This window comes from Nipponia nippon, unplaced genomic scaffold, assembly GCF_047370975.1.
Source record: "Nipponia nippon isolate SJK-2023a ecotype South Korea unplaced genomic scaffold, ASM4737097v1 scaffold_5, whole genome shotgun sequence".
Classification (NCBI taxonomy): domain Eukaryota; kingdom Metazoa; phylum Chordata; class Aves; order Pelecaniformes; family Threskiornithidae; genus Nipponia; species Nipponia nippon.
Window position 1 is genome coordinate 54,157,275 of NW_028262369.1, and position 216,521 is coordinate 54,373,795.

The 216,521-nt window shown below is 39.9% G+C and overlaps 5 protein-coding genes and 1 long non-coding RNA gene across 29 annotated transcripts; 3 read left to right on the top strand and 3 right to left on the bottom strand.

Moving 5' to 3' along the window:
- The first annotated feature begins 200 nt into the window (after nt 1-200).
- On the top strand, nt 201-19,222 carry PRG4 (proteoglycan 4). The gene is made up of 10 exons (XM_087733817.1): nt 201-297; nt 5,103-5,222; nt 8,173-8,292; nt 10,219-14,067; nt 15,163-15,246; nt 15,568-15,707; nt 16,583-16,739; nt 17,581-17,760; nt 17,970-18,095; nt 19,086-19,222. Exons 1-10 carry the CDS (start codon nt 201-203, stop codon nt 19,187-19,189), a joined length of 4,977 nt encoding a protein of 1,658 aa, XP_087589943.1. The 3' UTR covers nt 19,190-19,222.
- A 15-nt stretch (nt 19,223-19,237) lies between these two features.
- Nucleotides 19,238-60,972, bottom strand: TPR (translocated promoter region, nuclear basket protein). Of its 4 annotated transcripts, none has more exons than XM_087733815.1 (51): nt 60,769-60,972; nt 59,266-59,370; nt 58,724-58,797; nt 57,236-57,332; nt 56,770-56,873; nt 55,943-56,107; nt 55,123-55,215; nt 54,927-55,007; nt 53,510-53,597; nt 52,837-52,977; nt 51,719-51,810; nt 50,707-50,904; nt 50,063-50,170; nt 49,301-49,527; nt 48,451-48,614; nt 47,919-48,058; nt 47,685-47,833; nt 47,218-47,380; nt 46,641-46,775; nt 45,720-45,860; nt 45,382-45,550; nt 44,704-44,870; nt 43,574-43,726; nt 42,749-42,865; nt 41,461-41,664; nt 41,179-41,363; nt 40,584-40,731; nt 40,055-40,192; nt 39,214-39,345; nt 38,823-38,953; nt 38,238-38,448; nt 37,718-37,864; nt 37,086-37,284; nt 36,185-36,390; nt 35,380-35,441; nt 34,226-34,434; nt 33,700-33,972; nt 32,783-32,931; nt 31,824-31,907; nt 29,729-29,929; nt 28,260-28,391; nt 27,644-27,731; nt 26,987-27,171; nt 26,079-26,147; nt 24,806-24,900; nt 23,976-24,082; nt 23,123-23,218; nt 22,766-22,922; nt 21,063-21,181; nt 20,413-20,511; nt 19,238-19,442 (listed from the first exon to the last, which is right to left on the bottom strand). In XM_087733815.1, the coding sequence occupies exons 1-51, from the start codon at nt 60,917-60,919 to the stop codon at nt 19,387-19,389; spliced, it is 7,104 nt and encodes a 2,367-aa protein (XP_087589941.1). In that variant the 5' UTR covers nt 60,920-60,972; the 3' UTR covers nt 19,238-19,386. The 4 variants fall into 4 exon arrangements, 3 of the variants coding, with proteins under 3 accessions (XP_087589941.1, XP_087589942.1, XP_009461809.2); XM_087733816.1 differs by having other exon boundaries at nt 24,806-24,897; nt 27,641-27,731; XM_009463534.2 differs by having other exon boundaries at nt 19,239-19,442; nt 27,641-27,731; nt 60,769-60,971.
- Nucleotides 60,973-61,136: 164 nt separating this feature from the next.
- ODR4 (odr-4 GPCR localization factor homolog) lies at nt 61,137-121,446 on the top strand. 21 transcript variants are annotated; one of them, XR_015698791.1, is made up of 14 exons: nt 61,137-61,957; nt 62,376-62,510; nt 62,941-63,072; nt 63,460-63,555; nt 64,700-64,806; nt 65,533-65,569; nt 65,696-65,836; nt 66,471-66,566; nt 67,093-67,158; nt 68,534-68,662; nt 69,263-69,353; nt 70,955-71,140; nt 106,234-106,524; nt 106,626-107,641. XR_015698791.1 is itself a non-coding variant. In XM_087731879.1 (14 exons), exons 1-14 carry the CDS (start codon nt 61,889-61,891, stop codon nt 120,747-120,749), a joined length of 1,368 nt encoding a protein of 455 aa, XP_087588005.1. In that variant the 5' UTR covers nt 61,137-61,888; the 3' UTR covers nt 120,750-121,446. The 21 variants fall into 21 exon arrangements, 17 of the variants coding, with proteins under 17 accessions (XP_087588005.1, XP_087588002.1, XP_087588006.1 ...); XR_015698792.1 differs by lacking the exons at nt 106,234-106,524; nt 106,626-107,641 and adding exons at nt 71,421-71,506; nt 76,355-76,436; XM_087731879.1 differs by lacking the exons at nt 106,234-106,524; nt 106,626-107,641 and adding exons at nt 119,219-119,265; nt 120,714-121,446.
- On the bottom strand, nt 82,808-89,800 carry PDC (phosducin). The gene is made up of 3 exons (XM_009463532.2): nt 86,518-89,800; nt 84,553-84,713; nt 82,808-83,852 (listed from the first exon to the last, which is right to left on the bottom strand). Exons 1-3 carry the CDS (start codon nt 86,576-86,578, stop codon nt 83,325-83,327), a joined length of 750 nt encoding a protein of 249 aa, XP_009461807.1. The 5' UTR covers nt 86,579-89,800; the 3' UTR covers nt 82,808-83,324.
- Nucleotides 121,447-179,222: 57,776 nt separating the features above from the next.
- Nucleotides 179,223-187,115, bottom strand: PTGS2 (prostaglandin-endoperoxide synthase 2). The gene is made up of 10 exons (XM_009463529.2): nt 186,971-187,115; nt 186,401-186,517; nt 186,146-186,289; nt 185,515-185,658; nt 184,950-185,131; nt 184,038-184,121; nt 183,642-183,888; nt 182,347-182,633; nt 182,036-182,183; nt 179,223-181,885 (listed from the first exon to the last, which is right to left on the bottom strand). The coding sequence occupies exons 1-10, from the start codon at nt 187,020-187,022 to the stop codon at nt 181,479-181,481; spliced, it is 1,812 nt and encodes a 603-aa protein (XP_009461804.1). The 5' UTR covers nt 187,023-187,115; the 3' UTR covers nt 179,223-181,478.
- A 423-nt stretch (nt 187,116-187,538) lies between these two features.
- On the top strand, nt 187,539-198,150 carry LOC148052214 (uncharacterized). The gene is made up of 4 exons (XR_015699113.1): nt 187,539-187,990; nt 193,318-193,488; nt 194,787-194,964; nt 197,642-198,150. It is a non-coding gene; the product is annotated as an uncharacterized LOC148052214 (long non-coding RNA).
- The last annotated feature ends 18,371 nt before the right edge of the window (nt 198,151-216,521 follow it).

Sequence of the window (216,521 nt, forward strand, 5' to 3'; positions counted from 1 at the left end):
GCTAATCAACTAATAACCAAAGGAGAATTTATGGAGTAATACTAAATTAGCAATTTGTCCTTGAATAATTTTAGTATTAATTTTATGTTGTTATTAAACTAGTATTATGTATAAAGATATGCACTGCAATTTATTTTTTTTTAATTATGAACTGATTAATTGAATTGCATGTAGTGATGTGAGATTATTTCTTTTTAGGGATGATGTCGCACCTGAAAGTAATGGTCATATGGAAAATACTTTGCGTATTCCTGGTGATCCTTTCACTGTCCTTGATTCAAGAAGTGTCTTCTGAAGGTACTGTAACATACAAAGTTGAAGGGAGGGTGTCTAGGATATCTGACAAATAGTAAGAATGCTTCAAATGCATCTTCATAAAAATACTAAGTTCTAGAGTTTTATATTTATTCAGACAGGCATTATGATTCAGTTTTATCATCACTGAATATTTTCATAAATATATTTTGGTACAGCATGGTCCTCTTTTTTTGAGCAATAACATAAATATGAATATCATGCAAAATGTGCACGAACCTACTTCTTTTTCTGTAGACATATTCTACAGATCCTGTTGCCGTCAGACTGACGTATTTAGCCCAAGTGATTTGCAGTATGATTCAAGGAAGAATCTAAAATTACAATATCCACATAATTTGGTTAGAAATATTTAAATACAGTGGGCTCAGCGAAAGGTATGTCTATACCGTGCTAAGTGCTTTGCCATTAAATGCAGTTATTACCACCACTGAGGCCAATTTTGGCAATTATTTGTCTAATACTACAGACTTATTTACTCTCAAAGCTCTGCAATTGATTTCTAGCTAAAGAAGCACCGTTATGAAGAAATAGAAGAACTTGCAGCCTGGGAAGTCCTGTGCTGTCACAGTTCTCAAGTAGCTATAAAGTTGTTATAGGGATAACATTGTGCATTACTTGTTGGTAGAAAATAATTTATTACTACTTGATAGTAGAAGACATAAGATTTGTATATCTGAGCAGCTCATCAGGGCACAGCTGATGTCACATTTGACCTGCAGGGCAGAGCAATGTGACACCACACCCTCTGCAGTTGATGGAAGCCTTCCCGCTATTTTCACCAAAAATCAAGACTCTTGCCAACAGCAACTAGAACCATTTAGGCATTTTCCTTAGAAGTAACTTCATAACTTACAAGTCATAAACGTAAAACAAATAAATGAAAGAAAAGGTGTTACTTTTTGGAGTTGTATATATTTTCTTCCCATAAGGGAAAAAAGGTGCAATATATTGGGCACATACCCATAAACGAAGATGCCTACCTTCTCTTTTCAACTCCCCTATTAAAAGCCCATTAACTCAAGTCCATTAACTTCTCCATTTATTCCCTAGTCCCGCTTCATTATTTGTGAAGAAGTGGTAATAAACATTATACCTAACTGCTGAAAATCACAATATATAGAAGTATTTGTTATCCCATGGTCTTCCTTCATACACACACCTGAAGTGTGTGCTGTTAGAAATTGTCTTTGGTGTTGTGTTGTGTTATATGTTATTTCTTGTTATTTTCTTGTTGTTCCTCAATGTTTCAGCTGATTATCTTAACTCTGTTTTAGCTCGCTGACTGTTCAGCTTCTTTGTTTGTATTCAGGGGCGCTTCACTTGTGGTCCTGCATGTTTCATTTCCAGAAGAAGCTGTTAGCATGTTAGCAGAGATTTCATGTAGGAAGGGGAGTTGTTCCAGGGTGAATATGTGATCTGGCAGAAGGTAACAAACCGCTGCCAAGCTTGAATGCGTGCAGTTTGAAAGCAGACCTCCCGACCTCTTGTTTACCACCTGTAACCTGCACCATTTATTATTATCTAGCATTTTCCAACACTACAGCAGTCTAGCAGTAAAGCCACTGTGGGATGAGCTTTTATGTTATTCTGCTAATAAGTAATCTCCTAATTATCAAACAGAAAGTACTTTACAGAAGATTGCAGGACTAGATCCCAACTGTTCTAACCTCAGAGTTGATACCAAATTCCTCTCTGACCTCAGGGAAAAAAACTAATGTAGAGGGCAGGCAGATTTTGAAAACTGCCAATAAAAATGGCTTTGGGGACCGGTATTAATTGACAGTGCTCACCAGTTTGCAAGCTAAACCGATTTTATTTTGTTATTATGTAGAACATTACAAAAAGTACAATGAGTCTGTCACGTGCAGGCACACATCTCTAACCATACGGAGGGTGAATTAAGATGGAGAATAAGTCTGCAAAACAATACAGTGCCTAGCTGATATGCTGCTTAAGATAAATCTGCATGGGCTAGTTTGGATGCCAGAACTGGTGTTGTCATATTACTGAACCAGTCCTCAGGGATTCATTCATCTTCAGGAGAAACAGGATAAGTTAGCCCCTAACCTGAGCACGCTGCTGCCGGTCCTCAGGCTGGCTCAGAGCAAACCTCTGATCCACATACCTTTACAAAGGGTTGCACCAGGTCCACAGGTTTTGCAATACTGAGTGAAGAAATGGCATCCTGTAGAAAAAAAGATAAATCTTACTACTTTGCCATTCAGCATTTCCTTATGTACCGTTTTGGTTTGGCAATGTTTATACCAGTGTTGTGTGATTTTAGATTTATCAAGCTGTACAGGGAGATGTGGGGAAGGGTACTCTAGAGAGCATGACTGCCACTGTGATTTTAACTGTCAACACTACATGGAGTGCTGCCCTGACTTCAAGAAAGTCTGCACAGTGGGTAAGTTCCCAAACACAGCCAGTTCCTATTGGCAAGACTTCCCCTCCCATTTGCTCCAACTCCCTACCACACCAGTGTCTCTCCTCTGAATGCTTAAATGTCTGTTTTAGTTCGCTGTGTCCTTGTTCTCCTCTCATACATGTACTGTTCTCCCTGTCAAAAACTCAGTGATAACCTCTCGCAACCCATTCAAAGAAAATTATGTACCCACAGGTTATCACAAAGAAAAGGATTTTGCTTTTCAGAAGAGCAGAGCTAGGCAAGAGGGGGAGGAAACAGTTTACCTATTGCTTGTTTTCTTCTCCTTAGTGCATTTGTACTACATCTGTTTGTCTCTTATACAAAAAATGGATAAAAGCAAATTCAGGGTTTTCCAGGAAGAAATTCTGGGACATTCCAACTCAAGTTTAAGAGATGTGGAGGCGGTAGGGTCTAATCCAAAGTCAGAGGGACTTTTTCTGTACTTCCACAGACAGAATTGACTCTGGATCAGAAGCATGTCCAGAGTTTGATGGAAAAGATAGTTGGATTAGTATTATTTTATATGCTTTATTTATATGCAAAACTGTATAGTGTAAATAAATACAGGTATTTCAAACTGGTTTACTGAGAGTTAAAAAATATTTTCTGATGAATCACCAATGTCAAAAATATCAGTGATTTAGATAACGGCAGTTTGTTACACTACACTGTAATTCTAGTAAGATTATAGGTGTAAGATGAGACTTCTTAGATCCAGCAACACAGGCTGAGTGTTGTTCAAAACGCAGATGCAGCACCCCCTAAAATGCTAATTCTGCCACTCTGACATGCACACTGGAAACACTCGCGCTTCAGTCTTCCCCATCCTGATTTTGATTTGCGAGGGAACATCAGCATTTTGAATAACTGAAAGTACAGACTGAGGCATTTTAATTATGTAGGCTATTTATTTATTGTGGGCCGGATTCTAAAGCTATTCTGGCATCTGCGTAACATTTAATAAAATTTTTAAGGCTAGAGGAAGTCTTCCATGTTCTACCCTAAATCACTGAATGAAGCACAGTAGACACCATCCTTACAGGATGCAAGCAGTCTGGCTAAGGACTGTTGCCCAGTTAGTGTGATTGATACTGACTACATTAGAGAAATGCCACACATTGTTTATGAATAAAAACTGCCCTGGTGTCGTAAAATAAAAACAATTCTTACCTATGCATGTGGGATGAATCCACTGGCATCAACAGACTCACTCCATATCTACACTGGTCAAAAGGTATTCAGAACCTGCCTATACAGTAATCCTAATTTTGCTAGATTATTATTTAATTGTAAAATATGATTTTATGCCCTGCATGCCACAAAGACAATGACTTCAATAGAGACTTATGTACAGAAAAGGTACAGGATAAGAATAACAGATCATATGGTAAATTCTGGAAATACCAAGTAATAGTTAATTGTTGGGTCCATTCTGTGAGATGCTAAGCATCCTCAAAAAATACCTACTTCAGGTCTAACATAATCACTTCAATTTAACAGTTAACTAAGTACCTATTAAAGGTACTACTGAATGTTAATAAATATTAGATTGTAATGTAATGTAAAAGTTTAGGGTCAAATTTTGTCCTTGACAAATACAGCAAGCATGTTTTGCTGAAGTCTGTAATAGCTGTAATAGCACTTTCCAAAACAATTTGGTCATTATTTGATATGAAACAGAAGTACTATAGTAACTGAAGTTATCAGCAGTTAACCAATAATGAATTATTAAAAGCATGCGGTTATTAGTCATGTCAAAACATGGTAGATACTCCTTTAGTACTAATAATTTGAGAACTGTATTAAATAGACTGGGATAACATTTCAAAAATAGTCACTTTGTGTAACTTCATTAACTCATTCACACAATTAACTTGCAGTATTTGCTCAGGGACACCAGGTACACTTGGTCATGACCTATTTAGGCAAATTCTTTTTCAGAACTGCTCTGGTAGACACATCACTCTTGATGCAGAGTGGTACCCTGATAAACACCTTTTTGAAAACCCAACCCAGAATTTAAATACTATTCTTGAGATAACTGCTATTTGATTAGGGAAATGGAAGCCTTCTATGATGGGACCTAGCTAAAGTGAACTCTGAGGTCACATTTTATTCCACTATAAATTCTAAATGGTCTCAATATACTGCAATGGCAAAGTGCAGTTCTGGCTGTATGGCCTGATTCAAAACACACAATTACAAAAACAAGTTGTGGATCAGACTAGAATAACTACCTGATTTTTATGAAGCTGTTCTTCACATCAGCTTAAGCAAATGACTTCACTGTAGAAAGGTCCCAATGTTAAATGTGAGCTAGCCAAAAATACTAATTCTCTTGTTCTGCCTTATGCAGCAGTCTCCTGCAGAGGACGTTGCTTTGAAGCCTTTGAAAGAGGAAGAGAGTGTGACTGTGACATGGAGTGTGAAAGATATGGCAAATGTTGCCCAGATTATGCAAAACACTGTAAAGAGGGTAAGAAGTTTCTTTATCACTATATTTTCCCTAGATGTAATAATTTAAATATAGATGCTTTGTGTTATCATAAAACATTAGACTGTGCAGGCTTTGTTGTTGATGCTACTCGCATTAGTTCTGAAATGAATCTTTCCATAAAATTCAGCCAGCCAATCTCATTTTTTTGCTAGTACATCCACAGCATGATAACCCAAAAAACAGGAACTAAGAGGCAGAGACTTCATAAATGTTTGCTAACATTTCTATACCACAGATATTCTGCACCACTTACAGTTCTTCTATAACATCACCAGCAGTCAGCATCAGCACTTACTGGCTGCTTACAGGAGTCTTAGGACACAAGAAGTTAGCTCCTGAACAAAAACCGAAACAAATAACAAAACCTAATTTAAAAAATAAACTGGCCATTTTCTCAGGCATGAACACTTTATGAATGCATACAGGTAGATATACTGGAAACCATCACCAAGATACAAATTATGAGGGGAAAGCTTTATTTTGTGTCGCACTAGGCACACTCTAATTTAATATCAGAATCGTCACCCAGAGTAATACATGTAAGGCCAGGTTTTGCATGTGCATTTCCACTCATGCTACTTAAGTTACATCAGTAATAGAATTCAAGGACAGAAGCTGGGGGGAATGAATGACACATTGCATTAAGAAGTCTAGTTCATGTACAAAAAAGGAATAATGAAGGAAGGTCCAACTCTCTTAAATTTTCCTGAATCCAAAATGGGAAGAGCAGCCCTACACAGAAACCCGTCCTCTGGGGCAAGAGGGAGGAACTGTAGGATCTGCCTGGTTAGAAGCGGTTACACATTCACACTGCAGCAAGAGGAATTTTAAGAAAATGCACATTTAACCTTTCGGCTGCAAATTCAGTTCAGGGAAGGATTACTCTGACCCACAGTCACTTTTGTTTATTCTGTCCTTCACTGCAGAACCTGATGGTTTTTTGTTAGTTGAGCACTAGGGTGCCGATCTGGAAGAGCAGTTTCACCTTCACATAGCTTTAATGCCACTAGCAATTAAATTCTAGTCTAGAAAACACCAACAGAATATGTTTCATTTCATCATGTCCTTAAACTTTCTGCTACTTACGAACCTAAATTCATTTCTGTGAACACACTTGGCAAACACAGCTTGGCACCAGGTTGCTCCATTCACAGACCAGACAACTTCCAAGGCAGCCAATTTTCAAAGCGTCCAGTTTAACAAGCAAGATGAGCATTACGGATTATCATTTGGTTCACTTTACCAACCACTCCCAGTCCCCAAGTGCTGGTATAGCGGCTTGGTTTTGCTACTTGGTTGCATAGTAATTTATACTGAAATAGACTCTGTATTCAGCATTTTTTTGACTGGATGTCTAGAAGAGGATAAGTGTCTTAAAAGTGTCTTGAAGTGAATTTGCTGCCGTTGAGGTTGCTTAACACTTCCCTCTTTCTGCTGGAGCTTAACACATGAATGCTCACAAAAGACAGCCGTTTCACTGGTTCTTCAGTTCAAATATAATGAAAAGTTAACCAACTACTCATAATCTTAGAAGGTTTCTTCTAGTATTTTAGTTACTTAGATTTGCTATTAATTTTTGTCAAAAAAAAAATCAACAAAAAACAACAAAAAATCCCCCAAACCCAGCCTACCACTGTACTCAGTATTTTAGTATTTTTGCTATGTGCGAGTAACTGAGAAACCTGTTAAACCCTTTGGAATAATGCAGTAACTTAAGGCCACACAGTGAACTTGCATTTTGCTGTTTCTGCATCTCCTGAACACTTCGTTCTGTACAGTGGAGCTAAGTTTACAGTGTATATCTTTCCTATCCTCCAGCAGCCCTATATCTCCTGAATACACATGCACACACAGTTAAGGACTGTGTGTGCATGTGTATTCATTCCCCATGTGTATTCATTCCCCAAACATTCCCCACCCCCCACTGACTTCTCTGAAAGCTGTTTCAGCTCCCAAAGTGATTTTATTTAATTTCTCTCTCTTTCTCAGTAAAAGCTTCAGGATATAGTTCAACACCCAACTTTACTTGCTTTGAGTACTAGCTTGCTATGAAAGTAAATCCTTTGATACCATGGTCATCACCTTATGAGACAGAAGTACTACTCCTTTTGTAAAAAGCTGATTACACATACCTATGGCAGTTACCAGCTCCTTTAGTTACATCAAAAAGATCCTGCAGTTACCCTGAGCTCCATCACACTTTTTTTGCAACTAACAATATCCTTCTACAAGGCTATGCAAGTGGGAGGAGAGGGTTTCACTTCCAGTTGTACAATTTGACCCAACAACGAATTAAAAAATATTTTCTAGCTCTTACTGGATGCAAGTGAAATTCCACGCAATCTGCAGAGTTGGAAAATCTAAACAGAAACCTCCAGTTTCTCCTAAAACTCAACCTACTAGAAGTTAGTTTAATACCTAGACCTTACGTTGTTTCTTTGGTCCATGTCTACTTTGTAGCTTCTGTCTCTTTCAAGGAAACAATTGCTTTTAAGATGTCTCTCTGAAATGATCACTTGTGTGCAGAATTATCACATGTCTGAAGAACTACAATATAACTAAATCTTCAGTGGATTATCAAAGTAAATGCTTGGCTAATGTGGTAGCTCTCAGAGATACACTACAGTGAGTTAGCCCCAAGACATCTATAGTCAAAAAAATAAGCTGACAAAAAAATTAGACAAATTTTCAGAATGTAGAGCTCCACTCAGAATTCATCTTTTTCCCACCTCAAAACACGTAGGGATCCAGAGGGTATTTTTCCTCTTTTTCTTCTGAATAATACTTTAAAGAATCCTACAGATAGGAAGAAACTTAGAATATAGAAGATGGTCACTGAAATTTTGTAATCACTTTCTTCTTATACAGTTGACACCAAGCACCTATAAAGAAAAACACTCCCATTAACAGATTATTTTATTTCTTTCAGCACACACAGAAAAGGCATCACCTAAGCCTCCTCCAGCTGACAAATCAACATCTAAAAGGTCATCCAAAAATGAGGAAAAGAAGCCAGAGGAAGTAACACAGACCCATGAAGTTATGGAAGGTAGGAAGGCACATGAATGAAACAGGATGGGTGTTACCTGAAGGAATATGAAAGACCATTTTCCTGCTCTGGAAATAGAAAGCCAATGTGAGACATTACCAGACAGTTACCAAGCTTGGAACCGCTCAGTTTATAAACTAATTACCTCACCTAGACCTCAGGATGCTGACTTTGGAGAGTTCACTTAACACAGATGTTGGAGTGCAGTGATGTCTCCTGTGTATCCATTGGATTTTCACACACATCTTCCAAAAATACGTTACATGCCATTGTCAGTTTTGGACCAAGTCCATGGCTGGAACAGGAAGGGTGTTGTATTTTGGGACAGTGATGAATTGGCAGGACCAGGACAGGAAAGTCTCCAGCAGGTTTCTCCAGCTTTAATCAAGCTAGGCCTCGTGCAGCTTCAGAAAACACATATAGTTTATTTTTTTCTGAAGGAAAATATGTTGCTTTCCTGTGTTTGATATTCTGTTCTAGCATTTTAAGTGATAACTTGGGAGATAAGTTTGAACTTGAAACTTGAAGTAACAAGTATATAATGAGACTAGAAGTCAATTTTGGACAATATTTTAATCCTTACATTTTTTAATTTTTATTTTGAGTACTTACCTTTCTGCTGTGGCAATTTCCTATTACAAAAATCAATATAGTGGTTCAAATGAAACAAAATTAAGGAAATTCAAATAACCATTAACAGGATCCCACTTGGCTTATGGTATTTCAGACACATTGGGTAGGAGGAAAACCCATTCTGTAACGCTCTGCTCATACTGCACTGTTTCTACAATACGTTTACACAGGGATTATTTCTCACACTGCAGTATTATAAGTTCTTCCAGTGTGCTGGGAGAGACACTGCATCAGTGCTGCTAACAGTCATCAGGCTGTGACCATCAGCAATAGCTCAGGTCTTTTTAGATTTTTAGATTTGTTGAAAAGCTGAACAACATGGCCCCAAACCACATGATGCTGTGCTTGTTTTTTTCAGGTTTTCAAGAAACAAATGCCAAGTCAGTTGTAGTGGTAGACAGCAACACAGCAGGAATCATAGGAAAAAACACCCCTATGCGTAAACAGAACTAAAAGGCAAAACATCACAGAGATAACAGTGGAGAGATTAAAATGCAGAAACATTTACAGTTAGTTTTTGCTGAATATAGCTATACTAATAATTGTACCTAAGACAGCGTAACTACATAGACAAGTAAAGAGAGTCTTAAAGCTGTAAATGACAAAGAGGAAAAACACCAAAGATAAAAAGATACAGTAGGAGATGCAGTCAGATGTCTGTACTCAGAAAGTTTGTTTTCCTCCTGTTTCCCTAACTCTCTCCTTCAGGTTCAGGTGATCAGTGCAGGCCATGTTATAATTAAGGCCAGAGGAACAAATAAAAGAACAGACTGAGAAGGGAAATGTCCCATTAGAAGGACTATATTTTATAGTGTAGCTCCCCTTCCATGAAAAAGGATGGAAACACCAGGTGGCCTCACCTACAAACACCAGAATAAAATCTACCATGCTGCATTCAGAGTTGCGACAGGTTAGCCAAAAGGATTACTTGAAACTTAGCTAAGCTGCTGCAAAGTCCCGTGCAGACAAAAGGAATTCACATTTAACTCAAGTCCAGGTTAGTTTGGCTCTTCTAAATTATTTATCTTAAGTCCATAAACTAGCATTTATCAATTTAACTTCAGTTTCCACATATCCTTTTCTTTTTTTTGCCAGTTTAAATAAATGTTTCAACAGGTTTAAAGCTAATTAAGTGCAATTTTACACAGAAAGCTTTTTGAGCAAAGACCATAAAACCAACTATTGCTATGCAAAAGATAAGCAGCTATTTCTAACTGGTATAATAAATCAATATGCAATAGGTGCATGCACTGCAACTCCAATGTCTTAATATATATATATTTGTTCTCATAGGTACTGGCAGCGGACTGGAAAACAAATCGACCAGTCCTGCTCCAACTACAAAACACCCTGAAACAACCACACCAATAAAAGCAACTACATCTAGTCCAAGCCCCAGTTTACCAAGTACTACAAGTACTACCACAAAAGCAACAACTACCAAAGGGACCACTACAGCTCAGAAAGATACTCCTGCGACAACAGCGGCACCAACAACCAAGGCAGATTCTCCCACCACCCCCAAACCTGAAGAGACAACCCCTGCAGCCACAGAGGCACCAACAATCAAGACAGATAATCCCACCATCCCTACGGTAGAAGATATGACCCCTGAGGCCACAGAGGAACCAATAACTGAAGCAGACTCTCCCACCATCCCCAAAGCTGAAGAGGCAACCCTAGAGGCTACAGAGACACCTACGATCAAGAGTGACTCTCCTACCACCACCAAACCTGAAGAGCAAGCCCCTGAAGTAACAGAGGAAACAATGACTGAGGCAGACTCTCCCACCACCCCCAAACCTGAAGACACAACCCCAGAGGCCACAGAGGCACCAACGACCAAGGCAGACTCTCCCACCACCCCCAAACCTGAAGACACAACCCCAGAGGCCACAGAGGCACCAACGACCAAGGCAGACTCTCCCACCACCCCCAAACCTGAAGACACAACCCCAGAGGCACCAACGACCAAGGCAGACTCTCCCACCACTCCTAAGGTTGAAGATATGACCCCAGAAGCCACAGAGGAACCAATAACCAAGGCAGACTCTCCCACCACCCCCAAACCTGAAGACACAACCCCAGAGGCCACAGAGGCACCAACGACCGAGGCAGACTCTCCCACCACCCCCAAACCTGAAGACACAACCCCAGAGGCCACAGAGGCACCAATGACCGAGGCAGACTCTCCCACCACCCCCAAACCTGAAGACACAACCCCAGAGGCCACAGAGGCACCAGCGACCGAGGCAGACTCTCCCACCACCCCCAAACCTGAAGACACAACCCCAGAGGCCACAGAGGCACCAGCGACCGAGGCAGACTCTCCCACCACCCCCAAACCTGAAGACACAACCCCAGAGGCCACAGAGGCACCAGCGACCGAGGCAGACTCTCCCACCACCCCCAAACCTGAAGACACAACCCCAGAGGCCACAGAGGCACCAGCGACCGAGGCAGACTCTCCCACCACCCCCAAACCTGAAGACACAACCCCAGAGGCCACAGAGGCACCAGCGACCGAGGCAGACTCTCCCACCACCCCCAAACCTGAAGACACAACCCCAGAGGCCACAGAGGCACCAGCGACCGAGGCAGACTCTCCCACCACCCCCAAACCTGAAGACACAACCCCAGAGGCCACAGAGGCACCAGCGACCGAGGCAGACTCTCCCACCACCCCCAAACCTGAAGACACAACCCCAGAGGCCACAGAGGCACCAGCGACCGAGGCAGACTCTCCCACCACCCCCAAACCTGAAGACACAACCCCAGAGGCCACAGAGGCACCAGCGACCGAGGCAGACTCTCCCACCACCCCCAAACCTGAAGACACAACCCCAGAGGCCACAGAGGCACCAGCGACCGAGGCAGACTCTCCCACCACCCCCAAACCTGAAGACACAACCCCAGAGGCCACAGAGGCACCAGCGACCGAGGCAGACTCTCCCACCACCCCCAAACCTGAAGACACAACCCCAGAGGCCACAGAGGCACCAACGACCAAGGCAGACTCTCCCACCACCCCCAAACCTGAAGACACAACCCCAGAGGCACCAACGACCAAGGCAGACTCTCCCACCACCCCCAAACCTGAAGACACAACCCCAGAGGCACCAACGACCAAGGCAGACTCTCCCACCACTCCCAAACCTGAAGACACAACCCCAGAGGCCACGGATGCACCAACGACCAAGGCAGACTCCCCCACCACTCCCAAACCTGAAGACACAACCCCAGAGGCACCAACGACCAAGGCAGACTCTCCCACCACCCCCAAACCTGAAGACACAACCCCAGAGGCACCAACGACCAAGGCAGACTCTCCCACCACCCCCAAACCTGAAGACACAACCCCAGAGGCACCAACGACCAAGGCAGACTCTCCCACCACCCCCAAACCTGAAGACACAACCCCAGAGGCCACAGAGGCACCAGCGACCGAGGCAGACTCTCCCACCACCCCCAAACCTGAAGACACAACCCCAGAGGCCACAGAGGCACCAGCGACCGAGGCAGACTCTCCCACCACCCCCAAACCTGAAGACACAACCCCAGAGGCACCAACAACCAAGGCAGACTCTCCCACCACCCCCAAACCTGAAGACACAACCCCAGAGGCCACAGAGGCACCAGCGACCAAGGCAGACTCTCCCACCACCCCCAAACCTGAAGACACAACCCCAGAGGCCACAGAGGCACCAGCGACCGAGGCAGACTCTCCCACCACCCCCAAACCTGAAGACACAACCCCAGAGGCACCAACTACCAAGGCAGACTCTCCCACCACCCCCAAACCTGAAGACACAACCCCAGAGGCACCAACAATCAAGGCAGACTCTCCTACCACCCTTAAGGTTAAGGGGACTACCCCTGCAGCCACTGAGGTTGACACCACTGCCATACAGAAAACAACACCTATTGAACTGACAACTACTGTCCCTGGATTAGTAACAACTGCTAAAAAAATCACAACCACTCAAAGCAGTGAGGCGGTCAGAACAACTAGGAAGGAAACCCCCATACCTGAAGCAGACGTAACAGTTTCAGAAACAACAGCAGAGAAGAAAATTACAACTCCTCCACCCAAAGTAGCAACCAGCACAACTGCAAAAGATAGGACTACAGCAGGACAAAGGATAGTGGTGGCTGCAGCTAGGACTACTGAGATTGTAACAGTAACTGATAAAAAAGACAAAACAACAGCTAAAACTGTTACTACTCCTAGAACAGAAGAGCTGACAACTAAAATAGAAAAAACCACGGTGAACAAAGAGATAACGACACCCAAGAAAGACAAAAGTACTGTGCTTAAAGACATTTTAACAACAAGTAGGAAAGACACAACTACTGTAACTATGGTGATAACAGCTAAACCAGATGACTCTCCTAAAGGTAAGGATGATATTCCAAATACAACTTCTACAGCCAAGCAAGCTGTCACTACAGCAGCTGAATCAGAAGCAGCTACTGTGGACAAAAAGACTGCAACAATGGCTGCAGAAAAAGAAGCAACCCCAGCTAAACAAGACAAGCCTCCCATACCAAAAGAGACTTTACCAGCTAAAGAAGAAGAAAGGCCTGCAGGAACAGCGACTCTAACAAAAGCAGCTCTAGCAGCTACGACTGCCATGCCCAAGCCCACTGTGTTGACAACAACTGCCAAAACAGATTCAACTCCTAACCCCAGGGAGATTGTGACAACAAGTAAAAGAGACACAACTATGGAAACTAAGCAGACTGTAACAGCAGCAGCTAAAGAGAGCACAGGTGCTACTTGTGTTGTTGTAGAGACAACAACAGCTGGTAAAAAAGAGGTAATGACCATCAAAGAAACTAGCATCACAACTGAAAAAGAAATGGAAGATGCCACCGAGAAGGCGCCTAGTATTGACAAGGGAGAGGGAACCACAGTTACCAAAGAGACCACTACAAAAGAGAAAAAAGACACGATAGAAGAAATGTTTATTGTTTCTAAAGGGACATCCAAGCCAACTATACATTTCCAGGAGGTTACTGACACAAGAGATGAGCCTCATCCATCCAGCCCTGAAACGCTGCCAGTAAAAGAGCCTGAGATAAACAACAAGCCTTTAATACAAACTGCAGACTTGCCAATTTTAACTGGAGAAACACAAGGTAATTGCATTCCAGTAGGTACAAAAGCACCAATAACTCAACCAGAGAGCACAACAAAACATGTGAGTAAAGGACATGCAAGACCTTTCTATCTGGTGCCAGAAGGATGTGGCACTCCTGTCTGGTGGTCAATAATGAGCACGATGCTACAGCTGCCAGCACCCTGAATGCTGGTACCTCAGTTTTCAATTGTGTTGTTATGGAAGTTCTCCATGTAGTTTAGAGCATGATCTTGTTTCAGTAATTGGTCCAGCTGAAAAACGTTTGCTCTAAGCACTGTGGAAGATGCAAACACAAGAAGTAAAAGACAAAGAAGATACATTTCTGAGTCCCATGAAAACATTGCCAGGGAGTCAGGCTGAATATCCACCATTACTCATGGTACCTAACCTGTCATTTTGTAGTCACATACAAAAAATGTCACGTAAGACAGACAAGAAGTCTTTTCCTTGTATTCTCTCTCCTCTGTGCTTTTTAACACAACATTTTTCGTGTCATCACAGTTTATTTTAATCAGATATAGCCCCTAGGTTCTTGGGTAGTTTTTCAACCATATATTGACATATATTTTGGGAAAAAGAAGTTTTTTAGATGGAAAATACTTGGGTTTTTGTCCAAAACAGATTCATCTTTCCTTTATATTTAACTGAAAGTAAATATAAATGCTTTTTTAAGAAACAAGGAGGGGGAGGGGAACCGACTAGAGCAGCTTACAGAAACATCAAGTAAACATCCTGGAGCATAAAGAAATTAAATGAGGAACGTAGCATACAATGCAGTTATAGGTCTTTTTCTGAATTACAGGTACGCAGGTAAGCAATAAGTGATGATATCCATACCTAGTCAGGTAAACAGCTGGTCTTGCACTGCTGGGACCAAGAGACAAGAGCCAAACTTTCCAAGAATCTCTCTCAAATGAGTAATCAAACCCTTTGCATGACAAGTGCCAGGCAGAGACCTGAGCAACAGAGAGCCCTGAACATCGCCCGAAACAAACGATCACGTCTAACAGCCGCAGTGCTACTAGCGGTGGGCAGGGGAGGTAACGCACTTTCTGTTAAATGTTAAACAAACCCAAGCCACTGTGTTTTGCAGCGAAGGACGAGAAGGACCTGTGCAGCGGGAAGCCAGCGGACGGCATGGTGGCCCTGCCAAACGGCACCCTGGCCGTCTTCCGAGGTAGGCCGGCCCCCCACCTCCTCCGCCGCCGCCCTCACCGGCCCCGGCCCCGGCCCCGGCCCGCCCCTACCCCCCGCGTCGCTTCAGCGCTCTGAGGCCGCACAAAGCGACACCGGAGCCCAGGGGCCTCCTCGGCCCGGCCCGCCCGCGCCTCAGGTGTGCCTCCGGGGCAGGAGCCGCCTTACCCCCTCAGCCGCGTCCTGAGGGCAGGAGCGAGGAAAGACGGGAGGGGGATCCTCGTTTCTAGTGCCTTTTCCCCTGCGTCTGTCTGTCCGTGCGTCGGTCCACACGCCTTTCACCATGCCTCCTCCCGCTGCGCAGGTCACTACTACTGGCTGCTGAACGGCAGGAGCCCGCCGACGACCAGCCCCCGCCGGATCAGGGAGGGCTGGGGCGTCCCGTCCCCCATCGACGCCGTCTTCTCCAGGTGCAACTGCGATGGCAAGACCTTCTTCATCAAGGTGGGGAGCCCCTGCTCCGGGGAGCGGGAGGCAGCCGAGAGGCTGCGTGGGGCAGGTCAGCTTAAAAAAAGGTGCAGGTTTTGAAACGCAGCCCCGCAGAAGAGGAGCCTTGCGGTGCTCTGAGGCTGTGTTGCTCGTTTTATAGAACAAATGGAGTTTTCAAACGGCGTGGTGGGTTTGAAACTCTGTGGGTGAAGTTAAGCGTCTCTTCCTCAGCCACCCCTCGTCTGCCTTGAAATGCTGCTTATCAGGAAAAAACTCAGTTCAGTGCTTTTTTCCCCTGTGACTGGTGACAGAAGCGTAGCAGTGACAGAATAACTGATAATTGAGTTTACATATAAGCCATGCTTCAAAAAAATCCAGTGCCTTAAAAGATGGGTATTTTATCGTGTCTTGCCCTTGCTCGCACACAGCCTAAATTAGCTCCTAATACATTGCCCTTCCTGAAAGATGATGATAATGAAATGCACACACTTCATTCAAGACATAATATAGTTATTTCCCAAGTAATCACTCAGCCCTAGAATTCAAGCAGCTTTTTTACCTGTGAAAATTTAGAGATTTAGAAAGCAATGCTTCAGTATTCTTCAGTATTGCTTTCAGTATTCAGAAAGCAATGGTTCAATAACCACTCTTAACAGTTCATTTCTAAGAACTCTACTCCTACTCAAAGGTGGTGTTAAAAGACTTGCAGAAGGTATTTAATGAAGTTGTAATATTTTTTCCTTTTTTTAAGGGATGTAGGAGTGGTTCCAGTCAGTTTTACAATGTATTTATCAAAATGCTAGTGTTACGATTATTTTTCATGCGTACGTTGAAGTTCAGTTACCAAGAATGAATTTCCTCTAAAGCCCACTTTTTCCTTAAATCACTAGGGTCCCCTATACTGGCGTTTCACCAATGGTGTTATGGATAAAGGCTATCCCAAACCTCTTGCAAATGGATTTGCAGGGCTGAGCGGGAAAATAGTAGCAACTCTCCCTGTGGCAAGATACAACAACAGACCAGAATCTGTTTATTTTATCAAAAAAGGTATGTCTCATATTTCAGAAGTTCATAGATCATCAAAAAGTGCTTGAATTGCTTGGAACACCATTTCTCTTGACTGAAAGACATCTTTCTTTCAAAACCAGAAACATAAGTGATGTCAGAGTGTGCTAGGTGGTCAAAAAATAGCCTGAAGCTTTAAAAATTTGTATTAGTATTTACGGATCTTTAAGTGCATTTTAAAATGGACAGGACTATAGGGGACAGAATCCAGCATCTTAGTGGACAAACATTAAAATAAGTTTTAGCTGGTGGTAAAACTATTTTAGTCTCAAGTTAATTAGAGAAGGGAAGACTTTAATTGTACTAGTTCATAACTATGTATGGAAATCTCCCTATTTCTTGTTCCGTATTTTAAATTAATGTAATTTCCTTATCTTATATGAATGATGTACTGCCAGCAGAAGAATCATTACCTAAATTTAAAAAGCAGAGGTTAAGCAAATGCAAATCTTTTTCCAGATGCCAGCCCTCCTCTCACACAGCCTAAAATGATGGTCTTAACCCTCTCCCTGATAAATAGGAATGATGGCAGCAAAAGCAGTTCCCCTGGCATTGTACTTAACTTCAGTAACTGTAATGAGCTTGCAGGAGGTATCGCTACATCTAGAAGCATGTGTTAGATTTAGAGAGCAAGGCTTTTGTCTCAAAATATAGGAATGGATATAAAAAGCTGAAGGCTGCAACAGCTGTAGATGTATTAAAATGATGCTATTGATTTTCTGCATGTGATATGAATATCATGTCATATGGATATCAATGACATTTTTGTATCTGATCTAGCTTTTTTTTTTTTTTAACCAAATGAAACAAACATCTACTTTAGATGGCAACATGCAACAGTACGTGTACAGACAAGAACCAGCCAAGAAGTGTCAAAGAAGAACCCAGGTTACCATAAGATACCCAGCTTATGTTCCAAGACTTGTAATAAGGAGACGCTTTCAACGTGCAGTAAGAATACCAACTGCTATGCAGACTGTCAGAATCAACCCATATCCGTCTGGTAACTTATGTTTATTAAGTTTCTTTTATACAACCATTTTAATCTTAGTAGTTTCTGAAACACAACATTCTATTCCATCTTTTTTAATATAGTACTTTTAAATTTTTTTAATGCAATGGATCTCGCTTGCTCTAGATTATACAAGCAAATGATAGCTTACAGCAGACACGCTGTGACACCTCCTAACTTAAGTTTTATTTTGCTTGCAGGAGTTTTGCGTAAGGAAATCAAAATGACTGCCTACTGGAGAGGGCTCCCGAAAGTAATTCATTCAACTGTATCAATACCCAACTATAACAAGCCAGATGGCTATGATTATTATGCCTTCTCTTACAGTAAGTTAAAGCTAATGCAAGTTACTATACATTTCAAAAGACTAAGGGATGGGGAAGAAAGAAGCCCATGTATCTCTGAGCTTTCCAAAGTGTGAGGTTACTGCTTGTGATTCTGCAAGACTAATTTTAAGCACTACTAAAAAGTCCTGAGAATTAAAATGTTGCCTGTAATCAAGAGATGTTTCTATTAAAAGTCAATAGTTACAGGACAACTAGCAGCAACGAGGTATAATGATTCAAACTAGCCAGCTGTGGAATGCGTTGCCATAAGAGTTCAGGCTTATAAAGTGATAAAAAAACCTGACATATTATGTTAATGACAGAGGAAATCCTTGGATCACTACACATCAATGTTTTTTTCACTGGCTTCCATGGAACTATGTTACTGACAAAACGTAACAAAAATGGGAGCGACACAAACCATTTTCCTTCACAGGAAAAAATTATTTATGTTTCTAGATTAGGTAGATCCTTCCCCTCTAGCCAGGATCTTGTAAAAGCATTCCTCAGAATTTTCTGGATTACTCAGAAAAAAAAGCTCTAAGAACTAGCTGTATCCAAATACAGGATACTAAAGTAAGTCTCTGCCAGTATGATCTAATTCTTAACCTTAACATAGGCCAATTCACGCTCGGGGACCACAGAGTTCCCACTTTTGTAGTCAGTGCAGGATTATTTTGTTTCTAGTTTGTTTGATTTCCAAACTCTTAAGACCATTTCTGTGTTCTAGCAGTATAAAAGTATTCTTCCCTACTCTCTGTTCTTGGGACAGATTTCATTATTAGCAGTACTGTAAAACTTCGCTAAACACAAAGAACGACATGTAAAAAATAAAGCTGAGGACAAAAATTCATTGTTATAGCCTCTTAACTCCATCTATGTATGTGGAATGTTATTAATGCCTAAATGAAATTAAAGGAAGGCTTCAAGATTCTTTCCATGTACTAAATGTAGTTTCTGGAATTTCATTCTGACGTATCTTCATTTCAGATCGGTACTACAGTTTGGATGTTGGCAAAAGAATAGCAAGACCTGTTACCGCTCTCACAGGAAAGACTGTATCCAAAGACTGGTACAACTGTCCTAGCAAGTGATACGCAGCAGAGGATTTAAAAAAAAGATGCCATTTGAATGTTGACATTTTGTCTAATTTTATTAATAAAGACATTGAAATGTGTGCACACAAATCTAAGTATAAAATGCTGCTTTAAGCTCTGGCTTCATTACACTAAAGCAACCACAAGCAAACTGTCACTTTTGTATACACAGCTGTAATTACTTTACAGATCCTTTAACTAATATTTCCTCTGTTCAGGCCTCCTCTGCCTCCCATTGCATGAGTTACACCTGTGTTGGGAAAGAAAACAAATGCATTAATAGAAATCCTCTTTGCCCTTTTCATCAACCATCGGTTCATATGATACTTCATCCTTCCGTAAGGAATTGCTACTGCAGTGGAGCACTTCCTTTCTAGTAAAATTTTTAGCTCCCCCTTCCTCCCCTAGAGCCTGGTGATATGGATACATTCTACTTGTGTGATTTAAAAGACTGTTGTTTACTTGTGATCCTATCTCAGGCCCTGTGCCAAAAGAACAAGTATCACATTCTTACCATATTTAAAATCAGTTAGTCCCTCCCTTTTGTTATTAAAGAAATGGTGATAGACTAGAAAGAAAATCTATCCTGGGTCCACCTCCTCACGTTTTTTTTTTTGTTTAAAATACCAGATACCTATATTTCAATGCTACTATCAAGTCTTATACAATGTTAAAATAATGCCAAACTGAATATAATTCATCTAAGGATTTTTCTTAATATGGGAGTTGCAAACAATAATTTACTGTCAATGGTTTAATGCTATACTGCATTACAAAAATCTGTAATACTTCCATAAAGTTTTTTTGTTGTCTTTTTAAATTAGTGTAAGACATAGTGAGATAATAACTGGAATCCCTGTGTACCAAATGAGAAGCTGATATGTAATGTTAAAAACAAAGATTCCTAAACTTATGTCCTAACTTATTTTTTTTTAAATCTTCTTTTAAAAATTCGTGAAGTTAAGATCTGCTGCACTTTACTTGCTCTCACATAAGAAGAAAATTTACCTATCTAAAAAATGCTCAGACTAAAATAAAACTACAGAGCTCTTAGGGTAACATACTACTGAAAGCTAGGGCAGGGATGCTGTATTATTTAATGTCTTACAAGCAAACACAGGCATATAAAGTAGTATTTCATATATAGTCCCCACAGGAAGAATGTACTAAAAGCCTGTTTTAAAGAAAAAGAGTGAATTTGAGCACCCAGGAACACTTACCCCTCTGTCTGTTGAACTGACGACCACGAACACCAGTTCTTAATGTCGGTGGCTGAAGTCTGACGCGTCGAAATGGCTTAGGCTGATTACTGCTTGTGTCTGTGAAGAAGTGGAAATGCAGCAAAGAATGTCTGTGTCTAGTACAGTTTCTCACTGTTAATGTTTACATGATTTGATACGCATTATGCTCTCAAATTTACTCAAAATTATGAAGGTGCATTCTTATTTCATTGACATCTTCTCCAATATAAATAAAAGCCTCAAAACAAGTAAGTTTGGGACTTCTTTCATCACCTTTGCTAGGTGGTAAACTGGTAACTCAACAGTGATCCACTTACTGTTCTTTGATGATTTAATTGAATGAAAAAATATTTTTAAATCTGACATCAAATGTAACAGTGGATAGAATCACCAAAGTATCAACAACTTTTGCTCCTTGAAGCATTCTTTTTACTACAGCCTACACTAGTTACTGCGGTCCAAGTAAAAATTGTTTGCCATTAAGACTATAGGCTTCAAAATGTGATCTTGCTCTAAGAGTTTTATCTTATTTTGTGCATCTTGGCTATCAGCAGTGCATGATGCTGGTCCAAAAAGTTCCCACACTTTGAAATATTATGAAATGACTGCTTCCAGCAATTAACCCATACCTGCAGATGAACTAGAAGGAGGATCTTGACTAGTTGAAGGAAGATCTGACTCATCAGATGCTTGAACAGATTCTTCTTCTTGCTGGCTATCAATTTCTAGGCCTGCTTCTGAAGTAATTCTAGAAGAGAAGGAGGGGGAGGAAAAACATGTAAAGTGTATTCACATAGTTTCAAAAAGCTCAGGGAAAAAAGCATCATCTTGGAGCAGAAAGATTCCTATGCAGATGTCTTTCCCCAGAAATTCTGACCAGTTTAATTCTGTTTTGTCATGTCCCCCCTGCCCCAATCATGAGATTTATCTGGCTTTTAGAAAAATGACAATGTAGTTTCCTTGATATGGAGCCCAACTCCAGACACATATTCCACATACTAATTGTCTTTCAGAGAAGGTCATAGAAGCTATTTAATAACAATAACTAAAAAACCTGATGTGATGGTGGTGCGTATGTTTAGATAGGGGAAGAATGAAGTGGAGGGACCGCGCTGACCAGTTATGCCTAAAGATCACTCACTGGTGCAATACCTAAGATCTTTGGACTCTGTCTTTAAAAGACAAAAAACAAAAAGCATTATAGGGCTGGGAAAAAAATTAAACATTCAATTTAGTTTAAATGCAGCTCACTTTTTGGCATACATTTTATTCACCTTGCTTAGTATACAAACCCTTGTTAGAAGATGATAACTAAAACTCAAACTGTGGGAAATATCTGTTCTCTACTAGCAACAGATTGACTTGCACTCCTATCAAGCTAAAAGCCTGTTCTGAACTACAGATTGTTCTGTGAACCACTTAGTTCCTCTATGGATATACTTCTCATTCACTAAAGATTAGATGGTTATGTAAGAAACAAATACGAGACCTTAACATCAGAATACCCATCCTATGTTCTGTCTACGTGTGGGCAGACTACTGCAGTCCAAGTTGGTGCTCCATCAAGAAAACTGTGTGGCATATTTAACTTGCAGCAGTAACATTTCATTTTATTATGACCAAACCTCCTACCTCCTGCAATCAGTAGATAACAGTGTAGGTAAATTGTGAACTACACATCTTTTACTACTATGCAACCAATAAAAATGAAAAGTAAAATATAGCATAAAATGATAACTTATCCCCTTTTAGATTTGTAATGTATTTGATCATAATACAAAATACAGCCATTATTATAAATATTAAAAATTGCACTTGCAAAGTAGAAGACAAAATCATTTGTCTATCAAATTCTTAAGAACTGCTTATTGCCCTCCCTTGTGCTACATCTTTTGTACTTGCACTGCCTTAAATGAATGACTTCATTATATATGCTTGCTTTGTAATGAGGAGTGATTTTCTCTATTAAGAAACAGGAATGCTTTAGCCTTTATTCTACAAACTCCAGTCTTTCAAACTGGGGCCTTTACCATCAGTGTTTGACTACTACAGAGCCCTCTGCATTCTGAAAAAATACAGAAATGGGGGTTTTTTTTGGTGACTTCTATATTAGCTATGTTAAATCAGAAGAAGAAAATCAGAAGAAAATCTTTGGGTTTAGACAAAAAGGTCAGATTGTACTACTTCACAAAATTACTATATCCTGTTTGAGCTGTCCTTCCTACCAGAACAGGTTAAATTGAAAATGAATCACAGGCACACTTGGATGGAAACAAATCATTAAAACTGACATGACATCAAGTCTTAGTGAACCAAACAACTCATAGTTTACCCTTCAGATTCTGCCTCTGCAAAAACTTCATCCCCATCATCACCCGCTCCAGCCTCTGTAGTGGTGGACAGATTGCCAGTAGATGTCGTAACCATTGGAACAGACTGAGAAGCATGCTCTGAAGCGTCAGCTGATGCACTTTCAGTAAAAACTGTCACTGTACAGGAAAGGTAGTTTAATAAACATTGAATTAGTTTGAATCCCTACAGAAAATCCAGGGAAATCTTAGGCACATTGGGGAAAGGGCTACTGAATACTCCTGATGTAGCAATAAGCACTATAACAATAATCTAATTCTTCTCTGGAAAGTCAAGGTTTCCAACCTTTACTTCAGCCTGCAAATTTCTTGCCACTTACCTGGTGCTGCTACTTGTAACGGTGTTGTGGGAACACTACGACCACCTGATTCTTCCTCATGAGCAAGGAATAGTGGGGTTTCATACATTCCTAAACCTGCAATGCAAAGTTTTAGTGACAATTAAAATAGCCCCCTAAAAACAGATTAACTGTCTCCTCTCTCTACACTTGATGAAATCCAGGATTTGTACTTAAATATGGAGATTTTTTTTATTTTAAGCTGTTTTGACTCACTGCCAGAGCTAATTATAAGTTATTGAAAGGTAAAACCTTAATGAAAATATTTTTATTTGTTTTACTATCATCCTTTTCTTATATGCCATTATTTTGCTCTGAGCTTTCTTCAAAGAACAGCATACTGTTCCATGCTGATGGGGATGCAGGGGAAAGGAACGGATTCAGGACGACAGCAAAAACAATAGAGACAGATTGCCTGACCACCTCTTAGCAGGTAAGTATATATACCAAAGATTTCTTTGCATTTGCTGTTTTCCCCTATTATTTTACTACAAGAAAGCTACAATCAACAGTAAAATTAAAGTTAAAAGCCATTCCTTCAATATTCCTTGTGCCCAGCAGGCAATTTGTCCTACATAAAATTTCAGCTTCTCTGGTTCACAAGCCTATGGTTCTTACCCACAGAAGCATTCTATTTTTTAAAGCATATTACAAATAGAAGTGCAGCAGCTTGAAGGAAACACCTTTTACTTTCTGTTAGTCTCTCTCTGCTGACAATTATTTAAGAGTCACAGGTTTCCACACTTCAACAAGTACCTGAAAGCAGAACTGCATTTTATTGACTGTTGTTTTTCACTCTAGCAACCATGGAAAAGAAAGTACAGAAATGGTTTACCTCCTTGTGATGCAAGCTGACCAAGATCAGAGTGACTCGAGCTAGTTTGTGGCATATCTTCAGGGGGTCCAAATCTGAATCTAGGAACTCCAGCTACCTGGGGGGAACTATCAAAATAAAGATTTAAGGAATTCTGCAATTTTTCCAATGATTGGGGAGGGAGGAAAAGAAGGGGGGGGGGGGGGGGGGGGAAGACAACTTTCTGACCAAAACAAGAGAACAAATTATGCATGAGACAAAATGAATTAATACTGACCATAAAAATCAGCTACACTACTGCTAATTAAATAGCAATTAGTTTCTCGAACTTATTTGGACTGCATCAGAAATCAGGAAACAGCCCTGAAGAGAGTATTTTTTTTTTTACTTATTCATCCTATGAATTCTCACGATTTTAAGTGGATTGCTGAACACGTAAACATGTTCAGAACCATCCCAAATCCAAAAAAAAACCCCAAAACAGAGACAACTTTTCCTACTTTTATCTTTTATTGGTAATATTAGGTGGCAGGGAGGAGGGGAGAAAGAGCAGGGAAGGAAATTAAATAGAAGAACCTATTTTTTTTTTTGCTTACTCTCTTCTTAAGTCAGTAAGTTACAATAGATTGGAGATGATCTGCCTCCTAATTTGCTGATAAGTTTCATGATACACAGGTCAAATAATGATTATTTATTTGTAGGTGCAGTCATCTATCACACTACTTGATATGTTTTAGCACCTTACTCCAACCACCAGTTCAGTTCATTTGAATTTATTTTAATTCCACTGAAAACCAGAAAGAAATAGATGCCTTCCCCCCCCCCATCCCCCTCTTTTTGCATCTACTTACTGAATGGCTTCTGCAAACCCATCTGTACGATGTGGAACTACAAGAGTTGGTGTGCTTGGAACTGTTCTGTCCTCATCATCAAAGAAGTGTTGCTGCTGGAAAAAAAAAAAAAAAAAAAAGAGACAGCTATGAGAGCCTACAACGTATTTCCAGGTTCTACCAAGCCAAGTTAAAGGTTGGTTTGCTTTTTGCACGCTGTCCAGCAAAAGAAAGACAGATTTAGCTCTAACAAAACTCTTGTCTAATTTCAGACATCTAAATCTGAGCTAGTTATATAGGTCACCCTTACGGGCAGTTAAAGAAACCCAACCAAACCAAAATAAAAACTATACGCTTGCAGGGCACCCATCTTTCAAAGGATTTTTAGACATCTGCTCCATGAGACCATCGTACCATCAAAGTGCCACATCTCCCTGTTGATTACAGAGGAATCTTAGGGTGACTCACTCATAAATAGATAGGAATCGTTTGTCTTAATCTGGATTGCTGTAATATACCTACCATATGGGATTTTTCACATATCGAATCATCTGTTCCCTATAGACTTGTGTCCTTTGTTCCTGCATTGCCTACAAAACCAGAAACCTCAGCTCCCTCTTCCCTCATCCTTCATAAGGGATTCTCTTCATGTCCCTGTCTTCCTCCCATATCTTTCAAACCTCTCTCTCTAAAATACTCCTAAGCTCCCTCCCATGTGCTCAGTTACTGTCCAGGCAAAAATCAGTGGTACTGAAGCCAGTTCCAAGCAGAAATTGAATGACAGGTACATGCAAGCCAAGCAGAATCAAAAAATCTGAGCTGATGCCTTTGATCTCAGAAAAGATACTTTTTTAGTCAGTCAGTTTCTCTCCCCTCCCTCACTGAACTTGCATTCATTCTGTCAAATACAGTCGAAGTTGAATAAAGGGTTCAAAATTAGCTGAAGGAGATAGACAGAAATCATAAATTATCCTTGTTCCTTTAGGATGAGGCTGAAAACATTTTGGGTTTTTTTCCAGTAACATATCCACTTGAAAAGAATGATTCTAAAAACAAGTAATTGAAACCACCTTAGACAAAACCAATTCAACCTCTTTTGAAGACCTTTAGCTTCCTGGAAGTTTTCTAGTATTTGCCTTCCATTAATACAGAAATTAACAGGACTGAAATATTTTCTGCAAGACTACAGAAACCATCCCACCCCTGAAGTCCATAGCTAGGCTTCTTCAAAAAACAAAATAAAACCCAAGAATTACGAATGGTTTGTTTTAGTAGTAGACTTTCATATACTTACCATCCCACCTATACCAGGAGTTAGCTGAAGTCCCCGCCCCACTGACTGTCTTCGAGTCATCTGGATTCTCTGTATAGTAAAGACAAAATGAAGTAGTGTGAATGCTTTCCTGGAATTCTAATAACATACACTTGTTCAATCAGAGCCAAGGATAGTGGCTAAATGAGTTAAGTGTAACAATTGTATGTCAGTGCACAACACTGCTCAGTACAGCATCACACCTTCTTAAAGAATAAACCATGGCAGCAGCTACTCCAGATCTCGTATCTGCTGTCTGGTCTAACCATGAAAGAGAATCACGTAGGTTTAAATTCTGGGTGAGTAACATTACTATTTTATTCAACTTTCTACTGAGGACAGAAAACTTGAACACAGAAATATTGTGGCCCCAAGCCTCAAAACAAGTTATGGTAAAGGATAATTTCAGTCAGGGTATTTTTGCAAAATTCACGTTGTAATGTTTTTATTTACAAAATCCATAGGTATACATCAAAGTATAATCATGGGTCAGGCACTAACTGAAAGGTTTAACTTAGAAAATGAATGACAACATTCCTTTGCCCAATCTGCATTGGGGCAGAGACTAAATAATCCCTGCCAATCTGTCTGAGTTACAATCTGTTCAAGAACAGCTTCTGTAGTAGAAATATCAGCAGTCACTGAGTGAAACAACACTGGTATAATAATTTCAATATACAAATCCATCGTAAGTGCCTAACTGCTTTTAATGTTCCCCGTCCAGCCATAATCTGCAGGACGAGACATGTTAAGTCAGTTTGCTCAGCTACCATTTTTAGGATGCTAAATAGATGTCATCTATTTTTACAACAGGCAGAGTACTTAGGTTTTGTTTAGAAGAAACCAAGGCAGTAATTTAAGTCTTCTGAACCCCTAGAGATAGTTCATACCTGTACTGGGGGACCCAGTTCTTGAGGAGGAGCATGAATAGTTAGCCGTGGGGGCAATGGATGTGGTGGTCTGCGTGGTGACTGTGGGGGCCGAGGGGCCTGTCTCTCTGAGGCAGATGATGGCTGCTGTTCTCTTGAACTGTCATGAGGAAAAGTGGACTCGGCAGCACTTGTACTCCCTTCTCCTAAAACATACAGAAGTATAGAGGAATAAACCCATGCCCTCCAAACCGAGTGGGAAACATGAAGGCAAGTCTTCAAATTCTGCTATCACATTAACACAGACATTTTTACCCTTGAAACACTGGGGACAGCTCAGTACTGTTATTTAAAATCACTTAAAAGAGGACTTGTGACAACACCAGCACCAAAACAAACTATTGATCATACAAGTACTGATTTAGAGAGAGATTAATCTACCGAGCCATCAACAGCAGTTTCCATAGCAACCAAAGCTTGCAGGGTTTTCAAAGGGACATAGAATAAATCCAGAAAAGAACATTTCAAAAGAATCTACATTTCAGGTTAAAATGGTCTTTAGCATTGTGCCTTATATTCTTACTCTTAAGTGCACATTTTAACACACGCGAAACAGCTTCTACATTTTCCCCCCATTACAAACACAGACTTCGAAAAATCATGGAATAACCATACCACTGTTTTGAGAATCTGCTGCCCTCTGGTTGCTTTCAGCTCCTCCCATGCTTTCCTCAGTTTCTGTTCCAGGATCTGTACCGTCAGCACCCTAAAAAACCCGCATAAACATAATATGACTTAGCACTAAACAACTTATAGGCTGTAAAGAGAATACAAAAGCAGTACAAAAGTATTCAGAAAGTAAAAGTAAAATACGTGAAAATCTTCAAATATTTCTGTAAATATCTATAAAATCAGGTAAATGTATACAACTGTATGAAATTTCAGAAGTTTTGCATAACTGTACATAAACAAATGCGAACAATGTAGCCATCATCATTTAATAGTAACAGATGATGACATATCCAGCTTTTGAAGAAACTGCCTAACTACAGTATTTGTTGCTGGCTCCTGTACTTTGCATTTTCATTCAGCCCTCTTAAGCATTCAAAGTTGATTTTTCTTGTGAAAACACCAGTTATAACAGAAGTTACTATCACCTACTAGCAGCTTCAATTTTCTGGGATGAATTCCTACTAAAATTTTCTCCTTCAAGTCTTCAAATCTGTGCAGATGCATTACACCACCAATTTATTTCAAGAAATTTAACAGGCTATAAAAAAGGTACAAATCTCACCTCAGCATCATCTGCTTCATATCCATCATTACCATCAGCACTACCAGTTCCTTCATTACTGTCATCACCTTCATCTCCCATCCCTGTGTCTTCATCATCATCCTCGTCTTCCTCTTCCTCATCCTCGTAGTCCTATGATGAGACCATAAAAAAGCCTTAAGGAAGTGGGGAAAGGAATAGTTTCAAATCTTGAAGTGGTACACTTCACTTCATGGTACACAGACCACCTCTGTCTGTGTATCTCTTTCTGAAGATGTTCAGCATTTATTATCCACAGAGTACACGTATGTATTTTTCGATTGCTGTGGTAGGTTGACCTTGGTTGGCTGCCAGACACCCACCCAGCCACTCCCTCACTCCCTCTTCAACAGGACAAGGGTAGAAAATAAGATGGAAAAGCTTGAGGGTCAAGATAAAGGCAGGCCGATCACTTACCAGTTACCACTATGGGCAAAACAGACTCAACTCGGGGAAAATTAATTTAATTTGTTGCCAATTAAAAATAGAGTTGGATGGTGAGAAACAAAGACAAAAACTAGAATACCTTCCCCCCACCTCCTTCTTCCTCCCAGGCTCAGCTTCACTCCCTCATTCCCAACTGCTCTTCTTCCTCCCCCACCCCAAGCAGGCTAGAGGGGACAAGGAATGGGGGGGCTGTGGGCAGTCCATAATGATTTCTCTCAGCTACTCCTTCCTCCTCACACTCTTCCCCCTGCTCCAGCATGGGTCCTCTCCACAGGCTGCAGTCCTTCAAGAACTACTCCAGCAGTGGGTCCATCCCACTGAAGGGCTGTTGTCCATTGGGATAAACCTGTTCCTGCATTGGCTCCTCTCCATGGGCCACGGTTCCTGGCAGTAGAGCCTACTCCTCCATGGGCTGCAGTTTCTTTCAGGAAATACCCTCCTCTCCACAGGCTGCAGGGAAATACCCACTCCATTGTGGTCTCTTCCATGGGCTACAAGGAATATCTGCTCCAATGCCTGGAGCACCTCCTTCCCCTCATTCTTCTTTGACCTTGGTGTTCGCGGGATTGTTTCTCGCGTTTTTTTTTTCCCTCCTCGCACTAACACATGCAGCTTTTTGCCCTTTCTTATGTATGTTTTCACCAGCTGATAGGCTCAGCTGTGTCCTGCAGTGCGGCCACTGCACAGCCAGCTGGAACAGGCTGAACAGGCTGTGTCCAGCATGGGGCAGCCCCCAGCCTCTCCTCAGAGAGGCCATCCTTGTATGTTGAACAGTCATAGATAATCTAGAGGCACTGTGGAATTTTATGACTTCAAAAAAAATCAAGCTGAATGAGCAAGTATCTTTAAAACACTAGAAGTTCAGGCTACATAAATACAGACTATTGATACAGTAAAAAAAAAAAAATTTTGATTAAATTAGTCCTGCCAGATGACCTTTACATCTGATCAAAGACAAAATCATAAATAATGTAGTTCATAGATAAATTCCATTATATACATACTTCCTGCTCGCCTTCGTTTTCTTCATCATCATCATCTTCATCATCACTGTCAATTACAATGACATCATCTCTCTTGGATTGACCGTCTTGAGATGAAGAAGTATTTTGTTGATCTGACTGAAGAGGTCCAAGATCTATTGGGATAGACTGGGAAGTTTCTTCGCTATCCTCCATGGGAGTGTACTCCCCCTGTGTAACGCCCTGTAAAAGACAAAAGTAAATTACCGCAAGAAACAAAATGAAATGCAGCATACACAATTCTTAAAATGTTCTTCAGGAAAAGGTCCACTGTATTTCCTGTTTCCACTCCTAGCTCTCAACCTCGACCAAATGGAGGCCTGCTCTACAACACAAATACAAGTATTTTGTCCTTCACTTCCAAATCTGATTTGGGATGGGTGCTATCATTACGGATACTGTATTCGTATATGAAGCATTTGAAAGCACATCCATAAAAAGCTGCTGTCTAAATATTTACCCATCTATTTCAGATAACCAAGGAGCTATCACCAACACCTGCACAATAAGCAAATACAGATACACAGAGCATTGTTGACAGCTGAGGAAGCACTCCGCCCTTACTTCACATCCAGCCAGAACAATTGCCTGGTTACTTAGAGACACTCTCAGAGCACACCACCAACACCGCCAGTTATTGTCAGTGCACAGAACTGGTCATGGGACAAGGAGAAGAGAAACAGACTCTGATGCTTACAAGAGAAACACTAGTTATCACTGTTTCTTAATAACTAACCAAGATAGGAGAGGACAAAAGAGAATGCTACAGATGATTGTCAGCAATCAACTACAGACAACTAAAAGTCTCCCCAGGATCAAGGAACAACCATCTCTCTTCTAAGTATGAACTCTGAGCTGCTGTTTTAGAGGTCTTTTGGTCTGGAGGAACAGTAATGCAATTCGCATGACAGCCAAACACAGAGCTAGCCAATAGTTCTCTTTCCATTCAGCATGTATGTATATTCAAAGCACATATGTATATTCAAAACATTTGAACCGAATCTGACAAGTATGACTAGAAGTGTTCAAAAATAAAACGCATCAGGGAGAGTACTCCACAACCTCTTTTAAAAAAAAAAAAAAAAAAAAGAAAAAATATTTGGGACTCTACCACATACCTTTTGTAGCATTCAAGTCTTTTGGTTTAAGTATGATAACTAGGTTCTGCTATTTTCTGAATAACATGTCACTAATGTTGCAAATGGTTATCTAGCAGCAGAATTCAAATAATCACATTGAATGCTAGAACTGCTAATTAAAGAACGTTAAAGACACTTGTGGAATAGAAAGCACCCAGCTGGGATTTAATAGGGAGATAAATGTTTGGCATACCTTTTAAGCTGTGAAGGATACGGGGGGGGGGGGGGGGGGGGCGGGAAATGCCTGACTAAAGACTCAGTACCCACCACTACGTAAAGAAAATAGATTCCATACCTCAACATGAAGTTTTGCCAAGTTAGGGAATTACCATAACACTTTTGCTCATTTCTGAGGTAAAAGGAAATTAAATTCATGGATTTCACTTATGTTTGGCTGTCCTAACACAGCTACAATGGACATTTTACAGAACTAGAACAAAACCAACATTTTTTTTTTCCCTTTGTTTATCACATCATGACCCATGACCCACTAAGCTTGCTCAAGGATTTGTCAAATCTTTCTGTACAAGAAAAGCCAGAAAGCAAAGGAAGTACTACAAAGGAGTAAGCGAAGAACTGAAAACTCCAATTCCATTTTATGACTGTGACTCATTTAACTTCTACATCTCAGTTTCACTATATAAAACTGGGTTAAGGATACTAGGATTTCTAAAACAACACATTGAATTACAATTCAAAATTGCAAAGCTTCATTAACATTCTGAATGTTAATTATATAGGTATGTGTAGAGTGCAATAAAAATTGACTATCCTTGAACATTGCAAGTCTAAACTTTAAAAAGTTATAAGTGGTTTCCACTGGAAACGTGCAGGATCTGATTTGAGATTTCACTTCTAAAAATATTGAGAGTTGGGGGGGGAAAGAGCTATTTCTGCTGAAATGAAGATTTTTTTTTTTTCTTTTCAAATATGCTTACTTCTCCGATTGAGTCTTGTGAGTCTTGATTGTATGTTTGAGCTTCTACCTCACCATCAGTGCTCTCTTCTGCTGTCACTTCCTCCTGAAAGAACATGTATTTTTCTCATTTAAAACACATCATTAGCCCTAAAGTTTGGTTCTTTAACATGTTTGAGATTTTTTGTTTTTACTTAAAAAAAAAAAAAAAAATCTTTTCCCACAAAGATCACGAGCAACATTTTGTTCCCCTTTTACTATTATTCCCTAGCTCTGCTTTTATCTAGCACCCCATTTCTCTGCCCTGGAGAAATACAATTTCCCCATTCCAGTCCACTGGACCTCTGTGTCTCTCAATCTTTTTAGGACCAAAAAAGAACCCTTGAGGTTTCCCATTCCACCTCCATCCTCTCAGCTAATTAAGTGATAATGTTCTTACACAATCTTGCCCTTTTCTGTTATGCAACATCCCTCTCATACAGAGTTAATAAAAATGTCTTTAACTTCTTTAACATTATTCATGAATTGCCTGGTGTGAGGTTCTGTCTCAAGTTCATTCCTGTTTTGCAGGACATCCCAATGCCCTTGCACCAATATTTCACATGCATTTCCTCTAAGCTTTGCCATGGAACTCATCTTTGCTTCCCTGGCATCTCCTAAAGTACACTGTATTTTATCCCAGAATAACTGTAGATAATGACCTTCCAGACCACACTGAAAAATGTTTTAACATCTTCCTTCTCAATGCTAGGATATGGCTCTCTCTCCTCCATCCTACAGCTCATTAAGATTTGCATCATTCATTGCAACTGGTATAACCTCTGCCTTTTACAATACCCAAACATAACCGCTTCCTCCCCGACAGATTAAAAAGTCACGTTAAGAATTAACTGACTTGCTCTGAAGTAATATACTTGCTCTTCCCATTAAAATCTTCTAAAGGGACAGATTAAGTAGCAGCATTTTTATTTTCTTGCAAACCTCAGGTCCAACTCTCTGTATGCTTCTCAGTTTCTTTGGAAGAGGTACATCCACTGTTTCCTCTGAAATTTGGTCCGAGTTTTCCACGGTGTTATCCTCCTCTTCCTCTCGTGGACGTTTAGACAGTGAAGAACTTGGGGTAGCTGAAACTTAAGAAGAGCCTTTCAGTTATTTTCCAAACAACAAACGTACAAAACAGAAAATCAAAAGGTTTGGTATTTCACTCTGGAAGATCACCTCTTTTTCTGCACTGAATGGCAGAAATAATAGAAAATAGAATCAGGTAGAATCACCTTGTGCCATTTCCTAGGACATGGAAACACCAGCCCCTTTTGTTACAAGTTTTATGCTCTTGAACCTACATTCACAATTAACCACAAATGTAAGCTTCAGAATACAACAAAAATATTTTTCCCACCATCTTTTTCCTTCTGACAAGTACATTGAGAAGTTTAACAGTTATCAGCTGGGAAACACATCTACACTATGCAGGACAAATAGATGTGCAACAGTCTATCACACTGAGTAGCTTTAGAGTTCTCTATATTTTATATTTCAGCTTACATAGCTTACTCATGACTCCTAAAATTAACCTTGCTCCAAAAGTATCATGGAAACAGATGCAGCAAGGTTTGAGGTATTAAACCCCAATGCTGCTCTGAATAGGTAAACAAACATGTGAGTTTTTATTTTCTACTTTAAGGAACGCATTGACAACAGCATTTCAGAGGTACCGTTTCTGAAGGTTCAAGAAAGGAGCCTAAACTCAGAAGTTTGTAAAACATGCAATAAACTAAGGGGCAGCGGGGTGGAAGAGCAAACTCTTTTGCTGAATTTAGGCGTGGTTTGACAAGGGTCCAAATGGAGCTACTTAAGAGGAACCATTCAAAAAGGTAGGCCTGTAAAATAAAACCAACCTGTGCCAAACACTGCTGTAGAAGTGGAGGGCCTCTCTATTTGAGAGCTCTGTACGACTTCTACAATGGTAGGGGATGGCTCCTGATTAGCAGGCTCAATCTGAGGATGACTTTGCTGAGTGGGCTGCACAAAAGCAGTCGCTTGCGTCTGCTGCTGAACAGTCAAGATGGGCTGAGAGAGAGATGTCTGAACATTAGGACTGGTGGAACGAACAGACCCACTAGTGCTTCCAAAGACTGGAACATGCTCCACAGGTCCTTCTGACTGCATAGCTGAAAGGCAAACAGTAGCACATTCAACTATCTTCATATTATCTAGTAGAGTTCACATTATCCATTTCAGAATGCCCTAAATAAGCAGATTCACTTTGTTGCAACAGAAGCAGTCATAAAAGTGCAATATTGAAAGAGATGCAGGGACAATAAAACTATTTGAGGTACCTTCAAACTAATAATTACTGAGACCTCAAGGCAAAGGTAGCATTTATGATTACTGTAGATCCTTATACTATACTAAAATGCTTACCTTCCTGAGTCTCCACCTGTGTTGTAGGCATAACTGTGGCTGTTGGAGTAGTGGTAGGATTAGTGACTGTAGCAGGAGTAACCATTGGACGGATACTGGCTCTTGGAGTAGACTTATTCCCAGCTATTGCAGCAGCAGTCACTTTACTTGGAGTTGACACAACGGGAGTTGGTTTAATATTTGCTGTTGGTGGATCTGAAGTGCTAGCGCTGAAAAACAGGATATTTGTTTCACCATGGTAGCACAGAAAGCAGATTTGAAAAATACCAAATGTAAATTTATTATCATAGCCAGAAATACTGATTTTGAAAGGTTTAAAATTTAAAGGCCCGACAAGGGCATAATGAACTGTCTTCCAAAATTTGTTTATAGTTAAAAAAGGAAAAAGACGGACACACTATGCTATCAGTGGCATTTTGCCCAGCTTAGAAGTTTGACAGGTTTCTTCAAAGGTAATCGACTAGAAATCTGTAAGCAGAACAAAAGGAGCAGTGCATAGCTTGTACTATTAGCTGTGCTGGGTCTTTATTACAGTGAGTAACACATCTTACATTAAAACTGATTCACTCAATACAGAGCAACATCATCTCTTGGTTGAGACAAGGATCAGCCAAATTTCAAGAAACATTTTTTAAAGCCTTGCTTTCAAAAGGATGCTGTCATAAAAACTGAAAGGGAGTATGTTATCTGAACTTAGTAATACAGTAATATTTTCCATTTTAGAGCTTAGTCATTTGACTATTTTACCTGTTGTCAGAGTTACCATCTGTTTAGTCCGTTTCTCATGTTTGAGATTCTTGCACAAGGAAGATCCTCCCCCCACCCCCAACCCAAAAAGGTTAAAGGTAACAATCAAAACTGTACAACTTCAAGAACCTTGAAGTCTTGAAAACATTTTAAAATAATCTTTTATGTTTCCCAAATACCATGTTCCTGGTGGTTAATATGACAATTTAACAGCTTAAAAGCTTTATTGATTAAATGCAGCTGAGAAAACAGGAGGAACTTATTATGTCAATCAATATCTTCAAAGTTGCTTAAGAAAAATTGTGAAAAGCCAGTGGCTTACTAAGAAGAAGAGCAACTAGATAAAGACAAAACCAAGAAACACCAACCACAGAAACTCTGCAAAATCCCCAAACCCTTCAACTCACATTCCTCTTTCACCCGAAGCTGGAGTAGACTTGAGCGAGATTTGCCTCTGCTGTTCTGGGACCTATTAAGTAAGAAACAGAAGCATCACGCCATGTACATACAGAACAGAGCAAGCAATTTGGTAAAATACTTCAGCAGTCAGATCTCTTTGCTAACAATCATTTCTCTAACAGACTTTTTAGCATACCTAGTCAGACTCCATGTTTATTGCAAATTCTCCAAAACAAGTCATACCAGTCATAATAAGTATGTTAACCAATTCAGTAATTTCTCAGGTATTTTCTGAAGCTATCGAGACAACAGCAGCTAGAACCCATTATACTGAATGCATGGATAAAAATACAGAATTAGACAGAAGAGCGCAGACAGTTCATTGGTCGATTCACAGTGAATGATATAACCGTATGCTTGTTAGTACTGGGAATTCTGACCATGGCAGGAAATAAGTTTTAAATTAAGGTCTGAATCCTTACTAAAGCCAGCTTGTATATTTCCAAAACCAGGGGACAGTGGAACTTGAATAGCACACAGTTTGTTGCTTGGGTTTTTTGTTTTTGTTTTTTGTATTGTGTTTTTTTTTTTTTTAAGCGTAGGATTCCTATGACAAGAATTTCCATCTGCTATATAGGATGTTTAGAAAAAAACACCTTCACATAAAGTAGTCCTGAGTATTAACTACTGTATACACAAAAATAAACCAAGTTGGACAATGGTGCTCATACTGACAGCTGTTGTTCTCATTCAGTCGTGAGACACGCATGCTGCTTATTTCCTCTCGCACAGCTAGCTAAAAGGATTTTGTACCTTATTTGTAGACTCTGGTGGCTCGTCTCGCTGTTCATGGTGTCGCTCTTGTTGCTCTCTAAGCTCTCTTTCCAAACGGCAGATTCGACCTTCATACTGTGATTTAAGCGCACTCATCCGCACCTCCAATTCAGTCTTCTGCTCTTCTAATGAACTGCTCTTTTGCTTCCACTCTTCATTTTCTTTTGTTAACTGCTCTTTCGTACCTAATTGAATAGGAAAGAATTCAGTCTTGCCACTGTAAAGTTGCCTATTAAGTCTCTGCATGCTGAATAACTGCTTGTTTTAATAGGTTACTGACATATTTTGATCTTAAAAACATTAAGCTATCAAAGGAGCTCTTAGAGGTAATTTTAACTTTCACATGCCATTTTTCTATTTAATTGCAATTAAATAAACTAAAAATATGAAAATATATAATAAATATATATATAAAAAAATTAAATAAAGAAGTAGTCACAAAAGAACAGGATGTTTTCAGCAAGCTCTTACACCATCATTCATCTCAACATCAACTAAAAATAGAGTAGGCAGTATGTTTTGCATCTGTACACTTAGGGAAGGGAAGAGGGAAGAGGAGAATTACTTGAGTTGTTAGTAAAGTCAATCTGCTCTAATCAACAAAAGCATGAAAAATGACATCACGTTGGCCGGCCAAAACTAAGCAAAATTTCTTTTACCTTCAGTGTACAGCTAGTTATATACTTTTACCATCTCCTGAAGGAATTAAAATTTAAGTTTTAGAACAAGTCGTGTAACTTCTAATCTAAAAAAAACTTTTAGGTAAAATATAAAGTAGTCCATATTTTCCCAAGCATCCTGTCTAAATGCTTTTCCACAGGAATAATCAAAAACCCAAACAGAAGACGACACCTTAAGGACAGAAAAAATATTGTAATACCAGCTAACTGTGCAATTTTCTGCTTGGCCGCAAGCAAGGTCTTCCTAGTTTTCTCTTCCTTCTCAGTGATCTGTTGCCTGAGCTGTTCTTCTTGTGTAGTCTTCTCTTGCAGATCTTGATGAAAACGAGCAAGTTCTGATTGTAGCTGCATTATCTGCTCCTGAAGACTTCTAACTTCAGTCTCCTTTTCTGCTATAGTCTAGAGAGAGAGAGAGAGATTGCAGCTATTGGCCATAACCAGCTACTTTGGCAAATACATACCATAACAAGCTCCAAGGAACCTAGTATTAGCTGGCCACTGTATTAAGGTTAAAAAGGTTCTGATTGACAATAGAGGAGTCCAGTCCTCTCTGAATGCAATAGTTGAGAGAATAGCATTCTCTTTCCCACTTATTTATTGCAAGAAACAGTGTGAGACACATTAGACACAGGATTTAAACCAGGTTTAAGGTCCCTCCAACAAGGGAGCAGCACGAATAGGTCACTTCACATACTTCTGTGCATACACGCACACACACACACACACAGAGAAAAACACCCTCACATTCTTCACAGTTATGCATTTAAGATTGCAGTATAGTACAGTACTCTGAAGTTGTTCACTGTTCTTACTTTGTTCACTCTGTTCTTACCTTTTGTAAACTTTCAACCTGAGCCTCCAAAGCCTTTGTCTTCACTTCAGCTTGACTGAGAGTGTCTTTCAGCTCTTGTACTTCCTGGACAGAAACTTGTTCTTCTTGTTGTTCTACTAAAGACTGAGTTGATGCTTTGGCAACCATCTGAAATATGTCAAGCGATATCAAGCTAAACAGTACTATGTGATCAGAATGTCATTACTTTCACAAGTTGCTTCTGCATGCAAACCGATCATTTAAAAAGTTCTGGGCAAAACCCAGGAATTCTAATGAATGCTAAAGTTCTGTTAAGAATACTGCAAAGTATTAAGTGATATGCTGTTCATGCTTTGTGGCAGTTTGAGCTAACAGCAGAATAAACAATGTAATTTTCTGCTTTTCTCTTCCCACGTAAGTATTCGTATAATATTATACTAAGGGAACATGAAGATCATCAGCTAGATTATGCATGACTCTAGATGAAAACATACAGGTTTTTTACAGAATTTCTTTGCAAACAAAGAAAAAGCATATCTACCTTATCATGCTGTGCTTTCAGCTCCTCATACTGAGTCTTGTACCTGCGTCCAATTTTCTTGACCTGTGTTATAGTTTTCACTTTTTCCTGTATGTCAGCCACTTTAGCATCTAGTTCTTTCTGCAAAGTGTCCTTTTCCGTTCTTATTTTAGTTACTTCATCCTTCAGGCTCTGAACAAGATTCTGGCTTGTAGTCAAGGATGCATTAGTTCTAAACAACAAGAGATTGGCGGAAGATGCAAATGAGATATTTGAAATTGAGCAATATTGAAATGTATTGATTTTTATGTAATATCATTGGCATTACCTGTAGTGAATTATGTTTTCTAGGATTTTGCAATACAAACGAGTATTTGTAGAATAATTTGTATTCTATTATACATTAGTTTAGAATAAGTTCAGCTAAAAGACAGCTTCCAAAACAATTCTCACTTCATTTTATCTGCATATTATCAAACCTACAGTAAGAATACCAAAGGTTTCCTAGTTACATGGAGACAGTTAAGAAGTTACACCTCCAGATACAGCTTTATTTAAAATATTTTGCTTTGCACAAAGCTTTTTACTAATGGACTTATACCACACCTGGCTATTTCTGCTTTAAGCCTGCCTGTTTCTTCACTCATTTGTTGTATACGCTTGGTGTTTGCCTCCTTCTCTGAAAGCAGCTTCCGATACTCTTCAAGATCAGTATCCTTCTGTTGACTCAATAAATGCTGAAAGGTTGAGAAAATGGTTTGCATTTTCATAAGATGACTATACAGTTATATCCAGAAAATCTCTTTGAATTAGAGCTACTGCTTTCGCATTTTGATTTGGAATGCCTATGAATTAGAATAGCCTATTTTGAAGCTGCAGAAACAATGCTTTATAATTCAAGTACATTTCTTAGTTTGTTGTTGTTTCAAGAAATTTTAGAATTTTTTTTTTTTTTTTTCCCCCCACAACATCATCTTTGAAAACATGCATTCCCCACCTGGGTCCGGGCTTTCCAGCGTTTAACATCTTCTTCCAACAGCTTTTTCTCTGCCTGCAACATTCCACTTTTCTCACTCAGTTCAGCATTGGACTCTTGTAGAGGTAGAATGTCTGCCTCAAGCTTCCGTACCTGAAAAAACACAACTGGAGATTAAACTCTGGATTTTATGAGACTGAAGGAAATGGTATATGGTAGGCCTTGAACAATGATGCTAAGGGGGACAGAGAGCAAAAACAACACCCTCAAGAAGTAATGATATAGCTTCTTTTCCAACTCTCTGCCTTTCAGTGGCCAGCTAGGGGCAGGGAGGATGAGGAGTAAGAGCAGGGGATGATCCTACAGAGAGAAAAAAAAAATATAGGTACGACTTCACAATCTTGGATTCTTGGTCTTTGTACTTTGGTACAGGAAACAGTTTATTAACTACGTGTTAGAAGCCAAGCAACATTGCACTGGATTCCATTAAAATAACTGGCGTGTAGAAATGGGAAGAGGTATGTATCTCCCTTTTAAACTCTTAATAAAGCTGTGGTCTGTTTTATATGTATTCCTGTGACATTTTTCATTTATCTGCTGATAATATCCTTGTTACTGGCATACCTCTAGCCACAGATAAATGCCAACTTTCAGTTTCATGTCAATGAGCTTTAACCTTTCCAATATTCTAAGCAGACCAATGTCTTCTAAAATTCTAAATGGAAAGTTTCCTCATTTGTATATGATGTAAAGGAATAATCACAATCTAAGTCACGTATTTATTGCAGTTAGCAATGGCATATCCAGACGTTAATTCATCAACTTGAATATCTGAAAAGTTTATGTGAACCTCAGTACTAACCTTTGCTTGAATTTGTTGTAGCTCTTGTTCTAGCCTCTCCTTCTCCTCCCTTAGCATCTTGTTGGTTTCTATCAGTACATTCATGGTCTCAGTTTTTTTCATTAATTCTTCATGCTGTGCAATGGTTTTTGCTGTTACCTTTTGAAAAGATTTAACTCAGTCATTTTTTTTGCTTCCATATGCATATATACTTACCTGGATCTGGCATAACACCATCTTGGAAAGCTATCATGTCATTACTTGTTTTGAATGTACATGTGACACAATGAAACATCGTTTAAGAAACAGGAGATGGGGCAGGGGGGAAGAGACATTGTTTTCCCTATTTATGTGATTTTGGAATTGCCACACTGCTTCACAGGACTCTGAACAAGACCCTCCATTTGGCTATATAGCAACCTCAGTTTAAAAGCTCCCAGTTCTTCCAAAACTCTTCATTTTTGGACACAGGTAGCAAAGAAAAAGAGTAGAACATAGAGAACAGCCCTCTCTACTTATTGACATCATAACCAGTACTATCCAACCATACCTGCACCTTCTCTCTCTCAGCATTGAGACTGTCCTGCAGTTCCTGGAGTTCCCTTTCCAGGTGCTCCACTCTCTGACGGTAACGCAAACTCTCCACCTGGGCCACCTCAAATCTAGTTTCTGCAATCTCCTTTTCTCGACGTATAAATCTGCAATAAGAAAATGAACAAAGCATCATGTCAATGAAAATGCAAGACAAAGCATTTTAAGTTGAAGCATCTTACATCTGAAGGTCTACTGAGTATAGAAATTGATTCAGGAAGATCAAAAAGAAAAGCCTAGATAAAAATTCTTTAAAATCTACATAAACCCTCTAAAAACCACAATGAGAAAAAAAATCACCTCTACGAAACTTTCTTGCCAATCACATTTGCTAAAATCTGATTTAGTTTCCTGTCATAGTTGACTCACATTTTTTTCCTAGGAGCAGAAAGAAATCTCCTCTATTAGGTATTGATGTAGAACCACCACCTCCTACCTAGCAAAAAAGTGCTTAAAATTTATAAGTTATTCTTCAAATATAAAGTAATACAGAACTATTTAATTTGGCAACTAATTTATAATCACCAAGACAAGGAGCCCAGAGCTAAATTTACCTAAGAATTTCTAAGACTTGTTCCTGGGATTTGCCTTCCTCATTGAGAGAAACATTCACTGCAGTTGGCATGGCTTCTTTCATAGAGGTCACCATCTTATCACTCAGACTTTCCAGCTGTTCATGTAATAATCGATTTTGTTTTTCCAAATCTTCACAGCGAGATGCAAGTTTTGAAGCTTCATCCTACAACAAAGTTGTTCAATGGCTGTTAATTCTGTGGCTGAATTTCTGTTAACTGAAAAAAAAAAAAAACCCACTGAAACCATAAAAACAATCATACCTTGATCATTCTCTCTCTCTCTTCCCAGGAGGCTTTGCACTCTAACAATTCAGACTCGGCTTTCTGAGCAGCTTCCTCTAGCTGCTGCCTTACCGCTGCATTCTTGGCAACTTGGTCTTTAATAGCCTGTAATGCTTCAACATCTGCAGCATGAAGCATTAATTCCCGTTCATATTTATTTTGAGCTTCAGAAGCCATCTTTGCCTGCAGAAAAAAAAAAAATAGATTGCTACCTTTAATGTTATATCTTTCGTATGTACAAAGAGATTCTCAAATTCTAGACAAAATCAGTAACCACTAATCAAAAAGAAAATCACTGGACAAAATCTTTGTCATTCTCAAGTACACACACAAAAAAAAGGATAAACTTAGTATGGTTCCCTGAAAGAAGTTACTACTTTTTGAAAAAATTAGAATTTGAAATCATTTTCTTTGAGTAGCTAGGACAACATACTCCCTACAGTTACTCTACAGTCAAACCTCTTGCTGTAGATTCTGCATGGACAACAGGCAGGTATTAGTCTAAGAACATCCACTGGTTACTTCTACGTGTGAATGGGCAAAGATATTTAGTGAATGAGGTTAAAAACCTAAGGATAGAAAAACCTAAGATAGTATTAGCTGAAAAAAATGGAAATGCCTGTCTACTAAATTTTGGGTTGAAGTAAACAACAGTTAAAAGTTTTTCTACATCCTTTACATCAACTAGTGTTGCTGGAATTATCACCTGCAGAAAAGTAGATTCCCTTTAAACAACAGCTGGTAACAAGACAATCTTATCAGGTGCTGCTAAATATCATATTGACCCACAGTTTTAAAAGATGACAAGTTTCGCGTTAGAAAGATTTTTCACCACTGTCTTCTTGCGAGAGTTCAGTTTTCTTTTTTGCTCTCCCCTCAGAAGAGTGAGGTAGCAATTCACTAAAAACAATTACATTCCCCAATCAATTTTTTAATGCAATGAAACAGACCTTAGAAACAGTAATCCATTGCACCCTCTGTTGTTTTCTTAAACGTGACACAAACTGTGCTTGCAGCACAACTTTATATTCAAAAAGTCAGTTTAGTTGATATTACCACAATGTTTCATCAGTAGAAGAATGAAGCACTAAATAAGCCACTGTTCACAAAATAGAGAAAGTGCTCTTACAGTGCTTTTCTTGCCTCCATGAGTCTCTGATTAGCAGCACTACCTTTAAAAAACGTTTTGAGTTCAACTGAAAAACAATGAAAAACTAACATTCAGTTTACTATCTCTGGCTAAAATAGGCAAATACTACAAACATACTTGCTCCTGGCAGTCACGCCTGGCTTGTTGTTCATTATTTAGAGCTGTGCTGGCTCTCTGAAGAGCTTCCTGAACTTCCGATTGCACAGTTGACAGACTCTTCTTTAGTTCTGATAGCTATAGTGATGGGGGAGGGGGGAACAACAAAAAAACAAAACAAGAATAAAAACAAGACTAAATAGCAAAGTATTTTACAGAGTATTGAACACAGTAAGGCTTTGAATGTAGACAGTCATGAATAATGTAGAATCAAAAGGTGGTTATTTTATTTATTTATTTAAATACTAATCTAAAGATAAGTACTTTCAAGATTGTTACTTAGTAATATACAGAGCTCTTTTCCTGGTAAAAATAGATTACTGTTCTTTCAGAGTCAGGCCTGCAGTAATTCTAGTTGCAGTCATCTTGTTTCTTTCAACCCCAATAAGAGCCCAAATATAAACCAGACAAATAATGGCATAGACCACTCTGGTTTTAAAATATGCGCATGCTACAAATTTGGTTTTGGCTCACGTTCCAAAAAGGGTTTTCTGAAACCTTTCTCAAAAGCTTTTACTCATATTTTTCTACAAACAGTGCTCAAAGTTCAGGAAGAGAGTGACAGCTTTAAATACACAATCACCCTAACAAAGTAATAAGGTTGATGTACCACTCACTTTTTGAAACCTCTCAAATTTAGTTAGCTTTTTGTACATCCTAAAAGATTTAGTTTTGGACACTACTATACTGTGAAAACAAACTGAAGTTTAGGGAATTACATAAAAGCACATTCTTGTGGACTCTCTCTACAAGGGAGTTTAAAGGGAGGGGGCATTCAGTGCCTACCTGTTGTTCCATATTCTCCACAGCTTTACGCTTCTCCTCTTGCAGTTCTTGCTTTTCTTTCTCTGACTCCATCAGCTTCTTTTCCAGCTGTGCTTGATACTCTGATGATTCCTTCAGACGAGCTTCAACTGTTGAGCGAACTTCCTCTGTCACCTTCATTAAAATCCATCATAACAGATCATTTTTTTCCTTTAAATATGGTATTCTGATATGAAACCAGTTATTAACAATTTAAAGCCAGAATAGGTAGTCTCAGCATCTCATTTAGAACAACACTGAAAATGCGGAAAAGCACAAATAGCACTGAAATTTTTCCCCCCCTTTTTTTTTATTTCCCTTCAAAGCTGCAATACCTTATGAAGAATACCTAAGAACAGTTTTAGGTGACTGCACTCAAGAGTGCAGCAGCCAGCATATCTTTTTATTGCACACTAAAGTCTGCAACACTGTTAAAGCATATCAAGCTACAATGAAGTTTTTACAGTAACAGAACAGACAGGCAGAGACCTTGGATATTAGACAAAGAGCACTCCATTGTCTACTGATGCTGTAACTTCAGTAGAAAAAATGAGAATTCTGTTTCCTCCATCTATCTTATTTTGATATGCTGAACAGCTTGGAAGAACAGGCTTCGTTTGCTGTTAACATGGTGGAGTATATGGCAGACCGGAAGGTTGTTCTTAAGGTTTTCCCATGAATACCACATAGAGTGTTCTTTTGCATCACTGAAGACCTTACTGATGCAGAAGGTGCGAGTTTAACTGCCTTTGATTGAGAGCTAATTAGTATCTTTAATCACTGATCACAGGGTTATAATGAAGAGTTTTTAAAAGTCAATTCCGCTCCTTTAAAGGAAGACATTGGCAGGGTACAGCTTTGAGTCACATTTACAATTCAACATTTCAAAAATATGCTGCAAAAAGGTTTAATATTTCCATGATTAAAAGTTGTTTTAATAAAATTGTCTAAAATATGGTCTTACTACATTATATTCTAATGCCTTCTAAACTAACTTTAGGTTTTTTGTAATTCATCCCATAATTCTACAGACTGTACTATAGTACAAACCCCCTCCCCCATCTTTAATTTTGTTTCTGTTTTCACTCTAATAAACAATGGTAACTACTTACTTGTTTTTCCTTATTAAGGGATTCCTCTAGACTAAGAACCATGGCCCTGTACTGTTCCACATTACTAGAACTAGTCTTGAGTCTCTCTCTCAGGTCATTAACTTGTTCATCAGCTTGTCTTAGTCGACTTACAAGATCATCCACATCTTCATTTGTACTAGGCTGACCTATAATATTAGAACACATTCATTAACCAATGAAGTTTAATTCAGTTTTTTAAACTACTGTTCTGTTGGAAACTGAAGTCTTTTTAAGATAATAACATGGAAAAAAACCCATCACCCTCACAAAGCTTCCCTAAATAAAATTGTCAGCCCTAACCAAAATAGTGGCTTACAATAAAAATTGTTGATTCAGACAAAAAAAAAAAAATTGGCTATTTAAAAATAAGTAACCTAACAGACTTAAGTTCTTTCAAATAACAATAAAAGGGATCCTTTAGTAAGTTTTGCTTTATTTTTCCCCTTTGTCAAAGACTGCTTGGACTGCTTGGACATTAATTCTACTTTAACAAATCATTCTGGTTATCTTTTGTTTGAATATGTGATTGTAATAATGAAGAGGTTTATTATGTAGTGTGCTGTCTTCGGAATTTTAAATTATTATGAATTACAAATTTTACCATTCTGCAGAGAGCAATGTTTAACATGAGAAATTCAATGTAGAAAAACATCTCACCTTTCCCTGGAGCCCTCTGTGATGACTGAGATGCTAGCTGAGCCTCTGTATTGTTAAGCTGTTGTTTCAACATCACAGTTTCTTTCTGGGCATTCTTTAAAAGTTCCTTTGTGTTAATGTGACGGTTTGTCTCAGTCTCGAGTTGCCTCTTAAGATCCAGAATATGAACCTGAAAACACAAGGTTCTTAAACTTGTAATTATTCACCAATGGCACAAAGACCAAATATGTTTATAAATTTCACGCATGAAAAACAATGCACTGTAAGCTGGCAGAAGCCATGCAACTGTGGCTTTATTTTCACTAAAACAAGTTTAGCATATTTATAATTATACTTACCTCTTGATTTTTGGTAAGGGAATGTCTTTGTTCCACCTCACTTTCTAGTTTCTTCTTCAGCTGAGATATCTCACGCTCTAGCTTTTCTATCTGATTACTGAGTCTTTGTTTTGTTTCTGTCTCAGACCTCTCGAGTATTCCCTGATAAAAGAGCATAATGCACTATGCTTACAATACACTTTAATAATTTTTTTCTGAATTACTGCAGCACTTCATACAAAGCTGTCACAACACTTCTCCCACCCACAAAATAATTACTGCAGGGAGCAAGCAATAATAGGTAGATGCAGAAAATTATGAAAAGTTGCATTTACAATATATGACCTAGTTTTGAAAGATTTTTTTTAAATACTATTGATACAATAAGTATTATTAGAAGAAAATCTATTATCCATGCAGTCTAATTCCAGGGATTAGAAAACCCCGAAAGATCTACTACAGAAATAGAATTCAGTCACATGACAAAATGTGCAACCTTAAGTATTTATGCCCCAAGAGTCAATAAACCTTGTAATAGAAGATATAAAAGTAAATATACCTTAAAAAATAGGAACATTGGAAAACTGGAAAATACCAAGGCAGGCACTGGTAAATTTTGCTATCAAAAATTAACATACAGATTTTTTCCTTTCATTTTGTTTCATGTGTTTTGTTTCCATTTTATTGTGAAAACCCTTCTATCAAGTCAAAATTCTCAGGACTTTGCCCAGGTAAATAACAGAGTATCATAATTTAGGACAGGAATAACAAACTTGCTTAAACAAGTTGCTCAAGTATTTTATGTTCAGTGCCAATTTGTAACAGAAAAAAAAAATCCACTTTAAGACCTAACCCCATGACTACTGAAGTTGATTTCAATGGGTATTTATTCAAAACTCTGAAAGACAGACCAGACTTGGACATAAGAATAACACCACATACCTGAATAGTTCGCAAATTAGTAAGCAGCAAGTTCTGTCCTCTTTGTTCAACTAATAAAGATTCACGTTGCTGAGTCAAACGCACATCTGACAACTTCAAGATATCTTTCTCTTTTTTTAAGTTTTCTGCTCTCACCTTTAAGACAGCAAATAATAACAAGAACTTTGTTATCAATCCCAAACCTGTCCATTAATTTTAATTTGGACAATATTATTTTCATGATCAGTTAATACTATTTAAAAAAAAAAAAGGTTTAAGGTTACAGATTGTAAATTAAAAATTATGCAAATTAAGCCAAGAACAGCAAGAACACAACTGTTTGACTAATCATTCTCTTTCCTCTGTAAATTGAAACACCTTCAGAATGTTGTTCCATCTTTACTCAGTACTTCAGATATTTTGCGGAACATTATAAATGTACACACCAAATACAGATGCACAAAAGCTTTCACAGATTTAATAGCTCATGCACTCAAAAAGCCACATATTCAAGTTCTGACAGCTTTCAAGATAATCGTAAGAAAAACTCCTGTGATAACTTGGCATATCTAGGAGTGTAATACACTGTATTACTAACCTCTGCCACTGCCAGTTTTTCATTAGCTCCCCTGAGGTCTTGAGTCATAGTGTTAATTATCTGCTCTTGCTTTTGAGTTGTTGCCGTGAGTTTCTGGGTTCTTTCATGCAGCGATGTTATTTCTCGACGATAGCCTTCAACGTTATCCTGCAGCATTTCATAACTTCACATGGAACAACAGAGCAAAGTATATATTTGCCACATTAAATTGTTTAATTGCAAGAGGTGTATGCACACAGATATATGTTTAACGTTCTCGTGCGTCAGTTTTCACATACATGGCTCATTAGGTACTAGTGGCATATTCTAGATCCCACCTTCACTATTTCCTTTGTGTTCTTTTACAGAATAGACAATATTAATGTTTAACTGGCAACTCTTCCTGAGCAGATGATATCAAGCAGTCAGCATGGTTCTATTGACAGAGAACACACACGTAAGCCAGTGAAATTGAATAGCTGATTTACCGTTTGGAGGCAAACTCCAGCTGTGTGGATATCTTTGCATTTTGGGACCTCAAGTCTGTGACCTGCTCCTGAAGCTTTTCATTTTGTTCATTCAACAACTTGTCATTCTCTGCTTTTTCTTTTTTATAGTTCTCAAAAACTTCCTGCAACTACATCAAAGAACAGACATTAAGGTGCTTACAAGAGTAAAAAGAAATAGTAATAGCTTTCTACAGTGTTTAATAAAAAATATACCTGCTTAAGTGCAGCCTTAGCCTCCACAGTCTCCACTGACTCAGTCATTGACACTGGAGCAGGAGTTGACATGGCTTGAGGTAAATTTGGGCGTTTTGGAGTAGATGTAAGAGAAATCTCGTCCGGCAATATACCTGAAGCTAAAGAAGGATAAAGGGGATTTTAAAGGCAACAATTGAATGAATGCCCGCCAAAGCAGAAGATCATATAACCACACTGAAATATGGCTAAAAACAATATTGTATTGCTACTAAAGTCTTGGGTTCTCCTGAGCAACTCATTCTTTATACCTACAATATGCTACCTGAACACACATAGTCACCACTACACGTCAATCATTATGCAGCAAGTTGTTACACTGTAAAAATAAAATCACGTCTAAATCCAAATTCATGCTTTTTTCAGTGAGTAAGGGTAAAAGTTGAATACCATATTAATAGAAGTTACTAGTACCATTACAGCACCATTACTGAAAACTCATAACACATGACAATTTTATTTTTTTTCAATGGTGCAGAACCGTGAAGCTTACCTTGCAAAGGAATGATAGCTCCTGTGGTCTGTGCCAACAATATGCGGAACATATCACGCTGACGGACTATAGACTCAACAAGCTGCAACTGATGATGACGTGATTCACGCAGTTTTTCTAGCTCATTGAGAGCTTCCTCAAGCTGACTCTGAAGCTCAGAAATTCTGAAACCAACAACAGTTGTTTTCAGTAACATACACAGTGAGGCATACCAAGAAGACACGACCCTTACATTTTGTCACAAGTCCTTCAGTATACATTTATTGCATCTTTGAAAGTTAAGCACCATGGAGATTTTTTGAGCAAATTGTATATAGAAAGATTGGCCTTCGGGCTTGCCATTTTGTAGATGACAAAGAAAGTAGGCCTCTTCCAGGAAAAGCAGAACAGAGGTAATTGTATTCATGTGAATAACTTCAAACAACAGTCAGCAGCATGAACAGAGAATCGGGCTAAGAACTTTTAATACAGAATTACATTATCTGTGGGCTTTACAGCTAGTGAATTAGATATGCACATATTCAATTTTTTTTGTTCAGCTAACAGGAATGAAAACTTCTCTTTTTTTTTTGAAAAACAGCTCTGTTGCCTGAAATCACATTCACTAAAAGACCGACAATTATTTTTACTTTGGATTTTGATGAAAGGACCTATTACAAGATATATAGCTATATAAAGCCATTTTAATCTAAAACTGAAGACAATGTTTCTTCATAACAATTTGCCTTTATGAACTACATAGCTGCTCATGAGCATATGCGCACTTACATGAGCATATGTGCAGAAGCAAAAAACTGAAGAGTGTTACTACTTAGTATAAACAGTTTACTAGAAAGAACAGATAATTTACTTAGATGACGTTGTTTCTTTCTCCTCTTTCTCTCTAGCCTCTCCCAGCTCCCGAAGAGCCACCAAGAGACGCTGATTCTGCTGCTGAAGTTCTTCAATATTTCTGTAAGAGACTAGATGTTGAGATATCACTTCAGAAGAGCTACTGATGTCAGCGGAGCTCACTTCTTCATCACGAATCACATGATTGCCTCTAGCTTCTTCAAGTTCCATTAAAAGCACACGAATCTGAAAGAGAACGTTCTAGTGTAAGACTTGCACACAGATTCAAAAGTTGGCTCTGAAAAACAATGTTAGAAATAAAGTACTTAGAAACTAAGTAAATTTTTTCCTACAGCATACAAACTATCAAAATCAATTAATACTTGTAAGATAATTACATTATAGAAAAAACAGTTTGACAAAAGGAAACCACATCAAAATCAGAAGTAGATATTCTGTGTTCAGTTCTGCAAACAGATCACAGGACATTCCAATCAAACAAAGAAGTTGTATATACGAGTGTTCCATGTTAGATGTTTAACAATATTATTTTAAAGCAGGATCACTCCTATCCAGCTAAACTTATTCTAATTTTGTAAGCAGAAATGTAAACAGCACATTGTCCTAAGGAGAAGCTTCTAACATCACTAAGGATCTTATTACAACCAAAGTGTACATGACCGTGGCTGAACACAACTTCCAAGTAAACTTCAGAAATACAGCATCATATTAATAAATAAATTGCAAATAGTACACTTAACCATAGCAACATTTGTTCTACCTGCTGTGAAAGGTCTTTTACTTGTATTTCCAGTCTCTGGTTTTCTCTTTCAAGCAGAGAGGCATGCTTATTGGCTTTATCAGCATCCTCCTGCAATCTTTGGATTTCCTGCAAGCATACAAACAGTAAGAAACACACAGCAATTAAATTCAGACACATTTCTTTCCAGACAGATAACATAATTTAGAGAGACGTGCCTTGTGAATTGAACTGTGCTTTACTTCTTTAAAGCTACACTCCAAAGGCTAAACTCCTCATATTTAGGAATCAAAACACATGCTCTTTCATGCTGTATTAGTGTATGTATTGAAATTAATGGGAAGTGGGCACCAAAGTTCAATTTTATTTCTTTGGACAGACAAATACTGATCTTTGTTTATAAAGAACTCTACTCTCTCAGAAAATCAGAGATTGTAAGTCACCACATTTAAGGCTTCATTATAAAAAGCTCCAAAAAATGCCGTTTCTGTAAAATACTGTGTACAGTCCAATAAATCGCAAGCTAGAAAGTCCAACACATACATTGCCACAATAAAAGTTGACTAAAAGATCTGTTTTATACATTTACTAACAGTAATTAGGATTAAGGAATTAAAAATCCATTTCTTCCATAATTTTACATGCTCTTTTTATTTTATACTGACCTTCATAGCTTGTTCAAGCTTTGCAGACAGACTAGCAACAGCTTTTTGGGAACGCTCAAATTCTTCACGCTGACGTTTTAAGATCGGTGCTTTGGCTTCTACTTCCTGCACTATTTCATCCAAATATTTATTAATTCTCTTATTCTCCAGCTTTTCCAAAAGCAACTGATCCTGAGTTTCCACATATGCATTGTACAGCTGCAACAAAATATTTTTTGTTTTTAAAATACGTCTGTCCAGATGTATCAAAGAACCACTGATAATTACATAATTTATACCTTAAGGTGGTATAATCTTACACAACTCTAATTCAGAGAAACAAGTTGGACTTCTAAAAAAATGTAGTTTTAGGACTCATACCATGGCAAAGCAGTTATCCCTGTTAATTCAAATATGGCAAATTTCTATAGTGCAACTGTATGCAATAAAAGAATTCTATGTAAAATGGACAAATCTTAAGAAAGTTTAAGACAACAAAAACATCAAAACTAGTATCACAAAAGAAAGCAGCAAGCACAGAAGAAAGTAATTTAATGGCTGGACTGAATGACCAGTAACAAAGAAAATGAAAATAATAATTGCATAAATAAAAGTGTAAAAAAGCCCCCTGGAATATGTACAACCTATCATTTTGTTAATTTTTTCTCCAAGTATAAGCCAAATGTGCAGCAGTACTGATTAAAAATTCATGTAAATAAGGTGGGGGGAAGCTCCTGCTGAAAATGCGTACAGAAAATAAGTTTATGTACACACAAAAAAAACATATTTCAGAAAAAGAACCAAGAGACTCTACAAATGTTTTCATCTACTGAAGAAAAAATGTAAGGTATGTTGAAAAAAAACCCAATAATTTAGCTAGTAAAATCTGCCTCAAACGCATGAAAAGATTTAATTGACTTCAGTCAGGCACACACCAATTCCAAAACAGTGAATGAAGTCTGCACCCTTATATTATTAACATATTTCTGTTGGAATTTCAAGGGCCTTGAAATTGAAGTTTCTTCTCACTTACCTCAGTTAATTTCATTCCAGGCTTGACTACTTTAGCTACTGCTGCAGCAGTGGGAGACATAGCTGCTAGTTCCTCCTCAGACAATATGGCTCCTAAAGACATAATCCCACCAATTACTATTAAAAAGCTGCAATAATTCCCATCATAAATGTTCCTTATTAATATAAAGGATGTCTTCACACACCTTTATGCATTATAACTACTGTATTTTAAATTACTGTTTTAAGTTCTTTAAGTTGCTGGTTTAAAAGTTTTCTGTAATCTATATTATACATATACATGTGCAAATGACTGGTATTATATACAATATTCCATGTCACACATTATCAAAGTCTCTGACTAGTTTAATTTGAAATGCTGAAAAGCTTTTGCTGTTAGACTCTTAAAATTTAGACCATTTCTGAATGTAAGCCATTGAAATAGCTAGAGCAAAGCTTAACATCAGATTTCTTAGCAAACTGCAGGAGGTTTACAGTGGCAAAGAACTTGTTTACTTTCATGAAATTAACATAGGGAGATAGCAGATATACTTCATGTCTCTCTGTTCCTTCCTGCTCTGCTCTCTCTTTCCTTTAGAAATTACCTATATGTAGCAAACACTTTTCTTTAACAAAAAAATGACAGAACTAGAACAGTGAATATTGAGCAAGATTTAATGTTAAACAGAAATTTAAGGACAGAGGTTTGTTTTCCGTTGCTTTTTAAATTTTTTTTTAAGAGGAAAATAGGAATAGTTTATCAACCCCACTACCCTCTCCAGAAAACCATTAAAAGCATGATCAGTCAGTCTTAAGGAAATGTTTCCTCTCTCATTTCTTTGAAAAGGTAAGTCAGATTAACAAAAGAACTTCAAAAAACATTCTGACAGAAATGCATTTTCCAGTGGGGAAAAAAATACACTTTATATATCTAGATATATAAAATATATTTTCATATATATATATACACACACACACATGTGAAAAAGCTTCTAAAATACATGATTAGAAATGACTAAAGATGAATTAAGATCAACGCACTTACTTCCTATAGAAATTCAGCATAGTATTTTAATGCAAGACTACTTAGGATAGAAAGCCTGAGGCTTTATGTATTTTAGTTCCCAATGTGACCCCTACCTTTACGCTTTGTAGCGGACAGTAAATCATTAGCATTCTCCAGCTCCTTTTCCAGTTTACTGATCTTCTCTCTCAGTTCTTTCTCCATTACAGCTTTTGACTCTTCCACCTCAGCCAAATGCTCCTGGGTTGCTTTATTAGCTAAAATTAAATCAGACAGGCAGTTTGCTTTGTTGTGGTTGGTTTTATTTTTTTCTTTTAAAAAGACCAAAATTTGCATTTGTACCTTAAATTTTACTTTAACTTTATATGATTGGCAGAAGCTAATGCTGGTAAGAAAACTCGGTAGCATGACAGAAGCATGAACTGCTGCCTATCACCTTTTTCTTAGAAGAGGGCTAAAATATGACCTATTCTTTTTATCAGTGAAAAGGAATCTAAAACAAGAAACTAAAATGAAGACCTATCTTGCAAAATGAGATCTTCTTATCAAAATCCAAAGTAAAATCCCAGGTATATTTTAAGACAGCTCCTCTCCACCCCCCCACTCCCCCAAGTAAATTCAGCTAGTCACATAGAATTGTTGTTACAAACCAATTGATGCTTCCACCAGCCCAAAAGTCTAATGAAGTTCCTTTCATAAATGCTTAATACCTATTTTTCAGTGTGTCAAGGTAGTTACAAAGGAGCGTAATTGTTCTGTTCCGTTTGCCATTTCTCACTCACTGCTTACCTTCACCTGCTTCTTTCAAGAGCTTGTGCAGCTCTTCTACTGCTCCTGTCAGTTCATTGCTCTTTGCCTCTGAGTCATCAGCAGCACTCTAAATAAAAGCATTTTATTTAACCTTTTATTACATAGTAGTAGCAACTATATTTTCATAAGAAAGCTCAAACTGGCCAAAAATTATGAACATGCAGTTTTTGATTAAAGTGCTAAAAGAAAATTTGGAGAAATTTTGAGTACTCAATTTTGATCATTCTGAAAAATTTGGTATTTTTAGGGAATCTTATATGAACGGACTATGTTTCTTTGCTTCCAGTTAAGAGATCTCACAAGTGCAAGACTGTACAATACTTTAGCAATTCTGCAAGTCCATTAGGGATAACTGAAATAAAGTTGATGCAACTTCTGCAAATCAGCCAAGTCTCAGAAGAGGCTCTCATAGGAAGGCAACTCAATCTCGATACATTTAAGATCAGGTCAGACAAATATGTCAGCAGCTACAAGTACATAGCAAACCCTATGTTAAGCAGAAGGCAAACCTTTAAGCCCCTTCAACTCAATGGTTCTATAATAAAAGCATGAATGAATAAGAGTAAAAAAAAAAAAAAAAACCAACCCAAACAAACAAAAAAACCCAACCAAAACAAAACCAAATTAAAAGGTAAATGGTAATGCATTATGCTCCAGAAAAGTTAGTTATTGACTTGCTGTTCAGTGAAGCAACATCAGTTTACATCTAATCAGACAAAGTATTAATGTTGAACTCAGAATTAAGCAGAGCAGAATGTTTATGTGGGTATCTATGCAAGAAAACTCAGGAAACAGAACTCATTCACCTGTGAATCTAATATGTGTAAACTAAAGAGCAATCAGTTGCCCTCTTTAGCTGACTTTGTCTTAGTCAATATGCTACAGGATATTTTTCATTCTTTGAGCTGACAGAACAAACAAAAATTACTTGTTTAGATGGTGCTTATTTGACAATACGTGACATTCAGCTGCGTCCTAATCAGATCGCTAACACTTGCAGTGTTGTTTGAAATGAACTTCTACTAACTAAACTCAGAAAAATCTCTGGCATAGCCATATTTTACAAAGAACCCTTTACCTCCCAACACAACATCATAAGACATAGCCACATTCATACAACATGAAGCCTCATAACAGTGAGCATAAAATTACTATTTTAACCCCAGTTTTGCTTAATCTACAAAATGATTCAAACAATTTAAAACTTCAAATGCTGCCTAAGACAGCAGCAAAGAAAATGTTTTGGATGTGTCACAATGTTTTGCAATGGAAGTTAGTCTTCCCCACATCCACACTTTGGGGGAAAAATACCAAAACCGGCGTGCATTACATTTAATGCTCAGATTTAGCCCCGAATAATGCTAATACATGCTTATAACAGAATCATTGAACTCACCTTATACAAATTGGATAATTTTATGTGGGCATTCAGTTCATTGTGGAATCTTTCCTCCATACTAGCCTGCTGTTCTTTTGCCTAGTAAATTAAGGAGACGGGGTTGGGGAGCATTCCATTATTTCTGTTTCACACATTTTGGTTTTTTAATTTGTAGAAGCAACTGTAATGCTGTTTCACATATACTTTGTCTCACCTCCTTCAGTTTATTCAAAAGGTCTTCCACATGCTTCTGAAGACTTTCATTTGACTGTTTTAAGCTGTTTACCTGTTCCTCCATTCTGGAAACCTGCTCAAAGAATAAATGAGAACACCATGTATAAATTTGTCTTTCCAGTCCAGTTTGTTTTGGAAAATACCTATCTCATTGCTTTTTACTTTAAAAAACACCAAAAGTTCCAGAAAGAGCATAAATGGTTATGATTTCTAACAGTCTGCTCCCATGCATTCAGCCAAATGAAAAAGTGAGAGTCCCCAAATTGCTCCAATTATGCATAACCAAAGCCTCAGTGGAGCTAAGTGCCACAGAAAACCTGATCAGTTATCACAGTTGTTAAAGAAGCTGCTCAGGTACCCAAACTTAGAAGCTCAGGGAAGCCAAGTATTTTCAAAATACGGCCATGATTCTGCCATGTATTTTGTTGCAGGAAAACAAAAACATCATCACCCCACTCTGCAAAGAATGCGAAGTCAGATCCTTCTGCCCCTGCCCCTTATTAAGAACTGTATTCCCATACATTTTAATTGCATTCTACCACTACATAGCTTTGTTATCAGTGACTCCAAAATTTCTAGCTTATAACTAAAATCTTTGACTTTTCTATTCCAGATAATGGTAACTATATGTACTCCTTAAAAATCTCAAGTTGAAAGAAAAAACACCTCCTTATTAATTGAGAAACATGCTTTTTTTCCCCACTCAAATACAGTTATTAAAGTACTTAGTATTGTTTAATACAGTTAATCAGGAGGTGTAATTTATAAAAAATGGCAAAAGCACTCAGTAATTATACTACCTCCTCCTTCTTGTTCTCCAGATTACATTTAAGCTCCAAGATTTCATTGCCTTTCTCCCTGGCAGTATGTAGAAGTTCATCTGTTTTGGCTTTCAACTCGGCGTTCAGCCACGTGTTTTGATTTTGTAGTAGTTCTTTTTCTTGCTCCAACCTTTTCTCACGGTACTAAAAAGAAAATTGCATAGTGTAATTGTACTGGTTCCACAGCAAATAAAGCAGCTAATCAAAGTACTATGATCAGAGTAGGAGTAGCAAAAACGTACTGTAATTTAGTAAATAGCACCAAATGATAGGCAGTGTTCCTTATTACATTGGTAATACTAACTTACCAGTCTCAAACTACAAGAAGTTCTTCAAACTTGAGTTAGTTCCCTCAAAGTTTACGTTAGCTGCGAATATTAACTAGATATTAATCTAGTTAAAGGAAATAAATTAAGGTATCAAAGTCTTCCTCCTCTTTTCTCCTTTCCTCCTGTCTTTCAACTCTTTATGAAGTTTAGTCTGAAATGGTGCAGGTTCACAAATAATTATTTTTCTCCTTTCTACCTGCCTTCATGGACCTGGAGTCCTTCTTTCTAGTGGGTAGGAGCAGCCACCATTGCCACCAATGAGGCTTGGACATCCTCGCCCAGCTTGATGCCCCCTTGCATATGTGTCTCACTTCCAATCACAGCCACCAATTTCATAATAAAATAATCTGTTATAAATAACAGGAGTACATTCGACCTACTTTCAAAGTCAATAATGGCACAATGATGACTACATCACATGTAAACAACTGCTTATTAGAACATTAACATGTACTACGCATATAAAGTACTACTCACCTTCATGGAAACATCTGATGTTTGAAGTTCATCCAACTTTAACTGAAGTTTCACCTTTTCTGTGTTTGCTTCTGTAAGCTTTTCATTTAAGCGTTTAACATCCTCTGAAGCAGGGAAATCAAGTGTTAAGAAAAGCTAATTGTATAACAGTTTTAATTGCTCAGCTTAACTAAATTGTAAAGAATGAGAACAGGTAAGATAAAATGTACGTAATTGTATATTGTGCAATAAGATATTGTATAATGTATGTTTTTATATCTACAAAACAAAGCATCAAACTGCTGTGTTTTTCTGCAATTAGTATGTAATTTCCTGCCTTGTTTCCTTTTCTCTAAATACTGTTGCCTCCTAATCCATTATTTGGTGCTGCCTATACAAACTGCATACTCCACACCAGTCCAATTGTTCAAGCATGTCTTTTATTTAGCAAAATCACGTGAAGTATTTAATACGTTCTTGGCTATACCGTTTAAATGTTCAACTTCCTGAGATCGTCTTTCACTTGTTCGAACCAAATCTCTCTTTTCAGCTTCCAGTTCTTCTTTTTCTCTACTTAAATGGCTCTGAAAAAAATTGCAAAAGAGCAATAAAGAAATGTGATCAGCTTTCTCTAACAGTTTATAGAAGTTTACAGAGTCACTGTTTACTCTTACCAACACAGAGAAGCATGCTAAACCAGAGCAAATTACCCCAGCCAACTGAAAACTGGGATAAGAGGCTTTTATAGCAGGCAGCTGAATCAGTCTAAAGTACACAGTATGGAAGTATGGCTGCTTCCATTTTTTCTATCATGTTGCTGTATATAATTCAATCAAATGCAGGTTAATGTACCTCTTTCTTCTAGTGCATAATAGCCAACACATTTAAATTAATTTTTTTCCCCCCATAAATCACTCTGATACCAATGTCCATCTGGCCCTTTGTGCTTAAATGTGAAACGCCACTATCACATAAAATTAGACAGCAAAGATGAGAGAAGTATCACACAGCTTTCAAGACCAGCATACTGAACAGGTAGTTTTCATGCCTTTGCTTTTCAATTGGCATGGAGAGGTCCATACTGCCACAAGACTCCCTCTAGCTGTATTTGAATGAAGATTAGAATGAAAGTTATTGAACTTGGAACAGATGAAACAAACTGAAGGCCTAGCAGAAATCCAAAACAAACAACAGGAACTGTTCAAAACTGCATCCAATTTTAATATTCTTTGAATGACAGCTTTGATAGTTAAGACTTCAGTGAAACAGTTGTATTTGGTTAAATAAAAGAGATAACAGAGTAGCCAAGGAATGAACACATGGAAAAAATCAATATCAAAATCAAATAAAAGTCAACAGTCTTCAGTCATTTACAGGCTATAGTACTGCCTCTGCCTTCTAAGGTCTCAATGCAAATCACTTCAGTTAGGCCCAGGTAAGCCCCTCTGGGTAAACAATCAGATCCGTCTTCTCATTGTGGACAAATCAATCTAATAATAATGTTTTTGCTTCCTGCTCCAAAATTAGTGTTCTGCTGGATCAGTCAGCCGAAGTGACTCATCCTGCAACCCCATGACTTTTGAGCGTAATGCAAGGAAAAATGTGGCAGAGTGTGGGAAAGGATGGAGGAAAGAACCGAACTCTTCTTTACACCTTTGTCCAATTTTTGAGGTTCAGCTTAAAGTCACTTCACAACAGGTTTCACCTAGAATGAAACAATCTATCCAAACTGAAATAAAAGCACCTGCTCTGACATATGTTCACCTGTAATTCAGTTTGCTAAAACACCAGCATCTACTTAAAAAAACCCACACAATTTTCCTGTACACATGGTCATACGGACATGTAAATACATACATCAGTACATATCTGTACTGATATTGATACAGTCCAGTTTCAAAATTGATTGCATTCTTTGCTGCAATGAGACAGGCGAACCAAAGTCTTTCAACTTATTGTCAAGTTCTTCCAGTACCTGAGTGGCTGCATTACGATCCTGAGCAGCTTCAAGTTCTTTATTTTTCTCATTCAGCAACTTCAACTGTTCATCTGTTGGATAAGAAGAAGTACTAGTGAGGGATCTCCACTGTAACATAAAGACAGAATTCACTCTCCAAATGCAATTAACACAAAATTTCCCTTAGCAACATTAAAAAAAAAAAAAAGAGAGAGAGAAAGAGAAGAATTCAAGACTTCACTATGGACGGAGTAAGCAGTATTGTGGCAAACTAATGTGATCCTTAGAGCAGAGGCATTTATCGTGAAGATCAATACATAGCCCACTGTACTACTATTACTACAGAAATCAGAAGACAAGTTTTTTTTTTCCATTAGAACAAAAATTCCATTAAAAAAACTCAAACACAAAAGCAAAACATCTCTCTACTTGCAGAAATAACAAATGTAATTGGTAGACAGATTTTCAACTCCTATTTAAAACTTAAAAGCATTTCAGCATAACATTAGTCTAAAGAAAGAATATCCTGTGCAATCTTAAAAACGTGCAGTTATACTTACGAAGTTTTTTAAGCTCCTCACGGAGAGTTTGACATTCTTGTGTCTCATTTACAAGTCTCTCCTGACTTTGAGCCAGACGCTTTTCTACTTCAAAGTACTGTTGTTCTGCAAAATAACAATGTTATTTCAATTTCACTTAATAAACATTTCTTTTTCTTTCTTACCTTTATCAAGGATCCTTATTAATGGATATCTTTATTAAAGAACGGTATTTATAATGAAAATATCGAAAAATAATAAGACTACAGTAGAATTTGAAGAAAAAAGTATTTTTGAAGGCAAAAAGACGCATTTCCACATTGTATTAACATTGTTTAAAATACTTTGTTAGCGTGGAAAGTGATATGTTTCTAGAAACCATCCATAAAATAACGGCCTAACTAATTTTAATAGTTTTTCAACATTTTTGATGTAGCTAGAGAATGTTGTATCAGCACAATTACCCAGTGTGGTCTCACCACCTTAAAACTTCTTTTACCTGTAGCGTATTTCTATACACATACAATAAAACCCACATAACCCTAGGTATCAAGAGATCTGATTTAGATGAATGCTTCTTAAAATGAACTCTTGTGCTCTATGCTGCATATCCCACAGCACTGAAAAAAATTAGATCTAAATTTTGGTTATCTGAAACAGTAACTGTGTCATAGAACTTAATTTAAAATATTTAGTAAAAATACTTAGCAAAAACAGAACTAATCTCACTCTCAGGCATAGTGAGCTTCTAAAGAAGTACTGAGGAATTTTTATTTATCTTACGCTTCCTATCATAGCTTACAGTTTCAAAGATATTGGCTGCCCCTCCAGGCACACGAGAAGAACGGACCTTAAAGAGACTAACCTGCTAAAACCTGTGGGTTACCTTAGTTTACACGACACTTTATTAATTTCTCTTCCACAACAAGGATCAAAGCAAACTGAAGCATACCAATGCTTATTAACAACCTGATGAAAAGCTGTTCTGTAAGCCCATTTTGAATGCAGTTTTAACCCTGAATAGTTCTTTGCCAAAAAAAAAAAAAAAAAAAAAAATCAGACTCGTCTTGCCAAGCAGAAGTGTGAGAAACAACCCTACCAGGTCTCAAGTAAAGGGACCCTTCCCAACCACCGGACACGCCCCCCGCCTCAGGGCCCCTTCCCAGGCAGAGGACGCACACAACCATCTCACGGGCCGCAGGTCACCCCCTGAAAGCGTTTCGAAGACAACAACGACCCGTCAAGCCCAGCCCTACCTCCCTCACTCCTCTCATCAGAGGGGACTACGACATTGATACTCATTAAAAGCGCGTCGGAAGAGGGGGCACCCGGCCCGACCCCAGCCCACCCGTCCGCAGCCGAGCTGCCGGCCCGCTGCCTCTGGGCGAGCACCAAGACGAACGGATACCGCTTAGCCCTTGGGCAGCGCAGCCCCCTCCGCACGAAGCAGCCCGGGGCCTGCCCCGTTCCCTCTGCGCCACCCCCCCATTCCCGTTCTCCCAGCTGCCCCCTCCCCTAACTCACCGCTGTCCACCTTGAAGCGCTCATGCCTGGCTCGGAGCCCGTCGATCTCGCTCTGCTGATCGGCCAGGAAGCGCTCCAGCTTCCCCTGCACCGGCTTGGGCAGCTTGGAGAGCTCAGCCCGCTCCAGGACCTGCTGCAGCACGGCCGCCATCTTGGAAGCACCCCAGAGGGCCGCTGCGCTTTCCGGCCTAACCGCCACCGGCCGCGACGCGCCCAACGGCGCAGGCGCCACAATGACGCATGCGCGAGCGAGCGGCCCGGGCCCCGCGGGATCATGGGAAGTGTAGTTTTCAAGAAAGGCGGCTGCGCGCCTACAAGCACTTCCGTTTCCGGTAGGGCAACTCTTTCCGCCATGTTGAGTGAGGCTATAGTTGGTGGTTGAGGCATGAAAGCCGCTGATATCGACACAGGAGTCTCGAAGCCTTCGTCTCGAAGCTCGCCGCGACCCGCTCGCCCTTCTAAGGCGTCCTGTGCGCCTGGGAGATGCAGGAGGAGGCGTTACCGCTTTCGCCACTCAAAGCATGGCGGTGCTGGCGGGGAGCTTTCCCTCTGCGCGCCTTTTTCCCGCGCTCGGGTCTGGGTTGGCTTGCGTCATCCTCCTGTGCCGAGGCGCGAACGGCGCCTGCCGGTGACGCGGGCATTGGCCACTTCAGTGCTCGGCTGAGGCAGCGGCGGCGGTGGCTGAGCTTGGGGACTCAGCGGTGGCCGCGCCTGTCAGGCTAGTGCGGGGAGCGCTGGGGGTGGCCCGCGCCCCGAGGCGGTGGGGGAGCTGTGCGGGAGCGGCCGCCGAGCTGTGGGAGGAGCTCGAGTGTAGGTACAGGCGGGTGCAGAGCTGCTTTTGGCCCGGCCGTGTGGGCTGGGGTGAGGTGCGTGACAGCCTTCCTCCTCGCTCCGGTTCAGAGCTTCAGCTCCGCCATCCCTGTGCAGCTTTCTCCAGCAGACACCTTTGCGAGGACTCGGAATGCCCTTTGCTTCCTCACCATGTGCTTTCTGGCTTCAGCGTTTTCATAGTTAATTTTTGTGAAAGTCCTCAGTGCATGAAGCCGTTTTCGCAGTAGTTGTGCACGGAAGGGAGGAGTGTCTGTGGCAGTCCCCATGTCCTGCATTCGTATGGCTACCGATGGGAGCTGTAAAGATGGCCTTTTGGATAGTCCACGGATGCTGTACCTTAGGAATTGGAATGAAAATGGTGCATAGCATGTTTAAGTACAAGTGTGGAATTTAGCAAGTCCCTCAAAGAGGAATATGAACGCAAAAATGCACACCTTCCGTTCTGGCCTCTGATGAAACATAATGCAGCAAAAAATTGTTGCTTGGAGTCATGTTTTTCCTAGCATTTGCTTGCATGACTTGCCATGTCATTTCAGTGACATGTATTTAAAATAGTTTTCTTTCAAATAAGGGTCACATACTTCTTCCATTAGTATAGAGAGTTATGTTTTTCATTTAAAAAAAACAAACTTGCAGATTATAAAGCTACTTAACTAACCTTTGACAGTTAAAGTATTAATCTATTCAGGATCTTTGTGTAAGACAATCTTTGTATTGTCAGGTAACTGGTGTAGTATATGTATTTTCTTTGCCTTTATACATTATTTGTTTTGTAGGTTGAAACTACAGTACTTAGTCTTAAACCTACAGCAATGGGTAGAACTTACTTTGTTGAAGAAGCTATTGGGCAGTATCTTTCAGACCTCAGCACAAAAGTAAAGCCTTATGTCACTGGCCTGTTAATAGGGCAGGTAAGTGTGAAATATTTGAAGTCTGTTCTATTAATTCATGTTAATAGGGGAAAACCCCTGTGGCCTTAATCGTCTGCGATGAGTCCATTAACATCACATTGAGCTTGTATAGTGCGGGAGGGTGGTAATATGACCAGAAGGGACTTCTGTAAAGGGTTCACAGTGTCAACCAACTACTCAAGACTTTTAAAATCATTTTGTGAAAGATATGACACACAGAAAAGAAATTAAAATTTTAAGGTAAACTTATCACTAAACAAGGCTTTAAGGCAAAGGCAAATTCATGAAGGAATTATTTTTGTAACAGGTTACTGTAGAATTTAATGATACCTACTATAAGGCAGACCTTATAGCTACTATATTACATAGTATGTTCTCAGACTTGATACCAACCTCATGTTGTATATGCTTATGTTGATGTTTTTGAAAGTGTTCCCCGCAAAGAGACTATGTAATTTGGGCTGTTCGAACACCTCCAAAGGAAGAGCAGAAGGAAGACAACATCAGTCCTTCAAAACTAGCATCCATTGATGAAGAATGGATAACTACACACGCCAGCCAGGTGGCACAGTATGAGTTAATGAAGGGGGTGGGAGGAACAGAAAGGAAATAAGACTTACAAAAACTATCTCATTGCTTGTGTAATCTCAAGCCTTTTTCTCAAAGTAAAAGAACCTTCCTAACCATGCTAGGCACAGGTATTTTAAACCAAAATATCTGTCTAGTTTTCAAAGTTTGTCATGAAACAGAGACTTGATAGAAATAAAGTGAGAAAATTTGCAAGGTGCTGTGTTCCTACATTTCAGAGGAACCTATGAGTGAAAAAGTCTTGCTTATTTCATTTCTGCTCTTGATGCATACTTGTCTCATTAGAAATTTTTGATATATCAAGTTACACGATTGCTAGATCTCTGATTCCTATTAATACATGTTCGTTTCTATTTTTAAGGTTTCTAGAATGCTTCCTGGAGGCTTATTAGTTCTTGGTGTATTTATTATTGCAACTCCAGAACTGTCAAAAGATAGTCAAAATGCTTTGCGCAAGGTAAGCATACTTCCTGGTGGAAAGACAGGATTATCTTTAGATGCGTAGCTGAATAATTTTCTATCATTGTCTTGAGTTTATATGGTTGTTTTGTTGCTTTATTTCTAAAAGCACAAATGTTCTGGTTTGATGTATGGTTTTGAGACTGAAACCTCAGAAATCACTCTCCTGTGGGACTGTACCACAGCTTATATTTGCTAACTTTTTGTTTCTTGTGATGTTTGTTACTGCAAAGCAAATCTTACTGTATTTACTGAAAGTGGACATTCTAGCTTAAGGAAAACATCTTCAAAGTTTATATTAAGATAAATCCTTGTGGCACAATTGTTAGTAGTGGTAGCATGTTAGCTTTTTCTGTCTGAATGAATTGTTCAGGTTAGAGATGTTTACAGTAGTGAGAGATCTATAGTTCTGATTCCTTTAAAACAAATATCTTGTGTAGAGCTAGTGGTATTTGACTTAGGTGTGTGGGGTTATATTTAAAAACTACTTAGAATGTGCTACTGTCTGATAGACTTAAAATGCATTTTTATTACAGTATTGGGGCATCTAGTGCCACATTTAATTTCTATTCTGTAGATGTAGGTTCATTTTATCGTTTTCATAAGGTAAGCATGATAAGCGATTTAAACGTGAGTCGGTTTTGAAGCCTAAGGTCCAAGATTCAATTCTGGCAGTGCAATGCAACCGCATCTCAGTTGTGATTACTGAAACAAGTAGCGAACAAAAAAGGCGAGCTGTGTCTGGGTCATCCATGATTCCTGAATTAAATTTTTTTTTTTTTTTAATTAGTAGCTATTTTGCATAGCTGTCTTTCCGGATCCTCAACTGATAGGCATAAAGCTGCAATATTTTTGTAGAGAGAAAAGCATACAGGTTGAATATATGAATGTATGTTGCTTAGTTCAGTTTAGAAGGAAGCTGAATTAAGAGTTCACAAGCAACTTTCACTTTGGAGTAGTTGCCTATGAATCTTTGTTGAATGTTCTTTTAATGTGACATTTTGGTGCCATATAAGCTATATATCTTGTTTACACATAATTATGATATCACTTGGACTTAGAACTTTAGTGCAAGTCTATTTTCCAGAAATTACTATGTATTGTTTTTGTGGAAAAAGCCATAATACCTTTTTCATCTTTAGCTAATCTTCTCAGTGGAAAAGTCCTTGACTAAAAGAAGGCTCTGGAAACCTGCTGAGGAGGAGATCTCAGACAGAGCAGCTCTTCAAATTTGTTCTGCTACAAAGAAGTATCCTTTATGAGCAAGCTTTATTGCTTGAGACTGTTACCCCCAACCTTGTTTCTGTTGTTATTTCTGAATAAATGATAAACTGGGAGAGGAAAGTTGTTTGAGTTCAGATAGGCAGAGATCAGTAAGTTGAAATCATGGAGTTTTCTGATTAGCCATGAGTAAGACCCTCTTATCCTTGCAAAATTTCCATCATTTCTTACTGTGAAGTTTGTGTGTGTGGTGGCATCAAATTAGGCCTTCCCCAGTCAGTTTTGATCTGCATAAATTGAGGAAAACATCTAAAATACTGTATAGCTTCTTGAGCTTGCTCTTACCCATGATACTTACATGGAAGTGGGGAAGTAGCAGGCATGTGGGATCTGTACTAGTACCAGTGCTGCAGAAGAATGCTGGGTCTGTTTATGAGATAATACAAGGAGGGAAAGCAATGTTTTTCCTTAGAGGTGAGAGAGACAAGGACAAATTGCAAATTGGTGCATTGGTGGTTCTCCCTGTGAATACCTGTTGATCTTAATGTATTTGTAAGAGATGGGACAGCATCACTATGATAGTTGGAGTTTACAGTCAAATGTTTTTCCACTTTTTTGAACTAATGAAAGGTGAGAACTTTATTCAGAGCATAAATTAGCTCAACAGAGAAGTTAAATAAAGGACAAAGTAATTGCAAATTGTTCTTATTCATTTTTTTGCTTTCCACTGGATCTTTTTCTTTAAGTAGCAAAGAGTAGTTTGCCGAACCTATGATGTACAAGATCCAAAGGTAAGCCCGTCATCCTGCATGTCATATACAGCTTTTAATGTATGAGAAGTAATGTTTCAAAAAAAAAAAAAATCTGAGTTATACAGTGTTTTGTATAGATGATTTATTGCTTATTTCTGCTCTCAGAGTTCAGCTAAACCAGCAGATTGGAAATATCAGAGTGCTCTGTCTGCTTCCTGGTTAGCTTTGGACTGCACAGTAAATGTTAATATTCACATTCCTCTTCTTGCTACTTCACTGAACCATGACTTGGAGAAGAATACCAAGGTAACTAACCGTCTGCACCAGTTTTGTAGTTGGTCTCTACACTACTTTTTCTGTTGAAAATTAAATGAGAGAGAAAGATTTTGAGTAGTGTGAACAGAGGAGCAGGATTAATCAGCAGAGAATGTTTGGCAGTTATTCCTCTTTTAAATGTAATTTCAAGTTACTGTGAAGCATTCATAGTATAAAAAATGCTGATAGCTGTTCTTCTGCCATACTTAGTGTTGGCAGTTTCCTTTGCTCAGAATTATTTAGCAATTGTCATGGTTATTCCAACTAAAGTCTCTTCTGCTTCACCTAGTAAAGGTTACATCCAATTAGAACAGGGATATGGCTTGCCTTTAATATGAATTGACTTTCAATAGGCTGCATCCCTCTCTACAAAAATAAAATCCCTGGGGTAGCACTTAAATATTTTGAAATGCTTGTTTCTTAATGGACATAATCTGAACATGTCAGTTTTAAGATTTAGCTTTGGAAAAAACATACGGACAGATTTTTCAGAGACTTCAAAACTCTCTCAGAGTAACTGTTGAAACATAAGTTTCTATAATTTTCAGCATGCTCTTGTCCAACTCTTAGTGAAATTCTCTTTCCTCTTATGAGATTTTTGTTTTCACTTTTTTTTTTTTTAAAGAATGGATTAAATCGATGGTCAAAACAGATAGAAGACAGTGTTTTTCTGATCAATGGACAAGTTAAAGATGATGATACAGAACTACTGGAAGGGCAGGTGAGTACCGAACAATAAGGAATTGAACTCTAACAGATGTGTAGTTAGAACCTCCACTATGATAAAGCATTGACTGAGATGTCTTCTGTACAACATTTGTTGATCTAATTGGCCTATTTCAAGTAACTAATAATGCAGGACTGCTTGTGTTCACATCTTCATTGCTGCAAATTGCCTCTTCTTCCTCTGGCAACATGAATGCAATAATTGTATGTGAAGTCCAATTTAAAAATTTTCTGTATGCTGTCTCCTCAGTAAAGAACATGAGTAAGATGTGAATGTAGGTGATGAGATTTCTAAGACCTACGTATGTCTAAGTGTTTAACAGAGAGTGGAAACACATTGTTTGGCTGATGCATTCATCTCTCCTTTTAGTTTTGTAATTTTATTCTCATGACTGTTTTCTATGTGCCATTTTTCTCTCTGAAAAGCTGTAAACTAGGGCACATTTTATACCATAGTGAGGAGACTTTGATTCAGGGAGATTTTGTTCCTGTTTCATGACACACAGAATTTTTTCCCTCAGAAAAAGTTAAGAGGAAATACTCAATCCAGCACTCAGTTTTCTGATGTCAAGGTTCTGACACAGCTGGTAAGTGTTTAGTGCTTTGTAAAGTATAACCTCTCTGCTATCTTATAAAATAGAATAAAAAATAAGAGAACATTCTGAATTATTGTCTAGAAATCCAGCTTACTTTGTCCTAAGACTTTTTATTCCCTCGTGGATATTGACTGTGAAACTGTGTACAGACCTGTGTATTTCATGTCTTTGGAGATTCTCATGCTGTGATAAGCATGTGGTCTAAGAATTGCACAGTACAGCTGCAAGGAAAGTTTGAAAAACTGGTTATAGAAATTAAGTCCTGCAAACTAATTCATTTGATAGTAGGATACCTGAACGTACCAGCATACATTGATTTCAAGGTGACTTTGCATCGTTCTGAAGTTCAGAATCACCCCCATGCTTCAACTTGCCGTGGCTAGCTATGGACGTTTATTTGAATGCTTTCATCAAAAGTTCAGTCACTAGTTTTGGATTAAAGTACAGATCCTGCAAACTGAATCATAATCTGGAGCTGTCAGGTCTGTGTCAGGATTTTCCTCTCTACCAGAGGTTATGCTGACTTGAACCCTGAATTAGGTGCCACAGTCTAGGTCCTAAAGTTCAAATGTGTCCAGCCATTGTTTTGTAGGCTTCTTGCACAGCACAGGCCACCCGTTTTTGTCAGGTAGTTCCTGGTTTCTCTGAATCTATGTTTAGCAAAACTTTTAGAGATGTATAAAATGCCATTTTAAAGACTTGATGAGTATCTCAGCTTCTTTTGTTGTTACGTTGTTCCAGTGGTTAATTGCCTTAGAGAAAGGAAAGCTTTTTATTTTGTCAAAAGTAGTTTATGCAGTTCATGTGGAAGTTATGCATCCCCATGTTTCCAGGTGTTGTCTTAGAGTGCTTCATACAGCACACTCGTTGTTTTTGTAATTAGGAGGAATATTTCTAGGCAACAGTTTGATAGAATTTTAAATGTGACCACACTTATAATTTAGTACTGACTCATGGGATGACTCTCAGGGTACCATAGGTTATGCTTACTAAAAGTAGGTAAACATACAAACTTCATAACTTTAAAAAAATAATGTTAAAAAGGTTTCTAGATTGCAATATTAATATTAGCTCCAAGCCACTTGCCTGAAAAGTTCTAGAAGTCTTACAGACACAAATATTTAAATTGCAAGAAATAGAATGTCTGGAAAACTAAATACATTTTACAGAATGGAAAAGGAGAGAGATTTTCAGTGTTAACTAACAACACTAAAAAAAATAACCTTAGAGAGAGAAATTATGAGGGGAAAACAGGTTATATGTAAACATCTTAAGGTATGCTTTTAATTTCCTAGTTTTGTTTTTTGTTACTCATGCTGCAAGTGCTTTGGTAACAAGATAAAACTGAAACGTGTTTATTTTTCAGTCCCAGGGTTCAGGTCATAGATCAACAGCTACAGTCCAGGTCTGCAGTGCTTCCATAAATCTCAAAGGTGCTGTGAAATGCAGAGCCTACATACATAACAACAAGCCGAAAGTTAAAGAAGCTGTTCAGGTAGTGAAAAGGTTGTTAGCTTATCAGAACTGTTTTTTTCTGAAATACATGAAATTTGTCATACTGATTTTTCTTTGCCAAAATGACATGGTCTAAGCTGGGGTCAAAATGTTCATCCCCTTGAACATATGGATTGTTTTAGAAACCATCTGTGTGCATGTGTGATGAATTCAGTTCCTTTTTCACTTTTAGCAGGTTATGTCTTCTGTTGCTAAGGCTGTTCTCTGATGAATCTTTGCACAAATTGTCAAAGTGATTAGGCTGTGATTATTTTTTTTCCTGACTGAGTCAATGCCTTGTGATTATTTTTGTTTGGTTTTAATAGTAATGTCTAGAGGTTGTTAGTTCTTACTCTAACAATACTAATATTTTCCTCAGCTTTTCATTTTTGTTTTGTTGTTTTCTTTTTTTATTTTAATTCTTTTGACCTTAGCTTCTCTTTATTGGACTATTTTTAATTCTCTTTGGAGTTTTTATTTTCTGGAAAAACTATTCTTTCAAGATGGGTTAAACTTATGAGGGACTTCTTTTGTTTTCTTGGTAGTCAGAAGCTTTGCAAATGGCTTTTCTATTACTGATGTTTTCGCTTTGTCCTTGCAGGCTTTGAAAAGAGACATAATAAACACATTGAGTGATCGTTGTGAAATACTATTTGAAGATCTCATTATAAATGAAGGACCTCACAAAAAAAGTAGGAATTCGGAGAAAAAACAGCTTACATTTGCAGTGAATTTTGGTTCTTGTAGAAAATTCTGCTGGTGTACTGAAGTTCCAGTATGGTTAGAGCAGAATAAAAAGCAAATGACACAATTCCTGTTTGGCAGCCTTGACTTTTTCTTAAATCATGAGAATTTTTGTCAAGTTCAGATATGCTCTTTGGCATGACAGCTTTCACACAAAGTTCATCTTCAGTTCTCATGACCACAGAATGCAATTTCAGTTTCTTTCTCACTGATAGGAAATTCTGTAATTTTTAAAAATTCTGTAGTTGAAACTTGTGTCGCTGAAGTTCTAACTGTAACTTGCACGTTTTTAATTTTTTTTTTTAAATCACTCCATTGTATTCCTATTAATATTGAAGTATGCTAAAACTTAGTAGGATTCAAAGCACCAGCTCTTCTTATGTTACCTGTGTTACAAATGCTAGTGGACATGAGCTCTGAAGGTCAATAGTTCATCTCCATTAAATTAAATATGGCATTGTATGTGGTGATTATGATGTGAAGAAGTATCCTGATTTTTTTTCCTAAGTAACTATACAAATACATCATCTGCATTGTCTCTGCCCCCTGAACTTATTTCTCTTCATCAAATACTATTTTACAAGCTTTGTGTCATTTAAAGAAGTAGATCTTATTTCAGCACCATGAATAATTGCATTAGCTTGAATTTAACAGAGTACCATGCAGAGGCCAGAACACAATGCAAATTGATCTAATGAAAATAAAACTTCCTATCATCATTATATTAAAAAGTAAGGGGGTATATGCTGAGACCAGATCTCCTAGCTCATGCTGGGTGATTCTTTAAACTTCTTTTGGTCAGTGCAATGGTATCAAGTTATCCTCTTGTTGTTTGTGTGTTTTTTTTTTTAACCCGAATGTTATTAATTAATTGAAATATCAATTTGAAGATCTTATGTAAAGGGAAGCCTTTTTAAATATACTATCTTTGGTAGTGATTTTAGAAAAAATAGAAAAGAAATGGAAGCAGGTTGATTGTGTAAGAAAAAACAATTCATATTCAGAATTACCATTTACTTTAGGATAACGTGGTTCATTTTGATGTTAGCCAACTTTATCCTACCTGCATTATTCAAACTTGATGTTTTCAATTGCATGCAGTTTTCAATTTCCTCTTTAGGTGGCACACATACTTTGTGGCTTTGAGTATGGCATAAAGCAGCCAAGTGTTTGCAATCCTTTGTGGTGTTGAAGTCATATGCTGTTCTGTGTATGCTCTTATCTGCAGTCTTTCCCAGAGTTCTTTTGCTAGTCGTTCTAAACATGAAAAAAAGTCTGTTTAATATTTTATGATCTTTTTGGAGGTCTATTGGGTATTTCTGGAGAGAATAATGTAAGAACATAAATCAGTATAATAGCAGCCAAAACTTTCATAAAACAATAACAACTCAACACGCCGTGCCTGAAAACAGGATTTTTACATGGAAACCTTGAGCAGTTCTTTTGCAATAGCTCTATCTTATGGTCAGAGGTTAATAAGGAATCTTATCATAACTGGCAAGGCTTTTATTTGGATGTTATTCCCTTCCCCCCTCCCCTTTTCTTTTAGATTTTGAGAGGGAATATCACGTCTTACCTCAAAGACTGTTTGTCCCTGTTGCTGGATCCAGTGTCATGCTCAGTGATTATAAGTTTGGTGATGAGGCCGCTGGAGAAATTCAAGAACGTTTTGTTGAGATGTTGGATCAATGTGTGCAAGCTGAAGATATCTATATAGCAGAAGAAATTAACACGAGTAAGTACAATATCTAAGAACCAGGATAGACTGCATCACAGATTGCAAAAATATTGACTAATGGCATAGGCCAGTTTTATGCAGATATGGATACGCTTTACGTTGGCTTACTTCGTATCAAGCTCTAAGGGTTTATAGCAATCTAATTACAGTTTAAATATATTTAAAAGTGGTAAGGGTTCTTGTAGTTTTTGTATTTGACTTGTAACAGACCTCTCTTTCTCTCTTCTTTCAAATATTTTGCTCTTTCACTGCATTATCTGTGCAAGCATGGTTGCAGCTCATGAACAACAGTTCAGTTGAACAAGATTTGCCTACATTACTCTGCACATGAATTAAGGATGATCCTATATTGGCAAATAAACTGTAAGAAAAACCTGTAAAGCTTTATATTCTGGTTACTTTTTCAGTAGTTCAACTTTGCTGGTTTAAGAGCTGAGTAGTTCTGATACTACTTAGAATAAATTAGAATAAGAAGTTGAGAGCTTTAGTCAAATTACTGTTTTTTTCACTAAATATTAAAAAATACGTATATAGTCTAATGTGTCTTTCAGGAAGTTCTCGTGCTAGAACTTGACTCTTTCAAAAATACAAAGTACCTTTCTTGGTTCTGAGTGTTTTAATTTATGTATCAAATGCAGTGCCCAAAACTGAAGTTTTGTTCACCTGAAATGGAAAGAAAATTGAGAGAGCTTTTCATTTTCTACCGAATGTCTTATAAGTTTATGATCTGATTATGAGACTATTATATTCCTTTTAATACAGATACTTTGCAATAATCTAGTTACTGACTTTCTTTTTCTGACTATTTCTGGTTTATATCATTTCCTGTTGTTTGTTTTGTTTTTTTTTTTTTTATTTATTTTTGTTTCCCCATACAGTTTTGATTTCAAGGTAGGAGTCAAATCTGTAGTTGAAATGCATCTAATAATACTTCCTGTGATCTTATGGAAGAGCTTTCTTTTCTTCCCTTTTTTCCCCCATCAGTGTGAATATGAACTACAGGTTATAGTTTTATAATTTAAATTTCAAAAAAAACCCCACTAATTCCCATATAAGAACTTTGGACACTTCTTGATGTTGGTGCTTAGGGACAAAAAATGGAAAATGTAGCCATGAGCTTGCTGTGTCGGGTGAACTGTGACTACTGATATTCTACTTGACCTACTTGTTTACTTGGAGGGTTTTTTGAGTTTCTTAATTTCAGAGCTAACCATAAATTCTTACGTCTTTCTAAATTAATCAGTTTTCCCAGGTTTTAACTAAACCTGTTACAAGCGAATCTGACTCATTATCTCGAGAAGTAAAAGATGTACACAGCTCAAGAACCTCAAGAAAAACAGGAAAGCCAATAAAAATCTCTCTTGCATTATAAGAGCAACTTTAATAATCTTGAAGCTAATTATTACTGAGCTTTAAGGAATTACTATAACTTAGGGAAGCAAATTAATACTGTTGTAGCAGTGGAGATAGGTGTGGGAGGGAGAGAGAAGATGATTCACTTTAGCTTTATTGCTTATGTAAGGATGTATGATGTGGAGGTAGGAAGAAAGCATGATTAGACTAACAGCAATGCATCACAAAGATTTGATGCCATTAATACATGTAAAATGATGTCCAGGTAGCTCACAAGATGAGTTTGTGTTCTTGTAGCTTGCTGGTTATAGAGTTAGGTGTGAGGGATTTATTTTCTTCTTCTTTTTTTTTTTTTTTTTTAAATGTAAATTAAAGTAAGTGGGTAGCAGAGGAAAGGGAAAAACATAGAAAGAGGATTTTGGGAAAAAAACTGAGACTGGCCTTGTCCCAGTGAACACCATAAAGTTTGTCCGTAGAATAGGTTCTATTAATAGTGATGATAGTAATAATGCTATCAGCACAACGCTGTTCAACTCTGATAATTATTGTTATGGCATTATTAAATTATGGTTTATTAAAATCACAAGTTAGTTATACATTTTTATTAATGCCAGGAAGGCCGTTTTAGAAATTAGACCTGTTAACTGTGTAAGAAAAGTGTTCTGCGTTGTAAGAAAAAGCATTAATTTTGCAATTTGATTTTTTATTGGTACTTGGGTATGAAGTGTCTAAGTATTGCTGTAAACATGTTTTTGTGACATAATGAGAGTTTGGGATTTCCCCTGTATAAAGGGTTTTTCAATGCATCGTTCCAATTTGGGTAGCATTTGTTGTTTTTCAAAGCTTAGCGCTATCTTTATTAATAATAGTCAATATTCAGTAATGGTATAAAAATTGGTTTGCAGTGAATTTTCACATCAGCCTTTCTGTTTGTATGAAAATTCCTGTGGTCTTAGGCACCAACCTTGAATTAACTGGAAATGCTATCCATAGTGAAGTTCTGGGAAAAGTTTGCTGATAAAAAGAATTGTTTAAAATTCAAGAGCATGAGCAGGCATTTCAAATAGTTTCTTTTTTTGTTGCTCTTTAAAATATGCACTTGAGAAGAAGAGGATCTAATCAGTATAGCCAAAAGATTTATTTTTAAGCAGCTTCTAGTCAAAACATAGGAAATAAAGGTATTTTGAGAAGGTCAGTTCTATATACTTACTTAGTATGGCCTCTGCTGCTGTCTCCTACAGTTTTATTCTCTTGATTCCTTGTACAGCTCTCCAGTGAGGTCACTACTAGGTCATACTTTAAAATTGTTACATGGAAAATAGAAAGTAAAAACTGACCTATTTATAATTGAAAGATATAAATAGCACTAACACTGTAGTTTCAAAGTATTTGGTGCTCTAATGCAAGCAATTGAAAGCTCTGCATTTATGATTGGCTTTACTAAATCCCTGCTCCTCCTTGGTGCAGGGGCTGGTGGTGGTGTGTTAAATACCCTAAGTGGATAAACATAAATAAGACTTCAGTAGTGGTAATCACTTCCCAATCTTTGTTAGCAAATTGAAGAATTAATGAAGAATTAAGTGCTCATATAGTTGGTACTAGAAAGCGTCTGCTTTTGAAAACTCTGTGTGATTTGCACTACAGCTGCTTCAAATGCAAGTTCAAATCCCATAACTTAATGGTATAAATGCCTTTGGTGACTAAATAGCTCAAGGGTGCTTCTTCCTTTTTTCTTTTTTTCTTTCTTCCCCCCCTCCCACCCTGAGCAAGCAAGCATTGCTGCCTTGATGTGCAGCTTCAAAAGCTACCTTCAGAAAAGTGCAACAGTTCTGATGAAGGTACAAAGAAATATAAAGTTAGAGGGCACAAACTATCCTACTTGCTCATCAAAATAAAGCAGAAAGAAACCTGCTGGATCTAGATTTCAGAGGTGACCTAAGAAATGTGGTCAGCTTCTCTAAAAGTGGTATGTTATTTTAGGGAATTGAAAACTCTATTAAGTAGTTTGGAGAGAATGTTGTGCTCTTACTGTGCTAGTTAAGGTACTTACTTAAAAAGCTACCTTGCAACAATTAATAATTCATTTACTCTAGTTGGAGATTTCTGCTCATATTTTAGGCAGATGTGTTTTCCTTTGCACAGAAAAAATAATGATGAAACTACAGCCTCATTGTGGACCAGTGGGCTTCAGAGATATGTGATAATTTCTCTTCAAAAAAATACCCCTTGCATTGAAATGTTGTGTCCTTAGTTTTATTTTATATGTATGTGGAGCTTGCAGAGAGATCTCAAAGCAATGTTTATGCTTAATGTATGCCTATGTATGTGTGTGCATATATTTTGCTGTCCTGTTAAGTTTCATATTGGACAGTTATTAATTGGTCTGCTGTAGTACATCCTATACAAAGTCAGTGGGTTCAGGGATAAAAATGGCTAAAGACAGGTCCTAAATGTCCTGTTTGAGTGCTTTTGTGTAACAACAGATCCTGTGCAAGTTCAACTTAAGATTTTGAAGACAGTCATGCACATGGCTCATCTTAGATGACATAAACAACCTTTCTGGTCACACATCCGGATTATACATTTCCCCCATAGCTAATGATATGATAGAGAAAGTGCTTTTCCATGAATTATTTTCATATGAATCATACAAGGGATGTGCCTTGTTACTCAATTCTATAATTTGTAATTTATAGGTGATTGACAACCTCACTCTGGAAATGGGAAATCTGTTTTTATTTAGATCAGTATTCCATGGACTGTTAAAACTTGATATCTGGTACTGCTGTGGGTTTTTGTTCTTCATCTTCTGAACAAGAAAAATCTGTTAGTCTTTTTTTCTTATCTCAGCATGCCCATTCTGTTCTTTCAGAAGACATCCAGGTCTCACTGCAATAGCACAAACACTTTCTCTGCTGTTTACTTGTCCAGAAGATGTCTGCAATAGTAGCTACTGAATTGTAATCAGAACTTTTGACAAGCAATGCCTTAGCAAACTATCCTGGGAACAGGAATGCAAATTGAAAGCCTTTGGCCCACCACCATCAAGTAGCCTTATCACTGAACTGCATAGTCCAAAGCATGCTCGCTCTGTGTGGGACAAATTAACAAGTTCAGCTGCAGGACTCAAGATTAATCCCCTTCTTTCTCTCGTCCCTCTCTCTAACAAGCCGGATTAGGGAAGTGATTAGGGAAATGTTTGGAAAGGAAATAGATACGGGTTTGAATCCCATCAGTCTGGAAATAGTCAAGCTCTCTCGCATCCTGGCTGAGCAGTCTAAGGATCTAGTAATTGTTCCAAAGGGGAATGTGTCCTTTCTGCCTGCTCTGAAAGTGTATTTTTAGGGCATCTTCAAAAAGGAATTTCTGTGCTTTGAAAAAAAGCATTTATAGCTGTTGGGTAGGGAAATGATGCTGGGCTCACTCTTTTAGTGGCACTGGGTTTTGCATGTAGCCTGAACTCCGGACAAATGGCTTTGAAGGGAAAACCTTGATCTTGGAAGGTGATTAATGGTTCGTTTTGGTGGTTCCCTCTCAGAGTAGTCAGATTTTCTCTGGGTTATGTAAAGGGGGTTGGATATGTTACTCTGGAAGCAGGGTGTGGAAAATGAGTTTTGGAAGAGGAACTCCTTCCCAAATGTAATTTTTCTTTTTATTTCTACTCTTCCAGCCATATAGAGTGGGTTAGTATGATGCTGTTGCTGCTGTACCATTTCTACTGCAAGAAACTGTTTTTTCTACCGTCCGCTTGTTTTATAAAGTCGATATGAAGTTCTTGGACTTTTGTGTTAATTCAATTGTAAAACACAACTGTTAGCTTTTCACCTGGTATTTACTCTTCACTTGATTTCCATGCAGTTAATATTTGTCCAGTTACTGACAACATGGATGACACACAACGGAAACAAGTGACAAAAGCAACATTGCTGTTGAAACTTCAACAAAATATGGGTATGTTACTTCCCTGATTTTGCTCTGGCAATCCAGAAACTATAATGGGCCCTTTCAGTACAATTAGCTTCCACAACATTATTAATAAACTGATGAGATTAATACAATACTTTTCTCAAATGAGTTCCCATTTCAGTGTTGTAGGTGCACGGTGTTTCTGGGGAAGAAAGAACCACAGCCCGCTGTTGGAACAAAACCAGTGTTTGCATTCATTCAGCCTACCAGTCAATAAAAAGGGCTCATGTAGCTTTATTTCTTTTTTGGAGAGCCACCACTTCTAGAATTCCATACTTTAAAAAACAAAAAAGTGTTGAATGGCTTTGTCAAGTAGGCATCCATAAATCGGCTAGTGACTCACCAATCTTCTTCTGAAGCTGACGTACATATGGGCTTGGGTGCTAATTGTCAGCCTCAATAATTCAGGGAACACCTGAACAGTCACAGAACTCTTCTTTTACATACAACTTCTCCGTGATACTCCTTTGTCCAGCTCTCATATACCTGTCTGCACTTAGTACAGTTCTCTTTGCTGTGAGTTTTGACTGTCTTTTTGTATTAAAATACAGTTATACTTAGTTAACAAAACAGTAACTTTTGTTTTCTATTAATTCTTAGAAGTAGAACATGGTAACTGGAAGATTAAAGAGTAGTAGTAGTAAATATGTGTTTGCTTTGGATGTAAAAATGTTTTCCCTTGAATCATCACTCAGATGTTTTGGATTTTTTTGTGTCTTCTCAACTGCATCAGTAACAAATATGTTAATCAATAGGAAAATGACTGTTGTGCTACAGAGACTTACAGAGTCGATGTAGTGCTACACAGAAAAGAAAAAACTTAATAGCTTTTGTTTCTTAAAGCTTAAAATTTTTGTTACTTTTCCTAGTCTGATTCCTGAATTAAGCAGTAGTGCAGAGTCAGTGCCTTATTTTATGGGCCAGGACATGGCTAAGGTACTACAGAAGTATGCAGTCAACTGATTTCTGGAAGGATCCTGCTCTAATTAGAAATGTCATGTGGAGCTTTTATAATTTAATTGTCTGACATGGTAGCTTTAGATTTAGGTTTAGCAGTGGTAGATAGTGTTTGGGGTGGCTCTTATTGTTTCTCCTCCTGCTTGTCATTCACCTTGACTCTGCCTTCCACACCCTAGCTGCTGATGACTGTGCTGCCCTTGCCACTCACTGAATGCATTTCCTTTGTTATTTTAGGTGTGGTAATAGCAGCTGCTGTTGCAGTCTTTGCATCGATCTTCTCTTTCAATTACTTCAGTGATTAAACTCAAGCAACTGGAGCTTCATGAAAGTATTGGCCAGTTACAAGATGGAGACATCTGGGTTTAATATATTAGTAATTAAGAATTGTTGCCTAAATATCACCAGTTAGATGTGCAATATAAATTGTAATGGTAGGTTCAGTTACCTTGTTCCGGCATGCACTTACTATATCGAGTAGAATCATGTGAGTACAATATCAATAGAAGGTGAATCAAGTTTACAAGAAACTAACCCTGTCACTCTGTATAAATGAATGATAGTAGTATTTTCTAGAAAGATCCCTTAAACAAATGTAGAACCTTCATTTTCTTCCTACTTGCTGTGTTAGTGCTACTACTGGTGTTTTTCAGGCTATCGGTAAGACTAGCATAGTTACCTGGTATGACAATTCTTGCTTTAAGGGTTCCTTTGCTAAGAAAAATCTCATTTCATTAAAGTTAATTGGAGAAAAACTAGATTTAATGAAGCCAACATTTCACCATATGCATTGTTTTAGGTTATATTGGTTACCTAGCATAATAGGTATACAAATAGTTTCTAGTAGTTTCAAGACTAGACCAATTCAGCATGTAGATACCTTAGTTCAAGACCTGGAGAACTCAGAAATCAATAAAATGCATAGAAATTTTGAGATGCGTATATGCTGCCTTTTCCTCAATAACTCTTGAGGATTTCTCTGTCCAGCTCTGATTAAATCGTCATTCTCTTGGAATATTGACTATTTCAGCAACACCTACATCTAGGCAGCCCTTGTGGACTATCTTGTAGATACAAGCAAGTTGTCAAAATTTTTTGCTAATCAGGGTTTTTTAGACTATCAACAGATAGCTTTCTATTCTCCTGGGTACATTAGGCGATAACATTACTGTTTACTTGCCATGAGGAGAGCGGAAGGAGGGAAAAAAGATAATTCTTATATGAAATATGATGTTTACTTGAATCTGAACTACAATAGAAAAGAATTCCAGATTTTAGGGCATTTTAATACCACTGCAAATTTCTTTTTTGTATAAAGGCACTGGAACACTAAGAAAACTTATAAACACCTCAGTTCTAAAGCATAATCAAGGATGTACTGGGATACTTTTAATAAAAGGCAACCATGAGAAAGATGTCTTAAATACTATTGCCTCCTCTGTGTATTCTGTTTTTACGCGTTTGGAAAAAGATCTGCTTTTAGTGTTGTAACTATATTTTGGAACACAGTGTTGATCTTCTGTGCTCGGTATTGCTCAAGTAGGGCCTCTCAGAGGAAAGTGAATGTTGTCATGGAGGCACTGTTTTCAGCGGCTGCATGCTTTATGGATGCATGTTATTCTGTGCAAATGGGTGGAATCAATAAGCAGCACGGCATTATGCAGAAGCAGTTGATTCTGGGGGAAGTTGAGTGCTATCCAGAGAATGAGATTAATTTTGTAACATTCTTCAAAAGATGGTTGGTTTAAAAATTGCTCTGCTAAAGTCTCTATTAGAAGGAGGAGCAGGGGAGTAATGAGAAGAAAGAAGTTTGTCTTTTGCCTCTTTTTTTTTTTTTTTTTTTTTTTCTTTTTCTGGGGGGTCGTGGTGGTAATGCTTTTGGAGGTACAATACAAAATGGTTATTCTGTAGTTGACTGTTACTCAAAACTCAGTCATAGAAGTGAAGTACAACATTTGAGATGCTAAATGTCTTACACCAGAGAAGAAAATCATCATGAAACATTCTTCCAATAGTTCTTCTTGTCTAGCACCTGTGATGTAAAAAGTAGAGGTTGTTTGGAGGTATTATTCCATGGAACCCCTAGCAAAGCACTCTGTTTTTCTCCCCCCCCAAGATTATTCAATGTTTAGTAAACGATCCTTTTCTTTATGGTATTACTAAAGACTGTCAAATTAGTCCTTCAGCTTATAACTAACTAGGTATCAAGGATCTGTGGAAGGCTAATTTTCCAATTTGATGTTGGAAGACGGCAAAGAAAGAAGTTGCTTTGGATGAGATTTCTGCTTTAATACAGGAGTCTAGGAGACTGCATTTAACGACCATCTGTGCAATAAGAAAATAATCTATCCCTGTCAAAGAAAAAATGAGTAATTTGACTTGTGTCTACAGATTGAGCCTTCCAGTCATCCTGCCATGAGTAAATAGTGGATGTAGAAGAAAGCAGGTTCTCGTTTGTTGAAGAATTACAGAACTAACCAAGAGGGGATTTTATTGTCCCATCCTTTTTGTACTGCTAGCCATTGATAACGTAAGAAAATGAGTTCTTTAAGAAAAATCAAAAGGTGTGTGTAAGAAAAAAGGAAAGCAACCTTTTAAAAGTCTATTTCTTGCCTGCTGCTTAACTTTTGCTCAGGTTTCATATAGGTATATCCTTTTCCTGCTACCTATATAATCTTCGGAAGCTTTCAGTTTGTGAAAACTCCACCGTGACTGAAATTGAGCTTTGTGAACTCATATCCATGACTGCAGATCTATTTTTATTTTTATTTTAATATGTAAGAGTCTAGAGGAGTGGTTGGGACTTCCACATATGAAAATCTGGCTCTTCTAAGTGTAGTTCTAAAATTGATGTTACGGAATAATTTTACAGAAATCTTATTTTCTGTGCTGTGTAGTTTTAAAATGTAGTTTTAAGCCTCAGTGGTCTTGTACAATGAGGTTTATAATTCCTCACATCTGAGGGGTAGCATTCGGCATGCCAATAACAGACATGCATCTACTAGAGCTGCTGTTCTTAGTCTGATCAGCAGTGACACCGCTGGTAATTAATTCCGCCCCCCTCCGTTTTTGTCTGCATCAGAATATTTGAGGACATTCAGGGTCTCTGTGACTTTGAATCAAAAGGAGGAGTAATCGTAGCTGAGGGTAGCAGGAAGGCTGCTCCCATCTGCTTATTGAAGCATTTACTTTCTGTTATTCAAGGATCTTTGTACAGTAGTATGATGTTGGAGTCAAGTCTTGCTTTTTTGTTTTTAAGGCTTTTTTTTCCCAGCAGAAATATGGATGACTGCTGTGATCAGAGCTTCATTTGCGACTTCATTAGTCATGAGCTTCTGGTGGGACTTGGCATCACATGTGTGTTTTCTTTTTCTTTGTGTTTTGTTTTTGGTTTTTTTTTTAAATTACAGGTTGAAGGAAATCCTGCTTCAGCATGCTTAATCTGTCTCTTAAATTGGAGTGTCAGCTTATTTCTTATAACTAGCTGTAAATGTAGTTTCTGTGCTGGTTATTGTTTGTTACGGTTTTTTTGCTTTCAGCCTGGTTTCTCAAAGAAACGAAGCTTACATGATCACATGTGCAGCCTAATAACTTTTGAAACAAGTTTGACAAAGAGGGAAAGTTCTCAAAAATGTTAAGTTCCCACCAGTTACGTGGAGATTTTCTGGTGTGTAGGGGACAGAAATTTATCACGCCTCTTCTTTAAAACATATAATCAAAAAATACAAGACAAATACTGTCCCGCTACTCAAGGAGCTGGTTATTTTTGTGATAGAAGATAATTCATTATTTTCCACGTAACCTGTTATAAGATCATGAGATTTTCATAATGTTAGGTATATCTGCAAATGGTAGCTTTCTGAAGAGTCAACCTACTGATGCAAATGAAATGCTAAGATGAAGGTGATTTTAGCTGAGGGGTAAACATCATGCCTGACTAAGGGGAAGAAGGACTGCTCTAAGGGAAAAGCTTTATTTCACCTGGAGTTCTGTCAGAAAAACTTATGAAGAACTTGCATTGAGAGATTTACAAAACAAATCATAACATTTTGGGAAGATACTATTTGAATTCTCGGTGAAATAAAATCATTAGTCGTTCTACAAGTTGAAGAAGATTCTACATTGTTAAGCAATGATAGGGAATGTCATTCATATTGCTTAGTGTACACGAGGCAAGGTTTCTAGTGCTCTGTGAAAATATTAATGCATGGCAAAACAACACTGAAGTTACAATTCAGTAACATTTTGATAATCTTTAAAATTGGACAAACAAAAAAGATAATTTTCCTTTTTTTGGCCATTACTTAAAACAAGGCCTAAGTTGTGTTTAAATAATTTTGTTTGAAAGGGGTCTCATGACTCCTTCAGTAAGATTTTGCAGGGTTATATTTCCCAAATCTTTTTGAGTAGAATTGTTTTGCTGTGCAGATCTGTTGGAAAGTAGCGTAACTTGCAGCGTAACTTTCAGCTACCCCTGAGAATTTTCCATGTGAATGAAAAGTGGAGAAAAAAATGTGCTTAAAACAGTGATAAGAATCTGCTTTTAATGTGTGGGTTACATCACTGCAGCAATGGTTGCTTGATATACTGGTCACTCAATTCTGAATTCTTACCGACCCATGTGCAGAATTTTGCAAGGTGCCATTTCTGTGGTGGGATCCTGACCCAAAGCAAAACTGAAAGCTCCCACTCCAAAGTGAGCAAAACGTGGAACTATCAAATCAAATAAAAACTGGTGAGTCATAGGAGTACTGGGAAATAATCTTTGACATTTTGATAATCTCAACTGTTATCAGCAAAATTGTGTGCGGTTCAGATACAGATATTTCTGTCCTCAGAGTAAAATTCAGCCTTCAGCTTTGCCAGTGTGCAAAAGAAGTCATTGAAATGTTTCTGATGTTTTGTTGTCTTGTATCAGAACTGGAGGACGTGGATTTTTTTACACCTACAGAGAGAGAGGAAGGTTTATAGTGAGTTTACCCTGTGTCGTCTTCTCAGACGGAGTTAAATTGTAGTTCTCAGCAGCATCCCTTTAGCAAAACTTAAAACTTTGAGTTTAGTAAATGTCTAATGAGTGCTTACTAACATTTCACATGTTTTAAGGTTATATACTACCAATGTATTTCACACTTCCAATGGCAGGTTTTTGAGAGTTGTTAAGCTTTATTCAGAGTTATTACATAAGCACAATATACTTTTTCAGTAACTCGCAGACATTTTAAATATTACTGTTCAAAATACGGAGCAACAATGAACTGAAATTAGCTGTCAATGTGTCTGTGTTAGCTGTTTGGATGACAAACTTATAGAAGCACTGAGCTAACTTCTGTATTTTCATGAATATTGAAAGTTAAATGGAGAAGCGTAAAATAATATCCTAGATACCTAAGCCATGTAGGAATGCAAGGACATTGGGCTGTTTGTTTGTCCTTAAAACTGCTGGATGAAATCTTGTTCCTACTGAAGTTGGTAGAAGTGAATCTGAGGAGTCAGGACTCGCTGTAATTCCAGTGCATGGAGATGGCTCTTTGTGTATGCAGGGGGATGGATCAGTCCTGTTCCTGTTGAAATTAAGTTCTTCTTGTGCTTAATGGAGAAACGCATGGACCCTCCAATTTTACTTTTTTTTTTTTTTTTTTTTTTCCTTAATTTCTTGGAGATCACTAGTATCATCTCCTGTTCTTCCTATTACTTGTGGCTGGCATAGAAATAATTATGTACAGGACTGTCAGTTGTATGTGTTTTAAGTAAAATTCACATACTAACAGTTAAGCAATGTTTATATATGTGTATCTTACAAACAAGTTAGCAAAGACAGCCTTCTCTAAATAAGACGAGTGTTACTGGGATTGATTCACAACATACTGAAGAGGAAAGGGAGACAGTGAGGACTACGGCTCTCTAATTATTCAACATCTTGCTCATCTGTGTTGCCATTTCCCAGTGCTGGAAGCTCCCTTTCAGGTAGCAGCCCATACTCATTTAGGAAAGACTCCACATCCACAGCAAAAAAATCCTCATTGAATTGTTCAGAAATGCTAATGAAATTGCTCAGAAGCTCCCCACCCTTATAGACAAGTAGAGTGGGAAGCACTTCGTTTGAGAAGCGGTCTCCAGCCCCTGTGTTGGAGGCTTTGATCTTGCAGAATTTCACAGTGGCATACTCGGCCGCCAGGCAGGTCAAGCTGTTGTTGAGAGCATCACAACCCTTGATGCCATCTTCGTAAATGTGGACGATGACGGTGGTAGTTTTACGTTCTTTCTCGATGGCTTCTAGGAACTGTTCCCCATTTTGCAGCTCACACAGATAACCATATTTTGCCCCAAAACTCAGCCTCTGGTGCATATCCTGCATGCAGCGTTTGCGGTATTTTTGTAGGCAACTTTCATCTTCTTGCTCATCATGAATTAATTCATACTCCTTCATGCTCATCTGTGAATATTGAGAGAATGTTATATTAATAAGTGGTCATCTGTTAGCACTGAAACAGGAAGAGACTAAGTTGTTGTCTAAAGAACGTTGCATCGAAAGCTTAGCCAGAAGAGCAGTCACTTCCTATCGTGACTCTGGGAGGTCTCTTCAAGAGACACGTGAAGATCCTGTCTCAACACTTGCATGTCAATGTGATGGTATTGAAGACAGTTGCCATATTTGGCAAAAACTTCTGGATCTTCCAGAGTTGGTGGGAATTTTGCCCATGACTGTAGAGGGGTCAAAGTGTAGTTCCTGTGCTTTTTGGGGGTTTGGGTCCCCCACTTTCAGAACTGGTCAATGGTAATGAGTGTCGTTCAGGCTCAGAGCTCTATCCTAACTAGCAGGGCTTTAAGCATGTTAAAAATTTTCAATTGCATTAACCAAGGATAGAGCATCAAGGTAGGGAGTGGAGGAAGAAAGGTCAAACTCTGTGTTGTGTGATAGGTTGTTGTGAAATATACTGCTTATTTTATTGAAGTTAGACTTTGCTTGAGAGAGGACTAGATAGTTGGTTGGACATGCATTTGTTCTGTCCGTATCATCTGAGCTCTGCTAAGCTGCAAAGGAATTGAGTCTGGCAAATTCAGGGTTTTCTAGCTTATAACTGGTGTGTTTTATATAGAATCAAAATGAATTTATTTTTCTTTTCTTCTCTTACCTTACGGCAGAATCTCTCTCTTGTGTCTTTATCACATTTACTGAAAGATCTGTGCGGTGAAGACATTTGTCTAAGAATTTCTTTCTTGCTCAAGGATAAGGAGTCTCTGTCTTCGCTTTCTAATTTAAACTTCCTCCAGTCATTGATCACACCTTTGGGCCCTAAGAGAGATGAAGTTAGGTAAGAAACTGGCTCAACAAGAATCTGTCTTAAGATGTTTTTGCCCTTTGCTGGTTTGTCCTTCTGTGCTGTGGTTTATCCATCCATCGCTCTTCCTTCCAGAGCATTCTCCAGGAGAGCTGATAACCAGAGCTGTGAGACCAATGTGTTACATTAGCCTCCAACAGAAAGAGAGTTCTGTTTCTAACCTGGATCACTTTGGTGGTCTGGTTTATATCAGGAGCCTGTAAAAGGATTTTGGTGAACTATGAGAGTAGTTAAGAAGGCTGAGGATGTTGAAACCTGTTAAAACTGACGTTTTGGCCAAAGCCAGTGTTTCTTACAAGTATATTTGCATTTCTCTATAGGCAGTGTCTTTGAATACATAACATGCATAAGGACTATTTTAATATATTGACAGTAAAACTAAGAATACAGGATACTTGAGGTTTTTTGTTTTGTTTTGGGTTTTTTTTGTGTTGGTTTTTTGTGTGTGTGTGTGTGTGGGTTTTTTTAAACCTGTTCCACTGGAAGAGTAACCTGTAAGGCAATGCTATGATAATTCTGATTGTAATGCAGATCTTACTCTTCAGAGCTGGTTGATTAAAGCAGTTAAATTTTGAAATGGGGGGGGAGGTCTCTTCAATTCAAAATTCCAGTGGTGCTTTTCAAAAGCAAACATTTTAATCTTCATCTCAGAATATAAAGCAAAACCAAGGAATTTTTTAGTGTTTTCAGAGGCGAAGTCTAGGAAATTTAGGAAAGGCTAGTTAAGCAGCTCTCCGTCTCGTGAGAGAGATGTGGTGTTGCCAGCTGCCAAGAGTCTGTTTTGGATTAAATTTCAACATCTTGAAGTGGTGGCTTAAGGCACTACACCCATCGGTGGAAAGGGAAGGTGAACTGATCTTTTGCAGACAAGATTCCAAAGCAGGAATTAGCCTGAACCTCTTGGCATAGCAATAGCGATTAAGTGTGCAGTAGCCTGATTTCCAAAACTATTTCGAAGCCTAGGTATGGATGTAGCACCCTTCATTTGAGTCCCTATAATCTTAGCCAACAGCAGCAATGCTGGCTGGGAAAGACCCCCAAAAAGAGTTATTACAAGAGCTACATTTATTATAGCACAAAGAAAAAGAAGCCCTTGGAGAGGGAATGATTGTCATATAGTTACCTGTTGGTGGGGTGGGATGAAGTCATACCTGTCTGTAGAGCTGAATAGAATGTCAGTCTTCATAAAATTCGTAGCGATTGAGTGCTGAATTAAAAAGAATTGTGATTCTGAGCAAGGATGCTTTTAAAGCTTTTACATGCTATGCTGTGTTTGCCAAAAGGATTTATAGGTACACTTTTAGCACTGAATGTTCCTTCTATAAGAAGAAAAAAATAATTCAGCTTGTATAGTGAAACCTTGTAATCTAATTCTAGCATGTGAGTGTGTTTTTTTTGTTGCTGTTTTGTTTTCTTCTCTTTTCCTCAGAAGAAGAAAGGCCATTGTTCATGACTGAAGCAATAAACCAAGAAGAACTGCACTGGGCCATTGCTGTTGGTGGCTTCTCCAGGCGTCTTCTGTGTTTGCCATTTGCTTCAGGCATGAGGAGGATTGGCACAAAGATCAGTTTGGTGTTACCTGGCCTTCCATGAGGGATGTCACTTACTCCAAAGTACATTCTCATTGGCTTTGGAGTTCACATTTCGCAAGGGGTTTGGCAAACCAGTTGGATCTACTCGAATCCTAGGCTTCCCCGGTGAACAGGGACAGTTTAGCTTATTTTTAGAAGAAAAAAAAAATGCAGTTAATTTCCTTGCCTGTGTGTGTTGCCTGTCCTTCAAAATCTTCTTCGAAGCTGGTGTTGGCATTTTCTTCCATTTTGGTGGCTGGAGTAGGGGAAGCTGCAAGTTCAAAAAGGAGAATGGTTAATAACAGGATAGAAAAGGGATAAGCTTACAGCAGGTACAGCACGGTGTGTAATTTCCTGCAGCTGTTAGGCATCAGTGAAGATCAAAATACACACGATAATTGTAGAGCTTCTCATCGTCTCATAAAAAGCAATTAGGATATATGTCAGTCTCTTTCAAAAGATGTCTGGCCAGTTTCTTACTGAAGGTGCCTGGGTGGGGGTTTCTTCATTATACTGTTCCTTCTCAGTCATCGGAGAATTTTGGGAACATGGGGTGAAGTAGTGATTGTAAAATTTTCTTTAATGGGAATGTGTAGTATTTTTTTTCTTTTTTTTTTCTTTTTTTTTTCTTTTTAATCCTCCTTGGAATCGGGAACCTATTCATTTTCCAAGTCCATTTATTTTTAAGGGTTGCCTGAACTGCTCATTTCAGGCAGATAGATCTGTAGACAGATTGTTGTCAGCACATAGATCCAGATTACTGGATTAATTGCTATTCAATGAAATCTGAAACAGAAATATGAAGCTAATCCCTTCTCACACGGGCAAAACTAAAAATCTTTGTCATGTCAGTGATGGACTGCTATGTGGGTATGCTGGGTCAAAGCTCTGTAAGTCATTCCCACGACTTACGTGGACATCTACAAAAAGCTCTTCTGTCTGCTGATGCTGAGGATTTTCTTTGTTCCATGAGGAAAGAGAGGGTTTGATTCTCTGTATGCTTTGCTGTTTCATAGCTTTTAGCCCTGAAAGGCACTAAAAATACAGGATATGAAACTCAAGCAGTCTGTTGCAGGCTCGAACCAGAAAACTGGCCACACTTTTGGTGAAACATTAGAGATGGGAACTGATTGCTTAACAAATGAAAGCTCTCCGTAAAGTTTATATTACTGATCTTTTGTGCCTAATAAATCTGAAAAGATTAGGTGAATCATAACAGCACAGAAAGCTGCATTTCACCATTCTTCTGCAGCGTGGCATGAGGCAACAATCCTGACGATGCACAGGCTGGTAAGCTGACCATAGACCTGGGAGTGGGGAACTACTAAAACTTAATCCTGGCCCTGGGACTGAGTCAGGGTGTGAGCCTGGAGCAAGTCACGCAAACTGTTCTCCTTTCCGCTCAGTGGAGTTATAAATATTTATCATTCTTATCTTGGTGCTGTGAGAATTAGGCTGATCAAGCCAGGTGTTTCCCAATTAAGCACCTGAGGACAAGGGCATATGAACATGTAACTGCAAGGTGATCCGTGGGAAGCTTGGTTACAGGATGAGCTGGCTGTCCTGTAGTACATACTCTTCCTTTCAAGAAAGTGCAGTGGAAAAAGGTGTAAGCTATTGCACTGAGTGTGTGGGCAAAAATGGGCAATCACCAGGGTAGGAAATTCTCCCACATCCTTGTGAAGGGTTTAGACAGGGTTTTTTTTGTTCCTGGTTGGGGTTTTTTTGGGTGATGGGGTGGTGTTCTTTTATATGCTGGGCATGCAGTATTTTCCAAAGAAAAAATTGGGTTCCTAATATTTGGAGAAATGTGGGTGCTACCAGCTCTGGAGCGTGTTGTGCAAGTACCTCCATGAGGAAATGTCAATGCATAGTGCTGAGACAGTAAAGCAGACAGGGTAACAGAGCAGTTTGTAACAACCCATCACAAGGTGTCTCAGATCTAAAGTTGCAACCTCCCCAGCTTTACAGATGCACTGAAATCTGGTGTGCCTGGCAGTGGGGACAGCTAGAGGCCGTCCTCTGCCAGACAGCAGCTCTCGTAAGAGCAGCTGCGCTTTGCAACCATGGGGACAGACCACAGCACTCATGTTTGCACACCCAACTGTAAGTGAGCCCTAATTATTTGACCGACAGCGCTGTCTTTCAGAAATTCATTAAGGTCATCTGTTAATACAACATGCTTAAACCTAAGTCAGCCTGAGAGCCTTGTGGAGCACAGAGGTCAGAGGCAGCAGTTAGCTGCGTGGGGATGGTTGCATTAAATAGGGATGGGCTTGCATGCTGGAGAACGTACGTCCCTGGCCATTGCAACTATGTCTTATAAAATCCTTACTGCTTTAAATTTTTTCTTTTTTCTTTTTAATGTAAATGTGCAGTCTCAGCTCTCCTGGTGAGAGCAGAATGTCCTGGGAGGGTTATCAAGTCAAACAGCAACAGCATGATGTGTGGCGATGGTAAAGTGATAATAGATGTTATCACTAGAGCTATTTGTGTCCCTTAGTTCTAAGGAAGTACTGACAGACCTTTCAGGATACCAGCTGCATTGCTGCTGATCTGAAGTTTTCCCTTTGCACCACTTTTAACAGCATGTGACATGCCAGATGAACGGCAATGTTTGTGGGGGAAAACATTGCTGATTTAGAAGATGTGTTGTGTTTTCATTAGCTTTTGTCATTGTTTTGACAACTGAAAGCTGTTCCTTATGTTTTTATTTGAAAAATACTAATGGGTTGAAAAAAAATTTTCCTGGTTAGTTCTGCTGATCATCAGTGTATTAGACCATATTTTGTAATGCATATGGTGACTTCACATACATATTTTAAGAGACTGATCATTGTGTAACTTCTTTACTTTCCTGTCTTTATGTCAGACTTTCTGAGTGAAGAAAGCAAAAATTACAACTTCTTCATATCAATGAAGACCTTTGTGTCCCAAATGTCACTTCTTCAGCAAAAAAAAAAATCCAGAAAAGAAGCCCAAGCCCTAAGTATATACCTGAAGATACCGCTTAATTTCTGTGAGCTTTGGATCTGTTGTAGCTCAAGAATAGCAAATCCTATTACTGATGCTCATCCTTCCATTGTCATTAGACTAGATGGGCCAGCCTTGCTGCAGGGTAAAATGACCATTTAATAAAGTGTTTGCTTTTTATCCCATATGAAAGAATGCTTTCTGCTTAGTAACAAATATTTTGTGCCTTTGGTCTTCACAGAGAGTTTTCTGTTTAACTGAAATTGCAGGGTTTTTTACTGTTTTCTCTTATGCATATGGAATTTCTGAGGTAGCTCAGGAAGAAAGCACTGTGCCTGTGTATTTGTAATGAAGGCTTATTTAATCCTTGTAATATATCACAGCTGTAAATAGAAAGATAGTGTCTTCTAGTGGTAAATTATAGAAGAGAGGGAAATTTAAAAAAAAAAAATCTAAACAAACTGTAAAAGGCAAGATGCACTCTGTAAAGGACAAAGCCAATAAATAAAACTTGCTTTCTAAAGTAAGAGTTGTTGCTACTAGTCCAATAAGTAAACATGAGAAATATTTTTCTCAAAATAGAAACGTGCTCTACGCACAAATTTGCTGCTCTCCATATGTGCAAATCCCACCAAAAATGCTGTTCTGTGCTTGGGTTTATTTAAGGCAGCATGGAGTCATGCATGTAATCAGCAGCATGCTGCTAGTCCCTAGCAATTGGTTGCACATTGCCTATGAACTGGGAAGTATGAAATTTTGGGGACTCATGGAAATGGAAGAATGAAAAGTAAAGGACCTTTGTCAGCAAGATGTGATTGCACATTTCTGTTTTGAGCTACGTGTGGGTGGTTGGTCAGCCAGTATGTGTGCCCAGAGTGTCCCCTTGGCTCTTGCCTCTTGGGAAAAGTGTCTGAATTTTAACAGCATTTCCCTCTGCCCAAGCTCTAATTTGAATCTCACTTCTGCCTGGTTTTCCTGGTTTCCATTTGCGGAATTCCTTCCCTGGTTATTCTGGTCCCCTCTGACAAATGATACTGGCCACCAAACTTACCCAGTGGATGGGCAGCTTCTTAAGCAAGCAAGCCAAGAGAAGGAGTAGCTATGGATTTAAATGTTCAGGTTGCTGGAATTTGGGGGAATCGGGTAAAATAACATGGAACTGGAACAAGGCATCATTCACCCCTACCTAAGCAGTGGAAATGTCCCAGTGTAGCAGAATCAAGCAAGTCCTCTGTGTGAGGCTCTGCACCTACTCTTGGGAGGGTAGGTGTCCTCCTGTGCTAGCAACAGTGACAGATTTCCAAGGACGCTAATCCAGAGCTCATCAATGTCATTGAAGCCTTCTCAGTAACTTCATTGCACTGCAAGGGTGTGATCTGCAGCACTGAGCAGAAATGGTTGAACGTGTATTTGCATGATTTGCATGGTTAGGACATGCGTGCTTCAGCCCCAGCCGTGATCTCTTTCGTACCTACTACATTTCCAACAGACTGTTCATTTTTCATGCAGTGTTCTGTCTGTTGTGTAGTTCTTGCTGTTGGTCAAAATGCATGTCTTCTGCATAAGAGACTGGGCAGGGGGTTGGAGCACATCAGTATCGTATGAACCAAGTGCTTTTCAGCTGGTCCCTTTTTTAAAAAAAAAAAAAGGGCAGGGGGAGAGGAAGCAAGAGCGCTATCCATCCTTGGTCATGTATGCATTTGGATTTGCAACAGGCATTAGCATCATTACATAAGCAAAATCAATGTCAAGGTCAGAGGTCAGAATTTCAGACTGGTTGCCAGAGCGTTGCAGAGGGAGCCGAAAGCCATAAGTACCTTTAGTGATCTGCTCCTGATGATGACTGTCAGGCACCAAGCCAGATAGCTGCTAGTTGAAAACACGGAGTATCTGCAGCTCCCTTTGCATTCGGAGACAATCAGGTCCCTTACATTAAGGTGGGTAAATACAGATTTAAGAGCAAGTCTTCAAAGCCTGCTTTGACCTCTTGCACCAGTGTTGTGTTACCCGGATGTGCAAAGACAGGCTTATTATACAGATAAATAGAAATTTCCTGGGCTTACCTAACGGAAAAACATGGTGCATCACGTAGTGATTAGATCACTGTGTTTGGGGAAAAAACATAATTTCAAAACACCAGAATGGGACTTTAGTTGCTTAAAGAAGAGGTCATACAATAGGAAGAAACATAAACCAGGATGGGCTGACGTAGAAAGCTGTCAGCTTCGCTGCAGGTCACTCTGACTGATGAGAGGGTTATGGGATTGGATTATTTGCTCTATCCGCTTTAGGAGAGTTACGCTGTTCTTTATTTGTGAGATGGAAACATTTTAAATAGATGCAGTCCAATGTTTCATTTATCCTTAAGGCTTTGCCAATTAGGAAATTCCCTGTGTGGCTAGCCCTGGCTTCAGCATTGTGTTAGGTCAAAAATCACAGGATTAAAAAAAATATCCTTTTCTTCTCCTCTTTTTAATTTTTTTCTTTTTTTTAAATTTTTTAAAATTTGGCCTATAGTTATGCACCAGAAATTATTCATCTTTTATGGATTCCACATTTATTTCTGGATTTCACTCTGAAATGGGAAATGAGCTCAATGTCTTTCGCATCAATCAGCTTCATTTCTACCACAGTACCACTGTGTCTTGTATGAAAAGGCAGAATGCAGATATTTTAAAGCAGCACTTGTTTTATTATTTCAGAAAAAATATTAGTTGACATTAATAATTTCAAATTTCAGTTATCATTAACCAAATTTTTTTATTTGAAAAAGCTTAATTTTGTCTATTAAATGGTGAATGTCTTTTGAAACTCAGAATTCGAATTTTTGCAGCATGTTACATATTTTTTTGAGCAGTTACATACTTGTTACTATTGTGATGAATTCATCTTTTTTTTTTCATTCTATCAGGAAACCTTCATTTATCTTCTTTTTAAAACAACTTGGATATATCAAGTCAGGTAGAAGAGGAGGATGCTGGATACTAAGAAAATGTCTATTTGAAGCAAAAGCTGAAGAGCCAGCGTTTTTAAATGCAGATATTTAAGGGCGCGAACCTCAATCCATGTTTAACCTCAATGCCTGGCCCGATTGAGCATTTCATCATGGTATTCTGAAAGTCAGGACAGAGTTTTCAGTTGATGTTTAAGTACATATTTAATTTCTGAACTCTAAGTAGACATCTGTGTGCCTTCTAGAATTGACATGTCCTTCAGAGTTTTGGTTAGAATTTATTGCTGTAATTAGCAAAGGCATGATGAATGGCAGAAGCCCAGGGGAGAGATTTTTTTTTTTTTTTCCCTCAAGCTCAACAGATGTTTGGCAGTGCATATGATCCCTATAATTTGTCAAAAATCACTTATGTCAGAGCTGTAACTCTAGCAGTGACTGGAGACAGGCATTTAGGGAGGTTGATGGCCAGCATTTTATGGGAAGGGAAGAAACTTAAATTCGTTGTGAGGTTAATTAAAGATCTAGAAGAAGTAGTACCCTGCAGGGACTTTGAACAGACTCTTACTGCTCCTTTCCATCAAAAAAAGAAAGGGTGCCTGCAGGGCAGGGCTGGGAGAAATCAAAACTTGTGAAGTTGGGAGAGCATCCACTGTCTGTTTTGGGGTAGGGCTTGGCCAAGAATGCCTCCTAAGGCTCTGGATATGCAAAAAATCGCCCACAGAAAACACTTAGCAAAATAGGTTTGTCTCAGAAATTATAATATTTAATTCTGGTGGGTTTTTTTTTGCTTTGTTTTTTTTTTCTTAGCTTGGTTGAAGTTTTTTTCAAATGTGTATTTGTAACTGTAAAAGTAAATCAGCTTTTGCTTTCTTCATATCTACGCTTTGTTATCATTATCTGCAAAAGGCAGGCTTGACCTAGCCAACAGGCTCCCTATAAATGCAGGGTCTCCTTAAGAAGTCTTCCTCTCAGATTTGAGAGAATTAAGCAATTTTTTTAAAAAGTGGTTAATGACAGCTTTCAAATTCATGCATTCTTCATTACTGGCTTTCTCGAAGCATTAACATGCATCCTCTGAGATGGATGAAGATTTTTTTGGCTGCTTTCACAGAATTTGAAAAGTTATATTATCTTCCAATTCTGACACTCTAACACTGAATTAGTACCTTTCTCTACAGCTGGACCTACTCACACTGGTTGGACAGAGTGCACCATCTAATGCTTTGGGCAAGCTAGGGCAGTAGCTCTTGGCAGGGAGTATTTATTAACTTCTCGAGAGTTTAATTCGATTTACACATGTCTTGCAGTGATGATTCAAGAGTAAAGTCAGAGCAGACCAAGTAAGACTGTGCTATGGTAAGGAAAGGGACATTGATGAAGGAGGTGTCTTCAACCTGTGCTCTCAAGAATTTGTTGTGTCTTCTAGCCTGCTGCCTTGGAGCTGTTCCTGTAGGACTGGCAGAGCCAATCAGGTGGGGCTCACTTGTGGCTGCCAAGTGCTTCCTGTTCTTCCATTCCCTTTCTTACCCTTCTGGGAAAGTGTCCTGAGACTCCACCAAGCACATCTCCATGTTTTAGAAGAGTTGACAGAGTCAGTTGTTCACATCATCTTGTTACAGGCATTTAACTTAAGGCACCGACAATGGGAAGCTGTTTTTTCTCAACTTTGTCTAGCAAATGGGGGGGGGGGGGGGGGGAAGCCCTCTAGGTGGCTTTGCAGAAAATGAGTCTGTATTGCCTTTTTCAGGTGGAGAGACTAGCTGTGTAACGTAGGTGATTGGGTTAGGCTGGTGTGAATCTCCAATCCTCCTGGCTGTTACATTATCAAATGGATATTCATTCTGTATTAATAGCTTTCAGCCGTGTATGGGAAGAGCCACTACTTAAAGGTGGGATGGTTCTACAGTTCTGTGATCTCTCCTCCCAAACATCCACTAATGTTTCTTACGTGTGCAGAAATATGAATAAAAAAATGTTTTTCTTCTCTCCTGACACACTAACATATGTGCAGCTATTGGATACAAAATTGTCTTCCCTTTACAGAGCAGAAAGTGAAATTTGCTAGTTTGGGGGATTAATTTTCATATTTTTCTTAAATGGGAAGATCCACATGTAAAAGTGGTATATCTGTATTTGTCAAAAGTCAGCAAAGATACTGTGAGGAGGGTGCAGGCAATCTTGAGTCAGATTAGTATATCCAAATTAGAAGAAAAAAATTTCTTCTGTTGAACTGTAAAGCTGTTGCAAGCTGGATGTGTTAAAACAGAATGGTTTGGTTTTTTTTCACTTGACCATTTACCAAAAAATGCAGTAACCATTTATAAAGTCATTGATTAAATGGAATGGGACTTGGAAGTCCATCAACCAGCTGCAACTTCAGTGTGTGCTACAGGGTTGTCAGGCACCCTTGCTTGCAATATCAAAAATAGCGTAGTCTCCACTGTATGATCCTGACATTCCTGTGGCAACTACAATTGCATGAAGTAAAAGCAATAGTAGGAATGTATTCCTCACGTTACCTTTATTAATCAGAAGATGAAAGCCAAAGTGGGCAATATCGTGTGGCCACAGAGAGCCCCGGAGAGCTGTAACTCTTGCAGCGGTTACATCAGGTCCATGGCTTCCTGATTTATCCCTTTCCCGCACAGATCTTCTATACCATTGGTATTGTTCTAGAGGCTTCATGTTTTTCTTTGGATCCTGTGGTTGACTCTTATTTATAAATGGTGAACTTTCACCAACTAAATTGTAAACAGCTTTACATGTGGCTTGTAAAACTGCGTAAAATTAGAAGTAATGTTTTCGCTTCCTTTGCAGACCAAAATTAAGCAAACTGGGGTTGCAGTTATGCAGCAACTAAGGCATTTACACGAGTTTCTCTGAACATGTAAATAAATGTCACAATTTGGAGAAAAGGCCAATGGCTTAAAACACATGCTTTTCCTATCCTACTCCAAAACATAGCTCAGATAAACAGCATAGTAAATCCTTTCCCTGGGACTTACTTTTATTTATGTAGAAACAGGAACGCAAGTTCTGAGCCAGTTTTTCTGTCTACGGTTAGTACAGTTACAGCCTTCCATGGCTCTATCCTGAAATTAATTCCAAATATTTTAGCCTTCCCCATGGTCAGGCTATAGTTGTGTCACCTCATAAGAAGCCAGCCTGGCTGCAGCCATCTAACAGTGGTCTTTTCTTGAAGGCTTCTAACATTCATCTGAGCACAAGAGAAGATCATCAGCAGAAAAGGGCTTGTTGTAACAAGGAGCAGGAGGTACCAGGAAGCTTGTTTGCTTAGGGGAGAGTGTGGGAAAAGAAGGGAAAGGGAAAAAGGAAAATGAAGGGAACAAAATGATCTTATCAAAAAAGATCTTACTGTAAATGCCTCTGATTCATTTCATCCGCTTTGTATCTGCACACCACCATGATGTGCACACCAATACAGCGCTCAAATGCCAATTTACCTCCTAGGGACAGAATTTGGAGCAAAGCCCAGGTGAAGCGTTACTGTCATCTGCGTGATGTGAAAATGCTTATGCAAAACCCAAGAAGTAACAGTATCACAGATGCTGTGGTCCTAGGTATGGGCAAAGATGCCTGAATTCCTTTGGTTCGTCAGTGCTAATCTTAAGGGTAAATGGAAAACATACTCAACAGCACGAGTTTCTAGTGAATGAAGTAGGAAATGACTGCTAAGTGTCTGAACACAATGTTCCTTGTGTTGTAGGAAGTTGCTGCAGGATTTAGGTAACTTCTGCAAAGTGTCAGAGCAGCCCTGTCTCATTGCTATTACGGCTGACATGGTAAGATAAGCCAGGTCCTGACCTCTTCTGTTTGCAGCAGCTGGCCATAGGATCAAGAGAAGTAAGAACAAGAGATACTGAAGCTGTTCTGATGGTGTTTTTTCTCCTCCCTCCGGATTTGTTTATGCAGCAGAGTGTGACATTCGGTTAAACCTGAGCCGCTGTAGGAACCTGACTGCAGCTGTGGAATTAGCTGCAGCAGACGTGGGAAGTGGATGGCGTAGCAACCATATGCAGTGTGCTGTATTTAGGAAAGGAGAGGAATTCTGTGGGCATTAGAAGTAATGAAATCAGATTTTTCTAAGATTTTTTTTTTCTAATGATTTTGGTGTCTAAAAGCTTTATGCTGTGGCTTCAGCACTTAAAGGGATTTTAAGGGATTTTGTTTGTGGATTCTCCAGTGTTAAAGAATAAGATGTGAATGCATGTGAGAGCACTCACTCTCCCTTTGGGAGAATTAGGCTCAGACACAAAACCAGAGAGTATAATAAATCAGAGAAAAAACATGCTATTTCAGATTACCATGATGTCAGTTATTTGCATTTACATGATAAATGACTGTTACAGCATTAACTGTCCCAATAGAACAGTTCAAATGTGAATCAGTTTGTAAGAGCCTCATTTATTGATGTGTTCCAGCAAGCTCTAAAAAAAATCAAATTATAATTCATTTAACTATTTAACAGTCGACAAACACTAGGTTGGTCTGTATGACCGCAAGTCTATATTAATCCCTATATTTTAAATATTGTAGGAGAATCTTAGAGAACACATCAATATTCATGCTAAACACAAGAGTATAATAAAATTCTGAAGTCCTAAAATGACTGCTACTGTATTTTAAATAAATAGCCACTTTCTAAAATGATTTATTAAGTCACCTAAGTAAGATCTGAATAAATGTGTTCTAGTGTGTTGTTTACCATAGGTTGTAGATTACTGACATTTCCAAGACAACTTGGTTCAGTGGCCTGAAGCCCTTTTTGGACAAACTACAGAACTTAACTAATCTTGAGAGGATGCAGGCATGGATAATGGGAACAAAGATTTGCATTCACTGGGAGAGAGAGTCTCCTGAAAAGCAAAGAGTGCCTGGAGGTGGCTGTAGTGTGGGCACTGAGGAAGCCCCCAAGGACTAAAGGCACTATATTGAGACCTCGGATGGTCAATGGCTGGCATGTTTCCTCATCTGATAGAGCCTGACTTCTCCTAACTCTTTCTGAGGGTTTACGTCATCCAGTTTGGCTTAAGGCTTAGCAAGCTTATTTTTAGCTAGGCTGTATTTTCAAATGTGTCTCTTGCCTGCGACCAAATGTGATATGTAACAAAATAAACCTGGACAGCATCCAACATGCAAGAGAATGATGGTGAGCAGTTGCCAAATGCTGCCTTCTGGGATCTCTTCTCAAGAAAAAATTGAGGTCTCCCCACAGCCAGTTTTGCATGTCATTGAAGGATCAAAGGACAACACCACTGAACTTAATGGTCAACAGCACTGATATGCTTGTTGGATTTAACTTAAAATTGTCAGTGAAGGCATTTCATCATTGTGTGCTATCAAAGAGGTGAGATCCAAGGCTTTATCCCACAACTTCTTTCAAAACAGTCTCTGTTTGCTTTATTTAAAAATTTCAAAGGCCTTCCTTAAGGGATCTCTGAGAAAAGGAATAGCTAGTATCTTTATTGCTTTAAGTCTAGACAGCATCCCTGCTATAAGGAGAAATGGGAATGTATGGTTATCTTTGGGTACTGCTGGAGGCAGCTATTTTAATAGGATTCCAGCAATCATGAAGGACAGGACTCAGCACCGCAATTATTTTATTTGATACTTTGTGTCAAAATTACAAGACTTTATTATAACATGCTTTCATCTCAAATTAAAATAAAATATTTAATTCCATGCAAAGCAACTCTCCTAAAGATATTGCATAAATGAAATCATTTAAGAATATTTTAATTATGATGTCATATTATGAATGACTGAAATGAATACTACTGAAATGGCAAGGATATGCAAATAGAAACAAATTTAATTTCAAGATGCCATTGGAATTTATTACCTCAGTGTTTCCAAAGCAAAGATATTGCTTTTGTGGAAGTTCTCATCAACACTGAAACAATTATTAAAAAAAAAATAAAAAAAATCAGTGAAATAGTTTTTGTTAAGAACAACTTAGATAACACATTTTCACCTGGCTCTGTGCAAGACCTGTTAGCCAGCAATTTTCTAGGAGGCTGAGAAAGACCCAGAACTGAATCTGCCACCCAGCGTGGCTGTGTTTAGGCTGAAGTCACTGCTGCTGTTACAGTTCACAGACCCTTATTTGCATGGCTAGATTAGGTAACAAGAGCAGTAATTTCGAAATTTCTTGGAGGGGCTTTGACCATGTGGAGTTTCATAATGCAGCAGGTACTTTGCTCGGAGCAGCTGCTTCCTTGCTCTGCAGGAATTACTGTTCCTGCAATGTTGCCACCCCTTCCTCTGATTGAGTGCAGTGAGAAAAACTATATGGCATTTGCTCACTGCAATTTCTTGTATTTTCCTTCTTCTATTATCTCTGGCTGTTAGAGTGGAAAGGGTTCTGGGTCATGAAAAATAGTTTCTTGTTTTGGCAGGCAAATATATGGAGCTATTTTTCAGGCTTATCACACTTCCTCTACTTGTTGTTGCTCACATCTTGCATGTCTGTTTGAAATGAAAATGCCAATGAAAAATTGAAATGTTTCATTTCAGCTTAAAAAAAAGAATTAGTACAAGAGGTGACATGAATTTACAAAGTCTTCCACTTGAAATAGTTGGAAGGGATTTTTTGGTTTTGTTTTGATTTTTGTTCTTTTACCCAGAAAGTGCTATTCCCCTAATTTTGGCCAACTCTGCTCATACCTGGTATTTGGTAGACCCCATTTCTCTCTTTCATTTTATGTTCTTCTACTCATAGTTCTTTGATATCTTCTTTCCAGTAAGCAGCAGAATAGGAATTGCTCTGTACTTGAATACTGATTGTGAAAATTGCTCTACAGCTTTCACTTGAACTCTGTAGGCATTGAACATTAAAGGCAAAAACTGTGGTGTATGCTCGTCACAATATAACGGAGTTCTCTGTGTTGATTTATAGCATGTTCCAGTTTACATTTAAATCAGTGAGAAACATTTCACTGTATTGGGACTGAGGCTAAATCTTTGTGCTCATTCAAAGAATTCAGAATTAAGGTTATAATTCAGGCTAAATGTGGTTAGCCATATGCCTTAAAATAAAGCTTATTACGTAGTTTAAGATTGGATAGCACTGAAAGCTAGTTACCAGACCCTCCAGCTGAGTTCCCTGCCTCCTTTTGTCATGTTAAACATACCAAATCATAGAGGCAACCTGATTTTTCTTTACTGTCCTTGCTCACCAGTGTCTAACCAGAGTGCTGTACAGTCTCTAGAAGGTTTTCTGTCCACAGGTGGCTTGTGGAATATGGGTTTGTTATTCTGGTTTTATACCACCGGCTATCTGAAAGTGGGTCTGAAAGATGGGGTGGAAATTTAAGGGTGATGTAGATTTTTCATAAGTTCTTGTGTCTTCTGCATTTAAGACTATTCTGAAGTTGCACAGCTTTTGCATATAGTGAGAATCACAGCCTCCTATAACTGCAGTTAGATGCGCAACTAAGCTGACTATCCTGTAATCCAGCTGACCAATCCCTGTAATCCAGTCTAGTGCAAAATTTATTTAAAATTGTTTCCCCACTGAGGTGGGGCTACTGATTGTATCAGTCAGGCCCTTTTTCCTGAATTGGTGCTTTCTTTGCTCTTTTTTTTTTTTTTTTGGAGGGCTGGAAAGGGGCAGGGATGTCCTTTAATAATATAATTCACCCAGGAAAAAACTTTGCAGTGGAGACGAGGATATGAACAGATGGCATCATGAGTATTTTGAAGATGTAAAATACCTGTAGGGTTTTTGCACTTTGTAAATTAGGAATAAGAGAACCCTCTGATGGCTTCAAGATCCATTCCTGCTACTGATGAATTCCCTTTATCACTTGAAACCAGTAGTTCCATATGCTGGCATATAGCAATCATCTTTAGCTATGCAATTTGCTCTCAAGTTGTATTATCTTTCATTCCCTAATGCATTTCCCCATGGTTTTAGCTGTTCTGTAATTAGAATTGCTAGGATTAGATATTAATACTTATAACAGAGATCACCTTAAAATCCCATTCTGAAATAGGATGAAGTATTCACATATAATTCTAGCAATCTGGTATATATCAGCTGCAGAAGAGTGACTTTATGTTCAAACTGTTCCCTCCTCTCAAAAAAATTTGAAGTACCTGCAGAAAAGTTGTAGAGCTTTTGATTGTGAAGACCATATTGTTTGTGTAAGCAGGTTGGAAGCAAGAATCTAAAATATAATTTTGCCCCAAGGTTCCTTGACCGCTTAGACCTGTACAATTCACAACATACTCATCTTCTAGGGATCTCAGCTGTAGAAAGCAATCTCTCAATATCAAATAATGGGGGTTTAGTGGACTTTTATATATACTGAGTTTTCTTTGTTTGCTTACATCATGGTTGTTTTCTAAGGATTGACATATGTGTGTATATATATATATATATATACATATAATATGGCTGTTCTTATGCCCACTGCCTAATCCATATGTGAGTACAAATGACAAAGATGTACCACTGAGAACAGCAAAATACTGATAGGTAAGTAAAGCAGTCTCTGCATCTCCACTGAACTGTGGGCCTGATGATTTTTTCCATTCCTGTCAATGGCAGATTGCTCTCAAAGTAGGTAGGCTCACCAGCCAGACAGGGACATTTTCTTCATCTTTTCATGTAACACATCATTTATACCTTTAGTTACATACTTGCAACCTGCCTAAAATTAATGCTGTCATACCAGCCGCATAGTGAAAATTCTTGTCCAGTACATTTGGTTTATTATTCTTTCACACCAATATTTATACTTACCAAAACATTCTTTTGCAAGAAAACAATTCTGAGCCTGAAGTTAGATAGCCAGGTAAGAAGGATTTATCCTAAAGTTAGGATTTAGAGTTTCTTGGAGGCTCTGAAAACGATGGACCCAGACAGGAAAATATTCTGGGGATTATTCCAGACATTTGAGCCCTTCACTCACCCTTCACCAGAGTGCAGAACTCCATCCCAGTACAGGCAGAAGAAATGGTGTGTTTATATTCTCTTGCAGATTCTTATATATAGGTTAGTACTCAAAGATAGGTTACAAAAAGACCAGAAATCCTGTTTTGAATTAAATCAATGGCAAAATCAGATAGAGAGAGACAGGATTCCATGCAAGGAATATAAAAGCTCTGTTAAATTAGACATAGGTGTCGCTTCCAATAGCCTGGGCACACACCGTCAGCAGCTCAGGGGTCAAATTTTGAATATATTTCCTCTTCCCCAAAATGACTCCATCTGGAGTGAAGCACCACTTACTGTCCATGCTAGAGCAAAACCTGTATTTATTTAAAGCATGAGTAATGACAGCTCTTGTAGCTTGTTATTCTCAGCTTAATCAAAACAGCCTGCCAAATTCATAACTGGAATCTGGCATTAGTTTTTATCTCAACAGCTACATTTCAGCCCGATGCCAAAGGTGAGGCTCTTCTGAGAGACCATATCAGTTAAGCTTATCTATTAGAACGTTTAATATGCTGCTAATAAATTTTAGCAGCTGTGGCAATCTTTGAAACATCATATTTTATTCCCCTACTAAAATAAAACTTTAAAGACAATCAACACACAAATCACTTTACCTGAGAGGTTCAGTTGCTCAGCTCCGCTTTTTCCGAGCACTGACAAATGTCCTTGGTGGTTTCCAGGAAAGGAGCTGGATTACAACTGACCACAGATAGACCTGGTCTCAGATTTACATCTCTGTGTAATGATGACCCTTGCAGAAATAGCTTTGGACAGGTAATAGGATTATCATAAGGGAATTAGAAAATTCTGTTCATTAGTTTGAGCCAATGAAGTTGCAGACTGGATAGGGGTTTAAAGGATTTAGTGCATAGGTATAATTGGGAAGGGAGAAAAACAACTGAGTCTAAAGAAGAGATACAGATGGCACCTTGGTATTGCAGAGCAAGGTGTATTAAAAATGCTGAAGATACACAGATAAATTATAAGCACAGTATAAGAACCTGTTACTGTGTGCAGGAAAGCTACGCTTACCTGGCCTTTTAAATATTTCTGAATTGTGATAGGACTCCTGTTTATAAAAAGGGTAAAACATAGAAATCATGCTAATATTTAAATAAATCACCCAATCATATCAAGCTATTCATTAATTTAAAAAATGAAGTGCTTACAGAGTGCAAATGAAAAAAGAGGGAGAGGGAATTTTATTCTGTAGAGAAATAAAAATTATGTCTCATGTGGTGTTAAGAAACAGTGAGATTCAGAGCAGCTTTAAATGGAAGACTTTTATTTAATCATCTGCAGCTGTGGCTCTTACATGTAGTTGTATGCTTTGCAACCAAGAAGGTCCCATCTCTCACCCACGCTGCTGCTCAGACGAGCTTAAGGAGGGTGGCTCTGTGGAAATACCGACAAGTAATGAACACCAACAGAGGTGAAGAAGGGATGGGTATCCTGGCTTCAGTGTCCATGCCCATGCATCTCCTGGTGAGGCAGTGTGGAAATGACCCGAGTGCAGTGTGGTATCTTAACCAAGAGTCCTCCTCCCCTTAAGCTCGTATCTCATTTTGATTGTGCAGTCAAGGAGAACTGGGAAATGCTGCCACCAACGCCCCATGGGATGGTGGGAACTGCTGTGCTTGGAGCTGTTTGCTCTCTCTTGTGGCATATTTCTTTTGGAGTTCTTCCTCTCTGCTCGGACCCTGAATTAGCTGGTGGATTTATCCCACTATAGGTTTCATAATGTCTGCTGGGATAAAGCTAATCCAAAAAATTAATGTGAACTGCATTCCTTTTATAGTCCCCACAGTTTTAGTCCATCATTAGCTTTCAGCTCATTCAAAGTGCTTCTGCAGCGGTAATGGAGATAGTTTATTGTTGCATCAAAATCAGCAAATTTGACTCAGTAAAAAAAACATATACAGAGGAAGAACATGCTACATAGGTGAAACGTGAGGCCTACTGCTCTGTGCATACAGTGAGTAAGACTTGCAGGATGCCAAAAGCTTTTGGATACCTGTTTCTGAAGGGGTTGCTGGAGTGGCCATCTGGTAGCTTATGTTAACCAAGGTTTTGTATAATTTGTGACTAATATTAGTGATAAAGCAATGACCAGCTTTCGGTGAACTGCCAGTCTCACTTTTATTCACCCAGCAGTGACCCTTGATAAAACTGTAAGCTTGCCACAAGTCTGAGTCCTCATGAAGACCAGCCTTCGGGAGCCCCAGCCCCCTGAGACCAGAAAGTCTGGCACAAGGAAGACTCCGCCTTCTTGCAGTGAGAGAGGATTGTGTTAAAATCAGGAACATTTAAACAAATTGGATGTAAGTAACTCCGTGGGCCCTGACAGGGTGTACCCACGAGTGCTGAGGGAGCTGGGCGATGTCATTGTGAGGCCACTGCCACTTATCTCAGCACTAGAGAGGCACATTTGGAGTGCTGTGTCCAGTCATGGGTTCCCCAGTACATGAGAGATGTGGGCTTACTGGAGCAAGTCCAGTGAAGGGCAGCAAAAATGATTAAGGGGTTGGAATATCTATTGTATGAAGAGAGGCCAAAAGAGCTGGGAGTACTCAGCCTGGAGAGGAGAAGGCTCAAGGGGGATCTTCTGAATGTTTATTAATACCTCATGGGTGGGTATAAAGAAGAGAGAACCAGACTCTTCTCAGTGGTGCCCAGTGACAGGACAAGAGGCAATGAACACAAACTGAAACACAGGAAATTCCTATGAACATAAGAAAATGCTTTTTGACTGTGAAGGTGGTTGAACACTGGAACAGGAGAGATTATGGAGCCTCCATCCTTGGAGATACTCAAAACCCAACTGGCCAGTCCTGGGCACCCTGCTTTAAGCTGACCCTGCTTGAACGGGGAGGATGGACTTGGATGATCTCCAGAGGTGCCTCCAATCTCAGCTATTCTGTGATTAATTATTTAAGTTGTTAACAGCGTAACAGGTGTTTAAGGATTAGTTGCAAATTATTGAAAAATGGGGTCACTGTTTCCTTAGAAATAAAATTGTAGAGAAGAACAACAGAAATTCATTTTCCCCTGTATCAATAAATTCAATTTCTTGTTAAAGGCTGGTTCATCCTTAGAAATAACGTTGTGTGTTGAGGACCTGCCAAAATTCTTCACTGAGATTGTTGCAATGGAAGACAAATCTACACATTATTATAGGTTTTTCTATGTCTCAAAATTTAAGTTGCAGACGGTTGACACAGTGGCTGTGTATCTGGTGCAGCTGCCAAATGGAGAATGCAGGAATGTTGCCCAGGAGGAAATGCCATCATGCTGGGACTCCTAACATAGGTTTGATGGGATATTATCCTGGTAACAGCAGCACCGGGAGTAAGGGGCACAGCTCTCCAAGCACTGTCCCTCAATTTTAAAAAAATCACAATTTTGAGAAGCTGACATGACAATATTTCCTTTTAAAATTGGACATTCCACTTCAGTGACGTTTTCCCCCCAACTTCTAGCATTTATGTAGACGTTTATATGCATTTGTTGTTTGTTTGTTTGCCTGGTTTTGTTTCCTGCTTCTCTCTCTATTTTCTAAGCCTGCCCTGAGCTATTTCCTACCTGACATGCACTAGCTGTCAGAGATTTCAGATACTTCATTTCTTTCACTTCCTTATGCAATATTTAAATGTCTTGTATGAGATAGTTATTAATATTTAATGGAAGTTGCCATCAAATTGGGAAGCTCACTTAACTCTGTTCCAAAGAGTAAAAGCAAGAAATTTCATGCCCTATGAAAACATAATATCATTGTTTTCAGACAGTGGCATGTAGGCAGAATTCAATTGAGCAATGAAGTAGTTGGTGGGGCTTTTCCAAGGCCCAACAGGAAGAGGACATAGGTATAGGAAAGAGGGCAAGCAGGGGATTTCTAAACATAAACTTATCAACTTCCAGTTCTTTGATGGTAGAAGGTCACATTGGATTTGAGACTGCTTTATATTTGAGTGTGATATTTAATATCATTTTTTCTAAATGTTTCTAATACCGTTGTTTCTAAATTTTTACCTGTTTCATCCATTTTTACAACTTCAGACTGCGGACATTAATTTCCTTCTCTGTGACAGCATTATTTTAGTGCAAGGCCTGGATATGACTTAACTCCATCACTTGGTCTTAACTCCATCACCCTCTAGCTTTTCCCTACTGCAAGTCACAGGAACATAAAAAACGTAAAAAAATTCCCAGTATGCCTTGTGGAGGTAGTCTTTTAAATTAGCATGACCAAAAAGCTTTGTGAGGCCTAAAAATGCCATTTTGAAACACTTTACAGTCTTCTACAACTGGTAAGTTTTATTACATTTTTAAGTTTTCTCTTTTTCTTTTTTTTTTTTTTCCTCCTTACTTTTGATGAGATATCACTTCTACAGTTTCAGGTTAAAACATGCCCTCAATGTCTTTAATTTAAAATTATATTTTCTCTGCTCACAAGCTGTAGTGTACATGCCATGATTTCAGAAAAATATCTATTTAAGAAATTGATTACTAGTGCTATTTCATGATAGTTTTATATCTAATGATGAAGAATTTGTACTTGCAAGAATATTTACAAAATTATAGCCATTCATCATTGGTTTAAAAAGCCCTTTGTTGCAAAAAGGTGGATTAAATCTTGACACGGAAACTGATCCTAAACCAATTAGGAAAACTCTGTTTGTTTGCATCCTTGTTATTAACTTAAGGAAGATTAAAATAAAGAGCAGGAAGAGGAGCAATGTGTTTCCTGTGTCCCGTTCATCATGGAGCTGCAGTGTCTTACCCTGTTGCAGCTCTGAGGCATAGCAAAGCTTAAAATTTTGGCCTATTTAATTATTTTTTCACTGAAGAATACAGAACAGCCTCCTGCAACCAGGCAATAGTACTGAAGGCGCTGGGGGATAGCTGTCCTCATGCTGTTGGGGTGAGACTTGTCCCATCTTCCTGCTGCCATGCACTGCCATTTCATATTTTTGCATTTTGTATTATAGTTTGTGTCTTGGTTTTTCTCCCAGTGTGGCCCAAGTCTCCGTCACACAGAGAGAGAAGATTCTGCACCCGCTGGCAGTGCCCTGTGTTTGAAGAGGGACGAGGAGAAGCCATATGCCCAACCAGCCATCCTCTGGTACCATGACATCTGCTCCTTCATTCTGCTTGCCCATCATTACATCCTTCTTGCAACCCCAGGGCCAGGGCTGGACCACTGTCACAGCCTTGGCAACGAGTATCTCAAATGTTGGCATGGAGTCAAGACACCCGTGTTTCCTCTTCGTCCTGGGGGCTCAGGACCACCTGCAGTGCATGAGGTTGTGATCCGGAGTGGTTCAAGCATTGCGGGGGTGTGCTTTTGTGAGTCATTCCCTTGGTATTAGTAGTGCTTTGTATGTTGAATTAAGTCTGTTTACAGGCAAAATCTGTTCCACTGAAGGACCGCAAAGAACTGATGAAAGCCGTTTTGGTGAGGGATGTAACTGCTTCTAAAGTTCATCATTGCATCCAGAGAAAGGATCCTTATCCTTATCCATACCCTGCTTCAGTGTAATGACTTTGTCTTACAGAGAGGTGCACAAAGCTTCTTGAAATTTTTTTGCATGCACGTTTGGCCTTTCTTTAGTACTCTATTTTGCATCATTACATGTTGCCCATAGAGGTCGGTGTTTGCCTTTGAAAAGGAGAGCTGTATGCCTGCAGCACTGTAATATCTGTCACATAACACACAGCTGGCTTTCATATCTGCTTCTACCCATATCCCTGGGTTAATAATGTTACACTGATCTCTTTTGAGGTTCTAAAGATGTGATTGAGAAGGAAAATGTTAGTATGTATTTTGGTACGTCATTAGGTTTTGCTATCTTTAACGTATTTTAAAAGATCAAACATAGTATTTAAAAAAACCCTAACAACTTGACATTTCATAAAATATTTGCATATCTAAAAGAGAACTAGAGGGTGATTCAGAGTGAGAATCATATCTGTAGTTATCATCTTACATATATTTTATGCAGTCATTTGCTGGCTGAAAACATGAAATGTTTGTAGAACTAGTTGCCTGACATTATGGAAGATACTTTGGGAAATAAAGTCTGTAGAGTGGTTTTGAGTGAGCGCTGTGTAAGGAAAGTATAAAAGCAGTCACACAAAAAACAATGACTGCAGGTTGTATTTTGTAAGGACTGTCTTCTCAAATGTTCTTTACATGAACCGTAGCTAATGTTACCTAAACACATTTAAAAAACATTACTTTGAATTAGTTTCTGTATGCTTTCACATGGAAAGTGAGGTAAGAGTCGTGTGGATTGCACCATGCTTAGTTATCATCTCAACTGTATTTGTAAACTACCTCTAGGTTGTGTGCATTGCAGTTTACTTAACTGTCTAAATGCTTTTTAAGCAGAACTGTTAAATGAATTTACTGGTTGGATAAAAATCCTAGATTATCATATCAAGACATGGAAACGTTTTTTACTAAAATAAACATTCCTTAGCTTCATCTGGTGTGATGGTTGGATTTTGAACAGTATGCCCGGCTGCAAAATAGTCTGAATTCTTGTGTTTCACGCCTGTTGATAAAAGAAACACTGCCATTAATAGTTCTGTGTGTTCCTTTAATTAAGCTAGCCTAATCCCTTTTTGAAGAATGATGATTTTTCTACAAAAATCAAAACAATTGATTTAATTCAATAGTACTTAGTATTCCATTCATTGTGAAGAATAGATTAATAATTAAATGTTTGTGGAAAGCATGGTGCAACTAGTGCTTTTGGAAAAGTATTAGTGGAAATGTTCAGCTGAAAGTGCTTATACATCTGTTCTGATATTCTTTTTCCCCTCCTTAAAAAGTGTTTTCCCTCCTTAAGAGTCTTGGCAGTGGGGTGAGGGGTTCTTATAGTGTTGAAATATTCTGCTTGTGCCCAAGTGTGTGTGTCCTAACTTCTTTTTTTAAATTAAGTGCATAGGACAATATGATACATAACTCTCTCAGTTTACGTCTAGGCAAATGAAGATCATTTCTTTTCAGATTTTCATCTTTCAGACCTGTAGCCAGAAGGGAGCACTCTTACCTAAGGCACAGTAACATTCCCCTCACCCTTGGTTTCTGCTGACCTGGTGTATGTAGGCAGCATATTCTTTCACCAGAACAATGGGTAAAGGGTGAGGCTGGGAACTGTTCCACAATGCAGGTGCAGTCTCTATACTAATTTGTTGCCATGTAATAAGACTTCTCTGTCTCTTTCATTACTGGTGGTAGCCTTTGCTTGCTAAAATTGAATGGCAATTCAGAGTAAGATGAAGCAATTCTCCTATTGTCTTCTTGTAGGGTTTTGCCATATATGTTTTTCCAAAACAGTGATATATGTCCCTCATATTGCCACTCCTCAATACGATCATAGAGTGGTTTGGGTTGGAAGGGACCTTAAAGATCATCTAGTTCCACCCTTCCTGCCATGAGCAGGGACATCTTTCACTAGATGAGGTTTCTCAAAGCCCTGTCCAACCTGATCTTGAATACCTCCAGGGATGGGACATCCACAGCTTCTCTGGGTGATCTGTTCCAGTGTCTGACCACCCTCACAGTTAAAAATTTCTTCTTAATATCTAATCTAAATCTACCCTCTTTCAGCTTAAAACTATTACCCCTTGTCCTGTCAATACAGGCCCTGGTAAAAACTTCTCTCTATTTTTCTTCTAAGCCCCCTGTAATTATTGAAAGACTGCAATAAGATCTCCCTGGAGCCTTCTCTTCTCCAGGCTACACAACCCCAACTCCCTCAACCTTTCCTTATGGGGGAGGTGTTCCAGCCCTCTGACCATTTTCATGGTCTCCTCTGGACAAGCTGTAACAGGTCCATGTTCTTCCTATGATGGGGGTCCCAGAGCTGAACGCAGTACTCCAAGTGGGGTCTCACCAGAGAAGAGTAGAGGGGGAGAATCACCTCCCTTGACCTGCTGGCCATGCTTCTTTTGATGCAGCCCAGGATACAGTTGGCTTTCTGGGCTGCAAGTGCACATTGCCAGTTCATGTCCAATTTGCCACCCCACTGGTATCCCCAAGTCCTTCTCCACAGGGCTCAATCCCTTCATCCCCCAGCCTGTACTGATATTGGGGAATGCCCTGACCCATGTGCAGGACCTTGCTCTTGGCATTGTTGAACTTCATGAGGTTCATGTGGGCCCAGTCCTCAAGCCTGTCAAGGTCCCTCTGGATGGCATCCCTTTCCTCCAGCATGTTGACACTACCACACAGTTTGGTGTCATCGGCAAGCTTGCTGAGGGTGCACTCAATCCCACTGTCTATGTTGTTGATGAAGATATTAAATAGTACTTGTCCCAGTACAGACCCTTGAGGGACACCACTTGTTACTGGTTTCCATTTGGACATTGAGCCATTGACTGCAACTCTTTGGATGCGGCCATCCAGCCAATTCTTTATCCATCAAATCTGTATCTCTCCAATTTAGAGAGAAGGATGTTGTGTGGGCCCATGTCAAAGGCCTTGCAGAAGTCACAATAGATCACATCAGTTCCTCTTCCCTTATCCAGCAACACAGTCACTCCATCGTAAAAGACCATCAAATTAGTCAGGCACGATTTGCCCTTAGTGAAGCTGTGTTGGCTGTCTCTAATTACCTCCCTGCCTTCCATATGCCTTGACATAGCTTCCAGGAGGATCAGTTCCAGGATCTTACCAGGCACAGAGGTAAGGCTGAGGTCGGTAGTTCCCAGAGTCCTCCTTTTTATCCTTTTTAAAAATGGGTGTGATGTTTTTCTCTTTTTCCAGTCACTGGGGATTTCGCTTGACTGTCATGACTTTTCAAATGTGATGGGGAGTGACTTAATGACTACATTTGCTAGTTCCCTCAGGACCCTGGAATGCATCTTATCGGGTCCCATGGACTTGTGTATATTCAGGTTCCTTGGATGGTCTCAAACCTGATCAATATGGTATTGCCTAGGATGTTACCAACTTGGGAGTCCCACTGCATTTGCCATGGGCTAGATGTAAAAGATGCATTACAGAAATCTGTTGTGAACATATGTAACACAATTAAAATATTTTGATGGAGAAAAAAGTCAGGTTCAAAACTGAATCGAGTAAACTGACCTGTCAGTCACCCCATTAGTAAAAGCTTTCAGCTGTCAGGTGCAGACAGCTTGCACATGTTTGTTTTCCTTCCTAGGGATTAACCAGAGCTCCATGCATGGTTCAGTGAAGGCTTTAAAAGCAAATAGGAAGTTTTCCCCTAACAAGAGTCCAGATAATGCAGGCAATCTCATGTAGCTATTGATTTACCATGTAGACAATTGTTAAGATGACAGCTAGCTGCAGGCAGTAAGTAAGTGGATGTCTGAATACAGGATGTCACAGTTTCTGGTCCAAAGATTCTGCAACTGAAGCAGCTGTTTCGTAGTGCCAGGCTACCTGGCTCCCCTTTCTTTGGACAGTGTCTCTGAGAATCAGAGTACACGTGGGTCTTATGGCAGACAGCCGCACTGGCTGTACAGTAAGTCACCTGCTGAACAATGTCACTGAAACCCCAGAAGAGGTCTTTCAGACCTCTGTACTATTTTCCTGTTTTGAAGAAAATACAAACAAACCATTTCTGACAGAGAGAGAAGTGCAGTGCTTGCTGGTCAGCCTAAGCTCCTTCTCAGATTTCTCTCCAATGGCCAGCTGCTCCTCCAAAGTTTATTTAAAGCTGAATGTCATGGGCAGAAGTGAAACTCAAATTGCCTGTGATAATGTTCTGGTTTTTTGCAGTTTGTCAAGGGCATCTTTTTGGCAGATCTTCGGAGAATATACCACGGGAATGTTTGTGCTGGCTCTCTGTGTGCAGGGGCCAGGTGGGAGGTCTGTGTATGAGGGCTACGGTTATAACGTGGAGAGAGTAAATTATTATAAAACCAGGGGGAAGGAAAAATAACCCAGAAGTGACTGGGGAAAGCACACAAAGGAGGTGGGCAGGTATTCATAAATCCTGATATAATACTGGACGTCATAAAGTGATGCAGACCCAAGCCTGCCTGATGAATTTTGAGCAAAATGGGGAAATAAGCTGGTGATACACACAGGTATTTAATCAGCATATAATCATAGAAAGATATTTGGAAGGAACCCTTCGTTGGTCATCAGGTCCAGTCCCCTGCGTCATGGAAGTGTTCAATTACACTAAGCTGCTCCTCCTCAGATGGAGGCCAAGTAGTCATTATGTCCAACAAAGATGTTTCTTGGCAGCTTGCTGCACTGTCCATGTCTTAGAAACAAAAGCACTGCAGTGTAATATTGTTAAACTCTGGGAAATGACAGTAAAAAAATAGCATAATTGGGGCTCCATGGTTACTGCTTCTCAGTAACTTCCACCTAAGTATTTTCAGTGGATAAGTAAACTTGTAATTTTGTTTTCTGAACAGGAGTCCTGGAAAATGTCCTCTGGGAGTTGAAATTCTGTCTGGGTTGTGCTTTTTCTGTCTTAGCTTTTTACTAAAGAATCTCTGGCTCGGATGCATATGTTGTTTTATGTTGTCATATGTATATGTGTATATATATCACCTGCATATGTTCATGTTGCACACACTAGTCATAGCAGAGTGTGAGTTCTTGAGTTGTTTCTGATGCCTTGGAGGAACTGAAAAATTACAGTAAATATTTAATTAATTGAACATTACTTTTCCAATCAGTATTTGCCCTTTTGGTGTAGTGAGTTATCTGAACAGACTGTGCCTTATTCATGTGCAATCCTAGATAAACTTTTGCAAAGAATTTTTGCACATTTAGGTCCTTTGTGCACGCTTTGCTTTGGGTATTTGAGATTCAAATTTCTTTTTTGTGCATGAGATTGATTGAGTAAGCAAATCTGATTCCTCTTTGATTGGGTGGGCATAACTTCCCTGCCAGGAAGACACAGCACAGGGCATGTTTGCTGGCTGATGCCAGCAAACTTCTGGCAACCGGGAGCGTAGTGAGGCATCACCTGTGCCCAGCATCATGATGCTAGTACAACTCTGTTTCTATGAAAAGAAACAGAAAAAAGACACACAAAGCTTTCCAACCACGAATGCTCCATGAGACTCTGCTGTGAAGGACAGGCAGAATGACCATGTTCAAATTATTAGTTTTTCTTAGTTCAAATAACCATACCGCTCTTCTGGATTTTTAAATCTGTTACAGCAAATACCAGGCATTTTTCTGTGTGCTTAGGTTCTCTGCTTCTAGACTATGAAATTAGTGCAGATTGAGTGAATGTTAAAGATAAATACTGGCCTTGAATCATACTTTCCAAATAATGTTTTTCTATATCTTTTCAAGATAATACTGATCAATTGATCTATCATTCAACAGAAGCAAGTGTTTTAAGTGTTTCTTCCCACACTATGGTCAAAACAGAAGCCTTAGAGCATAAAGACCTTAAAAATGAAAGCTAAGTGCATTGGTTTATCAATTAATTTTTCATTGTCTCAACAGAGAAGAACTTAAAACATCTTAAGAAATGTAGTAAAAAAAAATCTTTCTTTTTTAACACACTATGTTCTCGTGAATAGGCAGGGATTTCCTCAAAATACTTTTAAACTTGATTGTGTCACCTAAGCTTTCTTAGCAATGATAGTAACATTTCATGATGCTTCTTGGCTAGTGATGGCTGTCTGATGGATTTATGGCATTTCTTGGATATTTTGTGAAATGACATTAGATTAAAATCAACACTTTAATCTGCAAAATCTATTATTGGCTCTTGGCCTCTAGGTCTCATTTTTCAATTTAGAGGGTTTTAAAAAGCAGTAGTAGGATGCTGTCCCTACCAACTGGAGAGCGTGTACCCTCTGTTGTGTACCTACACAGACAGTAACATCTCTGCTCAGAACAGGTAAGTTTGAACCTGCTCAGATTAACACAAGGCACAAGGTTATGCCCAAATCCTGTGTATCGTATGGTCAAAGAAGGGGGTTTGCATCTATCTGTACCTGTCAGCCATACTGTGGGTGGGGTTTACAAATCACTCCTGCTGTCATTGCAGTCCATGGTGAGGCAGCCAAGGGACTCTATGGGAGAAAGCAGAGGCCAGCTGAGTTTGAACAGACCAAGGTGGGTAGTGTAAGAGAGGGCATTTTGCACACAGGCCATGCGATTTATGTTAGTGCTTTATTATATATACCTTTTACAAATATTTGTGTGGCTTCAGGCTCATTATAGTTTCCTTCGAGCCATAATTGTCTCATGATGGTGAAGATGTAGGACTTGGGATGATGGAACCATTAAGATATATAGATGAGAAGCATTATGTGCTGCTTATGAGATGTATTTAAGAAGAAGTGTTCAGTAGTCACTGGCTCTAGCTTAGTCTGGGTTACCACCAACACCAGCTCACAATCCAATGTTGCCTGTTGCTAAGGACATTTCTGAACCCTTGATTGGTGACAACCATCCTGCTAAAAAATGATTTGTGACACCAGCAAATCAGACTTCAGTCTTAGGTTGTGCGAATACTTTCCTACATGAATTGTGTGAAAGTAATATAAAATATATTATACAAAATATTTTAAAAAAATGTAATGAAAGATGTAGTAAACATGAAGAGAATTTTTTTTTCTGTGTAAAAGCTGAGGAAGAAGAGAAGATTTTAACAGATATGTTACTGAACCTAAGCAGTGTTGTAAAATAAAAATTTCTAGGCTTGACATTGACTTGCACTTTTTCATTTTATGCTAAACTGAATTTGAGTCTTCCAGCTTGAAGATGCAAGTGGATTAATGCAGTACTGTGGTATTATGGGACACCTACAGCTCTCTGAGCTGCAAACAATCACACAGGAGGCTCAACTACCATGAGGACTGCGCAAGTCATTTATTATAATCTTGGTAATGTGTTAATGATAATCTTCTGCTTGCATCAATAAGGTCTTATCTTGTTTTGCTTAAGTAACCTTTCCCTCCTTGCAAAAGGAATTTTTTTTTTTTTACATTCTTAGTTATCATCTCTGGCTTAAGCCAGATGCGTAAGCCCTTTGGTAGGTGTTGAGGTCAACCATACCAGATTCTCTTGCAAGACTGAGGTTTAAAAATAGTTGTTGCTCAAGACACGTCAGTACAAAGACAGTCTGGAGTAAATGATGTGCTAACTTTGCTTTCTAAGGATAAAGGACAGATCAGAATGTTCCATAGTATATACTTAATCTTCAAGCATGTTTCCTTCATTTATGTTCCATTTTCCCTTCCTGTAGCACATTGGTGTCTACATTCCCATTCTTGCACCATCCAAGGGAACTCTTGCAATCTATTAAGTTTTGGTATAATGACAGAGCTGGAGATGGAGGAGAGACTTGGCTGATAGCCTTTGCATTAGCATCCAGGTGTCTGTAGCCTTTTTTCAGGACTTGGTTTGATGTTGCTACCATGGCAACTCCTGAGTTCTTGGTCTGGTCTCGCTATCTGCCTGGGTTCAGTATTCTGTCAGCCCTCTACTGCTACTCTAGGCAGTAGAACCTAGTCATCTCCACTTTGTGCTATCTTTGTTGAGGCAGACAAAAAAAAATTCATGTTCTAGTTGCTGCATCATGGCTCCACTCTTTTCTGAGTGAAAACTTCTTACGGGCTTTCTTGGGGTGAATTGTTTCTCATCAGAGTAGCACTAAGATTTTGATCAGTCCAAGCAATCTCAGCATAGTCTTTGACTTTGCTTAGGAATCGCTAAAGTAATGGGCTAATTGACTTCATTTGACTCACTGGTATGTCAGATTCACAAACTTAAACATATATGAACAGACTATAAATAGTCCTCTGGCCTTTTCTGATTTCTTTGGGTATTTATATTACCTCATTTGACTTTTGAAAGAGTTCCTTTGTTGAACCTGCCAATCATTGCCTGAGGAGGAAGATTCTTGCGTAGTCTGGCATGGTGTTAATGGCACTGAGCCCAACAGTGCTATAATCTGGCAGATTCCAAATCTTAAGGGAAAGAGATTGCTTTCTCTGTGTCCCGGGGCTTTCATTTTCTCTGTTTTTTGAACTAATGGATTTCTTAAATCATACTTGTGTTGGCTCTGATTCTTGCTTGATGTGATGTTAACATGTCTGTGCTGAAGGCTCTTTCCTTTTTCCATAAACCTCTAAGGGTTTGGTTTGGATCTTTGCTATACCAGCCCTGCAGCCTAATCAAAATTATATGTCTTACAATATTGCAGTTCTAAAAACCGTTATGTAAAATAATACAAAACCAGCTACTTTATTTTCACTGGCTATGGAGGACACTTACAGCCATTAGCTTTTCTATGTGAGAATTAATGTTTGTGAATGTCTCTCACAAAGTTTTATTTCCTCAACAGTGGGAATGGTGGGAGTGACGCATTCCTTTGCTCAGAAATCCTCCCCTGTGCCGTTGCAGCAAGCTGTGTTCAGCTGCAGAATATATCAAGACATTTTATTTAGGTCACATGCTGGATCCAAGGAAAGATAATGATTTGAAGTAAATTTCTGAACATATCCTTGGTTACCTAACTTCTTTAAAAATATAAGGTCATGCATATCAAGAACGTTTGATAGATTTTTATAAATGGACCTGTCAATATCTGATGGGGTCCTTCTAACATGACTTCCTGAAGAGGTTTTAGAAATGCACATTGTAATCAGTTTTGGCACCATTTCTTCCATTATTAATTGCATTATAATGCATCCACAGAAATGTTGAGAAATATTGTTGTGGTCATTATCATTTTATCAATAATGATTGCTTGGCTAATCACCCTGAGTATTTCAATCTCAGTTTCTCTTCCACAAAAAAAAGATGCTTACTATCCAGCAGGAGGAAAAGGGTCTAGAGGGCTTTATTTTTCATATATATGTAGCACAATAGTTTCCTGATTCACCAGTGAGGTCCTCTAGCAAAATAAAATGCTTTTAAAGCTGAGAGAAAAATTCAGGGTGTAAACTGCAAAAATTCTTTTTGCTTATATTTTTGTGGCTTTGATCTTGGCTGGTTGGATCAGATCTCCATATCTTTTGCCCAAAGAGCTTAAAATACAAACAGACAAGATAGAAGGACGTAGATGGTCAAGTGTCTCATTTAGCTTGGAGTAGGATCCCCAAGTGTGATGGCATTGTCTATTTTGGCAACCTTTCATCTGATACTGGGTTGCTTAGGAAAAGTTGGACCCCTGCCCATCTCAAGATTTAGATATTAAGAGGATTTGCCTTTTTAAATTTCTGTGCTGTGTATGATCTATGTAGCTGCATGTGTTTGTAAGTCAAGAACCTGAAACCTACGACATAAGTGATAGGAATTCGCTTGTAAAATGGCAGTCTGGTTAGGACATACCAACGAATATAAGATGTGTGTGTAATATTGGTGCTGAGTGCCCATCAAAATCCACTGATCTTGCCACCTAACTCCCTTAGCCTCCTTTGAGAAATCCCAGTCTGCATAATTGAATGGATGAATTAAACGTTCACCGTCATTAACTGCTAGATGAGAGAGGAACATGCTTAATGCCTTGCGCCATCGATCTCTTATAATACATAGTGGTTCACGAGGTACAGCTGACCTCCAGAGTATCTGAAGTAAACTAAATACTTTCAGAGAAATCTCACCAGGATATGCACTTGTATTTTTGTGTGTGAAGGAGAAGTTTAATATGTAAAACACTGTACAGCTGGGATGCTCTGAATGGAGAAATGCAGGGAGGTGGGGGTTTATTGTTGCACCTTTTCCTTATTGCACATCTAACAGGAACAAGAGAAAAGTTTCAAGTCAGATTTCAGGTACTTTCACAGTTACGATCAACGGACTCCTGAAGAGCATGTCAGCTGATCAGGAGGTATCAGCATCACCTTGGACTGGGTGTGCTGAAAGCCTGCAAATGATTTACTGAAGGAACTCCATGGAGAGAGAAAACTGTGTAAACTTTTGGTTTATGTGAAACAGTGATCATTTTTATCTCAAGACAAATATCAATGAAATTATCTTGCAGAGATGTAATCCTTACAAGTAATGGGACTTCTAAGTAACAAGTGAAAGGTAGCTAATGAGGAAATACTTGCAGATGATGCAAGTCCTTCAAAGGAGGATGAAAGAGAAATGAAGGCTTAAAGTGAAATGAATGTATTTTGCTCTTTCCAGATGTAATAAAGAGTCACAGTTTTACAAGAAATTCAAAATAGATTAAATTATTTAAAAAGACATAATCTTCCTCCTCCATTCTTTTTCCATCTTGGCAACAGGTAGAGAGAGAGATGCTGCAAAGCAACACCTGCTGCTTGCAATTGTCTCCAGCAGCCCCTGGGGTTGTTAGTAACTGGCTTAAATTATAGCAGGATGCTATGAGTTATGTTACATGACTGAACAGGCACATCTGGCCTGGGCTTAGCAACCACAAAGATGGCTTAAAGCTTCTTCTACATTACCCCTCTCCAAGTTAAGTACATCCCACAACTGTTACTGAAGATTGCAGTCATTATCTTTTCCTGTATTTTTTCTGTCTTTAGAGTTTGTTGAGTAGTTTCATAAAATGAAATCATTGAAGCAGGGGCTTATTGGAAGGAGGCTTTCTCTCATTTTTACTGACCTTCTCCTAACCTCACTGGTAGGGTCTGAGAATATTTTCCAAACTGATAGATAAAACTCTGTCTAGTAATGGAAAGAACTCATTACCATGTTCCAGTGGTTTAAGTTTGAACTCCTTCCAGCCCTGTATTTTGGCTTCTCTCTACTGCAGCAAGAAAACAAGTAGATGAAGGAAGTAGAACTGGCTGTCTTCTCCAATTTCAAGGCTTTTTCTGTATACACTTGCATATTTCAACAAGTTATTCCAATATAAATATTTAAAGAAAAAGGACAGAAACCCCAAACTGGAGTGGATAGTAGTTTCCAGAGCTGCTTGAGAACATTTGTGTCAGGAAAGCTCTTGACTGCGAAGGAGGAGGGTACAGCATGTTATCGAAAGATAGAAGATAATTGCTAGGCAAAATCATAAACCAGCCTGGCACTCACGTCTTCCATCCTGATAACTAGACGGTAGGAAAACAGGCTTGGTGTCAGACTACAGGGGGTGATGGAGAAGGGGTGGGAGGAAACCCGTAAAACCGCAGTCCTTCCTCGCTGCTCCTCAAAATGTCAAACACCAGAACGGTTTTTCCTTGCCTTTCTGTACCACATGCATACAGCTTTGCAAAAATGTGAGTACCTTAGAGCACATCATGGTACAGTCATGCCTGCGTGGCTCGTCTGCCTGGCTGTGATGCATTGGGCTGCAGTTAGTAACAGAGAGCGTGGGGATGAGGGGGATGGCCACGTCTGCAGCGTCTTCCCCTGGGCAGCCCTCCCGGCTGAGCCTGTCGAGGGATTTAAAATTGCCTGAACTATTATAAACGCTGGGGAAAGAGTTACTTTCCAGATAAGAAAATTAGAAACAGTTAGTCCTATAATTCTTGTATGTGAACACAGGAGCAGATATTGCCAATGATCAATAAAGGACGATGACGTAACTTTATACTTACAGCCGAGGAGTTACACCAATAAAGAAACTTTCTCCTTTGCTCACTTGTGAAGCCTCGGCACAGTGGTTTAGGAATCCAGTGCAAGGAAAAATAGCGATTTCTATTTTTGTTTCTCTTCTTACTGACCTGCTATGACTTCAGCCTCTGAAATAAAAGAAACACTTGTGCTCTGAAAACATCTTTTGTTTTGTTTTGTTTTTCTTTTTGAAGAAGAAGTACTTTAATGTCCTAGGTTAGCTGAGTGCATGTAAAATTGAGTATCTTCAGAAAATTCAATGCAACCATCTTAGCTATGAATCCAGTCTTGCATGCCAGACGGATTCCTGAAGAAACATTATGAACATATAAATTTTTAAAATACGGAGATTTAGTTCTCTTTTATCTCTCCTTTCTAGTAGGCTAATTGTAAATTTCTGAAATTGAAACAACACTTTTTTGTTTTCCTATTGGAAAACCCCTGATCCAATCCATGTTTGCTGTGTTATTTGCTCTAATCTATATGCTGTGTCGACTTTACAGGTCCTGTTTCCATAGAGCTGGGCAGAAGACAAATGTGGTTCAGCAAGGTAACTGAAACTTGAAAAAAGACCTTTTTTGGAGTCAAAATAACATCTTCAATGCTTTTTGTTGAAATGAGAACATTAAAAAGTGCTTTTGGCTTATCTCTGTGCCACATGAAGATGTCTTATTTAGTTTTGATACCAGTGATGCCTTTGGATAACCTTTTCATTTTAATTTTAACCAGTTTAAAAAAAATTCTTAAGGATTTTGCTGTGTTTGAAGTGCAACTTTTCAGTTCAAAACATCAAAATGTTTTTGAACTTTCTAACTCCTTTCCCCCACTAAGTGAATATAGTCAAAAAATAAAACCAAAATTCTGGACATTTTTAAATCCTTGCCTCACCCTGAAGTTATTTTATATTTTATTTCTTGGGGGAAACCGAGGAGGGTGGAATTCATGTTGCTGTGCATACAGTCCACTAATTTTTTTTTGGCCCAGCCCTATTCTGTATTGACTTTCTTTTAATTTGGTCTGACATTTGAGGTCTGACCTCCTCCGAGGAGAGCTGCTGGCTGCTGTGCCCAAGAGACGCTGGGAAGCTTGAGGGACCCACATAAACGTGAGCTGTGTACCCAGAAGGCAGACCTTCTGGGTGGCTGATGGTTAAAGTGTGAGCACCGCATCTCCCTGCACTGGGTGAGCCTGATTGCAGGTCCAATTCAGCCCAAAATAGATGGAATTTGATCAGATCAGTGAAATTATGAAGATTTGCAGGAGATGTGACTGTAGTCCATAGACTAAGAGACACTGTCCCATAAGTAAACTAATTCATGACGGTTGTCAGACCACACTACCACCAACCATGAACTTGTTTATATGGAGCCAATGATTGATGCAATTACCTTGGATGTTTTGGCAAGACAGATGTTTGCAAGAGCTGACTGCTGACTGTTGTTTTATTACGTCCTGTAGTAAAGGTGTGATCCATATTTCATGTCATGATACAAAACAACGAGCTTCTGTTGCACAAGTAGGCATTTTAAAATACATGGGTTCAAAATGGTATAAGCAAAGCACGTTTAGAATGATTGCTTGTTTCTGACAAAACTGATTCTCTAATTCTCCTTCCCAACTACAATATAATTGGTATTAATAGGGAAAACGGTAAATCCTTTCACTTCAGATGTCAGTGCCATTAGTTAGCTATGCCGTCTCTATTGACAGCATGACTCTTCACTTCCCTGCATCTTGCTGGCCAGCACTAAGTTTCTCCACAGTGATAAGTCAATGTCTACCTGTACTCTGTTCCAGGCTTGAAATGAAAGGATTTACCATTTTAAGTGTCAAATGAGGCTTGCAAAAACTCTAGACCCTGTTATTCACTATGTTTAATATTTAACATCATCCTGAGGAGTAAAATATGTTGCCTAATGTCTAGGAAGAGATTCCTGCAGTGAAAAGATGACTTCCTCAGCTATTCTTTCTTCTTTTGTCCCCTTATTTTCTTACCAGACTCATCATTATGATGTCAAAGCACCTCTTCAGTGATGGAGCTCTGAAAACCAGTGGATGTGTCACACTCATTTGGTGATGCATATGCTAGTTTGGGTTTCTTCCTCTTGCTAGCTGCAGTGCTCTTCTTCACAGTGTGTCCTTTAGCATGGTATGAATGCACGTAGCCACTTAACGGTGAAAAAATGAATCACAACCTATTGTAGTATTTTTTTACTCATTTTGTTTTTTTTCCACTTTACTGATTCATTCAAAGTAGAATAAATTTCCATGGTAAAATTTAAGGTGTCAAAATATCCACCCCAAGAACTCAATGTTTGATTATCTTGGCTGCTGTAATTTCCTTTTTCAAATGTTTTGACTGGAAACAATGATGGTGGACCAAAGCCTGATGACTCATTTTCAGAGAACGGGGACTTATTTTAATTCTTGGAATTAGTAAGGTGATACATAAAGTATCTCTCCAAATTTTCAAAAGGGTCTAGTGTGAGCAAGCCAGGTGGCGACCATTAACAGGTTTTAAAGAGGATAGCTTTGAACTCATTCATTTCAGAGATGGAAGAGGACATAACAAGTGCATGAACTTTACTGTAGCAGTAATTAATAAAATAGATTGAGTTAATGCAATCATTAGTGTTTTTGTATGGACCACTCTGCCAAACTTGTCTTATTATGGCACAGCAGATAATTTGTTCCCTGTTCAGCAATAGTTCTAGTAAATATTTTACTGTTGTTCATTTTGCTTTATAAACTACCTGGCATGTGATATACAAAAAAATATTTCTAAAGATGTGATAGCAGAAGGGTAACTGATGGAGAGGCAGGGGAAAATCTCTTATGACATGTTTGATGCAACTAATTTTAATCCATGTGTGCCTTAAGATTTTCATGGTCAGATTTTCATGGACTGCCTGGAGAGATGTTTCACAGTTCCAAGTCCCAGTCTTGTTAGTCCCACAGGGATGTAACTGGGCAACCTCCGATGATCCCAGTTGTGTCTCCTGTGGCCTAATCTCTTTCTGGCTTTTGCAATGTAAACCTTAATGACTAATAAAGGTCCCTTAGCACTTCCAAGTCTAACTTTTATCTTAGTTTTAAGAATAGCTAGGTGAGCTACACCTTAATAAAACTTAAGTTATTAATAAAATTTAAGTTATTAATAAAATTTATGTTATTAATAAAATTTATGTTATTAATAAAATTCAAGTTATTTATTCTTTTGATTTTGGACTTTTTTTTTTTTGTGGGAGTGGATGCTTCTTTGTAGTCAAAGCAGGCTGAACAAGGTCCATCAACCATTACAATTGTCGTCAGCATTACAGACATAATGCACGTGCTTCCATTCTTCTTTTCTGACACCGTGTTACTAACCTGAAACCTGACCTCAATCATGGCTTACAGTAACACCTTCAGCAAATGAAATCTTAAGCTCAAGCTGCCAGGTTCCCTTTTGTTACCTACTACCTGTTCTGTATTAATTTATTGTATGCATTATGAGTGTAACCTATTTGAAACAATTCACACTAATTTAATAGAATACTTCCAAACAAATAATTAACTGTCAAGACTAACCTTTGATTACCTTTTATCAAAGGCTAACATAATATGTCTGAAACCAAATGAAATGGTAATTCTTCATTGCTGCTGGGGTGTCAGTACCTGATTTAGAAAACATTACTCAGGCATAGCTGTAACCCTCCTCTAGCTTCTAGCCTTCATTTCTGAGGCTGAAAGATCCCCAAATTACAGGAACGGTCAATTTGCGTTGGTATCAGTACATGGGTGATGTGCAAATGTCTTGTAGGTGTACTGCTGCCTATTTCTTCCTGCAGGGCAAGGGAAACCGACAACATGGTGGCATCTTCAGGAGTCCTCTGTAGGTAAAAAGCTCTGCATCGGCTTTCTGGATCATATTGACCCCCTGATGTTTTACCCAGGTAAGTAAGCCAGCAGGGCAGCATTTCTGAGCTGGGTGACCCATGCCTGGAAATTCCTGAGCTGCAGTCCTGATTGAATGGGTCCTACTTGCATGGGAAATCTGACTTTAATCACTCTTTGTTTCCCAAAGTATGTCGCAAATTCTAAGGAATTTGGGACTACGAGTTGAATTTGCTGAAATGTCAGCCAGAGGGCTGTTTGCTATTATGAAAATAAGATGAAGATAAATCTGTTTCTCCCAATAATTTCAGTCGGCATCAGATTTCATTTCTTGAAATTCTTCCAACCTCCACTCGACTTCGCACAAGAGAACTAGTCAAATAGCCTTCTTGCTAGTCTCAAGATTGGGTCTCAGTCTAAACTTCAGCCAGTTTAATGAATTTAGTTTTAACTGGTCTTAAAATCCTAATGCAACTTCGGTAACCGTGCTGAGTGAGTTTTATAAGTGTCTGTACAGCTGCCTTGAACAACATCTGTAAAAACAAAAATTCCTGTTCTGACTAGCCTGTTGCAGTTGAATAGTAACAAAGAGAAATAATCCAAGATTATAAGAATTTGCACTAATTGCTTGCGTAAGTTTATCTGATTTTGAACAATCCTTCTCGTTTTAATCCTTGTTTAAAGACAGAACATGTCCTGCCAAACTGCGCTCTGGTGTTTTTTTTTCCCCCTTCTCCTCACCCTGTGATTGAATTGTTCCATAATTGAAGCTATTTTAATCTGAAACTCAAATTAGAAGAAGTAGAAAGAAAGGGAATGTGGGAGAAGACATAAATAAAGCAGTGTGATAAATTTAATGTTCATCTCCCTGCGTAAGATAGGATTTCTACTTTAATCCCTTCCCTGAAATATAGTAAATCCCATTTTAGTAGGACAGCAAATTACTCCTATTATATTTTTTAGTAAGGAAAGGTTGCATTGTATTTATGCTACTCTGGCTGTAAACCTGTTCCCCGAAATATTTATTTTAATAGCTATCTTACTATAGGTATTGAACACCTTATTCACAAATCTTTTTTCAGGTGTTAGAGATCTGCTGTCCGCAATAAGTATTACTCTGCCTGCTTCTGTTCGCGGTAAGTATTTTGTTTGTAGGTATTTGGGACACCTGTAACTGGTGGGTTCCCCATGTAGAGCCAGAAAATCTGCCACGTCCTTAAGATTTGGCGATGCGTAGATAACAGCTTGCCTGCACATAAGCCTCTTCCTGCCATAACCCACATATATTTAATCTTGTCTCAGTTTCCTGGCAATGCAGCTTAAAATGAACCTTGCTGCACTGTATTTCATCAGCCATTGTGCCATGACTCCCTTCCTTATGGCCCATGTATATATGTGGTAAAGACCTCACAGCCCAGAAGCAGCTGCTAATGAGGCCAGCTCAAACATCTTTACTTTGTCTAGAAACCACACTGTGAAAACAACATTGAGAAGTATTCCTATTTGTTTTGACAACTTTCTGATAAAATTTCAGAAGGAGGTAATTAATGTGGTCTCTGCAGACACATGTGGAAATTGATTTGGAAGGAAGTCTAGAGAGAAACGAGGAGATGATAGTTTCTTCTCAAACCTCTGATCCAGGGCTGTCCCTGGGCATCACTGAGAGCACCAGTTTCACTACAGCTGCCTTTATTCCTCCTTTGATTTCAGTGTGAATTCTTTAATGCCAAATGTCATTCACATTTGTAAAGCACAGAGAACTGGGATCAAATTTTGATTCACCTGCTGCGAATCTATTTGTGGTTATCTTAAATTACAGAACATTTTTTTATTTATAGAACAGTAGATTTTTTTTTTTTTACATATGTTTCTGCCATTGCTATATGATGCCTACATAGGATGTCAATAACATCTTGGCATATAGCAAGTAAAATTTTCAAATTTGCTTCTTTGGTTGCACATTTCTTCTCTTCTTCATTTGAGCTGATGGAAATTTGTTGGAAGTACTTAGTTGAAGGCTGGATATTTGTTAGTGACTTCGCTGTTAGACTGAGATTGGAAGTCTTCAATAGAAGAAATTAAGAATCAACTTCCTTTACCAATAATCATTCTAAAATTGTCTAAAGAGCTATTGATATTATTCAATATGGCATTTCCTAACACCATCTGCTGAAATAAGTCCTTCATTTCATTGTTTTACCTGGTAAGAAAAGAGAACAATATTTTCTTTTTTAACTCTCCTAAGTTAAAATCTTTTCTCTTGAATCAACCTTCTGGCAAGTTTTCCACAGTAGGGATCCCACTGGGCTGAGTACATGTGAATTCATGTACTGAGTATGCATTCACGCACTGAATATGAATTACACTCAACAGTCAGCAGATATGAACATTGTCTCTTGATTTTTATTTTGTATTTTTCCTTTGATTGCTTAAGTATTTTGGACAGACTCACTTTGACCTTATTCATTAAAGGAGGTTAATCCTGACCAAGTGCTGCTGGAGCGCTGTGCAGTGGTCATGCTGATTCTGCTCCACAGTTAAGGCCATTCTTCGTGGGAAACAGGGATGAGAAAACCCTGTTTTCTTTAAGTGAGATAGTGTATTGTCATCAAAATTACATTATTTCATCCTTCAGAGTTTATTCAGTTTTCCACATGTTCATAGCAAAGCCTATTTTTCTTTGTTCAAACTTATTAAAAAGAAAGTCCTTTGTGAAATTCCGTTCCTGGTATCAGGCCAATTTTTTTTTGGTGCACTAATGAAGATACTGTTCAACTTTCCTGTTCAATTTATGGCAGTCCTTTGCCTAACTTAAGTTTTAAAACATTTTTAAAATTATTATTTTCTAACCATAATTATTCATAAACCAAAACCTCTCCTGTGATCTGTAAAATTCTCAGAGAAGTTTTGTTCTTCATGTCTTGTTCCCAGGAAGGGTGAAGTCTGTAAACCAAAACAACCCAAATCTGCCTTGGAAGGATACTGTAAGAGGGGAAAATATGGAAAAATATTTCGTATATGTCTATGAGATTTGGGACTGAGGCTTTCGTGCCTCAAACACAGGCATAAGTATAATTGCTGAGCACGTATTCTTTTTTTTATACCTTATCATGTGTGAACTTTGTGTTAAAATGGACTTTAAATTTCTTTATTTCTTTATAATAAAGAAATGTATTTTATTTACATATTTATTTTGTTTATTTAGGTTTTTTTTTTATAGTATCTATTTTATTATGTTTACTTTTGGGGTAGCATCTTTCACACAAACTTATAGTTTTGGAATATCAACCTTAACTCCATTTTAACTTGATTTTTGTCTGATGTGAAAAGTTTTATATTTTATTACTTTCTCTTTTCATTTGTGCAGAGTTACATTACTGTTATGCATCTCTAGCTAGTATTTGCAGCTGGAAACAGATTCTGCTTTGTTAACAATATATTGGTATATTGTTTCCAAATTGGTTGGTAATCTCTTAATACAAAGGAAAAGAAAAATAAAGTCTTTATTGGAAAAGGCTGTAATTTTTAGAAGAATTCCAAGAAAAATAAAATAATAAACTGAATAAGCAATTGTGTAATTGCCACACATAAAAGAAATGGATTAGGAAAAAAAGAAACTCTTCTGAACTATGAAAAAAATTAGACTCTTTAAGACAAAATATTTGTGTGGGCACCTTAATTCTCTGCTAAAAAAAACCAATTCTCATTAGCTCATAAATTTGGAAATGGTTGGAAGAGCTAAGTGCAAACAGAAGAATTAAGATATGGTGATAAAGCTTGAACAGTGATATCCTTGTGTTAACGTCTAAAAAATGATGCTATTAATAAATAGCTTGACTGCATGAATTCCAAGGATTTTAATTACAAACCTATTTTCTATTGGCTCCTTGCCTATAAACAGAAGGGGGTTAGAGCACAGGAATTTTGTGTGTGAATAAAAATCTGAAACTGTTTATACTTTAGAGGCAATACTTGCCCCAAAGGTATTTCATTTTGCTATTTTTAGTTGTTTGCAGTTCATTTCAGGAGATAGACATTGCATTATAAAAGCAGTATTAATAGAAGTATTCCTTCATTTCTTAATTAATGTGTGGTTTGAGCTATCATAAATTATAACAATTTAAGGAGTTTTTTCTCGTGAAACACGAGTAATTGCAACAGAAGAAGACTAAATCTTGGGCAGGTCATTTTGCAAAGGAGAAGTTACTTTCAGTAGTTTCCCCTGAAGAACTTTTAATTTCCATTGGGATGAACTTCTGCTTTGAAAATGCAACCCAGAAGTTGTTTGACAGCTATGAAATTAAGTCAATAAGTTGAGGGCAGAATGCTGCTTACAGGTGGATGTTTGGAGGATAAATACAATGTAAGACTTTCCAGAGGACAAATTTATTTGAATGGCACTAGGAGCTGCTACTCTTAAAATCTCTGCATGGAGAAAGAGCTAGAAATACTACAAAATTGTATCAGGGCATATGTGTATGATGTCAGCTGTTGACATTCTCTCCACGATGTGGCCTCTGCTGTCCTCCAGGACAACAGATCGCTGTGACCACAGAGCAGCAAAGAGTCTGGTGCTCTCCCATACACCTCAGGAGCAAGATACAAGTGTCACATATAGAAATGGGTATTCTAGAAAAAGATTAAGAAAAGTGATAGAATCATAGAATCATAGAATGGTTTGGATTGGAAGGGATCTTTAAAGGTCATCTAGTCCAACCCCCCTGCAATGAGCAGGGACATCTTCAACTAGATGAGATTGCTCAGAGCCACATCCAGCCTGGCCTTGAATGTTTCCAGGGATGGGGCGTCTACAACCTCTATATGAAGCCTGGATCTAATTTGCTTTACCAAGCGTTCCTAACCAATTGCAGTCAGGGCTTCCTTTTTTTCATCAAGTAGTTTAGTTTATCTGGTATAAGAGCTAGGCAGTCTCTAGGCTATCAGTTTATAAGGTACCTGATTTTATTATTAGAACTCCAAATCATACTGAAAAATAATGTGGTCAACGTCATTACTGGGTACTGGACATCACAACTGAGGTGCAATTAGTATGCAGCCTGACTTTGTCTGATCTTTTTTCTGTACTAAAAAATAATAAATTCAGCTTTAATCCATAAAATACAGTCTTGGTTCTTTTTAAAACAGTCTGTCATAATTAGTCTGTGACTATGTCAGTCTGTATGTCTCTCTTGTTGTCCTGAGGCCAATCGTCCTGCTGTTTTCCCAGGAAAGTCCAGGGAAATGACTTGCTGGTTTTCTGTGAAGCTTGGTTTTGTTCACATCCGCTGCTTCATCCTTGGGTGAACCCTTTAATGTCTTTGTGTCAAGCTTTGACATTTTGTCTTAGGGGTAAAGGTATTTGTTTCTCAGAAGTTTTTCAAAGCTTAATACAAGTATATTGTCGTCACTGAACAGAATGGACTGCTGAGGTGCTCAGATATTTGAATGTGCCATCAGTATGGTGGCACTGGACTTTTACAATTTTTACCTAGTTATCTTAACTCATTTGTTTTGTCACTTTTGGACACTGGGAAAATCTTAAAATGCTTCTTATGCTTCTGTTCCCTATTTTCCACCTTTATGAAATAGGAGTAAAATATTGGCTAATAAGAAACTTTGAATTTTCAATTGTCAAAGATGTTGGGGGACCTTTCCCAAAAGTTTCTTTTTCATAGATTCATTAAAGTTTCTGTTTCATCCGGGAAGAAAAAATCCAGGCAAACAAACAAAACCTGAAGCTAACTCAGTGTTCCATTTAGCTTCTTATAAATACCTCAAGTGAACCTGCTTCCTGATTTCACCAGGTGAATAACCAGAAAGAAAGTCTATATTTTTCCCTAATTTTCTCCAGGAGCCACTTCTGCCCAGCATGGTAGCTACCTTTTCCTTTCTGCACACTGATTAATGCCTTTGGTTCCACCCATCTACATCTGTGATCCCTTTACATATAAAATCTGAAGATGTATAACTTCAGAAAAATATTTGCTTGGAAGCATCATCTTTGGCCTTAAATACCTAACTGAAAGCTATCCTTTCTTCTTTTCTCCCTCTAACCAAACAACAATTCTCATGATTTTATTTGATGGTAAAGGTTTTAATCAGTTTGAGGAATTACAGAGTGGCTGAGATGATCATGTATTCCTTCACTATGAGTTCTGCCATTCTTGGCAGTTATGACAGCTCTTAAATTTCACTTAAATAATGTCTCTTACACCAATAGATGGGGCTGGAAGCTCATTGCATTTCACCAAAACCAAATATTTGCGTGCCTGTTAAATACAGCCTGATTTGTAATCAGTAGCGTATGCTCCACATCAATACATGATCAAAGGTAAAAGATATTTTGTGGTAAAATAAGGACCATAAAGAAACTGTCAATTGTATGGGATAATGAATCACACAGGAGGAAGTGCGAGAGAGTCCCTGGGTGCAAACATGGTGTTAATTAGCAAATTGAGCTATGACCTGAGGGTGGAAACACTAAGTTTTTGTTCTCTCAGGCTTGTTGTTTGTGTATGTTGTATTTCAGATGGAGGATACGACTGAATCTTTATAGTATCTGTGCCTGGTCACAAAGATTCAGTGGAGAGGTATCCATTTTCCCATCTCTTGCAAATTTTTGCATTTGAAAAATTTCATCCTCCATCTAGGGATGCAACGAACATTTTTGGAGTTTTCTTATGTTATGTAGGCATGGACTTGAATGTCATATCTCTGTATCCTAAACACATGCTCTAGCTTTTGGGTCTTTTCTACTTCTAATGTGGCTCTCTCGGTGGTGAAATGGATGGGTTAAAGAAAAGCTGAGTACATGGTCTGTTGATTACAGTCCTTACATGGAATATGGAAAGTATAAATTTATGGTATAAAAGGTAGAAATTCTTGCTTCACAGAATGCTTAATTATTGAAACATTTTGGAACAGCTCCTACAGAAAGCTTGGGATAGACTGACAGGAGAATACTTAAGAGCTGGCTGCTGCTAGGAGCAATAACCCTGGTGGGGAAGCTATTTTGATCATAAATGCTAACTTAGAACTGATTTTTTTACCCCCCCAGTATTTTCACATTTTGGTGAAAAGACTGCTTTTGATAAGTTGCTGTTCTGTTGGAACTGCTGAGAAATTTTAAACATGTTCCAATTATTTGTATGTTCATAGTTATGAATTTTTGTTGGACCTTCTGTCAAATTCATATGAAGATTACAGTTGAAGATTAAGTTGTGTATGATAGCAAGGGTGTCAGAGACCGTAAGCAGTCTTCTCTTTACATTTTTACACCAAATCTGGAAAATTTAAAAGTGTCATAGTTCTATAGCACCATCCACCCTCCCTGCCACGCTTCCTGGCTTGAGGTCAATATATTGAAATAAAAAGTGAACTTGACATGAACTTGACTTTTCAGACAGAGGAAGGGAACTTCAAAAGGCAGAAGAGAAGCCAGAGAGGGGATGTATTTCTAAGAGCTGTTAAAAAATTTCACAAGAAGTCTTTTATTTTTGGTGAGGGGCTGGTGATAGCCCAGCTCACCACGCTGCTCTGTTGTGGGTCCTGTTAAATGAAAGGGGGTTGTGATAAGCTGTGGTACAAAGTCATGGATTTCTTCAGGTGGACAGTTGTCTACAAAAGCCACCATGTGTGAAGAACTGTTATTCCCAGCATCGATGAATTAGGCAGGCCATCATCCGTGTTTTCTGTTCCAAAGGTTTGGCAACCCATTCTCAGTTGCTGAGAAAAAGCTCTGGAAACGCCTCCAAAGTGAGAACATTTAAAAAAAAAAAAACAACAAACCACCAAAGAAAGAAGAAAGAAAGCCCCCTTCCTCAGCCACTTTTTCCAGCATAACTGCCTAAATAAGTATGATAAGTCAGCCAGCCAAGAGGCAGTGAGTTAAGGCTGGGTTTCCCATGTTACAACAGCGAATACCTATTTAATCTCAATGTCTACTTAATCTTCTGTGCTCCTTTTTCCTCCAAAAACACCATTGACACAAACTGCTCGCTGGAGGGAAACTAGTAAAAATTATTCCTCCAGTTGCACTTTGAATGTATGGAGATAAAGTAAATTTTTTTCCTAAAAAGCTCTTTTCTTGCCCTTAAAGGGAACAGAAACGTTGGAAATTTCCAAGGCTTTTTATGTTGTAAATTTGATGCATTGTCAAAATGCAAGAGAAAGAGGCCATTGAAGACTCCCACCTCTGGTGTAAGGAAAAGTTTCTTCATCAAACTCCTAACACTTAATTGCAGCATTTGTCTGCCAGAGGAACCGAAGAAGCCACAAAACAGCCAACTATGGTCAGAAATGGTGAGTTGTGGGAGCCTTTCTCCTCTCCTAACCTTGGTTCTCAAAGTAAAAGGTCCTGATTGATGCTGGGGACTGAAAAAAACCACTGGTATTTAGTTGAAAAGAGACTCTCTAAGCAAGATGAAATAGGAAATGACTGTTCTTCCTGGGGGCTGGTTGCAAAGTCCAGCACAGGGGGCGGAGGTGGGTAAAGGTCTGCAGGAGTTGGGTAGTATTTGGGAAACTTCAGTGTAGACAGACCATGCCATTTCTGTCCCTAGAAGAGCTCAGGAACGTGAGGCTGAGCTCCATCACCATCCCAATAAGACACAGATGTTGTAGGAAGTGTGGTGGAGTTTTATCACCATTTCTGTTACCTAGTCCAAGGCCAGTTTTCATTCCATCTATGGACAATAAAACATGATCTGAGGTAGATCGTCACTTTCATGCATTTTAATGGCTTGGACCAAAGCTTTTAATAGGGAAGCGCTTTCTGGGCTAGCTAGCCCAGGGGACTTCATGTCTTAACTTGCTACAGAAGAAAAGTGAGTATGATGATGATGAACATTTTGCACAGCGATGAAAGCCTTGTGGAGAAGTACACCCAAATATTTTTTTTAGTCACAATGAAAGGCAAATTGCATTTTTCAAATTGAAAATTTGAACTATTCTAACAAATTACTGTTGGCATTTTCACGTCTTTCTTTAAATTCAAGGTTTTAAATTTTTTAATATTACACACCAATTTTTTTCAGCTAGCTTGTGAGGCCATGCACATAGCCTGCAGTCCATGCATTTCTAGCTGTGGTCGTATAGGTATTAAAATACCAAGGAAAGCTGTTTTTCTCTTCAAGTGGTGCTAGAAAATTTGCATTTCATGTAGCTTTTTAAAGTCGTTACATTGCAAGGGTTTCATTTGACTTTGTTATGAGTTGCAGGCATCAGTAGGGTGGTTGGGTTGTAGAGGACATCATGGGAGATCTAGAGGGCTTCTCCTATGATTGCTTAATGTGAGAAGGAAGAAATCTATAACTTTAGGGAAGGTCGTGTGAGTTACAGAAATACAGTTCTTCTGCATAGAACTAAGTTCTCATTTTAGTGAGTTTTCTCTCATCCCATCTACACAGTCCCACACTGCGCAGTGCATATTACAGTGCTGCAGAGTACTCGGTGACCTTTTTTGAGGGAAACTATAAATACTAGGTTTGACATAATAGATGGGTGGGCTGTATTTCAAGGGTGGTGTGCCAGACTGTATTTTTCCTGTCTCAAATTAGAGGCTAAGCATGCTGCTGGAAACGCAGCAGAGACAAGGGGATGCTTCATCCTGAACAGGTAAGATGCTTACCAGGCACTTCACAGTAGCACCTTGCTTCAGAGTGGGACAGTATCTCCCCAGCCCGGCTTCTCATGGATCGTGTATCAAGAAGCAAACCACACTGCTCCTGACTTTAACCCAGCTCTGCCATTTGATACTCAACATGTGCTTGCAGTCTTTTTTTGGCAGTCTGTATTGGGGGTGCTGGCTCTGCTCTGGTACTCAGTGAATGGTGCCTGCAGGCATGTGCATGCCTGCGAGAAACCCAGTGTGCAGACAGACTGAATGGCTTTGAAAAGAGACTTTCACTCCTCATGCTTGACACTGATGCTATCTTTGTAAGTGGATTTGCTCAAATGGCTTGCTGAGATGTGTGCAAGCAATATACCCCACTTAGGAGAAAAAAAAAAGTTAGAGTTATTCAATTTTCCAGGAGAAGAGAAGGGGCATTAAAATGGTGACACACTTAAATCGATGTTGACACAGCTGTATGCGATCGAGTGCTGTGCGTGCATGAAGTGCCTCCGTTCGTGACGTGAACTAGCCATGGTCATTCCTTAGAGCTGCTGAGTGGTCTGTGTTGGTGATCAGCCACACACAGTCCTTGTGCGGCTGGAGAGAGTAAATGTTCAACAGGAAATAAGATCATTCTGTATCTGTCGTTTTTAGCTTCAGTTCTTAAGGTTTTCTTTAAAAAGTTAGGCAAGATGAATTGCATAACAAGGAAGTTTACTTTCTACTCACGCTAGCTTTCCTTCTGGACTTTCTTACTTTATGTAAGAGATATTGTTTATTTTGCCTCAACTCCAGCGTGATTCAGGAGTGGCATTCTTGTGTTTAACAGTTAAAATATTGGAAGGCTTTAAGAAAAAGGCTTCCTGCCTTCTTACAAAATGGATACCAGATTCTGCAACCATAATACTCAAACGTATGTGATTTAATGGGTTCTTGCTCATATTGGGGGCAGAAATACTCTATTCTTAGTTGTTCAGGAACAGTGAAATCAAGGAGCTCTTCACCTTCCTCACTGTACAGAGCAACATAAAGTGTAAAGAAATAGGGAAGAAAGGTGGGCAAGAAGCCAAGAGCCTTTTTTGAGCAAGGAGGGAAAGCAGAGAAACAATTTGCCTAACTTACATGTCTCCAAATAGACAGCATTCCTATATGCTTTCCTGTTTATTTGAGAACATGAACAGTGGTGTAGGAAGGAGTGAGCTGGAGTCTGAGACATATATGCCATCTGTATGTGCTATGAGACACATGGGTCTTCTTTCATCCATGTTTCTTGCCCAAGTGGACCTCCAGCATCTACCTGGAGCTGGTCTCAGAAACCTGTTCATACCATGTTCCATAGGCACAGGAGGAGCAAATGCAGAATTAGGTCATGGTAGCAACACATTCACTCTTTGCTACAGATTCTTGACTAATCACCTAGAAACAGGGATTTCTGAAACTTCCTAGTCTGTGCCAGGGCTAGTTTTCTTGATTTAATGGATGCATGTGCAGGCTACATTGGGGGAAGGTATTGGGAGATGAGACAGTTCAAGAGCTGGTGTGTCCCAAGAGAGAGAAAAACAGAGGATGAGGTGGAGATGATGGTTGCTGAAGTATGGAAGAGAAAGGAGAAGGGGGGCAGGTGGAACATTACAGCCAGAAAAGCTGGTGTCTGTGGAAAAATACACCTTCCCGAGGAGTGTGGTGCTGCCTCTGTAGCACAGTCTCTATCCAAAACCTTGTGAGGCTTGCGTAGTCTGAGGCATTTCTTTCCTTAAAACGTTATCCAGACAACTTCTCTTCTCTGGCCACTATATAAAAATGGAGATGCTCATTCACCTGATTTCTAGGAAACTGGCTTTTTGGCATTCTGAAGTTTCTGTCTTCTCTGATCAGTTTGTGCTACTTGGTAGATTGTGAATGGTCCTCCCCGAGAAGTTAACAAAAAAAAAAAAAAAGTAGAAAACTTCTCATCTCATTATCAGCCTTTTCAGGGTCTCTAGACAGGTTAATGCATGGCAGCTACTAGTTTGTGTGCTTGCCTCGGTCCTCCAGGATGCTTATGTCCTGCAGGCAACCTGACCCTGACCGGAAAAAACTACGGGTAGGATGAGATAAACAGTTACGGGAGTTATTCAGTCTGACCCTCAATTGCTAGGGACAGTAGACTGTTTTGAAAATACAGTCGCCCTGCTAAGAATGAACGATAAAATGTTATTGATGATTTTTTTTTTCATCACCTGCTTTGAATTCTGTAATGCGGGTTATTCCTAGCCTGGGGCAGAGCTGGAGATGACAAAACGTTTTCACAATCATCCCCTCAGACTCCAGCCTGTGGTTTGAGGGAAATGCCGTTGCCCCATGCGGAGAAGCCCATGTGCATCCAGCCCAGAGACACCACGGTGCGCCTGGCCGTCATGCTGATGTCCGCCTTTCCAAATAGCGTGGTGTGGCCACGGGGGTACAGGGAAAAGTACGTTCATGGTGGGATGATAATGTGCTGACTACACGGTGTGTGTACAAGTGGTTGCAGACCGCATGGTGCGGAGAAGCACAGCATTTGCAGTGGCGTCTTTACTTCTTGTGTTGAATTGCCCAGTTACCTGTACCCCCTGAGGCCACCAAGTACTTAGGCTGGTATTTAGACCATCTCAATCTAGAAAATAACTACTGAGGTGCTTTTTTTTTTTTTCCCTTGTGGATATCTTCTCTCACTTTCCTGCCTCTGGTTCACTTACGTTACTAAAAAGCACCTCCTTTACATGTGATTTTTATCTCCCTTACAAATGATTGCACATTATAACTTCCAAATTTCAGCAGGGTAGCACGTAAAAGAGGAAGAAATTGGATAGATTTAAACTGCAAACTTCCCCCCCCCGAAGCATGGTCTGAAAACAAACTGTCTTTCGTGATGGCCTTATTTGCATTTTCACAGGCTTCTTGTTGCTGGGGCTGTGAAGGGGGAATGATGTGAGAAGCACCAGGGTGGGATGATGTTTGTCCAGCCTAACCTGGGAAACAAACGCTGAGACCTTTCAGGGGATGGGTATTTTTCAACAAGATTTCCTGGTTGATCCAGGTTGACCAAGAAGAACTGCATAGGCTTGGAGAAGCACTTAGAAATGGGTCAAAATAGAGCAATGCATACAATTTCTTTGGTATGTGGAAGAAAGTTAAGAAACTGGTACATGTGTACTGATTTTCATGAAGCTGTTTGACTCATCTGCCATCCCTTTCCAGAAAAGAGCCATTTATGAATGAAACTTGATGACAGATGCCTTTTTTCCCTCCTAGTATTTCAGACAAGCATCTGAAACACCAAAACCCAGCTCTGACATCTATTTATATCCCCCAAAGTCCGGCATTCTCCTTGTGCTGTGCATACCAAAAGCTGTATCCACCTGCCTGTCTGTTCCAAGACATGTAAAAAAAACCAGAGAGCCACAAGGAACCTAAACGTAAATGCAAGAAGCATAATTACAAGTGTGAGTGGCCTCACACATCTCTGCAAACTGTTTTGAGGCATGTCCTGGGTTAAATTGGGTTGCCCGTCCTCCCTTGCTCTGTGCATGCTAACCATACCCATTGTTCCCCGACAGACTCACACTCTCGTTTGCAAAACAAAAAAAAAAACAAAAACAAACAAAAAAGATAAAGAAATAAAATAAAACCCCCACAGTGTTGCGCTGACTTCACAGTCTCGGCAGCCCATAATGACAGGGGTTTGCTGAAGGGCCATGTACGTCAGCGCCAGTGGGGCCCTCCACCCCGCAACCTCGTCCCGCTCTGAGGTGCTGTCGGAAATAACCATCTCCAGCCGCTCTGCACTGGAGGACCCACAGTGGTGTCCTTGTTGGACGTGTTTGGAGAGTGGTGTCATGGAGCTCTGAAGTTTAATTATACCCTCTGATGCTAACCCTGCCCTCCTGCAGCTTTCTGGCAGGGCTTGCATCCCAGGCAGGGACGTGGTTAGTGGAGGGAGAGAGGCCATAGAGGGGGGTGGATGCATGGGAAGGAAGACACCTGGGATTGGGGTGGTCCAGAGCTTGCCTCTTCCCCATGCTCCACCAGCTCTGTCCTGCCAGCCGTGCTCGCCACCACCGAGGCTGACCAGAGAAGGCTGGCGCATGTCAGTAGCAGCGCAGGGCATTACGGGGAAGGGTTCAGGGCAGCCACGCAAAGTGTCAGGCTTCACCTGCCAGCAGGACAATGCTAGGGATGCTAAAAACCCCACCTTGAAACCCAGCAAAGAAGGTATTACTGAAATAACTGGTTTGTTAAAAGCTGTCTTGATTAATTTTTTCCTTTTTTTTTTCTGTGAAATTGCACATTTGTTGCATTTTTCCTCTGGAAAAAATATTTGCAAAGAAAAAAAAAGTTTTAAATAACTCTCATGTAAGACTGAAAAGGTGGAGTTCAGCTTATTCATTCTTCATGTTCTTATTTTTTATTTTTTGCATGACATTTCAGTGGCAGCAATGAGATTTAATTTTTCTCATTACTATGATCGTGTGTTTTAATACTCTCCTTTTTCATCTGATTAGATTTTACAAAGGAAGGCAGCCAATAGTACAGACTGGAGCATCTGTGCTATCTGAAGTTTCTCTTTGTGTCTTCGGCTGATCTGGTACATCACACACTACTCAGCGTGCATCATTAAGATAAAAATAATAAAATATTAAAACAAAGCACAACGAACCACATGATGCCTGTATTTACTGGGTCTCTTTGTTATTCTGCATTGGAAAAAACAGAACAATGTGTTTTCTCTGAAACAGGAATTTCTAGGAGCTCTGTTGGTTGCAGACAAAGCCTGATGGGAACAGCCCTCAGCCTGTTTCCCCTTTGACCTTTAAATACAGCATTGGGTAATGAGTCGGTGAGGGAATTTTTAATTGCAAATTTCCTGCAGGGCTTTTCTGCTCCTATGAGCTCTCCTAGCTCAGTAAGCATGTAGTTACCTCTGCTTGTGTAACAGGCTTTGTGCTAAGCACCAACTGACCTCTCAGCCTTGTCCAGGTCTGCTGTGGCCTTTCCAGAGCTTGCTTTCAGCTTGTCCTGTTACAAAAGCAATTTTCCACAGACTAGGTGACTACTATTTGCTTTGTTGTAGCTTTTGCTCAGCTTTGCAATGCAGTGTGGTGTCACACAGCCGTATTTCTTAGCCGACAGCTAGTAACAGCAAGGGGCTATTTGGTTATTTGGTGACCCCGGTGGAGGAGAGCTGGTGCGGGACGAGAGATGCCGTGTTAGCATTGTTGTAACAGGACCAAGAGTAACTCTGCAATTCGCCTTTCAGATTTTAATTCAGCCAATGAAAAATCCCATGTATATAAGGTGTTTTCCTCTGGGTAACATGAACAGTGCAAGCTGTAGGGCTGCAGAGTGATGGAGAGTTTGGGCAACATAGTAACTTGGAGGTGACAACTGGGAACACGAAAAGTTCACCTCGTCCCAGTATCTCTGCTGCTGCTGAGGGATACAGGAGGGTTGCAGTACTTTTATTTCTTGAGCTATATAAATTAAACACCAGCCTTTGGCCTCTGAACCATTGCTATTACAATTCTCACATCAAGAGGGTGTCTCAATGCAAACTCCTGTTTTCACCATGACATGGTAACGTCACCAGCAAGGTCAGGTAGAGCTATGGTTAAAAATGCACTTAAGTTAAATAAATCTGTTAAGTAACTAGCCAGAAGGCTGAAAGTACAACTGAAAGTTATACTTGCAGTTATGACCTCCAGAGTCTCATACCAAGTGGAATGGATTTAATCAGAGCAATATCCTGAGCTGTTCCCTCTGGGAGAAGGGGTTGACAAAGCAGAATAAAGCTGTTGCAGATCAGCTGCACTTCAGATAGAGGATTTTGAGGGAAAAACACAAAAAACGAATTAAGGTCTTCTGAAAGAGTTTTGACTGTGCAACATGTGTTGGGCTCCCCTTTGTTCACCCCTGTCATTTTGAACAGTCCGCAACACAAGGTGAATGACTCCAAAGGACTTTTTGTGTGGAAAACTGATTTGTTTAATTTTATCTCCTCCCTAAAATCTTCTGAATGATGTAATGTCATCATGGCCTACAGAAAATGCAAGAGCTATTTCCATCCAACTTCACATGGTGGCACTGGCATGCCACCGGTGTGTAGGCCCCCATGTGCTGATAAGGGAGTCTGCTGTCACTCCATGCTACAACTTGGAAGCCGAGGAATGAAGAGGGGGTGATTTTGGGGGGTTTACATTGCAGAGCCACGCTAAGGCCAGGAAAGCAGTCCTGGCTTTTGGGGTATTAGGGAGATTTTTGTGGCACCCCAAAATTTTCACATACCCCTGAAATCCACCCTAGTTTCTCCACAATGGAGAGAACCGCTCTGGAAATCTTCCTGAGAAAGGTTTTCTTCATGACCACTTGTCGTGGTTAAACACCAACCAGCAACCAAGCACCACACAGCCACTGGTTCACTCCCCCTCGGAGGGATGGGGAGAGAATCAGAAGAGTGAAAGTGAGAAAGTTTGTGGGTTGAGATAAGACAGTTTAATAGGTAAAGCAAAAGCCACAAGCAAAGCAAAACAAGGAATTCATTCACTACTTCCCATCGGCAGGCAGGTGTTCAGCGATCTCCAGGAAAGCAGGGCTCCATCACATGTAACAGTTACTTGGGAAGACAAAACACCATAACTCAGAACGTCCCTCCCTTCCTTCTTCTTCCCACAGCTTTTATATGCTGAGCATGATGTCGTATGCTATGGAATATCCCTTTGGTCAGTTGGGGTCAGCTGTCCTGGCTATGTCCCCTCCCAAGTTCTTGTGCACCCCCAGCCTACTCGCTGGTGGGGTGGTGTGAGAAGCAGAAAAGGCCTTGACTCTGTAAGCACTGCTCAGCAATAATGAAAATATTTCTGTATTATCAACACTGTTTTCAGCACAAATCCAAACCATACCCCCATACTAGCTACTATGAAGAAAATTAACTCTATCCTAGCCAAAACCAGCACACCACTTCTCAGAACTTAGACACAGGAAGCTTTTTCATTGTTCAAGAAATTCACCTTTTTCACAATAACCACTGTGCTAAACTTGAGCAAGCTACAGAAGTTCCTCTTTCTTTCTTTTGCCTGAGTATTTGTCCACATGCTGGCAAGCAGCTGTTTGTGGAGTGCAGCTAAGCAGGCAGCACATTTCTTCTGGAGAAAAAAATTTTTTTTCAATGATGCTCAGTTCTCATAAATGTGTCCTTTGCAGCCTCCTCAGGAAGTGCCTCAACAGTGGGACAAACCCTGCAGTCATGCTGTGGGGGGACTGTGACTCTGCACATTCCCTGTGGGGCAGGTGAGAACCAACCCTGCTCCCCAGATGTGTGCAGGGGCTGGGTTTTTGAGAGCATGCACCGTCTTTCTCCGCCAGCAGCTGTGGGGAGGATGGGAAAGCCTTCCTCCAAGAGGAAACATGCGCACAGGCAGGGAGGAGCCAGCGTGGCTCCTGATGGACTCTCCGGGCTGGAGGATGTGGCAAGTTCATGTAGGAATAGCAAGAATATATATATTTTAAATAACATGCAATTACTGGCAGCTGGAAGGTGCATTTGATTCCCTTGGCACATAAAAGAGAAGAGGTGGAGGTTCATATCCCCACTCCCAATTGAAAGGAAGAGTGACCTCCCAACAACCCAGTTGAGCATCTCAACTGGGAGGTGCCCACAGTTGTGGGTGCATTGCCTTTTTGGGGGGCAGCTACTCCTGCACACATGCAAACAGAGCTGGATACGCACACATACGTGTGCAGGCATGTTTGTGGAGAATGTCAAAACCTCGTATTATTTTCACAGAACAAAATCCCCATTCTTCATCCAGCTTTATTTTTAATCTAGCAGCTATTTCACTGGGGGCAATCCAGACTCTGTGCTTGGTCTCTGAGGTTGCTCTCTTTTGCATACCTTTGAGGATACAGTGTTGTTTTAGATTTATGACTGACATCAAATAATTCACATGTAGATTTTATTGTAGGTAATATCTTTCCTTTCCTTTCTGAAGCCTACCTAGTCCAAATGTTGGATCATGCTGTCTTCACAAGACCTTTTTTTTTGGCCAGTGTCTTGGCCCTCAGGCCTTCTTTACACAGCTACCCATATTTTGCTATCATCCTGTTTATTTTCCTGACTGATTTCCAGGGTCATTATGATGTTTGTCTTGAATGTAGGTGAATCTAACACTGAAGTAAAGTAAAATATTTAGTAAGTTGCTGAAGAATCATTTGATATTCCAGCTTGCCCCCTCTGGTTCTCCTTATGAAGCATAATTTTAACACATTTTTGAAGTAATTCACGTCTTTATCTAAATAAGTCTTTACATATTTAAAGGTGAGTATTCTCCCCAGCCCTGCCTTGCAGCTTTAATGATGAATTTGTTTCCTTAGCTGTTCCATCAAGCTAAACAAAACCTGAATTTCAAGGGGTTTATTGCATTTGATTTAAAAAATGAGAGGGAAAAATAGCTGCTGAAATAGTGAATGAATGAGTAAAATATTTATTTCTTTGTTTTATGTGATCAAAAGAGATTTTATTTTTCTGCTGATTTTTTTTTTTTTCTTGAAATGGATCTTTAAAGAAGACAAACATAACCATTCAGTGGCTTCAAGCCCAAACACTGGCAGGCAGTACTGCACTGAGCATCCAGTGGACAGCGTATTTATTAGCAGGGTCTTTGGAAGTGTCATTTTATTTTGTGCCTGTTTGAGCTTTGTTAGTAAAAGTTGAAAAACTGGCCATAAGTTACATTTCCATACATACGCATGAACTCCAGCTGAATTACTGGTTTCCAGAAAATCCCTCTCACACCTGTGGCACTGTTTAACTTGTGTGAGGCTATCTCAATAAATGCAGTATTAAACAAATGATTCGGAGTCATACACACATATTCAGCCTCACATACACAGCTCTGAAAAAACATGCACATTGGATGAACAACATCAAGAGTTACAAATAGTTGCAAGAAGATTGTGCTGTACCAAGGGTGCCCCAATACCCATGGGAAGTATTAGCTGATCCACTGCTTGTTTCCAGATGTAGGATGCAGGCACTTTTTCTGCTAAAGAAAATTTCATTTCATATTTCAATAAAACTTCTTTTAAAGCAAGCTTTAAACATGCCTTTACAACACCAGGTGATTTCTGACAAAAAAATCTAAGCTCTAAGACTATGTCTAGACTCTGTACCAATACTGTTCTTGTTGCTGGTGTCCAGTTGGATGTAGGTACTTGGCTGGACTCTCCTTTATTGCAAATTCAGTCTCCCCAGACCTGTTCATAAAATAAGATATATTAAAAAGTTGTTGTCAGTAATATAACCCAAAAGCTGGATTCACATGGGAGACAGACCTCTTGAGTAAGTGTGGAGCCTTCCTTGTGTGGTTGTGTCTTACAGTGATGCTACACCTGTGGACCTGCAGTTTTTAGCAAGCTTCCTCATGCTCCAGAGAGATTTCCTGGGTGAAGGCCAGAGATAGCCCAGGAAAGGCAAAAAAAGGTGTAAAGGATGGAGGAGGACGTGGCTGGAGTAAGCTGTGTGGCAGAGTGTGACCGGAGACATCAACCTCATAGATGGTGCACAGCGAAAAAATTTGGAAAATATTCCTTCATTGTCTTGACATGGTAATAGCTGCCAGTGTCTCTTCCAGCACAGCTCAGCACATTCCTCTTGTCCCATTCATTTTGTTCCCAGATCTTTGCTGGGGCTGAAGTCCTCATCCATCAGGGAGCAGAAGGCACCTTGGATATGAGTGCCAGCCACTCGCAGGGGGTGCAGAGGGCCATGTCAAAGAGGGCGCATGGAGAAACTCCTCGCTGTCCTCGGGGCTCTACAGTGTGATGGCAAAAGGCAACAGGCACACACTGCAACAGAGGAAAGCTGGGCATAATGGAAAAGATTTTCATAGAGAAAATAGTTTAGCACTGGAGACCATGCAATCTCCATCTTTGGAGATGTTAAAAGCATGACTGGGAAGGCTCACAGCAACCTGACCTACCTTTGAGGCTGTGTTCAGAAATGTCCTGCTGAGGCCCACCAATGTCTCCTTCTCATTAAGCGTCTCACCCAGACCACCAGCCTCGATGTTTCTATTGGTGTCACTATGCACCTAAATAGTTGTGTAGAATGGCCTTGATCATCACTTTGGAGTATTTCCTCCAAGGAAAGCCACCACATGCACGTGATTTATTGTGGTTCTCGCTAGAACTGCAGACCTCCGTTTATCAAAAGGAGTTTTTTAAGTACCCATTCAAACAGGATGATCAGGATGGATGCTGCCAGCCTGGGACACAAGCAAGTGAAGTTTAAAGAAGAAGACATTCTCCTACAGTGCTTCAAAGGCAGATTGATTTTTATGGAATGTGAATCTGCTGGCTTGAAGTATTATGAGCCCACTAGAAGCACAGGGTGAATTCAGACTAGCTCAGACTTTGAAGACAAGTCAGCCAGTAAAACTGCCTGTGAGACTAAAGCACAGTAAATAATAATGCGGCAAAGCATATTATTAAGTTTCCTGTTGCCGGTGCTCTTTTTTTTAAACATTTTTTAAATGGAAACACTTTGTTTCCTGAAAGCTTCATTTCAACTTAAGTGCAGCTCTTCATCTGTGACTGTTATTTTATGATTTAAGCATTAACATTGATGAATTTTAATAGATGGGCCAAATAAAATTAAAAGTATATTTGTGGGTGCAGCAAATGCTTTCAGGAAAAGGAAGATTTTATAGGGTGCTATAATAAGTAACACAGATGGGATATTTAAGTTAATAAAACCGTGATACTGAGAAGGATGGAAATACCTGTGAAAGCTGAATTTAACAGCTAATAAATATGCTCACAGGTAATGTGTGTTGGGGTGCTGGGTGGCCTCAGCTGGGGTCTCCTGCACCCCTGCCCATGGCCCCAGGGCTCCATTTAAGCTCAGCCCTGGAGCTTCAGTCCTGGTTTGAGTTTGACCCTAGGTGTGCCAATTAGTTGAGATCTGAAAATTCATGTGTTTCTGGGATAAGGACTGGAGAAGAAAAAAAGATTATGAAGCTCTGTTGTGGAGGAGTATGTCCTTTGCTCTGGTGGCACTGTCAGATCCCTTCCCTAGTACTGCTGGCTGATTTCCTGAGTTGTCTTCCAAAGTGGCTTCTTGGCTGACTCCTGGTGCTGGCTGAGTTTTGGCTGAGTGATCCTAAGAAGGTCTGGCTCAGTTAAAGTGGAGAGGATGTTGGCAAGAATGACCAATGTCTGGAGAACTTCTATCATCAAAAAGAAAAATGGAAAAATGGATTATTTTACACCCTGCTTTTAAAGTTTTTTGAACCAAGAATTTTTTCAATGGATATAGAGGATCCTGAGTCCTGTAACTATAGCCTTGCTTTTCTAAGCTGTATTTTATGGACTTTGTTCTGTAGACTTAGTTTTAAGTTGTGTTTTATGGAGGACAGGCTTCTGGAGTCTGGAGGAAAGAAAGACATCCTCTAGTCTGAAAAAGTCTCTTGCAGGGATTAAGGGAATGAGCTGTTTCTTCCTGGCCACAGGCAACAGAGCAAGAAGTTGTGGGTTTAATTTCCAATAGGAAACTCCACTGCCTTTCTCTGATGAAAGCAAAGCATGGGTTTAAGGGTGTGGTATCTCCACTGCTGAGGTTTTTAATAATAAGTTGGACCAGCATCTGTCAAATTACTTGGGTCAAATTGATCACGGCATGTCTGGCCTTCTTGGAGCTGACTGTCGCTTTGAAAATAAGCGCCATTTCCTTTGCTTATGTGTCTTGTTCCTCACTTCCAACGAGGGTAGCTCTTGCTAGCTCCTTGCTCTCCTCCATGCATAAAATTTTGGCAGAGTCTATCTGTTTTGGGTTCTGTGTTGTTTTTTGTATTTCATCTGGGCTTGCCCCTCATCAGAAACTGGTTTATTAGCAACCATAGGACCTATGATAGGAAATTTCCCTATGATTATGGTTGCAGTAGAATAAACCCCCTGGCTTCTAAATGCTGTTCACATCTTTTTAGTTTGAAGTGTACAATGACTTTTTTAAACACTTGAACCAAATCACGGGAGTTCTTCCTGTCTGTGGTTGTGTCCAGAAGGAGGGGATACGTTTCTTTGCCAGCAGCATTCATAGTCGGCATGTTTGAAGCCTCTACTGGCTGTAGTGTAAAGTTATCGCCAGTTGGTGGACCATAATCAACCACAGGCATTAATACTATTACAGCAATTAACTGATTTGTAGAGTTGGGACTGATGATGCTGGCAATTTTGGTAGTTTGGGGGATACATCCAGAAGTAGAGAAGAGCTTACCATTCACCAGTTCTTCCTAAATCTCTCACAGGAGGTGGAATGAGATCCACCAGACTTATATGTCCAAAGAGGCTTTTTTAACCTGCACTTGATGAGGCAAGTTCTGCTGTGCCTTGTCATTTGGGGCCTCAGAATAAGCATATGTTGACACATAGTGTGTTTTTTGTTTACAGTGAAATGAACTGCTTCTTCTGCTGGATATATTTCTACATTAACTGCTGAAAAATGGATGCTTCTTTTCACATTCACTGCAAGAGAACAGGATGAGTGATCTTACTGTGCATGGCAGTCACCAATTAGTATGGGAACCTACTCAGTTCACCACTTTTCCAAGAAGTCTGTCCTTGCCACAAAACATGTGATATAAGTAAATTCATGCTAAGGTAATAAATAAAAAAAACATACCAAAAACCTGTTGCATTTTGACATGAAGAAAAACCTCCCTTCCCTGCCCCTTAGGTCTGCTGTAAGGAGAGCCCCCAGCCTGGGATGAGTGTCTGTGTTGGGGGAATAAGCAAATATTTGGATGCTCATGTGAGTTTTATAGATCTGAGCACCTTTAGGTTAGCAGAAAACTGTTTCCTTAAGGGAACATTTACATCAGAGAAAGTTGTCATCCCTTTGTCCTTTTTTCCCCGTCTTTTCTCGCTGTGGTCACTTGACTCTGAATTTTTATTACTTAAACTGTAAGACGCTCAGAGACCCCCAGGAAGCTCCAGCATGGTGTGTGAATTTGGGGGGAGGGTGTACGTTTATTTGATGCTAGTGATGGGGAGGGTGCTATGGAAAACCCACTCCTTAGTGCGCAGCAACGGGTGCTGCTGGGGAAACTTCGGGTTTCCTTAAGTCATTGCTCATATGGGCAATGCGAGAGTCTCCACGCCCAGGGAGGGGGTACGATGTGGTTGTGGGAAGGCAGAGCAGGCAGGCATATCGTACGTGCACTGCTGTCTGTGCAGAAACCCTGTGACTGCAACAGCATTGTTCGCACAGGGGAAGTAAACTGGGTCTGACCAGTTTTAACCTACAGCTCACCAATGCGTGTGTTTGTTTATTTCTTTTAATGACGGAGATGATAAAATAGGGGTTCTCCCCTTGATTCCTCTGGCAGTGGGTGTTTCGGTCATCGAGTTACTCGCAGACCAGCTGATGGGAAAATGAGTAGGAGAAAATTCCTCTTAAGCTGGCAGCATCCAGCCCTCAGCAGAGAGGCTGAACTATACAAGATTCATCCAAGAAAGTCTGTTTCTCAGCCTGCATGCATGCTTTTAAGGGGAAAAAAAATTGAAAAGGAAAGGGGGTGGGAGAAAGCCAGAATAAACAGCATGTCACTTGGAGCTTGAGGCCGTGGAAAGATGGAGGGAAAGGGCGAAGGAAAAAAAGTACTTTGAAGAGATACGGGTGGATGCGTTGATACAAGTGTGCTTTGGTTTCGACAAGGTTGTAATTTCAGCAAACAAACAACAGAGCTGGGAAAGTTGGATTAACCCTGAAGTTCAGCAGCACAGCACTTTCCTGTTACTGCTTATTCTTATTGTCAAAGCTGACCCAAGATAAGTTTTCCGCAGATGATCTCCCTCAAAAACAGTTCCAGAACCAAGTTTTTCTGGCACCAGATAGTTTCTTTTTTTGGCCATTTGTATCATACTTAATTTTCCTTTTTTTTCCTCCAGAGAGGGAAGCAATGAAAGGATACGAAATACAATGTATCTCATAGCTGTATTCATGTTCCCAACATGGATTTTAATGATTCAATCACTAGTAATTAATTTTATACAATTAACCCATTTCCTTAATTACTCTGAGCAAATTTAGAGTAAAATTTTGCTGTATGTTCACTGAAACAATTTTCCAGTTACCAGCCAGATCTTCTATGTGCTCAGATGAGAAATCCCAGCCATCATCGCCAGCCAGGTTTTGGCTTGTGCATGCTGAGCGCCTGAGTCAGCAGACCTTTCAAAGGCTGATATGCTAAATAGAGATGATAACTTACTGAAATGGATTTGATCTTTGAGTGATACTGTGCATTTTTACCGACCGCACCCAGGGGATGGCTGAGAGCAGCTATGCACTTTCTCTTTGGTGCTAAGTGTGATCCATCGCAGATTCAATATGCAGCTCTGGTTCTCAGTGTACTTGGTGTCACGACCCGGACTTGGCTTTTAACTGGTGGGAGAAAGCTGCTTCCTAGTAGCACAGGTGTCCACAAATCCAAAAATACTGCCAAATAGCTTGGGGGGGAAGGCATAGATGTAAGCCATGTCAGGAAGAGTTTTAATTCTTGTTTTCTGCATGTGGCATGGCAGTACATACCCCCACTGCTGAGAATAAGCTTTTAATGGGGAAAACCCCCCTTGTTTTATGTCAGTGTGCAGGGATCCTCTGCTCAACAGCCCTCACTCTTCTCAGCAGCATTTCTTACCATAATCATGAGACTTGGCAGAGGCTCCCGAAGGAAAAGAAAGAAAGAAATGCTCTGTTGCTTCTTCTCACTGAAGATTTGCTTTCATCTCCTGGGAGGCCTCATATAAAGTAGTCAGTGGTTAAAATAAATAATAAGCTCTGGTGCTTTCTCAGTTCTATATTAAATCAATTACACTAAAGCAACTCGCTGCAGGAGGAGTGCCTGGCTAGACTGGAGCACCTCATCCACTCGCACGTCAAAGCATTCATGAGATTGGGTTAAAACTTAGCCATTCTCTTCCATGGAAACCTTGGGCCCTTTGAAAGAGACATTATTATTAATGAAATGCAGGCTAGAAAACAATAAAACTTCCTTCCCCCCTGCAAGTTGTTCCTCTTCTTTTTCATTTTGAAGAGAGTGCGCTGTGTGCTCAATCACGGAGCTTCAAAGCCCTGAGGCTCCCTGTGCTAGGTTTGCTTTGAGGGCAGTTCACCGAAATGAACCATTTTCATGAAACAGTTGGATTCAATAAAAGGAAATTTTCTTTACTGAGATAGTGAGAAGAATGCAGAACCCTTATCACTGTTGACTGGGCCAGGAATCTAGATGAAAATATTCACCCAGCCTTGGTCTAGAAAATGGCCTGCTCCTCCAGGAATTTTTTTATGAGGGGAAAGTGATGGTGGGTCCTGGGTGATTCAGCTGGTGGTTATTAGTGTTTCTAGCATGTGTGCTAATTGCAGAACTGAACAAATTATATGCTTCCTGAAGATCTTAATCTGGAGTCATTAAGATAGTCAATATTCCTGGAAATCAAGTTCAGTTTGGTGCATGCTGGTGTAGAAAAGGGGAATTTGGTATTTGCCTCAGAAATCGTCAGGGTGACAAATGCACCAATGGTAAATGTCATGTGGCATGAATGGAATCAAGACTGGATTTTGAACAGATTATTCAGTGACGATGAAATGCTAACATCTGAATATGAGCAAATATCCTGCAGTCTTAATGTAAGAAGGGCAAGACTTCACAGGTTTGGGGTGAGACAATGGTTGGATAGAATTTAGTTTAAATTTAGCCATCTGAAAGAAACTCTTGTCTAAATGAAGCTCGTACCACACATCTTGAACATCTGTCTCTGAGCGGTATGACTCATCCTCTGAACACATCCATCTCTTATCTATTGAACATAGATGGAGCCTGGACGACCAAACTGTTTAACTTTTACACTGATAAAGTTAGGTGAGCTGAATCCCACCCAATGTATTTACTAACAGTGTATTTCTTCTACATGTTTTGGTATCTTCTAGTGCACACTGAGCACTGCAGCTACTTCTGCTGCCAGAGAGCTGCTTTAAGTTCTTTGCAAAGAGACCCTCTTAAAACTGTGGTTACAGAGCTGCACTTTTCTTACAATTTAAGGCAGCCTGTAATAACTAAACTCAAGTCACTGCAACAAAAATGTCTGTTTTGCTCCTGGTCTTTAACTTCACATCTTTCTCCATGCAGAAATCCATCTCACTGTCTGTGGGGCTGCTTCTGGCAAGAAGCTCAATGCTTTTAATTCAAGACTAGTGGAAAGCATGTGCTTTTTGCCTCTCTGGCCAGAAGACATTTAGGAAAGCAGATGGTTTGAGATGTTTCTGTTTGAAACTTGGGGAAGAAAGGAGAGAGGGACAGTAGGAAAGGTGCATGCTGAATGTCTGTCATCTAGGGAGACGATGGCCATGTATCTGGGAAACAGAGACACAAACTTTTCTCATTTTACATGTAGGCTGAAACACTGGAATCAGGCATGGTAAAGATTAACACCTCGCTGTTGGAGCTCTTCCTCTTTTGTGGATTGAAGGCTGACTTTGTAGTGGGTTAAATTAAAGTAGGGTTGGGTGAATTGTATTTCTGTGTCCTAGTTGCTACAGTGTCTATGTCTGGATCTATCAAAATCAGTTTGATTTGTTACAGGGTGTTTTTGATCCATAATTATAATTAAATACTTGCTTTAAATGGAACCCAAACACACAGATGAAAAAAACTCCATAACTTCTACCTTCATTTTGGGGGGAAGGGAGGAATCCCCCAAACCCAGTGACTCTGAAACAGAAACTTGGAGTATATCAGTTTGAAATACTGAAGTACAAATTTCCTCTTCTGTGTATGTTTTTAAGACTAATGCTTAATTTGATGAGCATTGAACAATAGTTTCCTCCTTCTGGATGCTTCATATTTTGATGAATTTCTTTTTTTCCTTCCTGAACTCTTATGCATAAAGGTTAAGGTTTTCAGGATACCGTAAAATGGCAAGTGATAGTCTGACCTCAGAATTTTCTAGGAGAGGAAGTTGATTTGTTTATTTGAAGTCATTATCAGACTTGTTGGACTTATTTAAGGTGGAATTGTGGCCGGGGATGACTTTTTAAAAATACTTTTCCAAGTATGTAAAATAATTGGAAATTTCAAGTGTTCCTTATGCCTGTTTCAGTGTCTGTCTTCCTCCTCTTTCTTCCATCATTTTACCCCTTAGTTTAATTGGCAAAATCACTTTCAGGAAAGAGAAAATGCCAGCAATAGAGTAGAAAAAGGTGATTTCATTAAAAAAAAATAAACTTCCTTTCAAATGCCCCTTTCCTTTTTGTAACAGGCTGATCCTAAAACCATTGAGTGTAATGGAAACTTTCTAGAAGGATTTGACCTCTTGTCTGTCTTCCTGATCATAGTCAGTTGTGCTATTCCTAGATCACCTGAAAGTAGTTATTTTAACACGTAATTCTTCTCCCTGCTGCATTTTTATTAGCACTCTGATGTTGAATGAGACATCTGAAGTAATTTTTACCTAATTTTATAATTGTTTGTTTCCGGAGCACTCTAAAATCGCAGGAAGAGGAGAATAAGGGCTCCTCCAACCAGATAGAGCACTGACCAGGCTGCAAATTTTGGTTTTGATGTTGCCTTTTGGTCATGATGCATGGTTTGGCATCATGAAGTTATGCTTGGGTTGAAGTTATGCTTGTAGATGCAAAATGTAAAATCATCCATCATTACAAAGTATTTTTTGACCTAGATTAAATTAGATTATTTGCCATGATTGCATGCATTCATACTTCATGTTAAATATATTCAGGTGAGAAGCTTAACCCTGCTCTGAATTGAATAAGGAAAGGTAACAGGTAGTAAACAGGGTTATGGTTCACATTGGTTTGCTCCTTTCCCATGACAAATTTGTGATCATGCTAGTCAAAGAGCATTTTAGCATCTGCAGGGTTATTTCACTGTGGTTGTTATTACAAAAACTGATGAACACTGAAGGAGACTTCTCTATTTCACTTTTTGGAGGGCAGGCATATCTTAATCCTCTGAGAAAGTTAAGTGCCTCTGAGTCAGAGTCAGAGACAGATACAGTGGAAGTGTTGCACATAACTTGCTAATCAAATGTTTCATTAAGAAAAAAGTTAACTTTTTTGTTTGTTTCCTTGGGGTTTCCCTTAGATTTCTCGGGGCTTTTGGATGTTTTCCTTAGTGTAAGAGTTCTGGGTTTTGTTTTACAAAGTTTATGTCTTCTGAGAGGAGATGAAGAGAAACCACATCCTGCCCACGTTTATCTTTTTTCTTATCAGTCAAAAATACAAGCTGGGCTGTTAAAAGCTGCTTTTTGGACTCTGCAAAGCTATTCAACACAGATTTTCTATTGCAGGTCATGCAGCTTCCTCCTCCAATTTTGGTTCTCATTCAGCACAAAGCAGTTGTGGAAACAAATATAGAATATGGGGGTATATTCAGAAATGGTATGTCCACTTTCAAGGGAAAAAAAATTGGAGGAAAAACTAGAAAAAAATTTGAAGACTCCTGTTGAAGAAAGAAGGCAGGCATCCACGATGCATCTCAACTGAAGAAATCCATAATGGAGAAGAGAGGCATGATGTTAAGCTCCTGACACTCAAAATAATTCAGAAAACGATGTCATTTCTGAGGTACTCATGGCCAAAGCAACCAGGGTTTTGGTATAAACCTGTCCAGTTACCTGCCCTTGGGAGAGGGTGCCAGTGGGAATCCCAGTGACCAGAGCCTGTGGTTTTCAGAAAGTTGTCACGGTGATGGCTGAGAGGCTGGGAACCATCCTGCTTTCCTGTCTAACAAGTTAGGGTGTGTAATTCTTGGAAGAGAGGTAGTATTGGACTAGTTAGGGGTGTCCAGTTCTCGGAAGAGAGCTAGAACTGGACCAGTTAGGGAGTCCAGTTCTTGGAAGAGAGCTAGTATTGGTGTTTGAAAATGAGTGGATGGTCTTGTTCCTGTCCGTTGCTTTACAAGATCAGGGAGTTTGGAGCCCCTGAAAAGTTTTGGTGTTTCAATCAATTGGAACAATGAAGGCTTGTGGCAAGTAAGTATCTGTGTAGGTGCAACTGGTGTTTCGTCTTCCACGAGCTTTTTCCATGCTCTACCCACCTAAACGACCTTGCTGTTTTGAGGCTTTGCCAGTTTGAGCCACCCTGTCCACATCCAGATAAGAGCACTCAGGTGTAGGATCATTTGACCTCTCCCCATTTGCAGGTTTTCAGCATCTAAGAAGTCATAGTCTACCTTTTGAGTCACTGTTTAAATCTAGCACAAGTTGAGCAATTTAGGACCAAGGAAGCGAAGTTGGTACAGCCTGACAATCTTGTTTAGATTAGCAGGTAGATGATGGACAAATGTCTCAAAAGTGCTGAAGGTTTTTTTTCTTCAGCACGCACTGCACATGTAGTATATAAATCAAATCACTTAATTAGAGAGGTCTTCAGGTTTTCATTGCTCTGGCCACTTGTCTATGGTGAGGACAAGTCTTTCCTTGTCTAAGGAAATTGGGTCATGCTGCCTGATATTTATTGTCTTCTATTTCAGCAAGGCTGGAAGATGTTGATATCTGCAAGGCAAGCTAACTGGAGGATGGAGGTTGCAGGGTAAATCACAAGGTTGGGGGGTATGTGACTACTATGCCTGAGCATGTTACCCCAAAACCTACAGTCTGTGAAAGGAAATTCAGGACTTCAGATGCCCAGTCTTGTTCTGAAAAATTATTGACCATAAATTCAGTCCTGAGCAATTTTGGTCTGCAAATAAATTTACTATGTATCTTGGTTTTTTTCCCTTTGGCTTTGGAGTCACCATATATGTCCATGCCTCCAAGTTTGAGCTTTAGAATGAAGGACTGAATTTAAAAAATTTTAAAAACCCAACATTATTAAATAGTCAACTAGGCCTGCAGGGATAATAGTCTTAGCTCCACAGATGCTTGCAGTGAGGGATAACTTCATTTATAGCTAGTTCATGTAGGAAGGAAGCTTTTCCTCTTCTCTGAGAGGGTGAAAATGAGTAGAAATGAGTTTGACCTGTGAGACCATCTGCCTGAGGAGCTGAGGCAGTTTCAGATGTACAATGTTAGATGGAGACAACCCAGGTATTGGTGGTGGTACTGGAAAGTAAAAGTCATTAAAAGGTGACTTTCTTCCTCACCTGCTTCCATTCCTGGAAGAGGAGGATAACAGGAATGTAAATGGAGTTATTCTAACTGCCAGACTTTTTTTTTCTGGTCTAGTCCAGGAGGGGTGAAAATCTGTGCAGCATTTTTCATTGGTGATTGGCAATGCAATGGTCTTATTCAACGGTGCTGATATTACATAGTAGCAAATTTCTTACTGTATAAAGCCCCATAAATATACAAACCCTCTTTCGATTTTGTTTGTTCATATTCTCTAACTTTGAAACAGTTTGAATAAGGAGCTTGAAGAAAAACTGATGTGGAATCCCAGAGTGCTTTCTTTAGTTTAACAACTTCCTTCCCCAACTGTTGTAGGTGTCACCAATGGGGAGATGATGCTGGTTGAAATCCACATTTGGCTGTAAGCTTTTGAATCAATCATTTTGAATGATTTCTGCTGAATGTGTTGTCATTTGTTGATAGGCATGCATGTGTATTTGTGTGTGGTCTAAGCTCAGACTGGAGCTAAAAATCCTACTTATTAGAAATCATAGCTAGCAAACCTCTTCTCTATAATAAAAACATGCATTGATTCAACATATCTTTACTTTAGCTAGTTTTGAAAAGTTCTCAATCTAGCTGTTAGTCTGAATTTTACCAGAAAGGCAGCAGCTAAGATAAATGGTCATCTCTGTGGGTTTTTTATGTTTATTAACCATCAACTTTACATACCTTATTTTCACTTGCATGTTGACAGTGGGATAACTCACAATTTGCTTGCAAAAACCAACATTTGTCTCAGTGAAGAATGCTCCTGGAAGGACAGGATGATGGGGGTGGACCCAGACATAGAGAAGCCGTGGGGTGTCCTGTCTGTGCCATAGCAGGATAGGTAGATGAGGAAGCCTGGTGTGCACGTCCCATCCCTAAACCCAGTCTCCATTTGAAGGGAGACTAAGAAAAAAGCTTCCTCTGGGGGCTGAAAATTAGACTGATATTGGACATTTTCCCCTGGGACCACATGGCATAACTTCTATTTCAGAGTTCAATCTCAGTGAATGTTTTAAAAGACCTTTGCTATAAAGGGATGTTCTTTCCATTGGAAAAAAATTTGCATGAACTGCAGCAGTTCCCAACAATTATCCCCCACTTGCTAATAGTGGTTTTCCCCTTCTTCTTGGCAACACGTCAGCTAAGGTGTATCCACTTCCCCACCACTGCATTTACAGTAAACTTCCAGAAGTTTTGGGTTAAGCATGAAGTAAAGCATAGGATTACACCATCAATATCTTATACAAAGTTTTGTGGTGACAGTCACACACAAGAACTTTTCTAGTATGAAAAATGTTTGCAAATTGGAGGAAAAAGGGTGAAACTTCTTGTTCCCAGCAAAGACTGTTCCCGTGGTGCCTGTACAAGGAGACAAGCAGATGCTGTTTGGACTCTCCTGTTCCCAGTGGGAGAGAAAGGGGCTTGGCACATCCCTTCTTGATGACTTTTCTACTGAGCCAAAGCAAAAGGTTTCATGTTGATTGACTCACAAAAAACACCACTTCAGCTGCATCAGCCTTTGGGAGACAATTCTCCAAAGCATGGAAAATTTCCACAGAGTGTATCTGACATCTCAACACAACAGCTTCCGCTGACTGCTGCCAGTCCATACAGTGACTGGCTTGGTGACAAATTCAGTAGTGCTAGAGGTATCTGACTTGCTGACAAGCACCTTCCCCTCCTCCTTTAGACATGCTCTATCTTGGTGATCTCTCAAACACAAGGCTTAAATAAAAGGCATTTACTAGAGCCTTTTGGAAATAACCTTTGTAATGTGGCTTGGTGTTCACTTTTCAAGGAAATATATAAAGATTTCAACTTTGACGGTCCTGTAGGAGGCTGATCTGAGGTTCTGTGTCAAAAACAGCCTCTCCAGTTGGGTCTCCCAATGCACGATGTTAGTCTGTGGCTCTTTCAGCCAGGATCAGTCCACCGTCCATCAGTGCCCTCTCAGAGGCCTCTGACTCTTACACGAGAATGCTCTTCTAGAGTATGTCTGTAACATAGACCACATGATAGCCTGAGTAAGTGGTTGGTGTCAATGTCTGCCTGGGCTGCTCCCAATGTCCTGCTCTTGCTCACCATCCCACGATGGTGCTTTCTGCCCAGCAAAGCCTGACAGCCTCTGCTTGCTTCCCCTGCCCCTGCCCCATGTCCCCACACACAGCAGGTTAAAGGGTGAATGAAAGCAGCTGTTTCCTCTCCTCACCAGGAGTAAAGAAGGCTTGCAAAACCCAGACAGCCCTGGCAAATGCCCCTGTGAGTGTGCAGGCATATAGCAGTGCTTTGCACTGGCAGCGTGTGCATGATTCAGGCATCTTGCATCAGCCCCTTTGCTGGCTAAAAAAAAAACCTCTCTGTCTGTAGGTCAAAGAAATTTAGGGGTTCCCCTTTTTCTAGTCACTGCTCACATGCTGTCAGTATGTCCAGGAACTGTTTATATTTCCCCGAAATGATAAAAATGCTACCTTTAACTCCTGCTTGATGAAAGCAGAGATTATGAATAGACAGATTCAGCTCTCCTAAAATACAGCTAAAATCTACATTAGCCAGTTGATTTCAGCAAGCTTTCACCTGCCTATTCATCACTGTCCCGCAGTCCCAGATACTGAAAACAGTCAGGTATTTGCTATTATTTCCCATAACCTGCTGGATGGAGAGAAAAAGTTTATTCTGTATAATGGCAAACTATAGTACATAACTATAGTATATTGAGAGTATACTATAGTATATATTATAGTATATTGAGAGGATTGGGGGTCTTTAAACTCTGTTAGTTATTCAATAATTTCCATTTAGAGTAGTGGTTGACTCTTTTATATTCAGATTCACAGTAGAGTATATTTAAAATCTGATCCTAAATTGTATTAAGAGACAGTGAAGATTTTCATAATAAAACCAGCCTATTGTGATTCTTTCTATATAATGTATCAGGAAAATTGAAGTGACACAGCCTTGGTCAAACATTAACATATTTGATTGTCAAGCACCAGCAAACACCCAGGTATAAAAATTGCTTTACACTGTCTGCTCTGGTTAAGAACAGAGATAGGGGAAATGGTTTATTGCACTTTTACTTATGTGCAGGACTTGCAGTGCAAGTTTGACATTTAATGATATGAATAACTTGATTGAAATACAGATATTAGGGAAGGATCACCTTTAATGTCTTGTGCCTTGCCTCTAGGAACAAGCTTATCCACTAACTTTACTGAATAATATGAAGGACCTACTGAAAGTTTTGGGTTTTATGAAACACTTCTATGTATCTTATCAAAAACTCTGAAAAGCAAAATAAGTGCAATTGCAGGGTTCAGAACAGTGTGTTCATCAACAAGAAAATACTTCTAGTATTTTATTAGAAAGGATCTGAGAGGAAGGTCAGAGTGAGAGATATGATGCAAACCAGCATAATTAAATAGCTTGTTCTCTTGAGCAACTTGAGCTTGATAACAACCCCATGTGGGCTTGATATGAGTGCTCATGAGCCTCGGTGGGGCTGGAATCAAGTTGCATCAAGCTCTGCTGATTTGGTCTGTCTTTTTTAAGCCTATGATCTCGATCAAGGGAGTTGTTCATAGCAAAGAAAAAGGATGCAAGAATTTCTAGGCCTCAGTGATACTTTTGGGTGTAGTGTGGGCACCCCCCTTTCAAAATATGGTTGCAGTTGGTGATGGAGCTCAGTGAGAGCAAACACTTATTTTAGCTCATGCTCCTCTCAGAAGGAGAGGATGTTGTCTTGTCAAAGCTTTCTTGTTGGTGCTATTTTCCTCTTTTCCCCCAAACCACAGCCCACCTGACCATCCCTGTGCTAGCTGCCATGTTCCCATCCAAAATTTTAAGCAGTCCTCTTTGTCCTAGTGCATGAGGTACACAGGGGAGCTAAATATATCTCTGTGTGGCAGCACGGCAAACTTCCCCCTCTGTTCTTGTATCCGAGCCATGCCTTAATGGCCTTGCATTTTCTCTGAGCAAAGATGAGGGCTGACCATCCCCACCACATGTGGAAGGAAGAACACAGCTGAGATGAAGTAAAGAGCGTTGCCGTTTTCCCACCACCTGCTGGAGCCAACCTGCTGTCTCAGACACCCACAAATGTCATGCTTTGGGATAGATTTCTGCAGGTTTTTGTGTGTGTTAGCCAAAAATGCCTCCAGTGTTGGCTGCTGAGGTGGATCACGTGAACATGCAGACACTTTCTACACGGACATTGGCTGCAGGAACCCAGAGACTGCAATTTCTCCCCTCCCTGGCTGTTGCAATGCTGCTGTCAGGGACCTACATGCACGTGCCAGCATACAGCATGGTATGCAACAAATCTTGATTTCTCAACTATTGAACCAAAATATTTTTTTCTATCACAGATTTAGCTATTACAAAGCCAATGTCTATTACCAAATCATGAGGGCTAAGGGAATAGAGCATCCTTGAAATTATAATAGGACCTAGTGAGAATAGGAAACCTCTTAGCTGTAAAATGCAGCAGACCATAGAATCAAAACAATTAAGCATAGCTACCCTCAGCCAAGCAAATGTGTCTGTTGTAATACTGGCATATCTAATCTTTTTGTGGTGTATATGCATAAACTCAAGCAGCACATGTGTGAGCCAGAAGCTGCTGTCACTCAGCAGCTCACCCCTGTTTTGGTGATCATTCTGTGTAAGACATGTCATGATTGTCTCTCCTCTGTTCGCTTCTAGCAGGGAGAATGAGTTTGATATTTGCAATGAAATGGTGAGCCTCACAGTGAGGAGAAATTTAATAATTTTGAAAAATACCAACAGACTCTAGCAATAATGTTGAATACTGAGCATTTCTGCATGGATTTAGGGCTGAGTGCTAACCCAGAGGTGGGTGAAGGAGTTTGCACAGGTTTCACCAAAAAGTTGCTCATGCATGGTGTAGTCCCTGTGAAGGTACATGGACATTTTGCAGTGGTCAACATGGGGCTGTTCTTTCTGCTCTCAGAAATGAGAGGAATTATTTGGGTTGCAATTTCAGGATTTCTTTTTCTCCGTCATCTTTAAAGGCTTCCCCAGATCACATTCCTGTACAAAGCTAGTTATAAAAATGGAAAAAAGTGTCATTGTTTGGATCAGAGCTGTCAGCTGCTGCAAAACAGGATCTGACTTTTATACAGCTATTTGGTTTTCTCAATGGCAATGAAAATGGATGCACAATTAACACAACGCTAACAACTGCATGACCAAGAGTAATGCACTTAGTATTGTGGCATAGGTTAACACATCTAAACAGTGACTACATTTTGTCATGGGAAAAATACAGTAAATCCAAGAACACTGGTATTTCATTCATGAAGATGAAAGAATTTATAATGCGCAATTCTTTGCTAAGTCACCAGTTGCGTAAGTGTGAGGAAACTGTTCATGTGGTCAGCTTGATGATCCTAATAGATCTCATGGATCATATCTCCTGCAGTGAAATATCTTTGCATAAGCGCAGGAAGTCTTAAAAATTGTGTCAAAGATCAGTGACATACTATGTTTGCTGACTGATGTATGCAGAAAGTACCATTTCTATGACATAGTGTCACAGGGTAGCTCAGGCTGGAAGGGACCTCAAGAGGTCCCTGTCCAACCTCCTGCTCAGAGCAGGTCAGCTCTGGGGTCAGACCAGGCTGCTCAGGGCTTGATTCAGTTGGGTCTTGAAAACCTCCAAGGATGGAAATGGTACAGCCTCCCTGGGCAATGTGAGCATGTGTGGCATGTTGTACCTTCTTCCTGCCCAGAATGAGTGGTGAGGGTTGGTCACTCCTGTCCAAATCACCATTGTAACATACATTTCTAAAATCAATCCCTTGGCTGATAATCCTTGCTCAGATTGGGGATATGACATATTTTGGCCCCAAATCCATTGTTGTTGCTCTGCTGGTCTCTTAAGTAGACTAAATAGACTCTTAGGAAACTAAAATTACGTACTAATGTGTTCTGTGATGTGTTTTGTACGGTAATACAAAGAATCCCCCTCAAGATAATCCCAGAGTCAGGTCCCGGTGAGTGCACTGGTGGTTAGGAGGAGGAGAGGTGGGAAGCATGTCAGGATCTGCTTTGTGAACTCGGGCTTTCCTCTCTGTGACAGGCAATAGGACCCACAGGCTGAACTCTTCCTTCTTTAGACAATACTCTTTTTTTTTCCCTGAGCTTCTTTTCAAGATCTAGTTCTTCTCTTTTTTTTGGTCTATTTTAAGGAGTCTGCAGATTCAGAGGCCATAACTGCATTACATTATTCCTATTGTCCTTGCTAAAGTCTTCAAGGAAAACCACTTGAATTAAATCTTTTTTTCCCTCTGCCCTAGGCAGGATGTAAAAGAAAAAAGATTCCCTAAGATGATCAAAGTATTTTTATTTACTCTTTTTTATGGTCAGTTTTATTGTCGTCAGTAACTGTTCAGGAATAAACTGAAATTCACCTGTTTTCAATGCCATTTGTAGAATTATTATGTATGAAAAATGTTGGTTATGCACAGTATAAACAAAATTGAGGTGATTTACACTTGCTAATGTAACAGGAAGTGTTACAGAGTGAAATGTATTGCAACATACTGCTCAAGGTGAAAAAATTAAAGTAAAATTCATTCTTCTGATTGCAAGTTTTTTGATGCTGACATATTTCTTAAGCAAATTGTGAAAGAGTTGGTGAAGTTTCTGGTCTGTTTGAATCCTTTTGTAAAATCAACTAAGTCGCTTGACCTATACATATAAAATTGCACAGCCAAGAATAAGACTGCAATAATTTTTCTTTAAATTAGTTAGTCTATTTGAATTGGAGTAACATTTAAGAAAGGACTGCTGGGCAGCTTTGCTAATGCGGGTGTTTCAGAGTCCTCAGAATGTTGCCACTGGGAACGTGTTTATCAGCATAGCTGTAAGATGTATGGATTTCTTAAAAGTTAGAAAAAGTTTCAGGTCAATCTGAAAAGCATTTTTCAGGTTTAACTTCAACATGACTAAGTTTGATTGAAACACTTTAGACTTGAAATCTTTAATTTCAATCTTAGGATTTTTTGTTCTTTAAAACAAAAAGAAGTAACTTTCACAATGGCATACTTCACAATAAAATCCAGCATGTGTTGAGCGCTGAAAGTAGGGACAAGTGCTTAATATTCCTGAAGTATTTTGGCTGTAGCCATTTGATATGAATTCTGGAATTAGACTGCAATAACTTAAACATCAGTCAGTTTTAATTCACTGCTAAATTGCAATCTGAGCCTACTTTGCAGTCATGAGCAGCTAGGTTATTCACGGATGGATCCTTGACCTGTGCAAATCAGTTGACCTGTTCTGTAGCAGAAAAGAGCTGGGGGTCGAGGATTCATTGTTTCGATCTCTCTTACTGCCTCCTGCTGCCACTTGAGGACAGGTATTCCCACGATCAACCTGGGCAGGTTCAGTTTTCAGGGCCTTGAGTGAAATGTGTGGTGGGATAGCACCCTGGTCAGTGGGGATGCCCTGCTGCCCTTGCTGCCACCCTTGAATGGACTTTTTTGTTTGTCCACACTCCCCGTGGCTGTCCCTCAATCAGCTAGACTTTATATTTTTGATTATTTTATATATATGAGGTAGTCAGGCTTACTCTTGGGCTGTAAACTTTTAAAAATAATCTCAAGTAAGGAAGATGTCTTAGCTGGTACCATTTATTCTCCACCCAAAATAATTAATTTCATTCCCAGCTGTAACTCAGCTAAAATAGCACACTTTTACACAAGTGTCATAATGAACAAATAGCTCTCAAGCTGGCATGTCGTTAGGCAAGTTGTCAATGACACTTCAATGCCACTTAAAGCCAAGTTGTCAATGACACCTCAGTGCCATTTAAAGCTTTTTCAATGGCCCTCCAGCAAATTGCTCTTCTGCAAAGATTTCTGTTAGAATGATGGAAAAACTGGAAATTACTTAAATATTTTGTGCCTAATTATATCATATGTAAGCAAATAAAAATTCTCTTGAACACAATGGGTCTTCTGCTGGTCGAAGGGCTGGAGAGGCAGATCCGTGGAAGTGAAACATTCTTTGCAGTGTACTAAATTGTTCACACTGTTTCTTCAGCTTTGTACTGTCAGACCTTTGGCCAGGGCTATTTGTTCAATGGATGCTGTGCACTGCAAAATGCTTTGCATTTTTTCTTTTCCTGCTTTTATTCATCTTCATTTTTTTGTGTCAGCTATTATTGGCAGAACGGCCAACCTTTCTGCACTATTTTGAAATCAAGATTTCCCTAATAAAACTGATTAAATTACTGATTACAGCCCAACAAAATACTTCCTTTTACTAACTTCCAAAGCCTAGGGATACTTCTCTTCTATCTGAATGCATTCTTACTTTCTTTAAAAAAAAAAAAAAATCAATTCCAAGTGAGTTTTGCTTCTGCAGTTGGAACTTTATGAAAAACCAACAATTTCCTTACGAAGTATATATAACTAATACTGGCTGAATCCTGGAGTAAAATTGACTTTCAAAGAGTTGAGTAGTCTCTTCATGAAAATGAAGTCTAGGATTTCTTCTTTGGTACTCACAGTAGTTTTTCTACCACAGTAGAAACCTTCATAATTCAAGCACTGGAAAATCTTGCAGGTAAAATCCATCAGTTTTGCTTGTTTTCATCATAAATAATGTTGAATGTAATTCATAGAACCACTCCAGGTGTAAAGGACTTGGGAGGTCTCTCTTGCTCACAGCAAGGGTCAACACTAAATTCAAAGCAGGTTACACCGCGAGTTGTCCACTGGGGTCTTGAAAACCATCAAGGATGGAGGTGGCACAGCCACTTGCTTCCATACTTGTCTGTCCGTGTGGTCAAAAAATTTCTCCTTAAATCCAGTCTGAACATCTCTTGTTTTAATTTATGCTGGTCGTCCTTTCTCCTGCCATGCGCCACTGTGAAGGGCTTAGCTCCATCTTCTCATCTACAGACTCTGTGAGCTGAGTGCTCTGTCTCCTCTTTCAGGTCACTGAAACAGATATTAAAGAAGACAGTCCCCAGGACAGACCCCTGTTGTACCCCACCGCAGGAGCCTTTAAGACAGAAGAATGTTCACAGGCCTCCCTGCATTCACAGATGTAAGCATTTCATCATAGGAGGCAAGCAGGTTGGTCAGGCATAACTCACCCTTGGTCAGGCCATGCTGTTCCCAGTCACCTTGTTCTCCCCTACACATTCAGAAATGTGCTCCAGGAGGCTCCCTCCATGGCTTTCCAGGGACTGAAGAGAGGATGACTAGCCTTTACTTTCCCCATCCTCCTTTCCCTTTTTGCAGATGGGTATAACATATACTGGGAGCAACAATTGCCTTTCCAGTCATCTGTATCCTTCCCGGATCTCCAAGATCTTTCAAAGATAGACTGGTCTTGCAAGGACACCAGCCAGCACTCTCAGCACCAGTGGATGCCACCCATCAGGTCCCGTGGACTTGTATGTGCTAAGATTTCTCAAGAGAGCCTGACTTGATTCTCTTCCACCACTCGTAGATCTTCTCCTCCTTGAACCTTGCCTCTAAGCTCAGGAGTCTGGGAGACTGTCCTGGTGAACAGCAAGACAAAGGAGGCATTGAGTACCTCATCCCCATCTGCATTAACTGTCACTAAATCATCTACCCCACTCCACAGCAGGCCCACATTTTCCTTGTTCAGCCTTTTACTGCCCATGTAGGTGCAGAAACTCTTCTCACTGCCCTTGACATCCCTTGCAAGTCTCAGCTTGAGGTGAGCTATGGTCTTCCTGATGCCATTCCTGCACGCCTGGACCATGTTTCCAAGTCCCTCTGTTGTAACCTGTCCCTGCTCCCAGCTCTGTATGCTGCCTTCTCGGTTTGGAGTTCAGTCTAGACAAAGCTGCTGTGGATTACCGCATCCCCAAACCATGCTTCCTATTTTTCTGAGAATTTGCTTTCAGTTTTGGAGAGACAAAAAGTGTAAAGGCAGAGATTTCCTTCTGTGTTTAGACCTCAGAGCACATTGTGACTCTTGAATTTCTGTTTTCTCATTGTACTAGGAAAGCACAGTGTCTTCAGCTTCTTACCTGACTATTAACCCTGTCAAATATTCAAGATGATTCTTGGATGAGTGTTCACTTGTAAGTAGTGCTACTGAATCATGAGTTGCCAGGAGAGAGTATTTATAGCTGCCATTAATGTTTATAGAAGTGAAGAAACATAGGAAACTTTGCTTACACATGAAAAAAAGTTTTTAAAAGTGTTTATTCTAGAAGGCAGAGCTTAACTCTGATATGATTACGTGATGCTGTTGATATTCTGCAAGCCTGGGCAGATCCCTGGACATTTTTTCTAGGGCCGTGGTGACCTTTACATGCTGTGTTTAATGGCAAATTAGAGAAAAAGAGATATTATTTGCATACACTCTGGTATATTGGATTAATCCATGTTTACATATATAATTTGTGAGTCACTAGATAAGTGCCAAAAATCTGAGGCAAACAGAAGATAATAGTTTATGGCTTTGCAAAGTTCCTGTTCAAGGTAAACAGTCCTGTGCTGCTACTTGGTCTGCGACATTTCTATTTCTATTGTATTGAAAGAAGGTATATTCAAGAAGGATGTGTTCAAGTGTTGAACAGATTAAAGGATTAAAGGATTTTCTGTGCTCTTCCTTCTCTTGGGGGAGTGAGTTCCTATAAGCATTTTATTTCAGTTCCTAGAGTTTTTCAGTATGTGGTGCTCGGACAGATAATTCATATGTTTTCATATATTCCTAGGCACTGATTTCTGTTAGCTTCTCAGATACAGTGAATTGAATTAATTTCCCTGTGCGCAGTTAACCATGTAAATACCAGAAATTGGGAATTTTTGTTTATCCAATGATATCTGTTAGGGTGGGGGGCTATTAGAAGATGGCTCAGTATCTTTGAAAACTTGAAATATATTCTTATCAGGAGACCCGTGAGATACAGATACTGTGTAATGTTAAATTGTATGTAAAAGTATACAGTTTCTTGATCAATGTTAAAACAGCTTCCTAAATTTTGCTTTGTCCTTGTGAGTTGTAAGTTGACACATGAATGTGAACAGGAATTTAAATTAAGTAATTTTTTTGTAGCAAGTCTTGTTATGAGTGTAGAGTTGCATCATTGCTGAATGACCATAGCAACAAGATTATGAAATACATCTTTCAACAGCTACTGATCCCAGCCACTATTATTTCCTGTATTATTCCCAATGTTGGTATTTCTGAAAGCACTTTTTACAGAATTTCTACTCCATGGGAAATCTTGCAGGCCTATATTTCTTTGAATTGCAACAAAACTAAGTTGAACGCAAGTTGAAAATGTTGAAATTCTCTGCAAATTGGAAATGCTGAGTTTTGACGTGCCATATGTGGCAGTCTTTTCTCTCAGCCATACAACAAGCCTGAGTCAATAGTGTGGTTCTGTGACAACAACAGAAAAACAATAGTACGTGATGGGAAAGACCTTATTTGGCTATTGGAATGCGTGTGTGTGGCGGGGTGTTGGTCGTTTTTTCCATCCCAGAAACCAGAAATTCATTTCAGAAGCTTTCTCTATTTCATGACCTCGATGTAGATGACTCAGATGAGAATATTTCTGAAATTTCCCTTGGTGGGTTATTGCACAGTTTTATAGCCCATCACCATAAACAATACTTCTGTGAACACGTTAAGCCCTTAAAAATAAGTATTTGTTAAAGTTTTGTGTGAGCTAATGTGAGTTCTGTCATAATTTGGTGGCATAAAATGGACTTTCCTGGGGTATGGCACTGGGGGCTGTTCTCATCCAGGGAGGAGTTGTTCGCAAACAAGTGGGCAAACATCCTTGCAAAATGAAACCCCTGCACAGCGCAGGCGTGGTGATGGTGTTAGCCCTCGCTTCTCTGCCTTGAAAACAGCTTTTAGGAGATCAGAATAGCTGATGTTGCAGATGGTTAAATTTGTTGGTTCTTTATCTATGCCAGCAATTCTTTTTAGCAGAATTTTTCTTTTGTTCACATCCCAGAGTCGATGTTTTGCTGTCACCTGTGTGGCTGGTTTTGCTGGCACATTGAGGGATACACTAGCAGAGTGCCATAATATCAGGGTGACCATATTGATTTGCCTCTATTTATGGTTACTAATCAATGAATCACCTTTCCATTAATCTGACTAGTGATTAAATCTATTTATACTTTAGGGTTTGCCAGTATACCGGGGCAAAATGTTGTGTAGTTTTATAAGTTGTGTGGAAAAAGTCATCCTTTTGTTTTAAAATTGCATCAGATAATTTGAATAGCTCTCAAGCTGGGTAGTGAGAAACAGTGACTACTCCAGTGCTAGTCACCTTCCAAACGCCACCCGGTCATATCTGCGTCATGGATCAAGCCCGGGGCAACCTGGTCTGACCCCAGAGTTGACCTGCTTTGAGCTGGAGGTTGGACCAGAGACCTCCTGAGGTCCCCTCCAGCTTGAGTTTTCCTATAAGCCTGTTTCTCCCACCAGCCTGCTCTCTTCCAAACTATATTACATTATATTACATTACTTTACATTATATTATATGATATTATATTATATCTCTCCTTTTGTGGCAGCTGTTCTGTATTTTTGTCATCCTTGTCTTTCTGCCTTTCCTTTTTTTTTTTTTTTAATCCTTTTTATGATGGGAGGGGAACTGGTAAAAAATCCAAGGGTCTCAGTTGCTTCTATCACTTTTTCTGCAGCACTGTGTCTTCCACTCAGATCTTTTGTCTTCTCCTGCAGGCTGGCTAGAAGGCAACATTGAGATTGGGTTTCTTCAGGCTATATCCTGAGTTTTGCTGTCATATTTGTGCCAAGAGAGCATAGATTTGTATCCTTTTTGGTTATTCTGTACATTCAAATCTGTCTAAAAGCCAGGAAAGTTGCTATTCCATAATGTAAAAGGAGGAATCATGAAATTTTCATCTTATTTTGTCACTACCAAGCAACTCAGTCCGTATTTCTCCCTGCTATTCTTTAGTGTAAAAGTCAGAGATAATTTAGGCAGCCATAGAAAGCTTTACGATTTCAGACAATTTAGGAAGCTTTTCCAAAAATCAAAGGGCTTTAGACATCTGACATGCTCTGAATCATCCTTTGTAGGTGCACAGCTCTGTCCACTGACTATATTGGGGAGAAAAGGTTCTTTTTTGGGTCTTCTGAGTCACGGTTCAGTCGGATCCCCAAAGCAGCAGGAGGAGGAGGGTCAGACAGGAGGGGGACTGTGGGTTCGCCTTCTTCCTTGGGGAGGAAAAATTTCTGGGGTTTGTCCAAAGGAGGGCCACTGGCCCTGATGTCCTGTAGGAAATCAGCAGCCAGCAGCACAAAGCAGCCCCAAACAGGGCTCGTAACACTAAGTCTTTCTCTTATGGGACGTGGTCTCTAATGATCAGTAGAGGTTCTCGCAACTGATCAGTATAACTCAAGGATGGATGTGCTGTTTCAGACCAAGGGTCCTTCCAACCCCGTGCCCAAATCCTGCAGTGGTGCCTGGGCAAGAACAGCACAAGCCATTTCCCCCCAGCCCAACGTGGTTTCCCACCAGTAACCCGTAATTAATTTTTCCATATACTTATGCAGCTCCCCCCCATGTAGCACTTCCAGCTTGTTCTAGAGCCCAGAAGGTGACAAACATCTCCTATCAATCTTTCCACAAACCTCTTTCTAATCCTCAGGGTCCCCTTATGCCCTGTCTTGGAGCACTGTGACTCCAAAAACGTGGGTTTTCTTACAGCACTCTTCTAGCACGTCTCACTCAGCTGGTTTGCCAGTGAGCTGCAAAAAGAAAAGCTTCTGCTGATGGAGCTGGGGAGCTCCAGACCCCCAGCGGGATGAAGGTCTGGGCTCTTCCAGATGTTCCCTGCAGCTGGAAAATCTGTTGCGCTCATAGGAAAGTGACTGCAATGCTCAGGGCCCCTCACGTGGTTTTCATCTGAAAGATATTTGGTTAATCTGTGACAGAAACCCATCTGTTAAAAAGATAAGTTGGCCTTTGCCTTCAAATGCTTTGGCAATCTCATTCGTGAGCTTGGAGCAGAGGAAGTCCCCTACGCTCAGCACTCAAACATGAAACTGCAGACACCTGCAGTGGAGAGGATTCAAACACCATTGAAAACACATAATCTGGGTTTTTTTTCCCCAGTGTTAGGAGAGACATTTCAAAATTGTTTCCTCATGGCCTTCACAGTCCAACTTTCCTGGTCAGAGCTGAGCCGTCACCTTCTGGGGAGAAACCTCTTTGGTAGAGCAATCACAATGTGCTCTTCAGTAAAAGGCAAAGAAAAAGAAAATAAAAAGCAGGGAAAGGAGCTGGAAAGCAGAGGCGGTGGAGGGAGGGAGGGAAGTGTGACCCCGTGGCTGCCCCACAGACGTGCTGGGTGAGCACGCCTGCCCCTGGGGGCTGTCCTCAGATGCAGCTGGAGGTCCACGTCATATCTGCCACCCCTTCCTGCCCCGCAGGCTCCCCGCCCCCGGAACAAGCATGATGTCAGGCTCCTTGCACAGCTGGGAATCTAGACACTGAGTGCTGTCCACTGATGGCCACTTGCTCTCAGTGCCTGTTGGCCCAACTTCATACTCCTCCTCCTCTGTTTCTCCCTTTCCTGGACCTTTCCATTGCCATCCTTCCTTTGCTCTCACCATCTGCTTTTTTCTCCTCTTCCTATGCTCTTTACTTCATCACTGCCTTTCTACTCTTCCTCCATTACCGCATCACCTGCCTTTGCTCCATCTTTGACTCTGCCTCCTTGTGATATTTTTTTTTCCTACACAAGGAAAGTAACCCACCACACTGCTGATACTTTGCTTCTCTGCTATATTGTGTCTTTCTGAAAAGGAAACCCTTCACATGAGGGTCTGTGTTGTTTCTTTTGTTTCTAGGCCACAAAAGCTGCTCCCCGTGGAGGCCTCTGAGCACCATGACAATATAAATAGCGATAATTAATGGAGCGCTGCATGTACAGAAGAGGTGGGAGAACTGACGACATGGGGCTGACATTTGGGAACGTATGTGGCCATTAACAAAAGGCTGCTGAGATGTTTCTCCTGCAATTGCGGAAGCATTTACTGCTTCATACTGCTGTTAACTCCCAGGAGTTAGCCATTAAGCAGCCACAAGCAAGGAACAGAGCTATGAGTATTTAAATATAGAAGAAATCTATGCATAAGCGAGTTTAATGAATGATAGCCACAGATGGAAGTAAACACGTTAGGCCAGGTCCTTGTAATCTCTGCCCAGCTGCCGTTGGCCAAAGTAAACACCAGCCAAGGTCTTAAGGACTCTAAGTTGCTTTTCCATACAGCAATGTCTATCAATGTATATCCATTGGCAGTACATGACGAGCAAGCTCACAATGCAATACACTTTCTCATACCTTTCTTCCAAGATGTCCTCACCTGAAAAGAGGTATTTCTAGGTTTCCTGTGGCATACTGTGGTGACATGCATTGATGCCACCATCAAATGTGCTTGTGGCACTCTTCAAAAGACACTGAGCTGAGCAGTGAAAGCTGCCCATGAAGATGGGTGTCTGCTCTGCACAACCTTTACAGGAAACTTCTTGAGGTCTTTGTGCCTGCAGAGAGCTCTGCTAGAGGAGAGGGGAGTGAGGAGACACGAGGGAATGGGAAGAGGGAGCAGGGAGCTCTTCCACTTGCATCCAGGAGCCGCCTCGCTTCTCCAGGCTTCTGGAGTAGCAGTGAAAACACAATACACTTAATTTAAATCTACACATGCTGCACAGTTAGGCTGTCAGTGCACGGTCTTGCTGCAATGACACCTGAGATCAGCCCTGCTGCTATTAGGCAGCAGCAGGTCTCTTATTTCTGGTTCTTCCCCTCTTCCCTGGCTCCCTTGTGCCCGTTTCCTGACTCTTGGGTGATACACTTAACTTGGTGTCCTGTATGGATGGCCTTTGAGAGGTGTATAGAAGGTGTCAGGGATTTTCTTACACTTTGGATGTGCTGGGGTGACCCTCTCACACGTATTGTAGCACCTTGCTGTTCACATCACTGACACTGCAGCATTGCTGTTGCTCCGTGGTGGTAGCCCTAAGGACCACGGCATCACATAGGGGTTTTTTGTTTATATTCCCAACTTTCTCATAACTCTGAGATCATTTCCAACCATTTCGAGGCAGCCTGAGTCTCCGTTTTCTGTCGAACAAAAGGCTCTCTGGTTTCCTGCGCGGGGGCTGCTCTGCAGATGAACTTTGCTCGGTGACTGCATGGTTTGGGTCCGGGATCAGCCCGACGCCTCACACTTCAGCTCTCTGTTTTCCACCAGTCTCTGGGAACGAGGGGGAAGAGGGAGACTTTATGGCATGCCAAAACTTGCGCTCCTGCAGCCTGCTCCTGTGCACCCTGAAGTGCCTCAGATACGCCGCATATGGCTAAAATGGGTTTGGTATGAATAGTTGACTAACCAGGTTACTATATCTTCCATGAGCCTGCATAAGAAAGGCTAGCGTAATAGTTTAGAACAAACAAATAGGTTTTGTTTTCCCTAGCCAATTTAAATATATTTGTTTTGCTTCCCAGAGGCACTTTTGCTGTGCTGCCAGCATGACTTTTTGTGCTTGACAATGACTCTATTTTGCATATAGGGTGAATTTTAAAAGCTTTCTCCTTGTTTCAATTCACTTGAGGACAGTATAAAATATCTCTAGCCTTTTCTTAGGCTTCCATCCCCTGAAAAACTTATACATACCATTTTAAACATCTTTTTTCTGTGATAATTTAAGAAACATCATTCAGGCAGTGCAATCATATTTTTGCCAGGGTGCTTCTTTTTAGAGCATAATGGGCCTGGGAGTACACTGTCCTGTCCAGACAATGCTATCATCTCAGCCAGCTGGCCCCAATAACTCTATTACAGGCTTTCCTTGCATGCCATTCATAGACTCTTTTTTTTTTGCCAAGATATTTCCCTGACCTCTTGCAAAACTGGCACAAGCACTGCTTCACTCTGGACTCAGCTTTTTGGTGCTTCTGTTCAACAGGCAGGTTTCCCCACCAGAGGCGGGCAAGCTGGGTTTGGCAACATGTCAAATTTCCCTGCTCTCTCTCACCCTCTTGCAAATCATGAATGGCAGGAAAGGGAGGGGAAAGCCAGGATACAGCAAGTGGGTCTTGAAGACCTACAAGATGCAGTAGTTCCCTCTAGGAGGGAAAGGCTCCTTAATATTTATTGATGTTAAATATTGGTATGAGAAAGACAAGTCTGGTCACCAGAAGAATAAAGGCAATGTTTGGCTACTTGCCTGCTGTCTTCTGGACCTGGTTAGCAACTAACCGTGTTATAATTTTGGGGATGGAGAGATTGTGAGAGGTTCACTGACAACCAGTGACTCTCCGGAGCATTTCAGCAAGGGACAACTGGACAATCATTGCATCTTTTCTATAACTGTAATGTCTCATTAACTTTCTGATCCAAAAATCGGCGTTCGTGCTGAAGTTGGTTATGCTATATTTTGCTTTTCCAGGAAAGCTGCTTTTGCAGACAAATTCCTTTCTGTAAAGTACAAGGCCGCTTATGAGGTGAGAAAACATTTGCATGGACTAGCAGTAGGCAGGAAAAGATTTGTCATCCGACAAAAATTCTTCCATTTTATGGTGAAAGAGAAATGGAAACTTAAGGTTGTATTTTTTTAAAATGAAAAACCTGAGCCTCCTGAGCTGGGAGATGGAGATAGGAAGCAGAATAAAGCCCCAATAATCCAAGAGGTAACAGTTAGCGACCTGCTCCTCCACCTGGATGCCCACAAGTCTATGGGGACAGATGGGATCCACCCACGGATACTGTGGGAGCTGGCAGAGGAGCTTGCCAAGCCACTTTCCATCATTTACCAGCAGTCCTGGTCAACCGGGAAGGTACCAGCTGACTGGAAGTTAGCTAGTGTGACACCCATCTACAAGAATGGTCGGAAGGAGGATCCAGGGAACTACAGACCTGTCAGCCTGACCTCGGTGCTGGGGAAGGTCATGGAGCAGATCATCTTGAGTGCCATTATGCAGCAAGTGCGGGACAATCAGGGGATCAGGCTCAGCCAGCATGGGTTTATAAAGGGAAGGTCCTGGTTGAGCAACCTAATCTCCTTCTATGACAAGGTGACCTGCTTGGTGGATGAGGGAAAGGCTGTGGATGTTGTCTACTTGGACTTTAGTAAGGCCTTTGATACTATCTCCCACAGCATTCTCCTGGAGAAACTGACTGCTCATGGCTTGGATAAGTGCACTCTGCGCTGGGTTAAAAACTGGCTGGATGGCCGAGCCCAGAGAGTGGTGGTGAATGGAGTCCAATCCAGTTGGTGACCAGTCACGAGTGGTGGTCCTCAGGGCTCAGTATTGGGGCCAGTTCTGTTTAATATCTTTATCAACACTCTGGATGAGGGGATCGAGTGCACCCTCAGTAAGTTTGCAGATGACACCAAGCTGGGTGGTAGTGTTGATCTGCTGGAGGGTAGTAAGGCCCTGCAGAGGGATCTGGACAGGCTGGATCGATGGGCTGAGGAGGCCAATTGTATGAGGTTCAACAAGGCTATATGCCAGGTCCTGCACTTCGGTCACAACAACCCCAGGCAACCCTACAGGCTTGGGGAAGAGTGGCTGGAGAGCTGCCTGGCGGAAAAGGACCTGGGAGTGCTGGTTGACAGCCGCCTGAACATGAGCCAGCAGTGTGCTCAGGTGGCCAAGAGGGCCAATGGCATCCTGGCTTGTATCAGGAATAGTGTGGCCAGCAGGACCAGGGAGGTGATAGTGCCCCTGTACTTGGCACTGGTGAGGCCGCACCTCGAGTACTGTGTTCAGTTTTGGGCCCCTCACTACAAGAAGGACATCGAGGTGCTGGAGCGTGTCCAAAGAAGGGCAACAAAGTTGGTGAAGGGTCTAGACCACAAGTCTTATGAGGATCGCCTGAGGGAGCTGGGGTTGTTTAGTGTGGAGAAGAGGAGGCTGAGGGGAGACCTTATTGCTCTCTACAACTACCTGAAAGGAGGTTGTAAGGGAGGTGGGTGTTGGTCTCTTCTCTCAAATAACAAGTGATAGGATGAGAGCAAATGGCCTCAAGTTGGGCCAGGGGAGATTTAGGTTAGATATTAGGAAAAATTTCTTCATGGAAAGCGTGGTTAGGCATTGGAACAGACTGCCCAGGGAAGTGGTGCAATCACCGTCCCTGGAAGTGTTCAAAAACCATGTGGATGTCGTGCTTAGGGATGTGGTTTAGAGGTGGACCTGGCAGTTAGGTTAACGGTTGGACTCGATGGTCTCAGAGGTCTTTTCCAACCTTAATGATTCTATGATTCTATGAAAATCTGGAACAGATATGGACTGCAGCTAAAAGCAGAAAATGCAGGCTTTTAGCTAGATTTAGACTGGTAAAAGCAGGCTAAATAAAATAAGCTAAAAAGCAAAATGTTCAGAAAAAATTTACTTCTATGCAACTCGTTTTTCAAGTAAATGCACTTTACTTATCATCTTAGAGTCTGTGCCCTAAGGGTTGTGAGAAACAGGGAGTGCCATAGGAAAATGAGGAGAGGATTTTCTTAAGGAACTGAAAGCATACATTTAATCATATGAATATGAGCCAGCAGTGTGCTCAGGTGGCCAAGAAGGCCAATAGCATCCTGGCTTATATCAGAAATAGTGAGGCCAGCAGGACTAGGGAAGTGATCGTCCCCATGTACTTGGCACTGGTGAGGCCACACCTCAAATACTGTGTTCAGTTTTGGGGCCCTCACAGCAAGAAAGACATTGAGGTGCTGGAGCGTGTCCAAAGAAGAGCAACAAAGCTGGTGAAGGGTCTAGAGCACAAGTCTTACGAGGAGCAGCTGAGGGAACTGAGGTTGTTTAGCCTGGAGAAAAGGAGGCTCAGGGGAGACCTGAAAGGAGGTTGTAGTAAGGTTGGTGTCAGTCTCTTTTCCTGAGTAGCAAGTGATAGGATGAGAGGAAACAGCCTCAAGTTGCACCAGGCTAGGTTTAGATTGGATATTAGGAAAAACTTCTTCACTGAAAGGGTTATCAAGCATTGGAACAGAACAGGTTGCCCAGGGAAGTGGTTCAGTCACCATCCCTGGAGATATTTAAGAGTTGTGGAGACACGGCGCTTAGGGACATGGTTTAGCGGTGGAGTTGGCAGTGTTAGATTTACAGTTGGACGTGATGATTTTAAGGGTCTTTTCCAACCTAAATTATTCTATGATTCTATGATTAAATTCTTTTTGATTCAATGTCATTAGTGGAGTAAGGAGAACTTGACCCAACTTGAGAAGAACCAAGCGTGACTGTGAACTGGAAGGTGGGGTTGGCTTTGTGCAAGTCACGCAAAACTAGACTAGCCTAAAATCTGATGACGGATTGCTCTTTCAAAGCTTTTATTCAAGTGGGTGCATTTATGGCCATTTAATAATAAGAAACCTTATTCATAATCTCCCATGTTGCCTACCCGTTCATGTGCTGAATCATAAGTAATGTAACTTATTTTCTAAAGGAAGGACCTTCCCGTGAAAATGGAGATAGAGGCAAATAAATAAAAATTTTATTAGTCACTCAAGAAAATTTACATCTTTTTCTGACTTCCAGTTCTCCCAGTATATTTTATAGTTATTGAGAATGAGCAAGTAGATTTAATGTGATGGGGAAATAGTACATCCTTCTCTCTATTTTTTCTCAGAGCAGCCATCATGAAAGTGCTGAAGCAAATACTTCCTCAGTTTCTCTTCTGGTTCCTGGTATGTAAGTGAAGAAGAAAAAAAAATTAAAAAAATAAAACCATTCTATATTAGAGGCTGATCTTGTACTATCTCACCATGACTGAAAGCAGAAGTGACAGAAATCCCATGGGAACCTTTTCTAGTGAGTTTCCCTGTCCATTTTGCAAAGTCAGGAGATGCAGATAAGCTCTGCAGTTTTTTAGAATTCAGTTCTAAATCTGATATGCAGTTACAGAACAGTTTTTTCAGATTGTTTCATACTACTAAGCATCCCAAGGTGCTGTTTGATGTTTAATGATGCCTGCAGATTTTTCAGTTCCCTAACAAATTATGTAGGAAAATGGCTTTGCACCTGTCTTTCCATTGCATCCCACTGAAGATGGAGACCGGAAAGTACCGCTAAAATAGCTGCCCCTTGTTCCTACGAAAGGACATAAACTTTGCAAATGATGTTTGCAGCAGAGCAACGTTATTCAAATCATGTGCAACTTCACCTATGTCAAATTCAATGTGATAGCTGAAGTCATTGTAGACCTGACTATCAAATAAGCAAATATTTAAGACAACGGTGGTAAATGTTCATTTGTTTGCATAGAAGGTTTAAAGGGAGTTATAAGAAATATTTGCAACCAAGGGTGACCAAGGAAGTGACTTTAAAGAGGAAATAATCTTCCTAAAAAATGAGGAACTCTGGGGATTTTAATTCTCTACTTACAAAGCCTTCATTTGAGCAATGGATCGTTTGGTTAGTTTTATTTTTGGTGTTGCTTTTAAAAATTAGTCTGTGAAACACTGTTGATCTTGGCTTACTGGTAAATCATTGCCTGCTCCTATATTTTCTATATCTTATTTAAAGTGGTATTTTAAGTGAAAAGCCTTAAACATTTAGCACCTACTTACTAAGTGATACAGAGCACTTGCTGGCACTCTGGGGAAGCCCCCGACTTCAGTATCAAACAGATCTCCAGAGATGCTTTCAGAATTGCCAAAGAGTTGCAGAAACCAGAACTCTGGGCTCTGCTAAGGCAGAGTCGTTTTTCGAAGTCGCATCTCTCTTTAAACGTTCCGACATTTGTTTTGTAGTTATGGGAGACACTTAGTCTTCATGGGGGGTGTTTAGGTGCTCCTTAAATTTTCCTCAGAATGAGGCAAGCATCCTTCTTTCTTCTTCAGATTGAGGAAGAACTAGTGGAAACTTCAGTACAGTGTTTTATCCATCTCCATCTACTGAGTAGAAGACTTGTTATAATCGAATGAAAACAATTTCTGATATAGAGTGAGGATTATTGAGAACATCCAAGCTTATTTACTATACAGTAATGCCAGCTTGCTTTTGGGATGATTTTACGTATTTTGCTTAGTCTGCAAAAGGACTTTCCATTTCATGGTCAGGTTGGGAAATCTTTTGTTTACCATTAAGACTGGGTCAGTTATGATGACAAACACTGCAACATTTCACCTAGCAAATGGTGAAAGAAGCTGGTTTTATTATTCTGGGGACACAAATACATCATGAATTTGTCTGAAATTTTATCAATTTATTGGACTCTGAGAAAATTCAGTCAATTTCTAATTTAGAAATGCATCTTTTTTCTGCTTTCACTGAAATTCTCTGCGCTATAAAAATCTCAGCCCTGATTTACATGAAATGGTCTCTACTTCCCTGCCTCATTGGACATAATAGCTTTTTAACAGCTTCTCTAAGATGTGATTGGATCATCTCATGTTACATCCCAGCCTTATGTAAGAACCAGTATTTCACAGCTCCGCATGCTCAATGCAGTTCTGTTTTAATTATTACCTATGACTGCTGCTTAGCAACTCTGCCATTATTTGTTAGGCAGGATTAATTAATATTGTCTAGGCAACAGGCTTGAAAGCCACAACTGAAAGGATATCAAGTTGTGTCAGTTCTCAGGGTAAGGTTTTGAAGTTGCTGGAGAATGTGTCTGCAGTCAGCGTCATGGCTTTTAGCTGTGTTTTGTTGCTCTGTCACAGTTCACTGAAGCTTCTTGGGGCTCAAAATCATACTGAAAAATTGATGCTTTTGCATCCTCCCGGAGGTGGGTTTTTACATCAAAGCTGTGTGGCTTCTCAGGATCTCAGTCTCACCTCCCATCTCTGAAGACCTGCCAGCATAAATTCAGAAATATCCTTATTAGCAGCCACATGTTATGGCATTATGCTAAAGCCAGTATGACTTGCACAATGTTTCCTTGACGAATGCTTATGAAAATATTTTATTTGGATAGATCTTCATGGTATAGGGGAAAGAAAGGTGAGATGATGTACTGCTTGGGGAATATGTCTTCTCCGACTGCCGCCCCTCTGCACCATGGTGCTCAGTGTGATGGGCATTGCTTTCACTTTTTTGCCCATTTCAGTGTGTGTGTGTTTAAAAAGTTTCATGTGCTCTCATAGAAAAGTCTACTACAAATGCAGTCCTTTTGCAGAAAATGAATGGGTGTTAAAATTACCTGTCAGCAGGGCAGGTTTGAACAAGGATGCTTGCACACACCTATATCCACTACTGTGTAAGCCTGAAGTAATGAGCTACACCTGGTTACCATGAAAAAATAAAGTGCAAGAATGCATTTCCCACAGGATCCTCCTTTACTTTTAGCGAGTATTTTCGGTTTTATCCCGAGACAGAAGCACAACCTACTACTTTGCTACTGTGTTAAGTAAAGATCTGAGACACTTGCAAGCAGGATTGCTCCTAGTTATGTGACACTGTGTATTTCCCCAGTGCCTTTCTGGTAAGAGCTACTAATTAACAGAAAAAAGAATATTAGCATTACAGTTGGTTAGAAGATGCAATGTATTTTCAACTTTCTGTAGATGTGTCCTGCAATGGGTTAGACCCTCAGCTGGTATGCAGTGGGTTGGTTTGTAAGTAGATCCTTTGAACATTATCTGCCTTCTTCCCCCAGATTTGGGGTTTCCATGCATTGCCTTCTATCTGGTGGCTAATACCTGCTAGATAAAATGGCTAGGCTTGCCCAGAACTGAGGACAAGCGACCAGCATGAGTCAAACCTCGAGTGCTTTGTACCCTGCCCTCTCCCAATGGCAAACTAGTGAGATCTCACAAGCTTTAATATCCTCTCTCTACTGATGGTTCTCAGCTCCCAACTTGCCCAGGCCACCTCTGACTGTCTGGTTTCTCAAGCTTTAGTGTGGCTGTAAGTGAATGTTGAGATTTTCAGTGCGGTCTCAGGATTTTCAGCCAAGAAAACCCCAGAAAGGAAAATTTGTGAATTTCTTGTGCTACATTTTTCCTTCTCACTTTCTTGACATCTACTTTCTTGCTTGTCTTGCTCCTGAATGGCAGAGGAGAAATTTAGTGGTTGGGTTTTTTTTTTTTTTTTTTGGTTGTGATCAGTCTCTTGCCCCTGTTAATGAAAATGTCTGGACTTACAGAGTAAGTAAGCACAGGAATAACAGGAGAGATTATACTAATTTTAAAAAAATAATTATCAGAGGAAAAAAAGTACAATTTGAAACCTATCATGTTGCCTCTCAGTATAATGTTATTTCCAAACTGAGACTCCAGACTAAAGGAAGAAGAGCGCTCAGCTCTTTCCAAAGAGAGTTTTTTCCACATGATGTTTCTTTGTGATGCTGCTGAATTTCTGCCTTGCATGGCTCTTTTTGTGCTTTTTAGCAAAAAGGTTAGGAACTCTCAATTCATCTCCTTTTCCATATTTAGAGTATATAGCTACAGGCTGCTCCTTTCTGTCCTATATATATATATATATATATATATATATATATATTCTTACCACTTGCAGGCTTTTTCCTTTCTGGTCTTCCAAAGGAAACAGTACATCTCTACAATAAGCTTTTCCAGAGCTGTTCACCTATTTCAGTAGCTGTGAACAGGCAAGGAACAAGTGAGGTGTCCGTTCCCCTCTAACCGTGTTCTCTCTCTCCTTCATACCCTTCCTGCAGCTTGATCAAACTACGTGTTGACTTTTCTGGATTGATGCCAAAAGCTGAAGGGGTATTTTCTTGCAAAGCAGAAGTTGCTTGTGATAGAAATGTCTCCTGAAATCTGGGTAAAGCGGCTGCCTTAGTGCTCCAGCGTAAAGGTCAGTGCACCTCCAGCGAGTGTATCAGAAGTAATTAACCTGGTCAGATGCCCACAGGGCTCCGACTCAGCACCCGTAAAGACCTCTTACGCAGTGGGCAAGTGAGCAAATGACGTACAGAAAAAGCCCTCAGTAAAGGTGATGGTGTACAGTGACCTCCTCCCAAAGCACAGGGCTCTTGTACTCCTTGATGGACTTCCCTCCAAGGGTATGACTTAAACGCTGAGCCCCCCTCCTTTACCGCATTGCCTTAGGTGAAACAGTTACCTCAACCCAGGCTGGAGAGCAAGTATTTCACAGGGCAGGTTTCCTCTGAGGAACATTCTTGCCTTTTGTATCATCAGGACATGCCCCTGCTCAGAGGGAAGGAGGAGTTCCTCCACGATCAAGCTATATCTCATCCATCATGTGCTGCATCCATCTGGACTGGCCCTTCCCTAATTAGGGCAACAGTCACCCAAAACACCTTCTCCATGGATGACCTCGCTGCTGCTTTCTTGCTGCCACACCTCCCTGCGCAGTGGCAGCAGCCAAGCCCGTGCTCCTCCCGCTGAAGCGACAGGCCTCTTCGCTTGCTCCCTCACTCGACTTCCCCTCGAAACAGAAACATGTCAGAAACGAATTAACTTGTAGAGCAAACGAGTCGACTTGTTATTAAAGAAAAAAAACCCACATTGTTCATACATGGTTTGCACGTGCTTCTTCTCACCCACAGCCTCCACTTGCGGCCAGGAGAGGGACTGGAGTGATGCTCTTAGAATGGCCCTCAGGACATCGCATTTTTGGGGCTGAAGATGGTCACTGAAGTGATGAGGACTGAGTTTTAAGTTAAGGAGGGTTGCTGGAGGTGTTTAGGAGCCTGGGTACAATAGCAACATAAGGGAACTGCACACTGGTGGAGATGGAAAGCAGCTACAGAGCAGAGGCAGGAGGACTGTCATATTCCCAGGGCTGGAGGGTTGTTAAGAATATAGAGCTGCGGGTCACTGGGATGAGCTTTGGACCAAAGAGGATTTTGGGTGGTTGGAAGGAAGGTGACTCTGGGTGAAGGACTGTGACTATAGGGTTGATCACTAGGAAGAGGCTGTGAGAGGACAGGGCACCAATATTGGGATGGGGGAGTATTGGAGACAGTCAACAGTGGGATGACAGTGGAAGGCTGAGCACAGAAGGGTGCTGGAGGTGACATTTGGTCAGCAGCTGGGTGGAGGTGGTAGGAATTGACTGAGGCAGTACAAGGCGCATGATCCCCTCTGTTGTCTCCCTCATAGCTTCCCCTCATTTCTTATCAGACATGAAAATGTAGGGAAGAGACTGGGTGGCCTCAGAGGTGCTCTCTATAGGAGAGGAACACATTGCACCAACTCATGCAATTCCTGCCTCTGTTTTTAAGCACACCACTGCTCTTGTCCTAGCCCCACTGCCCATCTTTCCCAGCTTGATTCACTCTTTGCAAAGTTAAGTCAGTAACTGTGATAAAGATAACAAAGCAGGACCCTTGTGCAGAGGGAAGGCAGTCAATGAAGAAGCAGCTGTCACAGCTTCAGAGTTTGCTGTCTGACTACAGGGACAGCTACCACTGCTGAAAACATGCTCAAGTGCAAAGGCCTTGTCCAGTGGTTGCTTGTATCCCAAAGCAGTTTCCCCTAAGCTTGAAGAGAAACACCTAGGGACTGTTCTTACTTGGGAAAGTTTTAGCACTCAATAGTGGCGAAGAAAGGTTGGTTACACCAACTTGGTGTTGTGCAACTCCAATATTGTACTTTCCTTCTAAAGCACTTAGGTACTCAAGAGAGAGCATTGCTGGCATCTTCGGTATGGTGATTAGCAGCTGGCTTCTCTAGGGATGCTAGCGAAATCCCTTTTCACTGGTGACCAAAGGGAAAAAAAAATAACCCTATTAGGTTACAGGCATCTTCATCTTGAGATATGAGAGAATTTAATGGTGCTAGTAATTTCCTGGAATTCTCCATTTAATCTTGAGTGGCAAGCAAGATGAAAGAGTTGTTTCATACTAAATATTGCTGAAGGAATCACAAGCAAGTGAGCCTATACAGGTAATGTTTTCAATTTATTTATATAAACAACTGCATTTTAAAAACATTCTTGTCCTACAAAAATAAAATGAAGAACAATTCACAGAATTTTAAATAAATAATCTCAAACATACACACATATCACAAGCAACTTGAACCCAGCCAAACCCAGCAGGTTGGGTCACAGATAAGTAACTGTTGAAATGTGGCTGCAGAGTACAAAATGCAGACTGAACATTATCCCTTTCTGAAGCAGCTTATAGCTTAACTCAAATGACATGGTCTCAGGAATTTCTCTTTACCTACCCCACAATAACTAGATGGGTCCAAGCTTTGGCTTAGAGTCAAACACTTTTCCTTGTTAATGGCAGAAGGGTGCTCTGAGGAAGACTGTTCCAAAGATGGATCCAAATGACAATTACATGTTTAACAAGTGTCCAAGCAGATTTCACTTATTAACATATACAGTACTGATCACCTTTTAATACAAGGTAATTAAGTTTTTCCCTGCTTCATGCTTCAAATAGAAAAAGGAAAACGAATGCCCTTCTTTCTCCCAAAGCATTCATACCAAAGACCATCTCAAATCAGTCACCAGTATTGATCGCTATAGGAGATCTTGATTCAGCTATTCATGCTAGCAATTATAAACTTACACAGCATAAGGTAATCAGTGTCTCTAAACAAATCAACAGAAACAGAAGTCACAAACTATACTACTCCATAGCCATTATAATGCACAAGCCTCTACAAACGTTTGAGAGATTCAGATGAAATATAAAACTCAAGTCCTTTTCCACAAGTAGTCAAGGAATTTTAGGTAGGGGCACAGTATACCAGGTTGCTGCTCTATTCCAGTCTGAAGTGACTTTTTCTTTTTACCTATAGTTCCCCAGCTGTTTTTATGGGAAGATCATCTTCTACACTTCCTCTCTAGAAATTAAAAAAAGATACCCTTATATACAAGGTCTACAGTGCTGGTACAAGATTCTTTGTAACTTATGTGCCCAGATGAGACTAGTTATTTCACTGCTGGATCAGGACAAATAATACCTAGGAGATTTTGTGCTAGCAAACCAGTTTTATTTAAGCTTAAGCCACTTAAATTAAAATGCCTCTGTTTATAACTTACAAACAAAACATTATCCCTCCTCCCCCCAATAAATAGAACTACAAGTCACAAGTATGGCTTGTGTACATAGACATAAGCTACCTTCAAGTCTTGGTGCCTTAAAGTTTTGCTAGACCTGTTCTGTATTCATTTCTCTGCTGTGTATGTTACACAGCTTCTCAGTTTTCACTATTCCCCCAATAATCTCCATGTTTTGGGTACACAGAGCTATACTACAGTCATATCCTTAACTAAAGCTATACTGTCCATTTGTCCTTAAAGTGACAGAGATTAAAATTACATTATCAAGTAGATCAGAGAACTACAGCTATGAAAATAATACCAATACTTTGAACTAAGTTTAAGACCTCCCCAAACTTGCACAATAAAACATCTGTATCAAAATACAACCAGCCTTGTATTGCAGCCTGAGAGTCAGTTATTTCTAAGCTCAGTACCTTATTATCGTCCTCTTACTTAAATAATACTTGTGACATATGCTTCAAAAAAACAAGTAGGACCCAAGAGAAGTTCTATTTTCTTTAAATAATTAAATTATAAAAAGTATAATGCCACATAAAAGTAGATTTACACATAAAAACAAACATGTAAGTTACTATACAAAGTGCCTTATTTGCAATGAGGGAGAGGTAGTATCAACAATAAACACAATGCATTTTTCTGACTTTACATAAGTGAGTCTCAAGTATATGTATTTTTTGTTAATCTTGGAGTGCTCATACTGAATTCATAATCTTTTCCAGCAGTTTTCATTAAGTCAAATTTTTCTTGTACTTTTAGTTCAATGGCCTGTTTTCAAGTTTAGAAAGTTGCTGAGGCAGTAACTTGCTTTGGTAGTGTTATGTGACCTATCAAGTGAAAACACAAAAAACAGCAACACCCTTTGTCAAGTATTAAAACAACATTAAAAAAAAGTTGGAACCTTTGTCCACTTTGGAATACATAGTTCTGTTACAGAAGACTTTAAACAAGGGATTCACCACTGTAGAGCTCAAACACAGAAAATCCCTTTCGTAAATGGAAGCCTTACCCAAGTAAGGAATCTAGGGCAACCCCCACAATGAAGATGCTCAAGGTTTTTTGTTTTTAAACACTTTAAGCCATAAATAGAATAAATTATTTAAATAAATAGATGGATTTTTACAACTCAGCAGACCGCTCTTTCAGTAGTAGTGTGGGGTTGATATCTTCCATTGCTGTTTTTGAGGTACTAACATTAATAGTTGCCTCTGTGGGTTCAGGATTTAAGATGTGGAAAGCAGTGAAAGGGCAGCCTTTCACATTGTTGCAGATGAGCTTCTGTAAGGAGGCAGTATTGATTATGTCAAAGCCCACTTTTCCACCAAAGGTGCTAGGCTTCCAGTACTCAGGGGAGCAGATAGCATTTCCCATCAGTCCTTTCAGAGAGAACGGTGCTCCAATCTCCACCATTGTTTCACCAAAGATGGCACCTGGTCGTGGCTTTTCTACAAGAAGGCCTGGGTAGAGCTCCATAGCATCAATGTCTCCATAAAGCTCTTCGAGTTCAGCTGCCATTTCTTTTTCTCCTGTAATTGATAAGTAAAAACTGTAAGTGGAAAAAAATCCTATTTTCCCTTGCAACACCACCTTGTTCAAGTCCAGTAATAGCATTGCAGGACTCCGTTAGCCATTTTAAGAAAAGGGCCCTTGTTTGTTAGAAAGGATGAAACTGTTACCTGTAAGTTCTTCGAATGATTTGAATGGTTTCAACATGAAGCGTTTCCTGTACTCATTCAAGGACTGGTATCGCATTTGTCTGCTTTGGTCAATTGAAGCTTTTGCTACTTTCTGTACCGCAGCAGGAACATTCTTCCCACCAGCAACCTATTTAACAAAGATGAAAAGTAGTAAGATCTCCTGATAAGAGTCATGAGGAAGTTGTGCCTTTATAGTACATGATTAGTTTTGGATAGCACTTTATTCTACCCCCTTGCCCCACCCCCAGGTTATTTCTCTGTTGGTTCACTAGCAACTTAAAAGTACCTACCCTACCAGCACTTTGTTTGGAGAAAGATTTCACCATATGGGAAAGGCCATGTTCCAGCATTATAGAGTTGTTGTAGAGGAACTGCTGGAAAGTGTACTCCTGGTCATGTATCTGGAAAGTGTCAGGCAGAAGTGGGTGCCAGTGGTAGAGAGTATTGAATTCAGCTGCAATTCGGTTCTGGTATTGAAATTGCTGGTTGAACAGCAGTTCAGGATCAAACTTGAGTTTGAAGTGGTAGCCACTCAAGTGTTGCACGTAGTCCTCAATAACAATCTTGATTGTTTCTCCTGTTGATCAATAAAACATAAGAGAATATTGGTACTGGTTCCCTGGGAAACTTACGGTGGTTACCCTGCTCTGAGAGAAAATACCATTTCTGAACTGCTAAAAAAAAGCCACACAAACTACAGTGATCAGGATAACAAATGCTTCAATATTTTGTTATCTTTTACAGAAAATGATTCACATATTTTATGTGACTAAGAGTAAGGGGTAGAACAGTACTGAAGATCCCAAGAGTTTTTGGCTGTGGTAGAGAAGTGTTTTCTATAGCCTACTTCCCCCCCCCCCCCCCCCCCCCAAGATACCCTTCCCTGTATGTTCCACAGAACAGCACACATCAGTATCTACACTGTGTTCAGTTATGCAATACTCTCTAGGATAGAGGTAGGAGATAATGAAGAAAGTTGGTATCTGAAAGCAACTCTGCTTCTGAGCTGCTTAAAATTGTCTTGGTTTACTGTTTCAGTCACAGTTTGGGCAAGGTCTTTTCAAGCCTAGTGTACATCACCATTTACATAAAATACCACTGAACAGATAACTAGACAGGAGAAGTATGCAGAATTACATTTTACATAACTTCCTGAACTTTAGACTTAATCACAGCCTTTCTTTTAAAGCATACCTGAACTGACCCAACCCCAGGGAAAAAACCCACAAAAACCCCCACAAAATCTGACAGTCTGAGGTCATCTAGCCTCACATGCTTTCTCTCTGAGAAATGAACTTCAGCTTCCTGCCTTTTAATTGCTTTCAGTTCTGTTTCTCTTAGATAAGGGAATTAAGTATCACTTAGCTCAGTTTTCTTCAGTTCTGTCTTTAACATAGCTGGGAGGAAGCTGTATCTTAATACAATCGCAGTGACAGGTCATGAAGGCTCAGATGTATGCCCTCACACAGTGATATAAGTAATAGCTTTTTATCTTACTATCTACTGCAGCTGGAGTAGGTGTAATGGGTAGAAGTGTCATGCTCAAGAGAAGGTTAGAGTTGCATGTAGTAAAACTGACACTCACCTATCAATATGAGTCTAGTAGTTTGGAACAGTTGCTCATCATCCCACTCTGGATGCTCCTGTTTCAGGATGTCACAGACCCGGTTGTGTTCCCTCAGCCATATTGTAGCATACATCATCAAGCCTGGGACCAAACCAAACACCTCCTGCCCGACAGAAAACTGCAAGTGTTCAGGTACATGGGGAGGGTAGATCATCTCTGCCTGAGTGTCCTTTACCGTTGGTGGATACATTTCTCCATCAATCATCTGCCAGGGGGAGGGACAAAGAATGAGAGAGTCGTAAGCTACGATGCTTTGAGTTTAGCTGTGTTGATTCTGTTAGTACTGACTTTAGACTAGTTTTAGGAAATATATGTCATCCAATAAGAAGGCAGAAATTTTGAGGTAAAACATACCTGGTATTTTAGCTTTCCATCCTTTAGAAGTCTCAGTTTAAGTTGTCTCTCGAGAGTCTCTCCATAAATATGGTTCAAGTCAACCTATAAAATAAAAGCATTTGGAACATGAAGCCAAGCCACATTTTTTGCTATTTTAGGATATGTCCCACTCCAATAGGAGCTCACCCCTTAGATGTTTACTTTATAATTATATTATTGTTACCTTATAAGTATCATGCACTGATATTTTAAGATGAAGCCAAATTATTTCCTGGCAACTGGAACCATCTCTGCACAAGAGCAAGTTTTTAAGTTGACTGGCAATTTATGAGGACCCTGTTTAAAGCATCAGCAGCTTTCTATTATGCAAACAGCTCTTTGTATATACACACACATATTATATAGCTTTCTGTTTTAGACATACACACACTACACTCATATTTTATAAGAGCTCTGTCCAAAGGCTGCCTGTTTTGTAGATAGAGATCCTAAATCCAAGTCTGCTTTTGAAGTTTTTTTAAACTAAGTCTCTTCAATCAGGAGCGTACTAGACACTTTACAGTGCTAGACACAGCTCTTTACAATCAGAGAGTCCAGAGCCAGCAAGTATCCAGAACTATCTAACAAGCTTTAGGTGAAAGCAGATTCTTGGGAAGAATAAAAAAAGTCATACAGATCACTGTGCAATTTTAAACAGAACCACATGCTTTGCACAAGCAGTTCTGACCAGAAAGCTATGCTATCAAGTTCTGGAATTTTGCCTAAGGAGAAATTACAGAAGAGGTGAGCCCATTGGTTTGTGGCAGACAGTGTTGCACAGTACATGCACCAGTGTTTGTGTACCGTGACAACCTGTAAGATACCATTCTAGCTGCTTGGTAGCTCCTAAAAACTAAGTGCTGTGTTACAGTTACAGAGCTATGATCGTACCCCATGGCCAAAAGCTTTAGTGAAGCCAGGTCCTTTCTTGTGGTCTGTCTTAAAGAACTGATGAGTGAAGTGTTGGGCAAAGAATGTGAACATCACATTTGTGCCTTGTGGGTCAGGAATAAATTTTTTCCTTAGCAAAAACTTCTCCACAATCAGCTTTGAATCTGGGAGCTCTTTCTTACCTGAGAGAGAAAGAAATAGTGAGATATTCATGACAACTGTTTATGCAATACTTAATTTTGTTCCTACCAACAAAAAGTCTTAAGACTTTCAATGTATTATTGAAGGATAGCAGCACACAAATAATGGAAGTTATCTGCTTTTCTAGGCTCACTTTCTTGATTTTATTAGAAGCTTCTGAATTCCCTGTTTTTAGCATGTAACTCAATAATGAGAACAAGAACGGTTATCTTTTAGGTCTTTACACAGTGTATTCACAGCACAGCTATTCTTAAAGTGAACTACACTGAAAACAGGTTATAGACAAGGAAGTCTCATGGTAAATTCTAAAAGGATGAGATAAGCAGAAATTCCTAGAAAGTGAACATTATGGTTTATTCCATACCTTTAACACCCATTGGTGTTGGACAGTCAAGTCCTACTGGTGGAAGGCTTCTTGTGTAATAGGAAAGATTGGAATAAGCTTCCCAGCTTTTGTAACTATAATCACTATTGTATGTTGGTGGGCTGTCAATCAAGTGTGATCTTGCTGGAAGAGAAAAAGGTATGTTTCATTTGGTTTTTTTTTTTTTAGACTGTACATTTTAGTCTCAAAGTAAGTCACAAGGCCAGATCTTTTCCATATAGTTTGGCAGCAGTTGCATTAACAAATTAAAAATTCCACACATATCTGTTACTGATGTTAAATGGGATTACAGTTACTGAATAACAGGACTGGGTCCTGGATTATCAGCTGGATCCAACTATTAACATGAGCAATTTGGTGCAAAGTTTATGCTAGCAAAATCCTGGACTCTATTAGAGATTAGAGCAAAATTCATTCCATTTCAAAGCATGTTTCATACAAGTCTGCAATCATGCCAAAAATCTTAGATTTTGATTAGAGTGTTTTTACCTCAGTGCAATTTAGCTTGCTAACTTTATATATTGACCAATCAAGTACAAGTACAATATTCTCGAGTCCTACAAGTAACTTCTACCAGTTAAGAGAACTGGAAGAGAGAACTCATACTTACATGTTAATACATATCTCATAATAGCATCTCGTAAAAAGGGAATGTTGTTGATGATATTCCAGGCTCCTTTGAAGTGGGTGAGGATGTAGTGGACACTATTTGGTGAAGGTTTCAACGTTAGCCTCAGCCATGTGAAGAATTCCGCTGTGAGCATCAATGGAAAGATTATTTTAAGTTAGCTATTGAGAATAACCTGCAATTTAGAATCTGAATTGTCAAATGTCATTTCCATGAAAAGAGATTTAGGATACATACGTGTCGTACAGTTTTCGCCATAATAGCCTGTCCTTGTACAGTCACATTCATACTGATCAAATCCTGTTGTCATGCATACTCCTCTGTTCTGACACGGGTTTGAGCAGCAAGGGTTGGCTAGAATCGAAAGCAAATGCTCTGATTAGCATCTTATATGGCTATACTGGTGTTCTCATCTCACTGAGCTAATTTTTCAGATGCAGGTAGACAATGCGCTGAAGTTTAATGCTTATCAGAAAGACAAGAGAATGAGCATCCATTTACTTTAGGCTACTACAGGTAATAGTTATTAACAAAAGCATACGTAGTTGTCTGTTTCGTGACAGCAATAAACCCCCTCAGAAGGGCTGGATTGTCTCACATAGGCCAATGGAGGCCTGACATCCTTCCTACCATACATCAAGTATTCAAGAAATTACAAAAGAATACATGACATTAAAAAACCCGAATCATTACATCTGCAATTGAAAAGAAAAAAGAAAACCCCAGTCATGGGTGGAATCACGAGTCACCCGCGGCCGGACCCGCTCCTGCCGCCGTCAGGGGGGAGGGGGACGCGGACGGACTCACCTGCGTGGCCGGCAGCCAGGAGAGCAGCCACCAGGGCGCAGGGCAGGATCATGTCTCGGCGGGGCTCTCGCGGTGGCTCAGGCTCTGCGGGTGCTCGGCGCCGAGAACCCTGTACCACTCCCAGGTAGGCGCCCGCGTATTTATCCCTGGCGCCGCGAATGAGTCACCCCCTCTCCGCCCCCCCGCCGGAAGCTATCACGAAATGGGGGATTTCGCGCCGCTGCGCGCCGCTCCGCCTCGCCCCGCCTCGCCCTATTGCCGCCGCTGTCGTTGTTGTGCGCTCCCAGCTGCCCCGGGCCGGGGCCACCAGCCCCCGGGCGCCGTCATGCTGCGGCGGGGGCGCTGAGGTGGCGGTGGACGTGCGGCGGCGCTGCCGTCGGCTCAGCCAAGCCTCCGCCGCCGCGGGCTGGGGCTCGCTGGCTGCTCGCGGTTCTTCCAGCCGGGAGCCCTGGGGGGCGGGCTCTGAGGGAAGCACCCGCCTGGGGGGGCTGCTGGGACCCCCAGTCCCTTTTGAGTCACCGGTGGGCTTGGGGAGGAGGCGGAGGAGGCGCTTTCGCGGAGGCGGCTCCTGAGCGTCTGGACTCGTTCGGTCCCCCTCGGTGTCGCTGGCGTCTCGTCGGGGCAGGGCGGCAGGGAGCCTCCGCCGGCCGCCGCGGGCCGCACGGAGCTTCGCGGCGGCTCGCTTTGTGCCGAACGACAAAGCGTTCTTTTGCGTGGCGTCCAAAGAGGGGCCGAAATGAATCCCGCCCCTCCCGTTTTTTTACCCCCGAAACTGCCCCCTTTCCAAGTGATGTTTTCAAAATGCAGCTCGTCGCTGCACCTGCCCGCCGTGGGGCTCTGCTGCCGGCGTCGCCCCGCGCCCGCGGGTGAAAACGCACTTTTCTGACTGAAAAAGTTCAATGAAAACTCACCCAGCAGAAGAAATTAAATGGGCACCAGGCACGTATCCTACTGACGTTTGGGTCCTCCTCTCTGACAGCATTGAGCGCTCTTGGGAGCATGGGGTTTAGACTTAATGAGGTAATTTTAATATGTTCATTAAACTGGAGGACTTTTTTCTCCATATGCGTGAAAGGGGGCTCGCTGCAAAGAACTTACGTTGCAAATGAATGCGAACAGAGGAGAGAAATGCATACTGAGTGTATTTCATTTTATTTCTATGTACTTGTGTTTCTGATGAGATCAAATCCCATTACTAGGCATCTTATTTTGAATGACCAGTGACTTTTCCCCAGTGCTTTTGCTTTAAAATTACACCCCTACTGCTCTGTATAGTCGGTTTGTAAACAAATCTTTGCTCATTTCCTTCAAATGCTGCACAGAGTTTGCCGTTTGAGGATGCTTTACATTTTTGTCAGAGATTTTTTTTTAAATCAGTACACTCTACTATTTTTAATCTTCATTGCGTGTGGAAAATATATTATGAAACAAGTAGGATGTAATGCAGTTGTGTAATTCTGTACGGCGTAGTACTGGGGGCTTGCTGCAGTCTTCCCATTGCTCGCACTTTCACCCTTGATGTCAGCATTAAATACCAAAGGGAAAAAAAATCCATTGCTGTTTCAATACAAATAACTTTTGAGGTTCGATGCTGATTGTGTTTAGATTGCAAATCAGTGACTTTACAGAAAGTGGATTTGGTCCAGTTTAAACAAAATCTTATTTTTGGCCCAGAAGAATTGTATTGTGGTTAGTGAGTAATTTGTATACATCAGCAGTAGGTCATCCTAGATGTTTTAGGGAATGGTGCACGGAAGTCTGTAATCGCATGATTCTTCTGGCATAGGAAAAGGCATATATTATATATTTACATGCATATGTGTAAAAAAACTACCGGCCTTGGTCATATGCTTGCAGCAGAGGAAGGCTGTCAGAAGCTGTGGCTACGTGCAAGTCTTGTTAACTGTTGCTCGGTTTTATCAAGTGTGAAAGGGGGTTGTTTCATTCCCGTATTACGAGGTGTATGAGCCATATTGACTAATTATGAAACACTGGTAATGTCCAACAGAACAGAGTATAGAAAGGGATGCATGGTATGCACAGTGTTGTAGATCAAGGGTCTGGCTTTGTAGATTTTATATGTCCATTTTACACTGATTTTATTCTGTCTTACAAAGCTTTTATTGATGCTGTTAGATAATAAGACTTCACTGAAAACACTAGGCAAGTAAGATGTTTCATTTTAATAAGGCGCATAGGAAAATGTAAATCCAGAAAATGTTTCTAGGGTGTAGAACCAGCAACGTTAAGGGGAAAACTGAACTAATTGTGTGCAGCTAGAGAATTGCCCCATAAATGATAATACAATGCTAACTATGCTATGATTTCGAGGACCCTGGGGATATAGGTAGCTGATATGGCTTAAAGTTTTCAATTATTATAAATAACCCATGTGCAAACCGAGCAACAGGGCAGAACTTCAGCCTTGGCAGAGGATGCTTTTCCTTGGGAAGTGGCACTTTTTGCCACTTGAAAAAACGGTCAGTACATTTTACCTTCCACCCTACCCTACATATGGTGCAACGTGAGCTCTCTGCGAGTCTGGTTTTGGCTGGGGGAGGCCACTTGTGCACCTGATAGCTGCAGTATAACTGAAAGGATTCTTCAGCTTTCCAAGATGATGGAAAATCAGGGAGATATGATAGTGCTGTTTTTCTGAAGGCTGCCCTTCTCCACTTGTTTTGGGATTGTCTATAATAACGAACTGGTTATATGTTGGAACAGGAATTTTTCTTAAAAATAAAATAGTTTGCTGTGGCAGGATTCACCACAAGGTGGAGATTTTATGCATCAACCAGGTGCATTTTATGCTCTCTCTTTTTTTTTTTTTTTTTTTTTTTAAAGCATATACACCATCTTTGCAAAAAATCGGTATTATTTTTACTTCTGAGAGAGTTGTTTTAAGTACCCTTTGGTCCAGATGAAAGCAGTCTGTGGAACAGAGTAGCTTCCTCAACCTCACCATTTTTACATTGGCTGAAATTTTTGGAGGAGGTGATTCCCTGAAAGCTGTTGTTCCTGTTTCTATTTTAGGTTTAACCGCATATGAAAGGTTATATATAGAATATACATCGAATTCACATCTCTGTGCTGAGGTCAGTTTACTGTTTCCCTAAGGCAAGGTTTCAGGACAGTATTGGGAGAAGAGACAGCAATCCATAATGACTGACATCCTTCAGTAATGCCACTAAAAGAAGGGGAGACAGAGCAGCAGCAGGGAAAATGTTGTTCCTTGGCACTGGTGGTACTCCATTTTTGCACTGACTCCTGAAAATCCAAGGCAAATGCTATTGTTCTAATAATAATAGTGGTTCTTCTGAGATGGCATTTCTGTGGAAGGGAGATTGAGGCTTTGCAAAGCCCATCACATGTCTTCCTTGCAAGGCGTGTACAGCCTTTATGCAGAGTTTTCAAAGCAACAAAATCTTTCCAGCAAATGCTGAAAATTCCCCCGATTATTTTTATTCATTTTATCTGTAGCTATGGTTCAGTAGGAAAAACCAGTAAATTCCTCACTGCTCATCAGGAATATTTGCGCCCCGAAGTGAAATTCGGCTCTGCCATTCCAGGACGTTTCTTAACAGCTGCACATGGAAATTAAGTCACAATTCTATACATAGTGGAATGCAAGCTAATACTTTTTTTTTTTGCCCCAATAGTAGGTAGAACCCCACATGACCTGTTTTTGACAACTTTTAAGGAAGCAGAAGGATTCACTGAGTATTACTGCCCTCTTTTGCTGGATGTTTTTTTCTTATTGTATGACATGATAAATGATGATATGCAGCTCATTTTTGCTCTTCTTACTGTTTAGATGATACCTTGAGAATAAGCTCCATTGATGAAAAGAGTGACTTTACATCAAATTTAACTAGTGAGACGAGATGTGAAATGAGACACCTGTACACTTCATGTCATCATTTTGCATCATGGCTAGGTTTCTCCTAGGTAGGCCTGTTTGCTTTGCAAATTCTTTGACGGTTACCTGTATTATAACCTGGCTATAGGGGATCTGCACACGTCTTGGTACATGGTAAACATTAATTTGTCTCAAAACTAGAGAGAAAAAGAACACAAGAATTGCTCATTAATAACAGCTAAAATTTGAATCTCTGCCTTATCCAAATCCAGGTTGAGTTCTTTGCTTTGGGAGGTGACTAGACATTGAATTCACGTTATTTTAAATGAAAGTTAATGAAGCCTCAGCAGAATGGCTTCCAGAACCGTGTGTTTTGTTTTTCAGATGAAATGTATTAGACAATATTATTCTTTTCCTCATTTGCAAACTTGGTAGTCACAAATTCAGTCCTGCCTGACTCGTTCCTGAAAAACAAGCCCTAAATGATTTAAACTCAGCTTGAAGCACTCTAGGACAAACTTTTTCCAAGGAGTGTAGACGAATGGAGTATGAAACACAACATTTTTATCCCATATGATAGTTTGAGTTTGAGGCAGAGGCTGACTCTGAAAATGTCATCCTAGCTACTGTCTGTCGCGTTCTTTTTAGGTGGCAAGAATTTTAATTCCTTTTTATGGTGAATTTAAAGGAAAAGGCCATAAACATAAGCTATTAGCTTTTGGCAGCCACTCTCTGGATCAGATCTATGGATTTTTTTTTTTTAATTTCAAATAATTTTTCAGAGATCTTGTTTGGATACACTCATCTATGGGATTTTCTTCCTATTTGAACTGTACCTATTAGAATGGAAAATATTTCTCATTGTTACTTGAATGAAGAAAAACAAGTTTTCTTTATTGGCAATCGGCTACCAAACTTAAACTGTGAACTTCTCCACTATTGTGATTCAGTTCTCTGGGTTTCTTTTAGCAGAGTCTGTTTTTTTCTCCATGCAGCCTCAATAACCTTTGTATTTCCGACGCAGACATTTGATCACAGTTAGCTCTGAAAAATACGTCATGCGATTTTGTAAATCCCTTACATAAAGAAGTGTCAGCTGACATTTTATCTGCTTTTTGTCATCTCACAAAATGGCTGTAACTCATATTAGGGTAATTGCTTCTGTTATGCCATTTATAGTAAGCACTGTATATCAAAACAGTCAAAAAAAACCCCTTCCACAGAAAATCCATCTGTAGAGAGAGGATTTGCAAATATTACGTTCCTCGTTGCAGATGCTGGAATTTTCTTTTAACTACTTCCTGCTTAACTTTTAGTGAATTCTTTCATCCAGTCTCACGCTCTTTTGTTGTGTAGTTGAAAGCTGGTCTGTTGTTATGCAGTGAATACCATACTTTGTAATCTTCCATTGCTTTCCAGCATGCTGACATTAAACTGGATAAAGGAAATTGTAGTAGGTTTTACTGAGTAGAAAATTGTTTCAGCATAATGCTTTTTTACATAAAACACCTCTTTGGGTACCAAAGTTTATTTAGTTTTGTTAATTTATCCCTTTTCTCATTCAGTTTACAGAAAGTAAACATTATTTCTGCAAAGAAGAGATCTTTTTTTCTCTACAAAAGCATTTACCAGATCAATTTAAAACAGTGCAAAATCTGCTGTTCCATCTAGTGACCTCTACTCTGCAGGGTTTTGTAAGGTTTCCTGAGAATTCATAGTTTCATAAGGTGAGCTATCTTTAGTCACTAAAAGAACTCCACAGATCCTGTAGATACAGCATTCATAGGTGTATTCATCAAATGCTTGAACAGAAGAGCTGGACCCAGGATGTGATATGGACATGTATATTATATGTCAGATATAATCACTTGCCAAAGGAGAAAAAAGGAAAAAAGCAGCAACACTTTAGCATAAACTGCATAAAGTAAACCATGGTAGGGTTTACTGAAGATTGAATCTAACTCCACTTACAACATTTATCCACATAAATAACTATATATATAACTATAAATCATCTGTATTCACAGAATATTATGATCAAGCATTCAAAAAAAAAAAAAAAAGGCAACACTGCCTAAGTGCAGCTCATGTACTTCATTCATTCATGTACTACATTCTTCTAATGTAGGCGTTTGTCTGATGGGATGCTGAGTTTTTTCCTGGAAGGCTTTGATGTGCGAGGCTATGCAGAGTGATGCAGTTCTGTGGGCAGTTACAGTCTATAAAGACTGCCAGTGACTGTGCAGAGACGGATTTATTAACTCAGGCAGTTCGTTGTAAACTTTTGTCCTTAAAGCAATGCTTAATAGAAGTATTGGGATATTTTTACGATAAGTGTAACATCTCATCATGATTTTCCACTTTCTTAGCTACAGATGAGTTTTCATCAAGGTCTAATATATCGCAATAAATTTTCTATATGTGAAGCTCACATGTGAATAATAATTGTGAAAGCTTATCCGTACAGTGCAGTAAGACTTTTTGTCAGGGCTTTTACATTTTCAGTACGTGATGGGACTTTGGCGATCAACAGCAGAATCTTACGAGGTGGATACACCCACAGTCCGTATAATAACATTCAGTGGAGATTTATTTCGGTGCAAGTCTGTGGAAGCGTGAACTGTCCTCAACTTGTCCTCCAGTTTTCAAACGCTACTTTGTAAGTATTGCAAAGGTTTCTGTGTTAGTTGCTGTGACACTGCTCTACTTACTGTGATCAGCAAATTAATTTTAAAGTAACTCCATTGGGGGTTGTAGTATGATCAAACACAGCTTAAGTAATGACATTCAGTGCTTTGAGAAGGGGGCAACTCCACTCTGCAACTTCTTGTTGTGAGCCTTCACTCAGTGCCCACAGAAGAAGATGCCATCAAGGTATATTTTTCATTGAGGGCTAGATATGGATTAAAATGCTGATATTAAGATGTTGAGTTCATTAAAACTGGCTCTAGCTCTTCACAGCTGGGAGGCTGGAAGAGTCATCTGGTGTCAGACAAACAAAAATGTTCCATGACACAAATCTCATGGCAGCTGTTTGGGATGGACAGTGGACTGTGCCCGCACAAATTATAGTAATAGCTTGCACCAGGGTGGGGAGGTTCCTGGAGCAGGTTGTGCCCAGTGCAGGCTACCTAAATTCCCTCTCTAGTCATCTCCATTTCCAGAATTAAATCAGGAGTATTTTCCAATATTCTTGTAATGGCTTGTCACTTTGCCTCACTTCCAACATACTCTTACGATTAAAAAAATAGGAAGAAATTAAGAAATAAAAGGGCTGAAATGACATTAAATGAGCTGATTACTGGTGAGGGAAAAGGACCAGATAAAAACTGTTCCCCATGATCCTTTTCCTTAAAAGGCCTTTAGAAACTCAAGCAAGTGGGTAACTTGCAATAATTATTCGTAGTTACTCGTGGGAATTGAAGGCACTTTAAGAACTACTCAGGTTGGAACAAGAGTTTTAATTCAGGAAGATTCTGCCACGAAAATGTACGTCTCAGGAGAGAAAATCTGGAGAAACTCCTGCTTTTTTTCAACGTGAAGTAAGATGATTGTGAAGGAGACATCACATCATGTTATGTCTTGCCAAGACATATGACTCTAAGCAAAGGCAAATGATTTAGAAATTGTTCAAATGCTTTTATGCTTTTTGAGACAGCCAACTATGTAATGGCATAAAAAACCGGCTGGCTTGCTGGGCTCAAAAGGAAGCCTCCAAGGGAAATAATGCCACTGCGATACTCATCAGGAAATAAAGTCTCACTGGTTTTAATTTCTTTTCCCTAGAATTTTCAATTAGTGAAAATGTATAATGAACAAAAATATAAAAATAGAAAATAATTAAGGAGATACAAACACTGCAGTGGCTGTAAGAGATCAGACCCACAGCCCATCTAGTTTATTATCTGCTAGGGAAAACATCTGACATTTCCTTTTGATGCTTGAACTCTGTTATAGGTTGAAGCCTGTGTGCTGCGAAAGGAATGTCATTGGCTTATCGTTTTATTTGTGTACATTAGTGAACCAGAACCCAGTGAACTGTCCCGCTGCAGAGCACCTTTTGCCTGGAGGAATGCCCCTTTACAAAAAGCAAAATGAGGGGATACCTCCTGAAAGGATGTTTTCTCAGAAAAGGGTATGTGTTTATTTGTTCCAGATGCTGAATTGTCAGCATACAGGTTAAAGGACTAACTCATGTCTAGCTGAACATCTCATTGCTGTTTGTAAGAGTAATGCGTATGATCTTGTGAACAGTTTTTATTCTTGTACTCCACGCAATTCGTCCTATATCATGAATTTTGATGGAGTTTCTTTGTGGAGTAATTGTAAATTTGGTTTAATATTGACATGACTCTCTTCCACTATTTTTCTGTTTAGCCAGAGGTGGTCTCTAAAATATTTTTGGATTTATTTCCTGTCCTAACCCTCAGTGAAGAGAAGATAAATCATACAAACTCAACTGAAAACATTTCAGCTTGTCTTGTTCAGTTGTTTCCACTAGCTGTGGAAATTCTGTGCTGGTGCCACTTTGTGCCTTGCTGTGTGCTCCTTATAGATAGTTCATTAAATAAATGAGGGCTTTGCAACATGTTCTGGCAATGCATATTATTTTAGGTTTTCATTTTGCATGGCAGTTTTCCTGGGATTGTTTTGGAGAGAGCTGCCAGAGACCCTGCCAGGCAGCCCTCAGCTTTGGCTTGAGGCCAGGTTTGGATGGAAATAGCAGGGTATATTTCACCATTATAGAGTTCTGTCTAGGGACCTAATTTTGTGCTGGTGTCCCCAAGGAATTGTTGCTTCTTTGAGCCACCACCAGTTCCTTTGAAGTGACTGGTTCCAGACCACTGCAAAGGCTATCACAATCTTGTGATAGGCCTTCAGTGGTTTCTAGGTCAGCAGATGGTGGCAGGGCCGATGGGGATTACCATTCCCTGCTGGCTCCCGGTAAGCTTTTCTTCTTTGCTTGCAGCTCCTTAAGAGTTTCAGCTCGTGCTGGGAAAAAAATGCATGACACTGCAGCGTATGTCTTTCCTCTTGACTTGATTTTTGGAGGGAAGGGCCATAGCTCCTATGCATATAGCTCCCCCATGGCTTGCTCTAACCACAAATACAGCTCCCAGAAGGCTCCTCCACCCTATGTCCTGGACTTGATGAACTCGGATGATTCTGGGTCAGGCCTGTGAGGATCTCGGGGTAGGTCTTAATGGAAGTGTGGATGTGGCAAGCAAGACCTTGTGAACTTCCTCTCGGTGAACTCATTTGAAATAGCTGGCGCTCCTGCCTGTATCAATTAAATATGGAGTGTTTCACACAAAGTAGTTCTTAGGTGTTGTAACTTAGCTCTTGGGGATTTTGAAATGTTTATAGAATTTCCAGAGGGTAGGAAAGAGGAGAAATATTTATGTATAGAACATTTTGTCGTTTCACTTGGCTGGTAAGAATGATTAGCCCCCTTGCCCAAGGCTCCTTATCCCCTCCTCTTTAACACTAATGAATGTAAATGACATAAAGGCAGTACTGTGAGAAGTCATATGTTATTGTCACACTATGAGCAATACTGAATGGGGAAGAAAAAACCCCAACAAATGCAAAGCACTTTGCACAGCAGGAATTACTAGGTAATCCGGGTAAGATCCTTTTTCTATTTGCTGCACTTCGCTGCGCATGCAGTATTACGGTATCAGTTGATTTGTTACCTGCTCCCAAACAAGTCTCTGCAGCTCCATGGAGATTTACATTGCAATGTTGTGGATATTCTACGAGTCTTATCCTGGGGAAGGAGTATTTTAGTGTTTGCCAATTACCCGGAAGTCCTCCTCAGCACAAGGCAGTGTGAGATTAATGGGAAATAAAGAATGTATGCACAACATCAGAATTTGGACAGTTAAAATGTTGTGGCAAACAGGAGCGAAGCAAGCCTGTATGCAGAAGTCTATCTTTAGATCAAATCCTAAAGGTCTCTTACACTGCTACCAGCCCATCAGCTGGATAACGCTTACCTAACTGTGTAACTTGGGAACTGGTTCCTATGCAAAAACTATGACTTTAAGCTTGCAGTCATCAAAACTAATGTTGATTGGGGTAATGTGTTTCATTTTATACCCTAAGCCTGTTTGGATTTCATCCAGGTGAAAATCTCAAAACCTCCTGTTCCCAGGGTGTTCTGATTCCAACTTAATTAGGAGGGTAATTTTAATTTTCTTCTTGCTAAACTGTTCCTTTTTGCTCAGATGCTTAACTAAAGTATTAATGAGTTGTTAACCTCCTGTGGATTAAAAACAGGCTTTTCCACCTGTCATAGCTATGTCCTTGTCTTAAGGTGAATCTTTTCTCTGACTTTGAACTTCACATTTCGTATAGCCATTTTTAACCATCTTTTTTAACTACCAGTGTCTGGGGTCAATAGCAGTATCAGTCCTGATTTTGGGATGGAGTGCTCAGCCCTGAACTCTAATTCCAGTTGTGCCCAAGGTCAGGCATTCATGAACAGAAGCACTGCTAAGAAAGTTACAGAACATATCTTTAAATATAGTGATCCCTGCCATATCCATATTCTTATCCAGGTCTGAAAGGGTATATTTGAAGCTTGCGGCAAACATTGCATTCCCCATTTGCATAATTTTTGTTTAAAATACAGCACAATGCTTTTTCCTGAATGTACACAAAGTGCTTTGTTTTGACAAGAGCTGAGAGTATTTTAGTCCAGCCTGGCATACAGACTCACCCATCTGCTCATTCCATGCATCTGTCGTAGATTAGAAGCGTGGCTTCCTAGAGATATTTTTTTATGAGTATGGTTTATGTTTTTTCAGTTGCTTGAATCAGTGCTGGAAGACATCAGGCAGTCAGGAAAACATGAAAAACAGAAGCTGGACAGACAGATTTGGAAGAAAACTTGCTGTTATTTTATGTCCAAGAGCACGTCTAGAGCAGAACTACCATGATATGGTAGTGCTGCATGGTTTTTCAGATACAAGATGAACTGTGGCCGAAGAGCTTCCAAACTGGAATGGATTTGTGTAAGGACCCACATAAAGCATTTCATTATGTCTTGCACTGGATGGAGGATTTGAAGGATTCCTCTTGTGCTCAAAAAAGTTATGGAACAAGAAGCTGCCAGTATATTTGATGTGAATTTGTGCCTGATTCACTTGATGGATTTCATTGGCCAAGAGCTGATTTATTTGCTGAATTAAATATCACTTCAAAAGTAACTCTCTGTTCCTGCTAATTTGAGAATGAGTCATAATTTTGTTGACTTCTGTACAAAAAGGAGTAGATTACTGAAATCTCCTATTCTCCCTCCTTCTAGCTTGTACCCTCATCTTTTTCCAGTGAGAAAAAACCTGAAAATGCCTATTTTGAGTGTTACTATACCTGCTGGGTATTGCAGCTAAGGAGGAAGATACATATAAAAACCTCTGAAAAAAAAAAGGAAACAAACTTTATTTTGCTAACTTCAAAAATAAAAGATAATAATTAACATTAAGGTAAACAACACTAACAGAAATAAATGTTTTGTTTAGTTGCTGAATAAAGTACCATTAGGCAAACTAGATTACAAATTTGAATTGACATGCAAATTGTACAGGGAATTCATCCTAAAATAATCCATACAAATTTTGTGGTAGTGATAGCCACCTTTCTTGTTCTTTGAATTCACAACACCTCCTTTTGTCCATATGACGTGACATGGTATGGGAGTTGTGTGGGAGAGGATTGTTTGCCTTCTCTAGTTACAAGAACTGTTCAGCTCAGAGAGGTTGTCAAAACCCCCACCTCTTGAAAAGCTTGGGGATTATGGGGAGCTGCAAGCTCTGCAACACCAGGTTATTCCTGTGTAGCTGGGATAGTGTCTTCAGTTCAGAGACTGGACTTAATAAATGATGGGCATGGCTAGTTGATCATTTTTGGCTTGCTGTTGTTGTTTTGCCTGTTTGACGGCCCAGAGAATAAGGGTGAAAACTTAACAAGACTGAAAATGATCATCTGTTTGTAGGTTCTCCCCCTGGTGTCTTCTCACTTCCTTTTCAAAAAGGAAAAATGTTCGTTTTCAAAATATTTGCCAACTGAAAACGCACAGCAGGTTGCTCTCATTTGGGTGTGTACATACGTATGATACAGGTTCCTTTTTGCTGAAGTTCATGAGAGTGTACAAGTCATGAATTGCGATGTACATACGTGCCCTCTTCTATCTCCTCTCTCAAGTTCTAACCCCAACATTTTCCTTGTCAGGTTTCCAATTTTTTTTATTTTTCATGAACTCAACTAAATAAATATGCTTAAGGCATAATAAAGTATATCTAAACATAGGAAATTAAAAGTAATTGTAAAAAAAAGTAACAAAAAGAAATAGTATCAAACAAATTAACATTTTTGGGAGAGGACACCGTTTATCCACACGGCTGATAGCTCCCAAAGAGATTACTGATCTGCTTGCCAGGGAATATAGTTAGAGAGGGCTAATTTGAGTAGGATCAAATTACATGCAGGTCATCACAGTCCACCCAAGTATCCCTGTATGAACTAGTGCAGTGTAATTTAAACTGAGATAGCCTTTTACATTTTTCAAACTCATTTTAGATGTAAGTAAAAATAAGGAGGTTTTCATAGAATCATAGAATGTCCTGAGTTGGAAGGGACCCACAAGGATCCTCGAGTCCAACTCCTGTCCCTGCATAGGACAACCCCAAAATTCACACCATGTGTCTGAGGGCGTTGTCCAAATGCTTCTTAAATATTGTCAGGCTTGGTGCTGTGACTACCTCCCAGGGATCCTGTTCCAGTGCTCCACCACCCTGTGGGTGAAGAACCTTTTCCTAATGTCCAACCTAAACCTCCCCTGGCATATCTTCCTGCCGTTCCCTCTGGTTCTATCATTGGTCGTCAGGGAGAAGAGATCAGCGCCTGCCCCTCCTCTTCCCCTTGTGAGGAAGCTGTAGACCGCGATGAGGTCTCCCCTCAGTCTCCTCTCCTCCAGGCTGAACAGCCCAAGTGACTTCAGCCTCTCCTCGTACGGCTTCCCCTCTAAACCCTTCACCATCTTTGTGGCTCTCCTCTGGACACTCTCTCGTAGCTTCGTATCCTTTTTGTACTGTGGGGCCCAAAACTGCACACAGTACTCAAGATGTGGCCACATCAGTGCAGAGTAGAGCGGGACAATCACCTCCCTCGACCGTCTGGCAATACAGTGCTTGATGCACCCCAGGACTCGGTTGGCCCTCTTGGCTGCCAGGGCACACTGTTGGCTCATGTTCAACTTGCCGTCGACCAGAACCCCCAGATCCCTCTCTGAGGGGCTGCTCTCCAGCCCCTCATTCCCCAGTCTGTAGGTACATCCAGGGTTGCCCTGTCCCAGGTGCAAAATCCAGCACTTGCCCTTGTTAAACTTCATATGGTTGGTGATTGCCCAGCTCTCATTTCCTTTGGCATACTTGCTCTTTTAGACAACGATGACATTTGATAGAGGATCAAGTGTGGATATTTGGGGATCCACTGTACAGGTATGATTTGTATACACACTCTGTTTGGTCTAGCTAGGCATATTTCTGCATACTCTTTTATAAATATGTGCTTGAGTTTAAAAATATGAACACCTGGACTAACAAGTCATAAAGAACCCAATGCATCTCTGTATAGCTTTTCAGGGCAACCAGATTGAGAGGAAAATGTCTGAGCAAATCATAAAGCCTCACAGATATTTGACAGGATAGAAACTAATTACCATCAGCTCCCAAAGGTACAGAAGAAGACACAGACAAAAACCAGAACACCCTTGTCAACATCAGCTGAACAGAGGAGCTATGGTTAAGACTTCGTAGCCATCGTCTCTTGTCCTTTGTGTCATTGAAGGAAACCTGACCACACAACCTTGAAACACATTCTTGGTGTGTGAAAGCTGATCAGACCACTTGGACACACACATCCTAGTGCTTGCAATCGTGTGGGTATGAGAGTGTGAATATGAGTAAATTAAATCAGCTTTGCTTTAAAACAAAGTCACCTTCCTCTTCTACAAGCTCTTACACTGAGCTTTGACCCATTGTTACTGTAGTGTTATTTCCTCCATACTTTGTTTTTCAAAGGCAGCAGCAGTTTTTCATACCTATTATTTGGGTGACTTGGGCTTTCTTAGGCTTTAACTTTGTCAGAAATAAATGTTTTATGTACTAGTTTTTCAGTGACAAATATATTATTCATTTTACTTATCCAAGCCTTTAAATGCCTTTCAAAAAGCTGTGAAGTAGTGGTTCTCTTTGTGCTGTCTCATTACAACTTAAAAATGGGAAAAGTGACGGCAAAATAAGATTGATCTTGTGAAGGGCTTTGATTTAAACACATCCTGTGAATATCTATATTGAGAGTGTCATGACCTTGTCCCAGGTTTTAATACACAGAATTATGATGAGGAAAAGTGGTCAGTCATGAATTTGCCATTGTGACAGTGTGTACAGTATGTAAAGTCCAGTCCATGAATTTAACAGTCCCTTGCTGCATCTCATTAATTGATGCTGACTTGGACTGACATACTCTAAAAAGCCAAGTATTTCTATAAAGGTAACAAAAATAGGAGTTAATACAAGTGGGATCCTACTGGAAAAGCTTTAGAAATAGCTAAACCTAGAGAAAATTGAATGGGAGGTTGTTTTTTAAGTTACTAACACAAAACCCGGACCAAAGATAATGTAGGTGTGTGTGTTATGTTACGGATTTTTGTGTGATGCTTCTCCTGCTGTTCCAGCTTGTGACCCATTCGGTTTAGAGGAGGGTGAAGATCCATCTATGTATTTCCATGCACCAATTGTAGATATTTATGTTCTGTGTTTAGGATGAGATACACTTAAGGAGATGTGTATTCTTAAGAGCAGAACCATTGCTCTCTTCTCTATTCATAGTATAGGAGCATATGGATCATATGAATGTTCCCAAATCTTGACCTAATCACAGTCTCAAAGCTTCTGTCATTTGTGACCAAGCATCTCACTTATTCTAACAGGACATGGAAAAGAACAATAGCGTTTTATTTAGAAGAAGGCATTATATTACGAAGTGAATAATTACTTTGTGTGTTTTTAGTTTGTCAAAATTTCCATTCTTGCCTTTTTAAGTGAGGCACTCTGTTATCGTATTAAGCCTTATCAAAGATATCCCTGAAGAAATGTAACAAACAGGATAAGTGAACCAGTTCTTCCAGAATGGAAGAAGGAGGATGACTTTGAGATTAAAATTAGGTTTTTGCCATTAGCTTCATAGAATCATAGAATCGTTAAGGTTGGAAAAGACCCTTAAGATCATCGAGTCCAACCATTAACCTAGCACTGCCAAGTCCACCACTAAACCATGTCCCTAAGCACCACGTCTACCTGTCTTTTAAATACCTCCAGGGATGGAGACTCAACCACTTCCCTGGGAAGCCTGTTCCAGTGCCTGACTGCCCTTTCGGTGAAGAAGTTTTTCCTAATATCCAACCTAAACCTCCCCTGGCACAGCTTGAGGCCGTTTCCTCTTGTCTTATCGCTTGTTACTAGGGAGAAGAGACCGACCCCTACCTCGCTACAACCTCCTTTCAGGTACTTGTAGAGAGCAATACGGTCTCCCCTGAGCTTCCTCTTCTTCAGACTAAACAACCCCAGCTCCCTCAGCCGCTCCTCGTATGACTTGTTCTCTAGACCCTTCACCAACTTCGTTGCCCTTCTCTGGACACGCCCCAGCACTTCAATGTCCTTCTTCTAGTGAGGGGCCCAAAACTGAACACAGTACTCGAGGTAACCTGGTGAGAATTGTTTGGGCTCCTGTGCCAAATCCTAAGTGTAACAGCAGAAGAACAGGGCTTGTTTGTCACCTTTGCCTTGTCTTCTGGGCAGTGGCACTCTTCTGAGTTCCTACAGAATTTAACATACCTGGATTGCAGTGTCAGTGGGAGTCTCTGGTGTTATAAATTGCATATAAAAAATTGTTATAAATCTCCCTAAAAAGATGGATTGAAGGTTTATGATTGTAAACTCTGGATATCAGGTGTGACTCATGCACATTGGATTGGCCCTCTTTATATATTTTCAATTAAGACAAATTTTCTGGTCCCTCTTAATGCATGCTGAGAAGGGATCTGCAAATGTAATTGTATTTGGAGAAAATTGTTTGGGAAGTGCTCAAAATAGTGTAAATTTAAAACGTAGATGAATACTGTGCCTGATATACGGCTGTTGTATCTCTACCTTTGACAGGTGTAGGTGTGATTTAATGACTCCACTTTCTGCCTAATGTGGGGTATTTGTTTTCTAATAGCAGCACTAGGTGGCACACAAGGTCAGGTCAGAGCACCTCACTTCAGGAGCCAGGATTTACCTGCTCTCTTGGATCACCAGTTGAAATGATTTCAGTGAGACTGTGGCTCACACTCCAAGGCCCCTTGCCATCTATTTCAGGTTATTGCAAAATCCAAGAGATGCTGAAGCTGTTCCTGACGACAGCTGCATTTATGTGCAATAGCCATTTGCCACATCTGGATGTATTGTGCTGTCTTCCTGCAAGCACAGTTAATTCTACTCAGACTTTAAAATGAAAAATCACCTGAGAGCAAAGTGCACATAACTGACAAAAAGCAGCCTCAATGTGGAAGTTCATCTTTTCTTACTTCTCGTAACTTACAAGGAAGATGGAGGCTTGGTGGTCTGTGGGGTTACTTGGATGCTGGACGGTTCTTGCTCTGAAGAGAGAGCTCTGCACAGAGTCTGTGCAGTGAATTCCTGCTGTAGCCAGATCTGTGCAATCAAGGTGAGATCCTGGTACGGAAGAGCATCAGTGGGGGACCACAGGTTAACACCACCACTCTGATAGAAGCTGTTTTCTGGTTATGTTACATATCATTCGCGTTGTCTTCTTGTACCTTAGCTTACTAGTACTGATTTTGTAGTGTACTTGAAAATAAATGGACTCCTGCATTTCTACCAAGTAGCTATAAAGACTTTTTTTTTCTTCACTAGCTTTGTGAAGATGTGTATATCTTCGTTTTATACTGGTTGGTGCTGAGAAACTTACAAAGAAACTCCCTAAAAAACCCACCCTCACCCTACCACAGTGCAAAAGGGCAGTCTGTGCATCCAACAACTGCCAGCCAAATTTACTGAGAGCACCACATGCTTCAATACTCATGAACAACAGGATGGACCTAAAGGGGTGAAGAGCCAAAGTTTGCAGTTGTCTTGGTTACTCAGGTCAGTTGAATCTAAAGCTGAATGTAAAGTTGCAGATGGGTTTCTGATTACTGACAGCCTTGGCAACATCTGGTGTATGAAATTCAAAGTAATGCATCTAAGGAGAAACTGTCTTAACTGTACTTATTCAGTGGTGGATACTAAAGCAGTTCCCTCTGAGGAAGACCCTGTGGAGCTCCCATACTCTGAATATTTGAAGCCACAGGAAAAATTTGAGAATGTTTTTAAAACTAATGTAAGTGCCCTACATATGAAAGTATTATACTAATGTTTGTTTAGGTACATCTGTGTTCAGCCTCAGCTTGATGTTTTTTCAGACACAAATCCACAGGACATCCCTGCTTCCAGGATGACTCTGTTTGCTTACCCACATGCTCTCTGCTGCTTGACATGTTGACTGAGTATGACCTGTGTTTTTTCAGTTCTGGCTCAGCATATTTCCTTCTGAAGTTTTATGATCCTGATACCTAACTATCTACTTATGTATATCTCAACTTCCAGCAAATGTTTTAGCTGTATCTTACATCTCTTTTAGCAAAAAACACAGTGCAGTGACATTTATGTCTTAGGTATGTGCCTGTCACTATCCGAAAGATCAGATTTCCCCAGTCCTTCAGGCAAACAAAGACAAAGGAGTGGCTGAGCAGGGTCACAGCTAGGAAGCTACGAGGCGAGGCGTCAAGACAAGTCAGCAGATAAATCATCTGAGACAATAGCAAAGAATTAAAGCTGATAACCTAGTCAAGCCATCTTTCCACATCGTGGAGAGCTGGACAGGACTGTGTCCTGGCAAAATGCCCAAGAATTGCAGTCTTTGGTGAACATTAGCAAGGTGAAAATTAAATCCAGATTCAACAAGGACTCAGAGAATGATGAGTCAGCGGGGACATCTTTGTTATATAGAAGAGCGGCTGGCTGCCAGAGAGTGATGAGTGTCCCAAAGGAAAGCATCATTCTTAATCTTCCAGCTTCATTAACAACAATTTGTTAAACCTGAGCAGGTCCAGTTGTATAGAGAAAACCTCAGCTGGTAAGTATTTCTCTTTTGGTTTCTTTTATCTTTCTTGGTTGTGAGTAATTGGTGTTATACACTATGATGCAGATTGTGTTTGCCTTGCTTTTTGTGCGTATTACTAGCTCATACCATACTGGACAGATGTACTTAAATAAATACAGAGAGAGTGTGTGTGTACATATGTGGCACATCCAGCCGCATAAACATGTACTTACAAGATTTTCTGAGAGTTCGGTATGAAAAAATAATATGGTGTGTCTGAAACTCTAGACCTAATTCCAATCTGGATAAGAAATCTATAGTATCTAATTTCTGAAAGGTCTGTCTGTAGATAAAATTTTAGATAAAATGTAGATAAAATCTTTAAATTAACCAGTTTTGGAACTTGTGGTCATTTCAATTTAGATGTAGATTATTTCAAGCTAATAAACCAAGTGATTCACATGAATGCAGAGGCTTTGTGTGCTGCTGATGGTTTCAGAGTGTCACCATGCTCTGTGGATCCCATTTGACCAGGGGCTTGTTGCACTCAAAGAAGGTCGAATTAATGATGGCAGATCTATTTCCTGGCCTTCCGTCTCATCCTTTCCTCCTGCGTTTCCATTCAATCACTTCAGTCTGTGGATAAGAATATGGCACAGATATTTCTCTAATTTGGGAAGGAAGGTCAAGACTGTATGCATGTGCACTGGGCAGCATAATCTGAGGCATTGCATAACGCCAATAAAAACATACAGAGCTGTTCTGGCATTGTCAAAGTTGGCATCGAAGAGAAACAGTGTACTTTGCTAGAACAAACAGTTCCCTATTAGGACAGTGCAAACACAGGGATGTCTCCTCCTTGAGATTCTTTTAATTCTGTAGAGCTTTTACCACGGTGCTAAATTTAAATTGGAAATATAATTTCCATTTAATTATTAGGAAAGGAGCAGTTAGGTTTTTCCACCTAATCTTTCCTTGCTAATGACCCTCTCTGTCTGCTGGACTACTTGGTATTTTCTCTCTGACTCATTACACTTGTCTGCCAGATGAATAAAAGGTACTATGTATGTAAAAAACTTACTTAAAAATCTACTGATAACAGGTATTCCTAGCGTGACATAAGGGTGCTGTGTTCAAAACTTCAGGTGTTGTTTGGTTCAAGCTTGGGTTAAAAATGCCACTTTAGACCCAGGAATAGTAGTCCGCCCCTCCGAAATTCTAACATTCCTTCTTAAGGGAGTTTTACAAAACTAGTGGCCGAAGAGATGACAGAAATCAGGACAAAAATACACAAAGTGAAATTCAGGATAGGAACTGCAAAAATTTGCAACCAAAAGAAAATAATCTGAAAAGTATAAAGAGTGAAGGAGGGAAATAGGGAAAGAATTATGCCAGTGAAATTCTGGATTAACAATTCCCAGCAAGTTTGTCACAAATCCCCAAAACAACCTAGTGTGATTTTGAAGTTGGTCCCATCACATACCAGAGTGGGACGTAGTAATTTTTAGCGCACTTACATCTAGTTCATGGCATTCCCTTCTGAGCAGAAGGCAGCTGGAAGAAGTTCAGAGCAGACCCAGGAATAAAAAAGGTAATTGGCTGGAAGGTTTGGGTTATGAGAGGGTATTAAAGTAGGTAAATATACTGCATAACTTGGCCTAATGACAACTAACTGGACAGCTAACTATGGACATTGGAAGGGTATATACAGGAGGATGAAAGAAGAGTTTCAGGTGTCTTTAAAAATAGCAGGCAAAGTAATGGAGGAAACATTCATCTGGATAAAAGGGAAGGGATCCTTTAACAATGATGTGTCACAGGCCATCACATTCTCTCTCTGGGAAGTGGTGGAAATATATCAGGGTTCCGAACAGCGCACGAGGAATGGGGAGGAAGTGGCCTGGTAGCAAGAAGCAAAGCAGGCACAAACAAGAGGCAGGAGAGGGGGAAGAAGTGTCCTGTTCTCTCCTCTTCCCAGTCATTCTTGGCCAGTCCTCCTATTACTGTGCTGGAACTGACTTCTGGAGGACAACCGTTCTGCTGAGCAGTGGTGGTTTCATCTACTAGAGCCTTTCCAGGTCCAGCTTATTTGAGCATTTTATCTCAGCGACTGACAATACGTTCAGTCCTGCTTAGAACATACATTCTGTATGAATGACGGCGGATTTTTAGTTAGCAGCACACATATTAATTGCCTTTTTTCAAGTGATTGGTAGCAAGGAGCTCTGATGTTAAGAGAGCCTGAATTCAAGGTTGGCCTGGCACCAGAGGGGATGCATGCTCATCCAGAGTAGTCAGAGCAAGAAATGCTCAATTGCCGACAGTGACACCAACTAATCGGGTAGTCATTTCAGAAATGGTAATATTCTGTGTCTGTTCTTTAGTGATGTGTTATATTCCTAATGGGCCAACAGAAATCAGAAGGCTTGAGAACATAACTGGAAAGATGGAGTCTGAGTAGAAAAGGATTACGGCAGAAGGATTTGTTTGGTGACCTTTACCCATCGGTACTGTTATAATAAATTCTAAGGAAATACACCTAGGAAATTGGTTGTTTGAAACAAATAATGGCCTGAAAGAGCAGTTTGCAGCCTTAGGCAAAGCTTAAAACCAAAGACGTAGCAAATTAATCATTAACCACAGTAATGATTTGTTTTCAATAGTTTATTATAAGAAAAGCAGTGTTTTAATGTCATGTCTGAGAATTATTACTCAAGCTTTAGAAATTTCTCCTAGTTAGGCTTAGGATGGTTTACACATACAGAATGGAGAAAGGATTTTGTCTTGAAAAAATTAATTTGTGAACACAAGAATTAATGCCCATGAGGGAAATGCAAGATACCATAGGATTTTGAACAAATGTAGAAGGTGGCCATCTATGACCCATTTCAGACCAGCCTTTAAGTGTACAATTAAAATAAAGCATATGCTTAAATTTCTTTGACGTCAATGGGACTTCAACAGGGCTTAAGTGATGTCCTGATTAGAGAAGCTTCCATCACCTCATACTTCTGCTGTTTTAAAACTGGACTAAAACAGAAGTCCTTAAAGCCTATGTGCCCTTTTATGTGGTATTAAAGTTCCACTGGCAAATATGTGCACAATAGAATAAAAATGCAGTGACAAGCCATATTCAGAACCAGAGCTAGCTGGATTATTTATTGCAAATTTTTATATAGCTTTTGCACAATTTTCTACACAGGAAGCTTCATTTGAGGATGTACAGAAAGATGTTTCATTAGGTGAGAGGCAGCAGGGAAGATTTTTACATTCATTGAATTAGATGTTGTCCTGCCACATGAGAAGGGAGGGAAGAGGTAGCTGGCAAGGAAACAAGAGTTTTATTCTGATAAGCATAATGCTAGAATAAGCTTTGTGTTCTTGGCACCAGATTAGAGGGAATACTGATGTAAACTGTGCTGAACTTGCTGTCAAGTCTGGTTTGCTGTTTAGCAAGAAGAGTTCTGCTTGCTGAGATTTGAGTATTGACAACGCTTCCTGAAAGCTGGTAATGATTTATGTTAGTTCTGTAGTTTTTTTTAAAAAAAGCAAGGAGAACAAAAGAAGAAAGGTTGGGGTCTGTAAACCCAGAAGTGAAGAATGCAACTGCAGTTGAGGTACCTGGTCTATATTCAGTGCTGTTTTCACAAGTGCAGCTATGCAGAACTCCACCAAATAAAAGGTGGAACAAAGAAACGATAAATTCTGGAAATGTCTCAAGCATAAGAACTGCTTTGTTTTCTTTTCTTTTCTGCATCTTTACTATTTCTAATAACTTGCATGCTTGAGTTCTTTGTTACCATAATAATTCTTCACTGGGGTCTTTATGAAAGTACCAATATAGTCTGCTGTTTTTCTCATGTGTTTCATTCACTTGACTGCTCCTCCAAGTATCCTGACACAAGACTATGTCCTTCTGCCAGTAATGGGCTGGTTTGTCTTGCTGAAACATTGCACTGTCACATATTAACAAAAACATAGTTTATACTTCAATCTGTAATTATTTTTTCTTCGGCTGTTTTGCTTGGCAACTTCACAGGAGTAAGCCCTGTTGTACTGATGATAAATATGTCCCTTAAGACAATTTAATTTGGGCATATCCAGGAATGTAAAGAAGCATAATCATTGAGGACTGAGCTGTTGCACCCATTTAGTCATTAATAAAAGAGATTATGCTCTATCAAATAATAACATCCTCTACTAATTTGTGTATAAGGTTTGTTTTATTTGGCAAATTACTGTATATTCTTTTCCAGTAGATAGAGATACTTGTAAGGGGCGAGTAGATTAAGCATAAAGCTAAAGGGTGTTTCAAAAATTGCAACACTATCCTCTCATATATTTAGGCTGTATTTACTGAAATGGGGGTTTGCAGTCTGTTCTTTTCCAGGCAAGAAAGCTGTTTTTCTGGTCTGCTGCAATCTGATTTTTGGTTCTCCCCTGAGGCAGTGGGTAAGTGAGACTTGCAGTTTAAAGGAAGGATTATGGAGGGAGGCCCTCCCAGAAGAGTGAGAGACACTGCCTGGTGGGGAGAAAGCCACCATATTTGATGAGATGGTTGTGCCTTTGTTCACTGCCACCTAATTGGCGTGCGTCAGTAGTATACACCGGAGAAAAGAAGATAAGAAAAGGTCAAATATCATGTCCAGCATTCAGCAAGCAATGGTTTAAGAACTTACTGAGGCTGAGGTAATGCCTGTAACATTGCATTTAACAGCTGCACATGGACATATCCTTCATGTATTTCTCTAATCTCAGAGTTCACTTAGTATTTGGACCTTTACAGTATCTTCTGTTAGGGATCTCCGCAATTTTCTTATGTGACAAAAGCTACCTGATTCTACGAGGGTACAGTTCATTACTATGAGAAGTAATGACTGAAAAGCCTAAAGCATAACCAGTGTTTATTTAGGAATCATCCATCACAGAGATTTTAATTCTTTATTCATTTAGCTACAACAGATCTCCCCAGATCACTGTGTCCCAGTGCAGAGCATGCATCTTTAGAGCTGCAGGACAGGGTTCATAGAGCTGAAAGCCTTTTCTTGCCTCTTAGAGACTTGAGCAGCAGCACTAGGGATGCAAGACTAGGGTGAGGCAACCTGCTTTGTGCTGTTACTGATGTACTGTTACAGTCTTAGACTAGTCAGTTTGGCACTCCACACTGCTCAGCACTCCTCCCATTTCTCGCCTCTTTAGACTAAATTATTTGGGGAAACACATCTGCTAGCTGTGCTTTTGGAGGTCAGTCACGTTGTGGCCTTAGGCTTAGTGGAAGCCTAACAACTCAAATAACAAGAAGATAGCTAATAACAGAAGAGACAACTCTTTGGAGGAAAGAAAAAATTAGTCTGACCCCAGAAACTTTCAGTCTGCTCTGGTGTTGAATTGATAGAACAAAGCACATTGTGTCAGTCTGAGTGCAGGTTGAAGTAGCCTCTGCTGCATATGTTCCTGCTCTAGCGGTTATCTCTATAATTAAAAAAATAACTGAAAGTTTAAAAGAATGAGGGAGAATAGGAAAATCACCTGAAATAACTCAAAGTTGTGCAAAAAGGCAAATGACAGGATATTCCCAAGCCCCAGGTTCTGAGACATGAAATGCAGATTTTTTTTCTTGCTATATTGGGTTGCCTAGGTTTGGCTGTAGAATGGTAAAAAAATATTTCTGAATGCATCATGTGTCATCAGCATTTCCATGTTGATCTCTGTGTTGGTCGCTTCAGATATTTCTAGGTTTTACTTCTATTTCTTCTATTTGCAAAGCTGACTGTCAGTTTGTTATTTTGAGGAGAGTGACAGATTGCTGTGGGGTGGGGTGATGTTGCTGATGTTTGTTTGGTCTTAATGTTTTCCAGCCATTTCTGGGAGCAGATGTCTTTAATCATTAGAATACTTTACTTTAGAAATAAGTAACGGAAGTATTCATAACAGTACATATGATTAACTGCCAGGATCAATTTAATAAATTACAGCAACTCAAAAATTCAGCTTTCAAATAGTGGGAAGTCTTTGGGTTTACTTTTATCCGGGAGTGCCTTTAACCATTTATAAGATAAAGAAAGGATTTCAGTTTCTCAGGGAGAGATGTTTAAGTCTGTATAATCTCTGAGAAACAGCTGACTCCTGATTTTCTTGTTTTTATTTGTATATTAAGGCAAACATTTGAGACATGTTTAACTTCCAAATGATCTATTTCTTATAGTGCAAAACAAAAACAAAGCCAGAAAAATACACAATTTTCTCATTCTGCAAATGTAAAAATTGTTCACTTCTGTGTGTATTCTGCAAATTTGAACTCAGCTCTTCCCAAGCTTTAAAAGTTGCAGCTTGAGAGATTGTTCAATACAAGACTTATTTTTGATTATTAGATGCTTGGTACCAGATAGTGTGGGTACATTGAGGTTCAGCTGTTCTAGAAGTATTTTGAAAATTTCAATTCAGCCTCAGTACACTAAAATATCTTAGTTTCCTGGTGACAGAAAAGGACTGCAGATCCATAACTCTTAGTGGTAGAACAATTTAACTTGTTTTATGGAGTGTTTCTTTGTGGTTAGGGAATATTTTTATGTGCTTTGCTTTTGTCATAATAATATAGTGGATTTAGAGCATTACAGAATAAGGTTTCCTAATAGTCAAAGACTCCTTAATGATATCTAGGAACTTTACTGAATATTAGAACATATTAAAAAATAAAGCCACCACTTTGCCTAGTGTAGTTTCTCATATTGGTCTTTGATGTAGGTTTTTTATGTCTGACTTCGTTTATGGATATGAGACAAAGTAACATTCAGGAGAATGAAGACAAAATAACCCAAAGAGACTAAAGCAGAATTATCAGCAGAAGATGCAATACTCAGCAAACACATTTCTCAAGACCTTCTTCACATTGGTCTGTCACACCTGGATTCCTGGGCGGTGAGCACTCCCTGGAGAATTCTCTGATCTTTTGCAGCAGGCGGCACTCTTTGGAAATAGCACCTGAGATTTTCACTACCCTTAGGCTTCCATTTTAATTTCTGATATGGGTGTTGAGTCTCTTCTTGTAGTCACAGCACAGCTCAGATGATTGATTTTAGCCAAAGGAGAAGCAGATGAGTAATGGGCATTGTGAAAAAAAAAATTATTTTAGCATACAGGATAAAGTGGACATCTGGGCTTAAGTAACAAAGCAGAGAAGACTGGAGTTGAAATGTTCATTGAAGAGGATGCAGCTGAAAAAATGCTTAACCTTCTTACTGTCACACATTTTCATTTTTGTAACTGCCTGAGCAAATAGTTCCACTACAAACAGAAATGTATTAATCTGCATAAGAAAGACATTTCTGAAGTATTTTAAATGTTTCATTGAAACAGACTACCGCAAAAGAAGAAACACTTAAAAAAAAACTTCAGAAGAAAAATTAATGCCAAATGAAACATTGGAGATTTGCTTACAGTGGTATGTTACAGTAGTGGAAATTTTTTCATAAGTAATACAATGAGAATCTTTGCCATCACAAATAAAAAAAAAAAAAGAAAAGAAAAAAAAAAAGGACATTGTAACAGAAATGCAGTCATTAAGGAGAGGAAATGTGCAAGTTACCCTTTAACTAGACTGTTGCCTTTGAAGAACCTGAATGAAGTATGCAGAAGACCAGTGACCCATGTTAATAATAGTGTGTCAAGAGAATATTTATTATACAATAATTCTCAAAAGGGCAAACAAGGTTGTCCAAACACTACCTTCAGCTTTTTAACAGAAATATTTTATCTCCTGGAAAGTGTCTCTCAAATATAAACTATGGGTTTCCTTAAGTTTTCTTGTGTGAGTTCTTTGCAGAAAACATCATTTGCTTGATTGAAGCCTTAGCCCTCTCCAGGACTATACACTCAAGCACAGCAAGTGTTCAAGTGCTCCATTTCTGACATTGACAGTCAGAAACTTATTTCTAAAAATTCCATATTTTTTTGAATCATGCCGTTTTTCCATAAGTCTCTGTGCACATGAAACACTTCCAAAAATAAAATAAGCAGTGACTCCTGCAAATACTTATACCCAAGAGTAGTAGCATTTTCTTTATTTGAACAACTTTCATGAATAAAGGTTTGTCAGAAGGAACATGACTGTAAAGGATGGGACATGATGAAGTCCCTGAATGTCCTATATTCACATTCTTGTTATTGCTGTGATGAACAGAGTACAGTCCCAATGTGTACTTCTCTGCTTTTCACTGACGTGGCCTTCCAAGCTCCTGGATCATAGAATCGTAGAATGTCCTGAGTTGGAAGGGACCCACAAGGATCCTCGAGTCCAACTCCTGTCCCTGCATAGGACAACCCCAAAATTCACACCATGTGTTTGAGGGCGTTGTCCAAATGCTTCTTAAATATTGTCAGGCTTGGTGCCGTGACTACCTCCCGGGGAGCCTGTTCCAGTGCTCCACCACCCTGTGGGTGAAGAACCTTTTCCTAATGTCCAACCTAAACCTCCCCTGGCATATCTTCCTGCCGTTCCCTCCGGTTCTATCATTGGTCGTCAGGGAGAAGAGATCAGCGCCTGCCCCTCCTCTTCCCCTTGTGAGGAAGCTGTAGACCGCGATGAGGTCTCCCCTCAGTCTCCTCTCCTCCAGGCTGAACAGCCCAAGTGACTTCAGCCTCTCCTCGTACGGCTTCCCCTCTAAACCCTTCACCATCTTTGTGGCTCTCCTCTGGACACTCTCTCGTAGCTTCGTATCCTTTTTGTACTGTGGGGCCCAAAACTGCACACAGTACTCAAGATGTGGCCACATCAGCGCAGAGTAGAGCGGGACAATCACCTCCCTCGACCGTCTGGCAATACAGTGCTTGATGCACCCCAGGACTCGGTTGGCCCTCTTGGCTGCCAGGGCACACTGTTGGCTCATGTTCAACTTGCCGTCGACCAGAACCCCCAGATCCCTCTCTGAGGGGCTGCTCTCCAGCCCCTCATTCCCCAGTCTGTAGGTACATCCAGGGTTGCCCTGTCCCAGGTGCAAAATCCAGCACTTGCCCTTGTTAAACTTCATATGGTTGGTGATTGCCCTGCTCCCTAATTTGTCCAGATCTCTCTGCAGGGCCTCTCTGCCCTTGAGAGTGTCAACAGCTCCTCCCAATTTTGTGTCATTGCAAACTTAGATAGTAATCCTTCAAGTCCTGCATCCAAGTCATTTATGAAGACATTAAAGAGCACTGGCCCTAAGATGGATCCCTGCAGAACCCCGCTAGTGACTGGCTGCCAGTCCGATGTAACCCCATCTACTATAACCCTTTGAGCCCGACCCGTCAGCCAGTTGCACACCCATTGCATTCTGTGTTTATCCAGCTGTATGCTGGACATTTTGTCCAGGAGGGTACTGTGAGAGACAGTATCAAAGGCTTTACTGAAGTCCAAAAAGATTACATCTGCTGGCTTCCCTTGGTCAACTAGGTGGGTAACCTTTCATAGAAGGAAATCAAGTTTGTCAAGCAGGACTTTCCCCTTGTGAACCCATGCTGGCTGGGACCAATGACTGTGTTGTCTTTCAGGCATTTTTCAATACCTCCCAGAATAATCTCCATAATTTTGCCAGGCACAGAGGTGAGACTGACAGGCCTGTAGTTACTGGGGTCATCCCTGTTGCCCTTCTTGAAGACTGTGACAATGTTTGCCAGCTTCCAGTCAACTGGGACCTCCCCAGATTCCCAAGAGCACTGAAAAATCATTGAGAGGTCAGCCAGCTCTTTAAGTACCCTGGGATGAATCCCATTGGGCCCCATTGACTTATAGGGATCCAGGTGGAGCAGGAAATCCCACAGAAGTTCGGGGCTGGTTGTGAGTTTATCATTCTCACAGTCATGGTTCTCTAGCCCAGGGGGTCCCAGAGCCCATCATCGGTGTTGAAGACCGAGGTGAAGAAAACATTGAACATCTCTGCTTTGTCTATGTCCCTGTTTGTGAGGTGACCATGCTCACCAAGTAATGGGCCAATGTTATTTCTGGCCTGCCTTTTGCTATTTACATATTTTAAAAAGCTCTTTTTATTGTCCCTCATAATACTGGCCAGCTTCATCTCTAATTGAGCTTTGGCCGTGCTAATTTCCTCCCTACAGTGGTGAACAGCATCTCTGTAGTCCTGCCATGTCACCTGTCCTTGCTTCCACTGGCCATACATTTTCTTTTTTTGCCTTAGCTCTAGCATAAGATCCCTACTCAGCCAAGCCAGCCTTCTACCTTGCCTGCTCGACTTCTGACATTTTGGAATTGCCTGTTCCTGTGCTTTTAGGAGGTGGTACTCATAAAGTGACCAGCACTGATGGGCCCCAGACCTTCAGAAGCTTTTTCCCAGGGGACCTTACTAAGTAGTTCCTTGAGCAGCCTGAAGTCAGCTGTCCTCATATCCAGAGCTGAGGTGCTGCTGGCAGTTTTCCTCCTCTTACCATAGATTTTAAACTTGACTGCTTCGTGGTCGCTGTGGCTAAGGCAGCCACGAATTGTCACTTCACCCACGAGACCCTCTCTGTTAGTAAGCAGCAAGTCGAGGAAGGCACCTTTCCTGGTTGGTTCCCTTAGTACCTGTACCAAGAAGTTATCATCCAGATGGTTCAGGAATCTTCTGGACCTGTTTGTACCAGCTGTGTGGTATTCCCCATTGACATCTGGCAAGTTGAAGTCCCCCATAAGGACAAGGGCAGATGACGCAGAAGCATAAGTTGGTTTTGTTTTTGTTTTTTTTTTACAGCATAAGCATATTTTGCTTTGAATATTTTGAACCACTCTACTGTTTAGTAGTGGGGTCGACTTAACTTCTTTAGATTTCTGTGTTGGTGCAGTTTTTTCAGCTCATAAAGTCTTCATTAGTTATTGATTTTTAATTTGAAGTTTAAACTGAAATGTATTTCATACAGTTTTCTGTTTACACTGTCTTTTTCTATTCCTTCAGATGTGTGCAAGGTGTAACAGGAGCACTCGAGGATAGCAAATTGTAGGAAATCTAAATAAATTTAATGCGTCTGTCCTCCATAGAGCAGAAGTCAATGAGATTTGCACAGTGGAGCCATTCTTCACGGGATGGGGTTAGAGGGAAAGTCTTAGTAAAAGAATTTTGTGACAGATTGATAACACAAATATAAGCATAGTTCATGTAGCAAAAATTCGAACTGCTCATTTTGATGTGTGCAGCCTATCACTTGATTCAGTTTCACTGTGAGGCCAGTAGCCAGTGTACTACTGATTTTTTAACAATGGTTGTAGGGCAGAGCTGTGACTTCTAGACCAGTGAGTTCTTACTTCTTCCCAGGCAATATCAAATTATATCTATAAATATGTGATAACAACATAATTTTTTAAGGGGAAATCATGCCTCACAAGTCCACTTTGAAGATGTCAGCCACCCTTTAGGTGATCCAATTTGATAAACTGGAATTCTTGAAAAAGAAGGTAAAATATCCACAGTCCTCTCATGGATTAATAACTGGTTAAAAGGGGAAAAAGGACAGGAAGGA

Coding starts and splice junctions, on each gene's coding strand:
- PDC (XM_009463532.2), bottom strand. CDS start 86,578: ATGGAAGAAAATGCCAACACCAGCTTCGAAGAAGATTTTGAAGGACAG. Junction 84,714..86,517: donor AGGACAGGCAACACACACAG/GCAAGGAAATTA, acceptor CATCTCTCTTAG/GGCCCAAAGGTGTGATCAAT. Junction 83,853..84,552: donor GAGAGAGATTCTGCCGTAAG/GTAAGAGAAGAA, acceptor CAATATTCACAG/ATGAGCATGAAGGAGTATGA.
- ODR4 (XM_087731875.1), top strand. CDS start 61,889: ATGGGAGCTGTAAAGATGGCCTTTTGGATAGTCCACGGATGCTGTACC. Junction 63,556..64,699: donor GTCAAAATGCTTTGCGCAAG/GTAAGCATACTT, acceptor TTTCATCTTTAG/CTAATCTTCTCAGTGGAAAA. Junction 66,567..67,092: donor CAGAACTACTGGAAGGGCAG/GTGAGTACCGAA, acceptor TTTTTCCCTCAG/AAAAAGTTAAGAGGAAATAC.
- PRG4 (XM_087733817.1), top strand. CDS start 201: ATGATGTCGCACCTGAAAGTAATGGTCATATGGAAAATACTTTGCGTA. Junction 298..5,102: donor TCAAGAAGTGTCTTCTGAAG/GTACTGTAACAT, acceptor TGCCTTATGCAG/CAGTCTCCTGCAGAGGACGT. Junction 14,068..15,162: donor TTTAACTGGAGAAACACAAG/GTAATTGCATTC, acceptor TGTGTTTTGCAG/CGAAGGACGAGAAGGACCTG.
- PTGS2 (XM_009463529.2), bottom strand. CDS start 187,022: ATGATCCTGCCCTGCGCCCTGGTGGCTGCTCTCCTGGCTGCCGGCCAC. Junction 185,132..185,514: donor AACACCAATGGGTGTTAAAG/GTATGGAATAAA, acceptor TTTCTCTCTCAG/GTAAGAAAGAGCTCCCAGAT. Junction 182,184..182,346: donor CCAAACAAAGTGCTGGTAGG/GTAGGTACTTTT, acceptor TTTGTTAAATAG/GTTGCTGGTGGGAAGAATGT.
- TPR (XM_009463534.2), bottom strand. CDS start 60,919: ATGGCGGCCGTGCTGCAGCAGGTCCTGGAGCGGGCTGAGCTCTCCAAG. Junction 22,923..23,122: donor GTTACAAGTAGCAGCACCAG/GTAAGTGGCAAG, acceptor TTTCCTGTACAG/TGACAGTTTTTACTGAAAGT. Junction 19,443..20,412: donor TCAGTTCAACAGACAGAGGG/GTAAGTGTTCCT, acceptor TTCCCAACACAG/GTGTAACTCATGCAATGGGA.